The sequence below is a fragment of the Lissotriton helveticus genome, chromosome 7 (genome assembly GCF_964261635.1).
Source record: "Lissotriton helveticus chromosome 7, aLisHel1.1, whole genome shotgun sequence".
In the NCBI taxonomy this organism is placed as follows: domain Eukaryota; kingdom Metazoa; phylum Chordata; class Amphibia; order Caudata; family Salamandridae; genus Lissotriton; species Lissotriton helveticus.
The window spans coordinates 208,149,034-208,437,391 of record NC_136068.1 but is presented as its reverse complement, the minus strand read 5'-3'; the positions used below and the strand labels follow the sequence as shown (position 1 = coordinate 208,437,391).

The following is a 288,358-nucleotide window of genomic DNA, read 5'->3' as shown; positions in this document are numbered from 1 at the left end:
TAAGTCAAGAGCAATCCAATAAGCAACTAGGGGTGGTGCTATTTGTCAGCTGGGTGGGTCACAGGGTTAGAGCTAGCATGACTGTTACCACTAAGGTTCTTCTTCTTCATGTGTTCCCATTTTTCTGATCAGGATCCTTAACTGTTTATCCAAATCTCCTGCCAGGCCTGCCGCAGAATACAGGCGCCTCTTCCCGGTTCCGCCCCAACTAACGTGATCTATGGTGTCAGTCAAGGGCAATCCAATAAGCAACTAGGGGTGGGGCTGTTTGTCAGCGGGGTGGGTCGCAGGGTTAGAGCTAGCATGACTGTTACCACTAAAGTTCTTCTTCTTGATGTGTTCCCATTTTTTCTGATCAGGATCCTTAACTGTTTTTCTCTGAAATTGCGTATTATTTTGCTTATTAAAAATAGTGCCCGTCTTCTTAATTCGATGTCATTTTACAATTGTATTACCGTGCCCTTTCTCAAGGATCATATGTATATCTTCTGTCTGTTTACTTCCAATTGACTCGACAGTCACTAAGCGAGACGCTTTCAGTCCCTGCTTTAAATAGCTAATGATACAGCTTGTCATGTTAATGTTGTTCTTGCCAAGACTTAATGTATACTTGTTAACTGGCATCACTATTGTATACTGCGTCCCTGACATCTTTGCGATTGTAATAATACAAAAAAGCAATAAACTGATTTAAACAAAAAATTCACTCCATAATTCATATTTTCAATGTTCCTCAAAATTGGCTTCTTCTATAAATACACACACTCTCTCTTCCTCCCACAGAGCTTCACCATGAATGTCACTGCTCTTTTGTTCCAAAGTCTGCTCTTTTCTTCCAAAGCTAGTCAAAACGAGCAATTGGACACACAGTGTTGCATGCCAAGCAGATAATGTACCACACAGGTGTACTCTTAAAAACTAATGACCCATCTTCTGACCCACGTGGACACTACGTGTAAGGCTGGTAATCCAATTGTGTTGTTGAAACATTTCCCCAAACAACATTTCAAAATGTGTGTTTTTCCAAGTACGCTGCTAGGATCTCACACTCAATCATGGTTTAGTTACATTCTGTACCTTTCAAGGACCTCAAGGAAAATGCAGTTGCTGCTCCATATCGTTACTTACCTAGAACAATGCAGCACCTAAACTCTTTGAACTTGCATCACGGTAATTATGCACCCTCTCCCAGGGAAAAAAAATCATTAAGACAAGGTGCCTTGCCATCTTCAAATCCTCCTTAACCATCTGGAAATCCCACTCGCAGACTGCTGCCCTCACAAACTCAACCAATTTTGTGTGTCCAGCCCGCATGGCATGTCCACTAGTTTTTCTATAGTTCTACTGTAAAACTCAATTTTCCCTAATAAGGAAAGCAATTCTTCTTTATACTTAGAAGGTTGAATCTTCTCAATGGTCTCAACCAAATCCCTTTTAAGCTTAACTCCTTCTCTACTGCAAGTAAGCTCTAACTGCCTGTACAGCATTAAACCATTACTTTCAAAACTCTTGAGAACAATGGGGGCCATATTTACTATTGTAACTCCAGTTTAACAACAGTTGGGGGGAGAGCACATATTTACCACTTTAACTTCAGTTTAAGAAACATTGGGAATACTGCATACATTGTGGTGGGGCTGGTGTAAGCTTTTCTATTTTGACTTTAGCCCAACAAACTATGGGAAGATACGTCATACTGGGGAGTCATATTTACATTGCATCTCCAGTTTAAGAAACATTAGAGATAGGGCATCCATGGGAAGAAGGGTGCAGATTTACTATTTTAACTCCAGTTTAAGAAAAATTGGGGGAACTGCACACATTGGGGTCAAGGGGGGGGGGGCAAATCTACTATTTGAACTTTAGTCCAACAAACACTGTGGAGAATGCATACTTGTGATGAATGGGTTTATGATTCTAACTAGTCTAACAAACATCAGGAAAAGTGCCTATATTCTGTAGGTGGGGTTCAGATTTACTATTCAAACTCCAGTCCAACAAACACTGAGGAAAGTACTATTATAACTCCACTCTAAAACATGTTGGGGAAAGTGCATAGTTTGGGGCTGTAGAGGCCAGATGTATTACTCTAAATCCAGTCTAACAAACATTGGGAAATTGCATAAATGGGGAAGAGTGGGCAACTTTACTACTCTAACTCCAATCCAACAAATGATGGGGGGGGTGCATACATCGGGCAGGGGAGATCATTTTAACTATTCTAAATCCAGTCTAACAAACACTGGGAAACATGCATTTATTTGGTGGTTTGATTCAACTGTATTTAAAAAAGTAAATAAAAAAATTGGAAAAACTTTAAAAAATCATACAAATACTTCTCAAAACTTAAAAACGTTACATCTTCCAAATTATTCTCAAAACTTTCAAGGTAATGTTCAAATAAATGAAAACTGTAAAACACATTGTTTAAAAAAAATCCCTGCTATGAACACATAAAACACTCAAAAAAGTTTTTTAAATTCTTATATTTATACATTTCAAATTAGTCACATATTTTTTCAATCAAACAAACTATCCACCAATATACTGCACACCCCATATTTCTTTAATATTAATTAGTTTAATTAATTTATCAATTAGTTGATTAATTAATTAAGCACACAATTAATTAATGTTCAATTAACCCATCCACATGATTAATATATTAATTAATTAATATACATTTACATATGTGTAATATTAAAAAGATACCCACAGAGCTCTCCAGTAAAACCCATTAAAATATAATACATTATTTAAAAATATGAACTATTTAAACAAATAAATAATCTAAAAATGAACATGATTAACTTATTAATCAATTACTGTCAGTAAATAAATAAAACACTACCCATCCTATCCCTCAATAAATAAAGGGTGGACTACCTGGGGCTCTGTAGACTCAGGGAGGCGGGGGGTGTGGCCCCCTTCCCCATATAATCAAATTTGGGCTCGAGGGTCTCTCCGGGGCCTCTGAAAGCACTGGAATGAGGGCCATGCAGCACACCTTTCCTTTATGATCACATTCTCAGTGAGCGCCCCAGGGCATGGACATAGTAAATGCAGCCTGGTTGGCATTTTTTTTAAGCTACAGGGGGAATGCAACATTTTGTGGCAATTTGTTTTTCCTTTTGGTCCCAGGGTAGTCCCTCTGCCCACCCCCCCCTTGTAATCTAGGGGTTCAGGGTATCCCTACACTGCCCTCTTTTATAATTTTTCTTTAAACTGCAGGACAAGGGACTTAGGGCCTGATTATGACTTTGGCAGTTTTGGCATGACTGTCGTGACAGAGTCCCCACCGCCGACTTGGTGGTCCGCCAGCCGTAGTTCGATATTGGCAGTCCCAAAGACGTAACACTGCCCGGTTCCCGCTGCCACTAACAGGATTTCTCACCCAACCGCAAAGGAGTAACAGGCCGCAGCAGCTGATCGTAGAACTCCATACACCGTACCCACCATGCAGAATATGATGTGCCTTACCGTCAATCCGACTGTGGCAGGAAGACCTCCACACTCCACCAGGCAGGAACACAGGAAATAAGGTTAAAATTCACCTTATGTCCCATTTCCACACCTCTTCCTGTCATGGAGCCAAATGTCCAAGTCCCCCATTTGCAGCTTACATTTGTCCAAATCAGATATCTACCCAGCCGTTGAATAGGCACAGGCAAGGCACGAGTACATTCATGCACTCTTCCAATGGCCGTATACCCATGCTGCTGGACATTGCTCATACAAGCACTGTCCCATATGTCCAATGCATATGTGTGTATTTTCTACCTATGCGCATTGAAATACATGCATATGCATGGACAATGTGGGGTAAACTATGGGTTACCGCAAGCAACGGTTTCCCTACGTCGAGTGACCACTGCCATCACACTGCCAGCCCATTGGGAACATCCAAATACGGTGGGCAGGATACCAGAAGCTTGGTGGTGTCATTGGGACTGCTGCCGTGGCAGACTGGTGGTTAGACCGCCAATGTCGTAATCAGTCCTTAGTTCATACTAAACTTTTGCTGTCCAAAATACACATAATATAGCGCTAATCAACAATATTTTTTGTACAAAATGTTAAAACCGCACTTGATATATCCATTGGTTTTTTCAGTCAATTTGGCTCTAGAAAGCCGTGATTGGTCACCGTTTACTGCCCTTGGCTCCCAGCAGTGATACACCTGTTTACATATGATGTATAAAATAGCCCCGGTGTTTTTGCAGCTCAAATTGTGTTGAATCTCCATGAGATTGACCCTGACGCTTTGTCCTATGTTAATGATATCTACTTAACAGATGATGAATTGGATCCTCATTTGGTTAGATTATACCTAAAAAATGTGTGGTTTACTAAACTTGGCTACAAATTCAACATTTTAAAATCTTACATTGCCTTCCTCATTGTCCTTTTCCTTGATTATGAATTAATCAATGAGGGCCTCAGCTTAGCCTTCACTTTTTAGAAAAATGTACACAATTGCAACCCCCAGGTATGCTCAAAAAGCTGCAATCTTTGATTGGCTTTGTAAGTTTTGGAAGAATTTACAATCCAGACTATGTTTAACGTATTAAATTGCTTTACACTTTGATGGGTCCTGATTTTTAGGCTTCCTGCTGAATGAATGAACACACCGAGATTTCTCAGATCTTTACAATCTGATTTGCTTGAAACGCAACTCTTACATACACATCTAAATACAACTAATTTTGTCATCTGGATTGTTCTGGGTTCTATTGAATTTAGCTATGTCATATTTAAGGAAGGAGATTCAAATCCCATTGCATCTAATTCACATTTATATACCCAGACGGGGTAGTCTTCAAGAGGAAGAAGAGAAGAAGGAATACGATAAACATGTTCAAGCTGTAAAAAGTCCTGCTTTTGTAAGGAAGGGTCAAAGACAAAATCAACATCAACTGTCATTAATGATGTATCGCATTGAGTCCACCTGGGAGGCAGGCCCTTAAAATCCTGAATGCTAGATTTTGTGACAGCCTGTAATGTAAGGCGGACACAGGAGAAACAAGAATAATTTGTTTACCTTGAGCCAAAGGCCATTCTTTGAGAACGGCCATTTGGACCACTGTTAGTATTTGTTCTACTGAAGCAAAATGCCAATTGTGACACATATACTGCATTCTAGAGCACAATAGTTTAAATAAACATTTCATACTTCCATTGTGTCTCTTTCTTATCTTATAATGGATGTGTACCAGTGTGTGAGCAAAAGGGAGTGTCCTGTCACCACAATCTCTGTAAGGGTCGTGAGTGTTGCGTTCTGGAGTGTCAATTCACTTGTCTGTCTGGGCATGAGTAGGAGGACAAGTGAGACACTAAAGGGGGACTCGGGCTCATGGTACTGAGGAGGTATGGTTACTCAATATCTATACTGATGTTCTATGGTCCCAAGCATAGTTCTATTCCTGAGCAGAATCCCTGCATCAACCCTGTTTAGAGTGTGGCCCCTGTTAGGGCTACTATTAGCCCTGATAGTGCTAAAAGGACATCTGCTACATTTTGGCAAATGACCGGTATTCACCAACCTCTGCATAAGGCCCTTAGTTTAATAGTAATGGTTTTAAAACTGCATTTTGACTTTCATGTGACAGTCCTCCTCATTCCCTACCTGTCATCAGCATTCAACAAAGCTGCCCATCAATTTTTGTTCCAAATGCTAGTTAACTCTGTAATCCCTTTAAGCATTGTTAATTGGATGAAGACCAACCTTACAGTAAAAGCCCAACTCACCAGTCTCCATCCATTCTGAACACCACAATTCACCAATCAGGAAGTGTTCTTCAAGGCGAAATGATCACACCTTTGCTTTTTAATGTTTGATTATCACTCACTCCCAGAAATGATTGAAACTTTGAAACTTACTTGCTAAACTATGCTAAAGACACCCAGACCCTACCATAAAGCTGGAAAATCCATTGGACGTGGATACATGAGGAGTTAGTATTTGCAGGCTAAAGACCAATGGATTTTTTTTTAAACAAACTTTTATTGATTTTAGTCACCAACATACAGCCATGCATCGCTGATATCTCCAGCGTCATGATACGCATCGTTAGTACATCTAAAACAACCCACATGTCAACACCCAATCCTTCCCACATCCCCCACCCCTACTACCCCCACCCCCCCATGTCAGTGTGCCTTGGTCGTCATTCCTGCAGGCCATCATAAATCTTCACGGAATGGCGTTTGACTCCTCCTGGTCCTTCAACTGCAGCTCCCCAGCCTATAGGGGGTCCAAAGACTACTCAGAACAATGCATGCCAATCATTCTATTTCCCACAGCCCTCGATATAAGCATTCAAATCCTCGCCTGTCAGTGAGTACGCAGGCCTAGCATACCACCTCCCCGGCAAGGGTCCCCTTTCTCCCCGTCCCTGTCTCCTCTTCTTGGTTCGCCTGCGCACCCGCCTCACTACCCTCAGCGACTTCTGACAATGATTGTAAGTCTACCACGAGCGCACTCCATGCCCTGGCTGATTCTAGCGCCTTATCATTAGCGGTGCGTCTGGCTAGTTGTAATCGAAGAGTCCCTTCACTAGTCGCCCATTGCTGGAAACACCCCCGCCATCTCAGGAAGCTGGGGCCCCCTCGAGATTTCCAATGTAGCGTGAGCTCCCTTTTGGTCAGGATTAACCCCAAATCGAAAAATTTACTGGTAATCTTCGTGGTTGGGGTGTGTGGGAACCAGAGTAAGAGGCAAGGCCCCATGTCAGTTTCAACTTGGCGTCCTGTAACCTCATTCAAACAAATCATAACATCAGCCCAATACGAGCCAAGCCCCGCGCAGGACCAGAACATGTGCCCAAAGTCAGCACCCTCCGAGTTACAACGGGGACACGCCGATGGCGCCCCACCGAACACCCGTTGGATCTCGGCCGGCGTCCAATACGCCCTATGTAGAGTGAAGTATTGGACCAGTTGGAACCGAGCATTGCGCGTGCCCTTCCAGGCCCGACGCACAAGCTGGGACCAAGTCGTCTCCAGTATCCGCCGGCCGAGGTCCACTTCCCAGCGTTCCCGCAGTCTATCTAGAGGGGGAGGGCCATCTAACGCCAGTCTCCTGTACAGACAAGTGATGGCTTTAAAGGTGCCAGCAGCCATCACGATGTACTGGCAGCCCAACGACGTGGGTGGTTCCGCCAGACCCATCCTCCAGCGTTTTTGGATCGCAGACACTAAAGCCGCGTGGAACAAAAAGTCGCCCCATGGCAAATAAAATGCCTCTTGTAGGTCAGAAAACGACAACAAGACACCCTCCCTATATAGGTCTCCTACCATGTGGACGCCACGGTCCTCCCAAATACCCAGCCCTGACCAGTCCCCGCCGTGTGGGAGGGCAGTGCACATGCCCAAGGGAATCTCCGGCGCATAAGGAGTATGGAAACCCGCCCGCTTCTGACTACGAAGCCAGCATTGGCGAAGGGTGCGCTCCTCCAAAGTCAGCTGGCCCAACCGAAGTCCCTGATGGAGCATTATGAAAGACAGGACATGGCGCTGTATAATCCTGCCCTGCGAGCCATCTGGGCCCCTAAACTCCCGCGCCACAGCCTGCGTGAGCCACTGTAGCTGCGCTGCCAGATAGTACCATTCAAAATCCGGCACTGCCAGGCCTCCTTCCTCCCGCGATCTAAGCAGGGTGGTTAAAGCTACACGCCTCCTGCCAGAGCCCCATATAAATCCTATCACCATCGACCGCAACGTCCGAAAGAAAGAAAGCGGAATCCACACCGGCAGTGTGCGGAAAAAATAAAGCAAGCGCGGGAGGACCACCATCTTCAGCAGGGCTATTCGTCCGGCCACAGATATCGGAAGGGAGCGCCAAAATCCCATGCTGCCTCTGATGCCTCTCAGCGCTCTGCCCACATTTCCCTCATACAGGAACGAGTGGGTATGATAAATGTGAACCCCGAGGTACGGCAGACACTCCGACTCCCAACGTAGTTCCCCAAGCTCTGTAGGCTGGGCACAGTGGGGGGTCAAGGGGAACAAGCAGGTCTTGGACCAGTTAACTCGGAGCCCCGACAGTTCACCGAAGACTCGGAGCAAGGCCCGCGCACTCGGCACCGAGGTCTCCACATCAGCCAGGTATAGCAGGAGGTCGTCGACATATAGGGAAATATAGTGCGTAGTAGCACCCCCTCAAAATGCCGCCCCTGTCGGGCCTGTGCCGCCAGAGGTTCAATCGCTAAAGCAAAGAGGAGTGGGGATAGGGAGCAACCCTGTCTGGTACCTCTTTCCACCGAGCACGCCGCGGATATCGAACGGCCCGTACGAACCCTGGCAGTGGCAGAAGCATATAACAGCTGCGTCCAGCGGATGAAGCCGTCCCCTAACCCGAACTGACGGAGCACGCAGAACAGATACGGCCATTCCACACTATCGAACGCCTTCTCGATATCTACCGAAAGCACAGCTGCGTCCGGGGGGCCCTCTCCCTCAACTTCCATGACCCGTATCAAGCGCCGTATACACGTCGAGGTGTTCCGCGTGGGGATGAAGCCCGACTGGTCCGGGTGTACCAGAGAGCACATGTGGGCAGCAACCGCGTGGCCAGAATCCTGCTCAGCACCTTATAGTCCACAGTGAGCATCGAGAGCGGGCGGTATGCCGTTCTTGCCGTGGGAAGGCCGCCCTTCTTCAATAACGGCACTATAATCGCCTCCCTCGTCGACGTAGGTAACCTGCCCAGTTCCCACGCCTCCACATAGACCTGAAGCAATTGAGGCACCAGGAGGTCAAGGAACGCAGCATAGAACTCCACCGGCAGTCCATCACCCCCCGGCGTCTTCTTTCGGGCCATGTGCTTAACCGCTGCTCTAATCTCCCCCAGGGTAATGGTAGCACCCAGGGCGGTTCCCTGCTCCGATTCCAGCCGCAGCAGCCGAGCCCCATCCAGGAATGCGTCTAATCCCGCCGGGAGCACAGACAGCCTGCTCCGATAGAGCTCTGAATGGTAAGCTAGGAACTGACCATTAATTTCCTGTTGGGAATGAAGCATCGCCCTGGCGGGCGTGGTCAGGGACAGAATCGGCGTGCCCCCAGAGTGAGGGTTGGCCAGCCACGCCAGCAACGATCCGGCCCGATCCCTCTCGGCGTGGGACCGGACCATGTACTCCCGGTAGTCATGGCAGCGAAGCCTCTCCACTTGGGTGGCTACTCGCTCCCTAGCCGCCAACACTTCCTCCCTATTGCCCCCCTCCGTGTGGTTAGCCTTCTCCACCTGCCGAAGTGAGGCCTCCTCCCGCTCCACATCCGCCAGCAGTGTCCTACGCACCCCGGTTGAGGATGAAAGGCACGCGCCTCGGACCATCACCTTGAAGGCGTCCCATTCGATCGCCCTGGTAGACGCGGTGCCCATATTCTCCCGAAAATAGCGCTCAATGCATTCCTGCAACTCTGTGTGAAATATCGGGTCTTCCAACACCAGCGGATTCAGCCGCCACGTGGGGATCGGCTTCCGCTGCCTAGACCAGAGGACCGTAAGTAAGCAAGGGTTGTGGTCCGAGATAGTCCTCACTAGGTATTCGCAACTGCGCGCGAGTTCCTGGGCCCCAGAAGTACAGAGAATAGCGTCAAGGCGTACGTGGAGATCATGAGGGTCGGAGTAAAATGAATAGTCCCTGTCGACGGGGTGAAGCGTCCGCCAGGCGTCCAAGAGGCCACATTGCTCTTGCCAGTTCCTCCGGGCCTTGGCCACCCTGCGCACTACCGACTGAGCCAGCGGTGGGTGAGAGCGATCCATTTCTACATCCATCACCGAATTAAAGTCCCCCCCATAAACACCGTTCCGACCAACATAGGCGCCAACCTCTTTGACAACGCCGAGAGGAACGCGGCCTGATCAAAATTAGGGGCATAAACACTGCAAAGCGTAACGTCTCGGCCATCCAGACGTCCTAGTACTGCCACAAACCTCCCATCTGAATCTACCCTCGTCGTCATGGGCTGGAAGGGGACACCCGCCCGAACCAAAATCAACGTACCTCTAGCATGAGCGGAATAGGTAGTATAGAAGAGTTGCCCCCTCCATCGCCGCTGCAGCGCCTGCCCCTCCGCCAAAGTTAAGTGCGTTTCCTGCAGAAAAGCTACCTGAACCCCCCTGCGCACCAGGTATGCATGTACCTTATACCTCTTCCTCATGGAGTGGAGCCCCCGCACATTCCATGTAATACATTTCAACTCCAGTCTAGCCGCCATATAGAGGTCTATAGCGGAGGCCAGTCCTTAACAACCCCATCGGCACACTGACAAACCCCTGCAACATGGAACAACCCCAACCAACCCCCAGCCCACCCACCCCCAGAACAGGAGCCAAACAGTTGTTACCCATCCAAACTTCTACCCCCATAGGTGGGGGAAACTCTGGCAACCACCAGAGACTCACAAGGTATGTGAGATAGAGGGGGTAGCCCAACACCCACCGGCCAGACAGCAAGAGCCCTCCACACCGTGATAGGCCGATCCCGACTAAGAGAAGGCCTCCCCCCCCCAGCAGCACCCCCGCCCAATCGAATTCACAGTTCCCTGGGGCCCTCGCATGCGCCGGCAATACACCGGCAAATCAGGGGAAGGAGCCACACCCAGCACCCCAAATAACAAGACTCCATCATCCGGGCCCTCAGAAGGCCGGGCGCCGTCCCCCGTTCCTGGTTCCAGGTAGGCTCCGCCCCTAGATCGGGGGCCCCGGTCCCGGTGCACTGGAGAATCGGCCACAGAACAAGACTGCCCATCACAGCGCTTGCTCAGCAAGATCCGCCGCGGGCGAAGATGCCCTTCGGAGCGCACCACACCGCTGTTAGAGCGCAGCGCGGCCTCAGCTCCACCCCGTCCGGGTCCTCTTGCCGTGGTCGCGGGCTAGGCGCCGCCGCCGGCCCGTGGGCATCAACGTGGGACGCCCTCGTTCACCTCCGCCGACAGGCCGTTCCCTGGTCTGCGCCGATACCCGCACATCCGCGGAGGGTCAGGACTCTCGACGGCCCCTACAAAATCGAGGCCGGGGATCCACAAGCGACAGTAGGCCCCAGCAAAATGGCCATTCGTCGGAGCCCAGGTTCCCCGTCAGCCGCCGAATTCAAGGCAGTCGCGGGACCTTCTAGATGTCCAGCCGCCGGTGAGATGCCCCTCGCTCTCCAGGAACCACGCTGGGTCGGTGGTGCCGCTGGGGAGGGAATTAACACGGATAATCGCCGGGATCGGCCCGGAGCTCGGGCTCAGGCGACCATGCTCGGCTGAGTCCAAGCCATTCCCCCCTAAAGACCAATGGATGCTATAGAATTACCCAAAAGAATGCTGCAGCCAGACAAGTGCTTAACTGGAGCTAACATGTCCACATCACTGCTGTCTTCAAATCTTTGAATTGGCTCCACATGGCTAGAAGAATCTTATTTAACGATCGCTGTATTACCCACTAGGTAAGCATTGTATCTGGACTGCTCTTTCTACACTCAAACTCAGGCTCTACTTCCAAAGGAGGAATCTTGTGGGCACATGTACAAGGAAAGGTGAGGTAACAGAGGTGTGCCAAATTTTGGAGCGCCATGCTCTGACATTTCCAAAGCGCAGGGATGCACCGTATTTACAACATTACAGTGCACCCCTTTGTTTTCCCTAGCGCTGGCACTAAAAAAAGCGGACTAGCGCCATCAGAGGCACCCTTGCACCATAGTGCAAGGGTGCGTGCCCGTGTTGCAAGGTAAGATTGTTTGTGTGCAGGAAGGTGTCCCTTCCTGCACATGACCAATCCATAATGACGATTTGCTACTTCTAAGTGTGCTGCAGAATTCAGCACACATAGAAGTAGCAAATCATCATTATTTAATGATAGTTTATGTGCAGTAAAGGGCACCTACCTGCAGATAAACAATCATTAATGGCATTTGCCTCTTTCTATGTGTGCTGCAGAATGAGAAAAACAGTATTTCTCCTCGTTTCGCCATTCTTATGCCTGGTCCTGCATTGCATCAGTTTTTGGAGCTGCCTCAAATTTACACCTCCTTGTAAATCTGGGACAGTGTCAAAAAGCAATGGGTGTGCGATGGAACTCCCACAGCAACACCCATTCCACGCCCCTTTCACGCAGATACCTGCGTGAAAGTGTACCATATTTACAAGGCGACGTTAAGCCACAAAAAGTTGCTGACGCTGCTTTGTAATTATGGTGCTGTGCATTGCGCTTCCTGTGGTGCAATGCCTTTGTAAATATACATCTTTGATTCTTAATTGGCCCACTCTTCATCAATCCCATAAAAAAAAAAAAACATCAGTACTAGGCAATTGTTCTCTCTCTCCAGACATGCATGCTCTGAAACACATTTGAAGAAAATAAGGACAATCAACAACTACATGGAGACAGAAGCGATGGCTTGATGGCTTAACAGTGCATCAACTAGTGCTGATCCTATGTCGCTGCTTAGGTGGACTCCATTTAATACTATCTAGTGGCTTAACAGTGACCCGTTGACGTTGGTCCTCTGCTACTAAAGGGTAGAACCCAGATAGCCCTCTGGTGGAGTAAGAGTGAGTTAGAGTGGGCCCTGTCATTCCTATCAAGACTTCATGTAGTATTCCCTTGGTAGTTTTCAAAAGTGCTTCCAATGGATTTGGCTTGTGACACTAACAGGGCATACTCAATATTGTATATATTCCCAGTTGGACACCACAGTTGCAGAGAAATGGAGGTTGCTAAATGATGCAGATCAATATAAAGTTGGTAAAAATTAGTATGAATGACTGTATATTCCCACAATCTCTGCTACACCGTCTGCTTACACACAATATTGTTTTTCCACACACCCTACTACACACCAGACGATCAAACCTGATTCATCTCACCCAACCTGTTCCACATAGACCAACCCAAAAGCAACACCCTCTCAAGCATGCACTCCGAAGAGCACCAAAGAAACCGAAACTAATCAGAGCACTTCAAGACATCATCAAGGGTACAAAGTGCGATATAAATAATACAAACCAAGTACTTACCCAACCACCCATAAAGTTAATTTAGCCAAACAATGAGTAGGAACGTACTGAAAGGTAGAACATGGAAAATAGGAAGAGAAAGAAAGGAAATCATTTCAAATAAAAAATGCATGCATGAAAATGAATTTGCTGGAGTAAGAGAAAGAGAAAAGTGAAGAAGTAGCATGATGTGGAAACAAGACTACAAATTCTGTTTACTCATGCATCTGTTCAGCCAACTTGAGAGTCATACACATTTGAATGGGCTTAGCTTTGTGGTAATGGGGCATGTTGTTCATACACCACTCACTTGGACATTCAGGGCATGTACTAACAAGGTACAATAAGCCCTTTTTATTCAAATTAAAAACACTTTGAAAAAAATCATAACATAACTCCTAAATCAGGAACACTAACTTGCCAAACTATATTCAAACTTTTAGTCAGCTCTTCTGACTTAGGGTACCATACACAACTTCTGAACTACAAGTATCAAGAAAAAAGGAAGGCCAAGTGTAGTTACCTTGCAGACAACAGGGTCATGATTTGAATGATGCAGTTGGCGCAGTAGCACCGGGCCCAAAAGTTGTCAGAACTCCTCTAAACACATAATAATGCGATATTTGACTACTAAACAGGTAGTCACAATTGCAGTTACCTTGCAGTTAAAATGAACTTGATTTGAATGGTGCAGCAGGTAAATGGCACTGGGGCCAAATCTCTAAGGACCACACTTAACCCAGATAATTGCTACATTTTACTACTAAACAAGACAGTCACAGGTCATTTATGTAGAAGGCAACTGGGTCATGATTTGAGTGGCGCAACAGGTGCAGTAGCACCAGAACCAAAAGCTCACTAAACACCTTATATTGCTATATTTTACTATTAAACAGGCAGTCACAAGTGCAGTTACCTTGCAGACAAAGGGTCATAAGTTGAATGGTGCAGCAGGTGCAGTGTCACCGGGCCAAAAGTTGTCATAACTCCTCTGAACACTGACTATTGCTATATTCTACTACTAAACAGGCCGTCACAAATGCAGTTATCTTGCAGGCACTAGGGGCATAATTTGAATGGTGCAGTAGGTGCAGTGGCACTGGGCCCAAAAGTTGGTAGAACTCCTCTAAACCCATAATATTGCTATTAAATCAATTAAATCTATTATTTCCCTCTTTCATTTTATTTTTCAAAATGTTGCGATTACTTACCCACACTATACCTCTAGTAACAGCACAACTTATTGCCTTTTTTAACAGAAACAAGTCATAAGACTTTAACAGACCTTCTGTAACTTATACTCTACAACTACTCAGCAAGCTACAATTTACAACAAAAAACAGCTTATTATTAATCACAAAGGCAAAACCTATGGCATTTACCAATGCTTGTTCAAATATGAGCGGACAATGAAAATATGTCCAGCCTTTTTAACAGACATCTGGATGTTAACGTAGTTTCTCCAGCCTTACAACAAACAGTAGTTGATGTGTTTAGCAACATCTATTGCTTCTGAGTGAAACTGTTTCAATTTTTTTTATCAATAGCATAATTGTGGGGACACATGATAACTTTATTACCTCACAAATGACAGTATTGATGATGATACAGGATACATCACACATCACATCGCCATTATACTATCCATTACATCATTCATGTAAATGCAGATGTGAAGTTGTACTGACATTGTCAACAACTACATCTACTTGTAAAGACCATGTTGAAATTACAAATACTTTCACCGGCAATGCATTTCATCATAGACAATAATTGTAGTGGGAAGACTGCAGTATCACTGCCTGTATACAAATACCCTCACAATGGTTCCACAAAGATACAAAGCAGTGTCTCCACTGCCTTGTTTTACATTATTCTACATTTATGCCCTTTTTACATGAATTTATTAAATGAAGTTCTTTAGGTACATCTGATATACCTTTAACCCTGTCCAGAGTTGGAATTGAACACCCATGGCTGTCAGTTGCCACAAGACGCCTCGCATTGACCCCAGTCTCACAGTGTTTGAGACACTGCATTCTGGGACAGGGGAAGTACGAGGGGTAAAATGAAAGAAGGCACAATATGGTTCGGCAGCTGACAAGTGATGGAGCTGGGTTTGGAGGGAGGAATCTTACATTGCGCCCCAGTCCTGCCTGGACCAACGAAGCTGATGTGCGTGAAACCCATGAACCTGAATAGGTCAGAGACAGGGAAAGGGGTAGCCATTTTTAAAGTCCTCTCTGCCTTCCTATTTTGGGCACGGAGGTCAGGAATGGGGAAAGAAACAGGCCACAGATGTTGTATAGTCACTTACAAGGGTTTTGTTACCTCTATCCACCCTTCCTCCTACACTCAAACAACCTTATAACAGAATATTTGCCCGACCAGAGATGCAAGGTCGATATTCAGGAAAGTCAACAACAACGCTACTTTCGGAAATGAAACTGCCTGAAGAAAAGACATGGGGCCATATGTATCAAGATACCCATTTGCTATTCTCAAATAGAGATTTTTAAGAAATCGCTATTTGAGAATCGCAAATGGGTATGTATGTACAAAATCTCATTTTTTTGCGATTTCTTAAAATTCCTTAATTGCGATTAGCAAATTGCGAATCGCAATTAAGTAATACTTTCTTATTCATTTCTATGGGCCAGGAGGCCCATGGGAATGAATGGGAAATTATTCTCAATTTGCGATTCGCAATTTGCTAATCGCAAATTGAGAATAATTTTAAGGGTGCAGGGGTGTCCAAAGGACACCCTGTTGCACCCCTGAAATATGCAGGGGTGCACATGTGGCGCACATACATGCCCCAAGGGCATGTATGTGCGTCACATGGCACTTTGAAAAATGCAAAAATGTTCATTTTTTAAGGAATTCGCAACTTACCACCAACTAGAAGTTGGTGGTAATTTGCGATTCCTTAAGGACATTTTGAATTTTTTTTGCTTCATACATTGCATTTAAGGAATCGCAAAATTTGCGATTCCTTATTTTGCACCAGATTTTGCTTAATACATACCATGTAGCAAATTTGCATTCGCAAAGGCCGAAATTCTGCGAATGTTGGCCTTTGCGAATGCGAATTTGCTTGAAACATATGGCCCTAGATCACGAATTTCAACAGAGCAAGTGCTACATTCGCCGACAGAAAGAACGCTCTTGGAAGTTAGCAGGAAAAGTCATTTTCTACAGTTTCAAAAAAGTAAACTCTTTTAACAGATGGCCTTGCTTGATGTAATGTTGGAAGCCTGCCTTACTCTAAGGCAGCTCTTGAAAATCATAAGTGCAGGCTGAAGATATTTCAGTTTGGCGGCTCAAAAATATCACTTGTGACTTAAAAATACAATCATTTGCCTTTATCAATTTAGAAGGTTGTTCCTATCCCTTTCTTCTTCCTTTCTTTGTGAATTTCAGCTCAAACTGCAGATGTTTGAGAAGTTCAAAGTAATTGTCCTCCAAGGTCTTTACAATTCCCTTTGTGAAATATAAACAGGGAAGGCTCGCAAGAGCTTCCATCAATATATAAGACAAAATTGAACTCATCACAGAGCATCTGCAGAAACCATTCCGCCGCGCCAGCCCGGCGGAGGAACGGCGTTTCAGACAAATGGGAGGAATTGTGTTGAAAGAAGCCATTTCTTTCATTAAAATATCATTCATGGGAAGAAAGGAGCTTTTCATGCCGCGCTGGTCGGCTTGCGTTGAGTGGTTTTATGAAATCGCTATGGGCAAAAAAGACTTACTTTGAATATAATGTCCATTCTTCTTATGATATTTGATGTCAAGTTGCTAAAGCCCAGGGGAGGGTGTGCTGGGAGTATTTTGTGCTCTCTTCTGAGAACATGTGGAAAAAGTTTCTATTCTGCTTTGGATTCTTCTGATAGGTAAGTCATTCGAAGATTAAAAACCTGCTGGTACTCCTTCACTGTAGAGAATCCCAGCCCCGACTTTGCAAGCCAAAGCCTCAATCCGCTTGCCAAGAGCAAGAAGCCTCTTGAAGTTCTCGCGAAACGCATCCATAAGAGCGCCGTGGAACCTGGGATAAAAAAATTACTAGGTGTGATAAATAGAACCAATTACGAACTGTTTCCTAAAAATGGGGCATAACATGTTACTCTCTGCACCAAAATCAACATGTTCTGGAATATCCCAGGAATTATTGCCCCTGTAAGATTTCAGGAGGTTTGACCTGTTGAAATCTAAAGAGGGAAAAAAATCCAGAGAATGTGACGTTTATCCATCCACTTGTAATTGCAACCACTGATCGACCAGGTGTTTGCACAGGGTCTGCAATGTCACTAGGCCAAGATGAGAACTTGTGGCTCAATTGTATGCCAACGTATTAGCAATCCGCAGCACACGTTTTAAAATTTAAACAGGAAATGACAGCAGTAGTGCATGTAAGTCCACTTTAAATATACAACAGAAATCACAATGGGTTCCTTTTTCTTTATTTCTTTCTTCAGGTTCCTTTTTATTTCAACAACAGCTTAGCCAACACGTGTTTAGTCGCAACAGTGGAAATACAACCTGCGACTTTTTCAAGGCTAAGTGAAAATACAGAATAAATTGCCAATGTAATTGTGTCTCATCACTAAATGTTACATACATAATTCCACAAATCATCACTGTGTCTTATTACGGTGTGGCAGAGCAAATAGTGACTAAAACTTATAATCATGCACCTTGTGTCAAACATCTGACCAGTAGACAAAATTGACCGAGTGTGAACACGAGAAGGCCTCAATGTTCAAAACAGTAACAGATATAGCAAATGTAAATGTGCTATGTGCATGTATATATCTTCTATAAAAGCCTATGTCACCATTACTCAGTATCCCTAGTGCGGGCACTGAGCATGTCTATACCATGGCATGGTGTACCGTGGCACTCCCTCATAACATGAGTGCCTACTCATGCAAAAATAATCCCTGACCTGTCACCCATAGTTAATGCTCAGCAACAAGACATCACCAACCTCTAATGTCTTTTGTTCTCAACCATCTGAAGAACACACAGGGGGAAATATCTAATGGAAAAAATTAGTAGAAAGGCTAATTTCCTAAGTGACCACGAATTAATTTACTGTCATCATGAACAAATCTATCATAGGTCACCTACTTCCTGTGTGGGGCTAATTCCAACCCACATGACCCTCCAACATGGGCAAACGTACTTAGGTAATTTTCAATATGTCCATATAACGACCGCCATGTCAGCATGTTAGAATAGGGTATGAGCTGCTGACCCCAAACCAGAACTTTATAATTATGTTCATATGTACGGACGGGCTAGGGCACTCTGGGGCAAAATATGCAATGCACATGAGGCCATGCTCAGCACTGTGAGTCCTTCCAACAAAGGAAACCCCTTTGATTCAGCAAGCACATCTGACCACACTACCAACCACAAGTTTAGATCTATGAAGTTATATTGTAGTACTTTACTACTGTTAGTCATATTTTCCACTGGCATTGGATGGTTTTCTGATCTTTAAAGTGCAATTCTAAGGGAAATGAATGCTGGTTATATTTGTGCAGCCATATCGCCACCACCCCCCTTTACATACAATAACTTTACATTGCTTTCCTCAGCCTACCTTTTGCCAGGCAGCACAATTATGTTTGATTGACCGTACTTATGTTTTTCCCTAGTTCACCTGTTAGTTAGTAACGCTATATGGGCATTATGGACACCTTTTTGCTCTTTAATCTCTTAGCTATACAACCGTATGGGTTAGACAGAGGACGGCCGTCCCCCGTTTTTTCACAAGGATTTCGACTGTCGTCCTTTATGTGCACAAGTTCACTAATAGCAGCACATGTGAACTTGATATTGTTTATAAAGTGCACCACGAAGAGCAGATTTGCATGGTTTCTGAACTGTGACAACCTTTAGGAGCATACTGACAAAACTTTCTTTGTCTTCTTTGTTCTTTAGGTTTGTTTGTCATTGTTTGTCACTTTTTCAACCAGAATAAACTCGGTTCCTCTCTACTCTCGAGGGAATCTGTACCCAGTGTTTTTTAATATTTTTAACACTAGCAACCCCTGGTCAGGGTGGGCCTTAACGCACCCATACCGCCGGGGTTCACTATCACACTCCTGGTCCTGATGAAAGCCTGACTAACGCTCACACATAGGCAGAAACATGTAGACCACACTCCCAGGGATAAAACTGAACTTTTAATTTAGTTCTTTATCCCACACTTTATGACATTTTATTCATGTCCGATTGGCAAAACGAATAAAGTATTTTTGTGACACGATCTAGACATTTTTAAACTCCCAACTCACTTTTCACTGATCACTTATAACCTGCTCTGCAGTAAACTGGTGTCACAGCAGGATGTACGTTGTTACAGCGCATGCTTTTACCACGCATGCTTTTACAACGCAGGTTTTTCAACGCAAGTCGTTACAACGACTTGCGTTGGGGGGTGCTGGATAGTGAATAGTTTAATTTACTATTCCAACTCCAGTCCCCGTGGATAGTAGGGAAGGTGTTGGATAGTAAATTAAACTATTACCTATCCTAGAGCGCCCCCCAGCGCAATTCGTTGTAATGACTTGCGTTGAAAAACCTGCGTTGTAAAGGCCCTGCGTGGTAAAAGTTGCGTCGTAAAGGATGTTTCCCGTCACAGCACACTAGGGTGGCATTCGGCCACTCCTGGTGGGGCCCAATGATGAAGCATGTCACCAACTAGGTTGGTGAGTGAGGGCTTTTCTAGAAACCTAGCGGGTTTTCTCCATAGTAGACTCTCACTGTGACTTTTAACATGCTTGCTTTTCTCTCATTTTTCATGGCACACTCCTTTGTGGATTTTTTGATTTAATCAGAGGGGAGTAGGAGTGCTCCTGAACTGTTCCCTTCCTCTCTTGTTGATTCCAGTATATTTGTGCAGCTTCATGGATCTACTGCAGCTATCATTTTGCAATATAGGAGTCCTTTTTTCCTTTTACTCTTTCCTCCCTTCTCTGCTGACACGATAATACGATAAGGTGATCTTGTTGGCTGAACATGCAAACATAGATGATCTAAGGGTGTTTTCCAAATCTCCAATGCACTCTGGGTACTAATGTAGCTTATGAAACAAAATGAATATATGAAACTTCGTCCCTTGATGTCAATTGCCAGTCATCCATCTGTGTTCCTAGTTCAAGGCAAATCTTAGAGACAGGTTAAGGCAGCACCTAAAGAGGCAAGTGTAATTGCTTCTCCAAGCTGCAAATGTTTCCTCATTGTGATAGGGGTGGGTCAGCAAATGTCAACTGGCAGAGGGAGGTAAGTATCCCTATGCTGGCCACGCAGGTTTGAAGCAGGAAACAGGTGGAACGTGGTCTGTTTACTTAATGTAAAACACCACCTGGAAAACAGCTTTTAGGGATATTCACAATAAATGCATTCCCAACCACTAGGACCACCAGTAGTTGGGATAAAATAAACTGCTATGAAGTGGAGACCTTAATCTATTGTGCAAACATAGGACTAAGATGATACTGTTGCCTGCTCCATATGCCATTTTGAAAACAATCTACAATTTCCTGCCCACCCAAATTAAACTCATGCCAATTCATGCAATCACCTTTTCACCCACAAACATCTTTGTGCATTGCAGGCCTGTTATAAATTGTAAATTGATACTTGTAAATTGATACTTGTATAGCGCACTACTCACCCGCAAGGGTCTCAAGGCGCTTGTACGAATACCGCTGTGGAACCCATCCTGGCTTTCCCTGTGAGGTGTCCACTCCTGGGCACCCCCAAGGTGGAGGCCAGGCATCCTTAGCGTTGTGGGGGCCATTGTGGAGATTAAGCAAGCTATTGCCCAGAGTTGCAGAGTGGGACTCTATGATTGGAATAGGCACCGAGGCGAGAATTATCAGGTCCGTGGAATTTTGAGCCCAAGACCCGCCGAGGCGGGGAATTGAACCCGGGTCCCGGGCTAGACCTCTGCATCAGGGTCTGCCGCTCTAACCATTGAGCCACACTTCTCATTGCTCGACCTCATGGGTTTCAATGGCACTTGTTCCACTAAGAACATTAATGCAAACTACTAACAGATGGAAAGTATGGAGAAGTCTCTTTCATTCTAGGAATTAACCAGATAAATACTGTGACCAAATTGGTAGGCTCCAAAAACACCCTCGTATTTACATTTCAATAACATTATATTGAGGCAAGAATGAAAATATGTTGTAATTGCTTGTTTATAATTAAAATGGGAGATGTGATCAAACCACAGTAATGCCAAGGAGCATTTTACGGTTTTATACTAACCTCTCTAAATATATTTTGATGGAAGTGCAAACCTTTCTTCTGCATGAAGAACCAGTTTAACTCATGAATGCATTTTGTATATGTCTCCCAGGATAACAGCATTATTTCTGCAAGTTAATCTCAATGTTTTTCCAAAGGGACTCCTACGGTCATTAAATAAATAAATTGCTTGCATTATGATTCAATTATGCTCCATGATGCTGAAATTAAATATGTCAACTTGTTGGCTTACATGAAAGAAGTTACTGGAAACATTCCAAGAAGAGCTTTTAAAACACTAATTAATGTCTTGCAGTGTGGACTCTCCATTATTTTGGGCCACTAGTAGTCAAAAGACCAAACCAATGTGTACTGAAAGATAATTTTTGTGGTTATTTTTAATTTTAAGTGTAAGTTAATGGGAAAACAATTTACGGTTGTGAAAAACATGTGTCTAATGTACCTCTACTAATTTTTGCAAAAAGTAGGATTCTAACCTATGGTTTGCATTGTTTTCTTCATGCAAGCTTTCAAGTTAAATTCAGCAATCCTGCTTCCCTTTCACTTTGTTAAAAGAATGAAAAAAATTCCCACATCCATCCAGTTTCAAGGTTATGAGGAAAACTATGCATCCATTTCAGCACTGATGAGGAAATATTGGCACTTGAAAGATAATATTGCCAGTTTAGGAGGAAAACTGCTATTGGGTTTAGACATAGGAAAAGTTGTAGTCTGCAAATGATTAGTATCCCAATGTAAGGAAACATGCCGTTAGTTGCGTGGCCTGCACAAGTAATGGGTCTACATTTGCCTTTTACTGGGAACCAAACACCCCATTGTAGCGCATGACACTCTCAAGGTAGTGGAGCAGAGCAGCCCAAGGCCTACACAAGGGAGATGGTGTGGACCTGTAATTGCCATTCAAAGTCATGCAATAATAACCCTCAATAAATAATTATCCAGTCTGTGCTTTTTCTTTTGGAAAAGAAAAAGTACATTTATTACACACACTACTCAATACTATGCAGTAATTTACAAATATATATAAAGCTCATGGAGATACCTTTCAATGACATTGCCTAATCACCTCCGACCCCCTAAAGTGGTCAAGATCAACGAACTACATGTCAGAAACCATCCTTTTAGGAGTAAATGCAATAATCCATAATAACCATATGTAAATGCATTTATTAACGTTAATGAAGCATATACATTGTGATCAGTATTCGCTGTAAAAATAATTTCAATTAAATATTTAAAAATAAACATCACCTGGTGCTGCGTGGTTTATATATACTTTCAACCATTGGAAATTCAATTATAAAAAAAAGCCCCTACAGGACATCACATTGTGATAACAAAACAAGTAACCATAAACATGACCCATACAGGGTGCTGCATAACTTGTATTCTTTTCAGACACCTTTTGGCCATAGTAATCATGACCTTAGCCTTAGCACTAGAGGGCGCTGCACTCCCAGCTGTAGAGCACATGCTCCTGCCTGGTTAGTACTTGAACTCAGCCGAAAACCCTGAGGTGGTCATGCTTTCCTAGACCTGTCAGACATACAGTCAGTACTTTATTACAGTCCCCTTGGCTCGTTGGGGAGGGGTGGAGCTGCAATGCCGCTGCAGCTCCCTATGCCATTTTTTCCATAATTGGTGGTGGCCACCACAACAGTAGAAATGGTGTTAGTTGATTTCAAGCTCTACAGATCATTATGAGGTGCTCCCTCTGGAGCGTGCCTATTATATTAGCAGCTTTGCTTGTTCTCTTTCTTGTGCAGCAGCGTTTGCCTTTCCCCCCTCTTTTTTATATTGAAGGGGGTGCCCCATCCCACATGCCTCATTTTTGGGGGGGCAACCCAGGGAGCCCACCACTTGCTGGTTCCCCACATGACTCGTACTCCTCTATGTGGCCACGGGAGACAGTGTTCTCTCGTTCCCTGCCCGCTCCGGGGGGCAGGGTGTAGTCTTGTGCAGCGGCTACCCTCTCCCCCCAGACATGGGCACGGGGGAAAGTCAGGCCCACCACACATGGGCGGAGTGTGGTGGCGCTTCCCCTACCTTGTTCTGCTTTTGGGGCCCGGAGACAGGGATCCCAGGCCACCGGCTGCATCCCTCGGAGGCGCAACTGTGCTCCCCGCATCTTGTCAGTGGTGGGGGGCTTGGAGTTGGGGATCCCATTCATTCAATCCAGCCTGGGGGTTGGAATACCGGGCCCTTTTAGAACTGGGGAGGGCTCCCCGCTTTTGACCCCTCCTGGTATGTTCATAAAAAATCCTTATTGGGGAGACCCATGGGCCGTGGCCCACCCGGGGGATTAAGAGCATCTGGGCAGCTGAGCTCCATGCGTTCCAGGATCACGCTGAGGGTCAAACTTCAAAATCCTTTTCCTGCTGATATTTCGAGGTCTTTTGCATGCTTTGGGCTCATTGTGCTCTGCGTGGTGAGCCCTAGCCACGTAGAGCACTCTTCTTAGGCCTCCTAGCCTCTAAGGGGATGTACTTTGCAGGGGGGCTGTTTCCACTGGCTCCCTGGGCCAACCTTTGTTTCTTCTGGGGTTCTCTTCTCCTTGGTCTAGTAGTCCAGGTCTTCCCCCCATGTAGTCCTCAGGGAGGTGTAAGGAGATCAGCTTCCATGGTCATGGGGAGAGCCCCTCTGGTCCTGGGGCAACTGTAGTCAGAGTCCTTAGTCCAGATGGATATCAGGGGGTTCCCCCTTCCAGTTGTCTATGCCTGCTGCCTCCAGTCCCAGTGTCCAGTAGAAAATCACAATCAAGAGAAAGCTCTACCCTTTGTGCAAAACATTTTAAGTAGGGGCAAAAGGTTCCAGGAGCGAGGCACCTCTGACCTATCCTGGGGTGCCACATCACCTCTTCACTCCTGTCCCAACATTCCTGCAGAGCCTGCTGGGTCTTTTCAAAATCACATCACCAAGCTGTCACTAGTCACATCTTCTCTGGTGGCCTCAGCTATGCCCCTCACTGACATCTCTGCCAGGGCCTTTCCAACCAAATCATCAAAGTGAGTCCCCACCTATGTTGGCTCCAGAGGTCTGGGCTCCGTCCTATGTTCAGTGGAATTGGTAGGCCAATACCTGGTATAATGTGACAGCTGATTGATTGACACAGATAATTCATCCCCCCTTTACTCCTCAGGAGCTGAGTGAAGTTCTGTTAATTGCTCCCTTTGTGTGGGGAGGCCTTTGTTCCTGCTCCTGGAGAGAAATGTAATGAACTTGGCACAGCAGGGTCACAAAAGACCTGGGCTCTGATCCTGAGCTGAACCAGAGAAATAGGGCAATTATCGACGAACCATAAGCTCTACAGATATCTTATTGGAACTAGAATAGATTTTTCCTGCACAGGTTACGCCCTAATTCGATATGTCACTGGACTCAGTAGGCCAAGGGGAAGCGAATCTGCACTCTTAAGCATCCTCCCCATAGGTGTATAATGGGGAGTGCCTGCAGAGAAGATAGTAAATCACACTGACTTTCCCTATGAGTGTACACTAATATTATGAGGCCTACCCCAGGTCAATATCCAATCCTGCAGAGTCCACTCTGCGCCAGGCTACATGTGCCCAGTTACTGGGCTGCGCACAACAGGAGAATCCCACACGCAGCCCTTACATGTGTGCACACACATATGTTCACGTGGAACCGGCCAAGTGCCCTTTACCCAGCTGCATCACAGTGGCATTGTCTTAAAAGATGGACACTGGCAGTAAACACTGGCAGTCCATTTAACATTTGTTTACAGTGGGTGAGTCACCAGTTGTGAGGCTCACCCACAGGGGGTCAAAAAGCAAAAAATCCAGGCAGATTTGATAAGCAGAACCCATTTCCTTACACCCAACAAATGTGATCTACGGAAGACTATTCACCCATTACAAATTTATAATGCTGCAGGGTTGTGGTCTGCTAGGGACCATGAGGATTCTCCTGGTCCTGTCTCTGGCAGTGGCTCTATCTTGCGGACGGACATCTACCTAGGTTTCATCTTGGCATAGTAACCCTCGATGACAGGGTCAACTTAAACTGCCAAGCTCTTCTAATACCAAGTGGTCTAGCCCTATTGCGCCACTACAAGGACATCAGTTTTGACACAAACATTTTCATTTATTAAAATTAATGTAATTGTATTAAATATAAATTTGAATTAATTATTTAATTTTTAAATGATAAAATGATCAATTTTTGTATGTTTACTAGTTTACATTAATTGTAAAATGCCATTACAATTAAATTACCTTACTACTATTATACACGCTTTGCCCAACCCACCCGGGAATCCCATTCTTGAGCACTAAAAACTCCTCAAGCCCCGATACACAATCCATTTCTGAGGCCTAAAAACTCCTTACTACCCCTATGCACTACCCATCCTCTAACAGTAAAAAACACTTGCTACCCATGTACAGAACCCATAAAAAATAGACTTTATTTATTAAATAACTTAAAATTTAAATTACTAGAGTTAATTTAATATTTAAAATGTTTTTCTAATATTTAAAACCATTTTAACTTATATATTCACTTTAGCACTAGTGACCTAATGCTAGTTTAATTTTACTAAAATGTATTTATATTAATTACACTTCATTTACTACTACAAATTTATTTTACATATACATGTACACACATTTTATATATATATATATATATATATATATGTATATATATATATATATATATATATGCCACGAAAGATTCTTCAGGATGAAAGAACCGGAGAGACACAACAGGGGAGTGTAGGAAGGGTCTTTATTTCACCAGGCCTCTTGGCATGACGCGTTTCGGTGCAATACCTTCTTCAGATGCCCACCCCAGCTACAGTTCAAAGCGCCAAAAGAGTCCTGGTTAAATGTCCTTACGTCCTGCCTGGATTGGCTGTTCAGGTGGGCGGGGTTGGATTCATGAACAGCACCGCAGCAGCATCGGCTGACTACAGGTACCAGCATGCCCTGTCCACGACTTGCAGGTAAGTGATTCCACCCAGTCCAAGTGTCCCAAGTAGGGTCCTGAGTTCTTGTGGACGAGGAGTATTCTTGTGGCAAGACTGCGCAAGTGAAAATAAGTACTCTTCCCAGGTCCCCTAGACGCTTCAGCTGCGTGTGTCCGTTCTCAGCCGGGCCATGGATGCGTCGATGAAGTCATCGCCGTTCCTCCGTGAAGTCACAGTGATTAAGCACAGAGACTGAGAGCGGGTGCAGCGGGTCAGTGTTTTCCACTACCTTGGAGGGAGAATGTGCCGAAGCTTGTCCTGTTAACACTGACCTCAGGTTGAAGCGGGTCTCTTCCAGCACGCCCAGGACTGGCGTGCAAATTGAATGCCACGAAAGATTCTTCAGGATGAAAGAACCAGAGAGACACAACAGGGGAGTGTAGGAAGGGTCTTTATTTCACCAGGGCTCTTGGCATGGCGCGTTTCGGTGCAATACCTTCTTCAGATGCCCACCCCAGCTACAGTTCAAAGCGCCAAAAGAGTCCTGGTTAAATGTCCTTACGTCCTGCCTGGATTGGCTGTTCAGGTGGGCGGGGTTGGATTCACGAACAGCACCGCAGCAGCATCGGCTGACTACAGGTACCAGCATGCCCTGTCCACGACTTGCAGGTAAGTGATTCCACCCAGTCCAAGTGTCCCAAGTAGGGTCCTGAGTTCTTGTGGACGAGGAGTATTCTTGTGGCAAGACTGCGCAAGTGAAAATAAGTACTCTTCCCAGGTCCCCTAGACGCTTCAGCTGCGTGTGTCCGTTCTCAGCCGGGCCATGGATGCGTCGATGAAGTCATCGCCGTTCCTCCGTGAAGTCACAGTGATTAAGCACAGAGGCTGAGAGCGGGTGCAGCGGGTCAGTGTTTTCCAATACCTTGGAGGGAGAATGTGCCGAAGCTTGTCCTGTTAACACTGACCTCAGGTTGAAGCGGGTCTCTTCCAGCACGCCCAGGACTGGCGTGCAAATTGAATGCCACGAAAGATTCTTCAGGATGAAAGAACCGGAGAGACACAACAGGGGAGTGTAGGAAGGGTCTTTATTTCACCAGGGCTCTTGGCATGACGCGTTTCGGTGCAATACCTTCTTCAGATGCCCACCCCAGCTACAGTTCAAAGCGCCAAAAGAGTCCTGGTTAAATGTCCTTACGTCCTGCCTGGATTGGCTGTTCAGGTGGGCGGGGTTATATATATACACTAACTTTCTGCTTCTCCAGCGTGGCATGCAGAAATCACGGACCACCAGGCAGTTTTCCGGTACACAAGGTCAGTTTATTATAACCTCTCCGTTCCTTTAGGCATGACGCGTTTCGGGTAAACACTACCCTTGATCACACATCTATATTTTACTACACCGAAAGAGTTTTATTGTATTCAATTTGTTGTAATCTCATATGAGTATGACCAGTACGCTGCAGAACACAAATGTACATAATATTTAAGTTCACAATCCCTTTTACAGATATTATGAATAAGGCATGTTCCAAAATGTCTGCCAGAGAAGGAGACAATCTGCTTCTATGCCTTGTAGCTGTTTGTTTATGTTTATTTGCGTACTGCACCATTTGTTACCAACACCAGTAACAGGCTCCTAGACGTATGAGAAAGGACAAGTGCTGAAACGTGTCAGGCCGTCAGCTGACTTTGTTGAATAAAGTACTTATTGGGGCATATCTATGGGTATGGACACAACAGCTTTTGCGAGGTGGCAGCCCTCCGGGTGCCGATACCTCTACCACATGTATTCTGCTGAGGGAGTTATCCCTTTCTGCCAATTTAAACAAGAATATGGGCTGCCTGAAATGGAGAGACTTTGATATCTGCAGGCGCGACATTGGGCACTCAATGACCAAGTCCGTTCCTTGGCTGATAGGCAACTTCTGAACTATGAACACTGGCTCATTACACGAAAGACAGACAAAAAGCTAATATCCGATTAATACAAGATGCTGCAGGCCAGATTTGCTCACACTTATAGCTCTGGAAAGGCATAATGGAAGAGGGTACTAAGCAGATCGCTCAGTCATAAAGAGTGGGAAGGCATATACTATAGAGCATGACATTCCGCCTATCACATGGGACTCACTGACACCCTGATAAAGATTGAAACATACTGTTATTATACTCCTGAAAGTATCCATGCCATGGACCACACTAGAGAGGTGACATGTTGGCGGGGTTGTGAACAAGTAGGCACACTAATGCACCTACTGTGGGACTGCGCTCACCTCCACTCCTATTGGAAGCAAGTATTGGACGGGACGAGGGCCAGAAATGCTGCCCTTTTTCTCATTTCTCTTCCTACTGTTAAGACCAAAAAAAAAAAAAAACTTTCTCTCTTTTATCCCTCCACTATCCTTTTCAATCAAAATTAACAGACTAACATGTTCACTTCTCAAATTCCATATTCAACTATACTAATATACTGCCCAAATAACTGAATAACATATCTACTACTCAAATGACTACATATTTATACTATACTAATTTTAAACACAAATCCTTTATGGGTTTTGGAGTGGTGTACTATTCACCAGAAAAGCGCTTCAACACCCATCAGGGGTAACTAGTGCTATATGAATGCTAATCTTTCTTATCCCTCCGCTATACTTCTCACTCCAAGTAACAGACTAATATCCACCACTGAAATTACCTCATATTTCACCATATTAATTCACCACTAATCCTTCATAGGCTTCCGGAATAGCGTGCGTCAACAAGCGATAAATAAATACAAACCTTTGTCCTCCTCTATCCTTCTGCTATCATTTCATATCCAAATAACTGACTAACCTATCCACTACATAAAATGTACTTGCATGTTTCACTATACTAATTCAACACTAATCCTCTATGGGTCCCGGAGTAGCGTGCTACCCGCCGAAAAAGCGATTTGACGCCTTGTCAGGGGTGGTAAGCGCTATATAAATGCAATTACAATACAATACATACAAAAATGAACTTGACACTGACACATTTAGGTTTAGGTACTTATAAAGGTATATTAATTCTTTATTTATCTTAGAATGACAGATAACTAATAACAGAAAAAAAGGAAAAGGCAGGAATGTTCATAAACATGGATAATATATTAGTGCTTTACATAAAATTGTGTCTTAACACTTAACATAGTACAAGTCTCTTAACAACATTCCCAGAAACTGAGAAAAAACTAAATCGGTTTCCATTTACAATCTAAATATCCTCAACTATATTTCGTCATTCTTTGTTGATCAGTATGAGGGGTAATGCTACGGAACACCTATGTTTTGACCCTATCCAACAAGTGTGTTCATGTAAACATCACAACGCGTCTTCTTCAGGACTAGAGAAAATGTTTTAGCCTGGTCCCAGTAGTCAGGTAGCACCACAATCCTCAAAGAGGTATCATAGAGAAATAAGTATATCCTAAGGAAAGCTGGGTCCTCTCTGTGGACCTTGTGTAGAGAATTTTACTTTATTGTATACGTAATAAGGCACTATTTAAATTAGGCCTGATTGAGAGGTTTTCCCAAATGCATCTAGGGTCCATAAAGGATCCCTTTGTTGATTCAAAAGCTGGGACGGAAAAATCCAACCTCCAGCCTCTAGCTCTGTCCACGGACGGAGCTGGAGGCAGGAGGTCCGAGTTTTCCGTACCAGCATTTGATTCAACAAGGGAATCCTATGTGGACCCTAGAGACATTTTACCAGACTTCTGTCTCAGAGTTTGTACGAGAGTTCAGTGACTGCCTAAGACTGGATGTGATTGTTAGATGCGAGAGGACACCGGTTTATCATATTAAACTCCCCAATGATTAGAAGAGGACTGAACCTGCGGTCTGAAACCTGACAAGAGCATAGAATACTATCTGATCTCCCTCTGTATGCAGGATACAGAAGTGAACTCCAAGGTTCATAAGGCTGACCTCCTGTTAAAGCTACGTGAACACAACAAACTACAAGAAGTCTTTTCCTGCCGCTGACTAGCTGATCAGTGCCAACTGGATCTGGACTGACTCTCCTTTTGGGCTATACCTGCTACCCTGGTAGTTTCTAGGTACCTCCCCCAAGGTCCTTGGGTCTTTACAAGTTTACTTCTATGGTGGATTGTGCCTAAAGTCAGAAAGTAAAATCCTTGACCAGGATGAACCTGGTTAGTGTATCTGACCTCCATGTCAATGCAGTAATTGTCAAATTGCTCCTAGATCCTGTTCAACCACAACCATTGACTATCATTGGGCCTTTGTATGCACTTTTTGCCACTATTTGTCAATAAAATGTTTAAAACTCTCTGGTTTCCGTTATTGGATTTTTGTCATTTTGGTGTCATTGTGTTTATTACATTCTACACTAATTTGTTTAGGGATTTTTGTTGTTTTGCCTTTTGACTTTATTACTGTTTCAGTCCTGAATAAATACTTCACATATTGCTTCTAAGTTAAGCCTGTCTGCTTTATGCCGTAGCTATCACGGGTTGAGTTCAGGTTTATTTAGTGCAGTGGTCTCCAATGGGTAGCTTGGCAGCTACTGGTAGCTCACCAGTAACCTGGAAGTATCTTACGGAAGTTTAGTCTAAGATAATACTTCATTCATAAGGTCTACTCTTGCCATATTTTAATCTGTTAAACCAAAATTGGAGGCACATATTTGAAATAATATCATGTAGAAACTGACATGCTGATGTTTGTAAACAAAAAGATTGAAAATCTAAAATACATTGCAACTGCTTTTTGAATGATAGTTTATACAGAGATGTGGAGATGTATAGCTTTTAGTATTTCTTTTTTGCCAGTGGGCGCTTACTCATGTGACTGCGATGTCAATAGTCATGCTTAGGCATTTTATCATGATAAAACTTTTCTTGACACTGCTGTTAGTACACCTGTCCTATGCCTTGGGGTGATTGGTGCCCAATTACAATGTCAAATTTTAAATATAGGCCAACTAAAATATTGTTTCAACACATATATTACTACATCATGAGGGTGTATGCAAAGGAAAGTTTTATGTGTATTTCTAACTCAACAGCGATTTGTCTCAAAGATGTATATCTTCTGTAAATCTATACTTACCTATATAATGTGCATTCCTCGTTTGGTGTTAGTCAATATTCTGAATATGATAGTTTTACTTCACTCTAATTAGTGACATACATCTGGGTGACCAATCCTAGTAATTCTGCAAGGTGTGGCTACTTCTGTGATTGACTCTGATTTGCCCACTTCCGTAACACCTGTCAAAGTCATTAGTAGCTTGAAGCAATTTTCATCGGTCAGAAACAGATCTCATCATAAAAAAGGTTGGAGACCTCTGATTCTGACTTTACGAGGTTCACCCTGACAAGGATTGTGATTATTACGTGAGGTGGGTAATTACCCCCTCAACTAGTAACAAACGTTCTTACATTGGTGTTCAGCAGTGGGATCCAGGACTTGAGCTTTGCATTACCAGTCAGTGATTTGTCTTAAAACTAAACACTCTTTTTATAATAAAGTTCTGATTTTTAAATTATCCTCTTATTTTGAATTGAATATGTTTGCTTTTTCCTAACACTTCTATCCTCATGTTTTGCACCTGTGATTTTTGCTAGAATGGGGGTGGATCTCAGCAAAACTGAGAGCTTTAGTATGGCAGAGTAGAAAAGGTTGTGAACAAGAGAAGGCTAAATCTAGCCAAGGGCTCCAGGAAGCTAGATTATCGGACAGCCCTCCGAGTCTGGGAGGAGGTCCCCATGCTGCAATGTACAGCACAAGAACAAGAGCAGGGTGAGGATGAGTTTGAGGAAGAAGAGGAAGATAACCTTGCAGTTGCCCCAGAGCTAGTGGGAGAGGAGGATACTCCTGCAGTGGTCACAGAGTCAGATGAAAAAGGGGGGCCCTAAGAGTGAGGTCACCTGCCCCACCACAGCTGAGTACAGTGTGCCATCCAACAGAAGAGAAGGCGGCCCTACTGACCCATGAGAAGAGTCAGAAAGAACTGGGCTTGAAGGCAAGGAAAATCTTTGAGTTAAGTAAAGATGGTGGCAGCAATGTGCCTAAAGGAGGTAAAAAGGTCCACATTCCAGAGACCTGGGAACTAGCTTTGTGGTTGGGGATGACCTTGACAAGTGGTTTGAGAACTATGAGGTGGCTGTTTGCATATATAGAGTCCCAGAGGTGGACTGGAAAAATAGTCTTGGCCCACTACAGGGAAGGATACCTTATTGACCCTTGAGAAGGCTGACACGATGTGATGTGTCCTCATGAAGGAAGCCCTTGTTGTGATTGATCCAAGAAAAGTATCGCTTGAAGCTTATCAAGTAGGGGACTGGATGGTTAGGTGAAGAGCAGCAAAGTAAATGATTATGATGGATACTGGATCAGACCCTTTCTGCAGGGTAACTCCAGATTTTGGTCTTCCTTTACTGTGATTTCTCTCTTAGACATTGTAAAATTGGCCTACACCTAATTGGCACCTTAAATTTACTGATAAGACCCTAGTAAATGGTACAAAGGAAATAAAATGAGAGCCCCCGCCCCAATCAAATGGGACAGGGCTCCGTAACAGACTGTAAAGTCGCAACATTTTCCATTTAGAATCATTAATCACCACAAGGACTCATTCATTATTGTTCTGTCACACATAAATCTCTGACTTATCTGCAGCTCATGTACACGACCCCGAACCTAAGTAAAGTGCCACAACAGTTACTAACTCTATCAAATATTTAATAAAAAATAGTTTTTGCATATAACAATGTAATATAATCTGATCCCTCATGTGCATAATAAAACATATATTTAAAACGTTTTTCCTACTTCTCCATTAACAAATGTTCATAGTGTCCCATAAATTACATGAGTACAAAGGGGGAGGTTGCTGATGAGCATAGTGGAGGGAAGTAGCCCAGAGGGGGGATATTGTCATTCCCCACATGGTTGTTGACTGCGTCCTTGGTAATGAGAGAAGAGTTCTTGGGATGGCTTGACCAGCACACCATACCCTCAGATTTCTGGGTACACTGTCTCCAGACAGAGAATATAGTGGCACGGATGGACAGTAAAGGGTAGAAGGTGGAGGCAATTTATAGTGGGAGGTTCAGTAGCTCAGGGGTTCTCTGCTCAAAGAGAAGAGCACCCCATGACTGATCCTAGTGAGGCCACATCTGACCTGGAGGTGATCACTGTGTTGTCACAGAGACAGAGGACAGAAGACCTAACTTAAAGCAGACTCCTGCATGACACAGACAGAGTGTGTCCCCTTGAGGGGGGCTGTGTTCTCCTAAATGCCATGGACTGCTAGGCACCTGTCCAGTCTCTTGATACCCACCTGGAACTGAGAGGTCAATCTCAGGGTACCACTCTCTGAGGTGGCAGACGTACAAGTGGAAGGAGGGTGTCTATCAATTGAGAGTGTAATCCCCCATTCTCATATAGGAGGGAGAGTCTTAATCAGCCCCAACGCTAGAGGTGCAGCCTGCCCAAAGTCCCTGACAAGAACCTCCACCTGGCAGTGGGTGGCCTGGTGGCTGGCTCTTGACACTGACAGCTGTCAGTGGTCTCTAATGGTTGCTGTCCTTGTGGGCAGAGCTTTTTCTAGGTTGAGGCAGAAGTCTAGCTTAGGGGGCAGAATGGGCAAACTAAGACCAAGAGCTGCACAGATGGTGTGTGAAGATAAAGCATAGGGTTCCCTCTGGGTGTGATCAGTGACCCAGGAAAAGGATGACAGAGCGGCACAAATAGGTTCGGAAAGACAAGTGCCACTACAGAACAGTCAACTTGTCCACATTTTATCGCCTAAGCAGAGAACCAGAGAAGTTCATGGACGTATTGATTAATCTACCCTAGATTTTTGCTGAGGTAGAGTGCCTGTGTTTGCAAATTTCCATTTGGCAGGGTCACCCAGACTTTCTGTTGAACATGATTTTTTGCTGGTTGTAGAAATCTGTGCACCTTACCCCTACTAAACAGTGGTAAAGTGATTGTGCTCCTCCTTTCAACATGATACAATTTGCATAACCCTGATTGGCATATTTGCCTTTCCTAGGAGTACCTAGTATATGGTAATCACAGGGTACCCAAGGTCTGTGATTAACGTCACCAGCGGGCTGCAGCACTCCTTGTGCCAACTACTGCAGTGACAATGCAAACATGACTGCAAGCCTGTCACCTGTATCCTGGATGTTCATGTGTAAACTAAAAATTAGACTTTTCAAAATTCCACCTTTTGACAGGCCTAAACCCTCCTTTTAAATAATAATAAGTCAACCATATGTATGGCCACTGCTGCAAGGTGCATGGTATTTAAGAGTGGGACCTGTAAAAGCTCAATGTTAAACATTACCTTACAGTGAAAAGGTTATTTTGGCGGAAGCAAAATTAGCTGTTCCATAGGAAGGCATGAGGATGCAATATTAAGTTTAATAAATGTTATGTCCAGGAGCGAACACAGCCGGCTTACTGTACCATGTGTCCCATGGACCCCTTCCATTCCTTCTTCTCCTGCCCTATCACCAACCTCACCTAACCTGGCAGGCGATCTAGGGCAGTCGAATCCGGCCGTGGGGCTTGCCTGGAAGGGGTGCAGACGTTATTTGCCCTGCAGCTTTGACTGAACTTCGTATCAACAGTGGTGGGGCTGGGGGCCTCAAACTTTCTATGAGTGCTACCACTGACCTGTCATCTGAGGCTGGTCTCATGCATCTGACACTGCCATTCCTTCCCAAACACACCTCCAAAATATCGGCATGAGAGCACAGTGATAGCAATTTTGGGGAGGAGAGAGAGAAATTATTTCTGGCTTTGTTACTACCATTGGAGGATGGATGATGTCAAGTGGGCTGTGCAGGAACCCGCCACTGATCACAGGCTTCACTGACCCGACTCACCCACATGCTTGGGGAATGGCACCCTCCGTGTTTGGAACTGCCTCAAAGGCACTCCTAGCTACTTTTGCTTTCCCTCCGGCAGGGGGCAAGCAGGCCAGACAACAGCTGCCTCTGACACACCACCCGAATCTCACCACCGGGACTCTGACCAAATGTCAACACACCTCATACCATGGGGAAGGACAAAGGGTCGACGGCCCCCACCCAAACCAAAATAGATAGATTCACCACTCATCCTAGCATTAACACAGGTTCATAAGGAGCAGTCCCCTCACAGCAGAAGCCAACAGAGACTGCAAACCTTGTTGATGCACTGCAGGCCATCCAATCATTTCGGGTTTAAACCAAGAAAGGAGAAGTCAAGGTGGATGTCACACTTATCTGCCAAGATTTTTGGAGTTTGGCTGACTAATCTACTGAAGCAGAAGTGAGGATGTCAACTGTGGATGATGATTTAAGCTCCTCCAACGCAAACCTAGTCAAGCTTCTATCTATCACCACCACCCTCAACAAAAAGGTCGCAGATAATAGATGACAGCACAACAATCTCGATTTGTGGGCTTCCCGGAAGGATCAGAACCCTGCATATTTCCTACGAGACTGGTTCCAATCAAGGCTACTTAAGGACTCCTTGTCAAAGTGGTTTGTAATTGAGAGCGTGCATAGATCCCTAGCTCAGCACCCCCACGCACACTGGTTTGCAGGTTTCTCAGTTATCGTGACAGAGATGCTATTCTTTGCGCGACCTGAAAAGCCAGTTCACTAATTTTTGAAGCATCCTGCATTATGATTTTTCCAGATTACCTTAGAGAAACCCAAAGGCAATGGGGGTCCTTTGATGAACTGAATCAAAAACTCAGGGCCCTTATCGTAAAATATATGCTTCTGATCCTGGAGAAATTCAGGGTGATTCACAATGGCCACTCCCACTTCTATGACACCCCAGAGGCGGTAAGTGGGAGCGTGAAAAAATGCCTCTGCGATGCACCCCCGCGGAACCCCGGATTGAGGGCCTCTATGCGACATAAACTGCAGATATTAATTGATTCATTGGTATTTAAGTGTTTATACTTTTTAAATTCATTTGGTAACTTTTAAATTTGGGATCTAGGGTTTATTGGGGGATTAGCCGAGTAATGTTTAAATAAAATATATTTAAATTGCTAATAATTTATGAATGTATTAAATAATCTAATTTTGTACTTTAATGTTTTTATCTATGAGCCTGATTCACAATAGTAAACCTATACTTTGTAGTAAGTTTACATTTTTTTTGAGATTCACAAACTAAGATTTTAATTTAACTAGTAGTAGTTTTACAACTGTGGAAACCTCACACTTGTGGTGGAGAATCTGCACATAAAAAGCTAGGACAGGCCTTTCTTTTTATGTGCAAAGTTCTCTGCCCCTACTGTGGACCCCTACGACTATTAGGAAAATTTCAATTGTAGTTGGTGAATACCCAAAAAATAGTAACCTTACTACAAAGTGTAAATTTATCTTCATGAAACAGACACAAAGGGGCCGATTACGATGCCAATCGGATGCACCGACCCGACCAACATCGTAGAGGAAGCGGGACTGCCCGACAAGGAGTTAGAAGTCCCGCTTCCCAGATTACGATCTGACTGCTGTGTCGGATCCTGTAATTTTTCCATTGCGACTTGTGCTGCCGCTCGCAGCACAAGCAGCAATGGAAAAAATGCAGAGTTTAAACATCCCTGCACAGTGAGGCCAGTACCGTGTGCCAGGCAAAGGGATTTTTAGGGGGAGACACAGGTGCCCCCCAGGTCCCATAGCAGAGGGACAGGGGGGAAGGGGACCCTGCTAGGGGACCCAAAAGTCCCTTAATGCCTGCATTTTCATGCCGGGCGGACCGCCATGAAAGGGCAGTCAGAAAGGGAAATTGTAATCGTGACGGCGGAGCCGAGGCTGGCTCCGCTGCCATTTGAGGATTAAAATTCTGAGTGCCACTCCGACAGGTTCCCCCACTTGTTTCCCTCCGACCGCCAGTATCATAATATGGTGGTTGGATGGAAACCTGTCGGGCGGAAAGCCTCCAACGAGCTGTCGGATGGCTTTCCGCCCAACATCATAATGAGGCCCAAAATGTTTAGTTACTTTTCATTTATAATAATGATTACTTTTTAAGGACAGTGTGATGAATTGGAGCCTGTGTGGGTAATATTTTTCAAGTGTATTTTTGCCATTTTATTAATGTTTTAGTGTTTGATGTCTTCTGTTTTGATTTTAATCTATACATTTTTCACTTTTATTTTGGTATGCGGAGTACATTGTAGAATGAGTGGAAAGTACTTTTATTAAAAACATTCAAATTCATTTAAAAAAATACTTTTCTTATCATAACAGAATATGTTACATTTCTTTTAAGTCTGTGTTATTTTGCAGTTTGTATTTAAGTAATAAAATTAAACACAATTGTGTGCTATTTTTATATACATGTCATTATTAATGTATTTTATTCTGTTTTAAATTTTAATATATTTAGGATGTTTAAACTTGTTTTTGGTGATTGGCGGTGTGGAAGACCTCCAGTGGCCTAACCCCACCCTGATATAGGCATTTTTCCCAATGTTTGTTAGATTGAAGTTAGCATAGTGAATCTAATTGTCAGGTTTTTGCTTTGTTGCAAAGTGCCTTGTCAGGCTGCCTCATCCGCAGTATGTGACTAAAGCTTTTGGGTATATATGTGGTACAATGAATAAGGAGGGGTAAAGGTGGTGGATGTGTAAAGTTTCTATTTTGGGCTTGGTGATTGGCAATATGGAAGATCGCCAGTTGTCCTTGAAAGCTACAGAAAACCACAGAAATCCTGGTGGCCATGATGAATAGAGCCAAATATAGGTAGGGAATCGCCATAACTTGAGCTGCTCAATATAAGTAACTTTTGGGAGTAGCAAGACCTTCTAGAGAAGACTCAGATCCAGGAAACAAGTGAGAAGCAAAGCACTGCAGTCTTGAGGCAAGCACAAGAGCAACCAAGAGGCTGCAGTGTGAGACACCCATATAAATGATTGTATTCAAAGGAGAAAAGGCTATTTTGATTGAAAAGACAAAGGTTTGCTTCCTGAGAGAATATTCTGATATCAAGAAATAGATTTCGGGGGCGTGGCTTGGAGGGCGAAGATGGCGGTCGCAGCTTAGAGGAGCTCCCGCCGGCCCGCACATTATCCGTTCTTTATCCTGGCCCCCGAGCCCGCTAACTGCCCTACCTGGGTTGAGTGTGTTCCGGGTGGCGCCCAGACCTCTCCGGTGTGCCGCCCTGTTCCATCGGCCGCTCCTGTAACCTGGGATAGTTGGCGACGCGGTGCGGCCTGTTGTCCACAGGCGGAGCCGGGACCTCGATTTTCGGGACGGGAAGCCGACGGCCAGTGGTCGGGCCGATCGGAGGACCCCCCGCCCGGAGACTGCAGCGCCGGAGCTAGCGAGACCCACTGGGGACACCTGCAGAGCCGGAGGTTGTGCCGAGGCGATCCTGTGACGGCGTGGAGGCGCCGCGGCCTGTGCGGACCCCGGGCGGCTGGGGCCTCGAGTTTCGCGACCCCGGGCCGGCCCGAGCTGGGCTGACCGGGGGATGCTGAGGCTCACTCCTGGTGTTGGTGGGGCAACTGCTGTGCCCGGGGACCGCTGGGCACGTACGGGAGGAGCCCATAGAGGTGGGTCGCAGCTGGGGCCCGGCTGCCCGGTGGCCTGGCGTTTGATAGTGCCGTGCGTTCTGAGGCGCACCTCCATTGGCCAGGTTCCGGGACCGCTTGGGGCCGGTGACGCGACGGAGGGAATCCCGGCTGGATCCTACCTCGGACACTGGGGGCCTCGGAGTGAGAGTGCAGCCTGCCTGGCCCTGGGGACGCCGGGGCCTCATGTTTGGTGAGTCCCAGCCGGGCGGCGTCTTCCTTAGCTCCTGGACGCGGGTGTGAGCGCAGTGCAGCTGGAGTGCTGGATGGTCGAACGCCACGTTGGATTTGGATGGCTAGAACTGGTGTTGTAGTACTGGATGGAGTGGTGAATAGACACGGAATAGTGCCGCCAAGTGGAGCTCACATACACGCCTGGAGGGACGAGCCTGCTGCCCGGATGGTGACCGGGAGTTGTCCACGGATAGTCCGCGACAAACAGTGAGTGCCCCCCCCCCTCCTCCCCCCCTCTGGTGGGCCTGCTTCTAAGGCGCTGTGAAGAGACTTGTGGCCCGAGTGGTGATCTGGGCCGTTCAGTTTGAGGACCTGAGTGCCTGCCCTGCATCGTCCGCTTCTGTGAGACACGAGTGGGGTGTGGGGTGGCCAGGAGGACAGGCGGGGCTGGACGCCCCAGTGTCTTGATACTACACTGTGCGTGCCCGGGCTAGCGGGTCCTGGGTGAGGTCCGGATCGAAACTTTGGAGGCCCAGAGCAGGTAGAGAGACAGTCCTGTTTTGCGCTCCCTCCGGGGCTTGCCGCCCGGAGCTTGGCTGTGGTGCCCGTGATCTGGGGGTGCCCACCGTGGACGGTGTTCGAGCTCTGACGGAGTTTCCTTGGCCCCCAGAGTAGACGCTGCTGCTGGATTGCTATCGGCGAAGGGACCACCGCAAGGGTTGAGAGGCCCCCTTCATTTCCACTCAATATGACGAGAGGTGGGGGCGGCACTGGTTCCACCAAACAGGGGCCGATCGATAAATTCACGGGACCCAGTGGAGGATCCGGGGCCTCCGGAGGTAGCCAGGGCACTGGTCCTGACAATGCGGCCCTGATGGCCGCCATAACACAATCCAGAGACATGCTTGATGCCAAAATAGGTGCGGTTGGAGCCGATGTCATGCTGCTGCGTCAGGATCTCCGCAATGCTGTAGCCCGCATCACAGAGACCGAGACTCGGATTACAGGGGTGGAAGATGATATGGTGGCCCTAAAGAACAAGCATTTACAATGCAACGGTTTCGCCTTTGCAAAAGTTACAGCTATTGGCATTGTAAATGACAACATTTTTATTTATTTGTTGGTTTTGAAAACAGATAAATAAATGGCATTGTCATTTACAATGTCAATAGCTTAATCTCTCTCAAATGCCACACACACACACACACACACCCACAGAACGCCAGGCAAAACCTAAAAAACATTCCTAATTGTGTGCATGCTTGCTTACCTCTACCGGCCATATTGCAAGTTTGGAAACAAACGTTCACAAAAACAACAACTCTATGCCTCATCATAAAAGGCGACAGTAGGCTTTGTTGACTGCCATGCACACGTTTAAAAACCGGTAACATGGCAACTTATAGGTGTTGTGGTGACACATTCACGGTTGGGGGGGCAGGTATAGTTGTGCACGTGGGGAGCGCAGCAATAAAATAGGACATACTGACATATGCACATTCGTGACAGTGGCATGTACACATGTAGGATCAGGTGACCAGCACGGATACAGCAGTGTGGCTGACAGGTACATGCAAAGAGACTGTGCCCTACTCTTATGCAAAGACACTAGACTCTGACGTGTAAATATTTAGGAGCCAGTGGCGTGTGATCTGGTAGCACGGGTGGTGAAAGAAGAAATACGAGGCATTTCCATGCGCACAGGAGATGCAGGTACACACAGATGTAAAGAATATGTTGATGAATCGGCATGTATATAGCTGGCAGAGAACAGTACACATAAAGGAGAGGCGGCCTGCACATATATGCACGTGCCCGTTCAGTAGACATAGGTGAAGGGAGGCTGCATGCAGACACGTGGGGATCTGTGAGACAATGACGTGTGCACACACAGGTCAGAGAGTGCCAGCACTCACAGAGGAGACAGTGACATGTGTCCACTTATGCCTCTGGGAGATGGTTACCTATGCACACGAAACAAAGATAAATGAGCATCTATAAGAAGGAAACGTATACCTGTGGCAGTCTTTCACAGATGCATGCTGCACTGCACCACGTATAAAATGTGAACGCCCAGAAGTCGAGGAATTGCCTACCAAAGATATTGTAGTTTTTGTCCAAGATACCAAAGTTAACCACAGACTTCACAACTACTCAATAACTCAAAGTTGGTGGTACCAGCAACCACTCCGGATAGACTCCAGAGCATCAAAAAGTCATATACCACCACCGCCAACCGGAAATGATACCTTACCCATCTATGAAACGCTCAGTACCAGAAGATCTTGTCTCTGGGACCTACCACCCTCCTGCTTAGCTAACAGAACACTGCCCCCTGAAGTGGTCCGTCAAATAGTGGATAAAGTATTCATTAACACCCCCATTCCTAACAATACTCTGTCAACCATGAATCGTGCGAGTATATTTAAATATTCGCAAAACCATAAGTAAGTGCAACTTAAAGACCGCCATTCCCATATTAGTAAGGCGGCCTACCAAAAATAACACTGGATAAAGAAATAGCTCATATAATATTCTTCTAAACTGGGAAACTACAGAAACATGGTTTGTCTAATGAATCCAGCCACACGTTGTTGTAATCAGTGACAAAAAGGCAAATAAGTGAAAACTACAGCAGGGCTAGTAGAGCAGGAATTGCTACCAGGGTGCCTTTAAAGTCGAATAATGGCTCCACACGAGGACGGATTAGCCAGCTGTTGATGTTCCATTCGGTCCTTCTTAGCCAAAGCCTGGCACCCCCTCCCGAGATCAATTAGGCACCTTGGAGTGGGGGCCAGAACTGGACCACAGTTTGAAGATGTCTGACTGTCTAACCCACCGTTATCATTCAAGTACAATTTGAGAACAGTATTTTATGACAAAATATTCGTACATTTCCCCCCTAATTCTTTTAACTGCATTTCTAAAGGGGTCACTGCACCCCCTTCTATTCACCTACCTCAGAGTAAAGTGTTTCACTTGGGACATCCAACTCAGGTGTGACTGGATCACCACTAGCTTCATTCAGGCAAACTTTCCCTGGATCCCTTGTTACTACCACGTTTCACCTTCTTCCTGTCCGTACTGACAAATGATGGGGCAATACTAAAAGTCCTTTCAAATGTACGTCAGTGGTACCCAGAATATTTTCCAGCTGAAGAATGTTTGAAACCGACTCAAATGTCACCAAACGTCTTCGACATCATCTGCTATTGGATGAATGAGAACCCCTCTACCTAAGCTGAACGATTCAAACTCATGTCCCCATTTCTTTCAACAGAACATATAGCTGGACAATTAAAACCCACTCTATTGAAAAATATTGGTAGGAACCCCTGTTTAAGAGCATTCCTTGCTGTTAAGACCTGTTTTCACAATATCCACCTACAGAAACGCCTGTTTACATGAACATTCCCAGGAAGCGCGCAGCGCCCACAGGTGCCCTCTCTGCTGCCCCGCAGACCACCTGCTGCAGTGTCTCGCCCGCAGTGATGCCCTGTTCCCCCCCGCAGATGGCATGTCCTAAGAGTGCCCGGCAGCCGAGTGTCCCTGTGAGTGACCGTCCTACCTGCTGGGGCCCCGTGCTGGAGTCAGTCCTCGGCGGCGGAGCTGAAGGAGCAGCGGCGCCTCCCGGGGCAGCGGCGCCTCCCGGGGCAGCGGCGCCTCCCGGGGCACGGCGAGGGGGCTGCGCTGTCCGGCCGGGGCCGTTAGGGCTCAGGTGGAGAGACCGCCGCCCTCTGGTTCTGAAGACAGACGGGCGCCCCTGGCTCCGAGGGGACGCGCGGGTCGCAGCCCGGGGTATCACACAGACGGTCTCGCGCTCGGGTCCGCGGCTCAGGTGCAGCGCGAGCCCGCCCCTGCCGGCGGGGAGCGGGGGTGCAGCGCGGGCTGTGGAGAGGCAGGTGCGTGCTCGGCCGGGCTCTGGGCTGGTGCGGCGCCGCTCTCTGCCCGTCGCTCCACGCTCCAGCGCGCGGGGGGTTGCCCTCTCCCGCGGGGTGGGGGCCGTCCCGAGGGCGTGGAGAGTCCCTCACAGGCGCCGCCACTTCACACCCACTGAGGCTGGAGGCAGCAGGGCCAGCTGAGCGCCCCTCCGTCGGTTGTAAACCCCCTCCCCGCCCCCAGCACGCCCCCCCTTTCCTCTCTCGCATTGTCTGCTCTCAGTTTTACTGAGTCTTTGTCCCTCTCCTTCTCTCGGTCTTTATTCATATTTTCCTCTACGTATCCCTCTTACACCGTTACCCTTCTTATTCTTTCTAATTTTCTCCCAGTTGTGTTTTCTCCCCCCCCCCCCTGTTCCTATTTAGTGCCTTTCTCACTCGTCTCTTTCGATTTAGGCGTGCGCCCCCGAGACTGAGGACTTTCCGACCTTTCACGTTTACTGTCAGCCTGCTGGTGGATGGGGCCCGTGTGGTCTTGGAGACAGACAGGCGTGGGCAGGATACTGCACCAGAAGCTGAACTTAGAAAGAGACATGGTGAAGACGATCTGACTGCACCCTCTAGTAAATCACCTTATCCAATGAGGACAAAGGCGGAGCTCCTTGTGCTAGAGCCACTACCTGTCCTGTGCAGGTAGCGGCAGGTGACGCCCAGCCAATAGAAGCTCAGGGTCGGTCGATTGGAAGCTGCGAACAGCCAATAGGGAGGGAGGGTTGCAAATAGCAAACTATCCTCTTACTCGTTGTTGTTGTTACGGGAGTTACCCGTATGTTGGCCCGCATCACTAACAACACGAGTAAAAAAAAAAGGTCACGTGATCGGTGTTAAATGAAGAGGATCGTAAAAGTTAATGCAGAGTAGCGTACCTACCGAGGAGTGTGTAAATACGCTCTAGTGTATTCGTTATAGACGTGTATTTCGAAAAGACCACAGTGCTTAATTGCTAATAGAATGAGTGCAGTTGCCAAAAGTTCTGCTCAAATACCTGCTGCGAGGGGTAAACGTCAGCGCACAGAATAAATACATATCCTGCGTTAGTCTTTTTCCATGAGACACCCCGCCCCTTTATCTTGTGCAAGTTCCTGCTTTCTCCCTTCAGCGACGGATTTTCAGACTTGCTTCTTTCCCCTCTCGGACTCGCGGTTAATGTCTGATAAAACAAGTCAGGTCCCGGGCCGCGCTGTGATTGGCTGACGTCACGGGGGTGTCCCGGCCGGCAGCCAATCACAGCGCGGCCCTGGAATGACGTCACGGGGGTGTCCCGGGCCGGCAGCCAATCGCAGCGCGGCCCGGGACAAAGGGGCGGGGCTTAAAAAAAGCACCAGAAACGCCCCCGAATCGCGTTTTCGAGAGAAAACGCGATTGACAGCCTCTGCCTCCCAATGGCTAGCCTCCATTTATGGAGCTAGCCAATTGGAAACAGAGGCTGTCCTAACCTCACTATTAAAAACAACAGATTTCGATCTGGGAGGGGCTTCGCCCCTCGCCAGGTTACGAAACCTAAAAAGGTGGAGGACATGGCCAGGATACAAAAAGGGCTGGCGCTCCGCGTTGAGGATGCGGAAGGGCGGGCGCGAAGAAATAATCTGCGCTTTGTGGGCTTTCCAGAGGATTGTGAGAAGGGGTCCATGGAGGCGTTCTTGACGCACTGGTTGGAGAGTTGGCTTCCCCCGGACGCCCTGTCGCGCTGCTTTGTAGTGGAGCGCGCTCATAGAGCCCTAATGCAGAAACCGCCGGCAGGAGAGCGGCCACGTCCAGTCATCGCTAAAATCCTCAACTTTCACGACAGGGACACTATACTACGAGAAGCGAGATCTAAGGAGGACTTGCTGTTCGAGAGCCACAGGATTATGATTTTCCCAGATTATACCAAGCTGGTGCAGCAGCAGCGCCGATCCTTCCAAGATGCGAAAGCCAAATTGCGTGGTCTGAAAATACAATATTCACTGCTGTACCCGGCTCGTCTGAGAGTTGTGTTTCAATCCAAGACCCACTTCTTCGACACCCCGGAGGCGGTGTTTAGCTGGACGGACGAGACAGTCAGGATCCAACCGAATGCCCAGCCGGGCCTGAACCCCGGAGCATCGCGTGGGTCGTCACAGGAGAGAGGCGAATCATCCAACAGGAGCAGGAGACACAGGAAGTCTCGGTCCCGGCGATGCTCCCATTCCGGGGGTGGCCGGCTGGATGGTGCACAGTCAGACACTGCTCAGTCTGGGTCTGGGACCTGAGGGCCATGGAGCCCCATTCTTGCCTCCTAAGCGACATTTCGTCACTAGCCTCTGCTGGTGGCCATGGGGGTTGCATTGTTGATTGATGGGCTGGCGCATGGTGTGGTGGGATCTGGGCCATGGCTGGACACAGGAAGGGCGTAGTATTTGTTGTAGTACTGTCCCGCTGCGCTTAAGCGGTGGGTCACATATGGTCATTGGGGCTCGGGGTACTGACCCATGGGCGGCCTAATCCTCTCACGTTCGAGGGGGGGCCCTAAGGGGAGGTACTGTTAGTTGGGGAGAGTAGTGGGATCCATTGGCATGGGTGGCTTTGGGCGCTCCGTTTTGGGCCTGATGCTCCTCATGCCGCAACAGGTACTTCAACGTTCCATGAGGTTTAGGGGTGGGGGAGGGGGGATAGGCGGAGGTTGGGTAGTTGGGGAAGTTGTGTGGGTGGACGGGGAGGGGGGGTACGGGGTGGTTGGACAGGGATGCACGTGATTTGTGCTGCTATGACTGCTGTAATACAGGGTGCTTGGGCTAGGTCCTGGGGTTTTCAGAAGCTCTCCCACCGAGACTATGGGTGATTCCCCAGAGAAGGCGCCTATTAGTGGCTCCATGCGAATTCTCAGTTGGAATGTCAGGGGAATGCTGGACAAAATTAAACGAGGAGCAGTGCTGCGCTGGGGTAAGAGGGACTCAGCGGATGTCATGTTATTGCAGGAGACACATATGTTGGGAACAAAGATACTGAGTTTACAACGATTTGGCTATACCCAGGTGTTCCACGCAGGCTTTACCAGGGGGTCGAGAGGGGTAGCTGTCCTCATTCATCGACGACTGTCTTATACTCACGAACGCCATTGGCTCGATCCCCAGGGTCGGTATGTGTTTGTTAAGGGCATGATTGGTGTAGAACCTGTAGTGTTCGGCAGTGTATATGCTCCCCCACCTCTGCAATGGTCCCTGGCGGAGCGCCTGTTTGAATTGTGGGCCGAAATTCCGGACTGCCTGGCTGTGATAGGGGGCGATTGGAATGACGTGGTGGATGTGGGTCTGGACAGGCAGAGAATGCAAGTGGCCGCAGTAGCGCCTACCCCTACACGTCTGAAAGCGATGATTGATGGGTTGGGTTGGGTGGACGTTTGGAGGCATCTACATGTCAGGACGCGTGAATACACGTATGTGTCAGCAGTGCATGGCTCCTTCTCCCGGTTAGACTGTGTGTTTGTACCTGGGGCCTTCCTCAGTAGGGTGAAGCAGGCTGTGATACAACCTCGAGGACTGTCGGACCACTCCCCGGTCGCGGTACGGATTGAACTGCGTAAGCCGCACCAGCCGTTCCGTTGGCGGATGTCTTCGTGGCATCTCCAACGGACGGATTATACGACACACATGCGCGGAGCGATAGCCCAATATTGGCAGGAGAATTTGACCGAAGACGTGGATAGTGTGACGGTCTGGGAGGCCATGAAGCCCACGTTGCGGGTCGTAGACATCGTCTGGTGTGCTACCGCCCGTCGGAAGCGCCAGGAGGCCACAGTGGCAGCTGCGGCCAAAGTGAGAGCATTGGAGGAGCGGTGTAGAGAAGATAATGGCGATGTGCCGCTCAGACTACTCCTACAGGCACAACAATCATATGCCTCGGTCCTACTGGACGAGGCTCGACAAGCCTGGCTGGCCACACGGAGCAGGGTGTACCAATGGGGCGACAAGTCCTGCACAATGCTCCACCGGTTGTGTCAGCAAACTCTGCAGCCGATCTCTCTACAGGGCCTCACGGACGGAGAGGGGATTGCCATGACGGACCCTGCTGCCCTTGCGGCGAGCTTCGCTGCCTACTATAAGGCACAATACGCCCCACGAGATAGTCTCCCACCGGAGGCAATTGACAAATTTATAGCTGACCTCCCCCCCAGGGCGATATCAGATCAGGCCAGGACAGCTCTAGACCTTCCCCTGTCGGCGGAGGAACTGGGCGACGCGCTAGGACAACTCAACAATGGTAAGGCGCCCGGACCGAGTGGCTTTCCCAGTGAATTTTACAAGAAATTTCATTTGCAGCTGGGACCGCACTATCGACAGGCTTTGGAAGCAGCGCGGGAGTGTGGTAGCTTGCCGGTGGACTGGCGTCAGGCTGAGATTGTGGTGTTCCAGAAACCGGGCAGGCCCCCTGACAGACACGAGTCATATCGCCCAATATCTCTGATTAATTTCGAAGCCAAATTATTGGCTAAGGCGTTGGCGAATCGTCTCCTCCCGTACATGGCGGATCTGGTCCACCCGGATCAGGCGGGCTTTATGCCGGGCAGGGCGACGAGGCACAACATTAGACGGGCGCAGGTGGCGGTGGGTGCGATGGGGGCGACTAAGGAACGGGCGGCGCTCCTACTAGCTGACATCGACAGAGCGTTTGATTCTGTCAGCTGGACTTACCTTTTTGCTCTATTACCGCGCCTCAATTTAGGTCCGGTTTTTGTCTCATACGTCAAACTGCTATACACTGACATCACCGCCTCGGTACGTATTTCAGGGGCCATATCGGAGAGATTTCCGGTTGCCAGGGGGACCCGGCAAGGATGCCCTCTGTCCCTGTATCTCTTTGCGCTGGTAATGGAGCCACTGGCTGCGTGGGTGCGCATTGATGCGCAGCTTCGTGGCTTTGTATGGAGTGCGGGCCTCACAGATAGGATCGCGCTATATGCGGATGACGTCCTTTTCTTTTTGACAGACCTTGATCGTTCAGGCCCGCGTATTTTGGAGATACTACGTATTTTCGGTGACGTCTCGGGACTCTACCTCAATCCGCGCAAATCGACTCTTTGGGTGCTAGGGGGCCGGCCCGAGGTGTCTCCTTGGGCATCGGATCTGCAAGTAGCGATTGGTGGACTGAAATATCTGGGAGTCTTCCTGTCAGAGTCTGCTGCAATTGCGTGGGAGCGCAACATACAACCGGTGTGGGGCAAGGTTCAATCCGACGTCAAAACGTGGTCGCGCATGCCTCTTAATATATATGGCAGGTCTGCAATTTTTAAGATGGTGGCCCTCCCTAGACTATTGTACCAGTTACAAAATCATCCACACAGAGTGGACCCGCAGTGGTTCCGTCGTGGGAATTCATTGCTAGGTCGCTTTTTATGGGCTGGGGGTACTTCTAGGGTGGCATTACGGACTTGCTTTTTGTCCACGTACTGTGGAGGTCTCGCAACATCGGACATCTTGTCATACTACCAGGCCTCTCATTTGTTGGTTTTAAATGAGTGGTGGTACGGTGGACGTGACGATCCGGCATATGCCTTAGAACATTTTCTGATGGGCGATGCCACGCTCCATACACTCTTGTATTCGGCGGGGCGGCGGAAGAAGTTGCCACAAGTGACTCAAGTAGTCTTCCTGATTTGGAGACAGGTACTGCGTCGCATGGGCTGGTGGGGACGGCTGACGGCCGAAACTCCACTGTGGAATAATGGGCGGCTCCCTGCGCTGGCATCGCTGCGGGGGTTTAGTGGCTGGGACTCCATAGGGATCTGGTCGCTGGGTCATGTCCTTACGGGGACCACCCTTAAATCCTTTCAAACACTCAGCGCTGAGTTTGACATGCCCAAGTCCCAATTTTTTAAATATCTGCAGCTTCGTCATGCTCTGGCGCCGAGTCTGGTGGAGCTGGACCAGCTTCCGGACTTTAGCCCTGTGGAAGCGAAGCTTTTCATGGGAGACCTGGGGGATAAAAAAGTTTCAAAAATCTACCAAACACTGGTCACTCACTGCTCCTCTTCCCTTGTGTCGTTGAAGGCCTCCTGGGAGGTGGATGTCGGTCCGTTGGATGAGGATGACTGGCGGGAGGCGTTAGAGTCCCCCCGAGGTGCGGCTATAGCAGTGAGATTGCGATTCATACAATATAAATACCTGCATCGGGCTTATTACACCAGAGAGAGACTGTGGAGGGCGGGCCTTATTGCCTCCCCAGACTGCCTGCGCTGCGGGACCGAGAGTGGCACATTGGTGCATACTGTGTGGTCGTGTGTGGGCCTGGTCCGGTTCTGGAGTGGAGTGTGGGACTGCCTATCGGAGGTGCTGGGATGGGATCTTCCTCGTACACCTAAGTTGGGGCTTCTACATGTCCTAGACCAAGTGGGTGGTAACATTTATAAGCGCCATCTCCTGCTGTTGGGCCTCGTTGTGGCCAAGAGGGATCTGGCGAGGGCCTGGAAGAGTGACCGCGCTCCCCCACTTAGCGCCTGGAGGGCGGGCTTGGATTTCCTCATGGGGCTGGAATTGCCAGTGTTTGAGGCCAGGGGCTGCCCTCGGAAACATTACAAGATCTGGAAGCGATGGGCGGACTACAGAGACCTAACATTGGAGCCTCCCACTGACATAGATGATAGTCTGTCCACTGAGTGAGACCTTGGGACCTAGATAGCTCCAAGACACCTAGTTGTGTTTTCATATATATACTGCAGCTGATTGTGATCACGTGCATCGGGTTAGGGCGGGATATGGGGTGGGTAGTGGGGAATGTTACGGTTGCTGGGGGGATAATGGGGCGGGTGGAGGTTAGTTAAAAGTTTGAGCTATACGTGTATTCTATTGTATATTGACCACTGACGTGTTCTCCTGATTTTGGAGGACTGTACATTTGATTTGATTAAACTTCTAATAAACACGGTTGTGAAAAAAAAAAAAGAAATAGATTTCAATCAAACATAAACAAGACATTTTATTTTATGATAACAAATTGGAAGGCATTTATTAAGTGTGAAGCAACACTTCAAGGACTAATCCAGAAAAAAACGGTGTTTGTAGCTTCAATACATGCTTAGTAGGAGAAAAGTGAAGTTCTGAAAGATTTGTCATAGCAAAAGTCTGGAGGCCAAACTTTGGAATGAAATAACGACCAGCACATCCAGTCAAAAATACCGGCACCACCTGGCACACTCTCTACCGTTACTTGGAGTCATGGAATACTGAGGAAACCCATCACAACAGGCATTAAAGATCGGAATCAAGCGAACCGTCCGGCTTCGGTCTTTTCACTCCGACAGGGCAAAACTATCTAGAAAGAAACATGCCTGGGCCGTTATTTCCGACCTCAAATCGGGGGTTGAGTCATCTTACTTATCAAGCACATTTTCACTCTTCTGGAAGCTAAAGTGTATGGCCCTAAGGTTGGGCGAATGGCCTTTTTTGAAGCATCTACCAGAATGGCTGTGCCTCTGTGTTAGTATCAAATGCAAGTGCGGCTACCACTCTGAAAGCTTGGAGCATACAGCCTGCACATGCCCCGCCTTGCTCAACAATAGAAGGACCTTATTGCGGGAGGAGTGGAATAAACTTGGATCTCGCACTGGTCGCCAGGCCATAATAGCTGCTATGAACTCAGAAAACACAAAGTTGAACATCCGGTTCACTAAATTTGTTAGTAGAGCAACTATATCCCTGGGGAAAGACAGGTGCCGCTTCATCACCATAAAACTATCTAACAACCTCCGGTTTATCCAGCGCGGCCCAACCCAACATGGTTTTCATCTCTTAAATTAACTGTCATGCTCACCTGCCTCCCTTTTAGATTTTTTAAAGCAACGCTGTGACTGTTCTGTAATCCAAAACCTTGAACTATATAAGCTATGACCTCCACACTTGGACTCTCTTAACCTTAACCCATTTTAAAGCAAGATTATTGCACTGCTTTTGTATTAACCTGGGTTCTTTTTTAACTTTGCTCTATGTATACATGAATTACTTGATTTTTAACATTTAGTTATGGGTTTTAGTAATCAAACAATAAACTTTGAATTGAAATTGAATTGTCATAACAATATCAGTGATACTTTTGAAGGTTAAGAGGCAACTTCTAGGCGGGACTAGGAACAGTCTCTTTACTTAAGGCAATAGAGATATATATATTACTAAATGTAATTGATGGTGGTCATGAGACAACACTACTTAAAGTGTTTCTGTTATGTGTTCCAGATATCCTTCCCGTAGTTCGTAGCCACACACCCTGACCTTATCTGCTCACACTGATACTCCATTACATACAATCTGAGTTGGTGCTGCCACAGGTTGTTCTGACACTGACCCCCAATCTATGCGTTTTCTTCAAAGTTTTATAGTTGGATTTTGATTAGTAAATTGGACACCCTTAGCCCCCACAATGTATACATTTTCCTTATTTTTTCCGAAATTGCAATTAGACTAGTTAGAATTTTATCTTGTAATCATTTTGGAATGGAGTTAGGCTATATATATATATATATATATATATATATATATATATATATATATATATATATATATATATATATATATATATATATATATCACATCAGCTTCTTTTCTCACGATTTCCGCAGATAAAGACACGGCACAGCAGCAGTTTCTCTTTCACGATTTTTTAATTACACACCATGTGCAATGAAAAGTGCATCAGATGGACGGTCTACGCGTTTCGGCTTCCTGCCTTCAACTGGACCATAGAGTCCCTTGGTCTAGACCTCATTTAAATATAGTGCAGTGTATAAGTACCCTCTACCATTTCCATGGTCATCTAGACCTCCAACCCTGCATAGTCTGTTTTCTGGCTATTACATACTCGAGATCAAATGAGTATTTACAATTTATGTAAAGTACAATTACACACCTGTTTACCACAATTGAATTATTTACAATCTAATCAGATAATTTCCTGGGTTTTAGTAATCAAACAACAAACTTTGAATTGAAATTGAATTGTCATAACAATATCAGTGATACTTTTGAAGGTTAAGAGGCAACTTCTAGGCGGGACTAGGAACAGTCTCTTTACTTAAGGCAATAGAGATATATATATTACTAAATGTAATTGATGGTGGTCATGAGACAACACTACTTAAAGTGTTTCTGTTATGTGTTCCAGATATCCTTCCCGTAGTTCGTAGCCACACACCCTGACCTTATCTGCTCACACTGATACTCCATTACATACAATCTGAGTTGGTGCTGCCACAGGTTGTTCTGACACTGACCCCCAATCTATGCGTTTTCTTCAAAGTTTTATAGTTGGATTTTGATTAGTAAATTGGACACCCTTAGCCCCCACAATGTATACATTTTCCTTATTTTTTCCGAAATTGCAATTAGACTAGTTAGAATTTTATCTTGTAATCATTTTGGAATGGAGTTAGGCTATATATATATATATATATATATATATATATATATATATATATATATATATATATATATATATATATCACATCAGCTTCTTTTCTCACGATTTCCGCAGATAAAGACACGGCACAGCAGCAGTTTCTCTTTCACGATTTTTTAATTACACACCATGTGCAATGAAAAGTGCATCAGATGGACGGTCTACGCGTTTCGGCTTCCTGCCTTCAACTGGACCATAGAGTCCCTTGGTCTAGACCTCATTTAAATATAGTGCAGTGTATAAGTACCCTCTACCATTTCCATGGTCATCTAGACCTCCAACCCTGCATAGTCTGTTTTCTGGCTATTACATACTCGAGATCAAATGAGTATTTACAATTTATGTAAAGTACAATTACACACCTGTTTACCACAATTGAATTATTTACAATCTAATCAGATAATTTCCTAAACCCAGTTAATTAATATGAATATTTGTTCGTTCCAGTAAAGTACTAACTTTGTATTATACTGGGGAGGTGGATGAAGCAGGGAGATGGAGAAAAGAAGAAGAATAGAAATTTTTCAAATAACATTACGAATTATAATGACTATTCAACCTACTATATACAATTATATACAATTTAGATCATTTTCAACTCTTCCCTCATCTCGTTTTTTGATTAGGAGGTATGAGAGCTTGGTATCTGTAAAGTACCTTTCAAACTCGCTCTCTATTGCCTCATATTGTTCATTTGATTATTCAATCTCATCTTCCCAAATAATTCTTATAATCAATTAAGTTACCAGGCTGGACTAATTTCATTGTGGGTACAGGTGTGAGCTATGTCCAACATCTAAGGTTTCAATATATACATATATACAATTTCCACATGGTTCTGTGATGACGGATATCAGTCTTATTCCTTTGTCGTTTTTTACAAATGTACATGTAATTCGGCATCCAAATTGTGGCCAAATGGTACTTCTGTTCCCATACTCAAAATCATCCTGGATTCCAGGCGTCTTAGTTGTACCGTTTGATCTCCACCCCTCTCTGGGATTTTGCTTATTTTGATCCCCGAGTATTTCAGAAGGGCGGGATTGCTCTGGTGAAATTGAGCAAAATGTGTGGCCATCGGGTAGCATGGGTCCTTGTTCTTAATGGCCCTTAAATGTTGGAGTATTCTCAGTTTTAGTTTGTTCACAGTGCTCCCAATGTAAAACTTTCCACAAGGACACTGTAGTCTGTAGACCACACCTTTCGAGTCACACGTAATGTGCTCTTGGATAGTTTCTGTTTTGCCATTCTGTAATTTGTAGGTCTTGATGTTTATTCCATGTTCACAAGCTTTGCATTTGTGACATTTCCAGAAGCCTGGTGTTGTTAACCACTTCTGATTTCTCTCTTTCTTTATTTCCAGATGACTCTGTGTTAGTATGTCTCTTAAGGAAGAGGTTTTCCGGTATGTGATACTTGGATTTTTTATCAAGGTTTCCTTTAAGGTTTTGTCTAGAAGAAGGACTTGCCAATTTTTCTGAAGAGCTTTCTTCATATTGGTGCTTTGATTGTTAAAGTCCATTATGAGTCTAGTTGTCTCATTCCCTTGATTCATCTCATGTTCTTGATCAGTTTTTAGCTTCTTGTTTTTCGGAGTTAGTAACTCATCCCTCTTTTTCAAATGCATCCTATTTTGCGCAGATGTGATTACTTCTTTAGGGTATCCCCTTTCTAGGAATCTGGCACTCATTCTCTCTATTTCTTCTACTAGATCTTCTTGTTCAGAACAATTTCTTTTGGCTCTCAGCATTTGGCCATAGGGTATACTCCATTTTAATCTAATGGGATGTCCACTATTCGCATGTAGAATGCTATTACACGCGGTTGGCTTTCTGTAGATTTTCGAGCAAAGTCTGTTGTTTTTCACAAATACCTCCACATCCAGGAAGATCAGAGATTGAGAGCTGATTGTTGACGTGAAACTTAAGTTGTATTTGTTATTATTTAGAGATCCGATAAAGTTTTCCAATGAATTTTTGTTTCCGTCCCATATGACAAACAAGTCGTCTATGAAACGACACCAAAGTTTGATTTTTGGCCCTTCCGGATTCTCAAGATCTTTATTTATCACGTCGCTCTCCCACGCCCCCATTGAACGCGCTTTAAGTACTTCCTTCACTACCTCAATGCCATCCTCATGGCGAATTGAGGTATAGAGCGATGCAACATCGATTGTCGCCATTAGGTAAGATGGTTTCCATTCACATGTGGTGATTTTTTGTAAAAAGTCCATTGTATCCCTCAAAAATGAAGGTAGGTCTGTCACATAGTTCATAAGAAAGATATCTATGAATCTTGATGTAGATTCCAGGAGAGATCCTATCGAACTCACAATTGGTCTCCCTGGTGGGTGTTCAAGTGACTTATGAATTTTCGGAAGAAAATATATAGTTGCCATAATCGGATTGTCTGTTTTCAGGTAACTGTATTCATCAAAATCTAATAGACCTCTATCTTTCCAGTTTAATAACATAGAGTGATATTCATTTGTCCATTCTTCCATAGGGTTTATAGCCAACTTTTCATAGTGTTCATGGATTGTCAACTGCCTGTTCGCTTCCTCAATGTAGTTTGAAAGGTTTTGTATGACGAGGTTGCCCCCTTTATCCAAAGATTTAATGATTATTGATGTGTCATTTTTCAATTCCTTTATGGCTGTATATTCTTTAGGAGATAGATTTTGTTTCTTCATTTGATCGTTTCTTGCAGATTTTCTCGCAATTTTCGTTATCTCCTCGACCATAAGTTCTTGGAATAGGTCCACTTTGTTGCCTGGCGGGAGTTGCGGGCAGAATTTTGAGTTTCTTTTCAACCCGCTGTTACCTCCTAGATTAGTCACTATTCCAATGTTTTTACAAAAGTCAATTTCCATTGTAGGAGTTATCGTGTGGTCCTCTTGGCTGATGGAGGGGGTTTCTTTAATAGATGCTAGAGTTATCATAGCCGTTAAGTCTTTTTGTGCGACAGTTGATGTAGGTTCATTTGTTTTCAAAACATATGGTTTTTTGTTGCTTTGGTTTTTCTCGGCAAAATATTTCTTTAATTTCACTTTCCTACAAAATTTGTAGAGGTCAATGCGTGCATTGGGTGCATTTATGGTTTTTGTTGGGCAAAATGAAAGACCTCTATTTAAGAGTTTTAGTTGTGTATCCGACAATTGTTTATTAGATAAATTTATAACTATATTGTTGGATATTGACCTTTTCTTTTTCATAGCTACTTTTGCCTTCCTTTGCCTCGCTTTGCTTTTACTTCTTTTACCACCCCTTCTGGTTTTTGGTTGGTCGGGGGTTTCTTTGGTGGTCGCTGTTCCCTTCCCCAAGCATTGGATCTGCCTCTTCCTCTTTGTCGCGTGACCATGTGTGCTAGTTTGATCTCCCCCCGAAAATCCAATGGTGTTGCAATGGATTCTCCTTCAACAGAGCTCACTTCCGAGCTATCCACTTCCTCCGTTGGTTCATTGGTTCTATCTGTGTTTTTGTCCATGGCAACATGACTTCTTAAGGTGTCGTACTTGCGGGCGAATGTGTAGATTCGTCCGTTCATATAGTCCAACCTATCCCTAGTGAACTTATTGGCCTTTCTCTGTTCCACCTCCATTTCATGTTTAGCCACCTTCCTTTCCATGTTTTCAATTGCCTCTTTACTCTCCTCTGATGTAGGGATGTCCGCGAGTTCTGATTCTAGTGCTGTTATTATGCTCGTGATTTTTTCTAACTTCCTCTCGGCGTGGATGATTAGAGTCCTCATTAGTTTGAAAGAGCATTCATTTGTGTCTGTCTGCCATAGTTTTATCAGGTCCGTATCCAAATCATTTAAGGTTGGCATTATTAGAATTCTCAGGCCACGCGGGACCCTCTTGTATTCAATATATTTTTCTAAAGATGTTTTTTCCCACCATTTGTTGATTTCTTGGATTCGCTGTATTTGCAGTTCTCTTATTATATTGGCACTTGTTCTTTCTTTTGTTCTTTCTCCTCCATCCCCTTTGGCATCAGAGGTCATTAAGGGGGGATTATCATCATTCAGAAGCTCGCTCGCTCGCCCTTAATTGGCGATTTCTTGATCTTTCTGCCATTTTTTCAAGCTATGCAGGGTTGATTTATTGACTTTCTAGTTGATACACTATTTCAATGGCCAGGAATGTGAGAAGTTGGCCTGATAGGTGATGTTTCCAATTCTGGAACCACCGGTTATCAGACCAAACAATCCCTTATGGTGTCTGGTTGTAAGTCAACCTTATTAGACAAGCTATCCTAGGGGTAGCATGGACTAAGCAGCCTTAAGGCTTAACTTAAGAGGTCGTGTTAAGCGAGCTGTTTTACCACATACAATCCTGTAATATCAAATGAAAGGACACCACACAAGTATATATTATAAAAATATATGTATTTATTACTAAAAACAATCCCCAGTATTCTTTATGAATAAAGGGGCACAAGCGTTAAATCAAAAGCACAGTTTAAACATATAAAGTTGCACAAATATGGATGAGGGCGGGGGGCCACTCAAACCATATACTAAACAAGTGGTATAAGAGATACCAATCGAACAGTGGTTAGGCCTAGGGCCTAGGGAATCGCTGGGAGCAGTCCGGACAAGCAATGCTGAAGTCGGGAGAGGCCCACGGGATTCGGGTGCAGTGCGGAAAGCGCACGCATGCACCAATGTTAACCAATGGTGCGTAAAAGTTGTAAAGTTAAAGTTTAAGGACACTTCCGCTGAACCTAGAGGAACAAAACTTGAGACACAGACCCTAGAGATGTGTACCAGTGTGGGAACACCGGCGGAGCAAAGTTACCTCACCCACAGGAAGCGGGTGCATAGGGTCGAAGTTGAGTCGGGTTTCGTCACGCAGGCTCTTGGTGCTTGAAGCTGAAGGGGCTGCAGGCGGGGTGAAAGAGAAGTGTCCGGTGGAGTCCAAGGGTGGACTCAAGTCGAAAAGTACCTGAAAGCAGAGGGGACAGAGTCTGGGTCACTCAGCAGTGACCAGGGTGGAACCAGGACGGAACCAGGCAATGTCGGGCGCAATCAGGTGGTCGTTGAGGAGCTTCTCTCCGCTGTCACGTGGGCTCTGGGGCATCTACGAAGTCCAGGAGCAGGTCACGATCTGTCCCACGCAGGCTCTCGCCGTCGGCGCTGTCGGCTTCAAGATTGGAGCAAACAACACTTGGCAAAAGCAATCCACGCGGAACCGGGAGATTGCTTCCCACTCGAACCAGGAGGGTCAGAGTGGGGGCTCCTTTGTAGGGGAGCTGGTGCAAATCTGGAGCAACCAGAATCGCAAGTCGAATTTCAAGTTTCGTCGGCACAGGGGCCACAAGCCGGCTGGCAAGTGACCGGGCCAACGCGTTGAGCCAAAAGAAGCAGAAGGGCCCCACGCAGCACTCGTCGAGTGTGGAGGGCTGAACTTCGGTGCAAGAGTGGCTCAGGGTTGGGGCTTCTCAAACCCCGGTGTACAGCTTCGAAGGTCACTCGTGGGCTGCACGGTCAGCGTCTCGTGGTCAATTCAAGATGGCGTGCCCCACGCTTCCGGTCGCCTCCACGGGTCTCAGCTCTGCAGGTACTGTGGATCGGGCTGTTAGAAGGCAGGCAAGCTTGATCTTGTCGATCTCTGTCGCTCGAGTTCCGGCGGGAACTGCGACAAAGCAGACATCGATGGCTGGATGGTGCCTGTTTGCACAGGGTGGTCACTCCTTGACCACAAGGGAGATTCTTCGGGCTTCTACGTCGAGTAGGATGTCGAAGGGTCCAGAGTTTTGTTTCTTATGTTTCATCAGGAAAATCTGAAGTGCATTGGCACTGCTCCCACTCTTATTCGAATCTGGGGGGCTGGATTACCTGCTAGGTCCCCTCCTATTTGTGGGACCCAGAAAGGGGGTGGATACACCCCTTTCCTTTGATCCAGGCCGCCCTGGCACGAGGGCTGGAGTGCCCCAGAACCGGTTTGGCCGGATTATGCAAGGGGCAGCCTGGTGCTCCCCATGCAGTGTCTGGTTTCTTTCAAACCTCCCTGCTACAATCCACTATCTCCTGTCGGGGGGGTTGTAACACCCCCCTGCGACAGGAAACCCTTTGTCCAGGCCCCATTTGGCTGAGTTTCGGTCAGCTTCAGGGGGTCAGACTCGTGTCTGTGGCAGAGGCATCCATTTTGTGGATCCAAGGTCCTTTTAGAAATTAACCGCATTTAAGTAAAGTAACATGTCTTACCCCTCTAGAGGGGTGGAATGCTATCCCCGTCGCCAGAACTGGCGAGGGGATAGTATTCCAAATCGTATGACACCTTACACGACATGTTTTGATAAAGCCAAACCAAAGTTGCTATATAACCGCGAGGATTATAATGCACTTAAGAGTATATGGTATGGCATTATCCTGAAATAGCTTAGGGAGTGGTTCCCGACAGCTGCAGACAGGCTCAGCTCATGCTAGAGCTCCATCTCACATTAAACCACGCACTCTGCCTCCAGGATTGATGAGGCCTTCCATAGGAGTGGCTCACAGGTTAATATGTGTCCAGATATAGGGTTAGATATAGGTATACTATACCTAAGTAAGGGGTGATTACACCACCTTACCCCAGCTGAGTGATCAGCCAGTTGTGTCAATTTAAGAACCAGCTAGGGGTGGCAAAAGATATGCTGCAGCCCCTGGTAGGCCTTGGTGGCTCCTATGCCCTGGGCACCTATAGTGCATTAGACAGGGGCTGACAAGGAGTCCATTTCCAATTGTGGTATGTGCCTATAGCACATGTATCATTAATTTAGTGAGAGAACCGCAGGCTGTGGGTCTGATCAGCAGGCCCACAGCCTCAGTAGTCGAAAACCAGTGAAGCAAAAAGCAAAAATTTGGGGTGACCATAGGATAGCAGACCCTACTCTCCTACACAACCCCCCCCCCAAACGCAGGGACATTAAACTAACCTTGACCAGATAAGTCTTCATGTTCTAAGTGGAAGTACCTGGAGAGACCATCTGCATTACCATGGTCAGTCCCTGGGCGGTGCTCCACTGTAAAGTCCATCCCCTGTAGGGAAATGGACCACCTGAGCAGTTTGGGATTTTCACCCTTCATCTGATTGAGCCACAAGAGGGGCTTATGGTCTGTCTGAACTAGGAAGTGAGTTCCAAACAAGTAGGACCTCAACTTCTTCAGGGCCCAAACCACAGCAAAGGCCTCCCTCTCAATGGCTGACCAACGTTTCTCTCTGGGGGTCAGCCTTCTGCTAATAAAAGCAATGGGCTGGTCTTGACCATCTTGATTAAGTTGTAAGAGCACAGCTCCCACCCCCAACTCAGAAGCATCTGTCTGTACAATGAACTGTTTGGAGTAGTCAGGACTCTTCAGGATAGGTGCAGAGCACATGGCCTTCTTCAGGTCATCAAATGCCTTTTGACAGCTAACTGTCCACTGAACCTTTTTTGGCATCTTCTTGGATGTCAAGTCATTTAATGGTGTCACTATAGACCCATAGTTTTTCACAAACTTTCTGTAATACCCAGTCAGGCCCAAGAAGGCTCTGACTTGTGTGTGGGTAACTGGAGGAGCCCAGTCCTGTATGGTCTGGATTTTGCTCTCCAGTGGCTGAACCTGACCCCCACCTACTAGGTGGCCCAGGTACACAACCTTACTCTGCCCTATCTGGCACTTAGTAGCCTTGATAGTTAGGCCTGCCTTTTGCAGAGCCTCCAAAACCTTCTTCAGGTGGATCAGGTGATCCTCCCAGGTGGAGCTAAAGACAGCAATATCATCTAGATATGCTGCACAAAAGTCATCCAACCCAGCAAGGACTTGGTTCACCAACCTTTGGAAAGTGGCAGGTGCATTCTTCAAACCAAAGGGCATTACCACAAACTGATAATGTCCACTAGGGGTAGAGAATGCTGTTTTGGCTTTTGACTCCTCAGCTAGTCTGATTTGCCAGTAGCCAGCTGTCAAATCAAATGTGCTCAGAAACTTGGCAGAAGCCAATCTGTCAATGAGCTCATCTGCTCTTGGAATGGGGTGAGCATCTGTCCTAGTGACAGCATTGAGACCCCTGTAGTCCACGCAAAACCTCATTTCTCTCTTTCCATCTTGGGTATGAGGTTTTGGCACAAGGACTACTGGGCTGGCCCATGGGCTCTCTGATGGCTCAATCACTCCAAGCTCCAACATCTTTTGCACCTCAGCCTTGATGCAATCCCTGACATGGTCAGGTTGCCTGTAGATCTTATTCTTCACAGGCAGACTGTCACCAGTGTCCACCACATGTGTGCACCAGTCAGTCTGGCTGGGTGTGAGTGAAAACAAATGCCTGTGGGCCTGCAAAACCTGTCTGCAGTCCCTCTGTTGCTGGTCAGTGAGGCTGCCTGCCAAGGCTACTCCATCAACTGAACCATCATCAGGGTTCTGAGAAAGCAGGTCTGGGAGAGGGTCACTCTCTTCCTCCTGATTCCCATCTGTGGCCATGAGCAAGCTCATGTCCTCCCTGTCCACAAATGCTTTCAAACGATTCACATGGATTACCCTGTGAGGGCTCCTAGGGGTTCCCAAGTCAACCAGATAGGTGACTTCTCCCTTTTTCTCAATGATAGGATAGGGTCCACTCCATTTGTCCTGGAGTGCTGCTGGGGCCACTGGCTCCAGTACCCACACCTTCTGTCCTGGTTGGAACTCTACCAGTACAGCCTTTTGGTCATGCCAAGCTTTTTGTAATTCTTGGCTGGCCTCCAGGTTTTTGGATGCTCTCTCCATGTATTCAGCCATCCTGGAGCGGAGACCAAGTACATAGTCCACAATGTCTAGTTTGGGCTTTTTGAGAGGTAACTCCCATCCTTCCTTCACCAAACACAATGGACCCCTCACAGGGTGGCCAAACAAAAGTTCAAAAGGGCTGTAGCCAACCCCCTTCTGTGGGACCTCTCTGTAAGCAAAGAGCAAGCAGGGTAAAAGAATGTCCCATTTCCGCCTAAGCTTCTCTGGTAATCCTTTTATCATTCCCTTCAGGGTCTTGTTGAATCTCTCCACAAGCCCATTGCACTGTGGGTGATAGGGTGTGGTAAACTTGTAGTTCACCCCACACTCCTTCCACATTGCCTTCAGATAGCTAGACATAAAATGTGTGCCCCTATCTGATAGTACCTCCTTTGGAAAGCCCACTCTTGAGAAAACTGCAATGAGGGCTTTTGCCACCACAGGTGCTGTGGTGGTCCTCAGGGGGATAGCCTCTGGATACCTGGTGGCATGATCCACTACCACCAGTATAAATCTGTTTCCAGATGCTGTTTGAGGATCCATGGGACCCACAATATCTATTCCAACTCTTTCAAAGGGTACCCCCACCACAGGTAGTGGTATGAGGGGGGCCTTTGTTGTGCCACCTGACTTACCACTGGCTTGGCAAGTGACACAGGAGCGACAAAACTCCTTGACATTTTCTGACATATGAGGCCAGTGAAAGTGTGAAACAAGCCTGTCCCACGTCTTGTTCTGGCCTAAGTGTCCTGCAAGGGGAATATCATGGGCCAAGGTAAGGAGGAAGCCCCTAAACTTCAGAGGTATAACCAACCTCCTGGCTGTACCAGGCTTGGGGTCTCTAGCCTCTGAGTAAAGGAGTCCATCATCCCAATACACAGTATGGGTACCTTGGGCATCCCCAGCAGCCTCAGCAGCAGCCTGCTGTCTGAGGGGTTCAAGGGAAGGGCAATCTAGTTGAGCCTGCCTCAGGTCTGCCCTTGAGGGTCCCCCTGTCCCCAGAAACTCAACCTGGTCAGGTTCAAGTTCCTCAGAGACAGTCTCCTCTTGGACTGCAGAATCAGTTTCCTCTGAAACTTGATCCTCAACCTGGGGCAAGGTGGAAGGCTCAGCCTTTCCTCTCTTGCTCCTTCTCTTGGGTTGTGGTTGGTCTATTGTTCCAAGATCCACCACTGGTTCAGGAAGGCACTTCTTAGCCTGAGACCTTGTCACTGCAAGGACATGAACTGAAATCCCTAGCATTTCTGCATGAGTCCTGTACTCCACTTCTGACCAAACTGAGCTTTCAAGATCATTGCCTAACAAACAGTCTACTGGGAGGTCTGCACTCACAACAACTTTCTTTAGGCCATTTACCCCTCCCCAGGAGAAGTTCACAACTGCCACACTATGGGAAGTAGTGGAGTTGCTTGCATTGGTCACTAGGTAACTTTCACCTAGCACAATCTGTCCAGGGTCCACAAAGTCAGGTGTCACCATTGTGACACTGGCACATGTGTCCCTGTAGGCCTGAGCCAGTTTCTCATTGATTAAAGGCGTCTGCCTATATTTGCCCAGGTTACTGGGACTCACTGTAGTGGACAAAGCTAGGTCCACATCATATAGGAGAACTGCCTGAGTAGGGATTCTGACTAGGCCAGATCCTACTTCAGTACCCAGGGTTAACCCTACTACACCCTTTGGCTGTGTTCCACCACTGTTAACTGTACTAGGGGGTGCAGGTGCTTTAGGAGCTGCAGTGGTGGGGACTGGATTTGTCTTGGTGCATTCACTGCCCCAGTGTGAAACTGATTTGCAGGTATTACACCAAGGCTTCTTTGGGCCATTATTCTTCTTCTTCTTGTTTCCATTTTGGGAACCACCCTCCTTACTATTAGTTTGGGGGCCTGAAGACTTCTGGTCTTTTTCTTTCTCTTTCTGATTTCCACCCTTCTGGTCTGTTTTCTTCTGGTCACCACCTTGGTTCTGGGGTTTCTGCTTAATCCTTGTTCTGACCCATTTGTCTGCCTTCTTTCCCAATTCTTGGGGAGAGGTCAGATCAGAGTCAATAAGGTATTGATGCAACAGCTGGTTTGTACAGTTATTAAGGATCTGTTCTCTCATGATAAGATTGTACAATCCTGTATAGTCTGAAACTTTACTTCCCTGCAACCAACCCTCCAGAGCCTTAGTGGCACAATCTACGAAATCAGTCCAGTCTTGAGTCTGTGCTTTTTGGGTGTCTCTGAACAACAACCTGTATTGCTCAGTGGTTAGGCCAAACCCTTCAATAAGAGCACTCTTCAAGACAGAGTAGTTTTTGGCATCCTCAGGTCTAACTGTGAGGAGCCTGTCCCTCCCTTTCTCTGAAAAGGAGTACCATAAAATTGCAGCCCACTGATCCTGAGGAACCTGCTGTACCATGCAGGCTCTCTCAAGAGCAGTCATCCATTTGTGGATGTCATCCCCTTCCTTGTAGGGGGCCACAATTTTTGTCAGGTTTCTATTATCATAGCTCCTGTCTTTTTCTCTAGGAATATTGCTGCCACCAGTGGCATCTAAGCCACACAATTTCTGCTCTCTTGCCAAGGCAAGTCTAGCTTGAGCCAAGGCTACCTCCTCCCTCTCTATTTGGAGTTTGACAGCCCTCATTCTGGCCCTATGCTCTATCTTCTGAGAGGCAGTCATACCTCTCTGAGATTCTCTTGAGGCACTAGAAATATGAGAGTCCCCTGAGGGAGATCTCACTCTTCTGTTGCCTGGGAGAATGACATGGTGGGATCTGGGGAGGTGCTGGCCCTCTCCATTTCCCAGTAGGTCTAAGTTGGCCTGGTTAAGCCTGGCTACTAGGACCTGGCTACCCCTCTGATCCTGTTTTTCTGGGTCCTCGACATCTGAGTCCTCCTCCTCCTCCTCTTCTTTCTCTTCTTCTTCCTCTGGAGTTACAGGAGTCCATCTCCTGACTCTAAGGGAACTGCATTCGCCTTCTCTAAGTCATCCTGTTCTAGAATGGCTATCAGGATAGGACTGGTGGGACTTCTGCCCCTTTTTAACCCTCTTGAGATGCACAAGGCAATCAAGTCCTTTCGGGTTAATTTGTCATAGCTGGAAGTTGCCTCGGTAAGGTCAACTGTCACATGAGCAGACCCTGAGGCTTTTCCTGTGTCAGACATGACTCTAGTGTGGTGTAAGTAATGCACCTACCTACACTAAGTGTTTCCCTACTGTACCTTGCTAGTGAGTTGTAGTCAGGGTGTGCTAATCCCTTTAATCTACAACTACTAAGTTCAGTAGAACTTAAATATGCTAAGCTTTTGATTTATATGTACCTAGAGGTACTTGATGTGATCTTTCAATTTGATAAAAGATTGCAATGGTAAAACAACAGCAAGCTCAAATCCGCACCGCTGCTCACCAATGTGCGAAGTTGGCCTGATAGGTGATGTTTCCAATTCTGGAACCACCGGTTATCAGACCAAACAATCCCTTATGGTGTCTGGTTGTAAGTCAACCTTATTAGACAAGCTATCCTAGGGGTAGCATGGACTAAGCAGCCTAAAGGCTTAACTTAAGAGGTCGTGTTAAGCAAGCTGTTTTACCACATACAATCCTGTAATATCAAATGAAAGGACACCACACAAGTATATATTATAAAAATATATGTATTTATTACTAAAAACAATCCCCAGTATTCTTTATGAATAAAGGGGCACAAGCGTTAAATCAAAAGCACAGTTTAAACATATAAAGTTGCACAAATATGGATGAGGGCGGGGGGCCACTCAAACCATATACTAAACAAGTGGTATAAGAGATACCAATCGAACAGTGGTTAGGCCTAGGGCCTAGGGAATCGCTGGGAGCAGTCGGGACAAGCAATGCTGAAGTCGGGAGAGGCCCACGGGATTCGGGTGCAGTGCGGAAAGCGCACGCATGCACCAATGTTAACCAATGGTGCGTAAAAGTTGTAAAGTTAAAGTTTAAGGACACTTCCGCTGAACCTAGAGGAACAAAACTTGAGACACAGACCCTAGAGATGTGTACCAGTGTGGGAACACCGGCGGAGCAAAGTTACCTCACCCACAGGAAGCGGGTGCATAGGGTCGAAGTTGAGTCGGGTTTCGTCACGCAGGCTCTTGGTGCTTGAAGCTGAAGGGGCTGCAGGCGGGGTGAAAGAGAAGTGTCCGGTGGAGTCCAAGGGTGGACTCAAGTCGAAAAGTACCTGAAAGCAGAGGGGACAGAGTCTGGGTCACTCAGCAGTGACCAGGGTGGAACCAAGACAGAACCAGGCAATGTCGGGCGCAATCAGGTGGTCGTCGAGGAGCTTCTCTCCGCTGTCACATGGGCTCTGGGGCATCTACGAAGTCCAGGAGCAGGTCACGATCTGTCCCACGCAGGCTCTCGCCGTCGGCGCTGTCGGCTTCAAGATTGGAGCAAACAACACTTGGCAAAAGCAATCCATGCGGAACCGGGAGATTGCTTCCCACTCGAACCAGGAGGGTCAGAGTGGGGGCTCCTTTTCAGGGGAGCTGGTGCAAATCTGGAGCAACCAGAATCGCAAGTCGAATTTCAAGTTTCGTCGGCACAGGGGCCACAAGCCGGCTGGCAAGTGACCGGGCCAACGTGTTGAGCCAAAAGAAGCAGAAGGGCCCCACGCAGCACTCGTCGAGTGTGGAGGGCTGAACTTCGGTGCAAGAGTGGCTCAGGGTTGGGGCTTCTCAAACCCCGGTGTACAGCTTCGAGGGTCACTCATGGGCTGCACGGTCAGCGTCTCGTGGTCAATTCAAGATGGCGTGCCCCACGCTTCCGGTCGCCTCCACGGGTCTCAGCTCTGCAGGGACTGTGGATCGGGCTGTTAGAAGGCAGGCAAGCTTGATCTTGTCGATCTCTGTCGCTTGAGTTCCGGCGGGAACTGCGACAAAGCAGACGTCGATGGCTGGATGGTGCCTGTTTGCACAGGGTGGTCACTCCTTGACCACAAGGGAGATTCTTCGGGCTTCTACGTCGAGTAGGATGTCGAAGGGTCCAGAGTTTCGTTTCTTATGTTTCATCAGGATAATCTGAAGTGCATTGGCACTTCTCCCACTCTTATTCGAATCTGGGGGGCTGGATTACCTGCTAGGTCCCCTCCTATGGGTGGGACCCAGGAAGGGGGTGGATACACCCCTTTCCTTTGATCCAGGCCGCCCTGGCACGAGGGCTGGAGTGCCCCAGAACCGGTTTGGCCGGATTATGCAAGGGGCAGCCTGGTGCTCCCCATGCAGTGTCTGGTTTCTTTCAAACCTCCCTGCTACAATCCACTATCTCCTGTCGGGGGGGTTGTAACACCCCCCCTGCGACAGGAAACCCTTTGTCCAGGCCCCATTTGGCTGAGTTTCGGTCAGCTTCAGGGGGTCAGACTCGTGTCTGTGGCAGAGGCATCCATTTTGTGGATCCAAGGTCCTTTTAGAAATTAACCGCATTTAAGTAAAGTAACATGTCTTACCCCTCTAGAGGGGTGGAATGCTATCCCCGTCGCCAGAACTGGCGAGGGGATAGTATTCCAAATCGTATGACACCTTACACGACATGTTTTGATAAAGCCAAACCAAAGTTGCTATATAACCGCGAGGATTATAATGCACTTAAGAGTATATGGTATGGCATTATCCTGAAACAGCTTAGGGAGTGGTTCCCGACAGCTGCAGACAGGCTCAGCTCATGCTAGAGCTCCATCTCACATTAAACCACGCACTCTGCCTCCAGGATTGATGAGGCCTTCCATAGGAGTGGCTCACAGGTTAATATGTGTCCAGATATAGGGTTAGATATAGGTATACTATACCTAAGTAAGGGGTGATTACACCACCTTACCCCAGCTGAGTGATCAGCCAGTTGTGTCAATTTAAGAACCAGCCAGGGGTGGCAAAAGATATGCTGCAGCCCCTGGTAGGCCTTGGTGGCTCCTATGCCCTGGGCACCTATAGTGCATTATACAGGGGCTGACAAGGAGTCCATTTCCAATTGTGGTATGTGCCTATAGCACATGTATCATTAATTTAGTGAGAGAACAGCAGGCTGTGGGTCTGATCAGCAGGCCCACAGCCTCAGTAGTCGAAAACCAGTGAAGCAAAAAGCAAAAATTTGGGGTGACCATAGGATAGCAGACCCTACTCTCCTACACCAGGTGTGTGTTGTTTCTTTTGATTTACTAGGGATAATCAGCTCCCTTCTTCCAAAGTGTGCTGACCCCTCACAACGTGTCTGTTGCTTCCTATTGAACACTCTGTGTTCCTTTGGTTTCCAGAAATGCTGCACTGCCCCTTTAAGGATTTTCTGTTGTTCGCCGATGACGCCGATGACGTGTATTCTCGGCTTCCTTCCCGGGTGACTTGTTAATTCCTCCCGCTTAACTCGGGTGTGGCCAGGCTCCGTGCATTAAAGGTGAGCGCTCTTGTGTCAAAGAGAATTAATTCTCCTAGATTAATTCATGCGCTACAACCCGGCTTCGCTTTACAGGGGTTTCGTTTCCCGACAGGTAGCTGTCCCCTCACCCCGCCCGAACGCAGCCTCCACCGCGTTGCAAAGTCGAGCGAGTTCGACATACACCACGCCGGTTCACTCACCCCTGATTCAGCCGCCTTTGCACTCTCCCGATGATATCTTCTCACTGCGAGTCACTCCCGCAGCCTCGTTCACCGGGGCGCCCGGCTTGCAGCAGAAGCGTCAGTCGTTTTCCTCAATTTTTAATTTTTAGAAATCACTGGATTACGATCTCCCAATCATTCACGACCGCCTCGCCTCTTCCTGGAGTGCCTGTGTTGCGTGTTCCAGTGCACACGCAAAATTTCACATCAGCTTCTTTTCTCACGATTTCCGCAGATAAAGACACGGCACAGCAGCAGTTTCTCTTTCACGATTTTTTAATTACACACCATGTGCAATGAAAAGTGCATCAGATGGACGGTCTACGCGTTTCGGCTTCCTGCCTTCAACTGGACCATAGAGTCCCTTGGTCTAGACCTCATTTAAATATAGTGCAGTGTATAAGTACCCTCTACCATTTCCATGGTCATCTAGACCTCCAACCCTGCATAGTCTGTTTTCTGGCTATTACATAATCGAGATCAAATGAGTATTTACAATTTATGTAAAGTACAATTACACACATGTTTACCACAATTTAATTATTTACAATCTAATCAGATAATTTCCTAAACCCAGTTAATTAATATGAATATTTGTTCGTTCCAGTAAAGTACTAACTTTGTATTATACTGGGGAGGTGGATGAAGCAGGGAGATGGAGAAAAGAAGAAGAATAGAAATTTTTCAAATAACATTACGAATTATAATGACTATTCAACCTACTATATACAATTATATACAATTTAGATCATTTTCAACTCTTCCCTCATCTCGTTTTTTGATTAGGAGGTATGAGAGCTTATATATATATATATATATATATATTATTTTATCATGGAGTTTCTTCTTTAAAGATATTTTTAGCAGATTTAATTTAACATTATATATTTTTAAAATGTCTTTTTACATTTTTTGTTGTGCTTTCTTTTCTTTTAACCCCTTGCATGCTCATGACGGAACGGTTCCGTCATGAGCGTCGGTTGAGCTGTGCTCATGACGGAACGGTTCCGTCATGAGCCCCTAAGGCTCATTAGAACATCCAGCACAGCGCGAAAATTCGCGCCGCGCTGAAGGGGTTAAATAGCTATATTCCTTAATCTTTTTTAACATTTATTTTTTGATATATTTACATATTTGTAATAGTTGAATAAATTGAAGATACGCTTTCATTTTTTACTTAAAATTATTAATTATGTTTGTGATGCTTTATTTTGTATGCAAATTACTATTTCTGAGTAAAATAAATGTATTGTCATTTATAATTTAACATTAAAATTACATTCTAGTGAATTATGTTTTTATAAAGCTGTGTATTTTATCAAAAACATTAAGGTAGGAAATCATTCTTTATTTGCTATATTTTCATAGTATATGCTTTTAAATCTAATCATTTATAACGAAAATCTACTTTCATTTAAATTATAATATTGTTAATTACAAAAAAATATTCATAATCAGCATTATAATGTTGATATTTTAACAGCATTTTTTACCACAATATTTGTGTATTTTACATTAGAAAATGTGTAAAGTCAATATTTTTGTGGACGATATTTTTACCATGGTTTGCCTACAGACCAAATGGCCTGAACCAGATTGTGCAAACAGAAAGGTACTTTCTGCGCTATCCGAGGTTTGCAGGTCACACCCAATAGATACCTCCCATTGATTTTGACATTTGGAGCTGAGGGGTATATTTATGAAGAAGTGGTGGAGCACGGCATTAGCCACCTTAGCTTAACGCAGCGCTCCGCCACTTCAAAAACGCAGGGTTGCACCATATATACAAGGATATGGTGCAGCCCTGTGTTTCCCCCTGCACTGGCGCTAATATTAGCTGCCTATCGCCAACGCATACACTCTTGCACCATAGTGCAAGGGTGCCTGTGTTGTAGGGTAAGATTGTTTATGTCCTTTCCTGCACATAAACAATCTGAAATGGCATTTTGAAACGTATGTGTGCTGCTTAATTCAGCACATATAGAAGTTGCAAAATGTCATTTTTTAAATTGATAGTTTATATGCAGGAATGGTCACCCTCCTACACATAAACAATCAATGGCCTTTTGCAGTTTCTGTGTGCTGCAGAACGCAGCACACATTGAAACAGCAACAACGAGGAGAAATTAAACATCTCTCTTCATTGTGCCTGTTTAAAACCAGGTTTTCCCTAGTCTTAATTTTGGCGCTTCCCCATATTTACACCGCCCTTGTAAATATAGGGCATGCTCAAAATCAATTGGTGTTGTGGTGGAACGTCCACTGCAACACCCATTGCCCACCCTTTTCACGCTAAGTATAGGGTGAAAGGGGGCCTTATTCACAAGGCGCGATAAGCCATGTTAAGTGGCTTAATTCAGCCTTGAGAATAAGGCGAAGCCCCCATCGCCACCACAAAATCAGAAAAAGTGCCGTTGTGGTGGCAATAGGGGCTTGTAAATATGCCCCTGAATGTCTATACTGCCACAAATCTGCTTGAGCCCCATAGCTGTGGATGCAAGACATGATGGTGCTTTCTGGCCATCAGAAGCATATCTGCCAGATGAGTACATCATTTCACCTTGAGTAGTCGGTTGACTTATCTATCCAAAAAGGCCCTGAAATAACTTGTAAAAGGTAAAGTAGCCACAACACACATCTGACCCCCAGCTGTGCATGTGCAGCAGATGCATTTCTCCTAGGAATGTGTGAATCACATGTGACAACCCGTACGAAACCTATTATTGAATTGTACGTACTTTTCTTATTTATGTATGAAAGCCCTGGAAATTACCTGTAGGGATGGGACCAGGACACATGCGCTAAGTACAAGGTGTACCCTATCCGCCATAGAAAAAACTTATTATTTTACTAGCTAGTGAGGAAGACTATATTTCTGCACCCACTTAATACTTTTTTTTATTTAATTAAAATATTTGTCGAGATGCAGCAAAACGTATCTACAGTGTTGTCCTCTTATTGGACGTTTTTCCTTTCTATATGTTTATTCATGATATATTTATTTTGTGCAAAGACAATATTATTGAGGCAATGTGTTGGACTTGATTAAAAAAAAAACATAACTCGCCAATATATTTACATTATGCTCATGTCTAAAGAGATTTTAATGGTCACATTTTTGCTGTTGAAAAGGGAGAGGAGTTGGCCTAACGGCTAGGGCGCTCGACCTAGGACCTGGGGAACTGGGTTTGAGTCTCAGTAACGACGCCAAAACCTCCTGTGATTCTGGGCAAATCACTTAATCTCCCCGTGCCTAAAATGAAAGTAACTGGAAACGTAAAATGTAACGTAACTGGAAAAATATGTAAAGCGCCCCGATACCTGATTCGGTTCGGGTCTAGTTTGCGCTATATAAAAACTCTGCCAAAAAAAAAAAAAAAGGTCCAGCCATTCAAATGGCTGCTAGTGCAGACAGTTTGATAAAATACCCACAATGAGAGTGCAGGGGGGCAAGATGGCGCGGAGCAGCGGTAGTGGACTCGCCACTATCTACACTTCACATTCTACTTCGCTCTCAATTTACCGGCATGTCCCCCCCATTCTTACCAACGATAACCTGCAAAGACATCTACTTTATCCATCAGTGTGCCAGGGATGCGACGAGACCTTTACAGGTATCTCCAGCGTGCGTTACTCGCGGCTTGGCGGCGCCAGTCAGCGAGAGGAGAGTTGGCTCTGTGAAAAACCCGAGCAGAGATCCGTTGGCGGCATCAGCAAGCCGAGCAGCACAGCTGGGCTACGTTATAGCCGACTACAAACGGTGGTAGGTCGGACCTCCTACCACAAGATGCAGAAGCCCACAGCCGCAGCTGCCCAGGAAACGGCCCAGAGCCGAGGAGCCGTCACATCACCAGCGTTTCCGAATGCTCAAAGCAGCAGAGACGCTGACAATTTACTACATGCCAAAACTGCAGCAGGAGAAGGCGCTGGGATTACGTTAACCATTGCTCCAGCCCAGGATTCTGCACAACCCCTCTCAGTGTATTCTGGGAGTAGTAGTTCTTAGTTCTTCCACTGGCACTATCCCGAAAATTCACGGCATTTTTAAGAAAATAAATAAAAGTGTCAACAATCAGAAAGGAAAAGAAAATCAAGGAGTAATCCTGGAACAACCTAAACAGCCTGAGCAACCTGTAATTCAACAACAACTGATTATGACCAGCAACCTCTCAGTAAATCTCTGCAGTCCTATACAGGCTATCTCTGGACCCACCGAGCAGGTACCCCAGGACGAACCTATATTGGCTTCATCTTTAAATCAAGATAAAGAAAGTGATACTATAACCAATCATGTTGATGGCGCTATTCCACCAGTACAGCAGCCACAGCCAGAGGGGGATCTGCCCTCCGATACCCTACTGCAAGAATCTGTACAATTAGTAGAGACTATAGAAGCAGCCAATATGCGAGAAGAAGCGGAATCTACCGACTCGGCTGGCCAATTTTATTCGATGTCGGACTTATCGAATGCGCTGGAAGTTGGTAGCTGCTATGGAGATGGAGATGGAGACGGAGAAGGTGGCGGTGAGTGGGGGGACGAAGAAAGTGGGAAGAGTGTACATAGCTCCCCTCAGGATTCTGACTTTGATTGCGATAAATCTTCGGAGCGACCGGATTGGGGTGACGAGGAGCACACAGTTCTTACAGCCCACGATCCCCCCACGGAGCTAAATCCTACCCCCCTGTTATCAACCTCTCAGACCTATGCGGCACCTGAAATAACTTTAAATACTTTATATCAAGTTATGCTTCAGCATCGTGAAGAGACTAGAACTGAGAACTTACGCACACAAGGCACAGTTCGCCGTCTTCAAAATAATCTTCGTAGAGTTGGTAAAACTTGTAATGAAGTCTCAGCTAGAGTGGTAGAAGCAGAAGCTCGGATCTCAGCAATTGAGGATTCGATGACTCACCAGAACAAACAGCTGTCATCATTAGAGGGGTTAAAAGAGGAGATCAATTGGAAGCTTGTGGATCTTGAAAATAGGTCACGTAGGAACAACCTGCGTATCCTAGGTATTCCTGAAACTAGCGAAGGGGGAGATATTAGAAAATTCGTAGTAGATCTTTTTACCGAGGCCTTTCCCGAGCTTACCCAGTGGAAATGGCATATAGAACTCCAAAGGGTGCATAGATTCCCCTTTCAAAAGAATGTCAGAACCGATTCCAATGCTAAGCCAAGGGCTATCCTTATCTGCTTAAACAACTTTCCCGCAAGAGAAGCTATCTATGATCTAGCAAGGCCAGACAGGAAGCGTAGGGGGAAAGGCTTGGAGTTCTTTGACCGTCCTGATTATTGCCATTCTACAGTACAACTTAGATGGCAGTTTCGACAGTTGATTCCACTCTTTCAAGCAAAGGGAGCCCAAGCTTTTCTCCTTAACCCCGCTAAACTGAAGGTTATCTTTAAAGAGAAAACACATTTTCTAACTTCAGAGGGGGCAGCCAAAGAGTTACTCACATCTATTTGAGCAGATATAAAGTTAGACTCTTTACTTTGAGGCCTCTTTTTCAGGGGACATTTAGCAGTAATGATCTCTTTATGTTTGGTATCTCTCATGTATTAATCCCCCCTTTTTTTTAGATAAAGGAAGTTATAGACAATGGTTTCTTTAGTATAGTGTAGCATAGTGAAGTTTAGCGGCGAGACACACTAGTTGCATCTCACATTATCATCATGATGAGGGACTGTTTAGTCCCTTTGCCTCTACTGGGGAGGGGAAGGGGGTGGGGTGGGGTTCTGAGGGTGGGAAGGGGGTCGGTAGGGTGCGAGGTTGATCAGGAGAGGAAAAAATTCCATAAAATTAAAGCAGAGACCATATTGTTTGGTGTGCCAATATACTTAAATATGAATATGAAACTTACCCATAGAGGGCAGTTGTTGATATGCTTTATTGGAGATAAGCGTGAATTATGTCTAGTAAATATCATACTAATGAAATGACGGGGAAATTGAGGATTTGTTCATGGAATCTGTGTGGGCTAAATAATAAAAAGAAGAGGGGGGTATGTGCACAGATTATACAGTCTATGCGTATAGACCTGTTATGCATACAAGAGTCGCACCTGACCTGGAATGACCGGCATTGCTTTAATGATCTAGGTATGCACTTATTGGCTTGTACACGTCAAGGAACCACCACGAAAGGGGTGGCGATCCTCATCAGAAGAGGGTTAGGGTTTCTTAAGCGCAGCAAGGCCGATCCATATGGTAGATGGGTTATCCTGGAACTCAATATCGATAATAAAATCTACACTATTTGTTCAGTCTACGCTCCTAATACAGATGATCCTGCAATATTGAATTTCCTAAGTCTTGAGCTTGCGCAGTGGCCATCTCCCTTGATACTCTGTGGTGATTTTAACATTCATCTGTATGGGGGCCTAGATCTTTATAGCAGTGCCGATTATACAGGCTTACAGAAAAAATCCTTTAAAGCTTTAAAAGGGTTAATTAAAGAATATGGCCTGTCTGATGTCGCATTTATAAAGAATCCTATATCACCCGATTATACTTTTTACTCAGCACCGCGGTTGGATTATTTTTTCTTTAATACCTCTCTTATTGATAATACTGTATTTCAGACATTTCCCCGCATAATATCGGATCACAATCCCATTATGATAGAACTAAAAATTGATTCCAGTGCCAGCCTCAAGCAGTGGTCATTTGATCGGAAACTACTCGCGGATTCAAAATACATAGAACACATGGGCAAGTGGATTACGGAATTCTTTGAATTTAACAGAGGTAGTGCTCCCACTAAAATTGTATGGGATACTTTTAAAGCGGGGGTGAGAGGAGAGACCCTATCATATTCAATCAATAAACAGAAAATGAATCGTGATAAAATGGATCTTTTATATAAAGCTGTTCGAGAGTGGGAAGAGAAACTGATATCTGCAATTAGGAACAACCAGAATGTTGAAGCTATTAAATCCTCATTAGCCATTTATAAAGCCAAACTTTATGAAGTTTTTGCAGCCAAATTGGCAGAACAATCTGCAGTCATGAGGGCACAGATATACGAAATGGGGGAACAAACTGGGAGAGTTTTGGCAAAAAAGACGAGACAAAAAGCAGAATCAAATTTTATTGGTTCAATTAAAGATGCGACTGGTCAGTTACACACCCAACCCGACGAAATTCTAGATGTTTTTCGACAATTCTATAGTAAGCTATATGCTCAAGACACCCTAGACTATTCTAGTGATTTATTTCTGAACTTTACTCTTAATGATAACACGGCCAAACTCTCACTAGAACAGGCTCAGTCTTTAGATTTGGATATAATCTGGGAAGAGATAAACTCTGCGATATTATCTCTGACCATTGGTAAAGCTATGGGACCAGATGGGATTCCACTAGAATTTTATCGAATGTTTAGGAATGTGTTAAAACAAGACATGCTGATCACATTCTTGGATGCACAGAAAGGTGATACTCCTCCTTCGTGGGCTGAATCGATCATTATGGCATTTATTAAAAAGGATAAATCTCCCTCTGATCCGGCCTCTTATAGGCCGATATCATTGATAAACGCCGACAGTAAAGTCTTTTCTAAAATTCTAGCAACACGGCTATCCTCAATAATTTCTGATATAGTATCGCAATGGCAACATGGGTTCATACCCAAACGTGACACCACGGACCATGTCCGTCAAGTAATTGCTCTGCTGGATTGGGCTGAAGGTACAAATACATCAGTGGGGGTTACCGTTTTAGACGCCGAAAAGGCGTTTGATCGAGTGGCCTGGCCTTATCTTTGGGATCTATTAATATTTAAGGGGTTTGGACCAGGCATGATGAGAGCACTGAAAGCGTTGTATAATACACCTACCTCATCTATTAAAATTGGAGTAAACAAGTCAACCTCGTTTTCCATCTCCCGAGGTACTAGGCAGGGGTGCCCGGTCTCCCCGTTGCTATTCGCAATTTATATTGATACCTTTCTAAATAAACTAAATCATGCGCACGATATAACACCGGTGGTGGCGGCTGGCATACAGTACAGGGCACTGGCATATGCTGACGATGTGGTTGTTCTTACCACGGATATAGTTAAGGCAATCCCAAAGATAGAAGATCTGGCCAGTCAGTTTGGTGCCTTCTCGGGCTATAAACTAAATATGGCCAAGACACAAATCTTATTCACCGGCCACAACCCCCCATCTCTTCCTAATATAGTTCCTGTCGCGACATATTTGGGTATCAAGATCACAACACCAGTTTCACAAATCCTTGAAATAAATATTTTACCCATGATATAAAAGTCTGAAGCCATACTAGAGCGTCTTAATCATCTACACTTGTCTTTATATGGCAGGAACAATGTTATGAAGATGATGATTCTGCTGAAATTTTATACTTATTTCGCTGTATTCCTTTGGAGTTTCCTTCTCCCATTTTTAAACAATTAGAGAAAATGACAGGAAGATTTCTCTGGGTGTATAAACGACACCGACGAGCCTACCAAAAAATGATAATACCAAATGATAGGGGGGGCTGGGGCATTCCATATTTTTCTACTATTACTTATCATCAGTGCTCCAATTCATCTCCCCCTTAATTATTAGTGACAAGGCCCCGATATTGGACTCTCACTCCCCATCCATCTATGAACTGGTTCTAGGAGCAGAGGCTAAGGGTTGTCTATTAAAATTTATAGAGCCCAGCTACTATAAAAGAACTAAATTTAAGATTCTTAAAGCTGCTTTTAGGGCTTGGAAATCCATTAAACGCATTGTTGACATCCCCAGTATTACGAGATATACTCCCTTGCTGTCCCTTCATATCTTCCCATTTGTGGGCACAGATAATATTATGAAAAGATGGCGCAACCTTGGTATCACACAGCTTAGTGATCTTTTACAGGATAATAAACTGGTATCATTTTCAGAACTTCAGATCAAATTCAAACTAACGAATGTTGACTACTTTAAATACTTACAGTGGCACAGTTATTTTAATACATTAACGGTGCAAGAACGCACATCGCTACAACAAATCCCTTTGATCGACTCCATGTATCAAAGAAGAAAGATTGGCTATTTTTATAATCAGTTGCTATCCTTACACCAAGATGATTTATCTTTCAGACAACAACTCTGGGCTGAGAAACTGGGCTGGACTCCATTAAGATGGAGGAATCCATCCATCTGGCCAATTCTATACTGATTTCCGGAAGGAGTAGAACCCAGCATTATATGGTGTTGTATAATCTTTATTACACGCCAGCCAAAATTTAAAATGGGGGTCTTCAGTAGGCACTGCTTGTAGCAGATGTGGTATGCACGCGGCGGATGTGGTGCATACGTTTTTTCTATGTCCACATCTAAGTAGAACCTTATCAGAAATTCAACACTTTCTTTCTTTGATACTCGGAATCCCTATAATACTTACATCAGAGCTTGTATTGTTCGGAGTCTTTTCTACATCTATGATAGATAATCATAAAAAGCTGTTATTTGTCTCTGTTGGGGTTTTTCGTTCTTGTGTCACACAAGATTGGATTAGTCCAGACCCACCCTCTTTCTCTGCTTGGAGAGGGTGGCTGCTGGCTAGGTATATCTTAGAACGCGCCATTTATAAAACTAAAGGGCGTAAAAGAAGGGCAATGGGAATAAAAATCTGGGAACCTATAGAGCGATGGATGGAGGGGGAAGTGGGGAAGTAGCTTATTTAGTCATTTTTTCCTGAGTTCTTATTTACACTGTTGCCTCCCCATTGTACAAGTTTGATTGGAAATGGCAATTTTTTTTTTCTCTTTTCTTTCATATGCAATGTTTGTTGTATATATGAAACATTCTCTGCTGCTTCCCTTTTGTACTAAACTCGTCTGTAACCTGATCACTCGCAATGAAAAAGAAAAAAAAAAAAGAAAAAAAATGATTCATGTAGTTGTTATACATTTCATCGGAGTTGGTTAACTTTGGGCCGAAATGAGAAAAAGTTGTGATACATGAGTGATGGCTTCCCTGCATGCCTAGTAATTTGCTTAGTTCCCATCTTGATTGCTTAACTCAATAGGTTTCACAAAGAGTGCCCCTTGTGCTGCAGTGCATGCTGACATATTAAGTGGCAATCCTATTTTTGCAAGCAGTCTGTTTGAATTTGTGTTTATGCTGCCGCCTTCCCACTTCTCCTGGTGGGGACTGGCATCTCGGGCACTTGGGCTGAATGGGTGTGAGTTATGGCTGGCTGAAAGTTGAGTAGATGCGTGTCTCAGCAGAGACATCTTATGGATGTTGAGGCCCTGGGCTCAACATATTTTGGGGGGCGCTTTCCAGCACAGCTCTGATTTAGTGATCCAATTCCAGCTTTTTCAAACCCTTTTTAACCAGATGACCGATACTGCACAGGCACACTGGTCCAAATTCTACCTGTTTCTATCTATTATTAGTCAGGGATTGTGATGTGTGTTTTCAATGTTGTAATACAACAGCAGATCACTATTATTATTGCTAATAAATTCTGCGACCTTTCTCATATGAAAGGTCCAGTTTTGATCTAAAAAGATCTTTTTTATGGATGTTGCATGGTGCTGAAGAACAAACCACTTTTCTCAGCAACATGTGTGCAATAGACTTTCACAAATCAATCATATTAGAGATAAATCAAAGGCAAACGTTAATTAAAACAATCTATGTTTATGAATCATTCAAGGTCATTAGGGCAGGACTGTGTGGAGAACAGAGCTGGATCTATCAGGAGCCCCCTGAAAGGCTGAGCCCCCGGGCCAGGGCCCACTTTGCCCATGCCTTAAAATGTCTCTGTCAGGTATTGTGAATCCACACTCTTGCTGACTGATTTACTAATTTGTCTGTAGCATTGCCTTAATGATCACTGACTATCCCCTTCCTCAGAACTCTGATTTTTCTGATTTGACTCACGATATTGATGATACAGCTATTGAAAATGCTTACCTTTCACTCCCAGGCTAGGTTTAGAATTGTGCAGTCATAGCATAAGCTTTAATATCATAAATCCACACTGCTACATCCATTATCCCTTTTGTGAGTCGCAGAAAAGTTCACAACTCCTAAATTACACAAGTAGGAACTGCATACGCCCCCTTAGGTCGTTCCTGCGTATTGTGCATAAGAAGTTAAATCAGAAGTTTGTGGTCACACCAAGCGATTTGTTGTTAAACTCTACAATTAATGAAAAAATTCACGACAAGCAGGTAAAGCATAAGAGTATATTTTCATTTATTTTTATTTAAGCCGCAAAGGTAATGTCCATTTTACATTGTGATGCTAGTCTCTATCGAAAGGGTGATCACCATGCATCAATATATTTGTTTAAAGTGATAATATGTCATCAAATAGTGTCACACAGGTGAAGACAGTCCAAACATTTGAAGATTCAGAATCCACTACTTGAGGTATAGGATTTCACCCACTCATAGATATGCACCAATCCACAAACCAATTACTTACTCATTGACAAGATTAGGTTTTAAAACAGAAATCTTAAAATAGAAGCAAAATGGCTGAACGAGTAAAAGGCTCGCTGCTGACGGCTGCTAAGACCTGCAGGTCACGAGTTTGACTCCTGGGAAAACCAACTCAGCCTCGAACCTCCGGAAGTTGATAACTTAAAGACCAACTGGGCAGTAGTAATACCTGTTATTTACAGCGCTTTGAAGCAACGACATTTGGTAAGATGGGCTATATAAAAGAAGAAGTTACAATGCTGACATTAAATAATGTTGCTTAGCTGCTTTCTGGGTTCCAAGTTAGGGAGATGAAGCAGACAGGTACAGGTGTTTTTGGTGAATAAGATTATGGAATTTATGCTAAGAGCTTTACTATTTTACAGCTGTTAATTGCCTTCCCCTCATGCACTTATGGCTAGAGCCCATAAAAGCTGGATCCCAATTAAAAACATTGACCCTTCTGCATTTTTTGGGGGGACACTGCTTGTCATGTTGTAGGATATCTCTGTGTTTTTTTTTTTAAATCTTACATTTTAGTAAAAAGGCTAAATCGTCCTACAGGGAATCTAGCATATGACCTTCCGGTTAGGTAGGGGGCGCAGCAGCTGCTTATCCCACTGAGATATTTTACCAATCAGCTCATGGGAGCCCTGCTTCCAGAGAAAAAGATTAGCCGCAAGACTGCATCCTTTCTACGGAGTCAACTTATTTTTGCTACACCATGCAGCCTTTGAGGTGTCCTTTATTGGCAGAGGTTTGAATCGATACGCTTAACCTCCTGGAAACCAGACCAACAATCTGCTGACAGGCAAAAAAAAGAACGATGTTCTTAACGTGTACTCTGGTAAATTAAATCTATTCTCAACGATGCTCCTGTCCTCTGAAGCATGAATAAAACAACACCTTTAAAGACCTTCCTTCAGCACGCTGGCTTCTTTAATACTGTCGGTTACAAATGACGAATAACCACTAATGCATGGGATGTAAAAAGCACTGATTAAATAACTAACGCAAAACAGCACTGCAGTAAAAATGCCCTTGTGGTGCCAAGGTGTTTGTAAAGAGAGAATTCCCTGTGGATCTCCATAATGTTTCAAGAAATCCTAAATCTGCAAGACTGAAGGAGGCGAGAGTGGGGTAACTTCTACTCTTCTCAGAGCCCATTCATGTTTCCCCATTCACCGTCATCACCCCATATCAGGATCTTGCACTAAAATGGACAACAAAACATGCACCCCATGGACGTAATTTGGGAGTAGTCAGGGGTCACAGCTGTGACCTCTAGCATGCTCCCTGCTATTCCTGGCACTTCTTTTGTGACCCCCTCAGAAGGGGCAATACCTTTGCCTCCTCTGATGCCAGGAACTTTCCTATGACAATAATGGATCGGGTCGTCGTGGTTAAAATAAGTATTCTTCCGTTGTTTTTAGTTTTTGCTAATATTTTGATTAAAATTACCCAGTCTTTTTTTGAGTTAGTAGACATCGAAATTCGACACTTTATTTGGCAGGGTAATAAACCCAGACTGAAAATGCATGCTATGCAGCTAGATTCCGAAAGGAGGGTTGATGTTGCCCAATATAAAATGTTGTTACCAGGTGCCATATTTTGACTAATTGGTAAGGTCCACTCCCAACCCCTCAAGCAATGCGCATTTGTATTTAGAACAGATGGTGAAATCATCGAAAATGTGGCTTTTCCCGTTCCTGAAAATCCCAAGGCTACTGAAGAGGTCTACATTTAAGACACCCTGCACCACTAAAAAGTGTTTTACCAGGATTTGGGAAGAAGGGGAAATCCTCAAGTTTAACTCCTAGCTGAAATTCGCAGAATGCATCCCACTGGGCTTGTGTGTGTCAATTCATACGTGCAGTAGGTAGGGTCAGCGGGGGTTTTTGAGTCTAAAATATTTTTTTCACAATGAGTTTTCACAATGGCAGCCGGTGAATGCGAACCCAATTCTCAGCACTTTGCTTTTTTTTAGCTATGTCCAAATCAAGCGTTTTTGTGATGGCTTTGTAATAAGAGATGGATCTCTAGTAGTTTTCCTTAATAAAGCTTACTTTATTTTTAAAATACAAAGCACAAGGAACTGGTACAGACTACTGTACCCTAAGAAGCGAGGAGCTGATTGCTGACTTACTGAAGCAAATTGAATCTTCAATGGAGTGTAGATCGGAGATAGTTGCGGCAGATGAAGGTAAATGCAGTGGGGTGGTGGAGCGGGAAGGGGGTTTGGGGATTCGACAGACGACTGAATGGGGAAAATAAAATGAATAAATAAACCACTTATCTTCCACTCACCGCATCGCTGACTCAGCGATGCAGCAAGCACAAGGTAAGTGGTTTTATTTATTTATTTTATTTCCCTATTTTGTCGACATTCCTCCGCGCCCCACCGTACTTACCTGCACCGACTGCAACTGATTGGAGATCTCGCAGTGGAAATTTTTTAACCAAATTAGTTGTAAGGCCATGCAATTTAAGAAGAATTTCCTTTTTAAGCAAGTGGATGTTATATTATCCTGCAACTAGGATTTATAAAAAATATATCCAGGGCAGAGTCAAAATGTTTTAGATGCAACAATACAAACGGGGACTGGCTCCATATGATGCTCATTTGCACCCACTTATTTAAATTTTCGTGTGATATCTTTGTTGAAATCAGCATTAGGCTGGAGTGCTCTATGTCTCGGGATGTGTACGGGACACTATTTGGGATTAAGTTTCAACCCACGGAAGTGTCAGTTAGGCAATGCGAGTTGGTATTAATCTCTATGTTGGGGGCAAGATCATTAATTCTGGAAAATTGGAAAACAGATAAGTAACCTCAGTGTCCGAATGGATTAATAAGACGCAAAGAGTCCGTACACACAAAATAATGTAAGCAAAGAGATTAGGGTCCACTGTATTTAAAATCTGGATAAACTGGGAAAAGCCAGTTTGAATAATGTATGAGATTTTATGAGGTCATTGTGTATTTATTTTTTGCTAAGAGGGCTTTGTGTAGAAAATGATGGTTTCTTTTTTCTTCATTGTGATTTGTGTCAGGATAATTATTTGTGGTTATATGTATGATGCTGATACATCTGAATAAATAAAAACTTTAAACAAAAAGTGTAGATATCACAATTTATTACAAAATATAACCCTTGCGATGACTGGCATCAAGTTTAGGATCACTGAAATAACAGCGGGTTTTATTGGCCAATCGAACACTGCTGTTTTTATGGACATTAGAGGGCTAAAATTGTGAATCAAATACACATGTTCAGGCATGACTTGCAGTTTACACACAGGTCTGGACCAGCGTAATTCTCGCCTCGGTGCCTACTCTAACCAGGGAACACACTCGGCAACTCTGGGCATTAAGCTTGCCTCATCTCTACAACGGCCCCCCACAGACGCCGGGGATGCCTGGTTTCACCTTGGAGATACCCAGAAAGGGACCATCTCACAGGGAAAACCAGGATGGGTTCCCCAGCGGTCTTCAGCGCCAGGATACTCCATGGAGTCACAGTGCGCTTTACAAGTACACCCACATTTTACATAGGTTTGTGAATCTAGGGGAGCAACCCTTGAGCTACTGTACAGAGGACTCAACATCCAAGTTTCCTATGAATTGTCACAGATGAACTGATTAATGCACAACATGTGGGATTATGTTGAATATACTCATGCATAGAGATTTGGACCCTATGCTACTTCAAATAAATTTGGCAGAACTCGTTGACAACATCTAGTGAAGATGTAGAGCATATAGTGTGATGAAGTCAATCAAAACCTTCTGCCGGCCAGTTCATTTGTTTGAAAAAGTTGCCTTTCACATGTCGAGAAGTATTGTACCGTTCCAGCTCTAGCCCTGGGACAGTCGACCGCCATCCAATTAACCCCATTGTCGTCTTGGGGAGGGCAGGCGATGGGGAAACCTGAAAACGAAAGACAACATGAATGCATTGTACAAACATCTATTATTTCCACAGTATACAAAATTATTTCCAATACACAAAACCACATTACTAAAAACATTTACCATTGATGTCTTTGAAGCAAAACATGCCACATGTTCAGGCTAGTAACTCTAAGAGGTCTGGCTAGTTTCATTAAAAGCAAAAAAAGTTATGGGTCAGCCCTACTGAGGCCCTCGTTCATAATGACCTGGGAAACCACATCAGTATGCCACATCCAGCTGTAATTCAAAGAAGAGTAAATACTATGCATTTAAAAGTGGTCCCCTGTGAAATAGGGAATTATCCCATGAATCCGTTCTTGCACATCTCATTCCCATGGAAATACCTCAATTTCATCACTTTCTCCACTCACGCATTTTGCCAGGTTTTAGCCGGTGAACTTCAGGAGTGAGGGGTTGGAAACCTGTGGAGTGTGGTGTTAGCATAAATGCTGTGATCCCGATTCGGTACCAACCAATCTAGGATTTACTTTCCACTTGGGATGAGAGCGTAGCTATTACTGACATAATCACTATTCTATAGCAGAGAATCCAAATATGGGGTTTTACCTGGTAAATAAGCTTTCGCCGGACTGGGCAAGTCCATCCTTGGATAAAATGGTATTCATTGAAAAAAACATAGCAAGAAAATTGGACTAGAAAATCAGAGGGCACCGATCACACTACAAACACACCGTAGAAGAAACCACATTTGGTGGACTGCAAACATACAACCAGTAACACACTGTTTATGTCAAATGCTATTGACCTACCTAATAGATTAAAACAAGCATTAGCAATCCCAATTGTTCTGGCTTTGGCAGGCGGGTGTGATGGTTAAGGTATTTTATTTATTTCTATAGCATGTATATGCCAAAAAAATAAGAAGAAAATAATTTGCAGCATAGGCATCGTGGACAGATGCAGGCAATTAAAAAATGTATTAAGCAACTAACCATTGCATGTAATTTTAATAGAACAGTGTGGATTCTCCCTCGCAGTACCGTGTGCCTAGCACAGATATAGAAACTCTTTTATACACATCACAGTAAAATATGATTCTTTTTGGCGCAAAGATGGATAAGCTACTTCCCTGCAGTAAGAATCTTTCTGGTGGATACTCTATCTACTTGCAGATTCCTCACCTGTAGAATCATCCCAGGTGTCAAACTCAATCCAGAACCTTCAAAGCTTCAATGTCGCCAGTTGGGGGTCGCTGACTTTGCATTGATGCAAGAAGTGGCATAAGATGACATCACCAAAGTTATATTGTGCCTACCCTGGAGCAACAGCTTCAATTTCCATCTATTTTCCCCTAGCCTTGAGTTTGAGTTTGAGTTTGAGTTGGGATTTGTAGAGCGCGTAGCTACCCTAGGGCGCCCCAGCGCTGACATGACCAAAGTTCCAGAGGGAAAGTAGAAGAGGAGAAGTTGAGAGGTTTAGGGGAAGAGCCATGTTTTTAATTGCCTCCGAAAGGCCAAGAGGTTATGTTCTTTCCGCATAGCGAGTGGGAGGGCGTTCCATAGTTTTGGGGCGTTGTAAGAGAACAGACGCCCCCCCGGATCGGGCCTTTTTTATTCTTGGAACGCTGGCGAGGGACCTGAAGTCTGATCTAAGTTGTTTGTTGGACTGGTGGGGTTTGATCAGGGATCTTAGAATCGGGGGGCCTCTGTCGTGCATTATTTTATGCGAAATGCATAGGGTCTTAAAGGTAATCCTTTCTTTGACAGGTAGCCAATGTAGGCTTCTGAGTGCAGGTTTGGCCGAGCATCTTGATTTGGTGTTGGTTAGGATTCTGGCCGCAGCGTTCTGAGCGCACTGCAGCCTGTAAATAACTGATGCTGGAGCCCCCAGGTACAGGACGTTGCCGTAGTCCAGTCTGGAGTTCACCAGCCCCTGCATCAGTAATTTCCTCGATTGGAGGGGGATCAGGTGGAGAATTTTTCGCGCCATTCGGATGAGGCCAAAACAGGTGCCTGAGGTTTTTCTGGCCTGAGTCTTGAAGTTGAGGTCTTGATCCAGCCAGATGCCCAGACTTTTGACCTCAGGTTTGGGGGTGGGAGGAGTTCCCATGCATGGAGGCCACGAGAGGGATGGAGGGAGCTTGTTTCGGTTTCCCAGGAGAAGTATCTCAGATTTATCTCCTTCGAGGCGAGAGGACGGATTGACATCAATACAGTAAAACTGTGTCCAAAAGATGCATATTTGGGATCTCGTTAAACTTTCCCTATAACTATCCATCAAACAGGGATGCAGCAGGTTGGTGAGGAACTAGGTAGATAAGTATCCATTAGAAAGATCGTTACCACAGTTAAGTAACTTTTTTTTCTGATGGATACTTCTACCTGCAGATTCCTCACATGTAGAACAGATTCAATAGCCATACCCATCTAAGAGAAGGGTTGATAGAGGGCTATAAAAGGAAATCATGAAAGATGGATCTGGCCAAATAGCCATGCCTACACACCACAAAATCTAAGCAACAATGCTAGCAAATGTAAACAGAGATGACCACATGGCTGCCCTGGAGATCTCGGCAACTGGAGCAATTCTTGCAAGGGTACAAGAACTTGCTTTGGCCCTGGTAGATTGGGCCCTGATTCCATCGGGTGTTGAGTTTCTTCACATGGCATATCAGGTCTTGATGCAGAGGTGTATCCACCTTGAAAGATTCCTTTTCTACATTGCTTTGTCCTTCTTGGCACCACAGTATCCTACAAAGAGCTGGTTATCCAGACAAATGTCCTTAGCGTGTTTCATGAAGTAGTTGACAGCCTGCCTAGGAACCAATCTATGCAATCGCTGCTGCTCTTTCATGGGGTGGGGCAGGACACAGAATGTCAAAAGGGTTATGGACTGACCCAGGTGGAAATGAGCCCCCACCCTATGCAGGAAAGCAGCCCTGGCTCTCAACACCAATTTGTCACGGTAAAAGGATGTGAAGGTTGGACGAAAACTAACAGCTTGCAACATGCTCACCCGTCTGGCTGATGTTATTGCAACAAGAAAAACTGTTCTGTAGGTCAACATCCATAAGGGACAACTTTGTAGGGGCTCAAACGAAGTACCAGTGAAGAAAGTCAACACTAAATCATGGCCCCACAAAAGGGGTTGGAGGATACAGATTTCTTAAGCCTTTCCGAAAACTTATCAAACTGGTGGATTTGCAGAGGGATGGTTGGTCTGACAGACAGAGGAACTAAGATATTGCTGCTAAGTAACCATTGACAGTGTTAACTGCACACCACCACTGGGCATGGAAAGTGCAAATTGTAAGATTAACAGTAACTTGACCTGTGAAGGGTTACATTGTTACCCGTGCACCATTACAAAAGGCTATTCCATCTGCCAATGTAAATTCATTTTGTAGAAGGGGCGATGCACCAAAAGAATAACATCAACCATCTCCTGTGGCAGCTGAAAGGAACTCATATGCCTCCATTCAATTGCCAGGCATGTAGGTGGAGTCCTTGGAGATTGGGGTGCAGTACCATCTTCTCTGCCTTGGAGAGGAGGTCCAGTCTGAACGGCAGTTTGAGCGGGGAACATCTGCAGAAGCACAGAAGGTCTGTTTACTACACCATCCTAGGCAAATCTGTGGCAATGAGAATGACTTGAGCCTGGTCTAGACGTATCGTCCTCAGAATCCGAGGAATCAAGGGTATAGGGGAAATGTGTAGTGCAGTGGAAAATTCCTTTTCAAAAGAAACACATCCCCAATGATCTCCTCAACAGATACTGGTGAGTACAAACCTGCTTACATTGAGCACTGTCCGACGAGGCAAACAGGTCCACCTGAGGGATGCCCCAAGGGGCAAAGGTGTCTTGGACTAGTTCTGGGAAAAGTCGCCGCTTGTGATCAGCAAGATAACACCTGCTCAAGCTGTTGACTCTAACATACAATTAACCTGCTAGGTGATTGGCAGTTAACTAGATCCCATGGTGGTGCACCCAAGACAACAGGTTCAATGCCTCAAAAAAAGGAGGTGAAACCCTACTGACGTAGCACATTGCTGTCATATTGTCCAACAAGATCTGGATGTACCAACCTTAGACGGAGGTGAGGAAGGTCTTGAGTGCCAGCTGAATTGCCTGCAGTTCAAACAGGTTGATCTGAAGAAGCTGTTCTTCAGGGGACCAGAGGCCTTTTATCTTGACATTCTACAATTGGAGGATCTGTAATGAACATACTCACTGTTGGAGGGGAAGTAAAGTCCATCCCGTAGCTGAGGCTTATCTCGCTCCCCCACCAAGTGACTTACGTTGCAGCACCAGCGGACATCACAATGGAGACAGATCTTCCCCATACAGTAGTCACTTCCTGCTGAGGCAGCACTGCAGGGCCCTCACGTGCCAACATGCATGCATGCCTTGGAGAATGCAGGAAGCTAACAGACCTAAGAATCTCTGGATCCTCCAGACTGAAATTCTTGTGTCTCCACAAAAGGAAGGTACTATTTCCTGGATGTCTGAAATCCTCTATGAAGGAGGAAAGGTTCAGCGAAAGGTGTTGTCCAGTCCCAATCGCATTAACTGGAGTCATTGGGAGGGTCTCAGGTGAGAATTGGGCTTATTGATCAAAACGCTCAGGTCGAACAGCAGGATACTGTTGACTGCAGATGGGATTAAACCATCTACGGCAAATGAGCTCTGTTTCACCAGTTATTCAGGCAAGGAAAAATTGAGATGCCCGACCATCTGAAATGAGACACTACCGTTGCCATCAACTTGGTGAAGACTTGCGGTGCCAGTGTTAACCCAAAGGCAAGTACTGAAAACTGGTAATACGTAGAACCCACAACAAAGTGCAAATACCTCCATGTGGAAATAAGCATCCTGAAGGTCGGGATACACCATTCTGTCTCCAGCTTCCAACACAAGTAACACTTGTGCCAGAGTCAGCATCTTGAACGTTTCCTTTTTGAGGAACAAGCTCAACTTCTTGAACTGCAGGATCAGACTCAGACCACCGTGCATTTTGGGTGCAAATTAATAACAGAAGTAGAATCCTTGACTCTTTTCCTGCTCTGGCACTAACTCCACTGCTACTTTCTGCAGGAGTGCCGCCATCTTTTGTTGCAGTATGGCCAGGTAATCTGGAGTGGTAAAGGAAGACTGGGATGGGGTTAGAGGGGTGGAGCCTAACGGAAGGGAATGGTGTAACCTCTTTTAGGACCCACTGGTCAAAACTAATGGCCTTCTAGAAAAGCAGAAAGGAGAACACTCGCCCTCCAACAGGTTCCAGGTGTGGTTGGGGAAAAGAACTAAGACTGCATTCTGGGAGGCAGGTGAGTACAAACAGGAGGAGAAGGAGGGTTGTTGGAGATATCCTTGACCTTTTCCCCTGCCTCTACCCTTGTAATGGTGGACAAATGGGTTCTTAGGTGATTGACCTTGTGACTGGTAAGGCTGCTGCTACCAAATAGAAGAACCCCTAAAAAGAACCTTGAAAGCAACAGAACTGCCTGAAGTCCCTCAGGGGTTGCTCCTGTTAAAGTCCTGGTGAGCAGGGCATCGCCCTTCTTGCTTTAAACCTCTCTAGGACACCATCCACTTTATCTCTAAACAGAAAGGCCCCATAGAAAGATGGGTCCATGAGATTGGCCTGTATATCACTGGAGAATCCTGATGATCTAAGCCAGGCTTGGTAGCGATTAGACATGGAAGAGCCCACCACCTTTGCCACTGAGTCAACAGCATCCAAGCCCAACTTTATAATATGCCTGGAGGCATGTTGACCATTCTTTATGACCTGCTGAAGGTCTGTCTGCATGTCCTCCAGTGCATGAGAGGCATTGAACTGACCCCTTTCCCATGTAGTATGGTTTTAATGGACTAGCAGACAGTTAGCATTTAATGCTTTGAGTGCCATACTTCCTACAAGGATGATTTTCTTTCCCCGTGCCTCCATCCATTTGAATTGTCTGTCTGAAAGGACTGTAGGTAATGACCCCGTGCAACTGGCTTGAGGAGCACATAGCTTTGATTACCTGGCTCTCTAGAGAAGGGTGGCTGATAGAAAAGTCGAGCCTACTGGAGATGGACAATAGCATCTGGCTACTAGCCTGTAACAGCTAGAGCTGAAGAGGGGGTCTCCATACTGCAATGATGGTGTCCAGCAAGGCGTCTTTGAAGGGCAGTAATGGCTCAGATGTTGGGGGCCATAATTAGCAGCACTTCTGTGAGGAAAATAGTCTTAATGTCGACTGATGGTAACTAGAAATCCAATACCTCTGCAGCCTTCCTGATCGATGAGTAAAGTGACATGACTTCAGAGGTTGGAGTTCTAGCTGGGAATTTCATGTTCATTTCTAGAGAAGTGTCTAACTCACTAGCAGATGATGAACCTGCCACTTCTTAGGGGTTTTGTATGCCACCATAATCATCACCATATATGTTAAGAGGGTTGGAGGAGTCTGAGCCAAATAATTCACTGATCCTCTATCTGCACTCTTCCTCTTCAATAAGGCTGTATGCCTTCCTTCTGGATCATTTGAAAGGAGGAGGCTCCCTGGGGGGAGGAGTCGGTGGCGCTGGCGCAGAGTATGGCTCCAGAGGCGGTGGAGAAGGTAGCGGCGGTTGCTTCGATGATGGTGCTGGCCACAAAATTCGGTGACAGGGCTTTCTAGTGGTGCACTGGTGTGAAGGCTAAGGCTGGGGCCGTTGTTTCAGGTCCCAGGCAGTATGGCACCATAGGCATGAAAATTGAGACCTAATGGTGATCCCTGCCTAAGGGGTGCTCCAGAAGTGTTCAAGGCCCTGGCAAAAACCGCAAACATTGTGTTGAGGAATGCAGCTGGATCAAACCCTGGTGCAGGCATACTTGAGGGAACAGAGACGGGCCAACATTGAAGGATCCTGTGTAAAAGGTACCAAAGGCATTGGAAAGGAAGGAGTCCCCTCTAGTGGAGTCTGATAAAAGGTTGGGTCCAGTTAAGGAGCAGGTGTGAAGGCACCTAGAGAAGGATCAGTCGACTTTACCATGACCAACTCCAGCACAGAGGATGAAGATCCTGTGGCAGACCTGGGTCATCTAGGAGACTTACCTCTGCCTCCTTTTTAGTGGTTCCTTCTTTTACTTTGTGCCTGAGGAATGCGAGGAAGCAGATCGAGCCTTGACCTCCCAATACTTTGCCTTTGATCAAGGGCACGGGCCATGAACAGTTTGACCTCATGTTCCTTGATGGTCTTAGAATGCATGCAGAGGCAAGAGTCAAAGAAGCAAGAATAGAAGTCCGAGCCCAAGCATCACAAACAAACAGAATGTGGGTCTGTGATGGACACCAGTCCCTCGGAGTTGCTACAGGGCTTATAGCCTGAACGCTTCAGGGGTGACATGAAACTGCAACAAGGAATTTTCTGTGATGAAATACTCACAACTTTCAGAAGAGACCGAGTTGGGGATCCATGCTACAGGTGCCGAAAAAAGGGGACGGGTGTCATTACATCGGGATGGACGCTATATGTCTTCAGTGACATCATCTCATGCCACTTCTGGCATCCAGTCTGACACCTGGGATTATTCTACAGGTGAGGAATCCATCAACAACTGTACTACTGGCTTTGAATTACTGCAACTGAACATCGTTTAGGGATACACGTTTGCAACATTTTAATGTCTTGAATCGCACCTATCGGACCCCCTTGAGAATGAACAGAATATTCTTCCAGTGGTCGCCCAAATGCTCTAAATATGGGAATAACAAAGCAACACTTCTCCATCTGTTATGGGACTGCATAGTGAGGTGAGGTACTACTGGGCAAACACTGAGGCAACTTTTAGCAGGGTGACGCGTATACAGGTGGGAATGGATGCGAAACAATGTATACCAGGGCTAGTACGGAAACCCATATAGTGCAATATGCCACAAGGATGCGCTGCTTTCAGATTATTAGTGGGGAAAAGGCACATTGCTATCCATTGGATCTTGACGAGAGTGCCCATGTATGGTGTCTGGTTGCAGGACATGATTGAGTGAGCGCTGGCAAGGGAATGGCGTCTGAGTGAGTTCCGAACCGACAAGATGGCATTGAATGACATTGGACAGTGGAGGGACATGATAAATCTGTTCACTGCTGAGATAGACCCACTAAGTAGCGATGTGTCAGACGATAGGAATAACCTGGACTGATAACCAGTCAATAGACGAGAGGTTCCACCCTTTTGGCAGTACAGAAGCTGTGCCCTAGTGTACTCCAATAGCATTTTGTAACAAAGTGACACTGAGGCACAAATGTAAATTCGTAGGAGGTCTTTATTAAACAACCTCAGCCATCGAGACAGCAGCACCAACTGCCACTGTTAAGAACATAGAGGAACTAGGTTCCATGTCAGAACACCAGACATGGAACCTAGATACATCACACATCTCCCTTCATATATAAACCAACCATAAAAAACTTACAAAGACAGTAAGTAACATTACCTGACATTTTATCTTACAAAGTCCTGCAGATAACTAGGACTTTGCTAACCCTGAGACTCCTGCGGGTCACCTGTATCAAACTTAGAAGTACCTTCACCAGAGAAATCAAGATCGTCTCCAGCAACTTGATTATGATTCCAAATACGGCCATCATGTGTTTTGACAGCATTTTTTAACAATTTGATTATCGTTTTAACACCAGTAAACTTTGACCACATTTGGCAGCCAACAGGAACTCTAATCTTTACTTTGTCCCCTATTTTGAAATAAGAAATTTTCGAAGATTTGCAAGAGTCATAATAAATCTGTTAGAAATGGGATCTCTGGCTGGCTAGGGCTTGCGCCAAAGTCAGTCAGAGACCACCACTCTAAGTCAGGGCAAGGGAGTTACACACCAAGATAACCCCTGCTCACCCCCTTTGGTAACGTGACACGAGCAGTAAGGCTAAACTCGGAGGCTATGTAAGTTAAGCGTTTGCGCGCGCACCCAGCAACAACACCCAAGGCCCACCACAAAGGAAACTCCGCACAAGGTTATATATAAAAATAGCCTTTGTATTGTACCAAACACATTAGATAAAAACACACACTTTACAATGTGCCAACAGGCACGGGCAGAATTTACAGGGGATATATGTACAGGACAGGGCCACATGGACCACTGTCAGGAATAGGCACTTTTAATACTAGAATACTTGTTAGAATTAGCACTTAGACAAAGAATATAAAATCACTGTAGCACAAAATAGAAAATAGAGCACACAACCAGTACTCACTGGTAACAGGTAAGTACCACCTACGCAACCCTAACTACCTTAGGAGAATGTCACGCAGGGAACCAGGACCTCACTAGTACACCTATACTAGTAAAAACAACCACCTAAGCATCACATAAATTCAGAGGTATAAAACATTACACATGATGCAGCAATCACATTAGGCAGGTAAATCACAATTTGGCAAGGATCACATAGGGCATAAAACATGTACCCCACGCAAGGGTACAACACCAGAACTGTCCCCCAGGCTAACTGGCCTCTCAGGGGCTAGGACGCCATGTGTCAAGCAGAGTCAGGGCAGGCTGCGCAGGCAGCCAAAGACAAAATGCGCAAAGGTTCCTAAACGGAGCAGCTGCCCACTAAGTGCTGGGCAGCTGGGGATGTCTTCTGGACTTCCACAGGGACCAAAACAAGGTGTAAGCCTCGTGGAGCCTCGGAGCTGAAAAGAACTGGGTGCCCTGGAGCCTTGTGGGCTCTGAAGAACAAAAATTTGCCCTCTGAACTGGGGGGAGCGGCCCGCTGCCAACCGGGGCCGCTCTACCCTCTGGAGTGCCCCCTTGGTCGTTGGAGTCCCGCTCGGGAGACTCTAAAACAATATGCCCCCAAGGAGCCTCGGGGCTCTAACGAAACGAATGCCTCACTCATGAGCCTCGCAGGCTCGAAGTAATAATGCCCCCGTGGTTGGAGTCCCTCTCGGGGGACTCGGAATGCGCCAATGCCCCCAGAGCCTCTTGTGGGCTCTAAATAAACAAAAATGCCCCTGGTCGTGGGGAGTCCCGCTCTGGGACTGTTACAAATGAGGTGGCCCCAACGTTGGAAGAGCCTCGACAGGCTCTGAAACAAACAATGCCCTCACACAGAGAGAGCACACTGAGGGGAGGGGGGCGGGCACCGGCAATGTGCCCTGACGCCCCCCTCCACCACAACCAGCACCAGGACCTACTCACCGGCTCCGGTATGCTGCCGGTCTTCTTCGGTTGCCGCCTCCGGCCTCGCGCTGCGTTGTGGAGCCCCCCCTTCACAGGGGCTCCTCTTCCAGTGCGGCTGGGCTTCTCCAATGGCGGCGGGCAGGGCTCTCTTCCTCGGGAGAGCCTCGCTCGGGACAGGGCCGCGAGAGTCCTGGTTGCCGGGCAACCCTCTGGCCGGGCTTAGCACGCGGTAGGCTGGCGGGGCAGTCAATGGCAGCGCGGCCCTGCTGACGAGCCCCCAGGCTCCGGTCGCGCTGCGGAGGGCACCGCGGCAATCTCCTCCAAGAAGCACGGGGCTGCTGAGGGGTCGCCTCCCTCTGAAGTTCAAACGCCAAAAAGCCGCAGACCTGCAGGGTGGGCACCTGCTTTCTTTAAAAGGCAAGTGGCCCGTCAAACAGCGCTCCTCTGGGGACAACAAAGCGCTTGATATAAATAAAAGCAAAAGCGCTCCCTGGCGCTAGGGGGACAAATCCAGCGCTTCCAGGCGCTGCAGAGGATGAAGAAAAAACAGCAAAGCGCTCCCCAAAGCTAATGTCCCCAAAGCCCAGCAAACAAGTCCTTCAAGAGGTGGGGGGGGTGGGGGGGGGAGGGCTGGGCCCTGGTGCCAGCTCACAGGGTCCTCCTAGGCAGGGAGGCAATCCCCAGTGGCGGTCCTCCTGGCGCCCAGCAGCAGCAGCAGGCCCCCCCTTAAGACACGATCAGCAAGAACATCTTGTAAGAGGTTACAGCCTCTTTTTATACAGTAAATTCCTTCGTCTCAGGGTGCAGAGTGGGGGAAAACCAGCTGGTTTTGGAGCACTGTGTTTTCCTCAGTCACCCTTTCCATTCACTAGGCAGGCTAGGGTCATTAGACGCACCACAGGGGGTGGAGCCAGCATTGTGTGGGGAAAGCCCAGCCCTATTCAGGTACCAGGTGTACTCCTCCCTCACATCACTCATGCTAATCTCAACACTCACCACCGGGGCAGACCCATCATGACTCATGGAGCCAGGCTCACCAGCCAGCTCCAGCCAATCACAAGCCAAACACAAATTACACAAACATGCCAACTTCTAGAAGTGGCACTTCCACACTAGACACAATCACGCCGCATACATCATTGCGCAGCATTTAATCACATGAGTCCGCACATACCAAACTCGAGCCTGCACACCTCATGCATCAGGAACTACCAGGGACACAGACATTCCCCATGCATTCCTATGGGAGGGCAGGCCAATCTCACCACACGCACGCAGAGTGCGCAGGCACTTTCCACTGGGACACAGTGAAAGTGCGCAGAAGCTAAAAATCACTATCACCAGGTCACATACCAACAGCAAAAAGTTCCGGGGTGAACCTGCCAGAAGGGCCAAGTCCAATAAAATCTTTCTCCTTTCCTGAAGCATTAACTGTTTTTAAAACCTTTATCTAAGGAGATCCAACCCGGACACAAACTTGTATTAGAAGATCTCCCTCTAAATAATTCAAAGGGGGTTCTACCAGTGGTAGCATGAGGTGTAAACCTGTAAGCCGAAATCCTATTTTGCAGTTCAACTCTCTAATCAAGACAATTAACTCTTGCTAATTGAATACTCTCTTTCAACGTTTTGTTGAACCTCTCCAAAGAGCCATTAGACTCTGGGTGATATAAAGATATTTTTTTGTGTACAACACCACTAGCTGAAAGATATCTCTCCATTTCATCAGAACAAAATTAAGGCCCATTATCAGATAGTAATGATTTTGGAAAACGTTCTCTTTTAAAAATAGATTCTAAAAACTTGATTATGCACCGAGATGTTCTTTCTCGCACTGAGTTAACTTCAACCCAACGAGAGTACAAGTCCATCAATACAATCAAATAAGAAGTCTGATGTTCTCCATGTAAAGGACCCACAATGTCAATTGCTACCTCATCCCATGGACACAACGGTAACTTCCTGCAAACCATAGGAGGGCATCTTGGTTTTAGCACTTTATCACTTAACTGACAGGGAACACAATCACGAACAGCACGCTCAACCATTAAATCCAAACCCGACCACCAAAAATCCTGTCTGATGCGCTCCTTCGTTTTAGAAATCCCCATATGCCCTTTATGTGCCATATTTATAATGGAATTTCTTAAACTCACCGGGAGAATTAATATTGTGCCTCTTGCCAGAACTCCATCAACAATGGCAAATTCATGAGAAACTAAGGACCATGGTTTAGAAAGACAATCATTCAAGTTTTTAGATAACACATCCATCACTTTCACCAGCTCAACATCCTTAGCCAACTCCTCTTTCCACTCCTCTTCTTTTATGGCACCCAGAGTAATGTCACACACACTCACATCACACACACCACCATATTTCTTCATCTTCACAAAGAGATTCTAAAGTATCAACATTGTCTACCAAACGTGACAATCAGCAGAGATATTACAACTGCCAGGAATGTACTCAAATTTAAAGTTTAACTCCTATAATGAAATGACCCACCTCCTAAACCTGGAAGACACAGAATCCAGACCTTTTTTTTTCCAAAATCTCCCTAAGGGGCTTATGATCCGATCTCACCACAAAAGGGATACCCCACACAAACGTCCTAAATGTATTTAATGCCCAATAAATGGCAAGCGCCTCCTTCTCGATAAATGAATAATTAAGCTCAGCTCCCTTCAAACATCTAGAAGCACAAGCTATTAAAGCTTCTCTACCATCCCTCAACTGAAAAAGCAAAGCAACCAGCCCCTTACTACTCGCATCTGTGACCAAAAACGTGGGGTCAAAGCAATACCACAGGGGATGATGGACGGAGTGTTTGAGCAAATCAAACACTCACCCCCAGTCAACTGATCTGGGTTTAATCCATCACCATTCTTTAGATCACTCCACCACCCCAGTTCAGACAAGGCCATATGCAAATCAGTCTGACCCTGTGCATCATGGGAACAGTCCATCCCGAACTGCCAAGCCAAGTCTTCCCTGGACCGGAAACAAGCATCCTGGGACCGGTTTCGGATTCATAATCCTCATCAGCCAGGCTATCTTGAATCCAGTGGTAGAGTGAGCAAGGGACCCACGTCTGGGCATACCCTGCCAACTTAGGGCGAACAAAGTAATACCAAAGGGGATGATGGACGGAGTGTTTGAGCAAATAAAAACACTCACCCCCAGTCAACTGACCTGGGTTTAATCCATCACCATTCTTTAGCTCACTCCACCACCCCAGTTCAGACATGGCCATATGCAAATCAGTCTGACCCTGTGCATCATGGGAACAGTCTAGCCCGAACTGCCAAGCCATGTCTTCCCTGGACCGGAAACAAGCATCCTGGGACCGGTTTCGGATTCATAATCCTCATCAGCCAGGCTATCTTGAATCCAGTGCTAGAGTGAGCAAGGGACCCTCGTCTGGGCAAACGTGGGGTCACCAGGCTTGAAAGCTTGTAGATTAGGTGCATTTTTCAGACCTTCTTTAATCTGCACAAACTCCCTGTTACATTCATCATTCCACATAAATTCATTTTTCCTACACATCAAACTCGTGAGTTTCTCAGTTTGTCTGCACATTTTTTTATGAACTTATTGTAAAATTCAGCCATTCCTAAAAATGACGAAAGCTCTTCTTTAGAACATGGTTCTTTTAGCCTTTCAATGGTTTTAACCAGTTCTTCTTTAGGTCTCACACCAAGACTTGATATATGATGGCCCAAATAGTCAAGTTCTGTTACCCCAAATTTACATTTCTCACGCCTAAGAGATAGACCTGCTTTTAACATTTTCCTTAACACACATTTAAGTCTCTGATCATGTTCATCTTTAGTCTTACCACAGATTAATACATCATCTTGGTAACACCTCACACCAGACACATCCTTGAACAGATCATTCATAATCCTCTGAAAAACAGAGGGAGCGGATATTAAACCAAAGGGCATCCTTAAAAATTTGAACGAGCCAAAAGGAGTAATAAACACCGTAAACTCTTGAGACGCTTTGCTGAGTGGAACTTGATGATAGGCTGAAGCCATATCCAATGTTGTAAAATAGCAAGCCCCACCCAATGTTGAAACTAACTCTTCAATATTAGGAAATGGAAATTTGTCTACCACCACTTCTTTATTTAAAGCACGAAGGTCCACACATAAGCGAAGCTCGTTATTGGGCTTGCGTGCTACGACGATGGGGGCCAACCATTCTGTTGCTTCAACAGGCTCAATCACCCCTGCCTTCAACAACTTCTCAATCTCCTTCTTAACAGCATCTTGCATGCAAATTGGAATCCGTATCACTTTCGCTGCAACTGGTGTAGCACCACACTTCAACTTGATTAGTGTCTGTACCCTTTCAAACAACCCAATGTTTCACAAAACAAGTCCTTAAAGTTTTCCACCAGTTTCTCTTCTATGTCTTCCACAGTTTGAATTTGTACAGAAGGTTTAGCATTGGGATTAAGTATAACTCCCAAGCCAGCTTGATGAGACAAACTTAACAAGCTATCACCTTTTTCTGCCACATAAATCTTCGCTTCAACAAACCTTCCATTATACAATACATTCACTAAAATACCCCAACATCTTAATGGGGATCCCCCCATGTCCTGTAGGTCTAACATCTGATTTCTTTAAAACAATCTTCTCCGATAAATACTCCATGAAATCTTGTTTGGAAATAAAAGTCAAATGAGAACATGAATCAAACTTCATCTTGATTCTAACATTACCTACATTGACCCATTCTGAAGGATGATCAACACTACATTCATTTATTTGAAATGTAACTTCCTTAGTCTCAATCTTAACATCTTTTCTGTTTTTAAACCGGCAATTTTTTTCATAATGACCTCTTCTGCCACACACGTTGCAAACCACTTTCAACGACGTAATTTCTTTGCATTGGCCATATGTCCGAATCTGCCACATCTAAAACAACTTCTCTGAAACCCGCCAACAACTTTCAATCAATCAATCAATCAATACATTTATAGAGCGCACTACTCACCCGTAGGGTCTCAAGGCGCTAGGAGGGGGGGTGCCTTTACTGCTCGAACAGCCAGGTCTTAAGCTTCTTCCTGAAGGAGAGGTGGTTCTGGGTCAGGCGTAGGTCGGTCGGGAGTTCCAGGTCTTGGCGGCCAGGTAGGAGAAGGACCTTCCTCCTGTTGTCGCTCTTCGGATGCGGGGGACGGCGGCGAAGGCGTGGCTGGTTGATCTGAGGTGTCGCTTGGGGGTGTAGAAGTTGATTCGGTTGTTGAGGTAGCTCGGTCCTTGGTCGTGTAGGGCTTTGTGTGCGTGGGTGAGGAGGCGGAAGGTGATTCTTTTGTTGACGGGGAGCCAGTGCAGGTCTCTCAGGTGCCCGGAGATGTGGCTGTTTCGTGGGATGTCGAGGATGAGTCTGGCTGAGGCGTTCTGGATCCGCTGGAGTCTCTTCTGGAGCTTGGCAGTGGTTCCGGCGTAGAGGGCGTTGCCGTAGTCCAGTCGGCTGGTGACGAGGGCCTGGGTGACAGTCTTCCTGGTCTCGGTGGGGATCCACCAGAAGATCTTCCGTAGCATGCGCAGGATGTTGAAGCATGACGAGGAGACGGCGTTGACTTGTCTGGTCATGGAGAGGGAGGAGTCCAGGATGAAGCCCAGGTTGCGTGCGTGGTCCGTCGGTTTGGGTGCGGTGCCCAGGGCGGGGGGCCACCAGGAGTCGTCCCAGGCGGAGGGCGAGGAGCCCAGGATGAGGACCTCCGTCTTGTCTGAGTTCAGTTTCAGGCGGCTGGTCGTCATCCACTCGGCTACGTCCTTCATCCCTTCGTGCAGGTTGGCTCTGGCGGCGGCGGGGTCGTTGGTCAGGGAGAGGATCAGTTGGGTGTCGTCGGCGTAGGAGATTATGTTGAGGTTATGTTGGCGTGCGATGGCCGCGAGGGGGCTCATGTAGACGTTGAAGAGGGTGGGACTCAACGAGGATCCTTGAGGGACGCCGCAGATGACTTCGGTGGCCTCTGACTTGTACGGTGGTAGGCGGACTCTCTGTGTTCTTCCGTCGAGGAAGGAGGTGATCCATTCCAGTGCCTTTTCCTGGATTCCGATGTTGCCAAGGCGCTGTACTAGGGTGCGGTGGCAGACAGTGTCGAATGCCGCGGAAAGGTCCAGGAGGATGAGGGCCGCTGTTTCTCCGTTGTCCATCAGGGTTCGGATGTCATCGGTGGCGGCGATGAGGGCGGTCTCCGTGCTGTGGTTGGCTCGGAAGCCAGACTGTGAGGGGTCGAGGGATCCATTCGTCTCGAGGAAGGCGGCCAGCTGTTTGTTGACGGTCTTTTCGATGACTTTGGCCGGGAACGGGAGGAGCGAGATGGGACGGTAATTCTTTCTTTTCCACTTGTGTTTTGTTTGGCAAGTTATCATTCGTGTTGCCTTTTTCATTACTCCAATCTTTTTTCTTTTTGTCATCAGGAACCTTCACTTCTTGGCACTGTATCTCTTCTACTTTCTCAATAGTTGTACCAGCTTTCCCAGCTTTACTCAACTCACCCACACATTTGACCATATGTTCCACCCGCTTAGCAATCACCATAACTTCATCCAGAGGAGGTTCGTCCTTGAGCCAAAGTTCTTCCCTTATCTTATCGTTTGAACACCTTAAAACAAACTGATCACGTATCCTTTCCTCCACTAAATCCTCAAATTTGTAACTCGAGGCTAACTTACACATACTGCTCAACTGTTTCATCTTTTCCTTGTTCATGCAATCCAAAGTAATACCTCTCCTTAATCGTACTAACTTTCGGTAAGTAATGTAAATCTAGTTGTTTTATATAAATCTCGTTCTCATTAAGACCTCTTTGATCCGCCTGACTTAGCTGGGGTAAATTCTCTAAAACCTCCTGTCCTTCACCTCCTAAGCAATGAATTAATAATGCATGTTTTCTCTCTGCACTCAAATTCGTTCCACAAACCCTCGCATAGTTCTCAAAAATGTTCCACCACTTCTTCCATCTAACTGGAGGATCACCAGGATCTGACAGAAAAAATGGAGGAGAAGTGACATTCTGCATTTTCACACCAAATAAATAAGAAAAATAAACTTAACTTCAAACTAAACTTAAATAATTTACCACTTTTTGAATACGTTTATTTTTTAGTTAAGTCAAAATAAAGTAGTGGTGTGCCTGTCACCGTAAACCCAAGCACACTTCAATTACAAGTAAACCCAACTTTCAACTATGGTGTGTTTGTCACCGTGAAGCAAACACTCTTTACTTCAGGAATGGACTAATATTACAATCCCAAAGTTATTCTCCTTTTTTTTTTAAAGTTACAAAAAAAACTGTCACTGTAGCTGCTAGTAGAATTCATTCTTTCTGCAAAGCGTCTTAATGTAACCAAACTTACTTCACGCAGAACACATATTCTCCCGAAGCAAAGTTTTCTTATATTTTTTTTTTATTGAATCAGTTGATACCTCGACTTTCCTCCAAAGTGTCCTTCTTCCGACTTGCTTCCTCGACGATCCGCTGTAAACAAAACCGTGTCAGATTTGTTAAAAAAAAAAAAAAATAACTTCCACAAAGCTTTATTTACTCTCAGTTCGTCGATTTTAAAAACTTAAAATGGCCACCGTCAACGTCACTGCAGCAAAAGCCCAGTTTTCTTCAGGAAGTAGAGCTTGTTTTCTCCCATAAGCACGCAACTACTTGACTCCAAAGCGAGATTTGGAATGTAAACATGACACGCACCACAGGCCTTGCGTAAAACAGGAAATTAGCTACATGAAACGCAACAGGCCCTCCGGTGACACGCAGACGTCTCTTTCAAACTGGCAACCATAGGCCTTGCGTTCCAACGTTACGGATTCCACCTACCGGCAGCCTTCAACCTCTTAAAACAGACCGCATACCACTGGCAAGGGCAGAACAGTCCTCCGTCATTCTCCTTTTCTCAATGCCCTCAAGGAATACTTTTGGAGGAGAGTATTGGCACTTACATCCTCCGAACTTGTAATCTCCTCGACGTTGAGGTTGTTCCAGACGCGCTACTTCCAGTGAATCACCTTGACAAACGAAGCACACGATCGTCGCCAGTGTAACAAAGGGACACTGAGGCACAAATGTAAATTCATAGGAGGTCTTTATTAAACAACCTCAGCCATCGAGACAGCAGCACCAACTGCAACTGTTAAGAACATAGAGGAACTAGGTTCCATGTCAGAACACCAGACATGGAACCTAGATACATCACACATTTCGCATAGGCAGCTGGAACCTACTGCCATAGTGAATATGTCCACGTCCATTTCAGAACCGGAGCTATGGTCAGCACACCTACACTGGATGTCCTGCATATAATACTGTTCCATTCTCCCCAGCTGTTGTCTTAACATTGACTCCTAGTTGGAACTGGGAGATGGAAGGTACCTTGAGAGGAACATACGGGTATGTACGGCCAGAGACTTATTGCAATGTACTTGAGATGGCCATTCAAGTGTCAAACTGCATGCCTATTTACCACCGTTTATGTATTATTACTATTGTATCGAAAATTTAAATAACAAAGATTTACAAAAAAAGGATATACGGATGACGAAAAAATAATTTCACGAATGGAAAGAAAAAAAACATTTACAACGTAATGTATTGGCTCACCACATGTAACTAAAGAGCACTTCTTTTCAATTGGATGATGCAGGTGTTATTAGGTAAATACTGTCACTCACTGCACAGTGGCTGACCTACAGGCCCATGATTTACGGTGTAATAGGTGGAAGCAAAATGTGAGTGACAATTAAATAGACCAATAGATGGAGACTGCAGATGCAAAGCCCCTCTCTGTATGCATTTTTGTATGCATTTCGTATTTATGTATTTTTTTTATTGCACGAGGATGACGAGACAGCTGAAGAGGCCTCTAGATATGTGTGTATTTTTTTTTATATGAGTTTGTTGCATGAGGCCGGCGAGACGGCTAAAGCTGCATTTAGGCCAGCCCTAAAAATCCACCGAATGACATACTAAAAGCATTGCTGGAACAGACCCGCAACAACCCCTTTGCTAATGTGCTTTTATCGACTACTTCATTACAAAGTGATAGACATCCCTTCATTGTTATAGAACTCTTAACAGGCTCACTGGAATACCTATTTCGCTCAACAGACAAATCAATCATACACCGGGAGGTGATGAAAACATGTCATCTGAGGTAAGGAACATTTTTTTTATAACTTTGCTCAATGAGAAACGCTTGACGTGCAAATGGCGAAATGATAGCAGATAAATTCAAATTTAAACTGAGTTAGTATGCAAAACTCTCAGAAATAGTAAAAAAAAGACAAAATAAGTTATAGATGTATGTGTTATTTGAATATCACCAACCTAGCCAAAACGGTGGCTGGTGCTGAACAGGATCAAAGGCAGGAATAGAGTAGATGAGTTATAGGAGGGGCAGTGGGCTATTGGATTGTTATTGTATTGGGATGTAGTGTTCTTTAAAGAGGTGTTTCTTCAACTCATTTCTACATAGGAGCAGCGTTGGGGCAGTTCTTATGGATGTGGGAATGTTGCTCCAGATTATGTGTGCATAGATGGAAAAGACCTACTTCCTTGTTTTTTTCTTTTTTATTTACACTTTTTGGTCTACAGTCTGGTGGTGTCCTGGATGTAGGGGTGCCAAGAGCGGCCAGAGATGGTGAGACTGCTTGTCTGCAAGAAAAGCGGAGGTGCTGGTTTAGAACAGCTTTTCCAAACATCCATGCTGGACAAAGTTGCAAAGTGAAAAGTGTCCAACTGAGAAAGCACCAGCTCAATGGTGATGCAGAGTGAGTGAGTGAGTGAGTGAGTGAGTGAGTGAGTGAGTGACTGAGTGAGTGAGTGAGTGGGCGAGCCAGCCAGCAGTAGCATAAGCCCAAAAGCCCTTTATCGTAGTTAGAGAATGTATTTCACAGGCAAATGAAAGCTTGATATGCTGAAGTCCAGGGATCGAAGCAAGTTTGAAGAAGTAGAAATGGTTGAAACAGTAAATGTGTACAATAGTGCATCCACTGCTTAATTTGTGCTGTTGGTGAGCACCGGCTCTCATTTTGTATTTTTTCCTCACTTTGGCCAAAAGCAAAAGAAAGAGGATGAGTAATAAGATAGTAAAATAGTTCCATAGAGAGAAAGCAGGGATAAACAAGCATTGGCAAAGGCAAAAGGTTTCTCCTATGCAGGATCTATTGGCTTAGTCATGATAAAAAGTGCTATGATGTGGCCAACGTTAATCGAGTCTTGGTGCTTTTTTTTTCTTTTCAGCATCCGACATAAAAGGTAATAAGCATTAAAAGAGTTCACAAATGGTCGTAAGTGATAAAAATGAAGGCACAAGGTTGACAGTGTGCCAACTGAAACCCCAGGCAACATAACTGTAGTTATACTACTGAGGAACAGGAGGCTAGAAGCGGTTCAACTTGTTTGAACCAGTCAGCCATTCCAACCATAACTGGAATGGTTTTCTAGCTGTGCCAAATCAAACACTCTTCTAAACAAGCATTTACAATGCAACGGTCTCGCCTTTGTAAAAGTTAGAGCTATTGGCATTGTGAATGACAACATTTTTATTTATGTGTTGGTTTTGGAAACATATAAATAAATGGCATTGTCATTTACAATGCCAATAGCTTAATCTCTTGCAAATACGAGACCTATTGCATTTGCACCCACACACACACACACAGAGCTCCACACACACACAGAGTGCCACACACACAGAGCCCCACACACACAGAGCGCCACGCACACAGAGCGCCACGCACACAGAGCGCCACGCACACAGAGCGCCACGCACACAGAGCGCCACGCACACAGAGCGCCACACACACACACAGCCACACACACACAGAGCCACACACACACAGAAAAGTGGTTTCCACCTCACAATGCAAAAAGAACACACACAAATTCGCTTCTGGGACAGACGCAGACCTCCACTTCACAGACAGGGGCACACGTAGACCTCCACTTCACAGACAGGGGCACACGCAGACCTTCAAATAGACAGGGGCACACGCAGACCTTCAAATAGACAGGGGCACACGCAGACCTTCAAATAGACAGGGGCACACGCAGACCTCCACTTCACAGACAGGGGCACAACACAGACCTCCACTTCACAGACAGAGGCACACGCAGACCTCCACTTCACAGACAGGGGCACACGCAGACCTCCACTTCACAGACAGGGGCACACGCAGACCTCCACTTCACAGACAGGCAGACCTACACTTCAGATAGTAGTAGTCTGTTGGCGCCTCTCTGAGACTCGTCTAACTCCAGAGCATATCGAGACTCCAGTACAGTCATACATACACCTGGAGCTCCGGGTCACACTACAGATTGCAGTACCTCACGCCGGAGCCGATCCTTCAACGCAGGCAGTCACCCACCTCGACAGACTGTCCACTGTCCTCCCTCGGAACCAGGGCCAGCCTGCCCGAACTTCGGCAACTCTTCTGCCCCGCCGCACTACCTCCAGCACACAATAACCAGGAAACGTGTCGCTCTGCGGTAGGTTTGAGCGAAGGAAGAGGCCAGGCTGTGGCAGGGGGCAGAGGGACACCCCTGGCCGGACCGGCACCAGCACGGCCCAGTCTGAAGAGGCACAGAGAAGGAGGGGCTGAGGAGGAGAGGCGAGGCCATAGAGGGCAGGCAGGATTACTGGATGGGAGGAGGGAGGGCCAACGGAAGGGGGCAGTGACACAGAGGGCACGAAGAATCAGGAAGGGAGGGACAGAGGAGGGTCAAGGAAGTGGAGGGTGGAGCAAGGAACTATCGTGCATGCGACGGCGGTGTGAGAAAAGTGCCTGAGGTGAAAGAAAATGCATAAAGAAACAATATCCTGGTAGGTAAGGATGTGTAGGCAATTAATTAAGCATGCATACAGCATTACTCGAATAGACAGAAGGAGAAAAACAATAATTTCAGGAAAAGATAGTTATTCATCTTTATATTCAAAAAATTCAAGGTCGGAACATGTACAGTTAAGAAACAGCACTGCAAAGTTAATTAGGGACAACCAAATAGTACTCGGTGCAGAAGTGATTGTGGTGAGAATAGCGACGCAAGTGGAAGGGTGAACAGCAAGAACGGCGCACTGTGACAAAGTGCAAATTATTTACAGTGAGTGGCTCCAAGGTGAATGACAATGTGGTATCACTATATACAGTATTTTTTCAATTAAAGGTTGAGCCACAATAGAGGAGTACGCCTGTGGATTAAGCTGTTTGGTCGACGGCGTTTCGATCCTTCTAAGTTCGGATCGTCATCAGGACAGGGTTGTCTGGTTAGGGCGTGCTGAAAGAAAAGGCAGCCATCACAACACCATGTAGATATAAACTTAATGGAGATTGCTGCAAGCACAGCACCGACTCCCAGGCAATAAGGCATCAGGATTTGTCAGGAAGATTCATAGGCATCAGGTAAGAGACAGAAGACCACGTTAGTAAATAAGCAGGCCTGCTTAGAGGAGGTCTGACAAGCAGATAGGCATAGTAAACGGTCCTATACAGAGCCAAGTGAACTGGTACAGAAGGGTACTTTAGATAAGCAGGCCTGTTCGACTTAGAAGGCAGGTTTAAAAGCCCAGCTAAGGCATGCTTCTTTCACAGGGTCGCAGCTGCGGTATTCCAGCAAAAATACAGGTGCATTTTTGACAGGTAAACACAAATATTTTTTGAACAGGCAGTGCTGACACATTCAGGGATGAACGGTTTGATAAACGCAGTCCCACGTCGCATATCCAAGGAGGAAAAAGGTTTTACTGAATCACTCCCACGTTTGCCACTGCTTGCGCATTGGGTGCCCCGTCCACAGCGGAGCATCCCGTAAACATGCACAAGGCGCAGTGTCTGCAGCGGGCGCCGCCTTCCCATGCACACCAGGGAACGATGGCACCAGCAGCGTCCCTCCGTGGCCATGCAGTGCCCAGGGCAGCGTGAACACGCGAGTAACAGCACTCACCGTGGGCGGAGGCGCGGGGTGCAGCTGTCATCCTCGGTAACACATGCACGTCTTCGGGGGCTCCCTGCCTGGGATGCTGCGTCGCTGCCTCTCACTGATCCCGCGCATACCCCGCCCCTCTGATCTTACACAGCCCCGCCGAGACTGCAGGGTGCGGCTAACAGGGATGGCTGCTCAGCAAGACGCGCAACCATTGGACGCCGACGGTGGACGAATGAACAAGAGCATCAATTGGTCTACAGTGAACGGCTCTATGTGTAGGAAGCTCTCAGGGGAGAGCAAAAGGCCCCGCATGGGCATAAAAGAAGGACTACATGATAGCGCTGTGTTTGTCAAATTGCCGAATGTGTATACACATTTCAAGTTTTTCCGATTAAGATTGACGCTTGAGTTTTCTAAAATAATAATAATAGCCTAGATATATAATATGTAAGACACAGTAATGCCTGGAAGACAGGCAGGCACAGACAGGCAAGAGAATATGTTCAAAACACAGTAATGCCTCCACGGCGAGCCTGGAAGACGGATCCAGGGGCCTGGCAGGGTTCAACAGTCAAAGAGCCGAGTCACAAAAACATGACATGTAAAGGAGAGGCTTCAGAGGGGACCGGGACCAGGACCAAGCTGGCACAGACTGACGAAAAAACATCCGTGTAAAAAAAAAAAAAAAAAGGAAACGCCCACAATGGCCCACCTCTGAATGACGAAACAAAGGGGGCGGGGCTTAAAAATACAGAAACGCCCGCGAATCTGCTCCCAGAATGATTGCCACATCTCTCTTCCAATGGCTAGCCTCCATTTATGGAGCTAGCCAATGGAAGAGAGAGGCGGGTTAAAGCCCCAGTACTGGAGATCAAAATTTCTCGGCTGCGCGACACTGCTGCGCAGTGTACGCTAGGCCGAGACCTAAAAAGGCCTATCATCATCTACAAACATACAACTGGCCAATAAATGACAAATTTAAACAAATATATATATATGCCAGCTCCTCAATGAAGTTTTAGCCCAACATTTGAAAAGCGCAAAAGTCAGCTATTTAAAAGTTTTTGTTCCGACAGTTGTGTAAATTTGATAAATGAGGCAGGGCAAATTATTCTAATATCGACCAGGAAGGAGCACGTAATTAGGAAAAAGTCAAAAGGCCATAATTATTGTAGCCAATAAAAGTTGCAGCCTTGCGGAAATAACACTTCGACACAGCTTAGTCTGAAAGGACCAACCCACTAACTATATAAACAAAACCAAAGTTCACAGAATACTAAGAGGCAACCAATCAAAACATCTGCTTACGCCTATTTCCAATGACCAAAATCCCCAAGATACAGACAAGAGGAAAGCCCCAATTCAATAATTAACATCACACAGTTGATCATCTTAGAATAACTGCACAAGTAGTACAAAATAAAAGTGAACAGCAGTTTATAAATGTCAAGCCGGGTGTTTAAAATAGACATATTTGGGCATATTTACAAGGAAGTGACGCAGCATGGAACTGCAAGCCATTTGGATGTGCCGCGCTACGTCACTTTCAAAGCACAGGTATGCGTCATATTTACAACAATATGTTGCATCCCTGTGCTCCCCCCTGTGCTGGCACACAATCGGCTGCCATGCGCCAAGGCCGGCACCCTTAAACAAAGGTGCAAGGGTGTCTGTGTTTTAGAGGAGATTGTTACTAGGCAGGAAGGTGTCTCTTCCTGCACAAAAACAATCAGGTCAGGTGTTTTTCTCTGTCTATGCGTGCTGGGAATACAACAGAATCCATGTGTGTTGCATGGGAACACCCACAGCAACATCCATGGCACGCCCCTTTCATGCAAAGTGCTGTGTGAAAAGGGGCGTATTTACAGGGCCATGAAAAGCCATGCAGGATGGCTTTACATGGAATTGTAAATTTGAAGCACCACACAGCGCCGCCAGTGCATCAAAAAAACAGTGACGCACCAGCGGCACAAGGGGCATGTAAATATGCTGCATTGGTTCTTGCTCAACTCAGTTAAAATCTCAGATAAAACTCAGTAAAACAGTGCAATTCCTTTCACGTGACTGGTCGTGCATATCCGTGGGCTAGAGGTCACCCGACACCTAATAACAGGGTGACCAGGCATCCCGTATTGGCCTGGACAATCCCGGCTTTTCACAAGCAGACAAAGCAGATTTTGGCAATTTTGGCTCATGCCCCAGTTTTTTAAAGGGGAGTGCCTGAAAACAGTGAGAGGCACTTTTTTGGGTGTTCTAAAGCTGTGCTAGTTAGCAGCTGTTATAAATAATCAATTTAATTAGCAGGAAAAATAATGCTATACCACGTCATAGCTTTTACATTTTTTTTTTCTAAAGATATGTCGCACAGTAGCAAAGCGCTGCTGTGCAATATGCGAGAAAACAGATGAAGGAAACAACACACAGAGGAGAGCGGTAGGGCGTGGCACAATAAAGTACAGAAAGCATGAGGGGGTGGGAGAATAAAGCACAGATGGAGGGTTTGTGCTAAAGCAAGCGGGGACACTTTTTTAGGTGTTCTAAAGCTGTGCTAGGCAGCAGCTGTTATAAATAATCAATTTAATTAACAGCTATGTTGCTAGTTTTAGAAATTAAATTTTACTTATTTTCTTAGTGCCTCTACTGTTTTCCTAATTTGATGAAAGCCGTCATTCTGTGCCACTCTGTTGATGTAAAATTGCAGTCCGTCTTCAATTTTTGCAAAGTGTCCTGATTTTTGGTTCTCAAGATCTAGTCACCTTACCCAACAATCTTGCCTCATCTCCACCGGTCAAGAGAGATCACAAGGCAGACATGAGTCCGAAACAACAGCCGACAGTTGAAAGTCGAAGGATCAGCAATTTTAGGGAGTCTCATATAGAACCTCACTTGCAATGCAATAGATCTCGCATTAGGAAAGTTTGAGCTATTGGTATTGTAAATGACACATTTTTTATTTATGTGTTGGTTTTGAAAATAGTGAAATTAACAACTTTGTCATTTACAATGCCAATAGTTATAACTTTCGCAAATGTGACACCTATAGCATTTGTAATGCAATATGTGTTGTATTTACGTGACTTAGATGTATAGATATTACAAATAACAATGGCTTTTAATTTTTTTTAAATAATTAATACTTAAATAAAAGTTATTGTAATTTATAATGGCAATAGCTTAAACTTTTGTAAATAACTTTTGTGAAGATTATGTTCAGTGTATTTTACTGTGGCGAAAATCCGAGAACAGAAGTGAAATATTAACATCTTTTTGTGACATCTGTAATAAAGCTTGAAACATTGAGATAACATATTTGAATGGTTGCACAGATTGATGTTGTGGTGGTGACGAGTGATGCTGTGGCGTTCAGTGATGCTGTGGTACCGCATAGTGATGTTGTGGTGCCCCTGAGTGATGCTGTGGTGGTGCTGAGTGATGCTGTGGTGATGCGATAGTTAGAGTGAGTGTGATAGATAGAGGGAGGGTGAAAGATAGATAGAGGGAGGGCGATAGATAGATAGAGGGAGGGCGATAGATAGATAGAGGGAGGGCGATAGACAGATAGATAGAGTGAGGGGCGACAGATAGAGTGAGGGCGATAGATAGAGTGAGGGCGATAGATAGCTAGAGGTCGATAGATCGAGGGCGATCGATAGAGAGCGATAGATAGATAGATAGATAGATAGATAGATAGATAGATAGATAGATAGATAGATAGATAGATAGATAGATAGTGTAATTATGTGGCCTGTAATTATGTGGCACTGAGTGGTATTTGGAGTGTATGTTGCATTGAGCGCAGTGTAAATATGTATCATATAATTATGTGGCACTGAGTGGTATTTGGAGTGTATGTTGCATTGCGCGCAGTGTAATTATGTAGCATATAATTATGTGGCACTGAGTGGTATTGTTTAGAGTGTATGTTGTATTCAGTAGAGTGTAATTATGTGGCGTGTAATTATGTGGCACTGAGTGGTATTGTTTGTAGTGTATGTTGCATTGAGTGCAGGGTAATTATGTAGCATATAATTATGTGGCACTGAGTGGTATTGTGTGGAGTGTGTGTTGCATTCAGTAGAGTGTAATTATGTGGCATGTAATTATGTGGCACTGGGTGGTATTTGGAGTGTATGTTGCATTGAGTGCAGTGGAATTATGTGGCGGGTAACTATGTGGCACTGAGTGGTATTTGGAGTGTATGTTGCATTGAGTGCAGCGTAATTATGTGGCGTGTAACTATGTGGCACAGTGGTATTTGGAGTGTATGTTGCACTGAGTGCAGTGTAATTATGTGGCGTGTAATTATGTGGCACTGAGTGGTATTTGGAGTGTACGTGGCTTTGAGCGTAGTGTAAATATGTAGCATATAATTATGTGGCACTGAGTGGTATTTGTAGTGTATGTTGCATTGAGTGCAGTGTAATTATGTGGCGTGTAATTATGTGGCACTGAGTGGTATTATGAGGAGTGTATGTTGTATTCAGTAGAGTGTAATTATGTGGCGCGTAACTATGTGGCACTGAGTGGTATTTGGAGTGTATGTTGCATTGAGTGCAGTGTAATTATGTGGCGTGTATGTGGCACTGAGCGCAGTGTAATTTTTTATTTATTTATTTATTTATTGAAGTTTTGTATAGCGCTAGCTGGACCCGGTGGGTATCAGAGCGCTTCACAGCAAATGGAGAAATGCAACAAAGACAATAAGCATAGAAAACAAGAATCGGACATGATAGGAGGAGAATAGAGACTGTACACCAACATCTAGAGCGCAATAAGAGATGGAGTTCAGGGGCGAATCAGTTAGTTCTGAGTTCCGCAAAAGGATATCTGATTTCTGCTGTTGGGCGATGGGGTTCTCGCTAAGCACCAGAGCGTTCAAGGAAGAGGGCTTTGAGTAGCGCTTTGAATAGTGGGAAGGAGGCGGTCGTTCTGATATGTGGGGGGATGAAGTTCCAAATCCTGGGCGCGTTCCCCGCAAAGGATTTATTTGAGGTCTTGCGTTTCTGTGATTTCAGCTGGGATGAGTAGGAGTGTTTCGGAGCTTCTGAGGTTCCTGGATTGACCAGCCCTTTTGAGTTTTGAGGCCAGGTATTCTGGTTTGCCTGTATGCAGGGCTTTATGTGTTAGGCAGGCTGTGCGAAAGTTGGCTCGTTGGTCAATCGGGAGCCATTTCAGTTCTTTGAGTGGCGGCGAGATGTGGTCAAATTGTTTTGTTCCTGTGATCATTCTTGCGGCTGCATTGAGGGTGGAGTTGAGGGGTCCCAGGTGTGACTTGGCTGTTCCAGTCAGTATAGCAATGCCATAGTCAATTCTAGAGAGCACAAGTGCCTGGGTGGCATGTTTCAGATCTTTGGGGGGGAGGAAGGGTTTAATTTTGTGGAGAAGTTTCAGGTTCATGAACGCGCTTTTGGCGGTTTTAGAGATGTGCTTCTTCATGTCCAGTTTGGGGTCGAGAGTGATTCCTAGGGATTTTGCTGAGTCCGTTGGAGTAAGAGAGACATTGAGGGCATTTAAGGCTTTGAGCCATTCCACTATTTGTGGGTTTTCATCTTTGTTCGAGATTAGGAGAACTTCCGTTTTCTCTTCGTTCAGTTTGAGGTGGTTGGCTGAGAGCCAGAGTTGAACCTCCATGAGTGTAGCATTAAGTCTGTGAATGTCAGCGATCGAAGAAGTTTCCAAGTAGAGTTGAGTGTCGTCCGCGTAAAGGTGGAAGGGGATGTTGGAGTTCCTTAGGAGTGAGGTGAGGGGTTCCATGTAGATGTTGAAGAGTTGCGGGGAGAGTACTGATCCTTGAGGAACACCTCTGTTGATGGGGAGGGGGTCTGACTCAAAGCTGTTGATCTTTATTCTTTGAGAGCGGTTGTTAAGAAAGGAGGAGAACCATTTTAGGACTGTGTTTTCGATGCCCGCTCTTTCTCGAAGGACATTAAGTAGGAGGGTGTGATCAACTGTGTCGAACGCAGCCGAGAGGTCAAGGAGAATGAGAAGGCTACATTTGTTGGAGTCGAGTGACATGTGCAAATCATCAAGGACATTTAGAATAGTGGTTCCCGTACTGCAGCCCTTTCTGAACCCTGATTGGAGTGGATCCAGTAGGTTAGAATTCTCTAAATGTTGGTTTAATTGTGAGAGCACACATCTTTCCCAAATTTTGGCTAGGAACGGAAGATTTGAGACCGGTCTGAAGTTGTTCATGTCTGTGAGATCAAGGCCGGGTTTTTTGAGCAGAGGTGTGACTTGTCCTAGTTTAAGGCAGTCAGGGATGTGGCCCTCGCTTAAGGAGCTGTTGATGATCTTGCCCCAGATTGGGGCTAAGGTGAGCTTCAGATCCTTGGTCAGTCTCGAAGGAAGTTGATCGAGGGAGTGAGAAGAGGGTTTCGCTGCGTCGATCAGATTGCTTATCATTTCAACCTCAACCGGCTGGAAGGAAGACCAGCGGAAAGATGGGGTTACTGAGGGGAAGTGGATGATTGCAGGACTCGGGTTGAAGGAGCGATCGATTTTGGCGATTTTTTCGTTGAAGAAGCTTGCGAAGTTGTCGCATTGGGTTTTGGAGGCAGCTAAGTTGGCTGCCTTGGGAATGGAGGTTTGGTTTCTAATGATGTCAAAGAGTTCTTTGGGGCGGTTTATGGCATTGTCTAAAGCAGAACTGAAGAAGGAGGTCTTTTTGCTTTTGATGTGAGTATAGTAAATTTTGCGAGCTGCCTTGAGTTGGTCCCGATGAAGTGCGGAGGGGTTGTTTCTCCAGGTTCTTTCCAAGGATCTAAGGTGTCTTCTTTCCTCATTAATGTCAGTGGAGAACCATGATCTGGAGGGGATGCTTCTGGGTTTTTTTAGTTTCAGAGGTGCCAGCTGATCTAGGACGCGCTCTAGGTTGGAATGGTAGAGCGAGGAGAGTTCCGAGGTAGAGAGGGGCTCCGACTTGTTCGGGAGGAGAGTGCTGAGTCCTTCCTCAAGCTTGTCTCGGTATATGTAGCATATAATTATGTGGCACTGAGTGGTATTGTGTGGAGTGTATGTTGTATTCAGTAGAATGTAATTGTGTGGCATGTAATTATGTGGCACTGAGTGGTATTGTTTGGAGCGTATGTTGGATTGAATGCATTGTAATTATGTGGCGTGTAATTATGTGGCACTGAGTGGTATTTGGAGTGTATGTTGCATTGAGTGCAGTGTAATTATGTGGCGCGTAACTATGTGGCACGGAGTGGTATTTGGAGTGTATGTTGCAGTGAGTGCAGTGTAATTATGTGGCATGTAATTATGTGACACTGAGTGGCATTTGGAGTGTAGGTTGCATTGAGTGCTGTGTAATTATGTGGCGTGTTATTATGTGGCACTGAGTGGTATTTGGAGTGTATGTTGCGTTGAGCTCAGTGTAATTATGTAGCATATAATTATGTGGCACTGAGTGGTATAGGTGTGTGGAAGGGGGTGTAACAAGAGTGAGAGGTGGTGTGCGAATGGGGGTAGAGAAGGAAACAAGTGCTGGAACTGACTAGCAAGGGGGGAGGGGAGGCAGTGAAAGGACAGACAGCCACTGAGAGCAAAGAGCACTGGTGCGTGCAAGGAAGGAGAGGCACAAGAGCACGGTTATTTATTTTATTCTTTGTAGTTTTACATAGTGAAAGCATTGGCAAAAGTTAAAGCGTAGCCCTCGCGCTCTAATGAATAATATTGTAAAACTGGTTGGTATATTCTAGCTAAAAGTATATAACGTTAGGGTAAACTGCAGCGGATGGCAAATGGTGTGTGAATTTAATTGTGTGCACCGCTCTGCCCCTTACGGTGCCTGCCAGCTGATGTTGTTTATAACCGGCTCTGGCACATGGTAAACAAAACAACATCAAAGCGGCCGGCCGTGCAGGCTGCCAAATGGTGTGCGATGTGCATGCGCCCGCACACATGCACTGTAGGCAATCCGCCTGGAAAAGCTTTGGGAGCATTTTTGAAAGTCCCTACTTAATATCTTTCCAAAGCATCGCGATGGCTTAGGCGAGAGCAAAACAAAAAATTTTGCAACCAAGAACTACCAACATTCTCCACTAGCGGGATACTGTAATTAATTTACTGATAAAGTTAAACTTTCCTTAACAGCAGGGCTGGTGCAAATTGTTAAAAGTGTGGGAACATGCTTCATGCAAAATGAGCGCAAAGGCTAGGCTTGTAGTTCTGCGAAGCAAAACAAAACGGAGTTATATTATGGAAGAGGATGGCGTGCCACTAAGCATGAATAACAATGACATGCCAGATGAGGAGCAAGTTTAACACAGTGAAGGTACCTCAAGGCACGAAATGTTCATGTCATCTTTGAAGACGGTGTTTTGTGATAGTGTTTTTTTATGATTTCTGACCATGTGATTTTGTTATACGTTAGGTATAAAACACCAATGGCAGTAGAGTAGAGATGGCTTTAGCAAGGCTGTTAAGACCTCACCAGTATTCCCAGTATGCGGGTTTTATAGAAAGCACCAGACTCTCCCTCAACCGCGCCTGAGAGGAGCACAATCACACCAGACCATGCACGGATTGCCAAATTTCCAGGAGAAAAATAACAGCCATTTTTTGTTGTATTAAGAGTCTGCAAAGGCCTAGATGTGATACCAAATAGTAATGTATATAAAATGGTATTTATTGATTTGTAACATGACTTTTATGTCTTTGTTTACTTTAATTATTAGTCACAGATCGTTAACGCAGCTCTAGAACACATTTAAAAGGGCTTCCTATTTATATTTGTTGTTTGAGGTATGTACAGATAAAGGCTAAAAATAATGCCTTTAAGTGATTTTGCTTATTTTTGTACTGGCCGGGACATTGAAATACCGAGGGTTGGTTTAATACGCTGGGAGATGTGAGAGCTTCCCGTCCAGGGACTGCTTCACCCGCTGACCGAGACTGGCTCCAACCAGAAACCATAAGCAAAACTGCAGGACAGATAAGGCGCTCCTAGAACAAACACAGTAAGAAAAAGAAAGTTTTAAAAAATGGTTTACCACGTCATAGCTTTTAATTTTTTTTTACTAAAGACATGTTCCACAGCAGCATTGCGCTGCTGTGCAATATGTGAGAAAACAGCTGGAGGAAACAACACACGTATGAGGGAGGTAGGGTGTGGCACAATAAAGTACAGAAACAGGAGAACAGGAGGAGGGGGTGGGACAATAAAGCACAAGGGGAGGAGCGGGGGGTGCTAAACCAAGCAGAGGTGCTAAAGCAAGTACGGACAGTGGGAGGAGGATGGGGTGGGAAAGCAACAACGGAGGGCAGGTGGAGGGTGGGAATGAAGGACAGGGACTGCAGAGACATGTACTATATGAGTGCATGTTAAAAGTAAAAAAAAAAGATTACCTGCAGGAGCCAGTGGAAGGACACTGACCAGAGGAAGATGTACTTGGTCCATGCTCCAAAGCACGGACACGTGGCAAGGCCCCAGGAGGAAGCAAGGAAACAAGAGTGATGCCAGAGCCAACCAATGGTACACAAGGGGCAGGCTCTGAGCTCGTGTTAAGCTTTTCTTTTGCTTACAAGAGATTTTGCAAGCACAGTGCAAGCACTGTGCAGGCAAAACCTAAAAAGTGATTTTGGAGAGCCCAGAGAAAAGTAAGCTGCACCACATGCTTTGATATTTCAGATCTAATATTTTTCTTTCCATTTCTCCAAACCTTGGTTAATAAGGACATATATGTAATGCTTTGTATTTTGATTTGGTCTCATTAATGTCGACTCTGTCATGTTATGAGGCTAGAAAGGTCAGTACAAATCACTGCAACGTGTGTTTTTGCAACATCTCATGGTTTTTCGATTCTTGTTGCCGGCCCATTTAATGCTCTCATTTCATCGAGGAGGGCTTTAAGGAGCTGGTGCTTAATGACGATATACCCAGCGCCAGATGTTCTGTTTTTTTATCTTTTGTTTTTTTTAGAGGTAAATTTTCAATATCCTTGTCTTTATTTGAAATTACTCTGCTCTTCCACACTTGTACTTCAGAATGTATCTAACAATTGACCAAAGGCCTTAGCTCCATAATTATTCTTTTGACTCATGATTCACTGGTAATAGCATAGGAATTGGCATTTACAAAACAATGTAGTAATCCAGATTCCAGGAGGTAGAGGGAAGGTTCAGAGAGCCAATTCATTCAGGGAAAGGAGGAGTGAGTCTTTGGGGTAACCAATAGATATAGACTTATGTCCGGCAAAACAGTACATCTCAAATCAGCCGACATTGATAATGGATTTGCCTTCTACAGTAGGGTAGACCTCATTAAAAAAATGTAATAACACTATTAGTTTTTATATGACCCGGAGCAATAACTGACATTGCAGCCACTTCAAGGGGTTCCAGTAGCTGCAGCAGCACTTGCGTGCCCCCCGCCATCACACCCCCTTGAGTGCATACGCTTGTGATGCCTTGTCCATAGTACGCCCACCATTTCCCCCATAGACCTCATTGTTTTAACCTAATCACATACGCAATGTACAAAATGGAAAGATCATCAGTGATGATAGTCCTACCCTAATACAGATATGGCTGCATTACATAAAACAGGTACTGGCAGCTCCAAGTTAAGACAGAGGGCTTAATGTAGATCTCGGCGCAGGGGAATACTCCATCTCAAACGTGACGGATATCCTGTCCATCGTATTATGATCCTGTTATATCCTATGGGGAACTAATATGGGCGAAGGGATATCCGTCACGTTTGTGACAGAGTATTCCCTCCACCGAGATCTAAATTAGCCCCAGATTCTCTGACACAGTTTTGGGCTTACTGGTGTCTTAAGAAGGTGAGCTGGAGGAGCGATAGTTTACAACTTTCGTTTGTAGTAAATAGTTGCTTGTCATAGGAACTTTCAAGGAATACACTGCTTTTGTTAGGAAATTTAGCAGCATTTGATGACATATGTAAAGAAAACAACTGAACATAACAAAATAACATACACAAAACATTAAAAAAACTAAATTTGAACGTAATCTGGGATATCATAACAAAACAGTCAAAACTGAACATAACACAACACCACAGCACAACACAGATCAATTACATTGCAATGGTGCAGTATGGTGCAGTACGAAAAAATACAGCAACACAAAAAACAAGCCTTCGCAACGCAAACGGTCTCGCCTTTGGGACCTTATATGTATTTCGCTATGCAGCACATTAGCCTGGGTGCTGAAACATCTACTGTTCTTTAACATGGAAGGAAATTAAGCATCAAACTGCGTGACACGCCAGGTATGGGAACACATGGAGAGAAATATTGCCTTTCAGCTGGAAATGGTGTAGTGCAAAGCTCTGATTTTAATATAAAATCAGAAAGTCATATCACTGAAAATACAAGATTTAAAAAACATATTGTCGTATACGGGAGGTCGTGGTAGACAATTTCTATGGACTGGAAGATAGAGAATGCTAAAGTCATTCTGGTATTTTATTGACCTCTGCTGGTCGTTTTCTATCAAGAAAGTTCAATAGAGGCTGTTGCCAGAAAAATGAAAAGAAGAAGGTACCTAAGCAGAAAGCAATTCTGGTATTCTGCTGACCTCTACTGGTCGTTTTCTATTCAGACAGTTAAATAGAGGCAGTTGAACAAGTAGAAAGCAATTCTGGTATTCTACTGACCTCTACTGGTCGTTTTCGATCAAAGCAATTAAATAGAGGCAGTTGAACAGAAAAAGTCTCTAAGCGGAAGCAGACAAGTCCTAGGGCTGATCTCCAGAGCCCACACAGTACATACACATATAAGTATATATTAAAGTATATACAAGAGGTCTTGAATGCTCGACCTAAAAAGAACACATCACTGCCACAACAACAACGCCACCCAACAAATGAACATAATAGTAAGGGTGGGTGGCAAACTCTGCTCTGCCAGTGTAGTTTGCGGAGTTTTGCCAATTCCGCGCTCCATTGCAGCACGAAATTTGGAAAAAACTCCAATTCGGGGGGGCTTGGCCAAGATGGCGACCGGGACGGAGGTCTAACTGCGGAGCTCCTCGCCCTAACCCCCTGTAACCCCCACAATAGCCCCGAATTCACTGCTTTGACCCCCCTGGCACTGCACCTGAAGCAGCGCGGATCTAAGACCCTGGAAAGCCGCCCACCCGCGAAGAATCGGCGATTGCTCGCTGCCGCCGCCGACCGGAGCCGGAGGGCACCGTGATCGAGGCCGGACGGAGCTCGGTCCCGCTTCTGGGCTGGAGCCGGCCGTCCTGCCTGACTGAGCCGCGGCTGGGACCCGGGTCCCTCCTCCACCACCGGTGACCCCCGGGACACTGAATAGCCGCCTATGACGCGACATCGCCCCGCGGCCGGAGCAACCCGCGGCCCGGGCGCTTCCTAAATCCAGCCCCAGGACCCTGAAGCTGCGCCCGGGGCGGACTGCGGCCCGGGCGCGCCCTAGTCTGGGACTCGGGTCCCTCCTTCACCACCGGAGACCCCCCGGGACACTGACTGGCCGCCTGCGACGCGACATCGCCCAGCGGCCGGAGCAACCCGCGGCCCGGGCACTTCCTCAATCCAGCCCCTGGTCTGGGCCTGCAGCCGGCGAAGGGCCGACAAGGAACATTGAGGCGGCCGCCCGCTACACTGCCCATGTGAGTGGAACCCTCCAACACTACGATCGGTGCTGAGCCACCGCCGCCCCCGAGCCCACAGAAAGCACCGGGACCCTGAAGCTGCGCCCAGGGCGGACCGCGGCCCGGGCGCGCGCTAATCTGGGCCCCGGCTTGGGCCTACGCTACTTCCCACGTCTACCAACAAACGCGGCCCCCTGCGTGGGCGCCAAAGGTGGGGCCTTGCTCACGCTGCGGGCGCTTGGAGTGGCGTGGACCCTCCCTCTGCTTGGGCGCCTCCTGCACAGTGTCGCCCCACGCCAGAACACTTCCCTGAGGCCCGGGCTTGGGCCTGTGTAGCGCTGCCACGACCAAGACGATCTCCGGGGGCCCGACGGGGGTGCGCCCGCCTTCGCGCCATCACCTGGGAGATCTGGAAGCGGGCCCGGCCTGAAGTGGCAGAGCGCCGGAGCCCTGATCCGGCCGAGCGGGGCCTACTGCCGGAGGCCTACAGGACAGCTGGGCGGCACGGCCACACTGCGACGCACCGATCACGCATTCGGAGGTGAGGAGGGGGGGACCTCGGGGGGCCTGGTGATCATGCCCCCGGCGGGAGGAAGACAGACGCCTAGTCACCATTGACCCCCCCCTAGCCCCCTGGGGACTGCTAGAGTGGAATAAACCAGCGACAGGGAGGCCTCGAAGGTGCCACGAAGACGCCTCACAAACTCCTACGGCTAGCCCCCCCGACGGCGCCACGCTCTGACCCTCACCGGTGCTCCCCTGGTGATCTCCCGGAGCGTCGTCAGCCGCACTTGCCACGACGGGACAAAGGGGACAAAGAGGGGACCGGCTGCTGGTTCTTCTTGGTGGCGGGCAGGGGTGCGGACTGGCCCGCCCTGCCTGGACGATCGCAGCACTATGTCTAACGCTACCCGCAGAGGGGTTCGACCGATCAATGAGCTCCTGATGAAGACGTCCACAAAGAGCGAGAAATCTCGCTCACCTGCGTCGCCATCGGCAGCTGCGGCTACCCCGAACAAACCCTCTGAGGAAGCCCCCATCACAAAATCGTTTTTAGAAAGCCTGTTCAACACGCTGCGTGATGACTTCCAAACTTTAAAACAGGAGATGGTGAGTGACCAGAGGGAACTGCGCCGAGACCTAGATGGACTGGGGGAAAGAGTGGCAGCAGTGGAAGATTCCAACCACGCACGCGGCGACGAGATGGAGCACCTTCAACAGGAGGTCCTCCGCCTTCGGGAGCAACAGGTGGACCTCCAGGCTCACACGGAGGACATCGAAAACCGTTCCCGGCGGAACAACATACGGGTTCGGGGAGTATCATCGAAAGCAGAAGGGAACAGCGTCACGATGTACCTCCAGGACCTTTTCCGTGAGATCCTCGGGGAGCCCACTGATTTCCCCGTCCGCATAGATCGGGCGCACCGAGAGGGATTGCCCCGCCGGGCCCCGGCACCCCCTCCGGACATCCTGGCGTTCCTTCCGGATTTTCCCCTGAAGGAACGGATCCTCCGGGAAGCACGTAGAGCGCAACCCCTTCGCTTCCGAGACTGCCCTGTTGAACTTTACCAGGACCTATCAGCCATAACACTGCAGAAGCGCAAAGACTTTAGAGTGGTCACCACATTCTTGAGAGAGAAGGGGGTGCCGTACTCCTGGGGCCACCCGTTCCGCTTAATCTTCAAATGGGAGGGAACCTTGCACCAGCTCCGTTCACTTCAGGACACCTGCACCTTACTGGGCCTCGAACTGCCTGACGACGCATCGGAAGAGCCCCCTTCTCCGGGATCCTCCCAACATACCGGGACGCAACCTTCTAGAGACGCATGGCAACAGGTGCGGAGACGTCGTCCGCCTAAGACCCGCCTTCGCCCGGACCCGGGCACGATTGCCAAAGAACATTCTGCGGCCATCGAAGCAGTGGTCAAAGACACCGCTATGAATCCCTGAATTTGCTCCTGCTGGGGGTCCACTCTCACCGCATGTTCTCATGGTGGGGGGAGGGGGAGGGGCGGGGGGCCTCATGGGTCGCCACTGCCACAGTCTCCTTTACTTTCTAAACCAACAGGCCTGAACTGACTCTGGATAGGCCTGGGACTATAACTTCTGTTCGGGGTCCTCAAGTTGGGGTTAGGGTGGGAAGGGGAGGGGGGTTTGGGGTGTTGTTCTCACTATCGCTGACACGGACTGTTTTTCACATATACCTACAGTTTGCCTTTTGGGAGTTTGGGGAGGTTTTTGGGGTTGAGGGAGGCTTCGTGGGTGGGGACCAGTGGACAGAGACCAGGAAGGGGGGTACAGTTGCGGGTGGGGCGGGGAGGGGCACGAGGGCGGGGACCAGTATGCCAAGGGACATCGACGGACTTTGGGTGTTACCTGTTGCCCACTATGTGATACAGCGGGATACGCAGCTAAGCTTTGCCGCTTTCGTACTATGCCATGTTGACTGATACGCTTAAGGTACTGTCCCTTAACATAAAAGGCCTCAATAACCCGATCAAAAGGAGAGCTGTCATTTCATATCTAGAACACTCGGAGGCTGACATCTGCCTATTGCAGGAAACCCACCTCCTACCTAAAGACTGGCAGAGGATGCGCTCCCGGGCCTTTCCTCAACAATTCTTTTCTTCACTTCCATCTAAAAAAGCTGGGGTGGCCATCCTCGTCTCCCGGCGTTTCAGGGGCAGGGTGGGGACCAAAACGGGAGAAATTAAGGGACGCCTCTTGGCTTACACTTTCCATATAGGAAATAGGGCGCTGACAATTGGCTCTATCTACGCTCCAAACACAGGCCAGGAACCATTCCTAAAAACTGCCCTCTCTGAAACACTACAGTCACCTAACTCTCAGCTGCTCATCGGGGGGGGCCTCAATTTAGTCATGGACACGAATAAGGATAGATCCGGGCACCGCTATGGGGGCGCGGGGGCGCTGTCTGCGGCGGGCGGGTCGTGGCTACAGGAGAGGGATCTGGTGGATCTCTGGAGGACGGTGCATCCCAACACAGCGCGCTTCACCTTCTACTCCCATGTACACCACACATACGCGCGCTTAGACCACTTCCTGGGCTCCTCGGAACTGGTCCCTCACATCACGGACATTTCTATTGTCCCCGCGGCCCTCTCTGACCATGATGCGGTAGAGCTTACGCTCAGTATGCCCAGGACGCCACATGCCCGTGGTTCATGGAGACTCAACGAACCCCTTTTGCAGCGGCCGGCCGTTATTAAACAAGTCCGTCAATGCATCTTGGACTATCTTGCTATTAATGATAACCCCGCAACCTCGGTGTCATCTCTCTGGGGAGCCTTGAAAGCCGTGGTTAGAGGGGAACTGATCGCCATCACGGCTGCTGACGCTAAGATACGCAAAGAAAAACGAGAAGACCTCACAGCACAAGTGGCTGAACTAGAGAGGGTTCATAGCCGCACCTTCGCTCCGAGAATTTGGCGTCAACTGAAGGCTGCTAGGGCTCAACTGGCCAGCCTTGATACTGACAGAGCGGAATTGGCCCAGACGTCACTGTGGAAGATCCCATTCTGGGCCCGCCAGCATAGACCGCGATATCTCCTCCGCTCCCCCATCACGCGCACAACTATGAAAACTTGGGACATGGTGGCACTCAAGAGAGGCCTAACGACTTTCCCCTCCCCGCTCACTCCACTCTTCGACAATCCGGAATTCCCGCCGGGCACTGATTCCCGAGCCTTCCTACAGTGGCGTGATACAGGCTGCCGCTCGGCCGGTCACCTCTTTGATTTAAACGGTTTTCTCCCCCTCACCGATGTAGCGCAGGGATACGGCGTCGCTAGGCCCCACATGTTCCAATATTTTCAGCTCCGCCACTGGCTTATGGGACCGGACTGCGCCCCCCTAGTTAGTCGGCAAATGACGCCTTTCAAAAAATGGCTGGTAACAAAAGACTCAGATAAGCACCTTATTTCAGATCTTTATAAAATGCTATTTCCCGTGGCCGGCCCAGGTAAGACAGCGGGACAGAAACGTTGGGAGGCAGAACTTGGCAGGGCATTATCACCTAAGGAATGGGGGTTTATATACTACAGGGCGGCACACACGACTCGCAATACTAGCGCCAGGGAGGCGGCGGTGAAACTGGCCATTTACTGGCACCTTACCCCGGCTAGGCTCCATCAAGGCAATCCACTCCGCAGCGCGCTGTGTTGGAGGGGCTGCGGTGAAAGGGGCACTTTGGCCCATCTCCTGTGGAGCTGCCCCGCACTGCAGACATATTGGAAGGCAGTGCTGGACGACATCGACTCCACCTTTGACACTGAAATCCCGCGCTTCCCGGCATACACAATCCTGGGGTTGCCCAACGCACTTACATTCCCTTTGAGATCTCCTCGCGGCAAACAGATGGGCATTGCCATGCAGGCTGCATCACAACATATCCTATCACTCTGGGGATCCAACACCACACCCACCCACACCGGTTGGATACATAAATTATGGTTCACTTTAGGCATGGAACGTATTCAAGCTACGCTCACACACACAGCCGATTCCTATCAGAAGATCTGGCAACCGCTTCTGTCCCTCTTGTCTAGAGAATTTCATGAAATAACGTGCCCAAAATATCTCCGCATTCTACGGCTCACGGGCCCGCCACGAGAACCCCCATGAGCTTGAACACCCTGAAACGCACCACTCTGAGCGTACCACACCAGAAGTTACAAACGGCATACTGGTCGGGGAGGAGGGGAAGTTGCTGGGTAAGGGGTGGGGGCTTGGTTCTTCTTCTTCTTGTTTTGTTCAATTACCTTTCATACATGGCATTCCTATCGCGACATTGGCAGTACACCTCAGTGTTGGCATGTTTTACCTGCTTCTTCGACGCCTCATAGAGAAGACGTGCCTGTCTGTCTCGCTCGCTGTTAATGCCTGCTACGTATCTACTGTCTTGATTTGCCTACCTTTTTTGCCTTTAAAACCAATAAAAACAAATTTGAAATTAAAAAACTCCAATTCTGTCATGTAGTGGAGTAGCTCCCGCCGCCCACCCCTAGTTTCCTCTCTGCAGCAGCTGCACTTGAGGAGCAGAGGTCGGCTGTGAGGTCTACTGGCAGATCGCTTCTCTGCTGCTCCTGTGGGCTCGAGAAGCTGGATTCCACCAGGGTGTCAGGAATTGTGCACTGAAAAGTGCGTTGCCCGCGTGCTTTTCTTGGGCCGGGAGACATATCAAGCATCATGCGTAATGAGCGGCCACAGCCAACCAAACCTTTGTCTCACAGCGCTCCATTCTTAGTGCCACACTGGTCCCTCGGTCCTGGAGTGAGAGTGAGCAGGAGACTGAGCAAGCAGTGTGAACACTGAGCCATAGCTGTGCATCAAGCAACAGGTGCACAAACTCTGATGCAATAATTCACAATTAGTGATTTTATTTTTTGTGTAAGAGGATTACGTGCATGTCTGTGCTTGGAATATGTCTACTATGACACTGCCCTGTAAAACCACTGGGTGTGTTGGAAAACAACTCCGCAGTAATAGCCTTGTAATAAAAGATAGTGCAGGCACCCCCCCCCTCCTTACTCACCCCACAGTGGGCGGCTCCTTCCGCTGCTGGATCTGGCATGCACACGGGGACGAGCTCACAGCGATGCGTGCCGCTTCCAAACACGCATGTGTGGGGGAGGTGATCCGCAGTGTTTCACTTTCTTCTCCTCTGTAACTAAGGAAAGTACTAGGAAACCCCTTCCTTGCAGGACTCGCGAGGAATGCGCATGCGCGCACATGGAGAGTGGAAGACGGGTCTCCATGCAGCGCAGTCTTTACAAGTCCTACAAGGATTCATTAGTTGCAGGAGAAGAGAAAGACCGCGGATCGCCGCCATGGCGGCTCAAGGGGTGGCACTGGGAGCCCCATGCATCTGTACGCCCGAGAGGTAAGCCATAGGGCGTAGCAGAACTCAGTGGAATTCTACTGAGTTTTAAGGCAACTCCGCAGAATTCCGCGTAGTGCCACTCCGCCAACTCCGCCCACCCTTACATATTAGTTCTTGTCACACATTACCTCCTCCAGAATCTTGTTTTCATAATACGGTGGTAAAAGGTGTTTGGAGAACGCACTCCCTTAATTTAGCACCATAGCTCCAGTCAAAAACATTTTGTGATCGGACGCTCGCTGTTTAACGCAGTTTTTTCTCTTTTAAAGGGAAAGGGTATCCTTCGCAATGCTTTTCAAACGATAACACCCTCAGTGGTAATCACGGGGAGCTGGAGAATGTGAGGCCTGTGGAATATCTTCAGATGAGGGACTATAGCACAGTTATTGCGGCCCAACACGCACAATGGATTTCCTCCCTAGGTGGCCAATAGGCCACAGGGTGAGAGTTGCTAAATACTTCCATTTTCTTGCTAAATTGAGAGAGCTTTAATTGCTGCATGGCTGTGAAAAATTAATTTTGCTCTATGGAAAAAGCATTATGGCTGGGTCTGTGATTAGGGGGTACTTTTGAGGATTGTGGCAGCACAAATTGTATCAGCAAGGGGTTACAGTAATTTACTGCAAATATTAGTTATAAAGATGATTTATACTGTGGAGAGAAAAGGCGCGCATCCAACGATCATACTAAGAAGAAGATGACACAGCAAATGGAAGCTCCCACTTAATCAGCAATTAAATGAGAATCGGCTGCGCAATTCACTGCTGTGTTTACTTTGCCTAAATGATTAAGGCGCGTAAAAAAGCACGCACTGCTGAATTTAACATCTGGGGATCTGCTGAGGAGTGAGACAGACAGCAAAAAATGAAGTGTTTAAGTTCCTTTTGATTTTCTTTCTTCTTTGGCCAAGGTTAAAAGCTGTGGGGTTTCAGTGCCATTTATTCCTTTTAAAAGATGATCATTATGGAATAAAGGCCACCCAAACAGTATAAAGCTGGAACACATCACATAGCTATATTTGCCCTCCCTTCAAGTGACAAACGTGGCAGAATTAACTGCACAAGAATCTTTGTTAAATAAATAATTCATTCAAGAAAAGCCGAATAAGCTACCACCGTGTGAGACAGATGTAGGTGGGTAAAACCAATGAGACAATTCTATGTTCTTTTTCCCTCCCTTCTTATCCTGTTTTCTACATATAATTGAAAAAATGTTCCTGCCCTATCTTATTATTGTTCACATTTTTTCAATATATGATCATATTATATTGTGAACCTGCTATCTGTTATCTCCCTTTTTCGTACTTATTTATTTATAAAGTTTTATATAGCGCGAACAAGATCCCAAAGGATATCAGAGCGCTTTACATTAGGATGGAAGGAAGGACATAAATGCTAACTCAGCATCAAGTAAAAAAAACAGGATTGATCGCAGATTCCAGGACAACTGCACCATGTAGGGTAATACAATAAACAGGTATAAGCGGGCAATGAAGGGGGTCACAGTATGCCAGTCAGTCATAAGCTTTTATTCGATATGCAAGATATCTTATAAGCACATATACAAAACAATCATTACAAAGTACAAAAAGACATAGCTTTAAGAAGTCAGTATAAGAACACATTTAAAAAAGATAAAAGGACATAGAGCGCCCATAAATAACTTAGCTAAAAAAGAATTAAACCGCTACTGACAATCTCTTACATCGAATAAGCCAGAACTGTTTTAAAAATTTAGCTATTCCGCACACAATGGGGGGGGAAGTGTCCGTGGTTAGGATGCGCAGGGCGACTAAGTGGCTACGTGTACCCAAAGTTTGGAAGAGGGGTTTCAACCAGTACCTCCGGGGCCTGGCATAGTCCGGACATTCAAATAGTACATGCACAATGGACTCAACCCTATTCGGGCAACATGCACAATTCGGAGAGGCACGGGCCACTGATGTCCAATTTGATACCACAGCTCCTAGCGGGAGGGATCCAACTCTAAATTTAAAATAAAGGGCTCGGTCAAAAGGGAGTGTGATCAGGTCCAGGTAGGGTTCAAAGGCCACAATATCTTTAGTTTGTAAAAAAGAGACCGTGGACTTGCAGTGCTTCGAGTTTGTAATTAGACGCTCCGCCGTCCATTTCCAAAAGAGCGCTTTAACAACTTCTTTTGGAGGGGCTGAGCGTGAAGACCAACAGTCCCCTAGACCAATCTTCTCCAGGAGCTTCTTGGTTTCACTCAGCCATCTGATCTTGGCCCAACCCCCCAGACTCATTATTTCCCCCAAACCCTCGGCGTAAGATTTTAAATCCTCACCCCTCCAAATTCGTGTCCATAGTAGGAGAGGGCGAAGCTGAGCCTGGTCTTTGATGCTCTTACAGCCCGTGTCCAACAACACTGGTACAGATGGCGTGCTCAGTGGAATGGAAATGATGGATTTTAGAAGTTTGGTCTCCGCTGTCGCTAGGGCATCCAATCGGCAGTGGCCCCACAGCTCAGCCCCATACAAGGCTGATGTCACTACTTTAGCCTTGTAGATGTCAATTACTGGGGAGAGCGAGCTCCTAGGTGAGGCCCAGAACTCCCTCACGAGTGCTCCTCCTACTCTTCTGTGGTTTAGGACCATTTTCTCAATGTGATTTGCCCAGGACATCCTGTCCGTAATCCGAATACCGAGGTAATCGAATTCGGCTACTTTCTCTAAGGCAACCGAATTGAGTGTAGGTGGACGGCCAAGTTTCCTGGGAGGATTTAGGACTAGGTATTTTGTTTTGTCCACGTTTATAATTAAGCCTTTAGCAGCGCAAAACTCCTGGAAACGCGTTAGCAATTTCTGCAGGCCTTGGGGGGTCTTGGAGATCAAGAGTGTGTCGTCCGCAAAAAGCAAGGTGGGGATGCGGACTCCCCCGAGACATGGGGCGTCAGCTGGTTCTTTTTGCAGATGTTTTACCACCCCATTCACATATAGTGAGAATAGGGTGGGCGCCAAGACGCATCCCTGTCTTACACCCCTTGACACTGGGATCCTCTCAGTGAGTTCTCCGTCTTTGCCCCAGCGGACCTGCGCAAAGGTATGGTCATGGAGGCTAATGAGAAGGGACAAGATGTAAGGAGGTAGTCCCAACTCATTGAGTACCCTCCAAAGCTCTTCCCGGGGGACTAGGTCAAAGGCAGTCTTCAGGTCTATAAAGGCCAAATAAAGACTGCCCTTGCCCAGATCCACAACCTTCCACCCCAGGAGTGCCAACCTAAACACCTGCTCAATTGTCCCCATACCAGCCCGAAAACCTGCCTGAAAGTCCGATAGGATTTTGTTTTCCTCCACCCAATGTAAGATCCTTCCAAGGACAGCTTTACCGGCTATCTTTTGGGAGGAGTCTATCAGACTTATGGGGCGGTAGTTCCCCGGGGTTTCCCTACACCCTTTTTTGTAAATCGGGACCACCACCGCCCCTTTCCAGGATTCAGGCACTGCCCCTCCCATCATGATGTCATTTAAGAGAGCGGCAATGATCCTACCCCATTTTTCTGGGTAAGCCTTCATAAGATCCCCTGGGAGACCATCTGGGCCCGGTGCCTTACGAGGTGCCACCCATCCTATAACCCCCTCAATCTCTAAGGGAGTGAAGAAATCATATGCATGGGGTTCAATCGCTAATCTAAGCTCCCTCCCAACATTTAGTTCCCCATCTGGGGGGAGGTAAAGGGACCCGAAGTGTTTTACCCAGTGTTGCGGGGGGATATTGCAGGGTCTCACAGATGCATCTGGTTTGTTCCGTGTGCCTATGAGATTCCAAAAGGCCCTAGAATCCCTAACCTTACTAGCCTGAAGTAGGTCCTCCCAAAATTTGTCTTCCCACTCCTGCCTAGCAATCTTGAGGGATTTGTTATAGGCCTTCCTTGTTTCCTGTATCTCACTTCGGGATTTGCGTTTGACTGCCTCAACTAGCTTTGCCTTATGAAAACTACATGTTTGGGTGTACCAACCCTCAGCAGGTTTTCTAAATACTTTGTTGCCCAAATTAATAGGATGAGGTGTAAACACACTTGATAAGGCTTCTACCAGGGAGACAAAAAGTCCACTCGCTCTACCCACCCCCTCTGAAGAGGTTCTAAGGTCTATTACCACTTGATTTAAGAGGGTCTGGATTTCCCCTACCCTTCCCTCAGAGAGAATCAGTTTTGCCCATTTTATTCGTCTTCCACAAGGGGAGACTTCGGACACATCCGGGGGTACAGCGAGCGGGTAATTGTTATCCTTCCTTAAGGGGCGCCACCACTGGTCCATACTCAAGGAGAGTGAGTTATGATCACTCTCCGTCGTATGGGCCACCTGCATGTCCTTTACAAAAGACCATAGACACACATCTATTAGGATGTAATCCAACCTAGAGGTATGTCCTGGCCTATTATACGTGTGAGCACCCCCCCTATCTGAGATTGTCCTCCCGTTTGCTGCCCTTAGATTAAATTCCAGGCTCAGGGAGTATATCTGGAGCGCCACTTCTGTCCACCTTCTGATCGGAGGGATGTCCAAAACCGGAATCCCCAACCTAACATCATCCTCATCCTGGTCGGCGGAAACGTCCGAGCCCAAGGGCTCGAACGTACAATTCAAGTCACCCGCCACCATTATACGCGTCTTATGAGGGGTATTTTTTAGCAAGGTCTCGAGGAGAGATATTACAGAAGACTTCCTCCCACCCTTGGTTCCCCGGGCATAAATGTTATAAATATTTAAAACAATTCTTCCCCTTGGATCTATTAGGGTAATGTTTTGTATGTCCGGGCAACCTGTGGGGAACTCCACTACTCTACAATCTAAGGAGGCTGCAACCCAAATAAGAAGGCCGCCCGAGGGTCGCCCTCTCCCTGATACCGAAACTTGTGCAGGGGAAAAATAGGAGGAAAAACCCACCCTATGAACCGGGACCAAGCTCCATGTCTCTTGGAAGAGACACAGGGAGTGTTCATCAACACATGCAATGAATTCCGGTACATCCAGTTTTCTTGCGATCCCTGCGACATTCCAGCTGCAAACCTTAAGGGCTAGGTCCGTCGCAGCTGAAGCGTCGCTAGGCGCAAGAATGCCCCTGTCAGTGGTCCTCCTCATGTATATCTGCGGTAAACCGGGTTCTTTGGGAATTGCCAGCGGAGCTGCTATCCCCCCTGCGCAATTTGCATGGGTGGGTGACACTCCCGATGGCTCCACTCTACTCTCAACTTCCAGTCAGTTAGGCCCTAATGGCCACAATTGGTTCTCCCTTGGGCCTCCCGTGACCCCAGCCCAATTTTGTGCAGAAGCAGGGGAAGTTAAGCTTCTTCCAGTTAAGACAACACTTTGTCTAGGGTAAAAGTAAGAGAGATCCACTACTTTAACCCCTGGAGCTCCCATACTTATAATAGGGGTACAGATCGAGGGCACTACTCTTGGATCTTGGAAGTTTATAATTATACAATCCCCCTCCTGGGTCTTTTTCCCCTGGCCTACCCACCCCACTCTACGAACACCTAGAATAATACCGTCCACACCTGACGGAATTGGCCTATTTGCCTTTAGCCAGTGGATACACTTGTTCTTGAGTGATTGATGGTTTTCCAACTGGCCCTCTTTTAAAGGGGGCACATTAACCATGACAACAACAAAAGGTTGGCAGTCAGGTGGGAGGTTTACTGGGGGAATCCTCCGCACTAATTTTCTAGGGACCAGTAACGTAGTGGATGGGGCCATAGATTGAAGTGCAGGCCTAGGGGCTTCCCCTATCACCGCCCCATTAACTTTCTTTCGTGCACCCAATTTTAGGGGACCTTCCATTTGACCACTGACTATCTGAGGCTGTTTTGATGGAAGAGGAGTTGGTTTATTTTTATCACGCTCCTGATGTTTAGGCAAACCCTTGTCTTTTGGGCCTGCTTTGGGACGGGGGGGGGATTTAGGAGCTGGGATTGGTGGATTGATAGAAACAACTTTATATGGACCTAATGGGGATTTTGGATCTCTCTGGGATGGCAACTCGTTCCCCCTTATGTCCATATCCTTGTTTTCACTCATTCTAGCTAGCTGTTTAATTGTAGTTTTGAGTGAATGGAACCCATCAAGAGTTGATTGTTCTAGTTTATCTATCCGATTCCCCAAACCCTTAACCTGTGCCACTAGAGGTTTCAAGAGGCTGTATATCTTCTCGAGGATATGATCGTCTGCTGCTGGTTCAGTAAGATTAGGAGTTTTAGCAGTACTATCGTCTGTGTGTAGCCCCTTGGAAGAGGTCAGAGGATCCCTTTCTATGTTAGCTTCGTTCGCTACGGACCTATCCCTTAAATTTCTCATCCCAGATCCAGGTGACTTTCTTGCTCTTTGATAGAGAGCAGCCTGCCTTACTAGCCTACCCTTTTTGCGTTTTCGTGATTTTTTACTTGGGGGCCTATATCCCTGGCTAATTTCAGGAGTTTGGGTGTTGGTGAGTACCCTAACTGGCTCCCCTACTGGTGTATCTAATGAGGAGGTAAGCGATTTTGATGAAAGAGTATCATTGGTGGCTTCGTGCGGAGAGTTTGGTGATGAAGGTGAAGGTGAAGGCAACCTGCTAAGACCGCCATCTTCCTCGGTAACCATAGGTATGTGTTCGGCCAGGTTTTCCAGCCTATCTATATTTTGTTCTATACCAGCCAGCAGGGGGTGGTCTATGGAGACGCTAGGCCCACTAGATGGAGATACAGGTTGTGGCCGGACATTTACCGGTGTATGCGGCTGGGCAGCAACCTCCAAGGATAGACGTCTTACAGGAAGATATACCTCTGATAGACGCCGCTCTGACATAGCGATCTCCTTATCAATCACCGCCGCCACCCTGGTAATAAAGCGGTCCATAGTTCCTATAACAGGGCTAGCGACATTTAACCCCCTTCCACCTTCACTCCTAATGGGCTTTCCAGAGCGGGTAGACATAATGCGGGGAACAGGACGTGGGCTCCACTAGACAGATGTACTCGCTGATAGTAGAGAGAAAAGGGACGTGGCCCAGCCCAGCCTCTGTCAGCCCCTGACGGCCACAGACGGCCCGCCCTTTGCCCGGGCTTCGCCCGGCGTCCCGCCTGCGTCCCGCAGAGCGTGCTTTCCCCTGGTATTATAGGAAGGGCGGCGAGGGGCGGGGCACGCAGGGGGGCGCAGACCAGATGTCACGAGGTCAGCAGGGACTCCTGGGATAGTGAGTCCCTGCCGCGCTACCCCTGCAGCCTCCACAGGTGTTTACCCGGCTCACAGCTCTTCCGGGAATCAGGCTTGGAAGGTCAGCGTTGGTGGGTCCTCCCACGAAGCGGCTCCCGCGCAGCGGGAGCGGCGAGCAGTGCAGGCACAAACGGGACAGGTGAGAAAACAAGCTCCCGCGGCGTGTCCGATTTCCTAATACAGGGTCACAGTGTGTTGAAGCTCCCAGTTCCTTTTTACCGGTTGCCAGCGGGGGCGGGGCACGCAGGGGGGCGCAGACCAGATGTCACGAGGTCAGCAGGGACTCCTGGGATAGTGAGTCCCTGCCGCGCTACCCCTGCAGCCTCCACAGGTGTTTACCCGGCTCACAGCTCTTCCGGGAATCAGGCTTGGAAGGTCAGCGTTGGTGGGTCCTCCCACGAAGCGGCTCCCGTGCAGCGGGAGCGGCGAGCAGTGCAGGCACAAACGGGACAGGTGAGAAAACAAGCTCCCGCGGCGTGTCCGATTTCCTAATACAGGGTCACAGTGTGTTGAAGCTCCCAGTTCCTTTTTACCGGTTGCCAGCGGGGGCGGGGCACGCAGGGGGGCGCAGACCAGATGTCACGAGGTCAGCAGGGACTCCTGGGATAGTGAGTCCCTGCCGCGCTACCCCTGCAGCCTCCACAGGTGTTTACCCGGCTCACAGCTCTTCCGGGAATCAGGCTTGGAAGGTCAGCGTTGGTGGGTCCTCCCACGAAGCGGCTCCCGCGCAGCGGGAGCGGCGAGCAGTGCAGGCACAAACGGGACAGGTGAGAAAACAAGCTCCCGCGGCGTGTCCGATTTCCTAATACAGGGTCACAGTGTGTTGAAGCTCCCAGTTCCTTTTTACCGGTTGCCAGCGGGGGCGGGGCACGCAGGGGGGCGCAGACCAGATGTCACGAGGTCAGCAGGGACTCCTGGGATAGTGAGTCCCTGCCGCGCTACCCCTGCAGCCTCCACAGGTGTTTACCCGGCTCACAGCTCTTCCGGGAATCAGGCTTGGAAGGTCAGCGTTGGTGGGTCCTCCCACGAAGCGGCTCCCGCGCAGCGGGAGCGGCGAGCAGTGCAGGCACAAACGGGACAGGCACAAACGGGACAGGTGAGAAAACAAGCTCCCGCGGCGTGTCCGATTTCCTAATACAGGGTCACCAGGGTCACAGTATGCGGTAAAGAGGAGCAGTAACAAATTATGGTACAATGGAGGTAGGAAACAATGTCTTCGAGCAGATGAGCCTAGCCCAATTAGAGTAAGAATTTATTCATAAGGAATCTTTTAGCTTTCAATTTTAACGCTGTTGTTGAGGAGATTCTGCGTACTTCCGGTGGAAGAGAGTTCCATATCTTTGGGGCAGCGTCGGAGAAGGCTCTGTGACAAGTTCTCTTTTTGCTAAGGATGAGTGTTTTCAAGAGGAAAGTATTAGCGCTTCTTGAGGCTCTTACACCACAAGATAGCTCAAGTGTTTGCGCAAGGTACCTGAGAGTATTTAATAAACTTTACTTTTAAAACTTAAAAGCCAATGAGACAACTCATCCACGCAGCTGTGAAAAGTGCAGTATCCATGGGTGTGGCTATTTATAGTGCCGCAGGTGCAGTGGTGTCTGTCTGAGGAGTAAGAGGTGCAGTGCTCAAAGTTCTCCAGTTACAACTGGATAGGGCCGGGGTGGGGGGGATCCCTTAGCTTGTGTTATGTCCCATTGTGACACTTTTTTGCAGCAACACAAAGGTCCAAGATCGTCACAAAGATACAAAGCTTTAAATCCGCATAGGAACGTTTTCTCAAGCAATCTCATGCAATTTCATTTGTGCCTTTGGGGAGACTGCAAAAGGTTGCGTGTACATCAGTGGAATAGTAGACACGTCCTAGAGCGCCACCACTGGGCATTGGTTGCCACAGCATACAGTGAATGGACCACTGCTTCATATGCTGGGTCAGTAAAATGCCCGTGGCTGGGACTGAGGGATGAATAAGGACAGACTAAATGGATAGTTTTGCCGATAATCTATGGGCCCTGGGGTTTTAACCTTTGCGTGCATCCTGTTCTGGCTGGCATGTGCCACTCCATGTTCACCACCAGTCCCAGCACGGCCTAGTAAAGTTAAAGGATAACGGGTTTGCCTTCTGGGATGTACAAGATGCAGTTTACCATCCAGCACATAGTACTCCTCGCATCACCGCAGCATACTGCGCTTCGCTGCAGTATAATACGTCATAACACTGCATGAAACTGCATTACACCACTTGTGAACTGAAGGTAGGCTACCAAAGACGGCGGGGAAGAAGGGTGGCCGAGGAAGGCAAAGCTCATCAAGTATCTCACATCATTGGTTCCACCTTGGTCAGGGAGTAGCTTTGGAGTGTGAAGCTGGGTGTACACGGGGGGGGGGGGGTGCGGGGTTGTTGGGGTGTTACACCTCCTGCCTGATAAATGTATTATTCAGTAAAATAGTTGGGAACCGTAGCTTTCAATCGGGTAAGATAAGGTGTCTGCCGGATTTCACCTAGGATTTTTAAATACTCATTCAGACAAAAATCATGCACGCTCTTCTGTTTTAAAGGTCTTAAAATGTGGGTCTTTTACAAAATACTGAGTTTTAAGTACCCCTCACAATTCGCACTCCTTTTCCTTTGCCCTTAAGCCCAGTGGTGTAGCTAGGCCTTAAGTCACTTGCAGTGGCCCCTGCATTTGCATCCCCGCGACAGCTGCAGGTAAGGCGGGGAAACTGCGGACTGCCGCCCCAAAAACTCTGGCCGCCTGGGGCGGACCACACACACCCGATTCCCCCCCCCCTTGCTACAACACTGCCTAAGCCCCCTTCATGAGCTGATTTGCATACAGTTAACATAATATGCCACTGTGATTGACAGAAAATGTGAAGCGCGCACCCCACCCAACATTCTCACTGACCAAGACACGCCCTGGTCCCACCACACCCCTTCCCACATAAAGTGACCAATTCGCAGAGTACTTGAAATACTCAAGGCTGTTCAATGTGATTTTGCCCCCCTCAGTCCTGGGCACATGCCGCATGAGAGGAAGAACATGCACATGCCATGTGTGCCAGAAATGGGCCCGAACAGCCTGCTGAGGCAGAAGGATATCGGCCAATTTTCTGAAGCTGCAGGAATTCCAAATATCTGTCAAATAATAGCTACAAAGGATTTGCTTTTAGATAGAAAAGAATCCTTATAACTTATCGGTCAGGGGAGACGCCTGTCTGAATATTAAGAATGATAAGAAATTCATCATTTCTATCGCTGCAGGTGCATCAATGCACATAATAAAATGAATCATAACACTGTAAAATCTGAGCATACATCAATAAATTGTGTTCTGAGCTAAATAATTACTACAAGGGTGCTACAAGACATTCGGTGCTGGAGTGGTGCACAAGGAAAGGAATATGTAAAAGTAAAAAAGTTAATAAACCACTGTTATAACGTTGAAAAAATTGTTTGGCTGTTCTATAACTTCTTCACGTGTTTTGGACTCAGTGGTGGTCATATTAGTCATTCAAAAATTAGATTATTCTACGTTTCAACCGCTGTATCAAAGACTATGGGGTACCAGCCCTTAACCCATAATGAAAATATTATTCGGGTGGAGGGGAGGAAATCCCAAAAAATGTCACACTAGAATAGTCAAGTTCACTTGCACTGGCACTTAGTCCGAATGTAGTTACGTGTTCTTATAATAATACCCATATTAAATGGAACAAGGGTTACCCAGCCAGCCTTTTAATATGCAAGTATTCCTGAAGCAGATGTACTAAAAAAACAACAACAAAAATCCACCTCTCCCAGCTTAGTCAAACTTGGTGCCCACAAAACTATTGCTGATGTATGGCACAGTAACAGAATATGGAGTACAAAACATCGCGCTGCAAAAATATCCTTCCAAAACAGTGAAGACCAAACTACCAGCACGGTAAGTTTAAATAGTAAGGTATAGAAATAGGCAAGTGAGAAAATGTGCTCATTAATATATCTAGCAATTGAAGCTAAGAAAATCTTCCTGAATTAAAAAAAAGAAGTTTCTATCAGCTACTACTTATTGGAGGACCTCTCTGTTTACTACATAGTCTCCCCTGATTTTTTGCTTTCATGGAGTTTATTTTTGTTGGTTGTATGACTTTGTGCACTTTGACGCTGCCATTCAGTTCCCCAGTGTTTGTACTCTGGCCTTAAAATTGTACTTTTAAATTGCCTAAACCCAATCGGTTTAGTGAACTTTCCAATAAGATCATGGCTACTGGAGCAGAAAATGCGCCACTGGCAAGGAAAGGCTGCATGCAAGGGCAGTAGTGTGCATTTACACCACCCACACATATGATCATGGTATATGTCTCCGGACAGCACCACTGTGCGGTAAATGACCTGTAGTTTCCAAAAACACTATGAACATGTAGCAAGGAAAAGTGATTTACTAGGTAGGAAAACATTTTCTTTTACGCCACCCTCTAAGTGTGCCTTTTACAGAGCTGGGTGCACAAAGTATGCAAGTGATATTAACGAAAATTGTGGCTCCATAATGAAAAGGTGCAAGAAGTCACTGTATAGTTAAAGTCACATTTTCTATGAGTAGCCCTAGTTATTAAAAACATCTTATTTGTGTAACTTCACCCCCGAAAATAATAGAACTTTCATTCAAATGTAGTTATCACTAGACAACAAAAATCTAAATAAGGGGGGTGCTAGGGGGCGCGTGGCAAGATGGCTGCGCCTTAGAGCAGCTCTGCCAGCCGAACCTTCAATCCGCCCATCATCTTGCCTGATAATGTGGCAGCCAGCACCATACACTGTGGCATGGCATTGCTAATGTGCCCAGGCGACGACTGGAGCAGCTTGATGCCAGAAGACTGAAGCAGTAAGGAGAATTTGGTCTAGTGCGGTGTAGCGCGGTGGCAGAGACGACATGGCAGCTGCCGCGCGTGACTGTAGATAGCGCACTTCCCTGACTGCTGCTGTGGGATTTGTGGCCGTGGTCGGGACCGTGTGGGGCTTGGATGTGCTGCGGAGCCCTGGCGCTTGAGCCAACAGTAAGTGTGCCAGTTGCGGGGGCATACGAGGCAGCGGAGTCCTGACTGATATCTGGAGGCCTGCCGGGGCTGTATTGCTCCCGCCTTGCGGGAGAGACGCTGGTTCTTGCTGTGGTGCTGCGGGGCCTGCGGAGCTATGGGGCACTGAGAGAGGAGCGGTGGGCGCCCTGCTGACCGGGTGCTACAGCAAGGATGCAAATGCAGTGGTGACAGGATGCAGAGGTGAGGCTTGTTACGGCAGGCTGAGCCTCCCAGAAAGTAGCGGCACTATGGAGTGCGCTTCCCTTGTCTGCTCACGTTGCTTCCGTGGGTTGAGACGCAGTGGGCAATAAAGATTATTGATCACCTCGGCCTGTGAGAGGCGGAACACAGTGGGCCTCTTGAAGTGGCCCATCCCAGGACATATGGAGGGGCAGGTACCCTAGCCTCATGTGGTCGACTGCCCTGCGGCCGCGTGTACTGGCTCGTGCCGGGAACCTGGCCTCTGATTGAGGGGGTTGCAGCTGCGGCCTAGGAGTCCTGGTGTGGGTGTTTGAGCTCGCAGAGGCACTGACATAAGCACCCTTAATGCGCCTGGGTCAGCTGCCCTGGATGTGATGTGCCCCGGCTGAGAAGTTGCGCTGTTGACTCCTGCGGCTGTGGTTACTTGCGGCTGCTGTATCGCATTGCCAAGGTCCAGATCTAGTGCATTGGGTGATTCCTGGACTCACTTAATACAGCGTTGGTCCGTGATGCCCTTCTTGTGGTGTGATTATTTGCCTCCCTTGTGGCTCTGAGTGGGCATAGCTGGTGTAACAAGGGCACTGACCACAATGGGCAAAACAGATATGACTCAATCCTGCCTAACATTTGAAATGCGTAAACCTGAGAGGTCGCAACAAAGGCAGAACTCGGACTCGTAAGTAGATGCCCTGACTGAAGCCACCTCTACACTGGAGACAATATTACTGGCAATGCAGCACAGTCTGCAGTCTATCGATGGCAAGATTGACGCACTATTTCTGCCCGTAGACCATATGTCTGTGAAGCTGGACAAACAGGTCGCCAGGCTAGGTGAGGTTGAGAAGCGTGTCTCCATGGCTGAGGATGACCTTCAAAGTGTGTCCAATAAAGTCCTGAACATAGAAAAAGTCTTGGCGGTCATCCAAGCGAAGAATGAGGATTTGGAGGCCAGATCGAGGTGGAACAATCTGAGAATAACTGGCTTGCCGGAGTCGATCAACAATGGGAAGTTGGAGATTTATGTCGAGGTGATACTTAAAGAAATCGTTGGGCCTAAAAATCTGTCCATTATGTTGATTGTGGTACGAGGGCACAACTCGCTGGCGGCTCATCCGGTTCCTGGGTCCCTGCCGCACCCGCTCATCGTGTGGTGGCTAAACTATAGAGACCGGGACTCTGTCCTCTGCCTGGCATGAGAAAAAGGTTGTATTAACTATCAGGGAAACGAGTTGGCCTTCTACCCAGACTTCACTGTAGCTGTCCAAGCAGCGAGGAGGGAATTTGCGCCAATTAGGAAGCTGCTGATCGCAGAAAACATCCCGTATGCTATGCTTTGCCCGCCTGAGAATAGGGTTGGATGGGTCTGCCAAGATCTACAATAACCCTAAGGCTGCAATTTGGCATGCTAAATCCCTGAAAAAATGGCGCAGTGACACTGCCAGCGAGCCTGATGAAGAGGAGCAGTGAGTAATTGTCTGTGACAGCATAGCACTGCTAAGTTGTTATGGTTTTGTTGCTGCCATCTAAACGTTCGGGAGGTCAGAGCTTGTGGGGGATGCCCGCTGGAGGGGGTCAATAACACGAGAAGTATCTTATCATGGTGTTCCAACTCCTGGGCGTACAATCAGATGGCTGCGTGAATACTGCAGGGGTAATGGATGTGTGATGCCTCATGGGCACTGGACTCTAGTTAGACTGTCATGTTCATACAATGGACATGTTCAGCCACCTCCCTGCCCAGTGGGAGGTTGACTGTACTCTAGCGATTCTCAATGGGTGTGTCCCACTTCTTTTTCAGGGAGATGTTTATTGGGGGGGATTTGTTCGTTCTTCCTTGGGTTGTCTTTAGCAAGTTGGGGGTGCTGAAGTGGGTGGGGGTATGGGGTGGTGGGGTTGATTTGTTGCAGTGCAGTACAATATAAATGCAGTAGATTTTCAAACACGATTGGTCTCTCTGAGAGGTCTACAATGTGGGTCTTGCAAGTTTTGATTAAGGAATGAATGCCTGGGTGGTACTGTTAAGTTAATAACATGGAATGTACAGTGTCTCAACAACCCCAAATAGATCCGTAATGTGTTAGCTTTTCTCAACAGCTCGATTTCGTAGCACACCCTGCATCACATTTTGCGATGCAGGGTGCGCTGCGAAATTCGTTTTATTAATTAAATTGTTTACTTACCTTCAATTATCCATACTCCGGTTTTTAGCACCCCCCACCCTGCCCCTCCCCGCCCCACCTCTCCGCCCCACCCCACCGAAACTCACTCCACGGGCCGTGGCTGGTCTGGAGGCGTATTGCGTCCTTCTCCCCCTCTGAAGTGATATGGGGCGGGGACCTTAATGTGTATCTGGATCCTTGGCTAGATTGGTCAGATGACACGATACAGCAGGGGAAGCAGGCCGTACTTGTGCTCGCTGAGCTGATGGAGGCTGAGGGTCTCATGGATATCTGGCAGTGCCGAAACCATGCTGGGAGAGAGGAGCCATTCGTGTCCGCGGTGCACAGAGTGTGGTCCATGTTGGATTACTAGTTGGTCTCCAAGGAGGTGTGCCCGTGGACAGTGGCAGTCAATTACCTGGCTAAAATGCTGTCCGACCATGCTCCTGTCCTCCTCGAGCTGGCCATGCCTGCTCTTGCCAGGCCACCATTTCAGTGGCGGCTGTAGCTGTCTTCCCTAGTGAACTCTGTGTTCCAGGCCATGGTTAGTGACGCTATTACTACATTTTATTGTTGAAAATGAAGGTTCAGTTGACGGGGCAGGCACACTTTGGGAGGTTTTTAAGGTTACCAATAGGGGAGAATGCATTGGGGTGCAGGCAGGTGTATTAAAAGCACTCTGGAATAGGCTGCAGGGCCTAGTTGAGGAGATAAGTGGGCTGGAGCCTGGGTATGAACAGAGGCTCTCGGCAACATGGTTAGCTCAAATTAGAGATTTGGTATCAGAACATAATCAGGTTGCGAACAGGAATTACCGCATAGGTCCAGGAGGTGTAAGGCGGGCACCTATGGTGAGGGAGGCAGGCCCAGTCGTTCTCTGGCACATAAATTGGCTCTTCTAAAAGGGTCAGGAGCATATCGTAGAGATGTTAGATAGTGATTCTCAGATCTATATGGGAATAGGCTGTCCGCGAGCAATAGCAAAATCTCAGGCTATCTGGATGATATAGCACTGGGGTGGTTGTCCCATGGTCAACAGGAATATTTGACACAGCATTTTACGGTAGAGGACATCAGAAAAGCTATAATGGCACTGCCATCCGGCAAAGCGTCTGGATTAGATGGTCAGCCTAGCGAGTTTTATAAAACATATGTCGAGGCTCTGGCTCCTAGGCTGCTGGAGGTATTTGCTGAAGCATACAAAACTGGTGCTCTGCCCCCCACCCTAAGGGAAGGGATTATTGTAACATTATTGAAGCAGGACAAAGAAGCTAACAGGTGAAAGTCACATAGACCATTGTCCCTAATAAATGTTGACACCAATATATTGGCGAAAATTATTGCTAATAGGCTTCAGTCCCTGGTCCCGGGATTTGTGCCCAAGCGATCAACCGTACATAATCTATGTACCAATTTTGCAGTGCTGCATCAGTTAGATCCCGAGCTCCCGGCCGTAGCGATGCTCCTGGATGCGTTGAAAGCTTTTGACTCGCTTCAATGGGGTACATGTTTGTGGTCTTGCAAAGAATGGGAATACCGCCGTTTTTTCTGAAGCGGGTGCGCCTACTGTACACAGGCCCGATCGCCACGATACAAGTTAATGGGTGGGTATCATGTCCAATCACAATATGTAGGGGTACCAGACAGGTTTGCCCCCTCCAGGCGTTGGCGTGTAAAATCAGAAAGGGACATGGTAATGCCGCTCTGGGTTTTCGGTGGCGTCCGCTTACCATCTCACTGTATGTGGATGACTTACATTCGGGAGCAGGCCACACATATGGCATCCATATTATGCGAGTACGTCCTATTTGAGTGACAATAAGGGTTGGGAATAAATTGGGCAAAGTCACCAGTCTTTCCACTAACTGAATGCACTCCAGAAACTGTCCTGGAGTGCCCGCTTGCATGGTCCATGAAGCCAATTAAATATCTGGGGGTCTGGGTGTACAGAGACCCTGATACGTGATCAGTATGAATTATGGGGGCGTGATAACCAAAATTACCAAACAAGTTGCCTGATGGACACGTCTTCCATTGTCCTTGGCAGATGGAATAGCATGGCGAAGATGACTATTCTTCCCAAACTCCTTTACTTGTTTGTAAACTTTCTGTTAGCCCTGAATATGGCACTATTTAAAACTTTGCAGTCCTGTTTGTTTGCCCTGGTTTGGGCTTGTAAGCAGCCAATTTGTAGCTGGGGCACTCTAACGCTGCCGTTTGAATGGGGAGGGTTTGAGGCGCCCGATCTGCATCTGTACTATCTGTGTGCACAGGCGCGATTCGCACATGTATGTATGTATGTATGTATTAAGTATAAAAAAGGGGGGGACCCTGTTGTTACCACACAATGGTTTGTTGTCTGTATGCCACCATATATTCAAGAGACCCTTACAATAATCAACCACACCAATTATTCCATATGCTAAAATGAACAGCAAAAAACTTTTTATGCATTTATATCATTTATTTCCTTTTTGCATAAAATTGTACTAAACAATTACAGTGCCTATTTTAAAAAAATATGTTTAAACATAGCTTATATACATGTACATCATTTATTGAGTGATACAGTTGATACCAAAAACAGTTAAAAAACAAAGTTTGTAAATAAACAAAGTGTCTAATTCGAAGTAATTAAAAACAAGTTGTCACACGGGACAAATAAAAACCAAGTTGTCGACGCAGCGTTTCGGTATTTATAAAAATTGACACCTTCTTCAGGACAGGGTTCTATTTAATAAAGAAAACATGAAATTAGACTCCATCATTATTTGACACCTTATTGACATATTTGTACTTCTCACTACACAGTTGGTACACAACATCATTTACTAAGCTAGATTAATTAACTCATATTCCACATATATTTTTTACAGGCACATTCTTTTAAGTGGTTTTATGGATCCTTGAGTTATATGGGGTCAGTCAACATATCTACATCATCTAGGTATTTCTAAAAAGAGAAAGAATAGTGTTTCCTGAAACTATACAGGGCGTGGGTCGATTTATATATTGGTTTCCCCATTCGCATACCTTATTAGGTTGAAGCGTTTTGCTTAGCATTCAGCTCTGGGAATCTGTTTTCAATTCAGGAGATTACCCAATCTGTATTCAGGATGCTTATTTATTCATTTAGTTGAGCATCTTTGGCAGAAAGATGCTCAACTAAATGAATAAACAACAGGGTCCCCCCCTTTTTTATACTGATTACTCCTTGTCCCTAAACAGAATTGTGAGGAGACCTCCCTTTTTTTCTTAATCTGTATGTATGTATTGGCATTCTTGTATAGCGCAATGACTGTCACCCAACAGGTATCCTGGCGCTTAGACTTCAGTAATCCATACAACGGTGTTTCCAGCTACTGCCATGCTTACATTGTCCTAGGGAAAAGATGTGTTTTTAAAGCTTTCTTAAAGGAAGGGAGGTCTCCCATACTTCTCAAGGATATCGGTAGAGAGTTCCACAGTCTAGCTGCGGTAAACCTGAAAGAGCGACCTCCCATCCTAGTCCTCACAATCTTGGGAACCACTACCAAGCAAGCTGAGACCGAGCGGAGAGATCTAGACGGGATATACCAGGAGAACAAATCTTGCAATGGAGACGGACCCTGACCATGTAGGGCCCTGAACAGCAAACAGAGGGCTTTAAAGTCAATCCGCTGAAGAACTGGCAACCAGTGAAGATCCGTGAGTGCCAAAGAGGATGAGTCAGAACACCTGGGCGAGAGGGCCAATTTAGCAGCGAAATTCTGTACTCGCTGCAGTTTTCCCACCAAGGTGGCAGGCGCCCCCAGAAGTAGTGCGTTACAGTAGTCATTACTTGCATTTCCCCCAGCGCTATCTGCCAGACTTAGCTGTGGAGGAGGACACTGCCTTTCCTATCCCGCTAACCGCTATGGTTCTACATAACAGTCATGGTGGTACCAGGAAAGAGATCAACACGGTCAAGAGCAGTGTCAGGGCGTGGAAAGGTCTGGGTGCTCGAGCAGGGAGGGAGTATTTGTATGCACCTGCCATGCCAATTGCTGCGCACCGGGGTATGTACGCTGGGCAGGAACGTGGGGCAATGAGCGTCTTGCAAAATGGTGTAGTCACTAGGCATTGGGAGATGTACATTGATGGGCTGTCCCTGACCCTGGATGACTTTCTGGCTGTGCAAGCATATTCGTCAATGCATGGGTTTATATACACTAGACTGTGCATGGCTGTGAGAGCACTTTATCCAGAGTTTCTTAAGGAGCCACAGATGCTTAAAGCGTTACAAGTGGTATTAACAGTGGGAGAGGGCAAGGGACTGATTACTAGACTATACTGTGCCTCTCAGAAGGCACATTTCATATCTAAATCCTCATCTCTTGATAAGTGGAATGCTGAGCTGGTTGTCACTATGCCAGGGAAGAAGGGGAGGTATGTTGTGCTCTGACCGGGCGCTTAACTGCCAACTGCAGCCTCCGAATCATACATTTTAAATACTTGCAACAGCTGTGTCACACCCAGCACAACTGAGGAGATTCGGATTACGAGAGGACGCTAGATGTGTAAAATGCGGGAGGATGGAGCTAACTTTATGCAACTGGCCTGGGGATGTGCTGCTATACACAACTTCTGGCAGTGTGTCGTGCAGGTCTTAACTGACATGACGCTGGAACAAGTTGAGTGCACGCCGGAGTTCTGTCTGCTGGGGCTGAAAGAAGATGAATCCATGTAACAGACGTATAGTCGCTATTTTTACTTTGTTTGCAAAATGTGCTGTCGCAATGTATTGGGGTGGTAGAACTGTCACAACTCTTGTAAAATGGATCAGGGACCTTGTGTATTGTAAACAACAAATAGATGTATATGATGAGGAGCCACGGGTTTCATCCAGACCAAAGGACTTTTGATCACCATTGACTACCTATCTGATGGAGCACCCAGACATGTCATAACTGCTTATGGGTAACTAGCATATTCGTGTTGTATCGTTCTGTAAGACCTGGAAGTGTAAATCGTTTCCAAATGTGAAGGGAACACGTTACACTGCACTGCATGTTCTGCTGACTGCTTATGGTTTAAAATAAGTGGGGGGGAGGGAAAATAATGGTATCCTACATGTTATCCTGTTATGTTGCAGCGTGGGCGTATTGTACACGCTGTAATATGTAATTTGGCAAGGCAATGCAAACAAATAAATAAATAAAAATCTAAATACGTGGTGTAAGCAGAGTTTTGAGAAAAAGCAATTTTAAAAAAACTGTACTTTGTGTTGCCTGATTGCAAAATGGTAAGTTTGTTCCATAGCGTCAGGGCCGGACTGGAAACCAAAACTGGCCCTGGCAAAGAGCTCGCCCCCCCCCCCCCCCCCAGTGGCTGAGCTATGCTGCAAAAACGGCCCTGTAACAAAAACGGCCCCCAGGGGTCCATAATCGGCCCCCACCCTAGCGGCCCACCGGGGAAACGCCCGGTGCCTGGTGCCCGCTATGGCCAGTCCGGCCCTGCATAGCTTGCCCCAAAGATTTGCTGCATATCTCTCACTGGTTGGTTTATGACTGGCCTCCTAGAGGACAATGGCTTGCCTCTGAGATCAGGAAGGTTGATTTGGTGTCAACTGTGACTATTTAGCAGGGATTAGTCCTCAGGGAGGAAGGCAGTAACAGACGGATCATAAAGGCCGATATAACAGCTATTCTTTTTGAAGTGGAAATCCCACATGGGATCTCAAGAACTAACACCATTCAAGCACAGAGCCAACCGGGACTCTGCTTCCAAATGGAAAGAAAAAAACATATTTAGCACTCGGTTGGTGGAAGTTACCTCACTTCCATTTGGGAATGGCTAGAAGGAAAGTCAAGGCTCCTGCATATGGAAGAAGTCAGAAGCCATTACGGTTGCAGGTTTATAGCAAGCTAAGAAGGAAATATTGAAAAATAAGGTTTGGTTTTGGCTGGAAGTTTGCCAGGATATGGTATAGGCAATATTCCTGCCACTGGCTAATGCACAAGGTAAGACTAGTATCTCATCACCAAAAATTCAGAACATTCCTGGACCTGGAATAAACATCTGGAAGAACAGATTCTTACTGACTGCTGGGGATAGAAGGCTGAAGGATCAACAATTCTGATAGCACCCAGGGTTGATATCTGTTTTTCAAGGGTCAAGTGTTTAGTTTCCTCTTCCTGCCACAGGGACACAAAAGGCAGACACAAAGACACTACAGGGACACAAAAGGATCATGCGCTCCTAGCTCTTAAGAAGGCCTAACTGACCTGTTGAGATTGGACCCTGAAAGAGATTTAGCAGGAGAGAGACCCGGGAGCCTCCTTATGTAATTGGCACACTGTCACAGTTTATGTCTAGCACGCCTTCAACAAGGGGCACAGGCTCAGACAGTGCAGCCTATTACTTATAATGCATGGCACCCAGGGTGGCAGCAAACTCTTGTGGTCCTCAGGGCAGCGCATTAGTGAAAGGTGGACCGACTGATTGAAATAACAGGTCTGATTTTCACAGTGCAGACAGCCTGAACCTTCAAGGGGGGACAGAGATCTGCCAGCAGGTGAGTGACTGAACCCATCTGCAAGGGGTCTTGGAGGGGAAGGGGGGCGAAAAGGGGCTCCCTTTCCTCCCTCCAGAGGGGCACTCTCGGTGCACCACCTTTCTATGGTGGACACTGGAAAACATCCTTTACCACGCACTCATTCCCACAGAGTTCTGCAAGTGGCGGAGTGTGAAAAGTGGCGCTGCTCGCACTGATTTTTAGCGCTAGGAGTTTGTCCAGCACTGTAAAATCACCACGAGCAGCACTACGCATCATGCCAGAGGGCTCTGCTTCTTTCTGCCACTCAAGTAGATACTCTAAGCGTGTAGCTGCTTCCTCAACACAAGTGGGAGATTTCTCAACACGAGCCACAAGGTCTTTTATGATACAGGAGGCATCATACACTACCTGCATATTGAGCGAGTGTGAGCTTTACCTGTTCCTGTATATATATATTCATTTGCTGAGAGGAGACATATGGCAATATGTGTGCCATCAACATAGCCAATGACATTTGGGAACTGTCCTACCCTGTAGAACATCAACTTGGTTCGTTGCAATAATTAGGGGATATTGGGGCCTGGTATATATTGGTTGACTCTACTCACCATGATGTCCAGAAACCTGCAAAAGAACCTGGACATGGCACTTTGCAACACCCCCCCTGCCACGGCTATGAACCCCTGGTAACTGCTAGAGGCCAAGAGGAGTAGGCAACACAATACCTGCACATGTGGTGGGATTGCATTGTTTTGAGTCTTGGGGCCTGAGCTGAGGATGTAACTCAGCAATTTAATCAAGTATCGCCTGACTACTGAGTCAGGAACTCTCATGAACCTCCTTCTCTGTCTGTCCAAACAGGGTGACCCTCACCCTGAATATCCTCTCCTGTCTCCTCCTCCTTCTCTGCCTCCCAGCCAAAATCCTCATCCTCCTTACTTACAAAGCCACCATTGTGAAAGAGCCTGATGCATTTTGGGTGTCTTTTAATAGTTTGCACCTGGTTACCACCTAATCCGATTCAATGGTAATTGCATTTCCTAAATGGTCATTTTGTAACTAGTCGCAATTAGGAAATCCGTTCGACATGCGGTTTGCGATTTGAATTTTGGAAATGGCTATTTGCGATTTCCTATTTTGCGATTACCAAAATGTGATTTCTACTTTGTAGGAATCACATTTTGCACCACAGTAAATGCCTTTAATACATTCCGATATGGCATTTTGCATTTCCTAACAGCCCCAAATTGCGAACCGCACCGTTAAGGAATGCAAAATGCCTTTGTACATATGGGCCATTGTTCTCTTACCGAAAATGACTCTCAAGTCTCCTTCTCAAGTCCCTATGCTCACCCATTTTCCCATCAGTTTTAGCTTTGTCACCAATCAGCTTTTCTCAGCACCTTCCCTTTGCAACTATAACGCGCTTTTCTAACGTGAGCCTTTATTGAAAATGAAAAATGAAATATGCTTTGTTCTCTCACCATTGGCTGCCGAAGCAATGTCTGGCCACACAAGATATACATCTGGGCACAGGACAAAAATCCACAGAATACAAATATCCCTTACATGACACAATCTGGGCATTAGGATACTCAAGAGACAACACAGACAGCATGGATCACAGAACTAGGAAACGGCACAGCCTGTGGGAAAAAAGATACTGTAAAAGCAGCACTTGTACTGTATGTTCATCTGTTACTTTGGCTCAGCCTTCTTCCTGTAGGACCGCACACGCTTGCACTGCCGCTCTTACTCCAGATGGCAGACGAGACAGTTTAATCATTTTCCAAAGGACTCCAAAAGATTTTGAGAGCATGTTAATTGCTTTAGAAGTTCAACAGGAATGAAGGACACTTTGTTCAGATTTCTAAAGCAAGACTACAGGACCCGTTTATCTTGAAGGAAGGCCAAGCCTGAAACAGTGGCAGCCAGCGACCACATCTCAGAGCCATAGTGAACTGTCTGAGCAGCACACAATACCCAGAGGCTACGGTAATGCAATTAACCCTATCTTGCTCAAAGACCAGAAGATGGATGAAAAATTATAACAGTTGTAAATCTAAGCAAGGTCAGTACCAAATGGCACCCTGTTTTCCTCAGGATTCTGGATATGTATATATTAACCCTCAGAACAGCATTCAAGAAACAGATCATGCAGAATCGATCAAGTGTGATGTGATCAATTAAAACCACACACAAAAACATACACATGACATTACTCTTTTCACTGGAAACGCATAGATAGAGGTTCACTGAGGGTTGTGTAGATGGAAAAAATAAAGGTTAACGTTAAAGTTAGGTGAATTGGTCAGTGAGTACATTAACATTGTGAACAAAAAAACAAAGAAAAACACAGAATCTCACCCGTTAGAGCTAGCAGAGCTTACTATAACTTGCACCCACGCCATGCACTGCTCACGAACTTGCATATTACATCACTTATGACATGTTCTATGACATACTTTATGACATCACTGACATCTCAAATGACATAATTGATATCACTGATGACAACGTCAAAGGAGTATTTGTTTGTTTTATAGTTTACATAGTCGCAAGTAGATACCATATTAATGTTCTACCTAATTTTGTACAGCCTATGTTTAGCTAATGGCTGTAAGTGTTTACAAAACGCATGGGCTCCTAATGCATAATAGTTTTGTAGAGGTATTGAAAACATTTTAAATATTTCCACCGAAGAGTACCTCTGTTTGCATCTGACAGTTGAAGACTTGTGTTCAGCATGTTCCACAAAAGATTACATGCCAAGTATTGTAAGCAGCCTTGAGTTATTAGACAGAATCCTCACAGCATGACTATTTCTGCATAACATAGAAGACTGTGTGCTCGAGGTGCTAACCTATGTACATGTGCTTCTTTTTGCTTCAGAAGATCTGTCAGGTTTTCACCACAGTATAAGGTAGGTAGTATAATCTCTACCACCTTCAGACCTTGGTTATTTTAAACAAATAGTGTCTTTTTTTGACAAGTGTTGCATAGAATGTACACTGTTCTTAGTAGATTGTTAATACTATGTGGTGTTTTTCTCATGAGTGTTTCACGGTCTGCAAACAGTGTGGTAGAGTGTAAACTCTCTCCATAAAGTAAATGCTGCTCACAGTTCCCACTTTTCTACTCACATCAACTTAATTTCTCAACTTAGGTTCGGTGAATGTGAGGGGGTTGATACAAATAAAAACTGGTCGTAGTAAGGCATTCATTTTTGTGACACATTGGGTATCTTGAGTATCTTGGCTTTATTTGAACAGTTGTATACATATTGAACACTGTGTGCAATACCCATATATTTGTGGTTGATTGTTATTGTGAACTAGGCTATCTGTGAAGGGTATGATATAGGGTCATTGCTGTACATAACACATGCTTGCTACATCTGTGATGGCATTATTGATGGTTGATATTATTCTGATGCCATACTAGTTTATAAAGTAATGTGTAAAAAAGGAGTTTGGAGGATGTTACACGATAGCTACTCGCCACTATGCAAACTATAAAACAAACTACCACACTCATTGGATGATGTTATCAGTTATTTATGACAGTTATGTCATAAACCATGTCATAGAACATGCCATGAGTGATGTAATATTTGAGGCCATTAGCAGTGCATGGCCGGCACGCAAGTTATAGTTAGCTCTCCTAACTATAACTGGTGAATTTCTGTGCTTTGTTTTAGTTCAAAACGTTAATGTTGTCACTGACATATTCACCTAAGTATAACATTACTTTAAACTTTGCTTTTTTCTGTTAATTTCTATATTTTGTTTTTGTTTTAACCATAAACTTTTTTTTAAGAGACAGTGGTCCCTTTCAAAGAGAATCAATATAGATAGCCACAATACTTGAATCAAGATCGGGTCTCTTTATGTCCAGATGGACGGTATTTAGAATTTATTAACACACACGCAAGACAGTACACAAACAATAAGTGAGCAGGGCGTGACAGGGTATTTGGAAATTAGCCGATTTCCTTACCACAGGCAAGTGACTTAAAAGTGAATCTTAGTGAAGATACAAATTAACAGTAGTCGCAATAACACAGGCATTTTATACTCCACGTAATTCTTAAATTGCAGTTTAGAGTTAAGATGTAATTGTCGACGACGTTTCGATGCCCAACAACGGTTATGGGATCATCATCAGGACTAAGCAATAAAGGAAATGCCTGGAAAGTTGCGGTGTAGCAATTTGGGAAGCTGTACCCAGAGATAATGGCAAGATGCGAACTAATTAAATTACCAGATGAAAGCCACAGAGAGGGTTAATCATAAGGTCAAGATGGGCGTCCAGTTGGCTGGGTAGGGGTGTATGGTCTGGGGCCTTGGTTCAGAAAAGAACGATAGTGCAAGTTGCACGAAGGAATTACACAATGGTAGTATGTCCCGGGAGATATGGAAACCGGTGTGGAAAGAATCTCACCAATGTACGGTAGGACGCGGTCTGGTCACACGGTGTCATCAGGAGCCTATGACATGGCTTGGAAGAGCAGCAAAATCAAGGTGCCTGGTATCTTGCCGAAGGTAGCAGCGCTTACTGAATGAAAAATCCGTTGGGCATTCAGAGTACATATGTAAATGGTATAGAGATTATTTACATGTAGAGGTGACACACATCCTCTGTAGCCTTTAGAAACGCTAGACCGTCCATTTTGGGACGTTAATCTTAAAACATATGAAGTTTCCCAGCATTGTTTTGCGTATGGTGTCTCTAATAGTGTGTACACCATAACCTAAGTTGGGTGTCTGCCCCCAGAGTAAAGAATTAGGCGAGACAAAAGTGTTAAAAACTTTATGCCCCCAATCCCACAAGTAAAGAACTAGACGAGACAAAAGTGTTAATAACTTTATGCAACATGAGCACACTAGGTGAGACACTTTCTTTTTAAAATTTATTTAACTTTACTGAGCACGAATTTTAAAATCACGGACACATAAACTACAAATCCCCAGAGGTCTTCATGGACCTGTATTTTACTGGTCTCACGTGAGGCGACTATATACCACGTGATGCAGTGACGCGTCTACGTTTGATGCGACCACGCCCCCTCCAACCCGGAACTGTTCACAGTTTCACCTTTCAAATGGCGAGGGCAATCGGGAAAACCGTGCGAAAGCCCGGGGATGCAGACCAATTAGGTGTGCACACGAGGCAGGACCCTTGATGTTGTAAGTATGGGACAGTATGGACGGCTGAACACGCACTTTGCAGGTATGAAGTACCTCTTCCTCCGAATAAGAGCCTCTAACAGCACAAGAGGCTCTTTTATTTGTTTTCTTTAAATATCACTCTCTTCTCCGGACCAAACTGACCAGAGTTTGACTAAAGGGCTACCTTGCAGTGCTGCGGTCCCCTGAGAAGCAGACACTCTCCCGAATTGGGGTAAGGGGGGGCGCTATACAAATGGTCAATGTGATTTGAATGACTTATGACGTTTATGAGAAGTAGTGTGTGGTCTGAGTGAGAAGGGTGTGGTGTGGGGACGAAATTCTACGGAATACGCATTCACTTCACTTGGATTAGTGGCAGAATGCAAGTCATATCGCCACTTCACTAAATAGTTTACAGAGCAGTTGGCTCTGTTAGGATTCTGATTCAAGATCAAGTACAAATGGAAACAACGTGTGATGGCTCCTACACACCCTCCCTGTTTGACAAGCATGGGTGTACAGAGCACATCACAGATGGGAATTTTGGAACGCAAGAATTATTTTGATGGTTGTTCTTTTTTCCCCTTTCTTCTTTCTCACAGATGGAGTACTGCACACCTATTGAGGAATAAGATAAGTGATCTTTTTTTCTGGAGTGTCACATTAAGGAGCAGCTATCTGCCCTTACATATATAACGATAGGTATCAACCTCTTGTGGTCTTACCAGGGAGGACATTCTGGGCCTGTAGAAAGTCCGGGACCTTTTTAGGCCAATTTTCGGACTGAAACATGTTGGCACCAGGGTCATAGGACCATAATACTCCTTGTGACCCACATAGTTTTTTGTATTTTATTATCCCCTGCGGCTTCACTAATAAAGGAATATCGGGATATGCAGGAGGATTTTTAATCTTTATACTCCCTGGCCATTTCTTCCTAAGTGCTCCCTGAAACATGGTGGAGCCCAATCTGACCTTTAGGAGTCAGGGTGAACCAGGTGATGATATATGAACAAAAGGAATTGCTTCCTTTCCCACAATCTAGTGGGTAATAATTGAAAGGTCTTTTTCATTTTCCCCATTTCTTTGAGATTTTAGACTTTGTCTAGAAGCCCGTGGGGTACTTGTTGTGGCAGATTGTTTTTGTTTTAGACAAAAACAGATCTTTCTATCACACCTAACTAGAACATTACTTTAACCTATGTCTTTTACAGACCATTTCTAGTGTTTTTCAATGTAAAGTAACATTTTATTACCATATGTAAAGCCAACTCCACCCCCCGCCACACCTACGGGCCCATTAGGATGTCGAGCGGATTGCCCCCGCCAGGCTGGCGGTAGCCACAGCCAGCCTGGCGGGGGCAATCCGCCCGACATCCTCACTCGTTTTCCCCCCGGGACCTCAGCGGACGGAAAGACCGTCCGTCGCTTTTCCGCCCCGGTCGTTTTGCGGCTGGGGCGGAAAAGGAATAATATGGTGGCGGTGTCTATCAGACACCGCCAGCCATATTAGCAAGGGCATTTTACAATGCCTTTCCGTGGCGGCGAAAGGAATGCAGTCTTCACTCTGGGGGCCCCCTGCGGGCCCCCAGAGTGAAGGAGGGGTGGGGGCTGCACACGTCCACATTTGCATAAACAAAGCGGCAGGCACCGCGCGGTGCCTGCCGCTTTGTATATGCAAATGCTGAAATGCATTTCTAGCATTGTGGCGGGCGGTGCTGAGAGCACCGCCCGCCACAATGCTACAAATGCAGGATGTGCCGGCCACTGTGGCGGGCACATCCTAATGCCCTCCACAGGACCCCCGCCCTTATGGCAGGCGGTCCCAATCCCCGCTAGGATGACGGGCGGACAAAGTCCGCCCTTCATCCTAATGGACCCCCTAGTCTTTAGCCGTGTACATCGTGTAGTTGTCCGCAGGGCCTTACTTGAGCCAGATCCCTTCCCACAGGCAACCCCGCACTGCGCACAACCTTTGGCCATGCAGAGCAGGAGGGTAGCAACAGAGCCTGGCCAGCAGAAAACCCTTCCCAAAACCAGCATCGTTGCTTACTACTAATGTGGGGCAAAACGGGCAGAGCTTGTTGCTGATTAGGTAACTTTGCATACTCAGCCGTAATTAAAAGGGAATACCACTGACTCTGCTTTCAGACCAGGAGACGACAAGAAGAACAAGTTACTTACCTTCGGTAACGCTTTTTCTGGTAGATACAGTATCTGCCTGTGGATTCCTCACTTTGTGAATATCCCTCTTGCGTCAGCAACGTTCGGAAATTTTCTTTGTAGCACGCCGGCGTGGAAGACGTCATAGGAACGCGGCCTCGCGCGCGACTCCGTCTGACGTCACCGACTCCTTATTGGGCCTGCGTCGGCGTGATGACATCAGTTTCGCCCTTTTTTCCGTGCCTTCGAGGCACCCGGACGGACCAATGACAGGAAATATACATATATACAATGTACACAGTACATACAAGCAAAAATAGCACACATAGTGCGTAGCAAAGGTATCAAAAACCCAATAAATATACAAATAAATATACAAATAAAACCAGGTATAGCAGAGTGGACAACGGGGAGGCGGGTGGGTCAGTGAGGAATCCACAGGCAGATACTGTATCTACCAGAAAAAGCGTTACCGAAGGTAAGTAACTTGTTCTTCTGATAGATACATCTGCCGTGTGGATTCCTCACCTTGTGAATAGAGTCGCACAGCAGTCCCCACTCCCGGAGGAGGGTGTCCACTCTGCTACACCAGGAAATCTTGGAGGACAGAACGCGCGAAGTGGCCGTCCCTCCTCACCTCGGTATCCAAGCAGTAATGCTTCGCGAAAGTGTGGAGGGAGGTCCAAGTCGCGGCTCTGCAAATGTCCTCAACAGGTACACCTCTAGACAATGCAGAAGTAGCAGACCTTGCCCTGGTAAAATGAGCTCTTATACCCTCAGGAGGGTCCTTACCCGCCAGGGAGTAGCAAATCTTGATGCACAGGATTATCCACCTGGAAAGTGTGCGCTTGTGCACCGCTCTGCCCTTCCGACAGCCAGCAAAACCAACAAACAGCTGATCGTCCATCCGGAAGTCTTTAGTTCTATCCAGATAAAAAGACACCGCCCTCTTAGGGTCCAGACGGTGCAGTCTCTCTTCCTCCTTAGAAGGGTGAGGGGGAGGATAGAAGGTAGGAAGGGTAATGGACTGTCCTAGATGGAAGGGAGTTACCACCTTAGGCAGAAAAGCAGCCCTGGTCCTAAGAACCATTCGTTCAGCATGAATGGTCAGGAAAGGGGGCTTAGAACTAAGAGCTTGAAGCTCACTCACCCTCCTTGCCGAGGTGATTGCTAATAAGAAGACCGTCTTGAAAGACAAAAACCTCATGGGACACTTGTGTAAGGGTTCGAAGGGAGAACCCATCAAGAATGTTAAGACAAGATTTAAGTCCCATTGAGGCACGATACATGGAGAAGGAGGGAACTTATTAGTGAGGTCCTTCAGAAACCTCAAAACCACTGGAGATTTAAAAAGAGACGGCTGGTCCGGCAAGCAGAGAAATGCCGATAACGCCGAAAGGTAACCTTTGACTGTGGCAACAGCAAACCATTGCTGCGCCAAAGAGAGAGCAAACTGCAAAATATCAGACAGATGAGCCCTCAAAGGATCAACATCCTTCTCCCTACACCAAACAACAAATTTAGACCATCTATACGAATAGATGGACTTGGTGGAGTCACGCCTGGCTGAAAGAATGACATCCACCACATCGTGAGGGAGAGAAAAAGAGTTCAGGTTGCCCGTTCAATCTCCAGGCATGAAGGTGTAATGTCTGGAGGTGGGGGTGAAGAACCTGCCCCTCCATCTGAGAGAGGAGGTCTGCCCTGAGAGGGATACGGAGCGGCGGGTGAGAGGAGAGGTGGAGTAGGTCCGTGTACCACACCCTTCTTGGCCAATCCGGAGCGACCAAAATGACTTAGGCCCGGTCCTAGCGAATCTTCCTCAGAACCCGAGGAATCAAGGGTATGGGGGGAAACGCGTAAAGGAGTTGATTTCCCCAACTCAACTGAAACGCGTCCCCCAAAGCTCCTTGCATCGGATACTGGAGACTGCAGAATGACAGGCAGTGAGCGTTCTCGTGAGTGGCAAACAAGTCCACCCGAGGAGTCCCCCACATCTGAAAGATGTCGTGAACAACCTCCGGGTGAAGCCTCCACTCGTGGTCGGCAGAGAACTGCCGACTGAGAACGTCTGCACGAACGTTCAGAACTCCGGCCAGATGATTTGCCATCAGGTAAATCTGATGGTCCTGAACCCAGGACCAGAGACGCAGAGCCTCTCTGCAGAGACACTGCGACCCCACTCCTCCCTGTTTGTTGATATACCACATCGCGGTCGTGTTGTCCGTCAGGACTTGAACGGACTGACCGCGAAGGGAAGGGAGGAAAGCCTTGAGCGCTAAACGTATCGCCCGAAACTCTAGAAGGTTGATATGAAGCAACCTTTCCTCTTGAGACCAAAGACCTTTGACCTCCAGATCCCCCAGATGAGCACCCCACCCTAGGGTGGATGCATCCGTAATCACTGTGGCCACCGATGGAGGCAGCTGGAAAGGCCTTCCTTGAGACAGATTGCCTTCCACGCCCCACCAGGATAGATCCACTGCAGTTTCTCTGGAGATCCTCACAGACTCCCTGAGATCTCCGTTGTGCTGATACCACTGCCTGCAGAGGCACCACTGGAGTGCCCTCATATGCCAGCATGCATGGTTGACCAACAGAATGCAAGAAGCCATCAGACCAAGCAGACGAAGGATCTTCAGGACTGGAACAACCGCTCCATTGAAAAATAAAGGAATCATCTCCTGTATGTCGCGAATCCTTTGAGGTGGAGGGAATGCACGACATACAGTAGTGTCCAGTACCGCACCTATGAACAGGTTGCGCTGGGAGGGCACCAGGTGAGACTTGGGTACATTTATCGAAAAACCCAACCTGTGCAACAACTGAGTTGTCACTTGCAGATGATGAAGCACCTTCTCCGGCGACTCCGCTTTGATCAGCCAGTCGTCCAGATACGGGAATACAGGTATTTCCGATCTCCTGAGATGCGCCGCCACCACTGCCATCACCTTGGTGAAAACTCGAGGCGCAGTAGTAAGTCCAAACGGAAGGACCGCAAACTGGTAGTGTTGCGACCCTACTGTAAAACGGAGATACTTCCTGTGTGACTTCAGGATGGGGATGTGGAAATACGCATCCTGCAAGTCGATCGACACCATCCAGTCTTCTTCCAACAGCGCTTGAAGAACCTGCGCAAGAGTGAGCATCTTGAACTTTTCCTGTTTCAGATACAAGTTCAAGATCCTGAGATCCAGGATTGGTTGAAGTCTGCCATCCTTTTTAGGGATCAGGAAATACCGGGAGTAGCACCCCTGACCCCTCTCCTGCTCCGGAACCACCTCTATCGCACCCTTTCTGAACAGTGCCAGGACTTCTTCCTGCAGGAGAAGCAGGTGGTCCTCCGAACAATAACCTTGGCAAGGAGGGTAATTGGGAGGGAACTCCTGAAAAGGAAGTGCATACCCATTCTCTACGAGATTCAGAACCCAAAGATCTGATGTAACCGATTCCCAATCCCGTAGAAAATGAGTAAGCCGACCCCCTACGGGACCCGCATGATCGGGAATGGCGGATCTAGGGCTGCTTTGCTGAAGTAGGTGGGGGGTGGGTATTATTGGAGGAAGTAGAGGAGGAGGAGGCTTGACGTCCACGTCCACGCCCCTTCTGTCTACCTCTATAAGACTTGTACAAAGGGTTCTGTTGCTGCTGCTGTTGCTGGCCTTGTCTGAAGGGACGAAAGGAGGATCTGCCAAAGCCTCTAAACTTCCTGGTGGTTGTGCCTCTTATCTGCAAGCCCAAAGATCTAGCCGTCGCCCGGCTATCTTTGAACCTCTCTAAAGCTGTATCCGCTTTTTTACCAAAGAGGCCAATCCCGTCAAAAGGTAAATCCAAAAGAGTAGCCTGTACATCAGTGGAAAACTCTGAGGACTTTAACCAAGCAGCTCTCCTGGTAGCCACTGAAGAACCCATTATCCTAGCTACAGAGTCAGCAGTGTCCATACCACTCTGAATAACTTGGCGGGCTGCAGTCTGAGTGTCCAAAACAACTTCATTAAAGTTTTTCCTGTCTTCCTCTGGAAGCTTAGCCGATAGTTGTTTGACTGAGTCCATTAAGGCATGCACATATCTTCCAAGCAAACAAGTAGCATTTGTTGATTTTAAAGCCATGCTACCTGAGGAGAAAACCTTCTTAGCGGCTTGATCCAATTTTTTAGATTCTTTATCCCCAGGAACTTGCGGAAAAGAACCTGCCAATCTATTCGCACAAGCAGCCTGTACCACCAGACTCTCCAGTGAAGGGTGAGATGACAAGAACTCAGGATCTCCTGGAGCTACTCTATAACGTCTAGCCACTAATCTAGACACAGCAGGTGCAGATAAAGGCTTTTTCCAAACTTCCATAATTGGCTCAGTCAGAGCATCAGTGAATGGTAGAGTTGGTTCAATGATAGAAGAAGGTGAATGTAAAACTTCCTTAAGGATATTAGATTTGAACTCAACTGTTGGTAAAGTTAAGTTCAACAATTCAGCAGCTTTTCTAATTACCATATGGTATGGCACTACATCCCTAGAGGGTGCATCTGAAACCACAGGTAATCCCCATTCCGGAGAAAGTTCAAGACTGCTTGCAGAATGAAGATCCTCAAAACAATCCTCATGTTCTTGAAGTTCACCTTCCTCAACTTCAGGCTCCTCATACTCTTTCTCCTCCAAGAGACGTTGGGCTCTACGCCTCGACCACTCCATACGGATCGAAGTCGACGGATCCGGTAACGACTCCGATGGAGTCGGAGCTGTCGTCGACCGAGGAGCTGGAACAACAGGAGGTAGAGAAACAGGAACCGGCATCGAGCCACGATCCGAATTTCGAGGTCGCTCCGGTGTCGGCGAAGCCGTGCGCGGAGTCGATGACCTCGGCGGCGCTGAACCGATCCAAGAAGGATATGGAGTCGGCATGAAAGGTAGAAAAGGCGCCGGTGCATAAGCTTGGGGGACACCCAAGTTAAAAGACAAAGGACCCATAGGACCCGCAGGTGCTCCAGTGGGGTACATTACCCTCGCATATACTCCATACATAGCATTTAGGAAATGCGATGGATCCTGACCAGGACCAGGAAAGGAAGGGTAAGAACCCATTGGTGGATTCGTAGGAGGTTGTACTGGATTCGGTTCCCCCTGATCCTTTTGACTTTCTGGTTCATCCTGCGGAGCCGGAGACTGAGGAACTTCTACGATTTCCTCATGCTCTGAAGACTGACCGGAAGCCGGATTCGGATCTGGTTCCGGGTCCGGTGTATGCTCTCGAGATCTTACCGGAGTGGCACCACCCTTAGGAGATGGAGATACAAAGTCCTTGTGAAGCTTCCGAGAAGATTTCTTCTTAGAGTCCGAAGACCCCGAATGATGGTGAGAACTATGCTTCTTCCTCTTATGCTTTCTCTTCGAGGAACTCGAAGCATGCCCAGAAGCTGACTTCAACACCGACTCCGATCTGGCTCTCGACCTCGAACGCGACCTCGATCACGACATCGATCGCAATCTCGATTGCGACCTCGATCTTGACTTCGGTCTTGACCTGGAATGTCTTGATCTTGATCTCGAAGATCTATCGACATCTTTACCTTTAATTTTGGCTAATAGAAGCTTAGCCTCTCGTTCACGTAGAGCCTTCGGATTCATTTTAAAACAGGATCGACAGCCCTTGACGTTATGATCCGAACCCAAACACCATAAACAAACTTCGTGTGGATCGGTAATTGACATCATCCAGGCACACGAGCTACACTGCTTGAATCCCGTCTTCTTCGACGACATCTTCGACGAAGAACAGAAACAGAAACAGATAAAAAGTAACAAAGTCTCTATCTGTAACCACAGAAGATCCCAGAAACCGTTAGCGTCAACGACGCGGAAAAAAGGGAACTGATGTCATCACGCCGACGTAGGCCTAATAAGGAGTCGGTGATGTCAGACGGAGTCGCGCGCGAGGCCGCGTTCCTATGACGTCTTCCACGCCGGCGTGCTACAAAGAAAATGTCCGAACGTTGCTGATGCAAGGGGGATATTCACAAGGTGAGGAATCCACACGGCAGATGTATCTATCAGAAAGAACCCACTCATCTTGGACAAACACTACAGAAGACATTGCACTCCAATAAATCAAAGACGATGCATTCACCTCCATCAAGGATTTCAGATCGTTTTTCAACGTGCAATTGAAAAGAAAGCACGCTGTGCATCAGCCTGGAAAATGGCAGGAAAACCGTTGCATACTACTAACTGGAAGCAGCAGGGCCAAAGGGACGGAGCTTGTAGGTGATTTGGTACCTTTGCATACTTAGCAGAAATTAAAAAGGTAGAACTGTGGACTATATATTTTTTTAAAGGGGAGGGGGACCCCATCTCCCAGGGCCTGAGTTTAATATAGGTTGGAGCCCTGGTGCCCATGCAGGGCCCCCATCATATACAACGTTGGCGGCTGCAGGGAAGCCCTCGGGCCCCTGCAGCCCCAGCCTGCTCCCCACAAGCTGTGGGAGCCTGCATTGGTCCAGCCAATTGGTCCAGCTATTTCTGCTGCTCTCTCTGGGTAGGAGCAATATCTTGATTAGTTTCCCTGCCCGGACAGATCTTCAGTCTGCTCCCAGCGGTAAGGAGCATTTCTAAAGCTCCACCTGCTGGAAGCAGACTATGTGTTTGCTTCCATTTGGCAGGAAATTAAAAAAATGCTCCCGCCAGGCAGAACCAAACATAAGTTTCATTGCCCGCGCTGGTGCAGGCAGGGAAACTGCTGTGTTCGGGAGTGTGCTCCCTGGAACACAGCAAGTGAGCCTGTCCCGGGGATAGGGTCCCTGTGGACGCATGTGGCTTATAGAGGGGGGCCAGGCATCCTCCTCCCCTAATTATTTAAATAGGGCCCCAGGGATGTGGTCTTCGGGGGCCAAATGTAGCACAGCGAGGAGCTGCTATTTTGTTGGGAGTTTTTATTTCGATCCCGCAGGATTGCAGCAATATCACAGGCTTTTTATTTTCAATTTTGGACAGAGGGGGGTTTCCTCCGAATCCCCCCGCATGTGTCCCATGGGGAAAGGTTTTCCCTACCTTGCCCCCTAATATTATTATAATTGTTTTTATAATTTCAGGACAGAAGACTACGTCGCCGAGTCCTGTAATGGCTGCCATCAGTATTTTTCACATGTTGCTGGCAGCCATCCAGAGTGCTCCACAGGAGCAAGACGGCCAAAGGGAAAAACAGTTCCTTGGGCCAACCAGAGTGCTTGGGGCCAGATGTAGGTAAATCTGATTTACCGACTCTAGAATACCGAATCTGTATGATTCGGTAATTACCGAATTGGTATTTACCGATTCGTTAATTGCCATTGATTCCTATGGTCCTACAGGCCCATAGGAATGAATGTCAATTACCGAATCGGTAAATACCGATTCGGTAAAATTACCGAATTTGCAAGGGTGACAGGGTGTCACTTTGACACCTTATTGCACCCCTGATTTTGGCTTCTGTGCCATGTGACACACATACATGCCCTTAGGGCATGTATGTGTGCCACATGGCACAGGTGTACATGCACAGATATGCATGTACACAGGTATTCGTTATTTATCATGCAATAGTATTACATGGTAAATAACGAATCAGTAATGGCCTGTGGCACTGTTTGAAGTGCCACCTACATCTGGATTTACCGATTCGGTAAATTTACCGATTCGGTATTTTACAGAATCGGTAAATTTACCGAATCGGTAAATATACCGATTCTGTAAATTAGATGGCCCCTACATCTCCATTTGCAAATACCGGTCGGTAACGGCCGAAATCGGCCGTTACCGACCAGTATTTGCCGACCTACATCTGGCCCTTGATGTTTTAAAATTCAGTTTGATGGGCTCTTGTGAGAGTCCCACAAACCCAACCATCCAGATACACAAATATTTTTAAACCTTAAGTTATCAAAAACATCTGAACGGGTTACACCAAATCACAAAAAGCACAATCTGGAGACCAAGAACTAGCTTCCTGCCAAATTTGGTCTAATTCCGTTCAGCTTTTGCAGTAGTGCTTCTTAAAGACGTCTATAGAAACTACATGTACATTTAGAGGAACAAGATACCAAATTTACACTGAACTGGATTTCAAATGTGAAGTCTTAATTTAGCAGTGTAGTGCGTCCCAAAAAGTTTTTTGACTACCACTATTACAGCCCTTGGTGGTAATTTAAGGAAGTGCTTTCTGCAAACATCTTTTACTACTGCGGTATGAAAGCTATTTCTTAGCGGTTGTAATGTGCGGCAAGAAGGTTTGTGTATATTTGTTGTGTGGCATTTTGTGAGGGGGTTATTTTTTGTGCTGCAATATTGTAATGTGATGTTGCTGAGTGATACTGTGGTCTTTGTGCTGCTTCTATTTTGACTCTTTTTCCAGGTTATGAATTGTTTGCTATGCTACTTTTAAAATGTTATTGTGTTGTGTTCTGGTGTTCATTTTAGAGATGTGTTAAATTGCTGCTAATTTTCTAACCAAAAGAGCACATTTCTTTAAAGTTCCACTAACAAACATCACTCACCACTGTCTAAGGTGGTAAAATACTGCTCGCCAGCTCTCCAACTATTCAACTTTCCCATTATCCCACAACTATGGCAGAGATTGTGTCATAACTTAGTAGCTGCTGTTCTCACTAAGGGGCTTATTAACTCTGGTCGGCAGTCCCGACCGCTTAATTATGCTGTGTTCGCCTATTCACATTTCCCTATCTATGGGAGCATGTGTTACGACTGTAAACCAGCCGTAGCACATGCTCTCATGAGGAAACAGGAGTTTGTGTTCATCCCTGCACCGCGTGACAGGCACCTCAGGGTGCCTGCCACACGGTGCTGGGATCAACAATCCATAGGTGTCCCCTTGGCCCCCAAACAGAGCCCACAAATACAAGGGGGGCCTGCTACGCCCCCCCCCCCTCAAAAACACGCTATCAGACAGGCTTTCTATGTCAGAAAGTCCTGCATGGAAAGCCTGTTGGCAACCGTACATAGTAACCCGAATGGCGGAAAACGCCGTCCATATGGATTACGGGCCGGTTTCCGGCTGTCTGGCTGATTCCTTGAGCCCGTTGGAATCCAGCCGAAACGACCGGCCAGGTTCACTTCTGTCCACCTAAATTATAATTAGGCGGTCGGAAGCGAAACCAACAATCTCGGTTGGAAAGCCTCCGACCTAAGGTTGGAGTCTTTCTGACCAAGATCATAATCGGCCAATTAATGTGATATGGCTGTGGTTGAGTACAGAGGTGCAATCTGAGAGCTTTGTGTACACATGTGCACAGTGTAAATCAGGAGAGGAAGGCCTTGTTACTGTTTCATGAATGCTCAGTGCTGGGATAGCTACGCACTGAGAAAGATCTGGATAAACACAGTAGCAGCTGGCATGTAGGCAGAGTGGGGGGGTTGGGCATATGTTGTGGTGGTGCATGCATTCATGCAAGGTGAGTGGTGTTCGTTAAGTAAAAAACAATTACCTTGCTTACTGCACAACCTCTGACGTCCTCCTCGCTCTGGTCATCTCGGGCTCCAGTAAATTCCATTAAGCAATTATGGCACTGCTCTCATGCTGGTAACCAGCATGAGAGAAGTGTCAGGATTGGAGGGAGTTGTCACCCTCAGAGCTCTCAAGAGCACTGGAGGTCTGAGCTTTCCCTAACCCAGCTGTCTTAAGACAGCTGGTTTAGAGAATTTTAAAATGCCCATGTCTGGCTGGCCGTCGCAAGACAGCCGGTCAAAAAGACATGCACACTTTAAACTAAAGGGCGCATGTCCCTGTTGCCACTCAGCAGCAATGACCTCGCCCTGTCCTGACACTAGGTTCAGGAAAGGAGGGTGGAAAATAAAATGGCAATAGATAAACTGTATTACCTTTTTATTTTTCATCCCTGGGGGGGCATTTTAGGCAGTGGGGCAACACTCCTCCGTACTAATGGAGGAGGTGCTCCTGGATAAACATTCAGATGGGGTGCATTTTGTGTGGTCAGCCTTTATCTCAGCACGTACAGGGACATCAGTGTATACTGAAAACCATGACAAAGATGCATTGTGAGCGCTCTATATTCGAAGAAGCACTGAAATTTAAGCTTACTGCATGACAGGATGGTGGTACATTTTTCGACTATCAGTGCCTAATTTGTAAAAAAATATATATATATATATGTAACAGGGCTTTCGTCAGGAGGCCACTGCAGCTTGCACTACACTTTGCCTCTGCCTTGCTGCCAATAATAGTAACAACACTACTACTAACCATCATACTCCTTAAGGTGTGACAATCAGGACTATTTCAGTCCGCCAAGGCTATGCGAATGGCTTGGGCAGCTGGTGGTAGTTATTTTTAATGTATATAGACAGAGCCACCTTGTGGTAGACTGTCACAAACACCAGTGTTGACATTTAAGTGCTGGTGCCAACCGCCAGAAACCACTGGCTCAAATTAAGCACTGGCCACTATGCGATTTTCCCTGTGTTGAGAGAACTACATATTGTAACTCTGTATACGCCACTGACTAAAAAGACAAAGGTGCACTGTGGATGTTTTCATAGTTTACGTCTTCCGCAAGACGCAAGTTAAAAGTGTATTGTGAGAGCGCTATAGATATCACACTTCTCTGATAATTGAAAGAATGGTGATCCACTCAGAGCTCTGTAGCTGTCTCACGAGTAATATATCAAGTAATATATTGGTGCATTATTGTCAGAATAGATGCCCAGTTTTCCGAGCTCTATGGATGTCTCAGAACTGGATTGCTGTTGAATGACAGGTCAGGAAGGAATGGATCCTGAGAGCTCTTTCGGTGCCTTGATACCAGACAGCAGGGCACATAGCTCATCAGATTAGCAGCCCTGCAAACTTGAACGGCGCCAACAGGTGTAACACAATATCAGCTTCCTGCACACCCAGTGAGGAGTAAGCATGGGCGAATTTTGCGAATCTGGCGTTCGCGAATTTGCGTATTTGGGAACTCGCAATCCGCAAAATCCGCGAACTCTCGCGAATTAGCGGATTTTTTTTTGTGTGTTCGCCAGGGTTTCTGCCAGTTCGCGAGGGTTTTGTACCAGTTCGCAATTGCGAACTTACTTGTCGGCTCGCAACGGTCGCGACTTTGTTGTTTCTACGTCTGGTTCATCATCACAGGTTCACAGCACCCTCTGTTTCACCATTGCCACCCTCTGATTCACCCATGCCACCCTCTGGTACATCGCTGCCACCCTCCGATTCATCACTGTAGATTATGGGGGGGGGAGCAAGCACACCTGCCCTGCTTCAACTGACATGAATTAATTTCTGGTTCATCACTGTAGATTATGGGGGGGGGAAGCAAGCACACCTGCCCTGCTTCAACTGCCATGAATTAATTTGGGGTTGATTAATGTGTCACCGAATTTAAACTTCCTGTCTGGCACCTGCTTCCTTATCTGTAATTGCTTTCTGTTGCAGTGTAATTTTTTTAACAGGACCTTTGTTGTATACTTGTAGCTATTCTCTGAGCCTGCTGTGAGGGTCAGAGCAGGGTCATAGAATAGTTGCAAGTAGGCAACTGAACTCTGGAGGGGCCCCTCAGGAAGCACTACAGGGAATGGTTACTAATGATGAGTTTGAACTTTTGCACCTGCTGAGTGCTTTCAGTTTTGCAAAACTCGTTTTTCTGCAGAACAGCAACTGTAATGCCCCAAACAAACTTACTTGTGAAAGTTGATTTCTAATCCAAAAGTCATCCAAAGAAAGTCAAAAAGGCCTCAAATCCAAAAAAGTGCAGGCAAATGTCAACCTGAGGAGTTATTCTGATAAAAATCATAATTTTCAGAAGGTTTATGCTGCTTGCTGGTGGATTTCTTGTGCAGAATTGCCAAATTTTGTAATTTCGCGAGTGCGAGATTGTTGCTGCCCGCCGCATCTACATGTTCGCAATTGGGAACTCTCGCGATGCGTCGCCAAACTCCCGCGGGATCCCGCAGCAAGATCCAAAATGGAGCAGCACTTGCAAAATATCGAGAAAAACAACTCGGCAAACGCTGAATGACGGTAAGTGAACGCCGCATGCCGCAATATTGTACCACCAAGCAAAAAAATCCGCTGCGTGCGAATTTGCGGATTTTTGGTAAATTCGCGAGAGTTCGCGGATTGCGAATTTACCGAAAATCCGCAAAATCCGCGAGCGGAACGGATTTTACGCTCATGCTTAGTGAGGAGCCGATATCAAATAGTGGCAGGGAAAACAAAGCTGGAAACCCCTGCAAACAGTGTATTTCCAGCCCATATTTCGAGGATTTGAACAGCCTGGGAAAACACCCCAGGAAATCAGCTCTAGCCTCACCAAGCTTTTTTTTTTTTTTTTTGGGAGGAGGTACTTTGGTGGGGAGCCAAGTGCCTCTTATGTACTCTTCGGCACAAGGCCCCCGCCACTCCAAAGTTCTGCACACTCCTCAAACTGTGATTGGGTTTTTTTGTTTTTTTTAGTTGAGAGGTTTGGAATAGAATGACTTTGTAAGAGTCTTAACAGCAAAATGATTAACCTAAAAGTCTAAATGTTTTCAACTCACCATGATTGCATTGTAAAAAATATTTGTGCTCAATGTAGACAACTTGGCACTATGAAGGGTAATTTGTAGTGCAACACTGCAATGCGCCCTCAATCGTCATTTGCTCATAGTGCCTATTACCGTCTGCCGATCCGGCTAAAAGGCATAGGAATGGCTTTTGGGACAGTTGACTTGCAAAAGAGTGAGCGAGTCAGTCGTGACACATTAAAATGACAACCACAGCGCTTTGGCTACCTGGAAGTGCTGAGACATGAACTGAGGTAATCTAAGAACCAGGATTTACTCTTATTCCCCAGAGTGGGACAGATAGGATGTGTTAATGTGAGAGATTCCAGAGGAACAGTACCTTCTTTCTCATTGAAGAGCAGATCAAACTTAGCGATGACCTCTAGCTTTTTTCTATGATATGCATCCTGGCATACTCTGCAACTCAAAGGTACGTTAATTAGATGCTTGGAAGGTAATCTAGCATAAAGGCTATTTTAATAGATGTAGAAGGAGTTCACGAAAACCACAACCAATACTTCTCTATTGTTTCTGGATGGAAGTGAAGAATTCTTGAACGGTTGCTACAATGAATATATAAAGTCTTAACCGCAATGCATACACGTGGTTTGAACAACATATCAGAATCTACGAGGACTCTGGATTTTCTGAACCTACGAAAGTTGAGATCAATAGTTGTGCATGCAAGACATTTTTTCCTGACTACCAATAGTGGCGACTTCTAGGGGATTGCACCTAACCGGATGTTCCCTTATTACTAGGCAACAGCTACCAAAGAGGAACCTTCTAAACCACTGTAACATGGAATCTTAAGTATGAATCACACTTTAGAGCCGATCTACGAGTACAGGATGATTCACAATATGAAATACAACTAAAAAGTTGAGAAGAGCCACAATGTCCCTCACTAACTGTCCATAATGGGTGATGCCACACTTGATAAATGGCTGACCAAGTTCCTCGTCCTTGTCTCAAACCAAACCAGCTTGGAGGCAGATATGAGCGGGTACCATCTTAGACATTCTTTGATTTGTCTGCAAACCACACAATCTTTTCATTTAAAATGTGATTGCATGCCTGATAAAATGTATGCAAAATCAGGTCAGTTATCGTTAAACTTAAGGTCTCTTCTTTACATGCAGAGCTAAGATTGATAAGACATAGTTGCTTTCAAACCTTAATATACTTTTCCGGTGGAGACGTGGATCGAACTTGCAAATGTTCTGGAAGATTTAGCCTGATTGAGTCCTTCTTGCGTTCGCCTGCATCATTAGACAACTAAAAACAAGCAGGAATTCAAGCATTACACATTAATTTCAAGACTTTATTTATTTTATGAGATGTATTTTGTGGATTTAATTGAAGGCAAAATGTATCATGGTTGCATTGCACATGGTAAGATTAAAAATAGGCTGATGAATGAGCAGGAATTACTTCGATCTCAGTTCAAACCACTCATCTGCAGGCAATTTGTCGCAACATAGGTCGATATTTGTATCAGAATCATTACAGAAAGAATTTTACACAAGACTGTCCCCTTCTGGATGACGATTTGACGAAGATGAAGTCAGTGATGAAACTAAAGCGGTTCTTCTGGAACCACCAGCACTGTATACACACAGCACTTAAGAAATAGATACATACGTTTTAAAAAATGTATAAATTAGGGAACGATTTGACAAATTTGCATGAAATCATAGTACAAAAGACGTTCTGGGTAAATTTTAAGCAAAGAAGAAGACAAAGAAGTGCATGGACGACCTTCTCAGAATCTTTTTTTTAAATATTTCTATGAATATGGGGAAGAACGTTTTATTGCAGTGTGCTTTAAGTATTTTTTTCACATGGGGCCTCCAAATTACCCAGCATCCACTAACCTCAATTATTCACAATCTTCAGCCACCCAAAGGTAAATACATTTGCCATTGATGAACAAGCTATATTTTCATGGTGTCTGCTGGCCTTTACTTTTCCAAAGAAAGACACAAAAAAGATCTGGGACTACAGAAGGATGTGCTGACTCTGTCCTGCTGCATTCACGAAAGTCCACAATTACGCTGGCCAAATTAAAAAGAAAAAAACAAACCTTACCATAATGGAACAACTTCTCATAGAAACTCCTTTGGTAGACTTTACAAATTTTCCATTAACTGCCAGTAGCTCACCAGTGCATTAGCTTTGGTGCACCATGCTAAGCTAGGTAACAACATGAATTAAAATAACCTGGATCTCCTCATTTTAATTCACATTTGATTCAAACCAAAACTCTCATGGACTCCCCTATTCTATTCAAAGTCTCCATTATCTGATTAGAGGCATGTTACGATACTAGTGACCGGACCCTGATACACAAAAGCTTTCCCCCATGTTAAGCGCATTCTACCTTATAACAGTTAGCACTTATAGTTTCACACACTAAGTAAAATTCAGCACAAAAACTTTGAAGAGCTTCTATCCAACCACAGAGGGAAAACAATCGGGTAGAGCAATGTGCTAGGTCTAATACATCTCAAATATTACATTCTCAAGACAGAATTGAAGCGTTTTTGGGACAGCATGTCATAGTTTGTGTCAACCTTTTTGACACGAAGCCACCTAGAACACCAGGTTAGATGCAAGGAGTGTGCTACTGCCCTGGTGCATCAACACTGCATGCCAGGTACAGTGAGGTGCAGTCACTGCCTATGATCTGCCTAGTTAAGACCTAATGGAACAGCATCTGCAAGGTCTGGGGGAATAGATGGAGAGTAGTGCCACTGACAAGCTGCAGACAAGTGTTTTGCATTGCCCTCGCCACAACCATAAACTGAAATTTTGGCCAAAAAAGGCTGCTTCCCCGACAGGCGTCCTGCCACAGCCAAAAGGTTGCACAAAGGACTGCGCTCAAGTATCAAAAGCAAAAGGTACAGTTATGTGACTTACTCTGCATTCCTTTGTGGCAGTTCAGGCCCAGGTAATGTTCATACCAACCCTGGCTCAGATTAACAGTATAGCTGTACTGGCAACAACTGCAATGAAGGCTATTTGCCTAATTTGATTAACTTTGCTAAACAAAGTAAATCTTCAATACTGCCTATAAAGATCCACATGGGCAAGTCTTGCTGGAATTCCTCGCTCACTTATGATAAATAAATTGAGGGAAGGGGCACCAGAATAATGCAAGAGGATCCTCTGTTTGGGAACAGGACCAGGTACGCCCATCTGCTGTATGACGTAAAGTGGATCTGACTGAGGATGCACCACAGGCCTACTCTGGATGCATGCTCTCCTACCTACCTTGCAGGATTCAGTTACAAGTAAGCATTGGTGCTCAGGTTGAGCTAGCAGGCAATACTTCCCAGCAAGCCTGAGCTTGTAGGCACCCTCTAAGATCAGACTTCAGGCCCTGGATACATGCATGCTCTGTCAAGCCCATTTTACAAGCAACAGCTACATACCTGGGCAGAAGGTGCAATCAAGCTTACACCTCCTTCAGATAATCATCTTGTGACTGCTTACAAAGTCGCAGCCGATTGCATGCATGCTGCTAGGCCCTGGTGAATGCATTCTGATCTCCAACAACAAGCCATTGGTTACAGAGGAATGCACTCTCCTCTTTATCCTCTTAATTGATTGATCATATGATGTATGGTCAGTGGTTTCCCACCACCCTAAACACAAAAGAAGGCTTTTGAGAGCCCAGTAAAGACACTGGAGCATTCACCTATCTCATGCTATGCTACTGAAGCTACAACTAAACCGGAATGTCAACAAATGGAAGAGCTCACATACATCAACAAGCACTGGCAATTCCAACAGGTCTGTCTTTTAAATGAAAGTGCCTCCTCAAAGATGGCTTAAGGCATGTAATAGGCATTCATACATACACTCTGTCATTCCTCTTAGAACTCATGTGCCCATTCATCCCCCACTGGCTCATTCTTGCATCCACTTACACAACCACAATAAACTCACAAGCTCAACAACATATGCAAGATAAATTGAAAGTAGAAAAAAATATATATGCTGGGACCTAAACATTGCAAGTGTATGCTTGCCAAAACAAATACGGTTAAACATGGCAGCAGGCGGCCCTCTTGCAGTGGTATTGTACATGGTGTTTTGTTGTTTAAAGTTCCATCATGGCCGTTTCAGAACTAATGTGTTGGTCATCGCAGAATGGTAAAAAATGAAACTATGGAGAAGGACCTTTCTATTCAGTTGGACATGTAGCCCTCACAATTACTTACTATCCAATGTAATTTCTTTGCTGTTCACTATCACGCTGTGATGTAATTATTCTATTAGAGGGCAAAGACTCCCACAAATAAGAAGAAATATGTCATAATGTTTGATTTCTTTCCGAGTCTTTTCTTTGTTACGGTTATCTGTGTTTGAATCAGACTCATTAAGCGTTGCAATTGGCCCAGTGTTGCTTCTTTACACCAGAATTATGTATTCTAATTTACATAGTTTGTTTCTTTTCTTCTGTTAAAACTGGGTCTTATTGCTACACTCTAAATCATCGCAAACACAAGGAGATAATGGACAGAGTGTTGAAACTTTTCAGACACTCACCCCCAGTCACAGATCTGGGTTGAATCCACCATCATTCTTTAGCTCACTTCGCCACTCCGGTTCAGACACAGCTATATGCAAATGAGTCTTGACCCTGTGCCTCATGGGAACAGTCCAGCCCGAACTGCCAAGCCATGTCAGTCAGTCAGATATCTTTATTCGGTTATGTTACATAATAACCATGAAAGTACAATAAAATCACATCATCAATTGAACATCAAGTAAATATACAATACAGAATAATAAAAGTCAAGATATCCAACTTCATAAAAATATCATACAAATAACTCAGTACGACTTAATTAGTTATTGATTTCCGTGAAATAAAAACATTTTTAAGAAAAGCCGAAAGAGATGCAACAGTAAAAATGTCATCTAACCTCAGAATAGCTAAAAAGGCAGGTCGGCATTGTCTAAGATTCATATACTTTAAAATGGGCAGTATCCACCTTTTCCTGGGAGTTGAATAAAACTTACAGAAAAGTAAAATGTGAATATCAGATTGTTCAGACCGATCGTCACAAGGACACTTAATAATTAGCCTGGACCAATCGTTCACAGTGGGGAAACTTAACAGCCTAAATAAAATCCCAAATCTAAGACGGATTAACAAGAACCTTTCAAAGTCTCTCATTTGTAAGTTAATATATGGTTGGGTAACATTTGTGGTCATTATCAATTGATGTGGGATCACTGATTTTTTTGTTAAGTTCTACATTTAACCTACATTCCTGTAATGTATACATAATTTCTTCAGCTCTTTCCTTGATATCAAATTCAGCATCGCGGGTTCTTCATAATACTGCAAAAGACCAATCTTCCCAAGGAATGTCTTAATATACTGTAACCATCTCACCTTGTGGGCACAATCAAGATTTATAGCGTCCCTCAAAATGAGGCGATTAAAAGAACATTCCTCTGTGGACCAAACCCTGTGCCACAATAGAACCGGCTGTACCTTAATAATATCTTCCAAGTACTGCAGTCCAAGTTCCGTATGACAATTGAAAGTGGACACACTATCCGGGACTGAGAGCAAGTATGTTAAGAATTTATTTTCCACTACTTGGAGGATAGTCACATTGATATAACCCCAAATTCTCGCCCCATATGTGGCAATTGCAACGCAACTTGCTTTATAAATAAGTAGGAGTTCCTTAATAGGTTTCTTTCCCATTTTCTTGCTAAATGATTTAAGCGCCAAAATAGATTTTAAAAACAGTAATCGCCTAGTTTTTACTGCGTTGCACCATTGACCAGAACAATCAAACAGAATACCCAAATAGGGAAAAGTTTGAGTAAAATCCAATGGTTTGGAGTCAATGTACATTGTTTTCTTAGCTTTCAGTGTACGGGGACCACAATTCATACAAAAGGTTTTTGTGGAAATGACTCTCAAATCCAAATTCGTCATAAAAGTTGCAAATGATGTAATCATTTTTTGCATTGCAAGCGGTGTCCTGGCCATCAGTACTGCATCACCAGCATAAATTAAAGACGGTATTGGGCGATTGGAAGCCAGTGGCATGTCCTGACATTCCTGCAGTAAAATTTTCTCTAAATCATTAATATAGATAGTAAATAAAAATGGGGCCAGGACACATCCTTGACGTACACCCCTGGCAATGCTAAGCATCCTGGTGCATTTGCCATTTTTCCCAAATCTAATCGAGGCCCTTGCACCATTATATAAATCCTTAAGACCCTGCGGGCACGGTGGATCTGGTGGGCTGCCTGAGTGAAGTCAGCAGCTGGATGACCCTGTCTCAAACTTAATGGGGACAAGACAGAGGTCATGCTGTTGGGTCATTAAGCTCCATCTGCGGTCAACCAGATCTGGCCAGCTTGCCGGGGCCCTCCTCCAGTCCCTAAGGATGCTATCAAGAGCTTGGGTGTTTGGTTGGACAAGTCCTTGACGTTTGACCATCAAGCTGTCGTGCTATCTGCCACCTGTTTTGGCCTCATTAGAATGTTGAGGAAGATTCTTCCCTTGCTACCATTTGAGGCCAAACAAATTGTTGTCCAGGGACTGATTCTCTCCAGGTTGGACTTTGGAAATGCACTGTATCTTGGTGCCCCAGACTTCACACTAAAGAAGCTACAGGTGATCCAAAATTGTGCGGCCCGGACCCTGCTTCAAATCCCCCGCAGGACCTCTGTCAAACCTGGATTAACAAGACTGCACTGGCTCCCTGTAAAGGATAGGATTAGTTTTAAATCTCTCTGTGTTGCTCATCAGTCATTCTGGGAAACTGGCCCAGCGATTAGTCGTCCCTTAATCACCCCTTACCTCCCAGCAGACAGCTACGGTCTACTAACGCTTTACGTGCTGTTGTGCCTAAGGTCAAACGGTCCAGATCAGGAGGTCGTTCCTTTTCCCTGAATGCGGCTAGGCTTTGGAATAGTCTACCCCTGTATCTAAGGTCCAACTCAGATCTTACTTCTTTTAGGAAGCACTTGAAAACTTTTTTGTTTAATAAATAGATCTGTTTTTGTTCTGTTCACTAGCTCAGCTGTCTATACACTGTTAGCCTTAGCGCTTGGACGCCTCTGAGCAGCTATCTGCGCTTTATAAAACACATTTTCATTTCATTTCATTTCATTTCAAGAAACTGAATAATGTTATCCGCCACCCCCAAACATTCTAAAATTAGCCACAACTTACTGTGGGTCACACAGTCAAAGGCGGATGTAAGATCTACAAAAGTTAAAAACATCCTACCACCTTTGGCTTTGGTATATTTTTCCAGGAGGATATGTAAGTTAAGGCACTGGTCTACAGTCCCGATACCTTCCCTAAAGCCGTATTGGAGGTCACTTATAATATTATGCTCGTCTGCCCATATTTGTAAACGATTTAAAATTACTCTACCAAGGATTTTAACGGTCGAGTCTAGCAGTGATATAGGGCGATAGCACGCGCAACTGGTCCTATCGCCCTTTTTAAAAATTGGCACTATGATAGACTCATACCAAGTTGATACCAGACCCACTGAACAAGAGGCATTAAACAGTCGAGTGAGTAGTGGCGCCAAGCCATGTCTTCCCTGCCTGATGAGGGGTGAAACCCTGAAACTGGTCCTAGGATGCTTGTTTCCAGTCAAGGGAGGACCTGGCCTGGCAGTTGGGGCTGGACTGTTCCCATTGGGTGCAGGGTCAAGACTGATTTGCAAATGGTTGGGTCCAAACTGGAATGGCATGGTGAGCAAAAAAACGATAGATTTAGGCCCAGATCTCTGTACTGGGGTGAATGTATGGCATTGCTCTGCATTCTGTCATCAATTGTTCTTTTTGCATTTGTCACCTCGAGTGGGACGAGTATGCCCAGACGTGGGGTCCCGTGCTCTCAATGCCACTGGAGTCAAGCTATCCTAGCTGATGAGGGGAGAAACCCCAAAACCGGTCCTAGGATGCTTGTTTCCAGTCCAGGGAGAACCTGGCCTGGCAGTTCAGACTAGACTGTTCCCGTTGGGTGCAGGGTCAAGACGGATTTGCATATGGTTGGGTCGAAACTGGAATGGCATGGTGCGCAAAAAAACGATGGATTTAGGCCCAGATCTCTGTACAAGGGTGAATGTATGACATTGTTCTGCATTCTGTCCATCAATTGTTCGTTTTGCATTTGTCACCCCAAGTGGGACGGGTATGCCTGGACGTGGGTCCTGTGCTCTCCATTCCACTGGAGTCAAGCTATTCTAGCTGATGAGGGGGTTAAACCCCGAAACCGGTTCCAGGATGCTTGTTTCCAGTTTCAATCATTTTATCAAACACTTCATCATCATCATCATTATGTGTTACTGTATTGATAATGAAGAAGTGTTTGCTAATGCTAAGTGACAAAATTGTAGTATGCATACCCATGACCAGTCAACAGCTACATTGAAAGTGAACTAAGAAAAAAAAACAGAGAGGGATGGTGGAACGCAATGGATAAGCTAAAGGACAGGGATGGGAAATAGGGAGCATTGGTGGGAAGTGCAGTGTTTGGGGAAAGCAGCACTCGAGGAAGAGAGCTAGAAAATAAGTGATCCAAGTTGGATCAGTGGACACAAGGGAGTGGGGAGGGGAACACGGGTTAGGGAAAGAGCACAGGTGGAGGAAGCAGCACGGAGTGCAGAATTACAGAGGGCAGGGAAGCAACAGGACAGCAGGGTGAAGCAACACGAAGGGTGGGGGGAGCTACACAGAGAGCGGGGTAAGTAACACAGTGGACACGGGAGGGGAGAACCAACATGGAGGGTGTAGGTCGGGAAGCAAATGTAGACCAAGCAATCTGTAGGGGGCAGAAGCGAACGAACAGGAGAGAGTGCAACATGGACTCAAAGCGCATGGTAGAGAGGCTCAAAGGGTAAAGCTGCATACACCTGAGAGCATAAATATGTGAAGCTTGAAGGACAATGTTGTGTAAAATGACAATTTTTTAATATTATGAAAAGAAATGTGCTGGGAGAGGTGGGAAAATGGGGGGCTCATGCATTCTCGTGGAGTGCTGTTAGAAAAAAAAAGCAGGCACTTGTGGAAAAATAAAAGAAGCCAATCAGTAAATAAGGTATGCCCCGCGGGAGGGGCAAAGACTAGATGGACAGTCTAAAACAAAAAAAAAATTTAATAGAAAGCAAAACAATAAGAGTTACAAAACAAAAAGTCAATAGAAAGCAATGAGCAGAGTTGCTTTCCAGGTCAGCTACTGATATGTCCCTAATAAGTCTTTCACAACCAGACAGCAGCACTGTCTGGCAGGCTGCCACCTAAAAATGAGGTTGGGGAGCGCAGAGGAGGGCGGATGGGATTTAGGTCATTTTCAGAGAAGCCTACTAGTCTAATACAAAACACACACTCCTACCCAATGACAGAACCAATTCAACACAATAAATGTAGTCAAGTCCAACACAGCATCCTCAGGTCTAAAACGAATACACAATTTTCAGTACTTTTAAAAGGCATAATTCATTTCTCCATCCAAAGATAACTTATTGATTTTTACCTCTTGGTAAGAGTTGCTGAGAAATCCCCAGCTGTCGGGCCATTTTCTTGCAGCTTCCAACTCTATTACCACATGATCCTTCCTGGTGTTAACAAAACAAAGGTTAATTTAAAATTACTTTTTTTTCAGGAATTGGGGATTTTAAAAAAAAACATTTCTCTGTTACAGTGCGAAGGAAGAAATAGGTATTTTTACATAGAGCAGTATTATTTTCAGTGAAAGGTTGCTTTCTTGGCTGTCTGCACCACGGCTACAATTTTCCTTCTTTTAAAGCGTGTCTTTCTCATTCAAAATGTGTGTCGAGTCGGCAACGGGCCCTTCTTTTATTGTGAATGCACCATCTGAGGTTTCTGAAACACATGGCGGCTCAAATTGGTACAGCCCTTTTTTATTCGTTCCCAATCTCCCCATTTGAAGCCCTCGGAGGACAAATAGGTCACAGGACCGCTCGGAACGCTGATTGCAGCTCGTTCCAACATAATTTGCTCTGGAATTTTTCCACCCTGAGCACAGTGGTGCAGGTGTTAACGGCACTCAACATATTTCCATTCGCATCTCCCGTGGCCATTAGAAGAGTGTGTGCGTTACATCGCTGTAATATTTTCATTTTATTCACCTTTGAGTGACGCGAGGAATGTGTTAATTGTGTGGCTTGTCAGGGCCCCGATTGTGCGCACAGCTGCTCACCGCTACGCTTGTTGTGACTGCCCGTGCCATGGTGGTGTCTGTAAAACATGCTCTTTTGTTCATCTGCACGCCCTAGAGAGATGTCAACACTAATTACCCGCACACTAGAACAATGGAAAGAAATGCCTGTCTGGCGTATCTTCTGCAATGTACAGAAACCTACATATCTAGCGAATAAAATCGTGTGCGTCATCGTTGAAAAAAAGCAAAAGGCGTTGAATGCAATTAACATATTGACAAATCTGTAATATACTGTAACATTTCTAGGAAAGCACGTGTCTGAGATGGCGGCGAGGTTTTGCAGAAGTACCATAACGTCATGCAGACAGGCGAGGTTTTGCAGAAGTACCATAACGTCATGCAGACATTGACTGATGTCGCACTAGAATTTAATTAAGTTTTGAGGCACCACCTGCTTGGCAATTTATGCTGTAACATCGCGCCACCCAACTAACCAGCTGTAACCACTTGGTACCATCCATTCATGACAGTCATCCCTGGCAGGTACCGTCAGGCATTAATAATGTTGAATATACTGTACTCACCACCCCAACACAAAAGCATTTGAATACCCATCAATAACATGAAACCATTAATCGGTAAAGTATGCCAGTGAGAACCAATAAAACAGCAGAAAGCTATGTCAATGAAAGGCAAAAGCAAGAATTGAGACCTACAACGCTTCCTTGATCAATGGAGTTTTCCCGCCTCACATGATCTGCAAAGGAAAGTAATACCAATGTTTGGTGTAGTCTTTGAGCAGGCCTATCCACCGACTGTCTGATGAATACACAGAGGACGGTTGAGCAGGAACTGCCCTGAGGGTCCATGGACTTGGCCAGTATTGGCATGAGAGGTGGGTTGGGCCAACACAATTAAGATGAGCAATGTACCGTAGAACTTGTTTTCAAAAGGATCAGCTTTAACCTAATGTGACATTTAACTTGAAGCAACTACAGCGAGATGTGCATCTTAAGCAAAACATACGCCTCACCAACTATTTGAGAAGCATGCGGATGGTGCTTCTCAAGGGAAATGTTGGATTCACATAGTAAAAATGCATCGAGGCAAAGATGTGCTAATAAAGCAAGATAATGGGCTGAAAGGAATGGCAGTACCACCTCTGAATTCTTAGAGACTACATTAGTATAATGTGACAACAGCTGTATCTGAAACCCAGTCTTCAGACACTGTTTATTATATGTTTTTGTATGGCATACATCAGCCAATTACTTGGCTTCCTAGTGCTTGTATTTATAGTCCGAAGAGTCTGCAGTTGTGAGACTGCCACAATCACTATAAGCCGTTTGTGGAGATGGGTTGTGTTGAATCTTGGGTTTCTCCTGTGGCTGTGCTGTATTCCCAAGGGGGTGACAGCAACCTGCCATCCAAACACATCTGTTTGTTTTGGAGGTGTCTCTGTGCTTAGTGTATTTACAGAGGTGCATTTCAGTATGGGTAGAGTTTATATGACCCAAGCCTAACCTACATGAGCCATGGCAATTAGTTCATGTGCTGGCGGATCTGTTGCCCCCCCCCCCCCCCCCCCGCTGTACGTGGTTGAAGGGTACAACTATTTTACTAGGTATTAGTTTGTGCAAATGGTGGCATGGTGTCCACGGGAGATGTATTACTCAGAGTTTAAGTTGATTCTAACGTCCTGTTACTGGGTTGGTGATCTGTGTGATCATAGAGTATGGGTTTCAAGTTATTGTCTAAATAGGTCTAAGCAGTCAACTTACTCTGTAGTTGTGATTTTTACATGACAGTGCTATCCTGGTAATCCCCTTATCCCCGGTTAATGGGTTTCCCAGTCCCATATCTCTTGCTAGTTATCCAGGCTCTTATTTCTGAAGAGCATGTGGCTTTTCTCACATTCTTAGAGTATTTGCACAGGACGATAATCACCAATCACTGGACCTCCTGCACTTAATGGTCGTGTGGGCCCCAAAGGTGCTAGACCCATTATTAGGTTACTGTCGCTTGTCTTAGATTGCCCTAGATTGCGGAACTTCTCTAGGCAAATACTTCTACTGGATTCTGAATCTGTCTAGGCACAGGCTTTCCTAGGAAGCAGAACTTGTCTGGAGCTAGGCCGCCTTACGAAGCCGAATCTGTGTAGGGGTAGGCTGTCTTAGGATCCAGATCCATCAAGGGGTATGGTGCCTTGGCAATAAAGAATGTACAGAGCTAGACACTAGACCTTTGATCCTGGTTAAGGGTAGGCTGCGCTACAATGCAGAACCTGTGGTGGTGGTTGCTCCAAAAGGTTTGAGTGTAGGCTGCACTACGGCCTGGCTGCTACCTGATCAATAAATTCATATGAAGGCACAGGGAGGCCCTGCTGCTGCCGCTGAATACTAAATACATTCATCTGCAGTGCCAAGAGATGCGGAAAGAGTTTATAGGCGAAGAGGTAGGGAAGCGCCCACCACTCACTTTCCTAAAGAGTTTGGGGTTCGGAGAGGACAAGGACACCAGGGTTCAAGACATAAGCCATTGTGGGTTGCGAAGCGATGGGCCCTGGCATTCTCTGATCCCAGGGAACAAGGCTGCTGTGGCTTTCACCCTGACCATGGGCTGCCAGTGTGGTCGTTTAAGTGAATGTATCTAGGCCCGGACAGAGGTGTGCAGTTTCCTGACACAGCTGGTGCCTATTGGGATGCAATAGAGGGTAAAAGGGCATACAATTATGTGGGTTTCACGCTAGGATTTGCAAGAGGGAAAGCAGATGTCAGATGAAGCAAGCTTGCTAGTCGCCAGTGCTAGGGCCACTTCACCCAAATCGTTGCACTGCAGATGATCCATTCCCATTGTTTTTTCTGTCAATGATGCACTGCGCAAGCATCTACTTTTTATTTTTAATAACTTTTGAAAAATGTGAGCAGCAGGGGGTGCATGACCAATACAAAATGCACATGACAAATACAGAAACTCACTAAATCAACCCTTCATGTAAAATTGAGAACACATTAACTGACGCCAGACCCAACAATGCACCCAGCCCAACCTAATCTCTCCTTCCTTCTAGTCACATATTGCTAGTTAAAGAGCAGATACAAGTCACCCAACTAACCATCATCCAACCAAGGACCATTAACGTTATTCAGACAGGGCTCTGCAACAACATAATATGCCACGTGTGGTGGGTTATAAGCAGTTTCTGCAAATCAACCTAACATTCGCAGACCGGGTGTCAGAGCTAAAGCCGGTTAGTAATAGTGATTGAATTTATAGAGGGCTTAGCTACTCGAAGAGCGTCCCTGTGCTATTCAGTCTATGTAAAAAAACAGAAGAAGACAGTTACTGTGAGAAGAGTCAAGTCTTGAGTTTTTTCGTAAATGCAACTTCAGACTTTATTTGCCAAAAGTCTAGAGGGATAATGTTCCAACTGAATAGGCTCAGAAAAGAGAAAGAACCTCCGCCAGCTTTAGCCAAACAATCTTTTGGAATTGTGGCCAGATTATTGGATGAACGTAACATTCTCCTCGAACTGTAGTAGGCAATCCAGGCAGAAAGATAGTCAGGTCCTGACTGATGGAGAGCCTTGTGCAGTAAAAGAGCAGGCTTAAAAAAACACAGTTTTTCAAGGGGGAGCTACTGCAGATTGATCAAATGCTTAGAAATGTGTTCTCGTCTCAGGGGACCAAGGACCAAGAACCGACTGAGCTGCTGGGTTCTGAGCAGTCTGGAGCCTGCTCAGAAGATACCTTGGCAGGCCTGCAGTTAATGCGTTGGCACAGTCCGATCTGGGCATAACCAGGGCCAGTACCACTGTAGCATTAGTTGGAAAAGAGAGAAAGTGCATGAATTTTTCCATGCATAAGATGCCAAAGCACACGCCTACCAACGTGATAATTTGGTTGTTGAATTACATTTTATAATCAAATTCAATTCCCACTTTTTTTTTTTTTTTACATAATCTGCTTGGGGATCTGGTGGGGGCACCCCTACAAGTCGGTGGACATCCAAATTAAGAGCAAAGTCGCATCCAAAACTGTGAATCAGTGGTGGCCTGTAGGTAACGGTGGTGTGTGGGCAGGGGAAGGGGGCGGGGGGGGGTTAAGAAAAGAAAAAAAAAGACTTACCTGCACAGCCTCTCTTCTTCATCCTTGCACTTCTTTTAGCTCCAGGCAGCACCCAGGCTTCCCCAAGCCAATCACAATGATACTGTCACTATGACAGCAGTTTTGTGATTGGGCTGTGGTTCGGCACTCAGACGGGGACTGACAGCCTGTGAATGTTCTCCACCCAGACTGTGCATTACAGCCCTGTGGAATACATGCAAAGTGTGTATGACTGTTTGGATGTCCCAAGACGGCCAGCCAAACCGGCATGCGCACTTAAGGAGCAGCAACCACTTCTCCTCCCTCGACATCCCGGGACCCCAGCCCCACCCCACCCTAACCAGGCTGCAAGATACTACAAATAAAATGATAATAGCTTCTGTTACTAGGGGGCGATGCTCCTCCACCTTAGTGGAGGAGACGCCACTGCCGAGCACCTCCGTCTTCTCGGTGTTACACTACAAATGGTTGTGGGTCATCCATTGGAAAACTGCTGAGAGACCGGGTTGAATAGCTTCCTGATCAGTGGGCACACCTTTGCTGAAGGTAAAGAAAATTTTGGTGTCATCCGAGAAAGAAAATATCCCCGATAAGTAGACCAACAGAGGCTATTAATGCCAATGATATGTAAATGTTCTCTCCCTCGTTGTTAATGAGTTTTTCATCAGCTAGTTTGTACCAGATCCGTCCATGACATAGTGATGCATGAGGACCTGCTTACTTTCTCCACCATGCTACAATAGAAAGTTTAGATGTAACGAAACACTGCCAAATTAGTGTGCACTCTGCCCAGATAATGGTGGAAACTCTAGCTTGTCTCATTCACTGGAGCACTATCCCAGAGTCCTCCAATATAGAATAGACCAACACATTTTGAAGATCCCCTAGCACTTCTTTATGAAAGAGCACAATCACAAGGCACTACCACCATGTGTGTACTTCATCACTTTTTTTTACCTAAACACCTCCAGCAGTAAGTAAAGTAAGTAAACTGAATTTCTAAAGCGCCTGGTTACACTAACAGTGTGTCCCCGCGCTAGTGCATAGCTCACGTGCCCAGCACCACCTATTCTGACTCTAAAGGCATCCTCTTGGAAAAAGGAAGGTTTTTAATTCTTTGCGGAATACCGTTTCCGAGACTTCCAGGCGCAGCTTACTGGGCAGTCCATTCCACAGTTGCGCAGCCCGGAACCGGAATGATCTCCCCTCATTCTGCCTCTTTTGACCTTGGGCACCTGTACAAGACCCGCCCAGCTAGATCTTAATTGCCGAGTCGGGATGTGTGGCACTAACAGATTCCGAAGAAAGCGAGGCCTTTCCCCTGAATAATCCGGTTTCTTACACAAAGGGCCTTGAACTCTACCCGCTTCGTGACAGGCAGCCAGTGTAAAGTCTCCAAAGCCCTACGTGAGGGCGCCGTCCTGGGCAGCCTCAAAACCAGCTGTGCCGCCGCATTTTAAATCCGCTGCAGCCTTTGCCGACATCTCACGTTCGGCCCCAAATAGAGGGCATTGCCATAATCTAATCTGGAAGTGACCAGAGCATGGACCAATGACTTCCTGGCTGTTATAGGGAGAAGATCCAAGATCTTTCTTAGGCCCCGCAGGATGCCAAAGCATGCGCCCGCCACACGGCTGGTATGGTAATCAAATGAGATCCTCGAATCGATCCAGACCCCAAGGTTCCTCACTTGATCACTAGGTACAGGGAGAGGCCCAAGAGTCTGAGGCCACCAAGCCGACGTCCAGATAGAGGGACCTCGTTTTATCACTGTTAAGTCTAAGGCAGTTAGCAGCCATCCAAGCAGGTATGCAAGTCCCTCAAAAAGGAATGATGCAACCTATCAGAGGTGCAGCATAAATTGTAAATTACTTTGTAATGGAATTTTCTATTCACTACACTTTCCATAGTGTTCCCAACTGTTTGTCAGTTATCACTCTATCTAGGCACCTATGTTTAAAAGCACTGTAGCAAGAGATTATTGATTCTAAAACAATATTATATAATTTACATATGATTCTCCCAATAGTCGCAAGAGTTGTAAGAAACCTCTGTCCCTACTGGCTGGTTCACACAATTGCATCGCCTAGTGTTTGATATTGGCGTAATGAAGGTGGTTTATTTGTCAATGCCAAAGTCTGTCTTGTAATGTGCAAAAGAGTTTATCTAACCATTAGTGAAGATGTTTATAATTACCCTACAACTTTCTTCCCTTCACCTGTTAAAGACACCACATCCAAGAGCTAGTTTAAGTCCTGATTGAAATGTATATCAAAGGGAAAAACACATTTTTACATTTTATGGCAATTAGATCGCTTAGTAGCAGTGTAGTTTGCATTGTGGTACTAAGATAAGTATAACTTGGTTTTAAAGTCTTTGGCAGCCAAGGCATATCCCAAAAGGTCATCCCCATTAGGGTCCTTTCCATATGGGGCCTTAGATCGTCAGTCTCAGAACTGAACCATACAGTTGACATTTTCAATTGTGCTGGCTAGGAGTGAAGCAAAAAGTCTGGGATGGACAACCATTTTTAAACCTATTCCACTGCAAAAGTCTGAAATGTATTCTAGGACGAGTGCCTTTCTAAATAAAGTGGGAAATATCCTGTTGAAGGTATTATACAAAGGTTCGCTTGAGTTTCACTGAAAGGTCTTGTAAATGGTATAATGCCCTCAGTAAAAAAGAATCTTTACTGAGTCGATCCTACTCATCCAGGAGACAGAGTGGGGACCACTTTCTAAAGTCCAAACAGATTACCGTCAACAGGAGTGGAAAGTTTGCTTTTGATAGGTTTTCTATTGAATAGGACCCCATTAATTTCAGATATTGGATGTGACTTGTGGACCATCTGTACAGAAATTATACCTTTAGGGCGTTCCCTAAATTTGCAGGATGGTACGTTTCTGAATTTCAGACTTCCCATATAATCTACTAAACACCTAAACGTGACATATTTGAAGTTGTTCAAATAACGCAGGTAGTGAACTTGACTAATCACACAACATTAATAGTGTATGGTTTACTAAAAGGGACCTGTTATGTGAATCAGGTTCAAAGATTAACCCAAGCATGTCCTGGGCCTAGCAAATAGGACATGCAAATAGTTGGATGTCCAAAAAAAACAGAGTCAGAGATAGAGAGTTTACCTAACTGATCACTCTCTCCAATTTAACCAGACCCGAAGTGGGTCTATTTAATTTTATCCTGGCCATAGGGTTGGTGTAATTAGCTATGACCATCTTATGGAAGGGAACAGTCAATAGAAAAACCATCAGCCCTCGTTAAAAAAAGAACCCATCCACTTGGTGAAAAGGTCTTCTACGCTTCTAATGAAATAGGGATCTATCGGATCTTTTTCCTTTTAGCCTTTTCAGCCAAAATAAGTGAGTGCATTAGCCATGGAAACTCCCGTTCCAACCTACTGCCCAATATTTTGTGTATATTTTTACCTCAGTGCAATACACAAGTAGGGGGCCGTGGTAGTGCCAAGTCTGTAGGGAAAGCTGCTCCTTCATTTGGAGCATTGTTCTTTTATTGGGTGTGCACATACAACACCAAGGTACTATAAATCTGCTCACCTCAAATCTCTGTTTTTCTAACAGAACTTTTAAGCACTGGATAAGCTCAAAGCTAATCACGCAAAACTGGGAAAGTGGCAAACCCTTTTGCCATTTTCAGCATAGTCTTTAAACACTTTTACTTATTCCACGTAGACTTAGATGTTATTTTCCATCCAATGTTGTGATAATGGGTCTGGAATGGCTAAATGCCTTTGTCATTTATATAGATAGGCATGGTTAGCACTTCCTAATCCAGGTCTTAAAAATCTTGCTAAAAAATGACAAAAGGCTTTGTCACTTTTCTAGCTCAGTGTGGCATGTCGGAGGTTTTGTAAATGTGCACTATACATAAAAGTAGCTTTCCACATAGAGACTGAGAATTAACCAGAGATCCCTACTTGTGTTCTGCATAATTTATGTGGCATGGTTTGGGTTTTGCATCATTGTTAAGCAAGGCAGTAGACTTCTTCTTTTTTTTGTGACTATTCTTTCCACTTGGGATACGACGAATTATTTGAAAGGGCGGCCAAGACCTATGGCGGGACCCTCCTCAGGTTATTAAGCCTTTGGGATTAAGCCAGTTATTCCGCTATAGAGAGAACAGAAACACACTGGATCACTAATTGAGTGACTGGCTGTTTTATGAGCCATATTTGGAAATAGCCCTTTGCGAAACAAACTGTAAAAATATTAGGAGGAGCTTGACCCAGCGGATTTGTTTTCTCACTTCAATAGCCCTGACGAAGTTCAATGTGAACGAAACGCGTTGGCTGAGGAGTCTGTTTTTATGAAAATTAATCAAATAAAAGAAATTTGGGATTAAGATTTGGAGCTTTCGAGTACTCCTTTTGGTGCACCGTCCCTATTTTTATGAACTTAAGCAAGGCAGTAGACTTGTTTGAGGATTAAAATAGGGGTTCTTTACCCGGCTTTAAAATCATTGTCACCTCAGCCTTGCACAGAGGACAGAAGCCTTATTATAGCTGCAAAGTGATTTAGTAGCATGTTATCTTTGAGTTCAGTTGATGGGCAAAGGATTTATAAAAGAATCGCTTGTCTAGACATCAAGCCGCATTGGTTTTAGATGGATTGAAGAAGTAAATTGCAACAGAAGCCTGTTCTTCAGATAGTGATGCTTCCTTGTCCTCCATTCAGTGGGGCTCTGCTGAGTATAGAGCTATGTAGAATTTTTTAAACTGTTCTAGTTTCCCTTCCTCCATATTAACCTACTCCCCTTTGTCCGAAAGTATTCTTCTAACAGTCTTTTCCCATTTTTACTTCAACTGACATAGTAGCGGAATACCCCACTTTAATTCTTGCCTCAAATGATTGCCTCATAAGGTGAGAGAGGAATAATTACCACCCTATTCGAAAAGATCCTATAGAGCTGGACCTTATTGAATCACCATGTTCCTCTGGGCAGACTTAAGTTTAGTTTCCAATGTTATGAAGTAGAGTCCTTCTCGAAATAAACTCACCCCCTCCTGCCTTGAATGCATTCAATATTCCCTTTGGTAAAAACTCCCATCCCTCATGGAGTTCGAAGTATTGTGCAGTGTGTGACACCATTTTCTGTTTAAGAATTAAGACCCCAAGGAGAGAGTGGTGAAGATGCCATCTCAGTAGTTTGTTCAAATATTGACCTTTATCAAGCTAGATCCCAAATAGGACATGATCAGAGACAGAGAGCAACCTAATCTGTGAATTCCTCACCAAGGGAGTCAGAATGTTACTTACAAAAAATTTAGAAGGTTTGTCAGAACGGTTTGTGAACATGTGCAAAAAAACGTACAATCCCTACCCTGTTTGTGTTGTTCCCTCAAGAGATCTCTAGCCTAGGAACTTTAAGGATTTCTTGAGATTTTTGGAAAAAGAATTATTCAATGCAACTGTGCAAGTTGAATGTTTTGATGTTTGGACATTAGTCAGATACAATGAAAAGTGTTGGGACAGGACGGGACTGTCCTCTGCATGGTGCACAGTCATGATCCCCGGCAATGAGAGTCTGGTATCTAGGGAGTTTTGATTTTGGATCTAGCCTCATGTTAATCCAGTGTGTGCATGAAGGGCCAGCCCTATCCATTAATATGAGTCATGTCCTTGACGTATTCTGGACCTGGAGGGGCGACACAAGCATGCTCTCATTTGTCTGACAGTGGACAACCATCACTGTAATGGGTTAAGCATGCAGAGCAGAGATGGCAGCAACGTACTGTGTTTTGTGAATTAGTAGTTGTGACTGAACATTTTTATGTGTATCATTGGAGTGCAGCCTACAAGCCAACTCATGTAAAGTTCCGCTTCTACGCGCTATCCCACAGCCTAGTGCTAGCATCCAGAGTGTGAGTTAAATGTGTGTATGTGGCCTATGTGATACATGCATTGTGTGTATGAGTGAATCATAGTAATGGATGCCTCTGATTTTCATTTTGTAAACCCCTAGCATGTTCCTCTGCACAATACAGAGATGAGGTTGTTTTACCAGAGAGTGGCAGTATTGCTGACCTTCCTGAAGCTGGAGGGAAGACACCTAGGCACTGAAGTGGAGAAAGAAGAGAAAACGCTTTTTTGAAATTCCATTAGGTCATTTTGCTGAAAGAGCATGCTAATTAGTTTTCCTGTGCACTGCCATTTGGTAGATGGTGGGGGTAAAGGGTGGGACTGCAGTCCCTGGTATTTAAAGTGAGAAGGTTCCTGCAGCCTTTTTTCTCTTTTCTGATCAGTGCTCAGTGCAGCTGTTGATCACCATTTGCAGAAAGAGAGCACTTTTCTGCGCCTCAGTTATGGGTATTCCAGGATGGCGATTACTCCGCTGTGAGCAGCATCACTCTACTATGTCTGGAAAACAGCCTGCAGAGAACACATTAAAGAAAGAAGAATCACCTTAAACTGGTTCTGAAAGCACAGATGTAGCAAGCTGTCTCTTTATATGAAATATCAAAATATGAGATCTATTGTGTAAAGAGTCCAGGGGTCACCTTATGAGTGGACAGGGGCTTGCTATGGCAAACCCAAAGTGTTCAGTTTTGGAGTAGAATAGACAAATAGCCTTAGGCTTATCACAGAGGATTGCAAGACATCTGAAAATACACACAATGGTCAAGAAATGAGACCCACGACTCAAGGAGATCCACACCAATTTATATAAATATCAAATATCTTTATATATGTTTAGGCATCAGAAGAAAATTGTTCAGAAATGTATGTTCTTAAATATGAATTCTTTTTAGTTCAAAAAGTCGACAGTGAGATTTCTGGAGGCTGCATTGTTTTTACTATGGGAGGAAAAGCCAATGTGACATTCAGGTATAGTACAGTAACTTACGGGGAGCCTTTTCTAAGAGTTAGGCAAGTGGTGGGCTGGGTCCAAGGCAGCACCAGCAGAACACCACCAGCGGCCCTAGAGCAGCCGGGGGCAGAGGTGCAAAACAGCATCGGGTGCCCACTGTTGTTCCATGGAGAATGGTCGTGGTGAAAAGAGGCTGCAGGCTTTGAATGGGGGACCTGTAGGGCTGAACCAACAGGGGGGCTCAGGCCTCACAATGCTTGAGGACACAGCACAAGGCCCAGGGGCAAAGGGTGCAGAGGTGTCTTTAGGCGTCAGGTTTTCTTACCGGGAGCAGATGTCCTAGAGGGGGACCTGTGTGCAGATGCTGCAGGCGACGTCAGAGGATGCACAAGAGGTGAAACCACAATGGACTAAAGCTCTGGAGGGCTGTGGAACCTTGATGGCACCACTGGACCACTTCAACTCGGGCGTGGAGCAACGGCTACAGTGGTGGCTTCAGGCATCGGGTTCTGTAGGTTCTGGAGTCCTTAGAGTCCTTTCTTTGGAGTTTCTGTAGGATGCATTGAACAATTCCGCTATTCCACTGGAGGTCTTGGTTCTTTATTGAAGACAGGCAGTCCACTAAGGTTTTGGAGGCACAACGGCTGCAGTTTCGATGAGGAACAGCAGACAGGCCGGTAGGGCTAGGGTCAAGTCAGTTGTTCTCTTCAGTCTTCTGCTTCCATGGCACTTCAGTATCTTTCTTCTTTGTAGGTCATTAGGATCTGCTTCTCTCGTGCCAGGGACCGCCCTAAATACGGAATTTAGGAGCATTAGGGGAGTGTTGGGTAGAAGCCAATAGGCTACTGACCCTCTAGGTCACTACGCCCCCTATATGACCACTTCATGTGGGAAGTGGGCATAACCATGTCCCAAGTTTCCTAAGTATGCCATCCCAAAGATGGCTTCTTCCAAAAATCGAGTCCACCTCAGTTTAGCTCACCTTAGGGTTGTACTAGCCTGGGGTGGCACACCTACCTGACCAGCTAATTTTTCTGCCTGTCCTGGGGTTCTGGGCAAAAAGGGGGTCAGCTTCCTCTCTTGTGAGGAGAGCCAGATCCACATTTCAAAGGCGGCAGCTCTTTGAAGCTTGCCTGCCTAGGAAGGCTAATCAGCAGTTCATTCTGTGGGAGGGTGTGCGACACCTTCTTCCTGGACACGCTTTGGTTCTGGGTCTCCTGAAAGCAAATGGCTCTCACCCTAAGAGGTCAGCGCAGTGTCTCGGGTGTCAGGCTGGCAGAAACCAGTCAGGGAGCACACCAGAGGCTGGTAGGATTTCAGGAGGCACCTCTAAGGTGCACTCTGGGTGCATGTATTGCTAAATCCTTCACTGGAATCAGTGTGGGTTTATCAATATGAGATGTTAGATACCAAACATCCCTATCTTCAATGAAGCCATCATGTAGCCGGGGAAATCGTTTTCACCATTGTCCAGCACGTTTTAAAATGGCTTCCTTGGTCACTTGCACTGGCAGTAATAGGGCTGACCATCACAGGGGCATATCTGCCCATACAGGTATGCCCTCACATGTAATATTCAGCACCTTGCCATAGGGCTGCCAGGCCCGCTGTAAGGGTGACATACAAAAATGATGTGCAGTGTTAGGGGACATGGCTTGGCAGTTCGGGCTGGACTGATCCCATTGGCACAGGGTCAAGACTGATTTGCATATAGCTGGGTCTGAACTGAGGTGGTGAAGTGAGCTAAAGAATGATGATGGATTCAACCCAGATCTGTGACTGGGGGAGAGTGTCTGAAAAGTTTCAGCAATGCGTCCATCATCTCCTTGTGTTTGCTGTGTTAGGGGACATGGCACACAGGGATGTGACATGTTGAGTTTTCACTTTTGTCTGTACCAAGGCATGCAGCCTGCAATCACAGCCTTTCATGTACTTGATGAGGGGTCCCTTAGGGTGGCACAATTAATGCTGCTGCCCTTAGGTACCCTCTTTAGACTCTGGGGACCTAGTTAGCAGGAAACCAGAGGACTTCCAGTCGAAAACACATCAGTTAACATGTCAAAACGGGCTACTTTCCTACACAGATATAGAATCCACATCTCATGTCTGCTTTGACTGTACAAAATGGGAGCCACTAACTCACTTGTTGTTACAACTTCAAGTTTTCTCTGGCCAATGAAGGAGGTGCTCCGCAGAGCACTCAGAAGACTGTTTCTGTTTGTTCCTGAATTGTGCCATGGAGGGGAGGTGCAATCATATTTGATCAGATTGAATAAAGTTTTTTTTCTACTTTTACTATGCTGATACTTTGGATTTTGGGGGCCAGGTGCACTGCGGATTGTTTGCAGTAGGGAAATTAGGAACTGCATTAAAAGTGTGAGGGATTGCTCATAGGAACTTTTACCCCATTGATTAGGGAAGAGCCAGGAGTCACCCTATGACACTTACTGGTGTCATGCATAAATGTTGCAGCCCATGCGACCATCTTCAGAACATGTTCTGGACCTGCAGAAGATCAGAAGTGTACTGGACCTGCTGACTTTAAACTGTGAGGAGCCCTGGTGGACTGTAACTGCTCCCCTGGTCCTGGTTTGATATAAAATAAACTTTTTTATGGATGGTGCATGGTGCGGAAAAACAAACATTTCTCAGCAAAATGTCTGTAATACATCACCCACATTAAAATAAGTGAAAGGAAAACAGTATTGAAAATAATCTGTTTAAGAATTATTCACAGTCCTCAGGGCAAGACTCTCTGCAGAACAGAGCTGGCTCTATCAGGTTTGTCCCCTCAAAGGCTAGGGCCCTGGGCCAGAGCCCACTTTGCCCATGCCTTAAAAATGTCTCTTATCATGAAGCACTTGCCGACAGAAGGGATGGCATTCTTTGGAAGAATGCCTGCAGCTAAGCAAATAAATGATGTGCAGATGAAGGATCTAATTAGACATTTTGCGCCAAAGCCAGCTCAGCATCTGCAAAGGTTTAAGAACAGTAAAAGAAAATATGGTGAACTCGATTCATGGTGCGTTAAGTAATGGGAATGAGTGAGGAAGAGTGATAGAAGTCAATGATGTTCATGCCCTTAACTGGTTAATGGTGACAGAGAGACTAAAGGACTAGTATCCCCCACTGAAGGAATACAGTTCAGATCTGGCAGAAAGGGATCCAGAGAAACTTGCAGTGTGGGCTGACAAGTGGTTAGATAACAGGGTTAACAAGGAGCTGAAGCTCAAGGGAAGAGGGAGACAGGAACTCTCAATGGACAGGTTGAAAAGCACAGGATAAAGGCAGGGCAATAATCAAGGTTCCAATGGGTGTCAACGCCTTGATGCTCTTGGGCTAAGTTGCGCGGTACAAGTCTTCCCTCATTCAAAAGCAAAAAGAAAATTGGGTTCAAAGTCAGAAATAGCACAAGGAGAAAGGAGAAAAAGAAGGTTCTTCCAAGCCCAGAGTGAACATTTGTTTTTAGGTGTCACAATTAGGGACATTACAAGAGAGACAGTCAAGTGAAAGGCCTGCTGCTTCCATGATAGCAAGTGTGTTGACTGTTGGTGAGAGGACCCGAGAGGGCCCTGCTACACCCACCTTAGCTTGGATAACGTTTGGGTAGGAGACTCAAAGGCCGTGAAGCACATACACCCAAACACAATAGGGTTTGCGTTAAAAGCTAGTGTCAATGGGAGAAATGTTCCTGCCCTAAAAGATACAGGAGCTTGTGGAACTATCATTGAGAGAAAGCACCTGAAACCCAAAGAGGACCCCACTGTTTACAATGGCACAGGCTTAGTAGCCAGAGGAGAAGACATGGAATACGGATTGCCCAGCTGACGCAGAAATCAATGCCAAGTCGGCCATTGTTGATGCAGGGGTGAGAGAGAAGCAAGGAGCTGGATTTGTCTTGGGCAATAATTTGATTCCTCTGGTTTAGTACTTGGACCATAAGCCTACATGGCTTAGACCCCATCAGCAGTGCTGACCACAGCACAGGCTGCATGTCAGCCTCTGGAGGATAATGGAACCATTGGAACCACATTCCCGATGTGCAGAGACTAAAACAAGGTAGCAAGCTGGCAGACTTCGCGAAGGCAGTGGTTGTGGCATCCACTACCCTTGCTAATGATGGAGAGGAGAATTCAATACCCGATGAGGAGAAGTGCTGGAGTCTGGGTCACTACTAGAGCTGCATTGGGTTATTTCCTGCTGGAGGATCTGCCCAGAAGGAACTCCGTGTGGTACAAGTTAACTGCCTATGCCTCTGGGACTTCCGAAGGAATCCCAGTTGCATGTCAACAAAGAAATGGTTGGAAAGCACTATGTTAGCTGGGATGATATGTTGCTGTACAGTAAGCACGCACATGCAGGTGCTAGCAAGAGACTAGTGCATATAAACGCCCTGTTACTACGTGCCACAAAGTGTCCTTAGCCGGGCAACTGGGCATTGGAAAAACCCAGGACAGGCTCCACTCTCTGTTTTACTAACCAGGTATGTACAGAGACACAGAGAGGTTTTGCAGAATCTGTCTCACTGGGCAACTGAGTCAGGAGGTAAGACCACAGCAACATTAGTGCCATTGCCGGTTGTTTGGGTTTTATTTGAATGGGTGGGAATAGACATTGTTGGTCCATTCCAACCTAACTCACTGTCAGATAGCAGGTATATCTTGGTTGCTGTGGATCAGACCACCCGGTATCCATAGGTGGTAACCCTAAGGAGCACAACTTCATAGGTGGTAACTGGCGCTGTCCCAGAGATATTGTCTGTGGTTGGATTTCCCAAGATTGTAACTACAGACCGAGGAACAAATGTCCTCTTTTACATGAGAGAAAGATGTGGCAGCAAGCTAGTGTGACATACAATGGAGAATTGCTGACCATCTACAAATAAATGGGTTAGTGGAGGGGCTCTAACAAGACCCATATTAGCATTATGGAAACTCTAAAAAAGAACCTCAGGAGGAAATTAGATTTTTTCCTAACATGTCTCTTATTCACTTAATGGGAAACTCCACAGAAGGGAATGGATTTCAGTCCCTCTAAGGTTCTGTTTGGGGAGTGAGAGCGTGGCCCACTCACCTTGATCACAGAAGGCTAGGAAGGAACTTCTAGATCACCTTAGAAGGATGTGAGCCACTAGGTGATTGGTTTCGGAAAGTTGATAGTGCAATACAGGGGTAAGACAAAGAAAACCCTTCAGGCTAGCCAGTAGCTGACGAAAGAATGGTATGACCAGAAATCTATTCTGACTGGATACTTTGAGCTTTGGAGGATGAATGGTATGGTCCATACAAGGAAGTGCAGAAATAATCTGAACAGAATTACTTTGTGAGCATGGGTGCCACGCAGGAACCCAGAACGGTGTTCCATGTAAACCTGCTGAAGTGTTACCTCTGAAGAAATTACCCAGGAAACATCACAGATACGGCAGAGGAAGTAGAGGATGACAGTGAGCCTCTTACTCACCTACCTCATAGTGGCAGGAGGGATTGATCTGTGGAATCCGTTGAAGGGATACAACTTACCCCCGAGCTGGTGCCTGAGCAGCAGAAAGGATGTAGGAAGCATGGGTGTCCGCAGGGGGGGGCAAGGAGGGGCGCTTGCCCCCCCCCCTGGAGCACCTCTCCTTGCCCCCCCCTGCACACTCCCATATGCACAAATGCTTCCCGGAAGGAGGCCTGGCGCCGGGGCTCGGAGGGAGGCCTGACGCTGGGGCTCGTCATCTGCAAAAGTCCTCAGCTCCCTCTAAGCACAAGAGCAGCCCCACCCCGCCCATTATCATTCTGTGTGGGGCTGATTGCCACATACAGAATGACAATGGGTCAGTCTGGGCTGGCACAGCATGTGGCGGCCTCCTAAAGCCTCAGTCCAGGGCAGGGCAGGGCATTCTGTCACATGGAAGTGCAAAAACGCCCATGCTGCTGCTAGGTTAGAATCCAGTTAGCTAAAGGAAGGCGGTGAAAGAAGTTGAAAGGAAAGGATTATAGTTATAGTATAGCAGCCATGGTTGCTGCTTTTTTATTTTATGCAACTAACAACGATTGACAAAGTCAATAATTCTGGCTTGTTGTAGGTGTAACATTACTTGTTCTAAGTGTAACGTCACTTGTTGTATTATATATCTGGATGCAATGACAGAAGCAACAAAAATACCAGTCGGGCGGCACATTATATCAAGCACAGCATTTTAGCTTATGTGTTTTAAGCCACGCGTTTTATTACATCCAACACGCTTTTGGAGAGACCCGCTTAGTTTTTTCATCCCACTTAAAGCTCTGGAAACAACGCCATGTAACAGTCGCCCCACACCAAGGCACTGTGAATCATGCATGACTCATGCCTTCCACTTTTTCAGATTGCCTATGTGCAGGGGCATAGTGAACCCTTCTCCAGTCCACCCCTTGCTTTAGGAACTACAGCGAGGGTGGAGTTCTTAGTGGTCTCATAATTATTGTGAAAAGGTGAGTGAGTAAGTAACTGAAGGGATGGGTGGATGGATGGCTGGATACACGAGTGAAATGCTGGATGGAAGGATGAGTGAAAGGGTGGATGACGGGCGAGTGAATGGGTGGATGGATGAATGAAATAATGGATGGATTGATGAATTGATAAGTGAAAGGGTGGATTGATGAATTGGTAAGTGAAAGGGTGAATGGATGGACAGATGAGTGAAAGGGTGGATGTAAGGCTGGATGAGAGAGTGAAAGGGCGGGTAGATGGACAAAAGGATGGATAGATGAGTGAAGGAGTGAAAGGGCGGATGGATGAGTGAAAGGATGGATGAATGATAGGTTCAATGGATGGATTCATGAGTGGATGAGTAGATGGATGGGTGGGTGGATGGAAGGATGGATGGCTAAGTGAAAGGGGAATCGAAAGAGGAAGGGGGATGGGTAAACGGATGACTGAACGGGTGAATGGCTGGATGGATGAGTGAATGGATGGATGGGTGAAAGGGTGGATGGATGGATGACGGATGAGTAAAAGGATGGATTGAGGGATGGTTGAGTAAAATGATGGATGGAAGGAAACGTGAAGCATAGGTTTGTAAATGGATGAATATGGACATGGATGGGCACACAGATGGAAGGACAGAATGAATGGTGAAATACTGAATGATGGATGAAAGTATGATGACACATTGTAGCCCCATTATCTTAAGATACATTTCCTAGACATTGACTTTCCCATTTATATGAGTGATTGTCTCTATATAATATGTGTGTGTTGTAACGCACTCCAACACTCTGCCCCACATACTTGGGATGAGTAGCACTATAGAAGAAATTAAATACACATGAGAGAGGGTCTATGTGAAGATGAGGGGCGCCATTGGAGGGTGGTAGCAAGGCCAGACTGGCTGGACTGAGCATCAGGCGTTTTCTCTGGGAGCAGGAAAGGTGGGGGCGGTTTTGTTACCACAAAAAGACCTGCACACTTACATGCATGGAAACATCAAGGAGGACAATCCCCTCCGAATATGCAAATGTGGTGTAAGCTTGTAGGGGCAGATTTACAAGCCCCTTGGGCCACTTTTGCGTCACTTTTCCCATGTTAAAAGTGACGCAAAAGTGGCACAAGGGGCTTGTAAATCTGCCCTGTAGCATTCAGCTTTTGGGTTGCATGTGGGGTAATTTTAGGGTTCAGGGTGGGTATGGGTTTTGGGGTGCCAGGGATAACTTTAGGGTTCAAGGTGGGTATGAGTTTTGGGGTGCTAGGGGTAATTTTAGGGTTCAGGGTGGATATGGGTTTTGGGGTGCCAGGGGTAATGTTAGGGTTCAGGGCAGGTATGAGTTTGGGGGGGGGGCAGGGGTAATTTTAGGGTTCAGGGTGTGTATGGGTTTTGGTGTACCAGGGGGGTAATTTTAGGGTTTAGGGTGGGTAAGGGTTTTGGGTTGCAAGGGGGGGGGACATTTTAGGGTTCAGGGTGGGTATGGGTTTTGGGGTGCCCAGGGGACAATTTTAGGGGTCAGGGCGGTAATGGGTTTTGAGGTGCCAGGGGGCTAATTTTAGGGATCAGGGAATGTATGAGTTTTAAGGGGCCAGGGGGGTAATATTAGGGTTCTTATGTGTGCTCTAATTGTTGTCCATTTTCAAATGCAGAATTCACCACTTTTTTTTCTCAAACTTGGCCTGAGAATTACCGATCCTGATTGTCTGCCATTTTAGCCCCGCCCCTATTGATTAACATTAGCCACGCCCCTTCGCTTGCCAGGTTTGCCCCCCCCCTGGAAAAATGTCTGCGGATGCCCATGGTAGGAAGATGCTGGGATAATTTTCCCACCTGTTCTTATTGGCTCCACGGTTAACACCGGTCAGTATTCATGAGATTAACACAGGAGACAGTTTGCCTGCCGTAGCAAGACTGAGAGTCCAGGAATTTATTAGCGCAGAGATGGCCAAGATGTTTGATTTGAGAGCGACAGAGATCTCGTAGTCCTTGGGTAATGTTGGTGCCCAAACAAGTTAACACAGACTTGCGCTTTTATGTGGACTGCAGAGTCTCAACAGAGTCACTATGATAGGTGCTCGTTCAATCCCCAGATCTGATGTGGTTGTGGACTGGCTCAGCACTGCAAAATACTTGAACATTTCTGATCTGACCAGCAACTTCTGAAAGATTGTTTTACCACCCACTGCCAGAAGAGACCGCATTCTTTATTTATGGTTATTGTACTTGTAGGTAATGCCTTTTGGGTTAAAAAATGCTCCATCTGCGCTTTCCGGTGCCTGGTGAACCATGTTCTATCAGAGCTAGAAGAGCTTTCTGTTGCATACCTGGATGGCACAGCAGTGTTCAGCAATTGATGGGAAGAACACCCGAGGCACCCTAAACAGATTTCTGTCAGTATACAGAGCATGAAAGCGATCATCAAGGCAAGCAAGTACCAGGTGGGGCAGTTCACTGTAGTCTACCTTGGCCCTCGGTCGGTAACAGGAAGATTTGCCAGTTAGATGCAAAGCTTCAACCAATATTGGAGTGGGAGGTGCCCACAACCCAGGCACATTTGAGAGCCTTATTAGGATTGACCCGTTACTAATGTTACTGTGTAGCTAACTATGGGACCCCTGTGGTCTCTTTCACATATGAGAAGCAGCCCAAAATTGTGATTAGGAGTTGGGCGTTTGGGAAATCTTTTAACTGAAGAGAACACTGTGCAATGTGCCTGCACTGAAACACCCCCTCCCCCCTTCGTGGTACACTCAGATGCTTCAGACAAGGGAATTGGAGTGGTGCTATCTCAATTCGATGACAAAGGGAGGAATCATCCATTGGCCTTTATTAGTCGTTACTAACAAGGTAGCAGGACCTGGAGGCCACTGAAAAGAAAGCACCTTGCAAACAGTGTGGGCGCCGAGAAAGATATGGTCAAATCTGCTAGGTATTAATTTTGTGGTCCAAACAGATCACAAACCACTCATGTGAAGGGTGCAATGAAGAGTGGAAGTCCCACGTTCTGAAGATGGTCTATCTCACTACAAGCACACAGTGGAGCACGAAGCCAGATAGAGAACAGATGGCCTTTGCTGGTGGATTTGCTGATTCAACAACTGAATTTCTCCAACAGTGGAATAAGGTTCTGGGTAGTTTGATCTGGGAATGGCATCTGTTGGGACAGGAATGTTCCCTACATGGTGTACAGTTGTGGTCCCATGCACTCAGTGCCCGACTGCAAGTTGATGGTATGCTGGTTTTTGATACTGGCGTCAGCATTATGCCAATCCAGTGTGTGTGTGCGCAAAGGCATTACCTGTCCCTTCACAAAACTGAGGTCCTGAACATGTTCTGGACCTTTCGGGTCACACCAAACGTGCAATTATTTCCCTGACATTAGACTACCATCTCCTTGATGGGTTTAGGATGCAAAGCAGTGGTGGCAGCATACTGTGTTTTGTAAATGAGTAGTTGAGACAAAACCTTTTTAACTGTGTCATCATAGGGTAGGACTACAGGTCCGCTCAACATTCGTCCTGTATGTTATCCCAGATCGTAGCACTAACATAGAGTACATATTATGCATGTGCATGTATGTGGCTTGCGTGGTACATGCATTGTGCGCATGAGTGAACCATAAAATCCACATCCCATTTAATTTCATTGTATAAAAGTGGGTGCTCTGACACACTTGTTATTAAAGTTCCATGTTCTCTTTGACCAAGGAAGGAAGTGGTCCTAAGAGTACTCAAAGGATTGCAGTGCAACGAGAGCTGGGGCACGCCCAACAGCCAGCTTCCCAGATGTGAGATGACATCACCTAGAATCTTACCCAGAAAGTAAAAGCTGTTACCCTGTCCTGAATTGCTTAGAAGCCAAACTGTCTGCTAACAGAGGTAAGGAGCCTGCCAGCCCAGCAGGAGGTGTGATTGTCCAGGGGAAACCAGAAGCAGCTTGGCACCAGACGTTTGAGGATCCTTTCACACAGGAGGACTTAAGGAAGCAATCTGCTTGCTCTAAGGAAAGTGAGTGCAGCCAAGTGGTTTCATGCTGCTGTGACCACAAACTGTACCCTGGTAATCTATACTGCTACATCAGTGAATTGTGCTGTAGCAGGTTATTGTGACCCTGACACAGCTGACGACAAGCAGCGTGTACGTTTGACTGAAAGAAGCCGTGCTAACAAGCCAGGGAAGGATACAGCGAGAACCTGCACCCGAGAAGACATTGCGAACAAGTCTTTTAATACAATTCAACGCTAAGAGATGCCCACACGTTGTGTCACATCGAGATGATTGACTTGGCTCTTCTTCAATAGGAGCATTGAGGTCCTGATGAGAACTCCCTAACAATTGGAGTTCGAAACGCGTAGACCGCTAGTTCGTACGCCATAAGATCTCAAAAATTATTTTTGATTGTTCAAATGAATTATAAGCATAAAAAACTCAATTTTCTATGGCTTTTGTATATATAAGAAAGTAAATGTAAATAGAGCATTGTTTTTCTGTGTGCAAGGGAATGTTTGAATGTGGTGACTGAGTGGGAGTGAAGAGTTTTCTTTGAATCTGTACAGTGTCATGTATTAGTCATTATATAAAATGTTTTTGTGTGTGTAGGTTGTGAAAAATTGTACAAAGAATATAAACTAATTGACATATGGTTTTTGAATAATATAATAAAAAATGATTTATTCAGACTAAAGTAGGAGTCTTAATCCCATGTTTGGTTTAATTCCAATGTGCTGTGATAAATAAGAAGAAGTGTATACAACAGTATTGGCAATTGCTCAGTTTAGCAGTAGCAGGTTATTGCCACCCTCAGAAGACTGTATTCAGGTGGTCTTGTGACCAATGGCCTAACAGCCCAGGCAACATTTAACGCAAAGCCCAGAAGCGGGCTTGCCGCCAGCCGGAGACCTATGATGATGACAGAGCTCCCTACACCTGGACACACTCAGAGTGACATCCTCCACTGCTGCCGCTGAGATCACGGGCCAAGAGTGGGAGCACATTCAGCCTAGAACATCCTGTGGTCCCTCTTAGTGGCAGAATGTGTCCATTGTGGTGAGAAAATAACATGCAAGGACAGCAAAATGGACTGAGTGAACAAACTAGAAAAAGAAAGGGGGTCATTTGCACCAGAGCTTAATACCCGCCCAGACAGAACCACAGCCCTGGTGATGGAGATGGAGACAGAGAGAAAGAGTGAAAGAGAGAGAGAGAGTGAGTCAGGGAAGGAGACCACTGGCTCCAAGCGCAGTTGACCCACACCAGTAAAGCATTTAAATCGGGTGCTTGTCTTGTGTGGTATTGGATTTTCTGTGTGTATTGCAGTACTTTGGACTGGAAAATCCCCTATTGTACTGCAGGGAGATTGTTGAATTCTGAGTTTGAAGCACTGAGTTTGAAGCATCCAGACACTACCTACCTAAAAATCCTGTTACTTTTGACCATTTATACTATTGAGCTTGAGTCCCAAGTGTGGCGAGCGTGTATATGGGCATTTTTAGGAGAAAGGTCCTACATTGTTCGAGATACATAGACAATATTTTCTTTATTTGGAGAGGAGAAAAACAACTCAATGAATTCTGTCTATTGATAAATCTTTATGACCAAAATTTTAAATCCAACATAGTAGGGAATGGGTTTGGTTTCTTGATATATGGACTGAACATGAGAATCAGCAACTGCAAGTGTCATTATATACGAAACCGACAGCCAGGAATACAGTCTTACATTTGGACAGGTTTCATCCTCGCTGCCAAAAGCATTTAGTCCATTTCCACGACTTAGCAGAGACTGTACCAACATCACTGACTTCATGAAGACAATTTTGAACCTAAAAAGCTGGTTTGTAATACTCTAAAAAGAGCTGGGTATTACAACAGGGAAAGTATGTTCCAGGATAGAAGAAAAGAAAATGAGGACAAACTGGTGTGTGTAGTATGTCATTCAAAACCTTGCCCATAAAATCAGGCAAATAGTAAACTCCGAATGACACCTACTCAACATCAATACCTCAGTACCTCAGTGATGTTATCTAGACCAACTTTCGTATTCAGAGAGAACCGCAACCCGAGAAATATCTGAGGCAAATCTATAATGGACAGTGAACAGTACTTAATTCAGAAATGTAATAAAGGAGAGAATCCTATTAAAGGGAATCACAAATGTGAGTCATGCTATGCATGACTCATGCATTTGAAGGAATGATTGTTGCTGACGACATTACTAATGAACTAAAAAGAATCAACTTGAATAAAATTACAAATTGTAGATCTTCCAATGTGATATACCTCATTTTATGCACATGTGGTCTGGTATACATAGGAGAGACTGGTCAATAGTTTAGAGTGTGTTACAGTGAGCACAAATCTGCAATTCGTAACTGCAAGAACATGGCTCCTTTAGTCCAGCACTGGATTCAATTTGGTCATAGAGTGAGAATCTGACATGGATAATTTTTTAGAAGATTAAATACAGCAAACCAAAGGACGATAATGTGTTCTGCAAAAAGAGAGAAGTGTACCGGATTTTTACGTTGAATACGCACGCAAGGAGCTTGAATAAGATGATCCTGTGGGAGAATGCCATTCAGTAACCGCCTTTGCGCTGCTCGGGTCGAATGTTTCTCTTGTATACCTTTCACTACCCATCCCGGAGATATCTCAAGACAGGGGAGAAGGTGCCTCCAGCACCTCACCCTTTTGAAATATCAGCCCTCTTTAGTCATTCTTTCTATACTCTTTATTTTTACGGGTCTCAATAGTGTGAATGCTATTTCTTGCTTATTGAATGTTGTAGTCTAGTTCTTCTGTTTTTTTGGGGCCTTTGGTTACAATATAGATCACTTTCATTATAAGTGTTAGGGTTTAAATTCAGCTTAGCTGTCTCCACTACAGGACATGTTTTTGTAAAAAACTTTTGTAAGAGTCTATTCAACCATCATGGTGTCCTCACTAGAATATCTCTTTTAATAAGGAGAAGGTTCTCTTTCAACAGGGAGATGGTTTGTCCATTCTATGTTTTTGTATTGCCCCAACTTGCATTGTGTTTGAGACTGAGGCAGAGTCTTATGATGTCATCCTCTGTTTATGTTTTCTCCCCCCCGTTCCGGCGTTGTTACGTGACGCGAGTCAAGCATTTAACGCGGTGTTCTCCGAGTTATTGTCTTATAGTGGTTGTGGCTGCAGGATCCCTCTGTGTATCCTATAAAATTACTCATCTCCGTTTTCCTGAAGATCAAGATTCGGTCTGCAAGCACGTGGCTAATCCGGTACCTTTTACATCCTTTTTTACTTTTTTGGGCCATTTTTGGCACTGTTTACCTGTATTGAGGACATGATGTTCTCTCCTGGGGGGGGACTTGGTCTTTGGATATTTGTGCCCCTTCTGTAGATGCATTTTGTTACTTTATATTGTAATTTCTTTACCGCTATTGCTTTGCATCATTTTACTATTTATGCCCTGAAAAAGGTGGTTCCCCACATCTTGGCTCTCACTGAAACGTGTGTTGGTGCTAATTGATGGTGAACCTGAAGACCAAAAATTGCTTGAAATTAGTTACAAGATAATGAAGGAAGATACCTAAGAGATTTATCGTTATTCTGAGATCCAATAAATTTGTATAATTAAGCAGGAAAATTACTAAAAACCATGGATCCATGAAACCAATAGAAAAAACATTTTGATTGAATTAAAATCGCTAAGGAGTCCATTGCATTTTTGTGCTTGGTTTAGGATAGTGATTCGAGCATAGCTTACTGAGTTGGGTCTGAGGTTCCCTAATGTGATGTTTTATTTGTATGAATACGTGGATGTATTGCAAGTATGGATGTTGTATGACTGGGATAGGATTGTGGGGTTAAATTGATATTAGTGTTTGTGGGGTGTCATTAGAACTGCTTAATGAGATCATCTGTGATTGTCTATTTTAGTTATATTTGTATTATATGTCTGTTGGAAATTATACATGGATATGTGACTATGAATATATGCATTACTTGAAATGCAAAATAACAAATCATGTATTATACAATAAAAGTTTCATTTGATCTCATGGGATATTGTACACGTTGGCTCCAAAGTAATATTTTTATCCATTCAGCGTCCACCAGTGTTAAAGTAAGGAGTATGCAGCTTTCTGTGTTTGATTTGTACTTTATTCCTCTGGTTCGGCCACTCCACATCCATGTGTTATGGGGCCCTCTTATCTCCTCTAAGCAAACTCCTGATTAGGACAAGATGCCTACTTGGCAAATGCTTTAGATACCAGTGACAGTTGCTGTGAAGACAAGAAGGAAGGAATCTCTAAATTTGGCAAAAGTCCTCCACCTGGTGAGTAACGGCTCTAGCCCCTGCTGCCCAGGTTTACCAGTGGGCCCACACCACAGTCGAAAATGAGGACTTTAGTACATACAATTGTGTGGATTATGGTACATTTTAGAATGGAGCACTTATTTTCCACTGACAGGATGTTTAGTTACCTCCAGTTTAAAGGAGCAGATTGGGTAGCAAAAAATATTGGCAAAGATTTAGCCATTTCAGTCGGCATCAAAAAGGAAGAAATGGGATTTCATACAGTTTTGAACACCAGGACTGAGGAGTAAGCATATAAGAGAAAGGGGAAAGCACAGCAATACAGCAGCCCCAATAAAGTGAATGGCCAGAAACTGGACGAAATGGATCAATTCAGAGCATAGTGTTGAGGCTGTGTACACCTGGTAAGCATTTGATGTAGAGAGAGGATGTACCAAGAACTGTCTAAAATGCCAGAGTGAGGATTTATGGAGAGCTCTAGTCTTAACTGTTAGTCAACCAGCCCGAAGGTTGTAATGCGACCTGTAAAGGGGGCATGAATCTGGTCAGCTTTTACAGAGTGTCTGTCAACTCCAAAACACACAGGAAGATTTTGTTTTCTTCTGTCTTATTTTTGAAAGTGTGGAATCTTGAGCCTTATCTTTTGAGAACCTCAAAAGACATCCTTGATTTCAGGAAACAACTTAAGTCATAGTCTTTTGGGGGAGAAAGGGAACCAAAGGTATGAAAGCAGTAGTTGTTAATAAAAAGATCCCCTTGTCATGCTCTCTCAGCCTTTTGGATAGTACTCCATAATTCAAGATAACTATATTATCCCTCCCAAATGCTATGCAACCACTCTGACATTGTTCATGCTTTGGTTTTTTTAATACTTTTTTTTTAATTAACAAAGTTAACATGTAATATTGCAGACAATGGCATGTTAGGCCTGTGCATATCAAATAGTGGACTTCCTTCAAAGCACATAAACCTAAGTTGACTTGAACGTATTTTCTCATTGAGTAATGGGTAATGTTATGACACTCTGAATTAGCTTTGATTATTTAAAAAACTGATTTTAAGATGGTGATGATGATAATATGTATTAGTAAAGCTCACAAAAGAAACAAGGTGTACTGGCATTAGAGGTTTATGTAGTGTAACACGTAACAGAATCTAGATGAGAAATAGAATAGAGTTTTTAGAATTTGTTCAAAATAAAAAGTGTCCTTGGTCAATCACAGAGAATCGGAATCATATTCCAGGCCTTTGCAGACAGGTATAAAATTGAATTGTCTCCAGTATGGACTATTTTTAGTAATGAATATAGAGGAAGATGAATTCATATTTACTCTTTTTAATTGCTTAAGCTGTATGATAGACAGCAAACTGACCCAAGAAATTGCTCTTAAAAAGGGCCTTTGGCAACTGACTGTTAATGAAGAGACTCCACAAGGTAAGTGTTAGACCTGGCATCATTGGCGTGAGTCTCCTTTCCATTTTGATGGATTGCCTCCTCTGTTTTGATATGTTTTTGCTGGTTTTATGCTTTGGGCACTCTGCCACTGCTAATCAGTTCCACAGTGCAAGTGCTCCCTATGTTAAATGTATGTATTAATTGGTCATTCCATGATTGGGTTATTTGATTTATCTGTCAGCCCCTAGTACAGTGCACCATGTGTGCCCAAGGCTTGTAAATCAAATGCTGCTGGTGGGCTTGCAGCACTGGTTGTGCCACCCACAGAAGCAGCTTATAAAGTGTATCTCAGGCCTGCCATTGCAAGGCCTATGGGTAGTCTTGTACTGCCATGTCGACTTGGCCAAGTGCACCCACTTGCCAGTCCTTAAACCTTCCCTTTGCTTCATGTTAGACACCCCTATGGTAGGCCCAAGGGCAGGGTGCCTTGTAAGTATAAGGTAGGACATGCTCTGGTGTGTGTAGCAAGTCCTAATAATGAATAACGGCCATTTTCGTTTTTCACTATTGAAGGCTACCTGTTCTCCTTAGGCTAGAATGGGCAGTTAGATTGTTACATTCTTATAATCCTAACTGACTCAGGGAACATGGTATAAATTTGAATTTAGTATGCCTGAACTCAGAATAATAAAATACATCTTTTAGTAAAGTTGGTTTTAATATTCTGTGTTTGAAAATACCACTTTTAGAAAGTAGGTATTTTCTTGCCTAACTGTCCAGGCCTGCCTCTGCTAGGTTGTGTATTCCTTGTCTTGGTTTGTGAGTGACGGGGCTGGGGGATTCCAGGAGACAGGCTGGGGCAGCCCAGTGGTGAATAGAGAGATATGCATCTAGATGGGAGGGAGGAGTTGCACCTGGGACCTGAATAGGGCTGGGCCTACCCTCTACAATGCTGGCTCCACCTCCTGTGACTTGTCTGATGTCGCTGCCCTGCACTGTGAAATGAGAGGAGGAATCGTGTCAACAAAGTGCTCCCGAACTGTATCTTCCCTCCCTGTGCTGGTTCCACCTCCTGTGGGGCGGCTGATGTCTCTGCCCTGCACAGTGAAAGGAAGGAGAGAGTCATGTAAACAAAGTTCTCAGGAACTGGTTTGGACTAGGCAGAGGCCTCTCTGCCTTAAGAGAACAAAGGATTTTGGGGTATAAATATTGGGACCATGATCCCAAAAAATTAGATCACTTTTGGAACAACAAACCGTTTGCCAAGGAGAAGAACGAAGGAAGCTGCAGGAGTTTTACTGCCCCTCTGCCAGTGTGCTCTTTGCTGGGTTGGCCTGCAGTGGTTGCTTCATTGCCAAGGAAAGGAGAAGGAACTTTTTAAGGACTTTCATCATCTTCAGAATATTCTCCAAGGGCTTGAATTGTGCTTGCCTCCTGCTGAAGTCTCAGGGACAAAAGAGTTCATCTCCAGCTCCCCTCTGAATTTCCTTGATGGGAATTCTGACTCCAGGCATTTGCGCGTTGCCAGGAGATGGAAGCGCGACGCATCAAGAAGAAACGTGTCGCCACCGCAGCTGAAATTGTTACATCGCCGGAGAAGCGAGCCTTCGCCGCAATGCCCTGGAAGCGTGTGTTCATCTAAGCTGTCTGCTGTCACATCACCGGAGAAGCGGGACGCCATCGAGAGAGTCGCCATCACATCACCGGAGAAGCATGTCGCAGGGCCTGGCGCGGCTCCAAAGTACAGAGTCGTAGCAAGGCTGCTATGGCGTCTAGGCATCGCCATCGCCGCATCAAGGGCACCATCTTCTTGCATCGCAACTGGATCATCGCATTCCATCAAGGCGCCATCTTGCGCACCGCAACGGGCCCACAGGTCGAGAATCTACGCATCACTTCCGCACCGGTAAGGATCAAGACGCATACCTTACTCTGCCCAAGCATTGAGGCACGACGCCTCATCTCCCCTGAATCACGGAACTAACGCATTTCCCCTTTTGCAAGCCTTTTGTTCACTTTGCGTTACGCATCTAGGTACTTTGTTGAGAACTTTGTTGCATTTATCATCAACTTGAACTAAGCAACGTTTTATCATCTTTAAGCAATCTTAAGTGTAGTATTATGGATTTTTTGTCATTTGTGGTCTTGTGTTAAGTCTATATAAAGAATACTTATTTTGATAAAACCTGTGTTTTGTCCATCTGTAGTGTTTTCACTGTATTACTGTGTATATTCACAAATGCTTAACACACTACCTCTGAGATTAGCCTGTCTGCTCGTGCCAAGCTACCAAGGGGGTGAGCAGGGGTTATTAAGGAGGGTAATCCCCTTATCCTGACTTAGAAGTAAGGGTCCCTATTTGGACAAAGGTGAATACCATTGCCAACTAGAGAACCCCAGAACTAACAGTAAAAAATACGAGTCTGTCTTCTACGACCCAAATGAGATAAGAAGCAATATTCTACATAACCTCGACTTTAGCCAAAGTATAAATAGAGAGCCTCAAGAGCAAGGAATTGTAGGAATACCAGCTTGACAAAATGACTGCTTGCACAATAGTTTTCCTGAACATGGAAGGCAGGAATGGGAGACTCTTTCCCAAAACTTTAAGCAGAAGGAAAACATGTTGATGTTAGGCTGAAAAGAAAGCTTACTGTCAACGAGGAATCCATGATTACGTCCCAAGTCTGATGGATTCCTAGCTTACAGGGCCACCATTATAGCGGCCACGGAATAAGAGAGCAAAAAATGATTGCTTTCCTCTTCCTCAAGCATAGTTAAAGGACTCCAGCTCATTCTGGAGGACGGCAGCAAAGGGAGTGAGCTACATAATAAATAGAGCAGGGCTCAGTGGGAATCCCAATGGCATCCAGTAACTTAAAGATTTAAAGGAGGACACAAAAGGGGGTGGAAACAAATTACGCCTGATCTGTAAAGGGCACAGTTCCAGGCCTTTTCTTGTATTCCTGTCTCTCATGAGCAGTTACATAATACAGGATCAGATACAGTGTTGAACATTCTCGTCATATGACTAGATCTGTCCTACTGGATGGTCAACCAATGGTGATGGATATTTGTGTTTTAGTACATTTCTCTTTATCACAGTTGTGATCACATCAATACAGATGGCTTGTCCAGCTACAGACAGATCTTCACAGCTTGTACATTTTTTATACATGCTATTTATACATACTTTTAGCCATGTATGTGGTAAATGAATTACCATGTTCTGTCCTGATTCAACAAAGTCATGTTAGATTACCATATGGATATGGAAAAAGTACACAGCTTATATTTTGTATTATAGGGTTAGATGTAGGTCGGTCGGTAACGGCCGAAAATCGGTATTTTCGGCCGTTACCGACCAGTATATGGGTGACAGGTATGTAGGGGGCATTATTTTACCGAATCGGTAAAATTACCGATTCGGTAATTTTACCTATTCGGTAAAATAAAAAAATCGGTAAATTTACCGATTCTGAGGCACCGAGATGTAGGTGGGACTCTTCAGAGTCCCAGAGGCCTTACAGAATCGGTATTTTACCATCAAATCCAATTTGATGGTAAAATACCGATTCCGGTGTGCATGCACATGTGTGCATGCACACCTATGCCATGTGACAGGCAGACCTGCCCTTAGGGCATGTATGCCTGCCACATGGCACCCGAGCCTGTTTTGGGGGTGCCAGAGGGTGTCAAAGTGACACCCCCTGCACCCATGTGCAAATCGGTATTTACCGATTCGGTAAATACCGCATCGGTAATGCCCATTCATTCCTATGGGCTTCAAAGCCCATAGGAATGAATGGGCATTACCGATTCTGTATTTACCGAATCAGTAAATACCGAATTCTTCAGAATCGGTATTCCAGCACATCTGGAATACCTACATATCCACCCCTTAGATTTACCGATTTTTAATTACCGAATCGGTAAAATTCGGTAATTAAAAATCGGTAAATCTATTTTACCTACATCTGGGCCATAGAGCGCAAATGTTCACCCACACTGGGGTATCCTGGCGCTAAAACAAGTTAAAAAAACCTGAGTCATAATCCATTAAATAAATTGACCACCTTTCGATTGAGGAGATAGCCAGGCCTTAGGACGTTTCTTGAATTTGAAAAACACCTGGTTCACCTCTAAGAGAATCTGGAAGCAAGTTCCAACTCTGGGCAGCCATGATAGAAAAGAAGTGCCCACCAACTGTCTTGCTGCGTAACTTAGGGACCTGCAGACTGCAGTGAAAAGCTGACCACAAATTGTGAGAAGGGCGATACTGAGTTAAACGGAACCTAAGGGTGAACTACTAGTTGAACAGACTGCCCTATGGATCAAATAAATCTGGTTATACAGGAGTCTTTCTTTCACCAGAAAGCAGCAAAGTTGAGCCAAAACCAGAGAGAACTGCAATAGCCACCACATGCTAAACTGGCTTCAAAGTTTTCTATTAGGCTGTACAGGCGAGCCCAAGTAGTTGGCATTGCTGTAATGTAAGCATGATGAAATAAATGCATTGAGAACTGTGACCTTCTGTACAGAATAGACAGAGAGAGAACATGGTTTAAGCTGAAACAAGCAAGACTTGACCCACAAGCGCCACATTGTAGTATATACCAAGAAACCGTAACTACTGATCTTTGCCTATATTTTGCCATACTGCCTAGTTTTAAGTAATGTTTTGATAATCAGTCATGTAAGGTTGTTTGTTTCTTTAATTTTCTCTTCCTCCTTTAATTAGTTGATATATTCTATCTGTCTTGATTTGTTCCAAACAAACAAAGCTTTAGAATTTTTTTTTAAAACTGCAAGAAAGTTCAAGAGTGGTATGATTTTAAAAATTGCCTACTACTTCTTTTTAGCAATTTGCACCTTTGCCTCCTGTGTCTCTTCTGTTTTTTGGGGAGGGAGGGGCTGTAGAGAATCTACCAGGATCTATTATCCAGAGAGTGTCAGAGTAATGTACAGAAGATCAAGCAGGAAAAAACAGCATGATACATAGTCAGACAATGAATCTAGAAAAGGGATTAGTATGGTTAAAATAGATGTCATCCCCATAGGCACAGGGATAACAAAGAACTGCAGTGCCATGCCTTTTAATGGTTTGGTGTGTTTTCGTTAAGCCATGGATGTGCAAGCGCAGAGAGTAATATGCTATTCATTACCATTGCTGAGAGTGGGGAGGAACAATGACTCACAAGACACATGTGCATATTGTATTGTATTGTATTGTAATTGGATTTATATAGCGCTTACTACCCCTGACGAGGCATCAAAGCGTTTTTTCGGCGAGTAGCACGCTACTCCAGGACCCATAGAGGATTAGTGTTGAATTAGTATAGTGAAACATGTAGGTACATTTTAAGTGGTGGATAGGTTAGTCAGTTATTTGGATTTGGAATGATAGCAGAAGGATAGAGGAGGACAAAGGTTTGTATTTATATAGCGCTTGTTGAAGCACGCTATTCAGAAAGCCTATAAAGGATTAGTGATTAATTAATATGGTGAAATATTAAGTAATTTCAGTGGTGGATATTAGTCTGTTACTTGGAGTGAGAAGGATAGCGGAGGGATAAAAGGGGAAGAAAGATTTGCATTCATAGAGCACTTGTTACCCTTGATGGGTGTTGAAGCGCTTTTCTAGCAAGTAGCACGCCACTCCGGAACCCATAAAGGATTAGTATTGAAAATGAGTATAGTATAAATATGAAGTAATTTGAGTAGCATAGGATAAAATAAGGGTATTTAGTTCCAGTGGGACGACCAGATTATGTGAGTTTAGCAGTCAGTACAGCAATTGAAACCCTGTTGCCACAAAATCAACAGACAGAGAACAGAACGCCCAAACAATAAGTGGAAGGTAAGTTAGTAAACTCAAGATGACAAGAGTGGAAATGAAATGGCGATATGTTGCTTGGCTGGAGGTGCACAACCAATGGTGTAATGAGCAGCTTTCAGCCCGTCAATCTTGAGATTTTTCTCAAGCAAAAGTGTTTTTGAGGCCAGTCTGAGAAATGCAGAAGAGGGGACAATGATGAGATGCAGCAGCAGGGTACACCAGATTCTTATGTGCAGGGTGATCACAAAGGTTATGTAACGTATTGTGAGGCATTTGTATAGCACTCCATACACCTAATGCTGCCAAGAGGTGATCCAGTTTTCACCAGTCACCTGGCATCATTTCGGAAATGTGTGGTTCGAAGGTTGTTGAGTGTTGTATATCCTACGTGGGAGATATTGATGTAATGTTGATGGACTGCATGTTCGCAGTCTAGTCTTTTGGCGCACGTAGGCGTGCGCACACGCGGTGTCGTACGGATGCCGTGTACAGTATAAAAATAAAGGAGGCGTGGCCCCGGGTTATTCGGGACCACGCGTAGACTCGAACTGGTGTCCGTGTGAGTCCCTGCGCGGCGCGTCCTGCACACACGCCCAACACAGGCCTACAGACCTGACAATGGCGACGAGGAGGTAGACGGCCTCACTCTGTGCTCCGCCCTGACACTCCGACCTGCATTCCCGGAGCGCCGATGCCAGCCCGGCCCCCAGGCCCTCAAATTCCATCGGCCCGGATGGGGCCCAGACCTCGTCCTCGACCTCGGCTGTCGCACATCTCCAGGGTCCGCATAGCGCTACGAAGGTGGGCGCCCTGTGGCAAATGCCCCGATCACATCCCTCGCCTACCGGGCTGGTAAGAGGGTGCACGCCATTTTCCCGGCGAGCCTGAAGAGTCACTAGGCCACAACTCGGGCCCCTTTTGCGCTGTGGCCGCCGAGAGTGGCCCCGCCCGCCACACATCGCAGCGGACTGCCTCCTGGCATCTCTCCTGTGGCGCACCCGCACGGGGTGTCGTTTTGCTGCAGCTCCGATACTCAAGTCCACCTCCCACGTGGCAGTGGTCCTTGGCGCCAAAATGACAGCCATTCCTCCCATTGAGCCATTCGTGGTGGACGGAGCGCCAGCTTCCTTAGCACCAAGATGGAAAGATTGGACGGAACGTCTGCAGTTTTACTTTGAAGGTGCGGGAACGGCGAGAGAACGGCGCAGAGCACTCCTCCTTCACTTAGGGGGCAAGGACATTCACAGAATTTACAAGACTCTTGTGGAGGCCACGCCACACACATACGTCACCCTCCTGAATGCGCTCAACGCCTACTTCGAGCCCATGGCCAGCAAGGACTACGAAAGGTTCATCTTTCGGCAGGCGCGCCAAGAAGCGGATGAATCCCTTGACGCGTTCCATGGGAGATTGAGGGAACTCGCCAGCACCTGTGGTTTCAGGGACGAACAAGAGGAGATACGGGGCCAGATCATTAAAAATTGCTATTCCTCCGACTTGCGAGTCAAGATCCTACAGGAAGATGGGAAACCGTTGGCCGACATCCTGAAACTAGGCCGCTCCAAAGAGTTGTCGCGTGCGAGAGCGTCGCACATGGAGGCGGCGCTGCACAGGCCAGTGAAGGTGGAACAAGTCACCGTGGCAGAACAAGTAAACGTTGTCCGACCGAAACAACGGCAGTTCAGAGGTAAAAAACCACAGGATCGGCGAAAAGAATGCGGATACTGCGGAGGCGTGCCACACCGTGCGAAAGACTGCCCAGCAAACGGCAAGAAATGTGGGGCATGCGGACGCATTAACCATTTTGCCTCAGTATGCAGATCCTCGAAACAGAAACCAGAGGCAGCATACGCCATCAGAGACAGCCCAGAGAGTGAGGACATGGACGACGACTCCAATGACTATCCCGTCCACTACGTCTTTGCCATCAACCAGCCTGCTAGGAAGAAGAGGCGTCTCCCGAAGTGTCGAATAAGAGTGAACCAACAAGAGGTGAGAGCCACCATCGACACGGGAGCCTCGATTGAACTCATGGCGGCCGACGTATATAATCAGCTGCGAGACAAGCCAACCCTGAAGACGGCGAAAATCCGTGTCTTTGCCTATGGTCAGAAAACCCCGATCCCACTCATCGGGTGTTTCCAAACCGAAATCCATCATCTTGATAGAAAAGTACCCACAACTGTCTATGTGACGAAAGAGGGGAGCGGCATGCTCCTCAGTGGACGAGCAGCGGAGGAACTACAATTAATCTTCTACACGATGGCAGTCCTGGAAGATGAACTGGACGCTATTCTCGAAGAGTTCGAGGACACCTTTCGAGGCATCGTATGCCTCAAGGGGAAAGAAGTGTCGCTACACATAGATCCATCCATCCAACCAGTGGCCCTCAGACACAGGAGAATAGCCTTCCACCTCAGGAAGAAAGTGGAGGAAGAACTTGAAAACCTCGAGAAGCAAGGCATAATCGAGAAAGTCACCGGGCCCACACCCTGGGTATCGCCGATTGTGGTGGCGCGGAAGCCCAAACAACCAGGGCAGGTTCGCATATGCGTGGACATGCGCCTACCCAATGCAGCGGTCAAGCGAGAACGCCACCTGACGCCTACCATCGACGACATCTTGGGCGAACTAAATGGCGCCAAGTGGTTTTCCAAGATGGATCTCCGCTCCGGCTACCACCAGCTGCGCCTGCACCCCGACTCCAGGTACATCACTACCTTCTCCACCCATGTGGGCCTCCGGCGCTATCGACGCCTCAATTTCGGCATATCCAGCGCCGCTGAGGTCTTTCAAAATACAATCCGAGAAGTACTGAGCGGACTCCCCGGAGTACTAAACGTCAGTGACGACCTGCTTATATACGCCCAATCTGTGGAAGAACACCACCAACGGTTGAGAGGCGTATTGAAAAGAATCAAAGACTCTGGCCTCACGCTGCACAGAGAGAAGTGCCAGTTTCTCCAAAACACAATCAGCTTCTTCGGATACACATTCTCCGACAAAGGAATCGCGCCCGATCCTGACAAGGTCAAGGATGTGCAAACAGCTCCTGCCCCAACGAATATATCGGAAGTGCGAAGTTTTCTAGGAATGGTCAACTTCTGCAGGAGGTTCATCCCGGACCTCTCCAACCTTACCCGACCTCTTCGAGAGCTCACAAAGTCGACCACGCCCTGGCAGTGGGGCGAAGAACAAAACGAGGCATTTCACAACACCAAGGCAGCACTGTCAGCAGAAAAAACACTGTCCTATTTTGACCCGGCCAAGCCGACCAACATTGCTGTCGACGCCAGTCCGTATGGCCTGGGGGCAGTCCTGACTCAGCGCCAAGGGGAAGAGGACTGGGCGCCGATCGCCTACGCAAGCAGATCCCTGACCGAGACGGAACAACGGTACTCCCAGATCGAGAGGGAGGCCATTGCGATCCACTGGGCGTGCAGGCATTTCCACGTGTATGTGTACGGCCACCCGTTCACCGTCTCCAAGGATCATAAGCCTCTGATTCCACTGTTCCGAGGGTCAGTCTCCAAACCACCCCCCAGGATAGAAAAGTGGATCCTGCAGTTACAGGAGTACGACTACCAGCTAGAATTCAAACCAGGCGCTACCAACCCGGCAGACTACCTCTCCAGACACCCCCGGGCCGCCACCACCGGGGAAAGGGAGGATGCTGAGGATACGGAAGCATATGTGAAAGCTGTAGTCGAGAGATCAAGGCCCCTACCCATGAGTCTGAACATGATCATCGAGGCAACCCGAAATGATGAAATCTCTCAGCTCATAGTGAGCGCCATACGCTCCAATGACTGGAAGACACTCCAAGCATCTTTGAACAGAAGAACCCCGCAGGCCAAAAGGGCGCTAGAAGCAATGCTGAGAGTCAAGGAAGAGCTATCAGTGGACAGTCAGGGGTGTGTGTTAAGAGGGCCCAGGATCGTGATGCCTTCAAGCCTCACCCATCAAGCCATTACTCTCGCTCACCGAGGTCACCAGGGGATGGTAAAGACCAAGAGCAGGCTTCGCGCGAAGATATGGTTTCCAGACATGGATTCCCAGGTTGAACGAGCTGTCAAAGAGTGCCAATGGTGCCAGGCGGCAGGACCCCCGGATAGCCCACCTCCAGTCATCACTGAGGACAACCCGCAAAAGCCCTGGGAACATGTGAGTGCTGACTTTGGTCACCTACCAGATGGGAGACACATGCTAGTCATTATGGACGACTTCTCAAAATATCCGGAAGTGGAGATCGTAGCAACTCACACAGCCAAAGAAGTCATAGCTAAATTTGAAAAGGCCATCGCCACCCACGGCATCTTCGAACGGGTCAAGACTGACAATGGACCCCCCTTCCAGGGACAAGAATTTGCGGACTATCTGGCAGAATGGGAAATACAACATAGGAAGGTGACACCCCGGTGGCCGCAAGCAAATGGTGAGGTGGAAAGGTTTATGCGCACCTTAAACAAGACCATCCGAATTGCCCATGCCGAAGGAGCCCCCTTAGAAAAGGAAATATATTCGTTTCTCAGGGAGTACCGGCTCACACCACATCGTACCACGGAAGCGGCACCCGGACCCTCCGCCATGGGACAAATAGTCCGAGACACTATCCCCAGTCACCCCACCTGGAGCCCCAACAGAGCTAACCCGCGGAAGACTTTGTCCAACAGGAAGAGATCGAATGACTACGCTAGTTTCTGGCGGAGATCCAAAGAATCGTCCATCGATGAGAGCGACTGGGTCTATGTAAGAGACAGGTATCCTGGGAGTAAGTTCCGACTCCCTTACGAGCCACGGCCGTGGACAGTCACGGGCCGCAACGGGACAATGATAACAGCTCAGCGAGGCGGGGAGACAGTCACTCGCAATGTTTAATTTTTCAAGAAAGCGGTCAGTCCGACAGAAGACCAGTCCGGCCCAGAAAATCATCAGGAGTCACCGGACCGACCCGACACGAACCAGAACACTCCTGAAAGTGCAGGCCATGACAGGAGCGACAGTCCAGCAAGGGGACCACGAGTCGCCGAGACGCCGAAAGCTGCAAGTCCTCGGAACCTCCCGGGACCCCAGACTGTCGGGGCCCCTCATCATGAATCCCCCAGGAGAGTGCTGTTCCGTGGGGAAGCGGCAGGCTACGGTCTGAGAAGGAACCCAGCCCCTTCCTCACAGCTGGCGGACTATGCGGTGGGCTGAAGGTGAACGGCGGGATCCAGAGACTGGTAACTGGCCGGATGGCCGCGAACTTTTGTTGTTGTTAACTCTGATATATGAATGCATCCATATCCCTGCGAATGTTAGTTTTCAATTAAAGGTTGAAAGGAATGTAATGTTGATGAACTGCATGTTCGCAGTCTAGTCTTTTGGCGCACGTAGGCGTGCGCACACGCGGTGTCGTACGGACGCCGCGTACAGTATAAAAATAAAGGAGGCGTGGCCCCGGGTTATTCGGGACCACGCGTAGACTCCAACTGGTGTCCGTGTGAGTCCCTGCGCGGCGCGTCCTGCACACGCTCCCAACACAGGCCTACAGACCTGGCAATTGACTAAGGTACTCCAGGATGCAGCTTGAGAAGCTAACTTTCTTTTTTATAATACATGAAATCAAAAGTATAGCATGCAACGATTAATACATGTGTGATAACCATTGGAAGCATTATTGTTAATATAATTATCACTAACAGTAACATTTGTCAAAATAACTGTCTGCTGGCGATACAGATGGCCGTGCAGCAGCAATTAAACCAAACCAGGCAGCCTGTGTGTGTTTGTATTTTTAAAACTGTAAATTATGAATTCATTTGTGTCTGTGAATTTTAAACATGAAGTACAAACTTGCCAACAGGTTTGTCCTCCCATAAGACAGATTTTGAAAGAATATAATTAAGAAATATGTAATTTAGAAATAACACTTTCATCATGCAGAACAAACTTAAAATTTTGCGAAAAAAATACAAACTTGGGGGTCCGCAATTAAAATAGAGCGTGGTTAACATTTTACAAATATGTAATACATTCTTTAATCGATTCTTTTTACAAAGTTTAGATATTTAGCAAATAAAAACAACATTTAACAACTCAGTGACATTTCTCTGTTAAAATATGTTGCCTTGCGATCATTTAGCATGCAAAGTTTAAAACACTGGCTGTCTTAATTAAACGCTGTTTTTTTGTGGTTGACAAACTACATTATTAGTAAATTACTTTAATCTACATGTGCGTATTTCAAATGTAAACTGCATTTAAAAATAATTTTCAACACTATTGCCCGGAACATTTCTAATACAAAGTATGGTTTATAATATTTTGAAAGATAAAAAATATATTTTTTTTAGAGCTCGAAATACCAAATTTGGTCCTGCGCCACGAAGTTACAATGCTTGCTACTATTGGGTCCAGGTGGGGCAGCTCTGGGTGTTGTCATTCTCGTCTGGTCTCCCAGGGGTTTCAGCACTTTCTGCCCAAGGTCTCAAAACGCGACTCGCGCGAGTTAGAAATTGTTTTCGTTACCGAGGAAACAAGCGTCGGCACGTAGTGACGCACTGTCGCTCACGGGGAAAGCACATTTGAGTGCTCTACAGCCAAGCCATTAATGACTAGACCGCGCGGGTTCTTTTTGTAACAGACAGCGACCGGTCGAAGAATTTCCGTTTCATTTACATGTATTCAAAGGTTTTTAGTTTTTTTTTAAATCGGAGCAGTAACATATAGAATACATTTGAAAAAGAAAGTTCTATGTAATGGAAATCTGCTTTTTATAAAGACTATCTAGCCAATGTTGGAGCCATCTTGGAATGGGATTAATTTCCAGCAAAACTGAAATATACAGTACAGAGAAGAAAACACTTTTTGAGGCCAAGGCCGCTATACCTACAGTGCTGTTATCACTTGCTGGAATTGGGATGGAATTTACTATAAAACAAAGGTCTAATTACTTGTCCGGGGGGGCGGGTTTTAGGACTAAAACTACGCGTTCCAGAATTCTAAGAACATTTTTTACTGGCCGAAGTAGTCACGCATAGAGCTGGGAAACTGGGTAGCTTCCATTTCTAGAGAGAAATATCAGCCATTTATTCACGTTTTAGTTTCTGCAAAGTCCCGGACATATGTATACATGCCAACAATTTAGAAGAGGAAAGTGGGAGATTTTAAAAAAAAAAAAGGGACAATGCATGGTTCCAATATCGGCAACAAAAAATTCACAAGGCCCTAGACGAAGGGGATGCCTGCCTTCTCATCCTTATTGACCTTTCGGCGGCATTTGACACAGTAAACCATCCAGCCATTCTGGAGATCCTGTCAAAACGGTCCGGCATTAATGGCACAGTTCTTAAATGGTTCACCTCCTTCCTTCAACACCGCTCGCAACAAATTAAAATGAACTCCTGTTTCTCAAAGCCAACTAAAGTCACTCTTGGGGTCCCGCAGGGCTCGATCCTCTCCCCGTCCCTCTTCAATCTCTTCATGGAGCCCCTCACAATCATATTGAAAAAAGCCGGAGTGAAATACCACCTTTACGCGGATGACACCCAAATCTATTTCAGGATCAAGTCGCCCAGTGACATCCAACTCCACAATACCACCCTAACCGAGATACAAACATCGCCCAATCCAAGAGTGGCTCAAGAATCTAGTTCCCCTAAACTGCCCCCTTACCCTATCCGGCTCAGTTCAGTCTCTAAGTATCACTCTTGACAAGAACCTGTCAATGGAGACTCACATCAAAAACTCTGCTAAAAGTGCAGTATTCTCTCTAAAACATCTCAAGAAACTGAACTCTTTCCTACCCCACGATGACCTCAAGACAGTAGTCCAATCCCTAGTTCTCTCTAAAATCGACTACGGGAACGCCATCCTTACTGGGACTCCAAAAGCTCACCTAGCCCCTCTAAGAGCAGTGCTGAACATGTCCGCCCGACTCGTATCTGGAGTCAAAAGATTTGAACACATCACTCCAGCTCTCAACTGCCTCAATTGGCTCCCCAAGGAAGGGAGATGTATTTATAAACTGGCCTGCATCCCACACAAAACCGTTCACTCTCCTGACCCCAACTACTTAAATAACAAACTGAGTAGAGCAGGTCAATCCAGAACACTAAGAGGCTCCAACTCACTCCTTCTTAATCCTCCGAAAGTGAAAAAGAAAACCACCCTACACCGATCGTTTTCGGGCAATGCGCCCGGGATTTGGAACATTCTCCCTGGAGTCCTCAGATGCAACCCCTCCTTCTCCTGTTTCAAAAGGGACCTGAAACTCCATCTCCTTAACAAATACTTTCATGACCAACGTCAACTAACCTAGTCCTCCTTATCCGAGTTGTCTCCTCCATATCTGGACATTCAAGAATAGTGGTGACCGGACTATGTCACTCTTGCCTATTTCTTTTATTGCTCTCTCCCCCTTCTCTCCACTGCATATTTATCTACCAGGCTATATTTTTGTTCTGTGGTTTGCTCCCTTACTTCCTACTATGTAATGTAATATCCTTCTGCTGTTTACTGTGTGTTTGTGAAGTGCTCTGATACCTACGGGTCAAGCTAGCGCTATATAAAACTTTTAAAATAAAATAAATAAATAAAACAGTCCCCATCACACATACAGCAATCTCTTGATGAAAAAAACACACAAGACACCTTTTTAGTGGAAAAAATTGCTGCAGGTTTATTTGCATACCAAAATATGCCAACATGGTGGGTGAGTTTACGGGCGAGCCAGGGGCAGGCTGCCCCTCTGCTGCCTGCCCACCTGATGAGCCAAATTGCACCGCAGCACTAACCAATTCTGAGGGAGGGTTTACCCCTTTCCACCTGTGGACCGCTAGTCCACCCATCTACTCACGCCCCTTGAGTGAGGAGGAGAGTATCCAGGCAACCCCCGGTTGCTCAGGTTTACAACCGCCCATAGGACTAGCAGGTCACCGTTGTTCCTCCAGGGTCCAACGCGAGGACCACCTGGGGATATTTGGCCTTTGCACCCTTGTTGTGCTCCTGAAGAGGGTACCCCTATGTATCTCTCAGCCTCTGGATTCGCCTGTAACTCCGACACAGCTCTGAGTGTGGCCATCGACACAACCAGAGCCCCCCACCAAGGCAGTCATTCTTACCTACATCGTGCTGGCTCCAGGGCCTCGCCCAGGTACAACAAAAGCAAGTCCATGCCCACTCTAGAAAGGTGAACCCCTCCTCTTCAAAACACTGTGTGGGCTTCACATGCAGCAGACCTTGTCTAATAAAGCCAAACCTCCTCTGTGCAGTGAATTTGCGCATGGCACTGTTGACTCCTGCATGAAGTTTCAACGGCATCCCCTGACCGGGCCTCACTCCACTTTAAACGTGGGGTTCTCTCCAATCACCATAACTCACATGTCCCCAATAGGTTGCTTAACTTGCACATGGAGGATTTCATTTCTTGCAATAGTGCCCTCCTACCCATGCCAAGTAACTCATTGCCTCCCAGGTGTATGACCAGGATGTTGGGAGGGGGGACACCCCCCTAGTCTGTGCAGCAGCTTCTTCAGCAAGCTGTTCCAGCGCATGCCTGGGAAACCCAACCAAACTATATCAGTGGCAGAAAACCCATGCCTCCATTTCCTGCTTTCCACCCAATGTGCCACTCTCAAGACGCGTGAATGACCAATCACCCAGACATTTGCTCCTGGCAAAATAAAGAAATGCAAGGTTGCTACACACATTTATTGAAGCCCTGCAAACCATCATCAACACTACTCCAGAAATTACACATTAATTTACACAATGACACTGCACACCACCAAACATCTGGTGCATCCCAGGTTTGCCCCCGGGTGCATTTAAAGTTCCCCTTACATGAATCAGTAAACCTGTCCTCCCGCCCCTCCCCTGGGTGGCTTATGGATGGATGTACCTTTTAAAACAGTGGTATTCCCATCGTCCTGCCTGCATAATGCTCTCCACTGACATGCCCGCCCTGAAAGCAGTATGTTCCTGCCCCAATTCTGAAAGTGTGACTGCAAAAACGCTTGCCAGGACCTGCATTGCCTGACATAGATAAGCATTCCTTCATTACCTGTTCAACCTTAAACTTGGTAAGGGGCGTGCTGTCAGCATGAATCGGTATATAACCCACTATAGCCTGGCTAAAGGCCAGGAGGAAGCAACCAGGACCACTGGGCAATACCTCATGTCCCCTAGTTGGTGCAACCAGATCACCCTCCCTTTCCCGGCCTGGTCCGTTTTTGATCTTCTTACCACAATCTTAAGGGAAGCCCCCGAGAGCACTGCATCCTGTCCCTTTAATGCCACCCGAAGAGTCTGTTTTGGACCTTGCCACTAACTCGCTGATTGTCAGGGCCCCGAAGAAAGCCTGGCTGAAGGTAGCTGAAAACAGGGCATCATACCATCTGCATTATGCACTCTGCTTGCAGTCCCACCCTGAAAGCTGCAGTCGCTGCCCCTCCTGAAAGTGTGACTGCCAAAGCGCGTGCCAGGGCCCGCATTGCCTGGCATTGTAAGGCATGCATACATTACCTGCTCAACCTGAACTTTGGTAAGGGGCGAGCTGACAGCCTGAGACAGTAAATAACCCTCTCCTGAAGGGCGAAGAGCCAGGCCACCTTGGAGTCGCAGCACACCCCTATATGGAATGACATCCCATGATTGCCCATAGCTAACTTCATTAATCACGCTGCTCCTGGCACTGTACCCTTCTGACCGTGTATGGTCAATGTAATGCCCTGGCATCACACCTGACCCCCCGTATTCTCCTTCATAACATTGCCTTATTGCATGCTAGCCCCTCACCTTCTGGCTGCAATCTATAACTGCTGTGCTTCTAGGCTGATGTCACCTCCTAGCTCAAGTCATGCACTTTCAAACTTTGCCAATGCGAGCCATGGCTCAGACAAGTGGATGGGGCGGGGGGGCACAATAGTACAGCTACCTGCCTTCCCTTGAATAATGGACATGCCAACTTTTCTTAATACATTGTAGCCTCTTATTGCTTAAATACATTGTTTCCCCAAATATGGGACAGCAGCACCCTTGTAGCTGTCCGCTTCCTCAACCGGTCTAGCTCGACTGGCTATCCAGGCAGGGAATGTTTATAACCGAAGCAACCTGGAGAGAGGATTTGGCCTAAAGGCTAGGGCGGTCGACCTCAAACCTGGGGAACTGGGTTTGAGTCTCGGCAATGACACTGAACATCCTGTGATTCTGGGCAAATCACTTAATCTCCCCGTGCCCAACAAAAATTAATGCAACTGGTGCTATGTAAAGCGCTCTGATACCCGATTCGGGTCAAGTTCGCACTATATAATACCCTGTAAAAAAAAACCTGAACATGGCCCCGTGTCCAGTGTGCAACTACTTTGCAGAGTTGGCCCAGACATTTGCACAGCCATTTTGATTGCTAAACCAATGGTGAACACCCAACTGGTGTCATATCTGGTTTGAGGGAATATTTGTATTATGCCCACAATTGCAGACACTGCACCCTTTTTGGAGTGACAACTTACACAGCCCACCAGGCTTAATTACTGTAGTCCAATCCCAGGTACACCCTACCTTCTGACCAACTGTGACCCTTGGTGCTTAAACCAGCAATAGCCCTAGTTCGCTTCGTTATCCCCGGAATTTTAGCCCGTATTGAACCAATTTTGTGTCATAGTCCAGTAACCTTGGGGAATAGTCATTTGTGCCTCACCAAGTCTGTCATTCCCCCGTACATTAATCATATTAAAACTCTTGCAGTCTGCCTGCTTTTTAGGATGCTAGATTAATAGACCCAACAGAGTTTAATCCTGTGACCATGAGGATGAAACCACCACTCCACCCAACAGGTGAATCTGTCCAGGTTTCATTAGACATGACCCCTCATATGCCCTTTGGACTCACCATAAAACCTGCAAGTGACCATGTGGCAGGCACCCGAGCGGGACCTGCCAGTCCTATTTAACCTTCATATCCTGGCAGCATAGCGGCACTCACTGCTGCAGATGTCTTGGTGCATCCAATACTCGCCCCTATTGACATCAGTAATTATTTACATGAATTGAAACAGATTATGTGAAATAAATGATGCACAGGCAATTTGAAAAATTTCACACCTACTGTACTGTGACACATTTTGGACTTGTCCGTCTGATTAAGTTGGTCACCTACGATCAATTTGAGTGACCAGTGTAAGAAAATCACATGGAACCAAGTATGCTGCTAAGAGACCTCGATTGAATATACAACAACTTTTGTGTGGTTGGGTTGCCCAAATGTAGCTTGGATGCGGTGCATTATCCCCCCCAAACGTGCAGCTAATTACTGTACAGTTCTGTCCCCACTCGCCAGGTTGCAAATATTAGCCATGTGAGTGGTCCAAATGACATCAATGTCAAATCCAAGATTCACTGGGATGTTCCAAATTCAGCCCCCCTTCTGGAGGGTCCAGCGAGGAACCCTCTGCCTCACTGAGTGAAACCTAGCTACTTTTGCACTCAGCGCACATGCATGCCATTAACCGAGACCCTAGCGACAGCCTGTGCCCTACTGCTAAGGGAGGGTACAATCTGTTGCACCCAGCTCTATGGGGCAAACTGGTAACGTTTGGGTGGCCAAGAACTTTTATCTAACTGGATCGAGCACCATGCCTCAAGCGTGCACGTAGTGCCTGCTGGGGGTTTGGAGGACATACCTACAGAGCTGAGACTAACATAGCCTTAAAGTGACGCCCTCAATCATGTCGAATAATAAGTATCTGCACTGGCAAGATAGCATAGTTAAATTATTCTTTCCTGTCCTGTAAGGTCCTACTTAACACTAAAAAACCTGCCTGCCTTCTGACAAGGTGAAACACATTTTCGCTAACCGCTACTAATGCTACTTAGCCTGCATGTCCTTCACTCAGAATGGAATGTACTTGCTCTGAGTCCTCTGGGCCAAACGATGCCTGTGCACTGGTCACAGCTCGGCCATGCCCATGCGTCGCATTGAGCGCGTTGTTAAATTAACTTGCCAACTCGAACTACTTAAACCTCCACCCTATCACTAGTGCATCCACCAAATCATGCACCTGGGAACCCGTCTGCACATATATCCGCCTTGAATGCCCCCGCACTGGAGGTCTGATTCCCGTGGTGCCATGGGGTGAATATTTATGCATTACTCCTTAGATAAATGAGAATGCCTCAAAAGGTTAGCTTCCTACAAGCAATAGGATACCTTTGTAGTATCACCAGTGCTGTAAATAGAACCGCTCGCGCCTAACAAGCCACCAACTGCACCCACCGAAACAAACTGCTCAAAGCGCCCAGCACCAACAGCACCACCCCGTGCCCTTCCATGTTCAAGGCTATCTCTGTGTCAAATGAACGGAGACTGACTACCAAATTGAATTAAGCAATGCTGATTAAAAGTATTGCCATGTTACCCACAATTGTTCTATTCATTGATCATGTATCAGTTCCGGTAGTGTCTTGTACCATTATCTAGTGCCCCCCTCCACACTTAAAAGTACTTATTAAAGCCACACACTGTGCTACTGTTTCGGCCAGAAACCAGGTGCTCCCTTGGCATTGAAATAAAATTATCTGCTGAATTCTGAGGTAGGTGTGCATGCCGCCTAGTCCTCCCACTTCTGCTATTGTACCCGTCCATTGACTCATCCCGTAACATTGGACCTACAGCCAGCTAGGACCGCTGATCCTGCCACTGGTTGGTAATTGCGAAAGGCATACGAGCAACACTCTGACTAACTCGCAAGGATCTTGACAATGCTTACGTTCTGAACTGATGGGACGGAGCAAGCTCTATCCTGCGTTTCTTTGACATAAAACACAGTCTCAAAACCCCCACCACATTACAACGTAATCGAAGTGCTACTCCATAACGTGCAAGCTGCACAAGCTATCAAAGCGCTTCACTTGAGCACCAGTTGCAATACAGACTGACACAACGTTTGTCACGCACGAGCAGATTGAGTGATTTGCCCAGAATCACAGAATGTTGGGCGATCCGGCTGCAACTCGAATCTGGATCCCCAGGGAGGCACCAACCCAGCCCAATAATGCTTGGCTTCCACCCTGCCAGTGCATGTGCTTACCAGCCCCGGTGACGCTCCCTAAGCCATCAGAACTGAATGATAGGCACACCCGGCAGCAGGCGCGGTTCGTCCATTGGGGCGTGGGGGTGTAGCCCCCCCTGCCCGAAGCCGCCCGCAGCTCCCTCGGCGTTTTTGAGTTAAGACTGTGACAATCATGTCAATGAATCAACATGTCAGACCGCCGGGCGGGCGTCATGTTGATTGATTTACATGATTGTACAGGCGGCAACACAAGTGCGCATGCGTGGGGACGGAGGGTGAATTTTTACCCGTGCCCACGCATGCACACTTGTGTTTTTGCGGCGTTGCGCATGCCCATTAGGAGCCCTAATGGGCGTGCTGCGGGCGAGAAGGTACCTGTGCCCCTGGCACCAGGATTGGCCAGGGGCACTGTGAGCCTGTGACGTGTGGGGAGCGGACCGGGACCGGCAGCAAGGTAAGAGTGTGTGTTTTTCTTTTATTTTAAAGTGTTTGGTGCGAGCGTGAGTGTATACATGAATGTTTGGTGGAGAGTGTTGTGAATGGATGTGTTTGTGTGTATGCGTGTGTGAATACATTTCATTGAGTGTTGTGTATGTGGGGAGGGAGGGGGGGTCGCCGCCGGCCTGAGTGGTCTGGGGCCCAAACTCGCAAATCAGTTGGCGCCTCACCACTGTAAAATGTCACCAGCCGCCCCTGCCCGGCAGGTGTTGGAGCACTCTACATGGGCAACGGTTGTCTTACACAAGGCCTGGGTTAACTCAGCTTCGGTTGTGCATATGGCCAGCAAAGAGAGCGCCAGGTGGGCGAGAGAGGTACTTATACCTGACTCCACGCCCACCAGCGCGCCGGAAATGACGTGAGACACGCCTGGACCCATAGGGGGTCCCTACAAAACTGGAAGGTCGCCCTGTGCCATCATGTGGCACTAAGGCCGCCGCCCTCCTATGGGGGCCCCCTGCGTGGGCCGCGGACAGCCACATTTCTCTCATTGACATCTATTGAGGCCTGAATCGGGTTTATTGCCTTGTGCTGTTGCAGGATCAGATATCAGAAATGCGAATATACGTTTTTTCCCTTATCTTTCAGGAGCACGGAGAAAGCGCTATGACAGGCAGAGAGATTGTGGCAAAAATGTTGTGCACTGATCTGCAGGAGCAGGTTACTGACAGTGCATACTCCAAGAGCCATAAGACTAGCCCCTGACAGCTGAAGCCCGCCAAGGAATCTGGGGCCATATGTATCAACATCCTCATGTGCGATTCTCAAATAGCGATTTTTTAGAAATCGCTATTTGAGAATTGCAAAAAGGGATGTATGTAAAAAATCGCAATTTTTGGGCGATTTCTTAATATTCCTTAATTGCGATTAGCAAATTGTGAATCGCAATTAAGGAATACTTTCCCATTCATTTCTATGGGCCAAGAGGCCCATAGGAATGAATGGGAAGTTATTCTCAATTTGCGATTCGCAATTTGAGAATCGGAAATTAAGAATAAGAATAATTTCAAGGGTGTCATAAGGACACCCTGATGCACCCCTGAAATTTACATGTGTGCGCATATGGCGCACATACATGCCCTAAGGGCATGTATGTGCGCCACATGGCACCTTCACAAATGTCAAAAAGTGCATTTGTGAAAGAAATCTCAAATTACCACCAACTTCAAGTTACTACTGGCTTTGGATGTTTTTACTTATTTTTGTACCAGCTGGGAGTTTGAAATACTTGTTACGGTAACCCTAGTTGTGTTATATAAACATGTGCGGTGCGGTCCCCCATTAAGACATGTGGACACAGATTGGTTTGCACATGGGCTGCACTCAACTGCCTTTTGTCCCAGATCCAACTTTATTTATACCCTTTGCCGACATCCCACAGGCTGAGAAGTGTGACGGTCTCCTCATTGTGCATCAGCAAATGTGTTCGTTTGTGTCCACGAGGTGCCCATAAAACTTTAAAACAAACAAACAAGCACATGTCTCAGGAACAAACATGATAGAACCAAACCATGTCGACATTTGCAGATTAAAAAGACTTGCAACTTTTGTTTCTTCTCACTGTATCACCATTTGCATCAAAATCATCTTGGGTACATATGGGGCCAATCTGCAGGGCATAAAGGGGCTGCCTTCCAAACAGCAGGTAAACAGGCACACACCTTTTGAGAGTGTCTAGCATGGTACCGTATTCGGTGCTTTCAATGGGCGGGTACTGTCCAGTACTGAGTACCCGTGCTTCTTTAATTTAAAAGGGAGAGTATATGTACGTCTCAGCATGGTTACAATACATTTAATGGAAGAGCACCAGCACTTTTCGGAAGCAAACAGGTACTTCGGACAGTGAGTACCAGCACTTCTATATTTCCATTTAAAGCGTTGACAGTATTCCTTCAGAAATGTGTACAGATCCCACTCAAAGTTATCTTTCTCGAATTCTGATATGCAAATCAATTCGTTTAGCATGCGCATAAATGTTTTATTATCCCTGGTAGCTTGAGGGCCCCTGCTGTTGATATGAGATATCAACTGAACTAGTGACTTGAACCAGAGGTCTGTTATTAGTGTGGATTTCATGAAGAAGCGCATGTGTTGTAAAATTTTTATCTATTTTTGGTTTCACAGCTGCAGCCTAGGTGAGTTGCAGGAATTCCAACTCCATAAATTTGTTAAACTCATCAACAGCAACCAGATGCTGCCCATCGGGAAAACTGGAAAAGTCCATGCTAAAACAGAACCAGGGGCCATTAGGTGACTCGTCTAAATGATCAGCTCTGGGGAGTCAGGCAGCCCAGCCACTTGTCATGACAGGCAGGAATCCACAGTTCATTCTACTTGAGAGTAAATTTCAGGAAAACACACTTTTTGAAGAATTCTCATTTTGGTTTTCACAATCCCTTCATGTCCATGATGAGCCAGATCAAGAACATCAGGAACCAAAGCTTTACGTATAACTAATCTCTTTCACCTCAGAAGCAGTCCATTATAAGCAAGGGCAATTCATCTCACTCTTGGTGAAGAGCTGAAAGCCTCGCTTGACCATAAGGCATCCAAGTATGAGATGGTAGTTACAAGTGAACTTCAATCGTTAGGGACTATTGCTTGTCGGACTAGTTCTAAGCACTCTTGTGCTTGAGAGGCAACCACTATCTCTGTGGTTGTTATCCAGCTGGGCCTTGATTCATCTATACCTAATCAGGCATACTACTCGATCGGCTCAGCTTGGTTTGCTTCTTCACTTGTGAACATCTTCAGGTGTCGGAAAAGGTAGTCTGCAGAGTTTATTTGACTGGGCCAATACATCAATTTAAGCAAGTACTACTGGATTTGTAGGAGCTACTTCTTGATCTGGGGTGGTGATATAACCCCTGTCCCATTAAACAGAAGAATCAGTGGTTTGACATCAGTTCCGATATGGAATTTGTTACTATACAGGTATATATGGAAGCATTGTCGCCCCATAAGATCGTGATTACATCTTTGTCTGTGTGGGAGTATCCTTGTTCACACTGGACCCTGGTGGCATAGGCCACCAGGGTCACCAATTATTCTGTTGTTCACAACGTCAAAATGACAGCACCTAATCCTGTAGTGGTACTGGCATCAGAGCGGTCAGTAGGCAGGTTGCGATCATTGTGCCTCAATGCCATGCCAGGTTGTAAGTCCTATTGCTTCCTGGGTGTTTTGCATTGCTTCTTGCTGGTCACTAGCCCATGCCAATAGGCTTTCAGTTTTTAGGAGGTCCCTCTGTGGCTTTGTAAGAGTGGCCAAGTTTAAGGCAAAGTGTCCACAGTATCTTAACATTCTTAGAAAACTTCTGACCTCTGCTGCTTTCTTGGGAGCAACAACTGTCTTGACATCCAGGACCTTCTGCGGATCTGTAGCTACTTTCTCGAAAGTTAAACGGTGCCAGAAAAAGTCTCAAGAACTCATTCTCCTATGCAATGCCAACCCTCTCTCCTTCATCTCCATCAAGACGGCTCTTAGGACACAATTGTGTTCCTCTGTGGTAGTGTTATGTTATGTTAAAATAATTTTTACCGCGCACGGTCACCAGACGGTTTCATGGCGCTCATAGACAGTAGCGGACGGGCCAGACAGCAGAATTACACATAGGCTAATTGAAAAAGGTGAGTTTTGAATAGTTTGCGGAAGCAGGTATAATTGGGACAGAGTCGAAGTGAAGTTGGGAGGGAGTTCCAGCATGAAGGGGCAAGAAAAGAAAAGCACGAACCTCCATGCTTTTTGCGTTTATACCTGGGAATAATTAGGAGGTTGTGGGTAGTGGACCGGAGATTTCTTGAAGAAGTGTGCGTTTAAGGCTGGAAGAAGTGAAGGCCGGGGTAGGAGCAAGGAGGGCCTTAAAAACAGTACAGCCCAATTTGAAAATGCAGCGAGAAGCCACTGGGAGCCAGTGCAATCTCCTCAAAAGGGGCGAGACATGCTGGTATTTGGGCTGTTGGAAGACCAGTCTGGCCGCCTGATTTTGTACCAGCTGAAGCCGATGAAGATGATAAGCAGGAATCCCAACGTAGAGGGAGTTAGCATAGTCAATGCGGGAAGTAACAAGAGCCATGATGACGAGTATGAGAGCCTCAGTGGTAAGAAACCTACGGATTTTGAAGATCCTGCGTAGATGGAAAAAGCAGGAAGATGTTACTGCATTGATTTGAGGCCTCATAGATAAGTCGCTAGATACAATTACACCAAGGCTCTTCACCGAATTGACCGGGCAAGGTGGAGGGCAGAGAGAGGGGGGGCCAAAAACTAGAGCTCCAGCAGTTAAGTGACCCTCCTGTCAAAACTAACTCAGTCTTGTTGGGATTAAGCTTCAGCTGGCTAAAATGCATCCACTCAGAGATGGCAAGCATGGTGGATTGGAAATTAACACAGGAAGTGGGAGAGGAATCAATAGGAAAAATCAACTGTAAATCGTCCGCATAATTAAAAATAATAACCGGGGTGTGGCGGAGAGAAACTATAAGTGGTTGCATATAAAGATTAAATAAAAGGGGCGAAAGAGCCGAACCCTGAGGGACACCACAGGAGAGAGAAGAGTAAGGAGCTGAAAAAGTGGACAGATGAACAGACTGAGAGCGCTGGTGCAAAAAAGAACTGATCCAAGTTAGAGCCATGCCCTGAATGTCCGCGTTATGGACACGGTCGATCAAGATAGCATGATCGACCGTGTCAAAGGCAGCCGACAGGTCTAATAGAACAAGTGCCTGGGCCAAGTTCTTGTCGGCGCCTTGCCTCAGGACATCCATTACGGCCACGATGACAGCTTCCGTGGAATGTGCCGGTCTAAAACCGGCTTGCTGGTCATCTAAAAAAGAGGACCCCTCAATGAATGCACTGAGGCAACGGGTAACATAGGTCTCCAAAATTTTCCCCAAATAGGGGAGAAGGGAGATCGGCCGATAGTTACTCAGGACAGCAGGATCAGCACCAGGCTTTTTAAGTATAGGGACTACAACCGCCTGTTTGAAAGCATCAGGGACAGAGCCTGTGGCAAGCGAGTTGTTGAGAAGTGCCAGCGGGGGATCAGGGCATGCCAGAAAGGCGGCTTTCAGGATTTGAGGGGGGCAGCAATCATTAGGGGAGCCAGAGCTTACCGTATGTAACAGAGAAGTAAACTCGGTCGGGGAAATGGGAGGGAACACATTAAAACGACAGGGGTTCATAGGGGGTAACAAAAAAGAAGAAGATGAAGAGGGAAGAGGGATATTGTTTTTAATAGTAGTGATTTTATCAATAAAAAATGAATTAAGAGAATCGCAAAGGGCTTGTGTAGGTTGAGGTTGGACAGTGACACGTTCTGGCAGGGTGAGTTCCTCCACAATTGACAAAATGTCCTTAGTCTTAGATGTAGAATTCAGGATTTTCTGAGAAAAGTAGGAGGTTTTGGCCAGGAGAATAGATTTTTTATAGAGTTTTAATAGGTCGACATATGCCGTTTTTAATAGTGGATCGTAGTTGTGCCTCCAACGGCGCTCAGCTTGTCGAAGGGTCAGTTTATCCAGTTTCAGTTGGTCAGTGAACCACCGCTGAGCGTCATGGGGACGTTTAGTTCTAATGGTTCTTAGTGGGGCCACTACATCACTTGCATGCGCCAACCACTGGTCAAGGGTCTCAGCCTGAACAGATGTCGAGGCTGTGTCACTGGGGGCTGTCGTGGCTAAAATAGAATGGAATTCAGTGAGATTAGCCCGCTTCCAATTACGTGCAACAAAATTGGTAGCAAGTGGAGGGTGACAGGGTAAAATGAACTTCAGGGAAAAGGAAATAAAAAAATGGTCAGACCAAGAGCAAGGGGATACTAAAGGAAGGGAGATATCAAGATTGGCTGTCCAAACCTGGTCGAGGGTATGACCCTTGCTATGAGTTGCCATTGTAATGTGCGAATTACAATTCAGGCCTGCTAGGAGATCCGTGAATTCTTCAGAGAGACTACTTTCACGGGGATCCGACGGCCAGTAATTAAAGTCGCCAATGATGAGAATTTTGGCGGAGTTGATAACTAGCCGAGAAATAAGATCGCCGAACTGTTGGGAAAAAGGGGCATATAATCAGGGGGTCTGTAGACAAGAACACAAATAAAAGAGGACCTAGGAGAAATACATTTCAAAGTGAGAGTATCAGTTTTAGGGAGAGTGATTGTTTCCAGGATGGTAAACATATATTGAGAGCGAATAATAGCTGCAACCCCCCCCCCCCGCCTGCTCTACCAACTGCCCTATTGGACTGTAAAATATAATAGCCAGTAGGAACGGCGGCAAGTATATCAGGGGTAGAGTCATCAGTTAACCAAGTCTCCGAGAGGAGAAGGATGTCTACTTTGTTATCTTCCAACATCTGAAATATTTCAAGCTGGTGCTTCACCAGCGAGCGGGTATTAAGATAAACTATTGACAAAGAGGGTAATGCAAATGGCCTAGCGACTAGTGGGGTAATGGGGGTGTCATTGTGGTTAATAGGTATAACCCGATCATGTGGAACTGGGAAGGAGCCCTGAGAGATCAGAATGCCGCAGTCCCGCGCGGCACCAATAACACGGGGGTGGAGTGAGCCAGGGCATTGGAGGGCAAAGAGGTCCTTAGAGGAATACATTATGCGATGAACATAATGGCAGGGCGCTGGACGCTGCCGGCCGCGGACGGACGCAGACGGGCTTAACTTTGGCGCAACTTCGGCGCGAAGTCGGCGCGCCCGCTGCGCTTCCGCCAGATCGCCATCTTAAATAGCCTGGGGCGCTGCAGCAACTAGCGCGCTGACTTGCGTCAGCAGCGTGGCAGGCAGGAAGTGGAGTAGGGCGTGTTGCTCGCTAATTGACCCTCCGCTCGATCGGCACACAGCCGCGGCGGAACGGGGTCAGGAGCAAGAGAGGCAGCAGGTAAGTAATTAGAACAATTTAAAATACAGCAAGTGTCGAAATTCACAACGCAATAAAATTTACATTGAGCATTCACACAAAGAGGCTAGCGCTGAGTGAAAGTTAAGCAGCCTAACTCACCGCCAGTATCACAAAGAGTGCGTGAATCTACCCCCTAAAATAGCCTGGGGCAATGCAGCAACTAGCGCGCTGACCTGCGTCAGTAGCGTGGCAGGCAGGAAGTGGAGTAGGGCGTGTTGCTCGCTAATTGAACCTCCGCTCGATCGGCACACCGCCGTGGCGGAACGGGGTCAGGAGCAAGAGAGGCAGCAGGTAAGTAATTAGAACAATTTAAAATACAGCAAGTGTCGAAATTCACACCGCAATAAAATTTACATTGAGCATTCACACAAAGAGGCTAGCGCTGACTGAAAGTTAAGCAGCCTAACTCGCCGCCAGTAGTGGTATGAAGAAGAATGCCATCATTGACACTCAGTGCATTTGGGAGCCCTGTTAGCCCCTCCCTGATGTGTTGTCGGAATACTTCTACTGCACTGGGTATTCCAAAGTACACGCATCAATAGCATCGGAACCCAACATTGGTAGAGAATTTAGTTTTGTATCACAATGCTCTGTGTGGTTTATTTGGGGTTATCAGGATTGCAGCTCAGTATTGGAAAATCATGTAGCTCAGTTGACATCTGCCACAATGTCATCTATTGTCAGCGTTATGTGCCACTCCATTTCAATTGCATTCTTTGGTAGTCTTATGTCTGCACATATTCTTACTTTGTGTGATTACTTTGGTTTCTTTGCTATGATGATAGGTGAGACCCAGGGAGTGGGTCCTTTCTCTCTCAGAATGATGTCAGCAGCCTTTAGAGTTTCAAGTTCCTTCTCCATCTGCACTCTGACATGAAATGGGATTTGGCCATGGTTCAGTGCTACAGGATTTGGTTTGTGTGTAACTTCACACTTTTCCTTGTAATACATCCCATGCCATAAAACATACCAGGAAACTTATTCAGCAAGCCACCAGTTCTTCTCTCTTGCACTTAGAATCCAAAGGTAATGAACTTCAGGGTTCCATGGTTTTACAGCTGATAGAGTGATCCCGCCCAAGGTGGTTACAAAGAACTGAGGTTTGGCTCAGATTGGCCTGGCTGGTAGGGATGCCTCGATGCATGTAGCTCAGACAGCTGCATACATTATAGGGATCAGACGGCTCATTTGATATCACTAGCACCAGCATTGCCAGCAGGGGCATCTTGTCTTAAGGCAAAATGTCTTTTCTAAGATGGTTTGAGAGGCACCCTAATTTCTTTTTCCATGTTCGCAAAGCTACACGTACTGGCTAGCCCTCGGAGATGGGCATCCAAGATGTTGATTGTTTCTTTCGGGTCTTGCTTGGTTTGGCATACGATAAAGAGTTCATAGTCTGTGTTGTCTTGGGAATTAACTAATCATTGAATACAGTGAGTGTGACATCATATTCATTAGCCCCTGTCTGTTTATAACATTATGTGAACCTCATTACCAGCAGACTGTAGAGATGTGCACATGTTTCGCAGTGGGGTAATTCTGTTTGTAGCTGCAGGGTAATTCTCAAACCTTGTGACCCAAGATTGCCACTATACAAGAATGGAGGCGGGGACCAACATCATGTCAAATGGTTGTAGCATAGCAGCAGTATTGGGAAACATGGTTGAGGATGTCTTGAGGTTCCACTACCCTCTCAGAACTGTCCGATAATATCCAGCGTGTCAGTCAAAAAATGAGCAGCTAGGTACAGAAGCAACAAAGAGTATTTTAGTACAAACAGGTCGAGTTCCACTGACTGCCAGGAGATGAAGCTAACATAGCATTTCAGGAGCGAGACCATGGCAGATAGACGTGAACGAATTGTCTTGTTGTGCATCAGCAAATGGGTTTGTCCATAAATACAAAATTTCAGCCTTCTTACACTTAAATTAGGTCACTTGCTACAAAACCAGGGTCACCCTCCAAATGCTTTTTTTTCTCATTTACTTTAATGGGACCACCATATTAATTATTTGGCCTCATCTTCACTCAACAAGTATGCAAATGACCGTTGACATGAATTACGTCACTTGACTTGACACAGTTCAAATCCCAGGAAATTACTGGTGCAGGTGCAGGCCTTGAAAAAATCTACTCACCCATGCACTATTGCAAGTCAGATGTTATTTGGGCTGGCTATTGTTATGGTCTCCTAACCATTCTGGAGGGTGCTTGAACTGGCAAAGTACAGGTGTTTTGTTCATTCAGAAAGTTAATGAGCAATTGTTGTACTATATGACATTGCAGTAACGTGTGAAGTGTTCGGTACCTTTAAGAACTTGTTATGAGCAAGCAAGCTCTCGCTTTGCAGAGCAAGCTCACTCGCCAAAAGTAAATGCATTTTGGTTGCTGTGTTTCCTTTTAAGTTACTGCTTAACGACCCATGCTAATGTCCTGCATCAGTTGCTCAGTCTTCATTGGTCGTCTGATGCATGAGGACAGGCTGAATGAGGGCTCCTTATTTATTACCTTGTAATTCATGAAATAATCACTGTACTTATCTCCGCTTTGTTCCTGAAGTTTCTATGTAACATTTAGCGACAAATAATTAAGAAATTTGAGACTTTTGAGAATTTAGAGCCTACAGTATACTCCAGATAACCCGTGCCATCATCGGTATGATTTCACTCGTGGAAGCCGTTACTTGCTGAGTACATCATGGAGCCCACATAGCCCAAGGATACTTTTGGGCTGTTTTGAGAGCAGCTCTACCTACTTCCTCATTGTGGCTCTGTGTGTTCCGCTTCAACACGGGTGAGCCACTGAGCCAGCATGCACCTGTATACACTTAATATAATTTCTGCAGTTTAAATGCCTGTCCTACAAGTAAAAACTTAACTGCCCTATGATCATATGTCCTCCTGGCACTAACTTTACATTTCTGATCTATTGATGCTTTAATTATCGACGCTGTGCCAATACGCTCATATTTCAAAGCCATTGTAGATTGCTTTGGATATTTCAAGTTTATAGCAATGTTTCTTTAAAATGTAAAGCTTTTTGTTTGAATTGGCTCAAGTGAACTTGGAAATACTAATTGACTTCTCAGAATTTTGTCATTACCTGTATCAACTCATCATTGGATGGTGGCATCTTAAACAATTGCTTTCAATGGCTTCTAACAACTTAGCTCAGATGTCACCATTTCTTCAATTTACTGGCAAGCCTTTGATTAAGTGAAATGCTTAGTTAAGATGTTTTAAGAACTATTTAATCGCAGTTGGAGCGGAAGGCTTTGAACCTAAAAGAAAGGCTGCTATTTTGTTTACTCACTTGAAAAATGAAGGGAAGCAAGTTGTTGATAATTTGCCTCTAGTTGCTGCCTCATCTTAACAATTCGGAGATTCTAATGAGTACTCAGAAGCAATTATAAGATTTAAAGTCAGATTCTCAGGACAACTTATGATGATCAGGATATCGATATGGTGGGGTTCTTCATAGACGCTGTGTCTTGTCTTGGCTGGTCAATGTCAACTAAAATCTGCGTTGCAGTCAAGGGTAGAAATTTAATTGCCTGTCAGGACCTTGCAAAATGCTTGCGACTGATCTGTCAAATGTACCTTTACTTACTACTGATGATTTTAATTCCGCTTAAGATATTGTTAAAAGATTTCCTGAATATTTTTCTGGTAAGATTGGGTTCATTGAGAAATATGTGCACGCAATTAATTAAAGAGTCATGCTATACCAGTATTACACAAAGCCAGACCTGTCCACTTAACTGTTAGAGCTGACTTGAAAAAGCTATTAGATAAGTTAGTTGGAAATAGCACTATCAAACCCACTGACTCCTCTGAATGAGTAAGTCCTTTTGTAATTGTGCACCAAAAGGATGATGAGATTCACTTATGCACTGATCTGTGCAGTCTCAACAGAAATATTGTGGTTGATTGCCGTCCTCTGCCCAAGGTTCAAGACTTACTTGCTAGACTCTACATTTTCACACTTTTGTATCTCAAATCAGCTTACCACCAGATCCCATTAGATAAAATGGTCCCTAGAGTTAACCACCTTTGTAGCTCCTTTGACATCATTTAAGTTTTACAGACTCCCTTTTGGATTGGCTTCAGCAACTAGTGTGTTTCAACGCCTCATAGATAACATGGTTAAGTAGGGTACAAGCATTTACAGATGATGTGTTGATTTTTGCAAAATTGTTTCCTGAACATAGTCACACTCTTGAAACAGATTTCACAAAATTTAAAGAGTTAGTTGTCACTCTTTGGACAGATAAATGCAATTTTTTAACACAAAACATTGACTACTTAGGGCAGTTTATCACTCGTAATGGTATTTCTCCAAAATATTCATTGGTTAGAGCTATTGAAAATGCACATCAACTCAGTGACAAAGATACACGTTGCTCCTTTCTCAGGCTATGCAAAAAATTCAAGGTTTGTGCCAGGATGTGCTTTTATTGTGCAACCCATGAAGAATTTGCTAAAGAAAGGAGTGAAGCATATCTGGTCTGATGATGTGCAAGAAGCTTTTCAGAAAGTGGAGAATCTCTTTTTTTCAGCCCCAGCTTTAACTCTATTTGTAGCAGGCAGAACGTGTATAATACCTGTTGATGCCAGTGAAGTTAAATTGAGGACTGATTTTTCACCGTTCTGTTAGTACAAAGAAAACACCATTGTCTTTGCCTCTCGCTCTCTCAGTACTGCGGAAAACAATTATAGCACCATTGAGTGAGTGGCATTGACATGCTATTGGGAGGTGGAAAGGATAAAGACTTTCCTCTGGGGTTCCCATTTTGATCGATTCACAAACCACAAACCATTGTTCCACCAGTAGAGTGGCAATGGTTCAGGGGAAGCATAATCATGATTAGTTAGATTGTTATCAAAGTTGCAAGGATTTATTTTATGGTGAAATACATACTTGGTGGGAACAACATAAGAGCAGGCCATCTCTCTAGGTTACCCATCATAGGTGAAGAATCTAACACACTTCAAGATGATGAGAATGCGATTGCTTTTGTGGAGGATATACGGCAGAACAAAGGGGTGATCACAATAACGGTGGTTAGTAGCTTCCAAACAGGATGCTACTTTACAGTTTGTTTTCAAAGTCAAGAAAGAAATTTGGTCCAAGGAAAGAAATGTTGAAGCCTCTTTGAGATCTTTTGTACAGATTTCAGAGGATCTATCAGTTGTTAAAGGGGTGCTAGTACTTAATGTTTTTTTAAACAGTTGTATTGAATATTTGCTCAGTGTACATTAAGCATAATTGGTTTATTATTTGCAGATTAGGCATCATAAAAGAAGAAATTATAGTATATTCAGCTTGACCACTAGGATGTATTGAGAAGTGAATTGTGTATACAGTAGTAATCAATACATTAGGACATAATCCCGTCAGTAACCTGGTCTAGCTCCCAAAGTATCAGTCACCCTTTCGTAGATGTCGCCCACTATTCCCTGGATCTGTGCCAGTTGTCCCAGACTTTCTCCCATTTCTTCGGCCTGCCCTGACTCTGATATACCACATGCTCAGCCCTTCGGCTTTCCTAATCTACAATTCATTGTGACAAACTCATCCCCCAGGCTGTGCTATATTTCTCTTAGCAATCCCAGAGGTCAGTGCGAGCCATATCATTTGATATTTAGGCCATTCTTCTTCGCTAGTTATACACAGAAGGTGCTGCCTTGTCGCAAGTGGCACATTGAGTCCAATGACTCTAGTTATAATTTGTTCCACACCCTTCCAGTAGTGTTGAATTTCTGGACATTCCTAGAGTATGTGGAAAAAAGGAACCTACCGTACCACAAACCCTGGCACATATGGCAGTGTCATACCTCTCGAGGCGGCGCAGAAGCGCCCGCTTCTATTGAGTATTTGCAATTGGATTAGACAGAACCAGGCTCGTATGGCCATTTGTCTGGGGCTCTGTATCTCTTCAGCCCAGTCCTCTTCCTCTATAAGTCCAAAGTCACCCTCTCAGACTTCCCGCACCTTATGCAGAGGGTTCATTAGTTTCTTGTAGCTCATTTATACTGCCTTGTCTATCATGGGGTTCAAGAGGAGCCGATCATCCAAAGGAGCCGACTGGCAACTGCCCCCCTCTAGTATGTGGCATCACAGAGCGTGACCCAATTATAACTTTTTAAAGCGTTCTGACTCAGCCATCTCATATTCCTTCTGTAGACCCTCAATAGTAACTAATGATTGCCCTCTCCACACATTCCCTAGGTGTTCAATGCCTATCAGCTCCCATTTGGAGAAACCCTGCAGGCCCCCAACTTTTCAACTTTTCATGTCCCACAATGGGGGTCTTGTCCGTTAATTTGTCGTCCCACCCCCGCAACCCAGTGGCTTCTCACTATCCCCTCACCACTGCCTGGGTGTGCAATGACAGAGCACCCTCACGTCCTCTTCGATAAAGCAGTGATGAACAGCCCGGGTCCTCATGACCTCCTATCTACACAGTGTGCTGGCTCAGTCCTATCTGCGAACACCAACATTTATGACGGATCATTTGTGCTGTCCAATAGTACTTGTGTATATCCGGGATCGCCAATCCCCCTTATACACCCCTTCTTGAAGCCTACGGAGTGCATGCATTTCTTGAACTGCCCCCATTACCTCTAGCTTTCTTGAAAAAGTTAGGGGGAATTTTATATGGGGTGTTTTGAATAACATAGAGCAGTCGTGGGAGGGTCATCATCTTAAAGAGAACTGCTCTGCCCATCATTGAGACTGGCAGCGTTCCCCAATGAGCGATGTCCAGTCCAGCTATGGGTTTCACTTCAGAAATTCTTCTACATCTAATGTGATGTAGATGCCCAAGTATCGAAAGTCATTTGCACTATTGGGGCTATACATCTTAAAGATAATTTAGGGATACCACCCGTTAGGGAACTAAATTAGGGATTTGACCCAGTTAATTTGATAAGTATTCTAGTATTCTCCAGAAAGTTGGAAGTGGTGTAGGATCCTGCCCAATGTGAAGTGGGACTATGTGGCATATTACAGGATATCATCAGCATATAGGGAGATCCACTCTTCCCAGTCTCCCCCGAGAGAGGCTTGAGTGCAAGCGCAAATATAACTGGGGACAGTAGGCAGCCCTGCCTTGTGCCCTTATGCAGAGGAAAGGATCAAGACAGCGTATTATTGACCTGTACCCATGCCAGTGGGTCTTGATATTGAAGCTGAATCCATTTAAGAAATAGAGGCCCACATCCCAGCTTGGCAAGGGCAGCAAATAGGTAGCTCCATTCAATGCTGTTGAATGGCATCCGAGCAGCCAATGCGAGCAGTATAGCTTGTTCACCTCTTGGAGTTCTGGTCAAATATAGAACTCCATAGAGCTGCCTCAGGTTTAACCGGTTAACCTGTGTGGCCTATAGCCTCATTGTATCACTGTGGTGATATATGGCCGCAATCTGTTAGCCAGGTCCTTGAGCAAGACCTTTGCCTCCAGATTTAACAGCAAAATAGGCCTGTAGGAGCTGCAGGCTGTAGGGGGCTTACCTTTATTGGGGATAACCGCTTGGTAGCAGTTCTCTGGTCTTCCGGAAGGTAACCCTCCTCCCTGGCCAGCCTGAACATGTCTTGCATGTGATGTGCCCTACTACCTTGTTTGCCATGCATTTATACAGTTCCACTAATAGGCCATTAGGTCTTGCTGACTCTCCTCATTGTAGGTCTCAAATTGCCTTTTCAATTTATACTTTTAAGTCTTGCTCTAACACTTTTCTATCCTCGTCTGAGAGAGTTGGTAAGGGGGATGTCTTTCAGAAAGTCGGCGCAAACACTTCTGCTATTGCTGCCCCTGTATGGAGCATTCCCTCTTCGTCTTGCATCTCAAAGACCCAGTTCCTCCCCTATCTCCCCTGTCTAGCCAGTCAATTAACTTACTGATTTTATCGCCAATATCATATAGTCTATGCTGGGTTGCCAGGCATATGCGCGTGCCTTGGTCTCTGCCAATTACCTCAGTTTGTGTTGTTTTAGGTGAAGCCGATGTTGTAGCTGAGCGTCAGACATCCCCCTCCAGTAGATGAGTTTCCAGAGCAGTGCTCTATCGCTCCAATGCCTTGTATTTTATCATCTGGTCCTTCTTTTTCCTTCCAATCATCATCTAAATATATGCCACGTAGCACAGCTGTGAAAGCTTCCCATAAGACACAGGCCGACTGGACTGTTACCTTAATGTTCTGACAGTGTTGGTCTACTCATTCTCATATTTGGTCCCGAAAGGTTAATCTTTTAAATACCAGGGATCAATCCTGGGAGGCAGTGTTGTGTCACTGGTAGGGCCATACAGGAGCAACTCCACTGGGAAGTGGCCCGATAGGCCGTGTGCCTTGTGGCCCGCGTTGCAAAATCGGCTGGCATACAGGTTCTGGGTGAAAACGTGATCCAGTTGGGAGTGACTGGCATGCACTGCAGAGAAGTAGGTGAACTGCTGTAAACTCGGGTTGTGCTCACGCCACAGGTACACCAATCCCATGATGTCTACGAAGGCCCTTATTTGACTAGGTTTACTGCCAGTAAGGGATTTGGATTCTCTATCTATCGAGGGGTCTATTGTCGCATTAAAGTCCCCTCCTAGTAGAAGGGCCCAAGAGGGCAACCCCAGTAATAGATCACCAAGTGCGGGACTAGTTTCCACATGGGGTCGAGGCCGTATATATACCGAGCAGATAGTGAGTGTGTGTTCCTCCCATGTACCATTTGTGGCTCAAGGCACCCTAAAAGGTCAGTCCATGTGCGACAAGGACTATAGGACACAGAGGTTTTTAGTAGTATGCCCGCGGCCCTGTAGCTGGTGGTAAAGCCCGCATGTGCCAGCAGTGTGTACCCAAAGTGATCCATGGACTTAAAGTGGTTACCTTTCAGGCGGGTCGAGAACTAAGTCTGCAGCATGACAACAGACATATTGTAGCACTACAGTGCATTTCATTTTGTTGCCAAAGCCATTAACATTCCACATTAGAACCTTCAAGTCTAGCTGAGAGCGAGTTCCCATTGAACATGTTGGTGTGTACAGGGCTGTCCCTGTGTGTAGTGGTTGATTGTCAATATTACTCCTTCCAAGCATTTCCTGGTCCCCGCCCATATGTGCCTATTCCCACTGAGCTTAAGAAAAAAGAAATCAAAAGGTATAACTGAAAAATGTAAATTTGACTTCCGCAATAGTATGACTCCCCCCTGTCTGTTACCCTGCATAGTAGGCTCAAAACTGACCACCACCCCAACATGGAGAGCGCTTGTCGCCCTAACAGTATGATGCGACTACCTAGGGTTGACTAGCACCGCTTTGTCGTGTTGACATGTTACTGCACCTTTTTGGCATATCTTACATTTTCATGTCTACTTCAAATAAAACAACATTATCAAACCCCCCTCCCTTTCACTCAGGAGTCATTGTGTCCCACACCTGGGTAGGCATGTTCAATCCTAAATTACCGGATAGGAAGTTCTACAATCAACATCCAACCTCTTCCTGGCTGTCCGTCATGTCATCCATCTCAATTGAGCAGTGCATCGCAGCTGCAAGGCCAGTGAGTCTAGTTCTCAGCTGTCTCTCTTAGCCCCATCTTGGGCCGGCTCCTTTTTGCAATTAATTCGCTTGTCTCCCAGCTGGCCAATCGGGCGCCCCTTCTTTGCTTCTCATTGTGAGTGATGACCAGGACTACTCCATCCATCCAACCAATTTCACGCCTCCTCTGGAGTGGAGAAATGCCATGATTTTGCTTCTGCCACAACCCATAGCCTCGCTGGGTAGAGCATCATATACTTGAGCTCTTTGGTTCTCAGCAACTTTTTTCTTCCTCAAAACTAAAGCATTAGTGCTGTACCTGTAAGGTAAAGTCCAGGAAGAAGCGTACTGTAGCATTCTCATAAGTCAGGTCACCATGTGAGCGGGCTGCCTGCAAGATAGTATCCATGTCACAGTAGTTGGAGATCCTGGCTATAAATATACATGGGGGCTCCCAGTTTCGGCGATAGGATTAGTGCCCTGTGTGCACGCTTGATAAAAATAAGTTTGAGAGGCATTTGGGGCATAAGGTATTGCCTATAAGATCTTTAAGGAAAAGGTCTATGCTGGGCACCTCGGCTCCGTCGGGGACCCTGACCACCCTGATACTATTTCTGCAAGTTCTACCTTCTTGATCATCAGGTTTTGCTGCCATGACGGCGCGCTGCTGCATGAGGTATTGCACTTGCCCTTCTAGTTTGTTGGACGTAGACTGCGGCAGGTTAATGTGTGATTTGGCTGCAGTGACATTTTCTGAAATCTTTTTGAAGTCAGCCCTGAGGAGATGAACATCAACAGTCACTGCATTTAACTTTGGTTCAATGGTGCTCTTGATATCTCATGTGGCAGCCATGATGGCACTGAAAGAGGGCTCTGTTGTCTCCAATCGTTCCGATCTCTGCCCGGCTGCCACAGGGGTCGGCTTGGATATGGTATACATATCCATTTTGTTGGTTTGTGTGTGCACCGGTCCCTTAGGAATAGAGATTTTCCATGGGAGCGACTCAGTTCATGCAGGGCCCGGCGAGTAATAGGCTCCGACTCGAGGTGGTTTCCCTAAAATGCTTGGGCAGATGAACAGCGGTCTCCCCGGGCAGAGGGGGAGTCAGTAAGGACCGTCACCATGCCGCCAGTCACCTCAGCATGCTCTGGTGCACTTTTTACTGCAGACAGGAGTGGAGATTGTACCGGATGTCAGGAATTAAGTATTCTGCCACACAGAGCTTACTTAGTGTGCACCCATCTTGGCTGGTGCCCATCCACGCCCCGCTAGTACCTAGTGATGGTGTGTGCCTCCTGTGACTATCACAGATGATATGATTAAGGAGGCACGCAAAGGCAATTTAGGGGTCAGTAGCACATGCAAATATATAAAACAATTTTAATAGTGGCCCTCATTGCAATCTCCTGTTTCTAAGTTTATTGATAATTGCACCACCTGCTTGGTATCTGATAAGCAATTGAAGGTACATGAGTCACCTATTCAAATTGTCCCTCTACTGGAGAAAGCTTGGCAAAAGTGTCACTTGATTTTGTAGGTCCATTTGCGTAATTGCTCATTAACAAAAGATACATGATGGTTTTGTTTCATAATTTTTTTTAATTGGTTCATTTTGGTTTTACCTCTGTTCCTTATACTGACGCTGTAATCACATTTTTAAATTACATTTGTGTAGTAGAAGGAGCACCCAGAGAAATTGTTACAGACAACTGCATCCACTTTACATAATTACGCATGACGGGCTTCATTGAGGGTTTTCACATTACTCATCTCAGAGTTGTACTTTACTCACCTTCTGCCAATGGTTTGGTTGAACCCATGAATAAGTCCTTAAAAGAAAGTTTGCAAACAGCCTTGACCATGGGTCTGGAAGTCGAAACTTTTCTCAGGAACAAAGTTTGGTAATGTCTAGTAACTCCACATGGTACAAGTATGTCTCCATTTATGATGCTACGCCAAATTTTTCCCTTATGGGTGATAGAGATAAGTAAAAAGAACACATCTGACTTACAGACAATTGCATCCAGAGTAGAAGCAAAGCGTCATCAGGTTAAAGAACGGTTTGACAAAACACATCATGTCAAAGAATGAACATTGAAAGCAGGGGATTAGGTTTTGATCTGAAATCGCACTCAGTTCAAGAAGGGTTTATTGAAATTGTCAAAACCAGTTTGTGTTGAAAGACTGTCTTAAGGCCCAGACCTTATAAAGGACAAAGGCTGGTAGAGTAATAGAGATCTGGCCAATATTACCCAGACGCAGGCAGACAAAATTCAAGCTGTGTGAAGTTATAATGGCAACAATTCCTCTCTTGAAAGATCTTGGTGGCAAACAACCCAAGAGCATTTAATTGACAGTTAAAGGTCATATCAGATTGATAATGCAAATGAGTTGTTACTTACATAAAGGCAACCTAGTACAGACATTATTCCTGAACAATCTAATGATTGCATTATGTCCCATAACACCTGAGGTGTACGCAATACTACTATGTCTTCTGAATTTAAGAATTACAGGGCCAGATGTATGAACAATTTTAGCGTGCACAAACAGGTTGGCGACCGGTTTGCGCCTCCTAAAATTGTCATGGCCATGTACCAATACAATTTTGCGAGTCGCAAATGAATTGCGACTCGCAAAACAGTGTTTAGAGACTCACTATTTGGAAGGGGCGTTCCCTTCCAAATAGCGAGTCTCAAACCCATGTACTGATGTTTTGCGACCGCAGTTGCGGTCGCAAAACTCTCGCAATTACCACCTACTTAAAAAGGTGGTAATGCATTTGCCAAAATTTTTCGCATGCAAATCTTTTTTTGCATGCATTTGCAAAGGGGACCCCTTCCCATTTGCAAATGCATGCACATTTTTTAAGGGCAGGCACTGGTCCCAGGGACCACTGCCTGCCCTTATCCCCTTCGACGCTCATGACGAGCTGGGCTCGTCATGAGGTAGCCTCCTCGCACGCTCATGACGAGCCCAGCTCGTCATGAAACATGCGTTTTTAAAAATCTCAGCACTCGAGCAGAATTCCGCTAGCGCGCATGCGGTTAAAAAGATTACATGAAAAAGTTTAATTTTCTTTTTGTTAAATGTATCCCATTTTCCTTTAAAGAAAACGCGCTGCATTAAAAAAAACTGCTTTATTTAAAAGCAGTCCCAGACATGGGGGTCTGCTGAACCCAGTAGGTCACCATCCATGGGAGGGCCTGTCATTCCCAATGGGCTCGCAAAGTGCGAGAGGCTCATTAATATTAATGAGCCTCGCAATTTGCGACCAAATTGGGAATCGCAAATTGCCGCAAATTGCGAGGTGCAAAATCAAATGGTCGTACATCTGGCCCACAATATCTTAAAAAAATATGTGTAGAGATGTAAATCTTGTGTTGCTATGCTTATTTTAGATATTTTTATTTCATATTTTTTCCATACCATGGCCTAGATGTATCAAGCCTTTTGCGAATCGTAAACGGTCTATTTGCATGTTTTGGCATGCATCAAAAATTCGCAAATTAAGGAATCGCAAAAATTTGCGATTCCTTATTTTGCCATAGCATTTAAGGAATCGCAATTTTGCGATTCCTTAAATGCTATGTCTGTAGCATTTTTGAATTGCGAATTTTGGTTAAGAAATCGCAAATTACCACCAACTTGTAGTTGATGGTAATTTGTGAATTCCTTAAAAAATGCACAATTAGCCATTTTTGAAGGTGGCATGTGACGCACACACATGCCCATAGGGCATGTATGTGCGCCATATGCACACACATGTACATTTCAGGGGTGCAGCAGGGTGTCCTTGAGACACCCCTGCACCCTTGAAATTATTCTCAATTTGCGATTAGCAAATTGCGAATCGCAAATTGAGATTAATTTCACAATCATTCCTATGGGCCTCCTGGCCCATAGGAATGAATGGGAAATTATTCCTTATTTGCAAATTGCGAAATCGCAAATAAGGAAGATTAAGAAATCGCTAAAAAATAGTGATTTTTTACAAACATGCCATTTTGCGATTTCTAAATAGCGATTCCTTAAAAATCGCTATTTAGAAATCGCAAAATGGAATCTTGATACAACTAGGCCTAATTCTTTAACTTTGTTTTTCAAAAAGGGAAAGGTGTTGTACCATAAGACATTGCAGTATTGTAACTTGTTATGAGCGAGCGCCTGGTTTGTGGAGTGAGCTCAAACGTATATGCATTCTGGTTGCTATGTTTCCTTTGAGGTTACTGCTGTATGTTCCGGAATACTGTCCTGCATCGCAGGGGCGGTGGGTGACATTTGAAAGTGGTGGGGCGCAAAGTGATTTGCATACAGCACCGTAGCGAGCAAGCGCAGCGTGCGAGCCCGAACCCCAAAAGGGGGGTTTGGGGGGATAACCCCCCCAAGAAAATTTTGAAAAAAGAGAAGAAAAATCATGCATTTTCAAGCAAATTTGAGAAAGCAGGAAGGTTAATAAAGCAATTGTGAAAGTGCAGTTATTACATTAATAGATGGCATAACATAGGTAGCTGCTTATTCAGTATAACCACAGAGCTTCAAACATTCCGTCCTATTACGCTCAGGTGCTGAATTCAGACTATAAGACTTTCATGAAAATCTCAGCTCTAAGAGTAGAAGAAGTTGCACAGCAGTTGGGATCTCTGTGACAAAAGCAGTGACCCACTGACCTATTTACATCACATGCATTTTGTGATCTGCATCAGGTACATGTTGTTTGCAGCAGGCACATTAACCTTCTGCGCTGCCGCCTGTGCTATTTCACTACTGGGACCACAAACATAGGCTAGCTCTGCCGGACTATTCTTCAGATTCCACTACTATTCTGTTTATGCAGAGTCTAAGTACAGGCTGCAGAGCTGTCCCTCAGATTACAAACATTTTACAGACTATAGAGCAATTTTAAATGGCTTATTCCTGGATGAGCTGAATGTGAGAGGGGTCTCTGTCAAACTGACTGACTTCATGAAGGAAAACAACTCCACTTAATCTCTCCTTTCAGGCCATCCAGGTAACAGGTGGAGAGGTTAATGATGTCTTCCTGTAGCATCATTCCTGTTTGCGGCTGTAGGGGCATGGGATGGGAAGGACCTTTGTCCAAACCCCCCGCCCTACTCCATATTGCCACCATGCCTCACCTTCACCACCTTAAATCCAAGCACCATTTCCTTCCCAGAACTACTTCCACACACTCCATGTTCCAGTACTGTGGTGCATGTGGCACTCATTTGGAATCAGCCTCTGCCACCTCTGGGTGGACCTACAACCCTCTTCTGCGGTATCTCCAATGTGCCCTGGGTTGTACCATTACAGCTCCTGAATTGCCCCACAGATCTACTAATGTGGTGTCTCTAGTTATTCATGGGATGTTTTGCCCAAAACCTCTGCCTTCCTCTTCCTCTCCCCCTCCTCACTAGCTTCTCTTGAGCCTCCAATGGGGCGGGGGAGGCCACATGTTTAGCCTCTTTTTTAAGCGTATCTGTGTCTCACATGTCAGCACCTAAAGAGGTACATTGTAGCACATAAAGAAATATTCAAATGACTAGGCTACCTTAAGAGTGAACAAAGTCATTGCAGACATTCCCATGCCATATCGTTCCACCCCATGTAACTTGAGTGCATTTGGCATTATGGTGACTCTTGCAGAAAGGCTCCCAAAAATGCACACGTCCACATCAGCACTAACATAGTCCAGCAGATCTATATGACAATTAATATAAATAAATTTGCCCCAAAGTTTTTCCTTACGGATGTGAGACTCTGATGAACGATCAGTTAGCAAAACATGCTTGTCATTTCCTCTTATGCCTTTGGGCAGTACACTGACACAGTTTAGAATATCCAGGCAAAACCAGCAATGATACTGATCAAGTATTTGACTTGGTTCATCAAACAGCGGCAACAGTAAGCTCATAAGTGAACATCCTATCAGAGAATTCCAGTGCTTTCACGTCTGACATTCTTTTGCAGGACACCAGCAAAAGGACCATTTCCAGGTGTGCTGATAGCTCTTACATTGACAAGGATTTGTTATCTGGCCAAGCCAGGAAGAGTGTTAGCACCAGGCTGACATCCATAAGGTGCAGGTGTTCAAGCCAATTGAATCCCTCTAGTAGTCCACAGATCTCGGGTGTATGGCAGATCTGCAGAACTGTGTTCCATATGCCCAATCTACTAATCCAGACAGGAAATTCAATGTATGGAGAAGATCTACCCCCAAGGAATCTAGATTGTACCTGGCCAATGGTCTCCTATCCATACCATATTCCATGATTGTGCTGTGAGCTCATACTCACTCGATGAAGACCGAAGCCTGGTGCAAAAATCCAGGGACTTTCTAGTGCCTCATGCAATCCCACACACCATCAGACAAAAGGATCCCTCCAAAATGAATTGGTGTAATCAAATCAGTCTGTCAGGATGTTTGGAATCCAAGAAAGAAAGATGCAAGAATCCCATGAAAGTTTGGAAGAAGTGGAAACCAGACTTCAGACCTGGAGAGCAGTGCCACAAGTAACAAGTTTATGATCTGTCTCCTTGCACGGGCTGTTACACGCATGATCATGATAAAGGGTACAAAGAGGTAATTGCATTCCATCCCCCAATTCTGACAGAATGAGTCCACTGCTTCCTCAGTCAATTTTTGTGTTCAACTAAAGTATCTGTGTCATTGAAGATTAAGATTGGAGGCAAAAGGATCCACCTTTGCGGGTCTCCCCTGGACAAAAGGATGCCACATGGTATACAGACATAATATCGAATCAAAAATATAGAATGGCACAAAAATCAAAGTAAAAATATAGAACGGACAAAATATCGAATGGACAGAATATAGTGGTGAAAAATATCGTTTTGAAGGTAAGTTATTTAATATCGATTTTTAAAATATAGAAAGTTAAAATATCGAAGTATAAAATATAGTAATTAAGATACATAGAATTTTTATTAATATCAACTTTTTTTAAGTGATTTTTTATGTTACTTAATTTTTGTGTAATTTAATTCTGTTGCGGGTTGTGGGTTTATAGGGGAATAGGGTGGAAAGTAATTTAATTGTAATTAATTAAAAGTGTTAATTTATTTATTGGTATTTATTTTGAATTAATGGTTAATTAATTATTAATTTGTAATTAATTAATTTGTAATTGGTAATTACTTTTTATTAATTGATTAATTGATCATTATGTTAATTTTATGAATTTATTTTCCGTAGCGGGTTGTGGGTTTATAGGGGAATAGGGTGGGAAGTAATTTAATTGTAATTATTAAATATGTTAATTTATTTATTGGTATTCATTTTGAATTCATTGTTAATTATTTTTTTATTGGTAATTCATTAATTTTTAATTGGTAATTCATAAATTTTTAATTGATTAATTGATAATTATGTTAATTTAATTAATTTATTTTCCGTAGAGGGTTGTGGGTTTATAGGGAATAGGGTGGGAAGTAATTTAATTGTAATTAAATTAATCATTTTTATTTATGTATTGGTATTGATTTTTTATTTATTGTTAATTAATTGTTAATTATTTGTATTAATAGGACATTCATTTTAATAACTAATATTCATTTGTATTTTCAATTGATTAGTTATTACATAATTTTAAATTTGTAATTTATTTTTATTAATTTTTTATTGGTATTGATATATAATTTATTTGTATTAATATATTAAATGTTTACTTTCCCTACTGTTAAACTCACTAGAGTGGGAATAGTAATTTTTACCCTTACGCTATCCAACGCTTTCCCTACTGTTGCACTCTCTGGAGTGGGAATAGTAATTTTTACCCCTACGGTATCCAACGCTTTCCCTACTGTTGCACCATCTGGAGTAGGAATAGTAATTTTTACCCCTACGCTATCCAACGCTTTCCCTGCTGTTGCACTCTCTGGAGTGGTAATAGTAATTTTGACCCCTACGCTATCCAACGCTTTCCCTACTGTTGCACTCTCTAAAGTGGGAATAGTCATTTTTACCCTCACGTTATCCAACGCTTTCCCTACTGTTGCACCCTCTGGAGTGGGAATAGTAATGTTTACCCCTACGCTATCCAACGCTTTCCCTACTGTTGCACTCTCTGGAGTGAGAATAGTAATTTTTACCCTCCCGTTATCCAACGCTTTCCCTACTGTTGCACCCTCTGGAGTGGGAATAGTAATTTTTACCCCGACGCCATCCAACGCTTTCCCTACTTTTGCACTCACTGGAGTGGGAATAGTAATTTTTACCCCTACGCTATCCAACGCTTTCCCTACTGTTGCACTCACTGGAGTGGGAATAGTAATTTTTACCCCTACGCTATCCTACAGTAAAAATATTGTATATTTTTAATTAATATTATGTTAATATATATATGTGTTAAAGAAATCAAATTGTATGTTTATTTTTTAAACTTACAATAATTATTTAATAATTTTAAAGTTATTTAAGTATTTTTAAGTATGTTTTAGTTAATTATAGTTATTATTTCATACATTTTAAATTACTTTAAGACATTTAAAAAAAATCGATATTTTGACTAACTATATATTTTTTTCTCGGTATGTTTGATTCGATATTTTTGTACTTATCTGTTTGTAAATAGGACTTCGATATTTTTGCTTTCTATATTTTTACTTCAATATTTTTTTCTTCTTTATTTTGGTATTCTATATTTTGTCAGTGATCCTGCCACATACCTCCAGATCCAAGCTTTATGCAGTAGAGTCTTGGATGCACCTGGAGTTCCACTGTTGCAAGCTTCTGTTGACCCAGAAGGAGCTTTACCACTTCTGAGATCCGTTTGTCCAGGGAGAAATGACAGAAAATATATTTGCACATTTCACTAGTGCATTAGCACTCTTGCCTCCTAGTCATTTGATATTACGTATCACATAAGCAAAGTCCATCTTTAGCAGCATGTAGCAAGTACCCATATCCTCATTCATACTCTTTATCACAGACTACCTCAATAGTAGCTGCGGGCAGTTGGTGTAGAGATTGAGTAATTGCGCACTGTCCTCCTGCTTAGATATCCCAAAATCAAGAACCGATGCACCTGGCATCCGAACTTATATCTATAATTGGAGTGGCAAAAAAGATGGCTCTGTCATTTCAAACCTACAATATGATCCAGGCACCACTGGATCTTCATCCTGACTTCGTCGCTGAACTGATTTTTTCTGAGTAGGTTAGCTTTTTTTCTCAAATGAGAGTCTTTGGGACTCTTGTGGCCATTTAATGCAGCATTCTGTAAATATTTCTGAATTTAGGATAGACACTCCACCAGACAGCTGTCTCATCGAGATGCGATTCCTCTGAAGGGTCGTCCTTAGCACCTTCCTGATGCTCATCATCTTCTTATGCGGCAACCTGGGCATTACTGAAACCAAGTCCACCACATATCTCTAGAAAGGCATGATCTGCAACTGACTAAATGCTGATTTCTCTCGATTAATTACGAATCCCAGGACTGGTAGGAGATGCATTACTTTTGATCAGTATTGTTTTAGACAAAGTGAGCATTGGTCCATTAGAAAAATGACATCCAAGTAGACAATAAGGGGCATTCCCATGGACCAGAGGAAACTCCAATCTGGGCTTCAGCAGTTTGGGGAAGAACTACAGTGCTGAAGACAGCCCGAACGGAAGGGCCACAACTCCGAAAACTGCTTGCCTCATAGGAAATGGAGGAAATCCCTGTGAAGAGCAAACATTGAGTGGGGGAGGGGGGGCAGCTACACATCCTTCAGATTTAAGCAGGCCGTCCAATTCCTCTGGAGAAAGACATCCATAAGAAGACATACCAGCTACAAGTTGAACTCGCTTCAATTTAAACATGATGATGGCCCTTGACCTACTTTTTCACCTGAAATAAATCTCTCAGAAAACCTCAGGAAACAGGGTAGACCCGACTATTATGCTTTTCCTCTCCGACTCCTTTACATTGAGTACTAAACCCAGCCTGACACAGGACCCAGACAGATTATATTATCCAGTTATTTGGCCTCATCGACCATGTTCAGGATCTTTGTCACTGACCAGCAATATCCAGAAGTTTTTCATGGCATGTTTTCGAAGATCTGAGTATACATTCTTTGGGTTCTTTGAAAAATTTGGTTAAATAAATGGCCATCCTTCCTTTGAACTCCGGGATGAGAGACACTTTTCCCTTTAATGAATTATTCTGCCCACAGAGGGAACTGGACACATTATCTGGTCGTTTTCTGACTCCATGACTTGTTTACTGAGTATGTGTGTCTATCAGAGCCCATTTCTAGGTCCTCAGGTAGTAAGTGTTGTCAGGTCCAGCATACCAGTCCCTCCTCCTTCCCAGGGGTGTCTGAACTCTGGGGCTATGAGAATGGGCATGGGACTTGATTTACATTTTGGCAGATGGAGTAGTGTCCGACAAGATACTACCTCCGCTCTCTTGACAGACCTCAATCTGCATCATTTAGATTTTGCCACATACCCAGCAGAAATCTCTGTACACTGAAAGGAACCCCCATCACAGTGATTCCTTTCAACGTACTAAAGGCTTGGTGTATGTCCGCCATCAGTTTTGACAGAAATACACCAATTTTCAAAAAGTTTTTGTTTTTCAAAAACAGACTCCGACAGGGGGAGTTTGCGAAACAAAAAAAACTAATAGCACCCAGGTGGTCAACCAGTTTTATATAATCAGTTAGCAGGAAATATGGGCAACTGAAGATATTTGCATCAAGGGTGTCAATCTTTTTTTAGCAATCACAAGTGTGTTGCCCTTGGAGGCGTGCAAAGGTCAAATTTGCTATGGCAGTAAAACAAGCTCACGCCATGACAGGGCTCCTTTGTCTTTTTGATCTTAGTAATTTTCAGAGATTTACTAAGTGTTTGATCTATTTTTATAATCTCCTTCTGATCATTAATTACCTTCCATGTCATGGGACTATATCACTGACTAAGCTGGGAAAAAAGCTGTCTTCTATGTTCCTTGAAAGATCTTTGTTTTTTTAGTGACTTAAATGCCAAAGGGCAGGTAAAGCATGGAATCACAGAGAAAATTATCTTTACCAAGGGGTTTGGAGAAGAGACAAAAGCATCTGTGTGACACATATAATGCATTTTAGAGGTGAATGAGTTCCAAATTTCCTGGTGGCAAATCAAGTATTTATGGACTATGCCTGGTCAGAACAGCAATACAGCTGACAAGGAAAAGAAGGACGCTGCTAAATAACTGCTTATTCATTCAATGTACTGTAAACACCATTTGGTTATAATGTATTTTAATTGGTTTTTAATATTTTTTAATAACTGATGAAACATAATGAGATATTTTACAGCAATGGTTTTAAGTAACTCAGCTAAATAAAATAAACTTGAAACTAAAAATAAACTTGTATTTATGAACTAAAGCCACATGAGGGCAATACTCCATCAAAGGCCATGCAGGTAGGGCATGGTTCCTCCACAGTGTTGAACTATATTTTATTTGTTGGTGTACAATGGGCAATGTGTATAGAACTTCCGCTCAATTATAAATTTGTCAGTGACCACTGCCTTCAGACATTGAGTTATTGCAGCAAGATGAATGAATATTAATTATGGTTATGCTAGTTCTAATTGGGCACAGACATTGTGTCTAATTCTGCCAGAGCGAGAAAAGTATTTAAATGTTCAACTACAGGACTGTATGGGCACCTCAGAGTTTATACCATTGGAGGAGAACAAAACACATTTCGGGACAAGCAGCAATAGTGTTACTGGCTCTTACATATAGGTACACTTCTCAAAATGATCGGTATGCACCCTTGATCAAAAGATTAAACGTTGCATAAAACTACTAATAAAGTGACTTTTGTTGATAATGAGGGACCAAACCAGCTCTCAATCACCTGAGTTTTCAAATGCAGTACTTCAGAGCCCTTACAGCCAAAATCTATCAGTAAGGCAAAAGCGAGTTTAAGAAGTCATCTATGAAAAATGTCAGCTGTCAGGGGGAAGTAGGTAGAAATGTTATAGGGTACCTTTGTGTATGACAGTAAAAATCATGGTATCTACTTGTTCTTGAAGACAATAATCTTTCTCCACCTAAACATGCAACACACAGAATCCTTACCTAATTGTCACAGAAACTATATCAAACTTGAACTAAACCCACTAAATGTAATTTCTCTCACTAACTCCTGTCATATTTTCTCACCTACTGTAAAATCCCTGGGCTTCTTCAACTGATGCCTGTCCTTCATCCCACACATCAATAAAATGTATCAATCAGAAAATTACTTTCTTCACACCCTGAAAAAAGAACTCATTTTATACAGTCCAACCAGCTAAGCACTGCGACTGATAGAATAATCATCTCCATCTTAGACTATGGCAATGCAGCTCTTACTGGTCTCCCAAAGGCTTCTCCTGCCCCTAATAGAGCATCCCTCCTTGCAGCTGCCAGCCTGGTCTCCTGAAGGAAATATGATCACATGGCTTCTGTGCTGCTAGAGCTCCACTGGCTCCCCATTCGAGCCAGAATTCAAGTCAAAATTAGATGCCTCACTCCAAGACCATCTGTCTCAAACACCCTCCTAATCACACAGTGCTCATCGCCATCGCTGGTGGAGGTGGATAACGTTGGAGAGAGAACGTTATAGCCTTCTGGAAACTCCTTCTTTGAACACATCTTTAGCACTAAAACCATCTTTCTCTAGAGCGCCAACCAGCTTCTGGAACTCCCTTCCTCCATTCATCAGGATCAGGGCCTGAATCAACCTATTAGTATCCATCAGGCCTGCTCTAACCCTCTCTACTATTAAGAAAAGGCTGAAAGTGCTCTTCTATAAAGGATATCCATCACAATTTTGGACTAGTCCACTTCTGCACCCTGAACACACCTACCTTCCCAACCATTTGTTAACTGTATCTTTGTCCTTGCCCCTATATAACGTCCCACTGCCTTTGGGCAAGGTTGTTGCTGTGCAAATACCACATACATACATACATACATACTTACAGACAAAATGCGGCAATAGAATTAGCTCAATATGGCTTCTAAAAGTTGTTTTAGGAAACATTGCATGAAATTATTACTTCTGAATCCACCTTTTTGAATAATTGGAAGTAGAGATGCCTTTATTTCTATAATTAATTTACTGTTAGAGATGAACAGCAACCTTATTTTTCATTAATTTTAAACCCAGATCTAGGAAAATGTCCAAGCGTATACATTTTGGGCAGGTACAGCCATTTCAATGCTAAGGAAGACACCTGTGTCTGCCAGGGAGTGGTGAGGTATTTGAATAGGTCTGCTGCTTCTTGTTTCACTAGTTAATGAATTAGTTAAAACCATACAAAAGACAGGCACTAATTAAAACATGAAAGAGCTTAAAACATTCATGAAGCACAAGTCAAACATGGCAGTCAACAACTTTAAAGTGCAATGTGAGTTGCTTTAGAGTTTTGAAAGAAACCACAGGATGCCGGGATCACTCACTGGAGGAGAAGTCATTATCCTGGATTTTCCTCTGCAAGTTACAGTAGGCTCCCAGTTCTTTTAGCTGTGCTGACATGGTACAAATGCCAACTTGAACCTTCACAATTACTGATCTGTTCAAAATTGTCATAAAGGTCGTGCTCTGGATATCACTAGCAAATTAAAAACATCTGTTAGCTTTAAAGCATCTTTTGGAATTATAGAAAAGAACAGCCCACATACCTGTGCACTTTAGGTAGAATCCATTTCTTGTCATTTATATTTTATTTCTATTGTATTGTGTTGTATTGTAGATTTATGTAGTGCTTACAACCCTTGACGACGGGGAAATATTGCATGCATTAAAACACGTGCGATTACAACGTGGTCATTACAACGACAGCGTTGTTACATTGCAGTATCATTACAAAACAAGTTATTACAACAACTTGCTGTAGGGGCGCTCTAAACTAAGGAATAGTATAATTTACTATTCCAACACCTTCCCTACTGTTGCACACACTGGAGTTGGAATACTAAATTATAGTATTCCTAAGTCCAGCGAGCCCCTTACAGCAAGTTGTTGTAACGACTTGCGTTGTAATGGTACTGCGATGTAACAACGCGGTTGTTGTAACAACTGCGTTATAATTGGATGCGTTGTAAACGCATGCAATGTAAACAGCTATATTCCTGACGAGGAGTTGAGGCACTTTGCAGATGAGTAGTACGCGTCTCTGAGGTGTGCAGAGTTAGCTTGTGTCTTTAGTTCTAAATGTTGCAATTAGACATATATTTTTCAACATCATTGCAGTTGGTATACAGTTTATCTCCACCCAGTTTCTAGTCCAGAGGAAGTTACTTGTTAAAGACTGTCATTGATGTAGACGATTCGGTTATGTATCAATTTCAATAAAAAAAAAAAATTTACAGTTTATTGTTTCGACCAAAAACCAGTACAATGTTAAAATACACATAAAACTGAAAATGCACAGTAGTCTAAATAGAGGGTATTACAACTCAGCATAACAATAAATAAGAAGCAAAGAATATTGGAACATAATGTAGCTTCAGGCATGAAGCGTAAAACATAAAACATAAGCTGCCTAACTACCTCCTGGGGCAGCATATTTCAGCATAACAAACCTACCCATAAAACGAGCACCTAGTTTGCCACCAAGCCGCCCAAACATATTGTGCAAACGTACAGAAAATATGTCTTGTCTGTCCTACAGCATAGTGCCAAGGCACTATAGTGCCTAAATAATGGCACCAATATATGCCTGGATTTAACTATTGTTTTTAGCATAATAGCATAAAGACGTTATCCGGGCCCACCATGCACAGTCACATTAACCTGCACTGCCCTGCGGATCACATTTTACTTTGCAAGAATTCAGGCGGTATTTATCATCATATCACACAGCGCAATGCAGCAAGTCACTTGCTTCACTACATGATAGGGAAGGGCAGGAATGCACCATATTTAATAGAATACCACACGCAACCTGTGAGGTTTTAAGGCATGCGCAAAGTGGGTTCTGGCCCAGGGCCCCAGCCTTTCAAGGGGACTCCTGATAACGCCAGCTCTGTTCTACAGAGATTCTTGCCATGATGACCTTGAATATTTGTTAAACAGATGGTTGTAAATACCATTTTCCTTTAATTTATTTTGAATGTGGGTGATGTGTGAGAACCTATTTACAGACATTTTGTGGAAAAATGGGTTTGTTTCATGCGACATCCATGAAAAAGATTTTTGTAAAGTTTTTTAGATCAAAACAGGACCTCACATATGAGAAATGGGAGAGTGTTGCAGAGATTTGTAGTAATATTAGGCAGCTGCTGCTGTTTTACAATGTTTTTTTTTAAACATATTTGATTGATTTTGAGCATTAGACATACCACAACATCGTCTACTTCTCTTAGCATCATCAAGTACATCTTCAATGTTACTCCCAACTGAACCCCGGATCCCTCCCCCCCACTCGGCAATTGGTGGGGGCAAGTCCAGACATGTATATTACATAACATAACAGCAGCTACAGGGACAGTTAGATGTAACACAACACACTTTGCCTGCATATCACATGGACGTTCTATACTGTTCAATCCTCAGCTCCCTCCTGGTGGTCCTGTAAAGCCTGCACCAGCGCTTCCCATGCCCTGGCTAGCTCTAGTGCCTTATCGTTATTCGTGCGCTTGGCCTGTCTCATCCTAATGGAGCCCTCACTACCCGCCCACTTACAGAACTCCGTTCTCCATCTCCTGGACAATGGCCCTTCCCTCGATTTCCAATGCCAAGTAATTTCCCTTTTAGCTAGAAGTAGACCCAGGTCTATGAATTGACTAGTAATTTTAGTTTTGGCCGTGTGCGGAAATCAATGCAGCAGGCACACTGCCATGTCAAAGTTCAGATGTCTTTCCGTGATCTCTGTAAGGAGTTCCCCTACTTCCACCCAATAGTTGCCGAGGGCCGGGCAGCTCCAGAGCATATGGTCCAGCTCAGCACCCTGCTCAAGGCACCGTGGGCATGCCGCGTCCTGGACCCGGAAATATTTGATAATCTTTCCGGGAATCAAATATGCACGGTGCAATGTAAAAAATTGCACTTGTTGAAAGCGTGCATTCCTACTTCCCTTCCACGCCCTCCGCAGAATGTGTCCCCATGCTGTGTCAGGTATCGGCCTAGCTATGCTCACCTCCCATTTCTGTTTGAGGCCAACGAGTAGGCTGAGTCCCTCATGCAACATCCTAGAATAAAGACAAGTCACTGCTTTAAAGGTTCCCACCGCCATCACAACATATTGACAAGCCTTGGTTGTCACCGGTTCGGCCCGTCCGCCCTTCCAGTGTTTTCGGAGTGCTGCCAGAACAGCCGCATGTAGCAGAAAACTACCACCTGGTAGACCATACCTGTCATGCAAGGTCGGAAATGGGATCAGTTCCCCATCTTCATATAAGTCTCCTACTACCTGGAGCCCGAGCTGCTCCCACCAATCCCCACCGTGTGGCAGAGCAGTCAGCATCCCCAATGGGATTTCCGGAACATAAGGGTGCGCCACCCCAGCCCTAGGCTGGCTCCTGCCCCAACAAAGCTGGAGGGTTTTCTCTTCCGGCGTCAAGTCTCGTAAATTAAGCTTTTGTTGCAGGACTATGTACGAAAGGACATGTCGCTGTATCCCCGCACCTTGTAGTTGATCTGGACCTCTATCTCCAGCGCAAAATGTTGTGTAAGTACCTGCAGTTGAGCGGTCAAGTAGTAGAGCTCGAGGTCAGGAATCGCCATCCCGCCCTCAGCTTTGGGGCGCATCAGTGTTGTCAGTGCCACTCTCCGTCTTCCATTTCCCCACAAAAAAACCTATGATCATCGAGCGCAAGTCCTTAAACATGCGCGTGGGGACCCATATTGGCAGAGTCCGGAAATAATAAAGCAATCTAGGTAAGGCCACCATCTTAATGAGGGCCACCCTCCCTACAACTGATAGAAGAAGTGTTGACCAGAATGCCATGCTTCCTTTCAGAGCACCAATACAGCGCCCCACATTACCTTCCAGCATGTCTGTGGCATCTTGATAAATTCGAACCCCCAAGTACGTGAGACTCATCGGCTCCCACTTCATCGCGCCAAGCAGCAGCGGGGGCTGCGCTCATGGTCTTAACGGGAAGAGGCACGTCTTACGCCAGTTTACTCTCAGGCCCGACAGGGCCCCAAACTGCGACAGCAGGGATACTGCGTCTTGCAGTGCCTCTTCCGCATTGTCCAAGAACAAGAGCAGGTCATCTGCATATAAGGATATAAAGTGAGGTGTATCCTGTAACCATAGCCCCCGATAGGCCAGTCCCGATCTAGCTCGTACCGCAAGGGGCTCTATTGCTTGGGCGAACAATAAAGGGGAAAGCGAGCATCCCTGCCTCGTCCCCCTCAGGACCGGATACTGGGTGGATATCACCGCCCCCAGTCGTACTCTAGCCTTCGCTGAGGAATATAACACCTTCGTCCAAGTTCCAAAATGTTCCCCCACACCGAACCGCTCCAACACTCTGTAGAGGAAGGGCCACTCCAAACTATCAAAGGCCTTCTCTATATCTACCGACAGAGCAGTCGCCTACCGCGCCTCAAGGTGGTCCCCTCCCATAATTCGGACCAACCTCCGAATATTCGATGATGTATTCTTGGTCGGAATAAATCCTGCCTGGTCCGAGTGCACCAACGTGGTCATATAGGGTAATAAACGGGTCGCTAAGATCCGACTCAGGATTTTATAGTCCACTGTCAGCATAGACAGCGGCCTATAGGAGGTCACATCTACCGCACTCCTGCCAGGCTTCAAAAGGGGAATAACCAACGCTTCACGCATTGATGTGGGCAAGTGACCCACCGTCTTTGCCTCCTGATAGACCTCCAGCAGACGGGGTGCCAAGATGTCCACATATTGTTCATAGAATTCTATGGGGAGCCCTTCAGCGCCAGGCGTCTTATTTCGGGCCATGCCTTTGATCGCACATCGGATCTCCGTCAGTGTCACATCCTTCCCCAACAGCTTCGCCTGTTCCTCATCCAGTGTCGGGAGGGGAATCCCAGCCAAGTAGACGTCTATCCCCGTCTCCTCTCCATCTAGCTGACTCTGATATAATGTTTCGTAGTACGTTAGGAACCGCGACAACACCTCCCTTTGGGTGTGAACCATAGTTCCCGTCCCAGTCTCTATGCTCATGATTGGAGCACCCCTCTGCACAGGGTCAGCTAATCGTGCTAACAGCGTGCCCACTTTATCTCACTCCGCATGTGTTTTTATCATATAATGTTGTAGTCAAAACAGCAGAGGCGCTCTACTTCAGCCGCCGCCGCTTCCTTTGCCTCCATAAGCCTTTCCTGCAGAGTAGGCTGCTCCGGTCTCAGCCTCTCCACCTCCCTTAAGCGTTCTTCTGCCTTGGTCACATCATTCATAATCACTTTCCGCACCCCCGAGTATTTGCTAATACAGAGCCCCCGCATCATCACCTTGAAGGCGTCCCACTCCCCTGCGCGAGTGGATGCCGTACCCTGATTGTCCTCAAAATAACTTTCAATGCCCTCCCTAACTGCTGCCTGGAAGACAGAGTCTTCTAGGGTGTCCGGTTGGAGCCGCCAAGTAGGTATGGCGGATCTTTCCTGCTGCCAATTGAAGGACAGTAACAGCGGGTTGTGATCAGAAATGGTCCTAGCTAGATACTCGGAATGTGCTACCAAATGGGCTACAGACCGGGAGCATAGTATAACATCTAATCTAACATGCAACTCATGCAGAGCCAAAAAAAGGGAGTAATCCCTGTCGTGAGGGTGGTGTGTACGCCACACATCTACTAGGCTCCAGCTATTCTGCCAGTCCAAGTGTCTCCCTGCCACTCTCCGAACTGGTGAATCAACCAGTGGTGGATGTGAACGATCCAGAACTACGTCCGTTATGGAATTAAAGTCCCCGCCTACAATCGCTGGTCCAGCTAAATAATGTGCTAGCGTCCCCGAGAGGCTATCTAGGAAGCGTGCCTGATCCACATTGGGAGCATAGATACTACAAAGAACAACATCTCTGCCAAACAGCCTCCCTTCCACTGCTACGTATCGTCCTTCTGGGTCCAGGACATGGCTCATTGCCTGAAACGGAACACCCGCCTGCACCCAAATCAGCGCCCCTCTGGCGAACGCCGAGTACGACGTGCTGAAGACCTGGCCTCTCCACCTGCGCTGCAACGCCTGACCCTCCACCTTGGTAAGATGGGTTTCCTGAAGCAGAGCTATGTGGACTCCCCTCCGCACTAAATATGCATGGACCTTATTATACCTCTTAGCCATCGAATTCATGCCACGAACATTCCACGTGATGCAACGCAGCTCGGGTAGCGCTCCCATCCCGCCTGTTCCACCACCTCCAGGTTTCCTGCAGTTGGCCACCCACACCAAAATTGTCACCCCAAACAACAACTACCCCGTCAACAACCCCTCCTCCCCCCTCCAAAACAGGACCTAATATAGAAATATCAGCCCCCATCCAAACCACACCCTCACACACACACCTACACCCTGTAGTAGCCACTACAGGTTGCCTTATGGGCAATTGGGGTTCGCTCAGCCCCGACAGGCAGCAGCGTCAGCCACACGCCCCGCCACCTGAAGCTCCCATATTGTGTCCACAGGATCAGTGTCCCCCTTCCCCCAATAGTCATAATTGAACGGCCCATCTGGCCAGGTCCATATGGCCGCCTCCAGCAGCCCCTCCGTTCAGCTATTCATCCAGCATTCCTTCTGCTGTCCTGGGTGTGACGTCCGGGCCCTTATTGCTTTCCGTGTCCGAGTGTTCCACTTCCGACCGCAATCGTTCTTCCTCAGTGTCCGTATCTGCCACTGAATCAGATCTCTGGGAGCCAGTGATCGCCGCCACTGCTTCCAGTGCCCCTTGTCGTTCCGCCGCTGCCTGCGACAGCAGCTGCGCTCGCAAGTTCCTGTTCCGCTTCCTCAGTCTCTGGATTGGCGGACCTGTGGCACTTTAGATAGCTCCGATCACCGGTGTGCTTTGCGATCTGTTCCCGCTCTGTACGTTTCGAGCCATGTCCATGCCTCCTCCGGCGTGTGAAAGAACTGCGTTAGGCCATCCACAATAATTCTCATCTTCGCAGGGAATATCAATGAATATTGGATCCCCTCCTCCCTGAGCTCTTTTTTAACTGCCAGGAACGACGCGTGGCGCCTCTGGATGTCCTGCGTGTAATCTGGAAATATCGTCACTTTACTATTCTCCACCGCAAATGGACCAGCCATGCGGGCTCTTTGGATCAGCAAGTCCCTGTCCTTGTAGTGAAGCAACCTCGCCACCACCGGCCTGGGGGGACGGCCCGGCAATGGAGGCCGTGCCGGTACCCTATGCGCCCTTTCAAGTGTGAAGAAGGTAGACAAGCTCTCCGGCGCCACCGTCGTCCTGAGCCAGTCCTCCAAGTATGCCACCATATCCGTCCCTTCAATTTGTTCGGGAAGGCCAACCAGGCGGACATTATTGCGCCTGTTGCGGCTCTCTGCATCTTCTGCCCTCTTCTCCAAAGCCCCTATTCGATCTAGCGCATCCTCCAACTTTGTTGCCAGAGCAGATTGTGCCGGTGCCAAGTCTCAGAGGGTATCTTTGTTAGTTTTGACTCTATCCACTAGTTTTGCATGGTCCGCCCGCAAGAGTCCCAGACGAGTAGCCACTTGCGCAATATCTTGTTGTAGGGCCTCCTTAGAGGCTGCTATGGCTTCTAGGATCCTGTCGAACTGTTGCTGGAGCCCCGGATTGGGCACCGCCTCCCCCGTCTTACACTCTGCAATGGCAGCACCACCCGAGTCCGAAGTTTCGTCCTTCTTGCCTTTGGGTTTCATCGTGGCTATGGAATCCCCCACCGGACCACGGAAGGAATGCGTCACCACCAAGGTCTTATGGCCGCTCCCTCACCACCTCCACACTCCCATTATCGTCAATGCCGCGTGATGTGTGGCTGATAGTCTGCTGAGGTCCAACCCGGCATGCGGCACAGTTCTGAGCAGCCACCGAATCACCCCTAACCGGACCGTAACTCCAAAAACCTTAGCCAGTCCACCAGCAACTGCGGTAGGCTCCTATTCCCGCCCTCTCAGACGCAGGTTGCGCTCCGACATCAGGGAAGTCCCATAGGAAGGACAGTTCCCACCAAGTTCCAGGCGCCACCCTCCTGTTGCTCCCACGTGGACCCCGTGCCAAGATTAGGATAGTGTCTGTCTAGGCTCCGCAGAGTCACCGCACTGAGTGCATGTCGTGAGCCCCCGGACACCTTATCACTACCAGTATAGTCTCAGGAAGTGGTTACCCCTTCCCGTTCGGAGCACCGGGAGTCCGCAGAATGTCTCACTCCGCTGCTTCAACTGATCACGGGGCACCCCATGCAGGCTCAGCCTCACCCTCCGCGCCGCTCAGACTGTTCACCGCTCTGTGCCCAGGTCCTGAATCACTCCACCGGCCCCCACCCCCTTAGCAAGCACAGCGCTGCACGCCTGATGCCCGCCCCACCTCCACAGCGCGGAGCACAGGCACCCAGCACCGCACTCACCTCGGGATCGCCGCCGGGGCTGCACCACAGCTGCTCCTCTCGTCTGGTGTGGGTCACTGGGCTCCGATAAGCTCTGCAGCTCCACCGATGCCTCCTGCCACCATTGCCTTATTCGGGTCCCCCACTGCACACTGCCGTAGGCCTCTGGGAGCGTGAGCCAGCTCATTCCAGTGTTCCTCCGCCGCAGGAAGTCGCTGCCGCCGGCCCAGGGTGCTCCAGCCGCTGCACTCCTCTGTCTCAATTCAGGGCCCAGCTGCTGGACAGCCACAGCGCCAGCCCCATCTGGGCTCGAGCCCCACCTTCACCAAATCCGGAGTGCGGAGCGTCAGACCAGGCAATCCGCCAAGATACAGCGTCAGGGAGCTAAGGCAGACTCCCTATGGCGCTCGTTCACGTCTCGGGGTCTGCTGCGGGCCTCTTTCACTGCCCGGCGTGGGGAGCGGCTTCAGCTCCGGTGCCCATCCGCCATCTTTCCTTTGTTCGGCCGTCCAGGGCCGCTCCGGACACCGCTCCTCCGATCGCACAGGAGGGCCCCCGACTCAGCCGTTTGCTGCTTATGTGTTGCGTGCCTCTCGGGGACCCAGCGCTTGTTGATTCAGCGTGGGGAGAAGGGATTAATCAGGATAGCTGCTGGGATCAGGCGCGGAGCTCCGAGCTCACGCCACCATTCCCGTCGGCGCCCAAGCCACGCCCCCTGCTGTTTTACAATGTTGAAAACACATCACCATCTCAAAATATTAGATGTAAACACATAAAAAATGTGGACAAGTGTGCCTGTGCACTGTCGGTGACCTGGACATGAAAGAGCTGTAACAGAATCATAAATTCAAAGGTCTTCCAGCAGGGGCCCCCTAAATATGTTTGGCCCAGTGCCCCTCAAATTCTTAAGATGTCCCTGCACGCAACTGCCTGTTCCCAGTGCTGGTGCACAATGTGCTGCCTCAGGCCACACAGGCACTCTTGCACCATGGTGCAAGGTGTCCTGCTTTGTAAGCAGGACTGTTTTTATGCTTCCGGAACAAAAACAATCCTCTGAGGCATTTTCCTCTTTCTATGCAGTACACATAGAAAGAGAAAAAAAATCGAGGATCAATAAACATATTTCTCCTCGCTCCGCCTCACCTGGGGAGCTGTAGCAGTTTTGGCACATTCCCAGGTCTACAACAATCTGGAAAAGCATCAAAATCCATGGGTGTTGCGTGGGAAAACCCATGCCCCACCCATAAACCACCTATAAATTCCTACCTGGGGCAGAGTAACACAGCACAGTGATTTGTGCTGTGTTGCGTTACTCTGGATTTATCAAGCCATTCAGGGCAACGCATGGGGCCTTGCGTGGCTTTATAAATCGCATCTTAAGGGTTTGGCTAGCTTTGGCACCCCATTGTGTGGTGCAAAAGCAGCTCTGCCCTTGATAAATATGGCCCTTAGTCAGAAAGTACCAAGTCTACAGTGAAACTACCATGTGCGACTTAATTGTGGGCTGATCTCATCTATATAAAGTTCATGACCCACCATTGTGCTAATGGTCCTATACTCTGACAGCAAGCAGCCTCTTATACTACTTTGAAGTAGCTTTTCAAATGGACGGAGTTTACAAATTTGGGGTTAGCCCCCAGTTCACTATGTCTTGCTAAAGCACTAAGCAGGACTCAGTATACTAAGAAGCCGGGGTAACATAATGTTATTAGATACCTCAACAGCCTGAGCCTGGATACGCCCTTAATACGTGATGCTAAGCTCGTCTTACTGATCAAATGTTGATGATGCTGGTCTTTCTTTAACAGAACTGTCAATGCACCATATGCTTAGAGGACTTGGGGCCATATGTATCAAGTCCAAATGGGTTCGCAAACGCCGAAATTCGCCGAATTTCGTCGTTTGCAAACCCATTTTCGCAAAATGGTATGTATGAAAGAATTTGGGTGCAAAATAAGGAATCGCAAAATTTGCCATTCCTTATTTTGCGATTGCATTTAAGGAATCGCAAATTTTGCGATTACCTAAATGCAATGTATTAAGCAAAAAAAAAAATCCAAAATGCCCTTAAGGAATCGCAAATTACCACCAACTTGTAGTTGGTGGTATTTTGCGATTTCTTTTACAAATGCACTTAATGCAATTTGTAAAGGTGCCATGTGACGCTCATACATGCCCTTAGGGCATGTATGTGCGCCATATGCGCACACATGTCATTTTCAGGGGTGCAGCAGGGTGTTCTTGAGACAACCCTGCACCCTTGAAATTATTCTCAATTTGCGATTAGCAAATTTTGCATTCATTCCTATGGGCCTCCTGGCCCATAGAAATGAATGGGAAATTATTCCTTAATTGCGATTAGCAATTTGCTATTCGCAATTAAGGAATTTTAAGAAATCGAAAAAAAAAGCGAATTTCTACATACAAACCATTTTGCGATTTCTAAATAGCGATTCCTTAAAAATCGCTATTTAGAAATCGCAAAAGGGAATGTTGATACATATGGCCCTTGTTTCCTTAAGTGATGGTAAGAAAGAACCTGGGAACCAATTCAACAAAATACACTGACATAAATGCTAAGAGATACTTGAGAAGTCTTCTCAGATTGGGCCTGGGAACACTCTTGGCTGCACTGAGACTTCACTGTGGCAAAAACTGCATATTCATTGAAATTGCACTGCGACCAGTCATGCTGGTGGATGAAATTACGGATTAACCCTTGCACATTTTGATTTTGATTTGATTTTGATTTGATTTGATTTGATTTGATTGGGTTTTTATAGAGCGTGATAGCTACCCGGAGGCGTCCTAGCGCACATGCACTCACTGAAGAGCTGTTGGTGCCAGAACTGATCTTGAACACTGCAGTAAATATAAATGGCTATCCCATGTATTGAAACTATTGCAGTGAATTGGTCACAGTGACTGGTATGGGTGTAAACATACAACTATATACAATGGTTTCTTCTAATTAATTTTCAAAATATTTGTTATCCTTTAAAGGTCATTAAATGAACCATTCTAAAACATATTATTAGTTCACTATCCAGGTGCATCTCATGGACTGAGTACTCCAGCACGTTTGTGATGGAGTAACATGTCTACCAAACTCTAACTTGGGCGTTTTTTTCTTTAAACAAGGAAACTAATGGGCATATTTGCAATGAAGTGGCGCAGTGAGGATTTAGCCGTCATGACTTAACGCCTCACTCTGCCACTTCAGAAACGTAAGGCTGCACCATATTTACAAGGATATGGTGCAGCCTTGCTTTTCCCCCTGTACTGGCGCTACACTTAGCAGCCTAGCGCCAAATCAGGCACCCTTGCACCATAGTGCAAGGCTGTCTGCGTGCAGGGAAGGATTGTTTATGTGTAGGAGCGTGTCCCTTCCTGCACACAAACAATCCTGAAATGCCCTTTTGTCACTTCTACGTGTGTTGATTAATGCAGCACACATGGAAGTTACAAAATGGCATTTTTTAAGGGTTCCCAATGTCCAGGAAGGGTCACCTTCCTACAAATAAACAATCCAAGGCGTTTTGCATTTCCAATGTGTGCTGCACAAGGCAGCAAACATGGAAAAAGTAAACACGAGGAGAAATAAAGCATTTCTCCTCGTTTCGCCAACTTAAGACCAGATTTTTCCTGGTCTTAATTTTTCTATTGTCACCTATTTACGATACACTGTAAATAGGGCAGCGTCAAACACAATGGATGTTGCGGTGGGACGCCCACTGCAACATTCACTGCCCACCCTTTTCACGCTAACCATAGCGTAAAAGGGTGCCTTATTTACAAGGCAGCGGTAAGCCACGTTAAGTGGCTGACGCTGCCTTGTGAAAGTGACGTTGTGGTGGTGGTGATAGGGGCATGTAAATATGCCCCTAATTCTGTATATTTTAGAAGAAGACAAAATCTCGTAGTTCTTAGAAACTGTAGGTTCAAGAGAGACTTTTTTAAAGAATCATATTTTTGATTACAAAACTATGAGTGAAGGGGCATCCATTTCCACATTGACCCATATAGTAATTTACAGACAGTTTTTTCCAGCTATCATTTAGTTAATCTCGTTTTGTGATGAAGTCCAATAGAAACTTTACATTTATAGTCTCACTGATTAATGACCACTCTTGATAAAATGTGTTTTTTCAATACAGGGCACAGGATAATTAAAGCTTTGGTGAGTGCAGATGTACATATGCAAGTAGTATGGTTAAGCTCACTTGGTTCACACATTATTTACATCCTTCAAATATTTCTCCTCAAATTTTTATTTTCATCTTTTTTAGGTCTCGGCCTGCGTAGGCTGCGCTTGTGCAGTCTCGCTGGGCGAGAAATTACGTCTTAGAGTAGGGAGGTAAACGAGACAGCTCTTCTCCATTGGCTGGCTTCCTAAACGGCGGCCCGCCATTGGAGAAGAGCTTTGTCCCTCACTTTAAGCCCCGTCCGTTTCGGATTGAGGTGCGTGTTTTTTGCTGTCCTTTCTATCTGTGACGTCATCCGTCACTCAACAAAAAACACGCCCCGAATCCCAAAATGACGGTGCCTTTCTCTGAGGCATTTCCGCATGACCTCGGAGAAAGATGGTGGTGTTCGACTGCCCTCCTGACGGATTGCAGCATCCTCCTGCCTCCCTCGCCGTCTCTCGCAGGGTTTTAAAAATGGCTGCCACCGGCAGAAGCAGCATGAGGACCAGCAGCGCCAGCCCAGCCACCGCCGTCAGCCCGAGCTGCCGGAGAGGAGCCGCCGCCGCCGTCCGGCCGCCCCTGGACCCGGAATACCTGCAGCGCCTAAGATGGCGTCTGTCCCCTGGTTGTGCCCGCCACCGGCAGGAGTAGCAGGATGAGGACCAGCAGCACCAGCCCAGCCACCGCCACCAGAGGCACAAGTAAGTGAGGGGCAGCCCCCGAGCCCCCTCCCATCCCTGCAGGCCTGCAGCTCCGAAGAGGATTATTGTAGGGGGAGCTGGCGGGGTCCATGCGGGGATCCGAGGCCGGGACCACCACAGGCTGGCCCGGGCTGCGGTGTGAGGACCCGAGGCGGATGAGGTGTATGTGTCACAGAGAGGGGCCCGCGCCTGGGCCTGCCCTGATGGGATCTGTGAGTATGTGGTGGGCGGGGGCCGACTGTCAACACTGCCCTCTTCCCGGGCTCCCAGCTGCCCGCTACTGCACCCGTGCTCCCAGCTCAGTCTCCTTCACTTTCTGACTTTACCTCTTTTTCGCACTCTATCTTTTCCTCTCACCCCTCAGGACTTCCTTTTCTGCCTCCTGCACACCCCAGCCATACCGTTTAAATCCCCCTGCTCTCTCCATCCACCCCCTTCACACTGCCATCTATTCCGTACTCCCTTTCTGGGCTTTCTCTCCTCTTTTCTATTTTTCTTGCTTCTGTTCTGTCTACTTTTTGCAATGCTCACACTCCTTTTCCTATTCTGCTATTTATTTTATTTCATTTCCCTCCCTTTACTGCTTTCTTTTCCATTTCCCTCTCCTTTCCCTGTCCTGTTCCACACTCCAACGTTCCCTATCCGAGGCCGGGACCCCCACGGGCTGGCCCGGGCTGTGATGTGAGGACCCGAGGCGGCTGGGGTGTATGTGTCACGGAGGGGGCCCGCGCCTGGGCCTGCCCTGATGGGATCTGTGAGTATGTGGTGGGCGGGGGCCGACTATCAACACTGTCCTCTTCCCGGGCTCCCAGCTGCCCGCTGCTGCACCCGTGCTCCCAGCTCCGTCTCCTTCACTTTCTGACTTTACCTCTTTTTCGCACTCTATCTTTTCCTCTCACCCCTCAGGACTTTTCTGCCTCCTGCACACCCCTGCCGTACCGTTTAAATCCCCCTGCTCTCTCCATCCACCCCCTTCACACTGCCATCTCTTCCGTACTCCCTTTCTGGGCTTTCTCTCCTCTTTTCTGTTTTTCTTGCTTCCGTTCTGTCTACTTTTTGCAATACTCACACTCCTTTTCTTATTCTGCTATTTCTTTTATTTCATTTCCCCCTTTACTGCTTTCTTTTCCGCTTCCCTCTCCTTTCCCTGTCCCGTTCCACACTCCAACGTTCCCTTTACTCATTGTCTTGTCCATTTACTCCATCTCATCCATTTACTCCGCTGCACTTTCCCTAAATACTTAGTACACCAGAAGGAGTAGGGAGTAATAAAATATATTTATATTGCGTGATGGCACATGCTGTTTGTGCTAATACTGCCCTCACACCTTGCTCTCTGCTCCATCAGGATTCAAGCAAGCCGGGCCGACGACGGCTGAAATGCCAGAAACCGGTCCCCGGAAGCTTGTCTCCTTTCTGGTGAAGTATTGGCTTGGTAGTTTGGTCTGCCCTGTTCCCATGATGCACTGGGCCAGGGACAGACTAATTTGCATATAGCCAGGTTCTGAGCTGGGATGGGGCAGTGAACTAAATAACGGTGATGGATCAAGCCCTGATCTTTGGACTGGGTAAGAGTGGTCTGCTTAATTCAGACACTCTGTTCATCACCACCCCCTTTTCTGAATCGTAATCCCTATACAGCCGAGGTCTTCAAACTTTTTTACTCTAAGCCCCCCCTAAGCAAAATGTTTTGAGGTCGGGCCCCCCTCCAAAACTTTATGGGAAGGATTGGGGGAGCGGGAGGGACATAGCTGCGTGCAGGGAGGGGGCTCATGAGATGATTTCAGGAATACTTTTTCTATAGCTTATGAACCGCCCCAAATATGAGACTTATAAAACAATAAATGCATCAAACAAAAACAGATATCCCAAACAAACTACTCCCTATAATTGGGGTGTTGTGAGCCCCTCATACTCTTTGACCCCAATGCAACAATACCTGCTGCACTAATGATAACTGCAGTCCTGAGTAGCAGGCTATCTCCTCAGCCTCTTTTACCTCGTCCCCACCATGATGGATCATCACCTCTGTCCTAATGCTTGAAAGAACAATAGGCTCTTATGCCCCTTTTTTTAAAGGTAGACAGCCATACTTGTGATGCAGTGGGCCCCCCTAAATTCCTGACCCCCAGTCCTGCTGCATCTGCTCCTTTATGATAACCAGCAGTGCCCACTTACACACTTGGCAGCAGTACCAGCTTCACTAATGATTGACCCTTTAAAAAAACAAAAACACTTATATTGTCACCTTCTTTGGGGTATCTCTCTGAAGAAGCGGTCTCTGGCCATTTGTAAACATAAAAATGAGTCTGCATATAGTGCTCCTTATTCTGGGCCTTCTCTTTGACAATATCTTTGAACCTTGCTGCTTTCCTAGACCATTTCTGTGAGGCCCCAGGGATCGAGAGGATTAAGGCTCTGCATCTGAATGCAACCCTGCTGGCCTTCTACCTGCCACCCCATGGACACGGCTTTCACAAAAAAACTTCCCCTGCATGGTTAATACTGACTTTGAGATGCCTGTGCCTGAAAGTGTGTGGCGGTAGTGCAGAAAGTTAAAAAAGAAACCGGCCTTCTTACCAGCCATTAATTGATTGAGTCACTTAAAGACAGGGCCACTGGAATTATGAGTTTCTGCAGTAGCTGCTTTTTCCACATAATTATCAGTTTAGTGCATTTGCAACATGTTCCGGAGCAGTGGAAAGCCCTTTGCAAAGATTGACTGGTAATCTTGTAGTTGCTTTCCGCTGTATTTGGGTGTTAAACTGGTACTAATGAGGTGAAATATTTCCCCTGACAGCGTTACCGTGAGTTAAAATGACAAAATAATGAAGTATTGCTATCCACACAATGTGGCGCATTGTGCCACATAATTTACCTTTTTTGCCGCATAATTTTGTCAAACCTGCCACATAATGTTGTCTTCTTCTGCTGAATAATTCCAGTGGATCTGCTTAAAGCTTTATGGTGGCAAAGATCTATTCTTTTTAAGATGTATTGTAAAGGAGTTATCAACTGGGATCTGGAATAGTGGAGACACTTACAAAAATGTCTGCATTAGATACAGTTTGATTACTTATTACTAAAAAGTATATTTTGTAAGAACTTGTTTTATCTCAATCACTGCGTCATTTTGCAGCAGCCTAGCTTAGAGTGTGTAAATACTGTTTTAAAATAATGACTTACATATTCACAGTGCTCTCTGCTACAGTCTGGAACCTCATCGCACTATAAACAGGGCCATTGGAATTATGCGGCTGGAGAAGGCCAAATTATGCAGCATGGTTGACAATTCTGCAGCAAGCAAAGGCAAATTATGCTGCATATTTTGTGATAGCAAAACTGCACTATTTTGCTATTTTTACACTTGTTAACATTGTCCTGGCCTTTATTGCCCCTCATAAGTACCACATTAACACCCACATATAGCAATAAGCAACAGAAAGGTAACCAGTCTACCTTTAGAAAGGGCCTTCCACTGCGAGGTAACATGTGTTGCTGCATTTTTAAATCTGCAAATTATGCTGCAGATGATGGATTATGTGGCAAATGCGGGAAAACCCTAACTATGTGCTGAGAGTGCAGGGTGAGTGTGAAAGTGAAGGGTGAGAATGAGCACTGAGTTGTCTGAATGCAGGGTGAATTCCCAGACACTTGAAGTTAATCAGCATGTTATTGATGTGGTGTAGGGTTTCAGATATAAGTTAAACTATTGCTATTATGGAATTAATCAGGGAATCGAGGGTGAAATAAATAATGTGCTGATCCAGCCACAAACTTCCAGTCTTCTGATTAGGGTTGCCAGCTCATTATTTTGATGTTGCAGACATTACAAAAATAAACATTCACCTAAAGCCCTATTTTCAGCACTTATCTGTGTGCTCTTTAAAAAGCAAATATAAAACACTTTTTAATGTGTTCTAGGGCTGCCTGAATGATTCATGTCTGAAAATGAAAGGAACAGACAGAAAGTCACTTTACAAATGAATACATACTTTTTTTTATTTAAGACCATATTTAGTGTCAAAGCAGGGTCTTTGCAGGCTCTTTAAACATACAAGGCTGGCATTTTTTCTATTGGCAACCCTTTTTTGTACTCCTTTTCATGAAATGCATTTCCTCCCTACAGCAGTAAATTTATAATACAGTTGTAAGGAATAGGCAGAGTCGGGGCCCAGGAAAAAGAAAAAAAAACGAAGCTTAAGTAACCAGTTCCTGAAGGTATTTAAATGGTCTTTAAAGACCTGTGAAATACTCGGTTGTGCTGGAGTCTTAATAAGACTCCAGACACTGCGCCGAGCCCCCACTGACCTCTGGCCCCACGGCAACTCTGAGGGCTTCGGAGTAAATGAAGACAGCCTGGAAATACCGCAGATAAACATTGGTGCACTTCCAGGCGTCTTCATTTACATGTGCTTGCAGAGGACTTTGCGCCCCCCCCCTGGGAACCCATCCATGCCCCCCCAGGGGGGCGCGCCCCACAGTTTGAAGAACTGTGCTATATAGAGTGTAATCTCGCTTGTTACTGGCCATTGGCTCACTCCTGAGTGGTTCTTCTTTGCTGGCTGCTCATTGGATTACGATATACGTGTTTATTGTGTTGTTTTGGGGACTACTTGTTGGTAATTGTTGCAGCGCCCTTGCAAGGGCATCGCTCAGCGCTAGATGGTCCAGCTGCAACCATCAATCCTGCCAGCTGGGGCAGAAATCGGACTACCCCCTTGTGCCTGCAATGAGCAGAGACCTTCAATAGTAAAACGGCTGCTGCAATGCAATATCTCCATAATGCTGCAGACCCCGGAAACAACACTCTACATTTCAGCCACTGCAACATCGATCAGCCAGGTTTGGCCATTGCTTTAACCCTGAACCTGGTAAGGCATCGACCTGGTCACTGACGGACCCTGTTTGACCTGTGATCGCCACTAACTCCAAACCTTTTGGAGCACCAGGCATCTTTCCCCTGCCACCTCCACCACCCTCACAGACCATTACCAGCCACGCCAGTCACACTACCCAGAGTCGTAATAAACAGCATCGACCCTGGTGCGGAGCTGTGACTGGCCACATCACACCACTGCATGTGACAGACCATACCACCCCTGCAGTCCACAGTGGTTTATGGTCTCGCAGCCCTACTGCCTGAGTACCCCGTATGGTCAGGACCTTTCCATGTAGTGAGACACCATCGTCACCTGCATACCAGTGCCGCTGCGGGTTACCTGACGACCCGCAACCCCAGTCTTCACATCAGCGTACAAAGCTCGCGGTACCATTAACCAGCAGGATTACAACCATAGGCATCACCGCAACCAGTCTCAGCACCACCAGCTTGTATGTCACTATACCGGATCCATGCTACCCTGAGCACCGGGGAACCCAACAGCAAAGTCGCCAGACCAGCATGATGTTCCCCACAGCTTACCACCTCAGAACCACCGGTTATTGGGACCGCAATTTTGGAATATCTCGGCACGGTATCGGAGCTCACCAATGAGGTTCAGAGTTTCTCATCTCAGGCCATGCATGCTTGAAACTCGGCGTCGCAGTCTGCAAATACCATACTGGTTATCTGTACGCTATGTCATTTTCAGAGGTTCAATAAAAATAGGACTATGTCTGACTGGCTGAAGTTCCATCGTGAGGCTGCCATATAAGCCTGGGAGCAGGCCCTTCCAGATTAGAAAACACAGGAGCAGCACAATTCAGGTGAGTTTTCCAGGCTGGGTGAATGTGCTCCTTCCTCTATTACACATGAGTAACAAGGCTGCCTCACCGCCCTAATGTGCTCCTTTCTCTCATTTTGCACTGCTCTTCGACTCCTCGTCTTTTTGCTTTGTATTCCCCTTTCCACAATAGATTTTGCATTATCTGTCAGCTTTTGAAGGTGTTGTTTTCCTCCAAAAAGTTGCTAAGGGATTTGTATGAAAACAATGTAAGAACATATTAAATTAAAAAAAATACCATCAGCACTTACATTATTAATGGTATGCCTGGACAATGAAAGAACCGGGAGCCTTCACTGTTTTTTGTTTTCTCTTATATCAAGAGAGAAACAGTTGGCATGAGTTAGAACCCTTCGTGAATTCATATTTTTTTTTAACTTAAAAACATGTCTATGTGCTCCGAAGGAAAAAACATACATATATTGTAGAGAATAGTACATCTAGCCTTTTCAGAGCTAAAATCTCCTTTTACCAGGTCTGCATTATTACCAATAATTTCTGCATCACGCAGTAAAAAGGTCAAATTAATATGCAATAGTAAATATTTAGAAATGTTGGTATAGAAATGTATTTAAAAAATCTATTCTTACAACTATAGAACTACTCTAGTCCATAAATATAATGCTGTCATCTGGGTAGTGTTGCAGCTGTGTCTCTGTTCTCAGTGGTAATTCCAGTGGTAATTCCTCATTCTAAGTCCTCTAGACAATGCTGCTAGCTACTACTCTGCTCCTGTCAGTAATTCCTCATTATTAGTCCTGTAGGCGATGCTGCAGCTGCGTCTCTTTTGCCAGTGGTAATTCCTCATTCTTAGTCCTCTAGACAGTGTTTCAGCTGCTTCTGTGGTCTCAGTGGTAATTCCTCATTCTAAGTCCTCCAGACAGTGCTGCAGCTGCTTTTCTGGTCCCAATGGTAATTCCTCATTCTTAGTCCTCTAAGCAGTGCTGCTAGCTGCTTCTCTGATCCTGTCAGTAATTTCGCATTCTTAGTCCTCCAGGTAGTGCGACAGCTGCGTCTGTTCCCAGTGGTAATTCCTCATTCTCAGTCTTCTAGCCAGTGCTGCAGCTGCTTCTCTGGTCCCAGTGGTAATTCCTCATTATAAGTCCTCCAGCCAGTGCTGCAGCTGCTTTTCTGGTCCCAACGGTAATTCCTCATTCTTAGTCCTCTAAGCAGTGCTGCAAGCTGCTTCTCTGATCCTGTCAGTAATTCCTCATTCTAAGTCTTCTAGGCAGTGCTGCAGCTGTGTCTCTGGTCATAGTGGTAATTCCTCATTCAGTACTACTAGCTGCTACTCTGGTCCTGTCGGTAATTTCACATTCTAAGTCCTCTAGGCTCAGCCTCTGTTCCCAGTGGTAATTCCTCATTCTAAGTCCTCCAGGCAGTGCTGCTAGCTGCTTCTCTGGTCCCAGTGATAATTCCTCATTCTACGTCCTCTACACAGTGGCGCTGCCTTCTTCTCTGGTCCCAGTGGTAATTCCTCATTCTAAGTCCTCTAGGCAGTGCTGCAGCTGTGTCTCTGCTCATACATCCACTACACTCCAAACCAAAACAGGTAGATAAAAGGCATTACCATTTACAATGCCGATTGCTCTAACTCTGACAAATGCGAGACCTATTGCATTGCAAATGCTTGTTTTTAATGACTTCAACAACTTCTGAATGATGGGCATTGGAAAGCTACTGAAGCTGGGCTTGGAAGAAGGCGGTCACATTTTCACTATGATTGCAGCCTGTTTTGAAATGCTGAGTGATATTGGTGGTACAGGGTCACAAGAGACCCAGGCCTAACTCCGTCTGACGGTTCGTGAGATAATAAAGACAACTGAAATTTCCAGCCTGTTGAGCACATCGGCGGATTCCCTTAGCATCCAATTTAGATGAGACGCAGAGTTCTCTCAGAAAGGCAGAAGTGCTGTCGCGTTGTGTACTGAAGGTCCGCGTGCCGAGGTCAGCCTTCTGCAGTAATCAGTGTGTTCTTTCCATCTCGTTATTATAGAAAAGGTGGGGAGGTCATCCTCTAAGTGGAGAGCCGCCACGCGGCAGAGACAGCAGCAGGCAGCACTTTAGTGACCCTCTTCCCATCCTCAGTCCATTGCTCTGTTTACTGCATACCCTCCCCCTGCCCTGAGAATAAAGGAAGCTAGCCTGCTGCCAGCCGCGCGTGGTCACGTGCGAGCTCCAGCCTGACCTGACCCTGACAGGGTCTGTGCGCTCCTCATCGTCTGAAAGCACTCCCTCCCGCCACCTAATGCTTTCACTCATCACCGGAGAGATGTTGGCCAGCCGAGGTGCGCGTGTCCTTCACCCGCGTCAGACAGAACATTCTGAAGTTTTGCCATATTGAAAATTACATCTGAACTTCACGTCTGGAAAATCTTCTTGTCACTACCATTTGACGCGCCCATCCTTTTCCATATGCGCCTAAAGAAGTCCACACTAACACCCTGATTCTGAGTGGTAGATTTTCTAACATTTTTTGCTGGGTTAGCGTCAGCACGAAATGTACTTTGGGGTATTTACTTGCGCTGGAAAGTACCCTAACAGTAGCGCAAAGCACTGTTTACATTACTTAGAGCCAAGGGGGCGTCCCATGGGTGGTACCGTTCCCATGCAGCCACCCATGCCTTGGGAGGGAGGGCGAGGGGGGGAGGTTAAAGCAGACCAAAAGGCTTGAATGTGGTAAAGGACGCTTTATTAGGAACAGGTGCACATTACAAATAATAAACCTTGGCAAAGCCTTCCAAAACTAATCCTCACTAAATAAATAAATAAACCTAAACCCCGCCCCCAACCCCTCCCCTAAAATGTCATGGCCCCTCCCCCACCCATACAATACAACAATTCAAACATTACAACAACATTATAAAACATTACATCATCATATAAACATAACGTCATCATTATAAAACATGTCGTCATCATTATAAAAATACGTCATCATTATAAAACATTACGTCATCAACAACCCAAATAACATTATGAATACCAGGCCCTCCATAAACTAATCTCCTGCCTGACCCTTCACCCCTGTCAAACCCCCCCAAAACATCTAAACGGTCAACCAATGACCAACTCATCGTTTCCTGACGATAAACAAACCTGACCATTAATCACCAAAATCTGACACCAACAGCCCTGAAACAACTAGACCCCGCCACCCAGGAAGGTGGGGGGGGGGGGAAACTACCCCCCCTTACTGCCTCCCCAGTAGGAAAAGAAAAAGAGAAAAAAAAACTGTGAAAATCACCGTTGCATCGTCAAAGACCATGCCAAAACCTCTCGTAACTCCAACAAGTACAAATCCATTCCTATTCTGGAAAGGTGGACCCCATCATCCCTGAAGAACTCAACCGACTCAAAACGAATCTCTCTATGAGAAACTCTCCCAAAACCAAGCTGACGGCAAAATCTAGAAACCTCAGCATTCACCTTCTTCCTGGCTCGATCAACCGCTCTAGGATTCACTGCTCCTCTCCAAAACCTACGTGGCATCAATTCCGTCCAAAAAACATGGCAGCCAGCCCAATGCTCCTTAATAAGCGCCAAATCCTTCTTGATGGCCCGCAACAGAACCACACCCTTAGTTGCGCAAAGATCGTTCTCACCCAAATGGATCACTAATATGTCCAGGCAGCAACCCCCCACCATACCGTTATTAAGGCATGTAATCAGTTCCCTCCAGAGCATCCCACCTTTACCTTTCCAAACAATATTAAACATTCTGACATCAAAACCCAATGCTTCTCCAAAATAACTTTGAGCCGCTTGAACCCGGGCCCATTTCACGAACGAATGCCCCACAATCCAAACCGTCACTGCTTGAGATCGGGGCCCAGCAACTGAACCTGAAAAAGAAAAAACAGTAAATACTCATGCAAAGGAAGATGACGCTTGCGCCTCCTCCGCGTCACCTCTCACGTATCGCTGAAAGCACCTTGAAGACCATCGCCCCAACCTCATGATGTCCCCCTGTGACCAACCTCTATTAAACGTTTCAGTCGCAGCGCCAATCCTAAAAGAGTGCGTACCGTAAAGCTCCCCATCCAAACCAATGCGCTGTAACGCCTTACGCAGGACCATGCGAAATTGATAGGCTGTAACAGGAGATTTATTAATATGCTGAAACACAAGATCATCATCACCACCCCCTGATAAGGAATGCCAACGACGAGCCAACAGCAATGGGCATGTAACTCTAGGGGAATTCGCCTCCAACCACACTCCTTTACCCAACTTCTTCTGATCAGTTTTAGAGCTAGCCAGCCACACATGAACACCCTCCTCTGAGCAAAAAACATCTCGCCAACAAATCCCTCCCTTGGATTTAGAACCCAACAACTCAGATACCCGAAAAGCACCAAAAAACATAAAAGCCATTAACATGGCAAACAAACAGGCCTCGAAGTCATCTGTACAAACAGAGGGCAAAATTGCTAATGAACGCACCAAAGTCTGCCAAGATAATGGAGCCCTCAACCTTCTATTACTCCCCTGTTCTCTGGCCCAACCCTCAAGCATTCTCCTGCCAATCTCACCAGCAGAGGGGGAATAACCCCAAAACAATTTACCCATAAAGGAAATGCCCGCCAACTTTCCTGAAATAGTCACTCTAGACAGACCCTTGTCCATAAGGTCCAAAATAAACTTAACTACATCCTCAGAACGACGCCAAACCTCTTCACGCCTAGAAGCACCAGATTCCAAAAACTCCTTCCAGGCCAAAGAATAAGCAGAACGCGTAGACACAGATAAAGAACCTACCACCAGTTGTAAGACCCGACGTTGCCTACGTGCCACAGATGTATCGGGGTCGGTGATGAGTCTGCGTCCCTGGCCAGTCCACGGAATCTCTCCCACTGCGAATGAGACAAAGCATCCGCTATGTCATTGTCCACACCAGGGATGTGCAAAGCGCGAAAGTTAATGTCATGTTTCAAGCAGCCCAGCACAAAGACTCTCATGAGTTTCAATACCTGTTCATCTCTGGCAGATTGCCGATTCACAATCTCCACCACAGCCATGTTGTCAACGCGGAAAAAAACTTTTTTGTGTGCCAAATCCTCCCCCCATAGAGACAAGGCAACCAGCAAAGGAAAAAGCTCCAAAAAAGTAATACTCCGACCACCATTCAACCAATCCTCAGGTCAGTGTTCCGCACATCATTTACCATTCCAGTACAGTCCAAAACCCTCACTGCCTGCAGCATCAGAAAACATTTGCACATCCCATTGAAAATCAACATCTCTCACCAAAGGCACACCATTAAAGGAAGTGAGAAAAAATTACCACATACGTAAATCTTCTTTGACACCCGCTGACAGATGTACACGGTGGTGAGGCAAATGCTGTCCTGCCAGAGCCCTGCCTAATCTGCGACAAAAAGTCCTCCCTGCTCTCACCACCCTGCACGCAAAATTGAGGTGTCCCAATAGCACTTGAATTTCTTTCACAAACACCTTCCGTTTTGACAACATAACACCCAACAACTCCAACATCTTCACTTTTTTATCATCTGGCAAGCGAGCTTGCATTGCCACTGAATCGATTTCGATCCCCAAAAAAGACAAGATTGTGGCAGGGCCCATCGTTTTCTCAGGAGCCAAGGGCACCCCCAAATTCTCCATGAGCCCTTGGAAAGTGTCCAAAGCTGTTTGGCACTCCGCGGAGCCCGGGGACCCAACAAAGAAGAAATCATCTAGATAGTGCGTTACCAGTGAATGACCAGACTGGTGTGTAAAATGCCACTGCAAAAAGGTGCTGAAACATTAAAAAAGGGCACATGATATGGAGCAACCCATCGGCAATGCTTTGTCCACGTACCATTTCCCGTCAAAATGGATACCCAGAAGACTCCAATCATCTGGATGGACTGGAAGCAGCCGGAAAGCAGACTTAATGTCACACTTAGCCATCTCAACAGCTGCGCCCGAGGTCACAACAAGTGACATGGCCACGTCAACTGAGGAATATGAAACTGAAGAAGCATCCATATCAATAAAATCATTAACAGATTACCCCTCCGGCCATGATAAATGTTGAATAAGTCTGAATTGCCCCGCCTCCTTCTTGGGGACCACACCAATAGGTGAAATAATCAGGTCACGGATCGGCCAGTCATGAAAAGGGCCTGCCATCCTTCCATCATGTACCTCCTTATTCAATTTTTCTTGCACTACTGCACTATGTTCAGATGTTGACTTCAAGTTGTCAGCCCAACGTCTCTGCCTTGGTCCCAAATAGCCTAAATGAAAACCAAATTGAAAACCCTCCAGCAATCTCTGTTTAACACCTACATCCTCAAATTCTTGAAGGGCAAGCTGTAACTGCGCCAACTTAACTGGCGTATGAGCCTTTGAGCCCAGTACCCTGTGCACCTCTACCTCCTCGACCCCCGTGAAACTGTTGGGACGTCCCAGAACCTTCTGCATTTGACTGATTCCCTTGTTGGCCACCCGCTGGTTTGTAACCCCAACATCTAACCAAGGGGTGTCGTCTACCACATCCGGAGCATTCATGCCTATACTTGCAATATTCTCTACTACACGACCCCTTATTAAATTCCCAGCATGTGCCACTTCCTGACTGTGTATTGGACGTACTCCCCACCCCACCACGGGTGGGCTTGCCTTGAAAGGGCCGGTAATTCAAGGGTAGACCACTGGCTGTAAAAATTGTCTTACCCCCTGAGGCAGCCCCCATCGTATGTTGCCATAAATCCGTATCCAGTTCCCCCATTTAGCCTCTGGATCCTATGCCATCCGAGTCCTAAATTCTTCATCATATTGGGCCCAAGCATATCCCCCTCCAGTTAATTGCGCCTTCCGAATGACATCCATGTATTTAAAAATAGATACGCTGCACTCTGGAAACCTTTCACAGTACACACTTGCATATATTCGAAATGCTGCCGTCCAATTTTCAATAGTTAACGGAACTCTTGGACGCTTTGCAAGCTCATATTCCTCCTCCTTAGAACCCTCCTTAGATCGTACTTCACGATGGAGGAGTTTCAGTATTTCAACATACTCACCATTCCAAATGCGCTCCTTTGTAGACAACATTAAATGAGCGCCCAAAGGTTTAGTAACACCCATGTAAGGCAATTTTTTAATCTTCAATTCCTTGCTGTCAAGAGGCTCCTTAACTCCTCCAGCAGCCTCAGTATTTGTACTACTCTCAACTTTGCCTGCAGACCCAAAAACTTCATCCGTACCCACAGCAATATCTTTCACATACCTCCCTTTCGATAACCTCCCATCACCAACCCCAGCAAAACCAACCACTGTCGTCCCCACAGACACCATTGTAGGTTTGGCCTGTGTAACTGTATTCTCACCTGGCAACAGAGAAATGGCTCTCACAGATTCCGCCCGTGTTGTTGAAACATCAAGCGTAGGCCGCCCTCGAGGAGCACTAGCTGGCGGGCCGCCCTCTCGTCTCTCCTGAACTGGCCTTGATACTTTCTGGTTCTGAAAAACACTACGAGACACATTAGAGGGCTCCCCCCCATCCACCTCACGCAGTTCACCTTCCTCAGGAGTATCGTCGTCATAATCCAACACCACAGCCTCCATATCAGGAGGGAAAGTAACACTTCGGGTCTTACCCAACCCTTCATCAACAACATTACTCTTGAACTGATTAGAAGATCCTCCTGGCGGGCGAGCAGACTGTACCCGCCTCTACCTCCCCATGCGTTGACTCTGTAGTTCCATAGCCGATGGTAAGGTAGACCACCTGGACCTGCTATTCGGCGGGGCCAGCGAGGTCGCGCCAGACCTACATGTGCTGACTGCGACGGGCTCCCTCGGTGGAACAGAAAGGCTAGGCGCTCTCCTCACTTCACCTCGGCGAAGCTGGGCTGGGCCATGCCCTACCGAGTCTGGACCGCCTCACCGATCCCCCTCCTGTAAAGAAAAGGTTTGGACTAGTGTGCTGGGTTCCCTAGTCATAACACCTGCCACAAGCTCTGGCCGCTGCAATACCACATTACCAACTGACCTCTCCTGAAACCTATCAAATGACAATCCCCTACCAAAACTTCTCAGGGGCACCTCCCTCACCGGAGAAGCACCTACCACATCCTCTTCATCACTCCAATCCAATCTAGTATCGGAACCCGCCGCAGAATCACCTCCACGCAACAACCCCTCCGACATTGCCTGGTCTTCATCCTGCCTCCGTGCCCCACCATGATCCACAAGCCCATGACCAAAACTGTCGAAACCGGAGTGATGCGCCTCAAATTGGGTGCCACCTGTACCCCCCGACCAATAAGGAACAGTCCTGGCAGGCCCCTTGAATGAAAAACCACCTACCTGCCCAAAACCACCACTATAGTGAGAAAAATTGCCAGGCACCACATCTCCAAAGGCAACCTCAGGCACATTCTGCCAAGTCCCAGAAAACCTAGAAAATGCTGGCCCTTCCTTCCCAACCCTACCCTCGCCCTGAAGAGAAAAACATGACTTGCTGGCATCCCTTGTTCCCATGAAAGCCACATCCCCTTCTCCGCTGGCAACGTGCAGCCCCTGATCCCGAAAACACGCAACCTGCCCGACACCACCATGAAGAGAAGAACAAGGAACCAATTGCTGCTCATAAACAGGAAAAGTTTGTAAATCATTCGGAGCACCTAAAATTGAACCACCAGCCCCAGCTGATGTACCTTCCGCGTCAAAAAGGACCCCAGAACTAGAACCCCCTACCCCCATTTGAGCCCACTCCCCCTCGCCCCTGGAACTCCCCAACACAGACAATGGAACTCCCTGAGAAGCAGGAGTTGAAAACAACAAAGGGCTACCAACATTCCCCTCCTCATTGTAAAGCGCAATCCTTGAATCAGGGCCCGAAAAAACTTGACCACTTTGAAGAACAAACTCCCCAAGGCCCCCCACCCCACCTGTCTCCTGACCCCCCCTACTCCTCACCTCCCCAAACTGTGTATCAGCTGCAAATTGCCCCACACGATTCGGCTCAACAAGCTGCAACATTCCCTGGCATGATACCTGTCCATCACTCAGCTGTAAAGACCCTCTGTGCGCCCCACGCTTCGAAAAACTTGAAACCGGCACAGACAAACGCTCGGTCACAGGGTCAGAGGCGGTGCCCTTCTTGGATCCTCTCCGCCCTCCCCCCTTGGAGCCCGGCTTTAACGATGGCACTTCAACGCCCCTCACCTGCTGACGAGACGCGAAAGCCGATTGCTCCGCTACCGGCACCTCAAATGGCCCCCTCGCCTCCACAGTTACAGGCGGATGCATGCCGGTCATAACAAAACCCTCCCCACCCCCTGAAACAGCGCGCGCTGCCTCAGGAGGGGCCGGCTTCCTCGTGCGAGACCGGCCCCTTTCACTCACCTGACCCGCCCGGCGCTTCTTCGGTGAGGAGCACGCCGCAACCACCGCAGCCACCCCAGCAGAGGCCTGACGCTGAGGATGCGCCGGCCCCCGCCAACTAAATTTACTAAAGGCGAACAGACTAAAATTTATGACAACATTTTTTCACAATCTAACCTCCCAACCACCAGGTCACCAAACCTAAAATGGTGGCTGGGAGGAAGAGCCAGGGACCTATATAGCCAAGGGTACTAAAACTACCAAAAATAGTCCAAAACATTCTAGAATGTTCTGAGCTTCAACCCTGCCCCCCCCCCCCCGCAGCCCTCCGAAATCGCCCGGGGGGGGGACCTCCCTGCGGTCGGCTGCCCCCCCCCAAGCTCCCCTTTTGATGGAAAACCCTATCTGCAAACACCACAGCAAAGGAGACGCTGACAGGAGAAATGTTTTCATTTCTCCTTTTTTTCTGACATTGCACTGTGCAACACACATACAAAGTGGGAAAAGCTTTAAAATTTGTCTAGGCATGGTATTTGTACAGGAAGGGTATCCTTCCTGTACAAAAGCTATGCTAGACTTAAGGACACACCTTAGTGCTAAGATGTGTGCGTGGCGCTCAGCAGCTGAAATCGGCACCGACGCTAGGGAGAGGGGAGGCGAGAGCCATATCTCTGAAGATATGGCGCTCTCCTGCTCCCTCCTTGTCACGCCACTTTGGGTGCTGCACTGGACTGCGTGACTTTTTGGAAAATCTGCCCAGGAGCGTGTCAAAGATTTTATTGTGTGTTTTGGAATCTACCTCACCCGGGTTGCAGTAGTGTCCTCACCCTTTGTTAAATCTCAGCAGGTGAAACCTGCCAGAATGTAAGTATTTAACATGACACTTGGGTTTTGATGCAATAGGCACCAATTTCCACATGTTATTCTGCAAACACTCGGAAAAGGTGCAATTTATCAGACCTGATAAATTCTGCACTCCGTGGAGGCGGATTGTATGAGTTCAGATAAACTGCACTTTCCCTCCAATGTACTCACAATTAGAGCCATCATAAAATGCTTTATTGTGGTTTTTTTTTAGCTATGTCCATTTAGCCCTCATTAAGAGTTTCAAAGCAAGGTTCTGCTCCCGGGACGAAATTCTGATCCCAATAACCAGTTATGCTATCAAATCCTCGGTTTCCCTGGATAAACTGGGACAGGTAATACCTGCTGACATTCATCAGAGAGAAAAGCCCATGATAAGGCAAAACATGATGAATGCTATGTGTTACATACTGTTTCTGCATGGTATGCCTCATTATCATGTTGAAAACTTAGATCAAAAGGTACATACCACACATTGTAAATACCTCACCCTAGAGTAATGGCATATTTCACACATGGTAAATACTCCACCCTAATCAAATTAACTTGTAATGAGGACCCTAGAAAGTTGGAATATTGAGAGAGCCACTGAAGACAACAGGCATAGCTGACAGCCAATAATGGCTGGTATAGAACTCCGGCTCCAACATTCCAATACAACCATCATTACTCTTAAGAGCTACATTCTGATCCCTGTGAAAACGTGTTTGCAAAGGTATCCGAATTACAAGTAGTGTGATAAATATCACACTGACAAAGTTTCCTCCTGGTAATTTCCAACAGGTCAGACCTGGCAAAATGTAACAGGGGAGAAGACACAGAAAAATGCCAAAACATGTTCAGTGAGCAAAGAACGATTCTGCATGTCTCCTTTTTTTGTTGAAAAATCATAATAGGAGGCATTTTTACACATGGTAAATGCCTAATCCTGGGTTAATGGTATCCTAACCAATATATCATCAAGAGCTATGTGTAGTAGAAACTTTATTGTTTGATTAATAAAAATCATTACAATGATAACATGCATCAGTGATAATAAAAACGTGTATCAATACTGCTAAAGTATTTACACACGGTACAAGAGACGCGTGTTTAATCTCAATGCTGTGTTTTAAAAAAATATATTGTTTTTTCCTTTAAAAATCTTCCTAGGAATGTCCATTTTAGTCCGTTTATATCATTATAGTGAATTAAAAAATAAAATTCATCTATAAATAATGAAAAGGACCTAGCAATCTATCTTTGTTAGTAAAAAGTTAACTTTCTCAGGGTAATACAACTTCATAACAAGCAATTAGAAAACAGTTGGGGGCCGTGGTTGTCCCTTCTGGTTTAACATCTGCTAAGGCCACAGAACAAGATCGTAGTCATTGAGAATAAATGGTTAATACTACTGGAGGCGCGGGTCATTTAATATGGTGAGGACCCTACATATGATGGTTTAATGGTCCTGGGGCACACAAGAGGCCAAGAAAATAGTATGTGTAAAGAAAGAGGCCGTGGTCAACTCCTATTTAGTGGAACAGAGGGGGTTGGTCCTCCCTTTTATGGTTGACCATTGTTTGCTTGCTGGCTCTCTCTAGTTATAAATCTTCTTGCTGCTCTTGTCATAAACTTGGTGAACCGAATATTGAGCATTGAATTGTCCGGATTCATTGATGCAAGGATAGCTTGTCTGCATGTGTGAATGCCGAGTTTATTCCATTCGCTCTTTAACATGATCTTTCGGTCGTCGAGTAGTGGGGGACAAAGGCATGCCACATGCTCAATTGTTTCCTTGCTACTCCCACACACCTGTGGTATATAAATAAATAATACCGGATCTATTTTTGACTGGATATAGTAATAACAGATAGCTCAATAAATAAGAGTCAAGATTCGAGGTAGTAGGAGTTTGCAGGTTTAATACAGCATAAAGGACAGGAACAGGACAACCTGCACAGGAATAGGATGGCAGCGCTGCCGGGGGCAGGATCGGTATCGGCGTATAGGCGTCACATTTAATAACAGTGCACAAGTCTATATATACTAAAACAAATGCATTACAATACATACAATAGGCGGAGCAGTGGGTGTGGTCAATAGCAGTCGCGAAAGATAAGGGTGAAAATAGGTGTAACAGGAGGCGTATTCATAGACATGTGATGTAAACGTAACAGAATATGTCATAAATGGGGCGGAAACATGGAGGGGGCTACCTAAGGAGCCGGGACCTCTAACCTAGTGGTGCGCGCAAACTGACAATGACGTGTTACTAGGAGAAGCTGGGGGCTATGACTTCTGCGCTAGGAGCAGAGACTGAAGTCTGGAGAGTCAGGGCGACATGTACCTAAACACTATCTAGTATCTGATGTTTAGAGAACATGTTGATATAAACTAAAAGTTATCGGGGTAAAGGCTAACAGACTCTAAGACTGGTGCATGCATTATTCTACATGTAGTGTGTGTTGAGGAATATTAAATGACCATTAATACAGTATTTCTCTTACATGGAGACGTAAAGGCTAGACCATGACGGAAACTATTGATGCGATTCAGTAGCTAAGGAATGCAGAGAAGGAGGGCTGGACTGATAACTAGAATCATAACATACTTTTGGCAGACTAGCAGGCAGAGCCAGGCTGGGCCGGGCACTGTGAGGCAGGAAGTAAGTGAAGGGTCAGGGATACAGGTGGGGGCCGTATCGCTCCTCAGCGAGGGCTCAGGAGACAGGAGCTGAATCTGGTGTCCGGGCCCTTTTGAGGCCTAGAAACGGGGACTTTACAATGAAATAACGTGCACACTGAGAAACGTGGCAACGTAACTTTACATAGGCCTAATACTCGTAGCTTTCACGAGAACTGGAAACTGGCATACTAGAGATGGACACAACTGTAATTGCGTCTTTAATCGAACATGGGGAATACATATGCATATTAATCGTGCACATACAACATAGGATGGGGAACACGTAGGGACACAGAACATGGCGAAATTTACTTTTCCACATTCCCTCCTTGTCACTACGTTTCCCTCAGGAAACATCAATATTCATGATACCATCTATTATTTCATACAGTATCATTTGCTCGTCTCGAATTTTCTTGGAACGGGATTTAGAACGGGACTTGGGACTAGGAATGCAAGAGGTAGCACAAATGCCGCAAATCGCAGGGCCACATTGTATACAGAGGCAGCAACTGAATATGATCGCTACTGCAATACCTAGAAAGGACAACACTTTCCATCCCCAGGCGGAAATTATATTCCAGAACCAACCGGACCATGTCCAGGTGCCTGGATTTTGGTGTAACAGATGGGCAATTTTATGGAGTCTGGTTATAGCTGAATAAACAGACGGCGCGTTATTAGGAATGAAAATGCAGCAACTAGATCCGATGACTCTACATGCCCCGCCCCTATCGGCCAGTATGACGTCAAGGACGAGACGATTCTGGAGCACGACAATTCTCATAAAAGATTGTTCTTCGGTTAAGTTACCTAAAGCAGAGGTAGTCTCAATCACTACTGCTTCAAGTGTTCTGGTCAATCTACGTATCAGTTTACTATTCACGACAGTACCTAAGTATGGAAAGACACCTTTATTGATATCTATGTATTGTTCTAGAGCAGTTTCAGTATAATCGACAATCGGGAGGTCTCTCTTGTGTCTAGTATGTACTAGGTGGGAGTTCCTATGATAGTCAGGTGGGGCTAGAAAAACTGGTGGCAGTAGGAAGGCAATGTAACAGGTTCCCTCCCAATCGAGGGGCAGACGAACATATGCGGTCTGACCACAAACAAAATAAGAATGACGTGAAGCTTTGAAAATAGATTTCCCACTGTCACTATACTTGACAATAGTAGTACAATCACTATGTCCTACATGTACGGAACCATTCTTTCTGACACATAATTCACCTTTGACTGGTAATACTGACATAGCAGGTAAGTCTGGAGTAGTATCAGACTGAACATTCAGGACCATGAAATTCGAAGAATAATTACCCAAATTAAAAACTTCATTTTCTAGATCTAACCCTGTTCTGTGGGGAAGACCTTGCTTGTCTGGAAAACATGTACTGTTCAGAAAGAACATATAATTTGAGGATGACGTTAACGTGGACCATGCTCCACATGAACCGTTATGTGAAAATGGATAAGGAAAGAGTGGCAGAACTCCCTTCGGTGTCTGGAAAGGGGGGAGTCGACCACACACCCAACAATTAGTGGCATTGCTGGTCTGGTGTGAATAATGTAACATGCGGATAAAGGAATTATTTCGCATAGCAAGACGATAAGATAGTTCATGAGGAGGCAGATCACTAAACGTATGCTCTACTGTAGTATTAGAAGACTTGTTTACATGAGAGACTGGAAAATATAAATACAATGCATAACTTATGCAGGTAATTATAAGGCTGAGATATAGCAGAAAACATAAAATAATAATGCAACTTTTAGAGTTCTCACTAACTCTCTCTCTATGGGGGTCTATTGTATACATGTCAGAAACCGGTCTAACCGTTTCACCTAGGGGAGGACTTAGACAATCAAACTGGCTGACTTATTTCACTAGACCTTAACTTTAATTTATACTCCTGCTGCGGAGTTTTCTCTAACAGGGAGGGGTTTGTATCAATGTCTTTTGCGGGACAGTCCTTGAGAATAGTACTTTGGCAGTCTTTAAAATCCTCGGAAATGTTCTTGGAAACAGTCTTTAGTCCATAAAACTTCTTTACATGTGACAAATGTACCCAGCCCTTCCTGCCTTCCAGCTTGACGGCAGTACGGGTGGCCAGGAGAACTTGCTTGGGCTCCTTCCAGCGGGGCTCCAGCGGACTTGAACGATCAAAGTTCCTTACGAGAACCAGACTTCCGGGAACGATTTCATGCGGTGCCACCTCGGTATTGTCTGGAAATGCGGCGGCAACCTGTGAACGACAAGAGTGTAGGGCAGACATCAAGAAAGCTAGGTAATCTGTCAGCATATTACTTGAAACATCTGTAATACTTCGAGGTCTAGGTGTACCCCACATATTCGGGGGGCGGCCAAAAACGACCTCGTACGGGGACAGACCTGATCTGGAATGTGCGACTGTGCGCATATAAAACAGAGCGACTGGCAGAGCTACTAGCCAGTCCACACCTTTCTCTTTACAAACTTTAGCAATGCGGAGTTTCAGGGTCTGGTTATGTCTCTCTACTAGACCGGCTGCTTCAGGATGGCGTACACAATGGAACTTCCACTGGTATCCTAACAACAGGGAAACGTGTTTCATCAGTTCAGATGAGAATGGCTGGCCGTTATCAGAATACACGACCCTAGGGAGTCCATAGCGGGGGAAGAACTCACGAACCAGCTGCTTGGCAGTGGTCGCGGCTGTGTAATCTGGGACTGGATATGCTTCTGTCCACCTGGACAAAGCGCATACAACTACAAGGACATACTTGAAACCTCGACATCGCTCCATCTGAATATAATCCATCTGGAGGACTTCAAAAGGGTGGTCAGGGGGCTGGAAACCACCTTGTTCCACCGGGACACTTTTACCTGGATTGAACTGGCAACATATCATACAGGTACGGACTTTCTGCTTGGCTGCAGCTCGTAAATGCTTGTTAAACCAAATGTTCTGGATACTGTCTAACATAGCTTTTTCTCCTAAATGTGCTGGACTATGTGCGGTATTGATAATGATTTGAACCATAGAGTCGGGGAGAAACCATGTGGCTCTACCCTTCGTCACCCATCCCTGATCTGTCTGGACCCCTCCTTGTTCGGACCATTTCTTGATTTCATCGGGAGTAGCATGTAACTGGATATCTATGACATCTTGAGTGGGGTCCTTAACTGTCATACTAGTAGTCGGATCTGGAGTACGTGTCTGTGTCGGATTAACTGACATGTCTGGAGTCTGTGCTGTAAGCTTGGCTGTGCGATCTGCTAGATCATTACCTTGGGAAACAATGTCTGTAACTTTCGTATGTGCTTTGCACTTCATGATGGCAATAGATGTCGGTAAATGTATGGCATCTAACAGCGCTTGAATAAGGAGACCATGCTGAATCTTGGTTCCATGAGAAGTCATGAAACCTCTCTCCTGCCAGAGCACTCCAAAGTCGTGTACGACTCCAAATGCGTAGCGTGAATCTGTGTAAACATTGACTTTCAGGTTCTTGGCGTGTATGCAGGCTTGTGTCAGAGCAACTAGCTCTGCTGCTTGAGCAGACAGGGTGTCAATACGGTGTGTTTCTATAACTTCAGTGTCAGTAGTCACTGCATACGCGGCTACTAGTT

At 45.9% G+C, this 288,358-nt stretch overlaps 1 protein-coding gene across 2 annotated transcripts; it reads right to left on the bottom strand.

The window, feature by feature from the left end:
- Positions 1-78,837: 78,837 nt before the first annotated feature.
- On the bottom strand, positions 78,838-215,244 carry CIMIP1 (ciliary microtubule inner protein 1). 2 transcript variants are annotated; one of them, XM_078651960.1, is made up of 4 exons: positions 215,113-215,244; positions 175,180-175,261; positions 166,815-166,916; positions 78,838-83,013 (listed from the first exon to the last, which is right to left on the bottom strand). In XM_078651960.1, exons 1-4 carry the CDS (start codon positions 215,187-215,189, stop codon positions 82,858-82,860), a joined length of 417 nt encoding a protein of 138 aa, XP_078508086.1. In that variant the 5' UTR covers positions 215,190-215,244; the 3' UTR covers positions 78,838-82,857. The 2 variants fall into 2 exon arrangements, with proteins under 2 accessions (XP_078508086.1, XP_078508087.1); XM_078651961.1 differs by lacking the exon at positions 78,838-83,013 and adding an exon at positions 141,697-141,971.
- Positions 215,245-288,358: the final 73,114 nt, after the last annotated feature.

Coding starts and splice junctions, on each gene's coding strand:
- CIMIP1 (XM_078651960.1), bottom strand. CDS start 215,189: ATGACAACACCCAGAGCTGCCCCACCTGGACCCAATAGTAGCAAGCAT. Junction 175,262..215,112: donor GTGGCGCAGGACCAAATTTG/GTATTTCGAGCT, acceptor TGTTAACACCAG/GAAGGATCATGTGGTAATAG. Junction 83,014..166,814: donor CACCGGAAAAGTATATTAAG/GTTTGAAAGCAA, acceptor TTTCGTTTTCAG/GTTTCCCCATCGCCTGCCCT.